This window comes from Schistocerca gregaria, chromosome X (genome assembly GCF_023897955.1).
Source record: "Schistocerca gregaria isolate iqSchGreg1 chromosome X, iqSchGreg1.2, whole genome shotgun sequence".
Lineage (NCBI taxonomy): Eukaryota > Metazoa > Arthropoda > Insecta > Orthoptera > Acrididae > Schistocerca > Schistocerca gregaria.
This window is the reverse complement of record NC_064931.1, coordinates 291,833,558-292,114,882: the sequence shown is the minus strand read 5'-3', so window position 1 is coordinate 292,114,882 and position 281,325 is coordinate 291,833,558. Positions and strand designations below refer to the sequence as shown.

The 281,325-nt window shown below is 40.2% G+C and overlaps 2 protein-coding genes and 1 long non-coding RNA gene across 3 annotated transcripts in view; 1 reads left to right on the top strand and 2 right to left on the bottom strand.

Moving 5' to 3' along the window:
* LOC126298078 (uncharacterized) overlaps window positions 1–19,801 on the bottom strand; it is a 25,375-nt gene extending 5,574 nt beyond the window's left edge. Inside the window, exon 1 of the long non-coding RNA XR_007552589.1 lies at window positions 17,405–19,801. This is a non-coding gene — a long non-coding RNA (uncharacterized LOC126298078). The remainder of the gene's footprint in view (window positions 1–17,404) is intronic.
* Window positions 1–66,534, bottom strand: part of LOC126298077 (8-oxo-dGDP phosphatase NUDT18) — a 142,074-nt gene extending 75,540 nt beyond the window's left edge. The window contains exons 1-2 of the mRNA XM_049989396.1: window positions 66,173–66,534; window positions 36,852–37,042 (exon numbers count right to left, since the gene is read on the bottom strand). Coding sequence (XP_049845353.1) covers window positions 36,852–37,042; window positions 66,173–66,278 — 297 coding nt within the window. The 5' untranslated portion in view covers window positions 66,279–66,534. The remainder of the gene's footprint in view (window positions 1–36,851; window positions 37,043–66,172) is intronic.
* Window positions 66,535–118,262: 51,728 nt separating this feature from the next.
* LOC126298032 (target of rapamycin complex 2 subunit MAPKAP1) lies at window positions 118,263–226,696 on the top strand. The gene is made up of 9 exons (XM_049989353.1): window positions 118,263–118,986; window positions 145,964–146,107; window positions 168,171–168,299; window positions 181,654–181,808; window positions 185,977–186,146; window positions 195,315–195,485; window positions 204,517–204,566; window positions 212,467–212,592; window positions 223,105–226,696. Exons 1-9 carry the CDS (start codon window positions 118,914–118,916, stop codon window positions 223,476–223,478), a joined length of 1,392 nt encoding a protein of 463 aa, XP_049845310.1. The 5' UTR covers window positions 118,263–118,913; the 3' UTR covers window positions 223,479–226,696.
* The last annotated feature ends 54,629 nt before the right edge of the window (window positions 226,697–281,325 follow it).

Below are 281,325 nucleotides of genomic sequence, written 5' to 3'. Positions count from 1 at the left end.
CACACACGCGAGACAGATATGAGCACAGTGTTGTTGTGATAATATGCCCACTAACGTCCATCTAGGTCAAGTGCCTCCATTGGGCATTGAACTTCCAAGGAACTGGATGCCAGATGGTCATGGTATAACAGTAACACGATTAACTGAGAATAACCACACTACAAGAGCTGGCTCTGGCAATGACATTTGCTGAGTTTACAATTGCCTGAAGTGTTTCAGTTTCCCCAATAGACTCACAAATTTAAGACTCAGAGCAGTTACTAAGTAATCCAGCCATCTGATAATGGGCATCCCACAAACAAAGAGGCAGAGATGGGTCCACTTACTGTGAAGGTAGAAATATTTAGACTGAATCAATGTAAAGAAATGAGATACTGAAAACCATGTGGGACTGGGGAACCTGATAGAGAATTCACCTTCATGGACAATAATGGTCATTCATACTGAGCTGCTATGGTGGATGAACTTCTCCGAGGTGAAAAATATCCCCTGCACTGAGTGTTCAGTGAAGTCTCCAGCTCTGGACCATACAGGTCAAACATGCGACCCCTATGGGAGATGAACTGCAATGTATCATTATCAGGTGTCACTTAGGGCTTTCACACACAATTCTTTTTCAGTAATGGAAGCGATTCCCAAGAGAGAGCTTTAAAACATTGTCACCAATCATTTTCGGCAGCTAGGGGTAACCATTTTGCCCCACCACTATTTTGTTTTTATGGCAGAAACTTCCCAAGTTTTCTCTGAAGTTCCAAAACTTGTCTACTTACATGTTTTAGATGCTGTTGTATGTCAATGCCATGTGTTTAACCTTCCCTTCTGCATCAACCAGACATCAAATTCAACAAATGTTATCTCAATTAAACTTTCGAACACTAGAGCAGCACTGACGCAATTTTAAAAGAAACACGAGACTGACCATACGTAACTGTCAACAAGCCAATCTTTACTGTGACTTCATATGTGATATTTGTTTTATTCCAAACAGTTACACAATTGTTAATGGAAGGCCACTCCAGCTGCTGTTATATACTTTATTTAAGTCCACAACCAAATTTGGTCTTCACATCAAGGACATTTTAAAGAGGGTCTGCAAATTCTGCTGTTGGGAAGCAAAGTCAAATAAAAATGTTTTCCATCTGATGTTGCTTCACAGTAGTAAAGTTTTCAAATACACTAGAAAATGATCGGAATGTGAAGGCTGAAACAGTTGTGGACTTAGTCTACATCAGCAACTGGAGCAGCTGTTCATTATTTGAATAAACAGAAGTCTCTGAACATGGAGAAACTAGTAATTACAGATCTGTCATACTACAATTATTAGCAGATTATGCAACAATTTAAATGCAAAGCTTGTCCATACATCATTGAATATGGGCATAGTGCGACACAAAGTTACTACTGAAACCAAATAGTTATTATGTACAAAAAAAAAATTTTAAGCAATGAACACAAAGAAAGGAAGTTTTCTCCTGAGAAAATATGTTCTGACTGCTTTCACACAAGAAACAAATCCATCACCTACAGTAAATACATATACTAGTCCTCTACACATTTCTTAACTATATCTTTCAATAAAACAAATAGTATGGTCACACCCTTTCTTTCTTTAAGACCAGAAGTGTTAAAGAATTTGCTAATTATGTATCATCATCCACATGCTGATTGTCATTCAGTATTAAGAGTAAAAATTCACAAATTTCCAGTTCATAATTACCTGTAAAATATTTACTTTTTATCTGTCTTCCACAGGTAATGATCATTCCTGCTGGCAGCATTAATTTTGGCCATTCTAATGTTTCAATATACTAATGCACTCATTACAGACAGAAATACTGATATGTTTGGAAGCACTTGTGTTTCGTAAGAAGGTAACCTACATTAGTTTCATAACATTTAAGCTGATTAAAAGAAATGAAGGAAGGAGAATCTTAATAGAAAGTATCTAATAATAAACATCAAAATATTATTTCTGAAATGAAAGCTGACAAATGTATTAAAAAAATCCAGATTAAAGGTAATATTTCTGTTTACAAAAATGTTGTGAACATACAAAAAAATCTTTCTTTTCCTCTTAAGACTTTTTTATCTGAAAGTAGACATCACTTTCTCTTATAAACACTTCGTTATTCCCAAGATAATATTAATGGTTTGTTGTGAAGGAAAATTAAATAAAAGTACTACAAAACAAACAAAATGTAACACATTTAATGAAGGTAAGATTAGTGCAGAGAATGAATTCACTAAAGAAAATGGCACTGAGCAGTGGAAGGCCCATGCTAGGCTTTATATGAAAAGACAGACACAAGACAAGTAACACACATCATCTTCCAAAGGTCAGTACATGTAGGAGAATACAGCTATCCTGAAATTGCAGTGGACTTGCTGTAACCCGCCCCCACGCAAGAAACAAATGTAAGTGGTGAGGAAATAATGGAAAAGTATGTCCAGAAAACAGTCTATGATGACATCAGTTAGGGAGGATTTCTAAATGCTTATCTCAACTCATAACTTTAGACTGCACATCATTTCATAAATAACTATTCACCTGCGCTGGCTTTGCATAAGTAGCATTAAGTACAGGGATTGGACAAAAATATGGAAACACAGCAAGAAATGTATGTTTGAACATACATTTGGATGCTAGCCAAGCCTGCAGGTTGTGCTTTTGTACTTCACACAGCACCTGCAATATCCTCAATACATTGCAGGTGTCAGGCAGGGTCAGAACAGTTTTTAATTTAGTTGTGAGTGCATTATGCCATAGCCAAGTGAATTTTAATGTGGGCAAATTGTTGGTGCTCATATGGTGGGTGCTTCCATAACCTAGCTAGCCCACGTGTATGGTGCTTCAGGAGGCACCATACTGAAAATATACAGGGAAAGTAGAAAAACATTAACCGCAAAGTCACAACCCGGACGAAAGCGTGTGTTGAGTGATCTTGATGGAGTGTCATTGAAGACAATTGTGATGAAAAATAAGGAAGACAACAGCTACAAAAGTCACCGCAGAACTAAATATCACACTAGTGAACCATATTGGCACCAAAACAACATTAAGGGAGCTCCGTAAAGTGGAAAGTGCATGGTGAGCTGGAATTTCAAAACCACACATCAGTGATGCATATGCCCATAACAGGAAAACATGGTGCCGAAGCCATAAAACCTGGTCTATGGAGCAATGGAAGAAAGTAATTTGGTCACATGACTTGTTTCAAACTGTTTCCAACTTCTGGCTGAGTGAACATACCATGACTGAAACATGGTGAGCATTTGATGGTGATATAGCTGACAATATCAAGGTATTCCACTGGCCCTGCAGTTGCTCTGCAGGGTTGCATTACTGCCAAGTACTGTGTGACGATTTTGACTGATCAAGTCCACCCCATAGTATAAAGTTTGTTGCCAAATGGTGATGCTATGTTCCATGACAGCAGAACCATTGGTCATCCAGTTTTCATTGTCCAGTACTGCTTTTGTAAGCATCAAGACGCGTTGTCACATTTCCCCCCGCCACCACAGTCATCAGATCCCAACATCATTAAGCCTTTGTGGTCTTCTTTGGAGGGAAGGGTGTGTGATTACAATCCATTTCCATCATCCTTACCTGAAATTGCCACCATTTTGCAGGCAGAATGGTACAAGATTCCTTGACGACCATACAGGACCTGTATTTATCCATTCCGAGACACCTGAAAGCTGTTTTGAATTCCACCAGTTTTCCTACATTGTATAAGGCATGGTAATGTGTTGTTTTCCCATACTTTTGTCCATCCCTGTATCTACTGTCAGGTGACTTGTTTGCAATATGTAGTGATATACATAAGCTTTCCCTGTGAATCAGTTTATTAGTGAAAACCATATCAAAATCCCTACAGTAGATCCAAAGATTAGACTTCACATACAGACAGAAAAACTTGGTGAGGGACTTCCATTTATAACATTATATACCATATTTTACGGACTGTAACATGCAACTTTTTCTTCAAAAAATTGGCTACAAAATACAGATGCTTCTTATACTCAAAACTAACATAAAGAAACCAGTGTTTTGATCTAAAATTCTCACCAGTCATAAAAATGGCCACATATTCAAGCTAGTGGGAAACTGTCGTATCTGGTAACACTGGATTCAACTGGCAGCACCCATGCAGTGATGCAACAAACACGAGTTGCAGGGACCCACAAGCTTGATAATAATGTCTTCCAGTCGTCCTGCCATTATGAACCCAGAACACTGTCTAGCCTATGATGTGTCATTGCAGTCTATGGTGCCAGTGAACTTAAATTGAAAATTATTTCCGTTATGGGTAAAAGTGTAATATTTTTGTAAGTAGCTAGTTTTGTAATGGAAAATAAAATAAAATAAAAGGTATTCACACGATGCGGGCTATAAATTGAAAGTAGTAGCATTTCCGGAAGAATATGGAAACAGAGCAGCTGAGCACCATTTTGGCTCTACACCAACAGAAAAAACCATTTGTGATTGGCAGGCTAGTAAAGAAGAAATGAAAAATGAGGGAAACTAAATGTGCAAATAGAGAACTGAATGCAAAATGGCCAAAATTACAAGATGATTTATTGAAATGGATTAAAGAACACTGTCAAAATGGCAATGAAATTAATATAAAATGACTGAAATACACACTTTTAACATAACACTATAGTGGAACTTAACAGACTTTAAGGGTGGAGCTGGTTGGTGCTACAGATTTATGAATCATCATGGACTTAGCATTCGAACCAAAACCAAAATATCTCAGAAAATGCCACAAAAGTATGAAGAGAATATATTATCTTTCCATCACATTATCATTCAACATCGAAAGAAAACCAATGTGGTACTAAGCCAAATAGCAAATACGGACAAAACTTCTCTGACATTTGATGTTCCAAGTAACAGAACTGTTGCCATGAAAGGTGCTAAAACTGTAACTGTAAAAACAAGAGGACATGAGAAAATGGACTACACTGCTGTCCTTTCATGTTGTGCTTTCAATACTAAATTTTATCCATTGATCATTTCCAAGTGCAAAACAAGGCCAAAACCTTGTGAAGTACCATCAGGTGGTGGCGTTCATGTACATGACAAGGGTTGGCTGGACGAGGCGGGTATGAAATTATAGATTAACGAGTGTGGAAGAGATGGAAAGGAGCTTAACTGCAGAGTTCTCTTCTTGTGCCGGATCGGATTAGTAGTCATTTGAAAAATTATGTGAAAAAGGAACTGAGACAGTGAAATACACAGCTTGCTGTTATTCAGGGAGGACCTAATTTACGATCGCAACCATTTAAAGTGTGTACGAGAGAGGAAGGGAACAAATGGATGATGGATGAAACTCAACATGAATTCACGCCAAAGGGAGCTTTAAACCGACCTATGATCTAGCAAGTGTGCCAGAGGGTAAATAGACAATGTCTAGAGTGAGAGAAGACATTATTATTATATCTTTCAAGATGTGTGGCATAAGTAACACTCTTGATGGTAGTGAAGACTATCTTATACACGAAGAGGACAATGATGAAGAAGAAGAAGAAGAAGAAGAAGAAGAAGAAGAAGAAGAAGAGGAGGAGGAGGAGAGAGAGAGGAGAAGAAAAAGACAACGAAAGTTCAGATGATTATTTTCAGAGATTTTACAGGTCAGTTCAGTTTTAGAAACTAAGAACTTTTTATTTAGTCTGGCTTTGCAATCTAATAATAAACAATTATAAAATCATTGTTTTAAAAAAATGCTTAAAAATTAAGGTGGGCCTTTTAAAAAGCAAAACTAATAAGTAAAACTTTTTCAAATAATATTTATTTTACCTTTTATAGTTTGATGTAAAAGAAAGTATAATCTTTGACACCTTTAGCTCTGATACACTATATTTGTGATTCTAGTTGTAAAAAATGAATACTGCACAATATCCAAGTTGAATTTTTAATGAAATTGTGCATACAAGTAGTAAGAGAGTCTTCCTCTCATGTTTCTTGAGTCTTTGTCCTGCATCAGCAAAGGGTCGGCATGGTTAGCAACAGATTTGGTTAGCTGGACTGTTAGCTCGAGGTATGGCCGGTTGTCCTACTTGTCATAATCACTTTACCCCCAGTACAGAATGTGCAGACCCCAATTGTCTGCACATAGTGTTATTAATGTGGGTGTGAACAAAAGTTTTCTTAATGTTTGCAAATCATGTAACTAAGGTGGGAATTGGATATCAGCCCTGTTTTCACCCAGTGGGGTGTCAGAATCTGCCTACAAAACACATTCAAGATGACTGACACAACAACCCTCATTGCTAATCTTCTGGGAAGATTCGACCAGGAGCCGGAACTCCTCCCATCCCAGAAGTGGTGCTTTAATGTGCATGGCTATCTGAGCATGTAAGTAGTACAATGGACTTTCAACACTGCTTCATTAACAAGTAGCATAAAATTTTGATTTTTCTTAACTAACATATTTTTGTAGATACACAAAATAAAATGAGGAAAATTAAAAATATATTAGTTTAGAAAAATAAAAATTTTATACTAACTGTTAATGAAGCATTGTTGAAAGTAAGAAGGTTTTTACTATCATTTTTTAGCTCTGAAGAAGAACACTCAGCTTTTGCAACAAACCCAAGTACTGTTATGTACATGAGGATTATTGTTCATAAGTTAGGATGACTTGGAAGCAATGACTATACTTCATTGTAAAATTAAATGTTTGATTTTTGAGACCTTCATCACAAGCGGTAGATGTATGGTTCTTTAAAAAATGTTAAGCCATCTACAATCCAGAATTTGGTTTTGACATTACACTGCTTTACTTGGTATAGTCCTGCTGCAAATACTATGCCCTTGCCTCCCTGTAATGCTCAAACTGTCTTACCTAACCAATTTAATGTGAGCTCCAAACCATTGCGCTAATCAATGTTTTTCGCACACACAAATGTGACCAACTGGGGATTCATCCCTCAACCTTTGGAAGTTTAGTTTGCCATTTAACCACAGAGATTTGTAAGCATCTGTAACTTTCTTCATTCTTTGAAACCACATATTTAGTGCCAAATAAATGGTGCCAATAAGATCATAAGAAAAGTGTCACTCCAAATCTAGTTACTAGTTCTGACTGTCTCTCACCCTCATAAACTCCATTTAAATGCTTCTTTATTGTCTTTATTGGCCTGTTACTGAATTTTCACTTAATAATTCATTGTTCACTGATGTTGATACCTTCATGAAACAGTTTGTGAGAGTGTTATTCCTACGAGATCACGTACAGGTCCATATTCTCAGACTGCAAAGTCTTACATAAAATACTGATTTTTTTCCATAGTTTTGCACTTAATCACTAAGTAAGTAACAAAGCTGTAGATTCGATTTTGTTTTTAAGGCCCATGTCTGCAATGTTTCCTTTATATTTCTTATTCCAAAGAAGAGAAAGCTGAAAGGTGGAAGGAGTATATAGAGGATCTATATAAGGGAGATGAACTTGAAGGCAATATTATGGAAATGAAAGAGGATGTAGGTGAAGATGAAAAAGGAGGATATGATATGCGAGAAGAACTTGATAGAGCACTGAAAGACCGAAGTTGAAACAAGGCTCCATGAGTAGATGACATTCTGTTAGAACTAGTGATAGCCTCGGAAGAGTCAGCCATGACAAAATTCTTCCACCTCATGTACACGATGTATAAAACACGTGAAATACACTCAAACTTCAAAGAAAGCAGGTGCTGACAGGTATGAATATTACTGCACTATCAGTTTAATAACTCATTGTTGCCAAATACTAAATTAGTTCTTTATAGAAAAAGAGTGAGAAAACTGATAGGAGCCAACCTTGGGGAAGATCAGTTTGGATTCTGAAAAAATGTAATAACATGCAGGCCAATATTGACCCTACAACTTATCTTATAAAATAGGTTCAGGAAAGGTGAACTTATAAATATAGCATTTGTAGACTTAGAGAAGGATTTTGATAATGTTGATTGGAAAACTCTCTTTTAAATTCTCATGATAGCAGAGGTAGAATACAGGGAGTGAAAGGCTATTTACAACTTGTAAAGAAAACAGACAGCAGCTATAAGAGTTGAGGGGCATGAAAGGGAAGCAGTGGTTGAGAATGGAGTGAGATAAGGTTGTAGCCTATCTTCAATACTATTCAATCTGTACATAGAATAAGCAGCAAAGGAAACCACAGAACAATTTGGGGTATGAATTATAGTCCAGGGAGAAGAAATAAAAACTTTGTGGTTCGCCAACGATATCTCAATTCTGTCAGAGACAGCAAAAGACTACGAAGAGCAGTTGAATGTGTTTCTGAAGAAGAGACATTTGCTTACATTGAATACAGATTTAAGTGTAAAGAAGTCTTTTCTGAAAGTATTTGTAAGGAGTTTAGCAATGTAAGGAATTGAAATGTGGATGATGAACAGTTTAGAAAGGAAGAGAATAGAAGCTTTTAAAATGTGGTGCTACAGAGGAATGCTGAAAATTGCATGGGTAGATCACATTCCCAGTGAGGAGGTACTGAATACAATGAAACAGAGAAAAAATTTGTGGCAAAATCTGAGGAGGAGGAGGAGGAGGAGGAGTAGTTCAGAGAACAAATTCTGAGGCATCAAGTGATTATCAATTTAGTACTGGAAAGGAGTTGTAGGTGTGTATGTGTGTGTGGGGGGGGGAGGGGGGGGGGGGGTGTTGCAGTAGTTATTCGGAAATGAAGAGGAACAAGTAGCATGGTGAGTTGCATCGAACCAGTCTTTGGACTGAAGACCACAACAACAACATTTCCTAGACTTAAAGTTCTGCACAGCCTTTTTTCCTTAAGTGCAAGATGGTATCATGCTTCACAGCCTAAACACTAGGTTTAATGACTTGAGCTAAGCCTTGGAGGTACCCACAGAGCTTTTTTTTTAAATCCTGCCACTGTACCATGATGTTTCAAAAAAAGCCTGGTCCTTGATCTTCAACAAATTTAGACTGTTACATGTGCTATGGATTAAATGGCTTTCTTAATTCTTTAGGACTCAATCATCAAGTGATGGAGTCTAATGATGATTAATTTTTAACCTGGGTAAATGATTTACATGATTTGCCAATTTTTCACTGAAGAATTTTCAGAAATACCTCTGATTACTTTGCCACAGTCAAACACTCCCATTAATATATTAATTTTACAAATGTCTTGAACAGTATTATATATGACAGAAAGGAACTCTGTACACAATAAATGTTTGATTTTTTGCATGTTTTACTTTTCTTGCCACAAAAGAAATAATGTTGTTCTAATTTAAATGATTATGCTACTAAACAGAGCTATGTGGTTTCTTATGTAATCTTTACAGTACTGAATCATAATTTCAAATAATTTAACAGTGAAAGGAAAATTATTCTTCTTCCAGTATGTGATATTGCCAATTTTTCCGTGAATGAGATTATTTTATGTTGTGTCTTTTTAGATTTATTTGTAAAATTCCACAAACTGCTCCACATCCTTTCCATCGCTCATAGTGAATGCAGGAATTCACAAGACAATGTGAATGTTCATGCATTTCAATCCTTTAGGAAAAATGTTTGCCACACATTTATTCTCTTTTGCTAAACAAAGATCCAGCTGAGTGCTTTTCAGGTATTGTATGCATTTACAGTTAATGAACTACTGAGCGTCTGTTGATTTGTTAGTGGATAAAATAGTCTTGTTTGCAGAGAGATGTATTGGAATGGGTCTGAACTGCTATTAACAATCAATTTTTTGACAGTTTCTTTGAACAAAGATGTTTCAGAACTGAATCCATCTTTTTGAGGCAATATTCCCACATAAAATCTTCTCGGGATTCTAACCATGTTAAGTGGTTATATACCCACAAGTTTTTGGCCTAGTGCTCCCTCTGATATTGTGAAGTGTTAACTGACTGCTTTTGGTTGCTTCCCTCATCCTTATATAGTTGTAGTACTGGTTGTGAAGTCACTAATGTTCTGTCCATTGTTGTATATAGCAGCACTCCCACACTACATTTGCTGCGCCCACTTTAACCTCCTGATAGCCAGTTTCCATGCTGTGTTCAGCTGCAAATTGGCATTTTTATTAATAGGTTTCTAAGATATTCTGGACTCTATAGTTTCTTTAATTATGCTATTCCAGCAACTGTCAGCCTTCATAATGACAGAGGCGGTGTTGAATGCATTTGTGTGTGTATTTCTAATGAATGTCCATTTACAGCTGATCGTGTGCACAGTCTGCCTGATGTCATACTGTTGGTACAAACTGCAATGCCGAGTTGTTTTTACAGCAAAAAATTATTTTGACAAAACATCTGTTATTGGATCACATAAGCACGAACAACTGGGAGAGTTCTTGTAATATGTCAATAACATCCATGACTGTATCAAGCTCACACTGGAGGATAAGGGTGGTGGCCTTGCCCTTGATTGCCATCCTTGCCCACACAAAAACAAAATGTGTATGTCAGCCACAGTTTATTCAGGAAGTGAACTCGCAGACTGATACCCGCATACTTTCAGCTATCACCATCCAGTCCAAAAGTGCAATGTTCTAAAGACCTTGGTCCTTCAAGTGAAAACTGTATCTGATACCAAAAGCATGTGACAAGAATTGAAACACCTATGAATTCTTGAGAGAATAGCTACAATGACAAACAAATAACACAAGCAGTTTCAGGAGGTATCTGTGAAGTACAACACAATCAAGGCGGTCAGTAAAAAGCTTGCATTTTTAAACTTCTGCAGTTGAGCAGAAGGGAAGATTAGATGGCTCCTGAAGAGGCATACCATCAATACAGTTTCCACACCACCAGCTACATCGTGGCAACTCGTGGCAACTCGTGACAACTGTGAAGGTAAAGTAAGTCTCACAACTCCCAGTGTTTACAAAATACTATGCAGTTCCAGACAGTACTACGCCGAACAGACCATGTGCAAAAACAAAACATTGCTGAACTAAACAGGATGTATCTGTGACTATGCTATGTGGAGAAGCTGGTCATAGGTCAACAGGCATTAGAAAATGGACAAAAACAAGAATATTCTATGACAACTCTTTCATTAAAAATGTTAAGGGTATCTGATTATTGTAACTGGCACCGGGACGGTTTTGGGGTGGAAATGACGGAAAGCGCGGCAGGACCTGCAAAGAGGACCGCGAACAACACAATGGGCGTGGACAGACACGACCAACGAAGGACAGATCGAACAACAACAACAAGATCCAACAACGGAGTGACAAGGAAACCTAACAAACATGTCCACTCGTACACAGAACAAGTAAGTAAGCTGTCTAACACGATGTGATGTGTCAACAGACGTACGTGAGATTAGACTGGTTGGCTGAGCAAGAGGCAGGCAATTAAGTACACTATCGGGGGCGCCGCTATTGGCTGCTGGAACCACGTGTTCCACTGTGGGGCCCTCACATTAAAAGTGGGCCAGTAGGCGCGCACCACCACAGCTTACGGCGCGATGATGCAGAGACCTCTATGGATCTTCGACATCCACAACTTCTGGCACGGATTCAAATTCCACGGCGCGCGGTACGAGAGTGATAGTGCAATTGAAAAAGCTATCGAGATCAAAATATCTCATAATACCATCAAAATAGATGGGGGCATATAGCTAGACACAGTATGGAAACCTTAAAGACGGCCTGGTCAATGCAGGACATTAACACTGATTTATATTGTGATGAATTGAGCACTTGTTATGTCACAGCCAATGCAAATGTACATATGACAGCAGTATCACATACACAAAGTATAAAAGGGCAGTGCAGAGGCAGAGCTGTCATTTGTACTCCTGTGATTCATATAAAAGGTTTCCAACGTGACTGCGGATGCACAACAGGAATTAACTGACTGCGGAATGGTAGTTGGAGCTAGATGAGTGAGACATTCCACTTCAAAATTTGTTACGGAATTCAATATTCCGACATCCACAGAGTCAAGAGTGTGCCGAGAATAGGATATTTCAGGCATCACCTCTCTCCATGGACAACACAGTGGCCAACAGCCTTCACTTAATGACAGAGAGCAACAGTGTTTGTACAGAGTTGTCAGTGCTAGCAGACAACCAAGACTGCATGAAATTACTGCAGAAATCAATGGGGGACATACAATGAACATATTTGTTAGGCCAGAGTGGTGAAATTTGGCATTAATGGGCTATAGCAGCAGACACATATGAGTGCCTTTGCTAACTGTGTGACATCATCTGCAGTTCCTCTCCTCGGCTCAAAACCATATCGGATGGACCCTAGATGACTGGAAAAGTTGAGTCCCCACTTCAGTTCATAAGAGCTGACAGTAATGTTCAAGTGTGGCACTGACCCCACAAAGCCTTGGACCCAAGTTGTCAATAAAGCACTGTGGAAGCTGGTGCTGTTTCCATAATGGTGTGCCTGTGTTTACATGGAATGGATTGGGTCCTTGGCTCCAACTGAACTGATCATTGACAGGAAATGGTTATTTTTGACTATTTGGAGACCATATACATCCATTCATGGACTTCATGTTCCCAAGCAATGACAGAATGTTAATGGCTGACAATGTGGCATGTCACCAGGCCACAATTGTTTGCAACTTGTTTGAAGGACATTCCGGACTGTTTGCATGAATGATTTGGTCACCCACTGAACATTTATGGGACTTAATCAAGAGATCAGTAAGTGCACAAAATCCTGCACCAGCAATACTTCTGCAATTATGGACAACTACAGAGGCAGCATGGCTTTATGTTTCTGCATTTGACTTCCACTGAATTGAGTTGATGCCATGTGGAGTTTCTGCACTACGCTAAGAAAAAGGAAGTATCCCATGGCTTGTCACCAGTGTATAAGGATGATGGCAACAAGCATATGGCATTGTTACCACAACTGAGGAGCACTCTCTCAACAGCTCGTGGATGCATTGTTACACTGAAACAACACTCAAGTCCAAATCCTATGACATAGTTGTCAATGAAGTTCAACACCTAGCACTGAAAGCACATGACAACAACACACAGCCAACTGAACTGACCTCTTGGACAGAGGGTGCACCTATTTATACAAACATCAAATTATCTACAATGCTGTTATTTGTACGAACATCGAATATTCTACACAACACATAATTAGCAACAGTCAAGTCTGAATGGGTGACCCGCAGCATGCCAGCCAGCAACGATAACCACTATGCCACACTGCTACCACCACAACGCCCTCTCCCGGAGAACAGCGACCTGCAGTTTCAGAAGTTCTCACCGGAGCCAACTAAAACACCATGGATCTAAATCTTATCAATGATCCTCTGTATGGTGGCACTGGTGGAGCCTCACATTCTGGTTGTGTTGCTACATCCCCTTCATAATGAGTAGCATCTTCCCTTTGAAGTTTCAAGATTGCTGAATGGGATGGGTCTCCAGTTTCCTTGAACTTCCCATCATTGATATGCAACTCCCAACTGTAAGAGTGTTTCACATTGAGGACACAGATGACATCTCTGCACTTTTGTCTTCTTGATGAAGACTACATACATGCTGAAGGACGATCAAGTAATGCTTTAATAGCTTTTCCAGTAGTCCCACATTCCACACAGTTATAACAATCCATACCAAGTCTCCCAGACTGTTCTCACAGGCCTATTCTTGGTGTTATAGCAATCTCAGTCTTTCTCCTGGGTGTCCATTTGCAAGCCAGCTGCCTTGCTTCTTTGGTCCTGGGGATTAGGTGTTTCACACAGTCATCCTGAGCACAAGTTAGTTGAACAGGCGCAGTATATCCATTGCAGCTTCAGCCTTGTGACCAAGGAACAAAAATAACAATGTGAAGCCTGTAGTGTTCTGCTTCGCTGCACTGTATGCAAATATTGTGATGGGCAGTACTGCCTCCCCCCCCCCCCCCCCCCTCTCTCTCTCTCTCTCTCTCTCTCTCTCTCTCTCTCTCTCTCTCTCTCTCTCTCAGCACCCCCAGCACCAGGTGCAAGTCTTGTTATGCAGTGCCAATTGGATTACTTGTGTTTCAGATGACAAACTGATGACAACACAACACACAGTCCCTGAGTGGAAAAAATCTTGGATCTGGCCAAGAACCAATTGTAACATACATCGATTCACATCAAATTTTCGATTTTTTTTGTATCATTTTATTTTCCCCTAATTTTTCCTCTTTTTTTCCTAGTGCCTGGATACCCACTGTCCTTAGTGACCCCATAGGATTGTCTTGGTTGTCTAAGCCTTATTACACCAGTAATGTGCATGCACAGCAATCTTGTCCTGGCTGACTACATTGTCCAACTGCTGCAGCAGTTTTGGCATTAGGAATTGTGTTAGATGGAGTGAGAAAAACAAGGGGGAGAAGAGAAAAAGGAATGGGTCGAGGAAAGGAGGCTTACAACTGGGAACGTGGCAGCAGAGAGCCTACAGTGGTGCAGACCAGGCCTTATGAAAAAGTGAGAGAAGGCTAGTAGGAGGGTGGGAGATGGCAGAGCAGAGGAAGGGAAGCCTGTGGTGAGAAAAGTATAAGTGTAAATTACTGGAGTAACATGGAGGCATGGGAAATGGAGTGGAGATAGGTGTGGAAAAGGGGTTTAGTGGAGACTGAAACCAGGAGGACTACAGTGTTGATTTTCATGTACATAATTCAGAGGGGATGGAGGGGGGAGCATGGGGGGGGGCAGAGGGAGAGGGGAGGTGCAGAGAAGGACACAGATGATGTGATGGATCGTGGAGCAGCCATTGCAGTTTTGCACAGTGTTTGAGAAATTGTTAGGAAATTAAATATTCCAACATCCACAGTGTCAAGAGTGTGATAAGAACACCAAATTTCTGGCATTACCTCTCACTGTGGACAACACATTGGGCAACAGCCTTCACTTACCAAATGAGAGCAGCATCGGGTGCACAGAGTTGTCAGTGCTAACAGACAATCAAAACAGTGTGAAATAGCTGCAGAAATTAATGTGAGGCATATGACGAATTTATCCATTAGGACAATGCAATGAAATCCGACATTAATACGCTACAGCAGCAGAAGACTGATGTGAGTGCCTCTGCTAACATCACAACGTCGCCTGCAGCATCGCTCCTGGGTTCGTGGCCGTATCAGTTGGATCCTAGACGACTGAAAAACCATAGCCTGGTCAGAGGAGTCCCAATTTCAGTTGGTAAGTGCTGATGGTATTGTTCAAGTGTGGCGCAGACCTCACAAAACCATGGACCCAAGTTGTCAACAAGGCACTGTTTAGGCTGGTAGTGGCCCCTAATAGTGTGGGCTGTGTTTACATGGAATGGACTGGGTACTCTGGTGCAACAGAACCAATCATTGACAGGAATGGTTATGTTCGGCTACTTGGAAACCATTTGCAACCATTCATGGCCTTCATGTTCCCCAAACATGTCACCATGCCACAACTGTTTGTGACTGGTTTGAAAAACATTCCGCACAATTCGAGCAAATAATCTGACCACCCACATTGCCCAACATGAATCCCATCCAACATTTATGGGACATAATCAAGAGGTCATTTCATGCACAAAATCCTGCACCAGCAACACTTTCACAATTATGGATGGCTAGAGAGACAGCTTGGCTCAATATTTCTGTAGGGGACTTCTAACCACTTGTTGAGTCCGTGCAATGTCGAATTGCTGCACTATGCCCGGCAAAAGGTGGTCTAACAGGATATTAAGAGGTATCCCACAACTTTTGTCACCTCAGTCTATGATGGGATAGGATACATCTATGGCAGTAATGGAATGAGATGGGCAGGGCGGGTTTATAGAACCAACCTTGCGCCCAGGTATTCCACAGGGATGCAAACCATGTGACAAGAGGTTGGGCCAGGTGTGGCAAAGAGTAAATGAGGATGTTCTGTACTTTGTGAAGGCAGTGGTGTACTGTTTTGCAAGGTGTGGCAGGATGAACATGATTTTTAAAGGCAGGAGAAAATGTAAATGAAGCCCTGGCAGAGGATATAGTTAAATGGTTCCAGTTCTGGGAGATATATGATAATAACTGAGTTGCTCCTTGGCGGCTGGTTCAGGAGGGTGACAGGAGAGAGAGGTGTATGTTTGATTATAGCATTGGAGATCTGATGCCATTCCGCCCACTTCACTCCATTGATCTACACTCTCACATTCACCTGTGAAACATTCATAGCCCACTCCCTTGCTGTCTGTCCCTCACAGCAGTCAAGCGCACTCCATTCACTCCAGCCCTCACTTTAACTCCCTGTCTCCTTGCTCCTCTCACCCCCCTCCACACAACACAACCCCTTATCCCAGTCACCCATGAATGTGTGTACGTGTGAACTTGTAATATAGCACAATACACTGTTGCATATGCTCTGCAGTCCATCTATACCACTCACGGGATGACTGCTTTTGTGCATGTGGAATATGCCACTCACTAACACATACAAAGTGAAGTAACAGGATTTACTGTCCAGTAATACTAGCCAAAACTATGGAAGAATATTTTTACAATTATGTAATACACATATGAAGTAAGGGTCTAAATGCAATATGTTTTTCACAAAAATCCCAGTCATGGTCAGTACAATTCAGTTGTAGGAAGTATATTTGCAGCATGTCATTGAGCTCCAGGGAGACAGGAATTATCATCAGTAAAAAAGAAATGCCAACAGCACCATGCATTCTGAAGAATAAAAATGTCAAAGGATACAGTCATCACATGTCTGAGCCACCAAGTAACCCAATACCCATGCAGTCAGCCATCACAATATTGGAATGTTTCATACACAAATATAGAGCAGTTGTGTCATCGTCCCCCCCCCCCCCCCCCCAAGCCTCACCTTCATATCATTTAACAATGTTGATACTCAAAAGTACACCAGTACCCAGGAAAAATTGCCTCTGAAATTCTACTGTCTGAGCAATATCTCACTTATGAAATCATGTAGAGTTGACTTGTTTAGGTGAACAAATAGCATTTATTATTTTTCCCTAGTAATAATAAGCAGTTGTACTACGGGCTATCTCAGATAAATCCCCTTCCCATGATGGTGTTTATCTTAACTGATTTTCTGACTGTTTCAACCACTGCATCTAAATAACAGCTGTTTCAGAAAGGTGTAAAAGTCATTTTAAGAGAGTACAACATACAAACTACTGAATGTGACTAAAATGCAATCTGTGAAGATGAAATCACAATCAGTCTGGCATTGAGGATCTCATTATTAGTCTTTCTAGTTGGAAAGTGCAGGGAAGAAAGAAAATTTGAATGTATGGTCTTTCCGTTTTAGGTTGTTAAGATCACATGCTCTTTTTCATTAATTGAACGTGAGCAGAGATTTCAATCATTACAGTAGTCCCTCTATGACTGACACATTTGAAAAACTATTTTTCATGAACCCAGGTTTATGTTTATTCATGCAGCCAGCACCAAACTTCACATTGCTGTCATGCAAAATTCAATTGTCTTACCTGAAGGAAGAAGGTGCCACTGCAGTATGTCTTGTCCCTTATTATGAAGGCACTCTTTTCACAACCCATGACTGCCTTCATCTCAATGTGCCGAAACATCATGTCTTATTGCAAAATGACACTTCAATAATTTGTGCCTTTCAGTAACTTGTGACAATGTAGTCTATTTATCTGATGAGCTGAAACTGCTCTGCTGCTCAAGTTACATGACAATTCCTCTGCCAAACAACAGTCCCCATAGATTCAAAAATGATCCCAACATTCAATTTAATTATCAGCAAGGTACTGCTTTCAATTTACTGGTATTAACATTAGATATTTACACATACATTTAACAACACAAAAGTGTTTGTCAATTAAACCACAATATAACCAGAAAATCAAAGACAAAATCTGAAGATAACAAAAATAGGTTCCAATTGCTTACACATAACAACATTAAAAGAAGCTATAACTGCCAAAAATTAAGGTGCCATCTCAGAAACCTTAAAAATGTATGAGCAACATTTATTTTTATTGTAAAGGAAGTACATCTCGTTACCATACATCCAGGACAAGTCGCATCACCTCATAGATAACAAACATGGCACAACTTCTGCTATGAAAAACAGCTGTTCCCAAGCTCACATCGTCAGGTAGTGTCAAAATTTGAAGCTAAATCTGTTGATGGGTTAATTGTAAAGGTCTACAAGAATGTTGATAAGTCTTTCAACTTTGCTCAAAACTGTCTTTATCAGGCAAGACGTCATCTCTTAAATTACTGTACAACATACAAGGAATTTATTCCCCAAATCAGGCAGTAAATTTAACATTTACTAGTTCAAAAAATAATACCACAATTTTTAATTGCACACCTATTACCCACAGTGTGCTCACTTAGAGTTAGTGGTTAAGTGTTGTAAGTTTCAAAATGTGTCCACAGTAAGTTGCCTCCACACACTTATTCAGTCAAAAATTGCAAACTTACTGGAAACCTTTTATGGTGTTTGCATAAGCAAAGGATTTAGCATTCTGTTGAGCAATGATACATCACCTAATTTTCTGTGTGGCTCAACTTATCTGGCACTGACACATTCCCATTGTTGAAGCAAGACTTTGGGGAAATATTCTCCTTGAAAATGCAAGTTTTCAAATACTAAATTAAATTAATATTAAAGGAGGTTTAGAAGAAGGTGGAGAACTGAAGCTATTTCGAATGCTTGTCAATGAGAAAACCCCAAGTCAACATGACTCACATTGTGAACTTCTGAATACCAAACATCCAGTAAGTGTTCTGATGGATAAAACTTCTATGCATAAAATTGTTACCCGAGATCTGCAGATGAGGAAAGCTTGTTACAAGCCAGTATAGGGAAAATCATGGGTTTCTGTCTCATGAAATTCTGAAGTACATGCAAAGTTACATGGATTTTTTGGGCAGTGTGATTCGGGTTCCAGAGACAAATCATTCAAGTTAAAGCTCGTGTACTTTTTCTTCTCCATGTAGCAAAAAGGCGTGCATGAGAAAGTTGAAAAAAAAAAAGTCATACTCAATGTGTTCTTTGTCAGCAAAAGAGTGGTCCACCTGAAGTTTTTACTTGATGGCGCCTCTTAATGGTGCTTTCCAGGTGTAAATATTCAAAAAATTGAGGCAATTAGTCACTCATCAGTAAAGATGACAGCATATCCAGCCACATGCCTGTTACTCCATGAGCATTTTACCAAATACAATACTGCAATGAAGCCACAACCCCCTGTAACCCGCTAACCTGTCTTCTGTCAGATTCTCTTTGTTCCCATAAATCAATGAATACTGAAAGGATATCAGTTTGGAACATGACAGTAATATTAAGAATGTTTAAACAAGGGTTCTGGACACTGTTCCAGAACAGATCCTCCCCCTTTGCCCCACTCCAGGAAACATACCAAGTTTACAACTAACACCGGCTAAAGTGAGATGATTATCAACGGTACACACCCATTCATCCTCTCAAAATTCAGCAAAATTATATTTTAGGCAGATCTTGTATAGCAATGGTTACGCACTTACCTTTGTTAAGCATATGAGAAAATAGTTTCAAAATTACTCATTAAAATGCACTAAAGTACAGCAAAAGCAGCAAGCAAAGGATAAGCTCTAACTTCTTACAAACAGCATCTGTCCCAATGACACATAACTGAGCAATTACGCCTTACAAGTCATTTACACACGGTACACAATTTAGTCTTCTAGCTATGGCAATAATGTCAAATACTTCAATGAATACCCAGTGTACTAAGACATGCCTTAAACTAGTCTAAATTGTTAGATTTAGAAAGTACCACACAATTCTCAAGATTATCACACAGATGTAACACGTACATTTCTGAAACATTAATTTTATAAAAAAATATGGTATACAATATTTATGACAGTGTATATACCTCTGCTAAACACTTGTATGAAAATGTTCAGGGTGTCTCCACTGTGATTTAAAATCTCTTAATTGTTTGGCATAACACTATTCCCAATAATGCAAGCAACCCAAATTCCAAAACATTAAGCATCTGTTCTTTGCATGCCCTGTATTTCATCTTTGATTCTATAGTGAAATACAGAATCTGGTATTTACTCATCCTCATATTTATCAAGAATAACTAATGCAACTGTCAACAATTCCATAGTGTCTAAGTACTTGCACAGCACCTTACTAAGTAACTAGACTGTTACAATACATGGCACTCTTCAAAACAGTGCACACACTCAAAAAGTTTATTGTGGGATATAGTTGTTCTCTCCTTCAACCATTTCAATATGGACTCAACTGAATGACTAACTCAAGAGTGAGGTGTCTTGTACAATCAAAACAGTCATACTTTTTTACTTCAACAATATTCACAGGTGAACAGAAAACTGAAAATAGAACTATTCATAAATCATACAACACAGCATTTCAAAAATACTGTCTATGATTTGAAGTTACATATATACATTTACTAACATGAAATTTTGTGAAGTAACTCATTTTCAATCTTCTAGTGAGATTCTGCTTCATAATATACAAATTTCATCAGAGGCAGTGGAATTTCTAGTTGGTGGCAACAATGAAAACCAACTGACTAACCATGTCACCACTTGTATCAACTGTAGTTTGTTTCCACTACCATAACCAATTTAAATGATCAATCAGAAGTGGCATTACCTCATGCAACTGGTTTAATCAAAGTGGCTTTCACTAGATGCCGAATAAAGTGAAGCAGAATACAATACCCAATGAAGGTAGCAGACAATGGCAGCATTTAGCATGAGTGGTGGTTGTGTTGATCAGTTTGATGTTTTGATAGCTGCTGCTTAAAAGAGCACGAGTTTAAACTGTCAATCAGGAATGGCAGCAGCATTACAGATGCAACGAAACTTGTCATAATAGAACATTTCTGATATATGGAAGGTCAATTACTTTCCAAAATTTCACAATTGTGAAGTATATGGCGGGCTACCCAAGAAATTTTCCACTTGATTATACAGTGAGAAAATTCAATTACATTTACAATTCTCACTAATTTGATCAGAAAATATAACATTATGAGGTAATTCCCTGTTTAACATGTTCTTCCTTTGTTCTGTACAAGGAAAGTATATCTTAGATGTTCATTGCTCTGTTCACTAGGGGATAATTTGATTGACACTTCCTTAACAAATCTATTTCACATTCACAGAGATTTGAGTCAATTTTAAGAAATTTCGTGAAACAGTGACAGGAAACACAAGAACAGCTTACAGTGTCTCCTTGGTTGACCTTAATAGTATAAAGTCTTTAAGCAAAAAAATGCATAAAATTATTTACAAAAACATGATCCAGGTTACTTAATTTTTTGTGCTCAACTGAAATTCAAACTGAGTCATTAGTGACCAGGGCCAATACTTATTCCAACCCTATTTTCATATATTAAAATCTACTGGACTCCACTGCTCAAATCCCATTTTGTTTAACTGATCTTCTCTGATTTAACAATGAACAGTAATTTGACTGTCATGCAAAAATGTTAAAGATCAAAATTAGGGAACTGACTTGAATGTGAAAACTTATCACACAATGTGAAATTTTGCCACTTTGTTGCATGTATTAGGTATGCGGCTTTTTCTGAAGACAACTCTATACAGCCAAACAATCATAACAATCATCATCATCATCATCATCATCATCATCACTGACTAACATCCTTAAATATGGTGATAACCTTAATTCATATATTGTACAGCTTTACCACAACTAGGACTGAACATGGACTTCATACAACAGAATGAAGGAAGACCTGTTTGTATTCCAAGCAATCTCATTTATGTACTTTAAAATGTTTCGATCCTTGAGAGACGAGTCTCTGATTTAATGAGAAACATACACGAATGACTCAAGTATGATTGGGGTTCCTAATTAACTACCCCCTAATAACAACAAGCTTAAGAAGATGCACTTCCAGAAACTAAACACAAACATTTCTCTGGAGAAAACTTGAAACCAGTTGTTTCTAATCAGCCTTCTAATCAACATCCTTCAATGCAATTTGCAGCTGAAGAGCAACACAAAGAAGCTGCAGCAACAACAGAAAACTTAAGTTATCCATGAATAAACAATAAACAAAACTGGATAAGAGTGCTCACTATGGAATTTAGGTGCAATTTCTACGACAAACAATAGCAACACTTCATATATCATGAGGGAAAACATTAGCTTTGGAGTACTGATCAAAAAATACATTACCATCTCAATTCAGAAATGTCTCAGACAGGAAATATTACAATGAAATAGAAAAATAGCCAGAAGGGCCCCTTCTTCAATGGTGTAGGTCGATTTAGATGTGCTTGCCATTTCACCTACATGGTTATTAAGTCCAGTGACAAAAATCGTCCTTTTCTAGTAATGCTATTATTCTCCAGCTTGTTGTTTTCATACTTGCTTTTCTTGGCTTGGCTTGGCTTATTTTCACTGAGCTCTTTAGCTCCTGCTGCAGATATGTTAATTGCTTGGGGAAGGCTGTGATACCCAGTATGTCTGGTTTTGTGATGTAAACAATAAGATGATAAGCACCACCATTCTGGCCACAAATGGTCCAATCAGGCCTGACCAACTGCCTTCTCGTCCTCAGCCAATGGAGTCACTGAGAAGTAGTACAGAGGGCAGGGGACAGCATGCTGCACTCCTAACCACTGATGGGTTATCAGGCCTGGTGCCACTACTAATTGGTCAATTATCTCCTCAACTGCCACTGTGAGGCTGAATGTACACTGTGTGACCAAAAGTATCCGGACACACCCAAAAACATATGTTCTTCATATTAAGTGCATTGTGCTGCCACCTACTGCCAGGTACTTCATATCAACGACCTCAGTAGTCATTACACATTGTGAGAGAGCAGAATGGGGCACTCCACAGAACTCACGGACTTCAAATATGATCAGGTGATTGGGTGTCACTTGTTTCATATGTCTGTACACGAGATTTCCACACTCCTAAACCATCCCTAGATCTACTGTTTCCGATGTGATAGTGAAGTGGAAATGTGAAGGGACATGTACAGCACAAAAGTGTACAGGACGACTTAGTCTGTTGACTGACAGAGACCACCGACAGTTGAAGGGGTCGTAGTGGGTAATAGACAGACATCTATCCAGACCATAACATAGGAATTCCAAACTGCATCAGGATCCACTGCAAGTACTATGACAGTTAGGCAGGTGGTGAGAAAACATGGATTTCATGGTTGAGAAGCTGCTCATAAGCCACACATCATGCTGGTAAATGCCAAACAACACCCCGCTTGGTGTAAGGAGAGTAAACATTTGACAATTGAACGCTGGAAAAATGTTGTGTGGAGTGACTATTCACGGTACACAATTTGGCAATCCGATGGCAGGGTGTGGGTATGGCGAATGCCCAGTGAATGTCATCTGCCAGCATGTGTAGTGCCAACAGTAAAATTCAGAGGTGCTGGTGTTATGGTGTGGTTGTATTTTTCATGGAAGCTTGCACCCCTTGTTGTTTTGCGTGGCAGTATCAGAGCACAGGCCTACACTTATGTTTTAAGCACCTTCTTGCTTCCCACTGCTGAAGAGCAATTTGGGGATGGTGATTGCAATTTTTAACACGATCGAGCTTCTGCTCATAATGCACGGCCTGTGGCGGAGTGGTCACATGACAATAACATCCCTAAATCCTATAGAACAGCTTTGGGATGTTTTGGAACGCCAGACCTCACCGACTGACATTGGTACCTCTCCTCATCGCAGCACTCCGTGAAGAATGGGCTGCCATTCCCCCAGAAACCTTCCAGCACCTGACTAAATGTATGCCTGCAAGACTGGAAACTGTCATCAAGGCTAACGGTGGGCCAACACAATATTGAATTCCACCATTACCGATGGAGGGTGCCATGAACTTTCAAGTTCCTTCTTATGACAAATGGTAACATCAGCATGCAGAGGTATGTGTTGACTTTACATCTATACACCCACATATTCTGAGGCTTAGATTGCTGGTTCTGAGGTTTGAGTGGAGAGCAGTGTGGAGAAGGTATCCTCTTTTTGCCTAGTATTAAAATATGAGGTTAGTTCATAGCCCATTAGGACTACGCATAGTACTTAGTAGTGTGCATTTGCCTTTCTTTGTGCCCAAACTTCTTTCATTCTTTTGATGTGGGCTTCTTTTCTTTCTTGAGACCATGTTGTTCCAGTCTTTTTTGGTTTCTCCTCTTGGTTAACTTGCCACTTGCGAATTTTGGATCTGAAGATTTCCCTGTTTTGGATATCCTCTGGTGTAATTCCTGCTAGTTTCAGATCTGTTTTGATTTCGCCAATTCATTTCTTTGGGTCTGTTTTAGATTTACTCCTGTTTTCATAGAAGTCAACTATTTGGTTTGTAAGTCTGTCGGGATTCATCCTTTTGATGTGCCCATACAATCTTAATCTGCATTTTCTAATATCACTGTGAATATTAGAGTGTTGTTTGATTTCCTGTTTGCCTCCGAGCTGATACTGTTCATCTAAAAGTTTTGAGCCTAAAATTTTTCTTATGCTCTTCCGTTCCTTTTTCTGAATGTTTTCTATGTCTGTTTTCCTGTTTAAAACGAGTGTCTCTGATCCATATAGGCATTCTGGTTTTATGACAGTATTGTAATGTCGTGGTTTTATGTGCTTGGAGACACTTTTTTTTTTTTTTTTTACTTTAAATATTTTGAGTGAGTCAATAAGCAGTGTCCATCTTTTGGCATCTGACTTCGTTGGCTTTCATTTCTATTCCATTTTCCTGAATTGTTTCACTGAGATAATTAAATTGTGGTACTTGTTTAATTTTGCCATATTATGTCTCCACAAATTTTGGTGCTTGTTTGTTGCAAATCATATATTCTATCTTTTCAAAAGATACTTGCAGGTCGACTTTTTCTGTAGTTTCTTTCAGGAGTTCAATATTTTTTGGGCTGTTGAAACATCACGAGTTAAGATGGCGAGATCGTCTGCAAATGCTAAGCAATCTACTGTTAATTTTCCTCTGCTGAGAGTAATTGGTTGGTCAATTTTGAAGACCAATTTCAGTTTGCGCCATTCTTGTATCACCTTTTCAAACACGTGGTTGAACAGTAGTGGAGAGTGTTCATCTCCTTGTCTTACTCCTGTTTTGATCAGAGAAGGTTCAGAGATTTCCCTTATAATTTTGACTTTAGATTTTGTGTCTATCAATGTCTGTTGTATGATTGCAAGTGTTTTCAGATGTAAACAATGTTCTTTTAATATTTGGAATAATGATTAATGATCAACTGAATCGTAGGCCTTTTTAAAGCCAAAAAATGTGCAAACTACATCTTTGCCACTTATTCTCTGATGTCTTAAGATTAGTTTTAAGTTCAGAATTTGCTCTGGACATGAACGGCCTGGTCTGAATCCTGCCCGATATTCTCCAATTTTTGGTTCTAGTTGTTGTCGTGCTCTATCAAGAAGGCACTGGGATAGAATTTTGTAAGCTACTGATATAAATGAGATTCTCCTATAATTGTTTACATATAATCTATCTCCTTTCTTGTGTAGAGGATGAATTAATGCATTTTTCCAGTCGTCTGGAATTTGTACTGTTTGTAAAATGTCTTATTATTTCGGTGATTTCTTTTATAGTATTTGGGCCTGCTGATTTGAAGATTTCTGCTATGATTCCATCTTCACCTGCAGCTTTATTGTTTTTAAGACGTTTGAACTGCTTGGTGATTTCCTCTACATCCAGTGATAATGAGTTTGGGTTGTGGATTCAGGTTCCTGAGGTAGAATTCTTTGTGTTGGTTCTGGGCAGTTCAGCAATTACGGCTGATATCCTGTGAGTTTTGTTTTGAAATTCTTGTAGAAATTTCGCGTGTTGTTTCTTTCAAAGTCTTTCTCGATTTCACATAGCTGGCCCTTTTCGGATTTCCTTTTAGCCTTTTGATTAATTGGTCTGTCTCTTTCCTTATTGCCAAGAATGTTTTGTAATTCTTCTCAGTATTTCTGCTGTTCTAATTACTGTATGCTTTCTGTCGAGATTGGATTGCTTGTTCACATTCTTCGTTCCACCAAGGGTGCTTTTTCTTTTCCTTTTTTGCAGAGGTATCAGTTTTTGTGTGGTTTTGATTAGTTTGCTTGTGAGTTGCTTCCAATTGTTGGAGGGATTTTTTTTTTTTTTTTTAAATTCTTCTGTGAAAGATGGTTGGATCTGGATAGTGTCAAATTTTGGGATTAGTGGCTTCCTTTTTGTGAACCTCTGAAGTTTTAACTGTAGTTTGATTTTCACTAGGTAATGCTCTGAGTCTACATTTGCACCCTTTCTTACTTGGATACTCATGATTTCTCTGTGGCTTGGATAGGAAATTGCTACATAGTCAATTTGGAATTCACCAATGAGTGAGATGGGATCATTATTATTATTATATTATTATTATTATTATTATTACTGCCTTGGAGCCAGCCAAATATCAAGTTTTCTTTATGGAATCCAACATATTTGGCTGCTATGCCCTGTAAACGGTATGTCATTTAACATTCTCTCTATATTAAGAGTATCTTGGTCTTCCTAGAGACACTGGGTGCCAGTATTATGTTTATATGCTTTTTCATACACCTGCCTATGCTCATTCTTATTGTGGTGCTGTGCCTACATCTCTTCTGAGAACATTTAGCAGAGTACTACTCCTGTAATTAGAGCAGCACGTTTTCCACCTCTTCTTGAGCATGGACTGAATAACTCCAAGGTCCATGTATTTGTGATTTTATCCCCTTCACTACAAATTAAATCCATAAGACAGTGTATACTTTCACAGAGTGCAATTCCTCCCTTCTTCAGGAGCTCAGCTGTAATCCCATCACTCCAATATACTTTGTAATTTTTCATAAATCTGCTGATTCTTTGTGATTCATGAAGTGTAGATTTATCGAACTGTATTTTCACTGTGTCATGTAGCAGCTTAGTGTCTGATTTACTTGCAGCTGCCAACCATGGTACATTCACACCGTTATTCCTTCTCTCTTCATGCAATGTGCATTTACCAAATATGCTACATAAAGCATATTCTTTTCCAAGTTTTGGGTTATAATCAGCCAGAAATAACATGGAGTCATAGCTGGGTGCTCATTCACAGTTTTCAGCTGATCATCTGATACTTTAGTACAGGCACATACACAACATTATGAAACTTTCCTTTGGCTCAAAGTGTACAGTCTCTAACTGGTTTATATTCCTGGACAGACTTTTACATACTTTGTAACACTACAAATCCAACTCCGTAGGTCTTTTCTCTGTAAAGATCATCTTTCCCAGAGTAGAGTAGTGAAATTTATCACTGAATTTCTCCACTTACCTTCCATCCAATCTTCAGATGAGCAAAAATACCCATTCCACATTTCAAAACCATGTCAGCAATGTATATTCCTTCAGTTTGCAGAGAAGTGCACACAGTCCATGTACCAATTTTTAGTTTTGATTAGGCTTGCTGTCACTTATGGATGTGAGGCATGGGCACAAAGAAATGCTGATGAACAACAGCTTAGACTAAAATAGAGTTTAATCCTGCAAGAAATCCACAGGACCACGCAGAAAGGCAGCATGTGGAGAATTGTAACAAATCTGAATTCAACAATCTAACACAAGAAATTGACACTATGAAGTTAATAAAAAAGCAGGACAGGGCATAGGCTAAGCATGGATGGCAAAAGAACAAAAAGGATGCTGGAAAGCAGGACCTGGAATAAAGCACAACTATCAAGATAGAGGGTGGAGAATATTGTCAGTGGCAGGGTAGAATGGAGCACAAGGTTATAACACCACACAAAGATAATTTTTAATACTAGTTGTAATTTAACATGATAGGGCAAATATGTGTTAATAAAACATCAGTATATGCTTAAGTCATTAATATTCTACTTGTTACATAAATTGTACACCTATAGCTTTGGAATTTCATACTGTTTTTGAAAAGTTATACACAATTTGTAGCAGCAAGTATCATGAACAAGCATATCATTAATTAGTTTTCAATTCTGATGATGCAGGAAACCCAATGCTTGGTATAAAGCAGAGGCATAGTCACTGCTCTGCAGGAGGAAGGCAGAGTTAGTTCCTTTGGTACTGCACCTCTGCCAATCTACAGTCTATGCACTGGAGCTTTTGCTTGGCTACTGACTGAGCTTTTTAAATTTGTTTATGATAACTTTGGTTTAAATTAGTGATTGTTAGTGTGATGGCAAGTAGTATAGTACTATTGCTCACCCTTCACAAATGCACTGGAAATGGACTTGTGACTAACAGTAGCGAAACTAGCCTCGGCAGTCACTCACATAACGAACCTGTTTGTAGTAAATCATGCAGTATTTTAAATTGGTGACAAAGACTCAAAGCCATGTGTGTAAGTCAGGACATCACAGATAGTGAATTCTTGAAGCTGTGACAAAATCATGTATGCACAACAGCAGCAGCAGCAGTGCAAAAGCCAAAGCCCCTAGTAGCTTAAAATTTTCTGATATTTGCAGTTAGCTGTTATGAACATGATGGTGCCAAACTTAGGAAGTGGCTGCTCACCTTTAATTCAATCAGTGTCATAACAAATGTAGATAAGCTGCTATCCCCCAAAATTGTTCAAGAATAGTAATAACTTCTGGAAAAAGTCATATTTTGGAAAACCCATACTTAACGTGGTTCAACGCTTATCCACTTAATCAGCTATGCAAAAAGATGTGTGCGTTACAGTGGTCTGTTTATTGTCAAGAAGATTTCATGTAGTTAAATGTTTAGGGTCCACAGAGCCACTGAACCCAGTGCATTATCCACTGATGCATTGCAATATGGTATAGGGCAATATTCTCGCACAAAAATGCAGATGAAACTGAGGGGCCATTTGTGCCTGTCTCCAAAAAAATATTAGTGTAAGTCAAACTACTCACAAATGGAAATAGAGGAACTGGCTATTTGACATGGTGTCAAATTCCATCATATCACCAACCACAAGAATTACATTACACTGTTCAGCCCTCGATCAAAGCACCCAGGGAAAATGGTATCGTGATTACAACAGTGGCTCTTTTCTTTAGCAATTACCATGGGCTACTTTCCTATGTTAAAATATGGTACACATTGTTGTTATTCTGAATTATTGTAACATTCAAATAGTATTTTCAATCAATATTTTCGCGAAATAACTTATTTTTATGTAATTAAAGCTTAAAAATCATTATTTTCAAGATTTGGCCAAGTGACTGAATACGCTCTGTTACTGTCTGAAGCTTTGGTGACATCACAGGCTAGGATTAAGATGAAGCTGTGTGTTATAGGAGTGTTAGTCAAAGTTACAAGTGTTTTTCTGTGCTTTTTCCAAAACAATTATTTAGAGATGGCAAAGACCTTTACAGATTTTAGGTAACAATGGAAACGAATTTGGTGAAGGCTGATAGTGGAAACTTTGCAAAAACTGATGCCTTTATGGTCTCTTTGTTTTTCAAAGCAACCAAGATTTTTGTTGCATAAATAAGAAAAATGAATTGCATAGAGCCAGGCACAGAATTAATGTGACACAGTAATAAGTTGCAGAATTGTCTAAGGGAATCTTGATCTGGGTTATTTGCTTGGACCATGATGAAACGGTTTTCCAGGGTTACTAGCGAAAGCCTATACAATAAAACACAGTGGAAACTTTTTCATTCAGGAGATAATTCTGATTGTTGCTGTCGTCGTAGCCAGAATTACAACTGTTTTCCAGGAACCTCTTTTCTAATTTTCAAATTAGAAGACAGTGTAACAACACTTGTGTGAAACTGCAGATCATCGTCGTGTGTCTTCAGCAGCTTTACACAGTGTATTTTTTCTGTTCCTCCATGTCATTAATTTCATCGACTTGAAAATTATGTCCATAAAATATGCAGTTGATGCAGCAGAACCTTAAGATATCTGTTGTTTTAGTGCATACTTAACTGCTGCTGAAATACTATGATTTAAAAGCAGGACCAACTCTCGTTATATCATAATGCCCTGGTCTTATTACACTTCCTCATAGCAATCTATAATTTTTTCTTTGTCAAAGTCCTACTAGGCTTGCCGAAGGCTGTTTGAAATGGCAAATTATTTCTTTCAACAATTTGTCTGGAAAGAATAATGTGGTCAAAAATTGGCAAATGGTTTCTAAGATTCTTCAGAATAACCGGTAAATCAGGCACAAAATACCTTTCCTTGACATCATTGATGTACCTTCACACATGACGCACGCAATTTCAGGGATTGAGCATCCAGGACCATTCACAGGCCCACCTATAGAGCCCACCTGGGTCGGGCCAGTAGTGCGCTCTGGTGAGCTGCCAATGAAATAGTATTATTTAAGCTATCTCAAACAAGTGCTCTGCCTATTTTTACCCCGTGTATCTGTTGTCCAGTCAATGTATTCAGTGTTATGCACAAACTGTATCTTGCATGTTGCTTTATAAAGTACTATGTTCCATAAATCATGTTTGTTCTTGCTATAGCAAACTTAGAGATGTGAGAGTTACATTTTCTCTGCATGTTAGTGCCCGTACTAAGTCACCTGACAAACTTCCCAATGGAAGAAATACTCCAACGGATCACTGTCCAGCAGCAAACTTTCACAGAACACCACCCGACTCTCACCACCACTCTCAGTCAGGTGCCCTCTGTGTGATTGCGGCAGGTTACTCTCCCGTCAGTGCAACCATCGGCCTTTCTGGCATATTATGAATTTGCAGAATATTGAGACACTTACAAGACATCGTTATGCTGACATTTTCAGGTTTTTCACATGGGTGATGCAAAACTTTGTAGGGCTTACTTTATTTCCTAGCTTTCGCCATGCATTTATCAGTTGTTGTACCAACTTGAACCTTTGCAAGAACTGGTCAGCTTATCATCTGATGAAATGTGCAAGTTTCTCTCAGACTGTTATTGTGACAAAACACGTCACTGCAATGCATGTCAAATTCTATCATTGTCGGAAATGCCCAAACCAATTCTACAAAGCCAGGGTTGCAGAATTACACAGGTTGAGATGTCGTTACAAATTTGTCACTAGCACCCATCACAAATCCTACGCCACTCACATGGTGTGTGATATTATTATTCGTCTGGCTCTGGATAGGGAAGTCCATGAAAAAGCACTTCAGTGTGAGAATCCAATGATGCTTATGGATGTGCTCAATATAGCACAGTTCTTTGAAGTGTCAAGGCCATAGGCAATCAGATTGCTGCATTGGGGGGAAGTATTTGAAGTTCCTAAACAAACCCCTGTTGAGCACGCTGCAAGTGTTCAGAATGACAGGTAAGCCATGTGATAAGTAGAACATTCGACTCTGTGTTGCATGTGGCAGCATTGGTTACAGCCACAGCAGTAACAGACCACATCACAACAGTAGCTGCATGTCCCCCTTCCGCCTTTACATACTGTAACTCTACAATGACTGTCTCTCCAAAGAAATTGTTTATTGACTTGTGTGTGGCTAATAAATTGCTAAAAACACAAGTGGACACAGGAACTACAGTGACTTGGGCTCCCCCCTACTCACATAGGTTTCACAGAAGTTGGTTAGCTTAAATAAAAAGCAGATTCTGATCCTAAATCAGTTCTCTGCACCTGTCTCTTACAAATCTGTTGCTCTCCCTCTCACCTTCCTGTTGTGGATCATTCCCATATTGCAGACCTGTTCGGGTTAGATGTGTGTAACTATTTCAGTTTCTCCATCACGTATGAGGTAAATTTAGTGTCTGATCAAGTTCTTTATCAGCAACTAGAGTCCCCCTGCTCTGAGTTTTCATCTCTGTTTTCCCCTGGGCTTAGTTGTGCTACCGGTTTTCAGGCCCACATCACCACGAAAGAGTCCAACCACCCTTTGTTTTTTCTGGGCGCAGCAGGTGCCTGTCACATTGCACGATGCTGTCTAGGCCGAATTAGACTGTCTGACGTCACTTCCTTACAGCATAACGTACTGTGGCTTCTACATGTCGGTCACTGGCAGGCCTCTCGCACCAAAACTTTGACGCACCAGCATGTGTATTGGCCAGACATAGATAACGCCATTACATGGCTTATTGCCACTTGCACTAACTGCCTTCAGCAACAGGTGGCCCCATGGGCATCGTTTTCCCTATGGCTGATGTCACAGCACTCATGGGACCATCTAAATGTTGATATTGCTGGGCCCTTCCTAAATCAGTATTGGCTCATTGGATGCCCATGCCAAGTTTCTCTACATGGCACGTTGTCTGTCCACATCCACAACGACCACTATTTTGTCCATGTCAAAGATTTTTGCAATTGAGGTAGCTCCATATACTGTGGTTTCCAATAACAGCCCCAGTATCTTTCTTGAGAATTTGCATCTTTTTTCAGGCTAGTGGTGTTCGCCACCTTACAGATGATCCATCCTCAATATAATGGTGATGCCAAACGCATGATTCAGACATTTAATATCACCAGCTCTGTGTTAGTTCCAGCTGGGTGCACATGTCTGAGCTCAAGGTTTCGGCCACCCACCGAACTTAGTTCCTGCCATCACTGAGCGTCGCTGGGGCAAACTCCTGTGCGTCATCCACACACCTGACAGGCATACATCCTGTCACCTCGACCAGCTGCAGGCGTGTGTGGCAGGGTCTGTTCTGGAGAGCCACTGCCTCCCCCTCCCTCACCACCACCGATGCCTGATCCTGTGTCGCAGACAGTCCAGTTCATGCCACAGCAGGTGTCACTGCCTGGGGTTCCTGCCTCTGCACCCAACTCCTCTACCGTCTTCACTGGTGCAGTCCCCACTGCAACTGATGCCACCACAGCCACCGCTCACCTTCATTGCTGGTTCCGTGTGGCCGTCATCTCCGACACTTCCTGCTCCCACCGATACCTGTGGCGCCGACCACTGGCCTCAATGAGGAGTGTCATGGAGATGTTGTCCTTGGTCCTGCCCTGCAGCCTCCCACAAGAGTGGTCATAGTGTGCCAAACTGCCCATCATCACTTCCACCCCTACTCACCAGTGCCGACACGCCACATGCTGTGCAGCCGTCATCGTAAGGTGATGAAATGGACACCAGCATTGTCACTGGAGTTTTTCGTGACTCGTAATCTCAGTGCCTTGTGAGAGCAGTTCTTTTTTTCTGTACCAGAGTTTGTTTGTTTATTTTTTTTTTTTTTACGTACCCTGCAGTTTTTGAGCCTAGTCATATGTACATGGCTTTCCCACCCTCTAGACTGGAAGAGTGATGTACCTTCACTAGTGACATGCGCAATTTCAGAGGGCGTGCATACATACAGTTCACAGGTCCACTTATAGGGGCCCAATAAATCGGCCTTGTGGCACATTCTAGTGAGCCGTCAAGGAAATGGTATTATTTAAGCAATCGCAAACAAGTGCTCAGCCTATTCTTTACCTGTATTACAGTCATCCAGTCAATGCGTTCAGTGCTATGCACAACCTGTATCTTACATGTTGCTCTGTAAGGACTATGTTCCATAAATCGTGTTTGTTATTGCTATAAAAATCATCCTTGAAATTCATCTAAAATTGATATGGTGCAAAACGAAGCTAACAAAGAAAAATAGATATTGAAATGTAATGTGACACAGAATTTAAAGTCAAGTTACCTCCTATTAAGAATGTGGACACACTCAACGACTGTGATACGACTTTCAAAATGATAGAGCACAGCAATCAGTTATCATTTCCTTTCAGGTTTTATTAATCAAATCTAGATTTCGGTTAGTGCATAGCCATTACCAATACACTATTTAATAGTATCAATGTATGTCCTAGTATGTTGGTCCCCTGTTGTTCAGGCTTCTGTAACAGTTCGTTCAAGACTACTGTATAATGAAGGTAGGATTTGCAGTGAACACATCGACTGGCTGTATGGCACCCTCTATATGAACTACGCACTGTGAAAAATGCGCAGTTTTGGGAATTATTTGAGAACCGCTTGATAAGAAGCAGTGAGGGGTTTGACCCAGGAGGAACAAACTAGCTCCTGCCGTCTTGCCAGTAAGTAGCAGCCATTAACCCAACACTGTACGAGTACAGTGGTTATAACACTGAACCTACATAACTTTTTCTTTGGTACATTTGTTTAGATGCATGTACATTGTTCATAACAGCAATTCAGTATATTGGTTTTATTGTACTTATAATTAAAGTCTGTTTGAAATGGCACAGAGATTAGTACTCTCTACATCTGTAATGGAATGGCAAGCCACACCAGCTATCCATCTTGCTGACATTTGGCGCCATCTATGAACTATTCAGTAAATAAGAGGAACTACATACCTCGTCATGAAGATTAAATAAAGAGGAAAATAGTACAAAAGATCAAAACATTTAAATGTAATCAATTCTAATACTCGCACCATACAGCATGTGCCTCGTGTTTTCCAATACTTTTTTTAAAAAAGTTTTACCAATTTGCCGTTACCTATGTGTTTTCAAGAGCAAAACAATTGGCTCCCAAGGAGTCAATCTGGAATTTTTTACATCTTGCATGTTTAGTGTTAAATGTGGTAGTAAATCAGACAGCAATGTAAATAATTTTATTGGTATTTTATTATGTGTTCTTCCTATGCAAATTTGAATTTTTTTTAGTAGAGACAATAACTGATTTTCTTTGAGTGTTATATATTGCTTATTTCATATAGAGGATGCCATACAGCCAGCTGATGTGTTCACTGCAAAGCCCCAGTAGCCTTGAACGAACTGTGACAGAAGCCCAAACAACAGGGGACTGACATGCATTGATACTATGAAATAGTGCATCAATAATGGCTATGCACAAAGCAAAATCTAGATTTGATTAATAAAACCTGAAATGAAAGGACAGCTGATTGCTGTGGTCCATACTTTATTTGTAATAAAGTTCTGCAAGAACTTTGAAGTGCGCTTAAGAAGGGAAAAGAAACGAAAGGAAAAAAACTCTCTCTGAATGAGGACCGATCCAATGTAAATTCCAAAACAAGAAATCACTGTGAATGAGCTTTATGAAAGCAAGAACAGCATCCTAACCAGTGATATCACAGGCATCATATGACTCACATGGAGCATTTTAATGGGCGTTCAAATTATAAGAATTTCATTTCCATTTTTTAAAATACTGTAATCAATGAGAAAAGAAAGCATGTTATGAGAATAAAATGATATAATTAACCATTTAGGACAATTACCTGCATGCTATCATGTACGCACTGTCGCCCCCAGCCACAGGGTCAGACAAAAATTCGACACCCAAAACGCACTGTGAGTTCAACACTAAGATAACATGTCACTACTGCTGGAGTAATTCATCATGCAAAATAGCTTGAACCCACATGTTGCTTCACAGGGTGGTAGTTTCAGTTCGACATGCACGGTTAGAGAATTTACTGAAAGGGGCAGATGTGACCAACCACAACTACTACTATCTCCATGACTATCTTCAGGAATGATGTTTTCATGCTGGCAATAGAAGTAGCTTATCAGATACCACCCACACTCTGGACATAAATTCTCCAGTTTTTACACCAGCTGAAGTGGGGGATGGCCTGCATGAAGGAAGTGCAAAAGAACAGCCTGCACCTTTGTTGCACGCACCCAAAATTAGGCAGTCCCACGTCACACCACAAGTTTTTCATTGTGGCCAAAACCAGAGCACTACTGCGCTCTCGTTCTCAGAGATGATGCTGGACCATTCAGAGGTACAATGTGGCTGTTGGTGGTGGATGCTCTCCCTATATGGCCTTAACTTGGACAATCCAGACCCTAGACATTTGCCATAGAGAGGGCAATCTACTCCACAGTAGCACACAACGCCCCATAGTTTGTGTCACCTAAGTTAGAAAATTTTAGCTCAAGTATCTGATCATTAAACCACTCTCTTATTAAAGCATTTATGATATTTTGTCAGTATAATAGCATGCAACACCTGACATACCCTCCATTCCATCCTAAGCCTACATCCAATGCAAATGCTGAGCAGCACTTTAGGACATTCAAAACTCATATGACAGAAACACTCCCTACATCATCAGATGACAGTACAACAAGCACACTGCAAGTTACCTATCTGCGCCATCAATGATCATGGCAAGGCAAGGCTGTTGGACAGGCACAGGCACTGTTTGCTTTTGGACCTACTGGGCTCTGCCAAGTGAGCACAGGGCCCCATGGCCCTCAATACATCATCACACAGACTCCTATTTCTGGATTCCAACTGCCCAGGCTACATGCTAGTTAAAAGGGGAGGTAAAGTCAGTCCCTGCCCACCAGCAATGAAAATGTAGACATTTTGCTCCAATGGCTCAATACATCAAAAAGCACTACATTGAAATTATAACTGTGTTGAAGGGCAAAATGGATACAGTGAACGGCCACTGCTCTGTTATAAGGAGCCATTTGTTATGCGCCACAGGCAGTTTGCCTACAACCATTTTGTTCTGGACTTCCAATTTCACTTGCCAACTGACTGGAGTGTTTACATTTGTGTATGACTGCTCTAGCTTCAGTTATTGGCTCCGAGTTGGATTTCATATGTTATGGTACTCCTAATCACCCTTGAGAACACTGCATGAACTGGGCTTGTGACTGATCACAATGAAATTGTCCTAAGCAGTCACTCTTGTAATAAACCTGTTACTGGTATATCTGTGGTATACAAACATGAGTGTTGTCCAAAAATGTTTGAGTAATTTCGATAAGTAGTAATAAAAAAAACTCTCTCTCTCTCTCTCTCTCTCTCTCTCTCTCTCTCTCTCTCTCTCTCTCTCTCTCTCTCTCTCTCTCCCCCCCCCCCCCCCCCCCCCCCCCGCACCCCCCATCTACCCTTTCCTCCAGACATGCGGTTTGAAGGGGTTCTACATTTCCTGTAACTACAGAAGTTAACTGCTAGAACAGTTTCCCATAATCAGTGTACTTTAAGTGGAAATTCTACTCTGAGTAACACTTACACAAAATTACATACAAATTCAACTTAACATACCTCTATTTCTTCCCCAGGTTCAACCCGTCCTGCAGGTAGGTACCACTGCCCATAACATGAACTCTTGGCTTCCTGCATCATCAGGATCTCTCCCTCTTCATTCATGAGCACTCCAATAACAATGTACGTTACTGTAGATTTCACTAGAGGTACATAGTCTGATGATACACATGGTGTTATTCCCTTGGCAGCTGTAAGAAATAACAAAATTCCTTCAGGAGGGAAAGGAGCAGGAAGAAAAAGTTTATGATTATTTATTACACACTAGAAGATAATCACAATACTAAAAAATAATACAATGACTCCCAAATAAAAAAAATGGCAGCTATTGCATTAGATGTGGTTTTTCTAGTCACATGAACAAATTTGTAGACAGCATCAGTGAACAATGTGATGTAGCCAAAGGACAGGAAATATGGTACTTGTCTCATACTAAAAATATTTTGCACAGAATGTGCAACCATTTGCCACAGCCATGGTATAAATTAAGCAGAACAAAAACTTTTTGTGCTTTTGTAAAGCCAAAATTTTCAAAAAATACCTGCTTGTCTTTGAGTAGATAGAGACATTGTTCCAATTTAACATAAGCAACTGCATAAAGATGAACAAAATAACTCAGTGATCAGAAAAATCCAATGACATGGCATGGCCCACAGAAATACTCATGAACAAAGATTACAGCTCAAGTCCCTGCAATTATCTTGAGATAATATTAAACCACTCTCTTATTAATTCAATCATGATATAGTCAACTGTATATGAAAGACTGTCATCTAGCACTGCTTAGGCCTTGGGAATCCCAGTTTGTGATGGCTTCATCTGAATTCAGCAGTGATTGGACTGTGACGTACAGGACACAGAGGTCTTTACAGCCACTACCAAATTATGATGAGCACGTAAAACAAAAATATCACAGACATTTAAAAACCTTATTCCAAAAAATGAAATACTTTCTGCAAAAATTGTAATGTGCACATACAACTGTTGACACTATGGAAACTGAACACTTAGGAGACTACTGGGCCTCTGAAACAGGCCATATGTGCTGTTATTTAAAGTGTTACTAGCACATAAGTAATGGATGAACCTTCTACAGCAATACATATCAAAAAAGGACCAAGCTTCAAAATATTTATAATTATGTTTAATTTAGTTCTTTGACAGATTACAAATTTTAAAATCATGTTGACAGAAAGTGTAACTATTCGCCCAAGGAAAAGGTGTAAGGTGAATTATTAAGGAATTTTTTCCTCCTAAGCTTCCAAAATTTCTTGTTCACTCAACAAATGTGACAAATTTGTAGCAGAGTTCCAGCAAACTGTGAAACACATCAAGTACATGCATGAAATGACATCAATGTGATCATACAAGCTCAGTCATTAATGACAGTAGTAGCTGTTACGTTTGCTAATGTTTCTTTCAAAATAATTCTAGAAATTGACAACAGAATGCAGCAGCAGTCATGAGGCAAGTCCGAAGACATCTTATCATTGTTATCATATGAAACGAGTCCAGTTTTCAAGAGATTGGTAGCTTTCACTGAATAACAGGCACTCAGTAAAATCAGTTGGCAAACTATACAATAAAATAAAGGCAAATGTTAGTAACAGAAGCACTGCAGGAAAAAAAAGACTGATAACAAATCTACACAAGCATTTCCTACTGAGGCACATCACAAAAAATTGCTAGTTATTTACAAATACTGAGATAAAATATCTTTTTTCACAAACAGAAAACTTATGATGCCACTTGCCTCACGTAGTAAACATAAAAACCTCACAGTGGAATATATAAATTAGAGTTTAACAGTTGTCCTGCCTTCTTCATAGGTAAAACAGGAAGAAGTTCCCATCATGCAATGAAGCCACAGCCACTTTGATAAATCCTCAGTAGCTAATCATATGTACCAACACACACAATTAACCGGAAGACTGTACGATGGATGCTTCAGTGGTGCAGCTGACACTGTTTCTAGACCCACTCAACATTCAAGCACAACAGAGTGGCTGTTAAGTATCCACTTCACCCTGTTTAGCGCCCATTTGCTGCTCTCCATGACAGGAGTTTCCAGATGATCACGTGGTCACTAGAGCGTAGACTGACTGCAATCTCCCACTGGGCAACATGTAAGAGGATAGTAAGTATTATTGAAAAATAAATTGACTGAGGAGAATGATCCCACAGGAGTGCTGAAATGGTGTTTTGCCTCATGTCCTGTCAACAAAGGGGTCTCACCAGCTCTACCACAGGGCCAGATGGTGGTGATGTCCCGCACTCTATGTCCCATATTATCTGCAGAAAAAGAGGAACGAGGAAGGTAACTGTGTCACGTGGTTATTGAGTATCTTCTGATATAATGGTTTCTGAGGGGGTAGATAGAGTAAATTCTAGTGACATTATGATGCCCATTTACAGTTAGTTATTTGCATGCTCTGTGTATCACAATTGCAACCTCTTGCTATGATACAGAATGATTCAGATTTAAAACTATGGTACATCACCTCATTGGAAAATATGGCAACATGCTGTTCATTTAAATGATTTGTTAAGTTGGTTTCTTGTTTGTAAGTAGGTGGAAAGACAAGATGTGATATGCATCGACTCACTATTAGTTCTCTCTACACTGAGGTCACCCTTACTGTGGATGCTATATCCACTTTGCATAGAAAAGTCAAAATCCATAAAAAAATTGTGCTGTAAAAATTAGCACAATTGCCTTTGCTGTGCTGCAAGTTTTAGTCCCTCCACATGCATTCTGTACCCACCAATGTTCCGCTAGTGTATGGATGCCACTTTATCACGTCTCTGTACTGAAATTAATAGCTCCATCAGACACAAAGAGATTCGCATGGCCCAACAGTTTGCAAACTGTATTTCTCTGCACATGAATATTCCCTTCATGCTTTTTTTTCAGCAGAGACTGTGGTACTTTCCTGAAAGTGGCACTGCTTGTCTTTTTTCTTGAGTTTCTCTTGGGCACTAGAAGCTTTACTGTGCTGCTATATACATACTTTTCTTCCTGCGTGGAAGGAGCAGCAGGTTTTGAGCTAACACACTCTTGTGTTTCTATTTACAAAGGCAGATGTTTGAGATGGCACTTATGTTAAAGTGTTGACTTTCAGATTGGCATTTAAAGAGCTGAGGTCAATGTGGTAATGAATATAGGCTTACATAGCTCTGTAGACTTTTTCTTTCATCTAAAGTAATTTTAGGAAGTAATCTGAGGAACAAATTTCTGAGGACATACACTGGAGCACAGCACTGTAGGATAGAGAATCATATACTGTGGAAACACTGGAAAAGAAGAGAAAGCATTTGTGATGTGGTGCTACAGAAGGACGTTGAAAATCAGATGGGCTGATAAGGTAAGAAATGAGGTGGTTCTCTGCAGTATCGGTGAACAAAGAAACATATAGAAAACAATGACAAAAAAACGGATCAGGATAATAGCACATATCTTGAGATATTGGGTAATAACAGCATGGTACTACAGGGAGCTGTCGAAGGTAAAACTTGCAGGGGAAGACAGACTGGAATACATCCCCAACATAGGATGCAAATTCTACTCTGAGATGAAGACGATGCCAAAGAGAGGAAGCTTTGGTGGGCCTCATCAAACCAGCCAGCAGACTGATGACCAAAAGAAAAATAGTAGCAATCAGCTTCACTATCTCAGCTCCTGTATTTTTTCTTTCTTCAGGGTACCCAGTGTAATCTCTACATCGGGTGAGAGCAATTATCACACACTAGAGAAGAGAACAAATGATTCCATACTGTGCAGCCTAACCACATATGCTCCACGTTGCTTCTCCTTTACAAGCCAAAGTGGTGCAGTCAAAACATAAGCCATGTGTTCCCTAGGATTCCTTTTCCATTAAATCTCAAAATAAATGAAGCCAGTTTTACTAATTCACCATCTATCCCTTTCCGTTACGATTTGAAGAAAGTTTTCCATGCCAGTGCCTCTTCCTCATGTGAAGTAGAACAGTGGTAAGACACTGGATTTTTATTTGCTGCACAGCTAGTAAAATAACAGACCCCTAACTCCGCTTATCAACTCTGTAAATTTGGTCACTTACGAGAAAAACGCTACAAGTCACCACTGCAAAAAAGCAAGGACAATCATATTTTCTGTGATACACCAATACGTCGGCTTTGTGTCAAGTGTGACTTCTCCCAAGTCTCATGTGTAAACATTTCTCTCATTCATGCCTTTGTGGTTACATTTGCCACAGATGATCAAGTCTGTATGGGAACTTTAAATCTTGCAGACCCAGTTCGGAAGACTTATCTGTATTACTAAATGGCTAATCAAGGGCAAAGTCCCAGTTTTTGGTTGCCTATCTAATGGCTTCCAGGGGCAAGAACAATTTGATTTTCAATATTTTATATAGTTATTGACCGCCGTTAACTCAATAAGTTGAAAGTATTACAATTAGCAAAATTTTTATCACTGGCACCTTTCACAAAATGATTATTATATTTTAACTGTTTATGCAATACAACTGCAGCACCATGCAAGACGCTTTAATTTATTACTTCTTTACAACTAACCCTATTCACAATATTTTTCAGACAATATCCACAGATACCATTGAATGTACCCACAGGGGCATATCATTGTATGACACACAATTCAGGCGATGCGGCATCTTACAGACGTGAGTTAGATTTCTTAAACACTTGGAGGTGGGGCTTTAATGGTTAGCTACAGTCCACTAATTTGAAAATACTCAACCAGCAAACTAACAAATTCAGTCCATTCAGCCATTACGGAGGAAATTTTTTTATCTAAGTTACAATCATGCCTGTTTAAGCACTACCTTGAGCAACTATAAAGGTATTCTGGCACGTGCCAAGTTTTTAGATAACAAACTCGTATACAAAATGTCACCACTTAAATAATGTCTCTTTTCTGCCAGATTTTACAATACTGTGGCTTGCACTCCAATTTGCACAAATGTAAATCATTCAGAGAAGGAATCAAAAACTTGGGCTATATTCTCAGCAGCAATATAAACACAGCATCACAGTAATCGGTAATTGTACAATCTTCTATATTTATCACACTTTCCACATCTAAGTAAATAGAACACTAAATCGTAATGTTCGTTCCTTTTTCCTGTTCTATTAAACACTTACATAATTAACAATTTCAGTGAATGCTAAACTATTATGGAAAGTTCATTCCAAGGTCAGCCACGATCGTGCAACCAACTTTTGCAGTTTAGCATAAAAGGAGTTCCTTTTAAATAGTTGCCTGCCTACAAACAAAATTATGCTGCACTAAAGAACAGCAATGTTGGGTCCACTTCTGAGCTAAACTCTGACTGGGAAACCATTGGTCCTAAAAGCCAACACTTCACAGTATGACATCTTTGGCACTTTAGAACACAAACTCCTATAACAATGAAGACTCTTTAACTTTCACATAAAATATTCATTCCATAGGTCAAAGAAACTAATGCTAAATTGGAAAACAGACATGGCTATTTTATATCCTATTCAAATTTCTACACCTATTTCTAAGAAAGTCATTCTGCATGGAGATATATAAAGACCTGATACTGATCTTCAATAAGCTGCACAAAATAGCACACCAGTACAGCGATTGACAGCTCTTGATTTCAAAATTACAATACTTCATTTTCATACTGCTAGATAGCACGCCAATTCAGATGCCCTGTCTCTAACACCACTAAGTTTAAGCACCAAATTTGGTCAAGCAAATGAGCTTTGCTTCCAAATCAATGCAGCAATCTTAAATTAGATGGAAAATTTTGCAATGAATGCATTCCAAAGAGGCACAAGACACGAGGCAGGATGCTGCACTATGGGCAATGCTACTATACCTACTAAATTGTTGGCCTACTAACATTAAACTGCTAGTCAATAACAGAGCTTTTTATGTCACTGCATCTTCTTAAATAAAGGCATAATATCACTGAGTACAGAACGAGTAAGATGCCAGGTTGTCATTCCCCATGCCCTACATTCCAGCACCTTCCAGTTGCTACACCAAGTCTGTGAAGGGATGATGGCTGCACACTAACTATGACACAGAGTACATAGTACAGGAATGCAAACAGTTGAGGTACATCAGAGCACACCTCAATAGTTCTTTACCCAAGGCCCATTACAACATAGCCTTGGGACCCCAACTACATTGACTTCAAAAGACCCTATTAGTGAACAATATTGTTTGTAAGTGTTCAACCAATTCTCTATTTGGGTAAGCTTCATTATACAGATTCTTGTGTGCACCACTGTTAAACTAGCAGATAACTGTTCTGTTAAGACCATGTGCTCACACTATTTGACGTGTTGTATTTGTACCAGTTGTCTATAGAATACCCATTTTTGTAGCTGAAGTTTCTAGAACATTTATGTAGTGGCTTCCACTCTGAAACAGCAGGTTGTTAAAGAAATTGTCATTACTAGTATCTGGTCAACAAGGGAGAAGTGGCAGCAAAATTGCCAAATCACAAAACTCTTCATTAACCCCCTTGGGAAAAGGATAATATTACTGAGCACAGAATGAGACAGACACCAGGTTGTCATTCCCCACGCCCTACGTTCCAGCACCTTCCAGGTGCTACACCAGGTCTGTGAAGAGATGATGGCTGCACACTATGACACAAAATGCAGTAAATGAAGCAGGCAAAACAGAATACAAACGTCTCAAAAATGAGATCAACAAGAAGTGCAAATTGGCTAAGCAGGGATGGCTAGAGGACAAATATAAGGATGTAGAGAGACTTATCTCACTATGGGTAAGATAGATACAGTCTACAGGAAAATTAAAGAGGCCTTTGAAGAAAAGAGAACCACTTGTATGAATATCAAGAGCTCAGATGGAAACCCAGTTCTAAGCAAAGAAGGGAAAGCAGAAACGTGGAAGGTGTATATAGATGGTCTATACAAGGGCAATGTACTTGAGAACAATATTATGGAAATAGAAGAGGATGTAGATGAAGATGAAATGGGAGATATGATACTGCGTGAAGAGTTTGACTCAGCTCTGAAAGAGCAGAGTCGAAACAAGGCCCCAGGAGTAGACAACATTCCATTAGAACTACTGACAGCCTTGGGAGAGCCAGTCCTGACACTACCATATGGTGAGCAAGATGTATGAGACAGGGGAAATACCCTCCAACTTCAAGAAGAATATAACAACTCCAATCCTAAAGAAAGCAGGCATTGGCAGATGTGAAAATTACCGAACTATCAGTTTAATAAGTTACGGATGCAAAATACGAATGCAAATTCTTTACAGACGAATGGAAAAACTGGTAGAAGCCAACCTCGGGGAAGATCAGTTTGGATTCCGTAGAAATATGTGAACACGTGAGGCAATACTGACCCTATGACTTATCTTAGAAGCTAGATTAAGAAAAGGCAAACCCACATTTCTAGCATTTGTAGACTTAGAGAAAGCTTTTGACAATGGTGACTGGAATACTCTCTTTCGAATTCTGAAGGTGGCATGGGTAAAATACAGGGAGCGAAAGGCTATTTACAATTTGTACGGAAACCAGATGGCAGTTATAAGAGTCGAGGGACATGAAAGGGAAGCAGTGGTTGGGAAGGGAGTGAGGCAGGGTTGCAGTCTCTCCCCGATGTTATTCAATCTGTATATTGAGCATGCAGTAAAGGAAACAAAAGAAAAGTTCGGAGTAAGTATTAAAATCCATGGAGAAGAAATAAAAGCTTTAAGGTTTGCCGATGACATTGTAATTCTGTCAGAGACAGCAAAGGACTTCGAAGAGCAGTTGAACGGAATGGACGGTGTCTTCAAAGGAGGATATAAAATGATCAACAACAAAAGCAAAACGAGGATAATGGAATGTAGTCGAATTAAGTCGGATGATGCTGAGAGAATTAGATTAGGAAATGAGACACTGAAAGTAGTTAAGGAGTTTTGATATTTGGGGAGTAAAATAACTGATGATGGTTGAAGTAGAGAAGATGTAAAATGTAGACTGGCAATGGCAATGAAACCGTTTCTGAAGAAGCAAAATTTGTTAACATTGAGTCTAGATTTAAGTGTCAGGAAGTCATTTCTAAAAGTATTTGTATGGAGTGTAGCCATGTATGGGAGTGAAACATGGACGATATATAGTTTGGGCAAGAAGAGAATAGAAACTTTTGAAATGTGGTGCTACAGAAGAACGCTGAAGATTAGATGGGTACATCAATAACTAATGAGGAGGTATTGAATAGGTTGGGGAGAAGAAGGGTTTGTGGCACAACTTGACTAGAAAATGGGATCGGTTGGTAGGACATGTTCTGAGGCATCAAGGGATCACCAATTTAGTATTTGAGGGCAGTGTGGAGGGTAAAAATTATAGAGGTAGATCAAGAGATGAATACATGAAGCAGATTCAGAAAGATGTAGGTTGCGGTAGGTACTGGGAGATGAAGCAGCTTGCACAGGATAGAGCAGCATGGAGAGCTGCATCAAACCAGTCTCAGGACTGAAGACCACAACAAGAACAACAACAATTAACTAAATATTAACTGTATGGATGTTCTGTGACTGGTTGACAAATGTGAAAATTACCAAACTATCAGTTTAATAAGTCACAGCTGCAAAACACTAACACGAATTCTTTACAGACAAATGGAAAAATGGGTAGAAGCTGACCTCAGGGAAGATCAGTTTGGATTCCGTAGAAATATTGGAACACATGAGGCAATACTTACCATACGACTTATCATAGAAAATAAATTAAGGAAAGGCAAACCTACGTTTCTAGCATTTGTAGACTTAGAGAAAGCTTTTGACAATGGTGACTGGAATACTCTCTTTCAAATTCTGAAGGTGGCAGGGGTAAAATACAGGGAGCGAAAGGCTATTTACAATTTGTACAGAAAGCAGATGGCAATTATAAGAGTCAAGGGACATGAAAGGGAAGCAGTGGGTGGGAAAGGAGTGAGACAGGGTTGTATCCTCTCCCCGGTGTTATTCAATCTGAATATTGAGCAAGCAGTAAAGGAAACAAAAGAAAAGTTCAGAGTAGGTATTAAAATCCATCGAGAAGAAATAAAAACTTTGACATTCACCCGATGACATTGTAATTCTGTCAGAGACAGCAAAGGACTTGGAAGAGCAGTTGAATGGAATGGATGGTGTCTCCAAAGGAGAATATAAAATGATCAACAACAAAAGCAAAACGAGGACAATGGAATGTAGTCGAATTAAGTCGGATGATGCTGAGCGAATTAGATTAGGAAATGAGACACTGAAAGTAGTAGTGGAGTTTTGCTATTTGGGGAGCAAAATAACTGATGATGGTCGAAGTAGGGGGGATATAAAATGTAGACTTGCAATGGCAAGGAAAATGTTTCTGAAAGAGAGAAATTTGTTAACGTAGAGTATAGATTTAAGTTTCAGGAAGTCACTTCTGAATGTATTTGTATGGAGAGGAGCCATGTATGGAAGCGAAACATGGACGCTAAATAGTTTGCAGAAGAAGAGAATAGAAGCTTTCAAAATGTGGTGCTACAGAAGAATGCTGAAGATTAGATGGGTAGATCGCATAACTAATGTGGAGGTATTGAACAGAATTGGGGAGAAGAGGAGTTTGTGGCACAACTTGACCAGAAGAAGGGATCGGTTGGTAGGACATGTTCTGAGGCATCAAGGGATCACCAATTTAGTATTGGAGGGCAGTGTGGAGGGTAAATATCGTAGAGGGAGATCAAGAGATGAATACACTAAACAGGTTCAGAAGGATGTAGGTTGCAGAAGGTACTGGGAGATGAAGAAACTTGCACAGGATAGAGTAGCATGGAGATCTACATCAAACCAGTCTCAGGACTGAAGACCACAACAACAGGAAAATTTTGAACATCCACATGGTGTCTCATCGAGTGAAAGAAAGTAGGAATATTAGGATTAATGCACCACTGACACGTCATGAAATAAATGAGACCATGTAATACTCTTGATGGTGATCTGACCATGGGACTGAGATATGAAGTTCAGTCCACCTAAATACTCTTTGATAAGACTAAGCTATGTGCTCGTAATGGGTTTCAACCTCTCTCCTCCGTGTTGTCCTTTTTTTTAAAAAAAAAAAAACCGCACACACACACGCACACACACATGCACACACACACACCTCATAAGGCCAGGAAATGCAGTGGCTTCATTCCCAAAATATGTACCTGATTTTATGAAATAAACCACTAACAAATATAAAGACTAAACTTACCACACTTGAATCCTCCTGAATATCTCTTGTATTTGCATAAAAAATGATTGTTTTTATAACGTGCCAAAAATTCGCTCAGGTACTAATTATCAGCCGTATGAAGCCTACCCCATTCACAGTGGGAAAACAGTAATTATAGACGTTGTCTTCTTTATTTTATGGCCCTATTTTTCCCAGCTGTAGTTGTATGAGTTACATACTTTAATACCCTCTTCTACAACTTCTAAATGCCTTATTTAAGTACATGAAATGGCAAGGTGGCAGTGGACCTTCACAACATAACAACACGAATACATTTAGCATTACTTATGGTGCTGTGTCCTAAAATCTACCACATATATGTAGAAGACTATGAAGAATGATGTAAGTAACAAAAACATTTGACCACTGGAGATGCTTTAAAACAAATCTAAATGCATTTAGTCTTAATAAGGCTTTTGCTAAGTCACAAAAGTCAGTATTAACCTACTTATGGCTTGTAATTATACTTGTTTGGACTACTACTGAGCTTTTCAATTGGTAAAAAAATTGCCCTTTCCTATTTTGTTGCCATTACACAAAGAATGCAGTGTACTTTTAACACATTCACATATATGGCATCAAAGTGAATTCATGAGCTAATTTTTTCAACATTCCATTTCCTAATTGTTTGTTTCGACTAATGTACTAACACCCAATATTTTACAAAGGCTTTACATAAATAATTGTTGTTTAATGTAATGTGAGAGATAGATTAGAGACATGTTCACAACAGCTACATATGACAGGGAACCGTATTCTTTACAATGTAACTGTAAACTTTACAATGGCAGAAAATCACAGTGCCATAAGGCTTGCAATAGTTTAACAGGCTGAAATTGCAACAAATCTGAAACTGTTTTATAACCATTATCAGTCACAGACAATATACCCATTTATAGGTAAGTTGAGTGTTGATGAAGTAACACTTTAAAAATTAAATTCATTCACTGTGAATGGATGTACTGGCTGTTTAAGTGACCACACACCTCTGATACTAACACTTCTGAAGAACCAAGAATTCAAATAATAGTAAATTATAGGAAATTTAGTTTTATAAACAAGGATATTGGATTCCTAATGTTGTTTCAAGTATTACACACACAGTTTTGTAAAAGATCTCAGGCAATACTGACGTAATTGCAAGAGTACAGTAATATTCTGCTATTTACTGTAATGAAGGTGGTCGTAACTGTCCTTAAGTGAAAATTTGTTTATCATTTTAATATAATTTGGTGTTTCTGTCATTATAAAGAAAAAATAACCTTCAGGTGGCACTGTTGGGTGACATACCCTTACCATTCACGCATAAGAAAACATTATGTTGTGCAGGATGGTGATAGTTCAACACTAAGACCCATAAATACAGTAAGCAAACATCCAAAGCAAGATTTAAATATCAGTCTTATTGTGGCTTCACAGCTTTCAGCTCAGGCCTTACTACTCACAATTTGGAGGTTTCTTGTAAAAGCATTGATAGCATTTTGGGTGCAGAAGACTTAGGGAGAAATTCTAAGTTTGGCTAGGTCAAGAAACATAGTTCTATTCTTCTGCATATTTTTCCTACTTTTGCTCACTACACATTACTTCTGCTTCCTGTGAATGCTCCTGTTTCACAATGCAACAGTCATACCATAGCTATAGGAAATCGTGTGCTCGTATCTTTTACTTCAAAGCTTTAGAAAAGAAACGGTCAAATTACATTGCATGGACACATTTAGTTTGGTTGTTAAGATAAGTATGTAAAGTTGTCCTCAATGCCTAGCTTGGCTTTACCACAACAGTGCTGGTTCACCAGACATTATCCTCTGACCAATCGGCTAACAAACCCCAAATTATAGAGCAGCCTACAGTTTAATGTAAACTAAAACCATAACGTGACATGGAATTTTTGCATTTACAAATCATTGCTAGAGGTAAAAGAGGCTCTAAATGACAGAAAGAGTATCTGAACTGACTAGACATTGAAACCCTAGCCTTCAGATTTGTAGTCTGACCACTAAGCCAATGAACTATACATTGTTTACATATCTGTCCTCATTGTTTAAGAGAATGTCACAAATTTGGTATTATTTTAAAGGCAGAAATAGTTATTTTAATGATCATCAAGAAAACACTGTATTACATTATTGTGCATATCAACATTCTCCGGCCAATCACAAATAAATGTCTTGGTTGGTTGGTTGGAAGCTTAAAGGGACCAAACTACTACCTTCTCAGACACTCTTTCGTCCAACAGTAGTCTACATTACCGTACATCAGAGGTGGCCTACCATGAAAAACCTAGGATAAGAAAACCCTGCGATCAAAAGGTCAACACGGGCTCCCCATTTGGGGAACAACCGAAAGCCCCCTGAAAGCAGAGTGCTATGACAGGACATACGGCCCCCCTCCACCCCCCACCCCAGCACCTGCCACTTACCAGAGGTACCCCACTCAGAAACTGCCTGTCAAGTGTTTCACAGAGAGGCAAAAGATGAACAAGTGTAACAGACCACGCGAAAGGGAGGAAGAGGAGTAAAAGAGGAGGTAGAGTGATGGCCGGGGTGGACCACAACGCCCAGACAGCCACAGCCAGGTCTGAGCAGAGGAGGCAACAAAGTGTTCCGCCAATCCCTCAATGGGCCAATAAGGTTAAGTGGCCCTCCGTTAAGTAAAGTGGTAAAAGCTCACTTTACAAATAAAATGTAAAACTAAGTCAGTGACTGAGGCATCATCTCCTAACACCAGGGGTAGCAAGTCAGGGATATTAACAGTCCACCGCATGGTGGCTAGATTGTGACAGTTCACCAAAATGTGGAACCACATGATAGTTGGGTGGGTCCTCACAATGGAGGAGATGACCATGAGTCAGCCAGGTAAGGCCCATGAGGAAATGGCAAAGTACGGTAGAGTCCCTATAAGAGGCCTGCATGGAAGACATCCACAAATTTCTAGTCTTCTTTATCACCTGTAGTTAGTTTGGTGAAGTCAGGGTGAGCCACTCCATATTCCAGATAGCTAAAACTTGATGATGTAATACTTATTGGAGGTCTCTTTCCTCAATACCAATCTCAAGAGACGGCTTATTGGTAACCAGTTTGGCCAGGATATCAGCGAGTTCATTCCCTGGGATCCCAACATGGCCCTGGGTCCAGATGAAGGTCACTGAGTGTCCACTTTGTTCAAGGGCATACAAGGAATCCGGGAAAACTATGATCAAAGGATGGCAAGGGTAAATCTGGGCGAGAGCTTGCAAACTGCTTAAGGAGTCACTGAAGATGAGAAAGGGCTCACCCACGGAGAAATTTATATGCTCAAGAGCACGAGAAATCCATGAACTCAACAAAGATAACACTACAGCCATTTGGCAAGAAGCACAGTTCGGTATGTCCCACAGCAGTATAAGCAAAGCCTACATGACCAGCAACCACTGAGCCATCAGTATATACAGGTTGGTAGCCCTGCGCCTGCTACACGGACGTCTGAGTCACAGCTCTTGTACAAGATAAGTAATTTAAGTAGTAATAAACTGTTTTTTAACACTTTAAACTAATTTATTACGTTAATTATAGTGCTCTGCAAGCGTACCATTAAAGGTTTTTGTCTTACTCGCGTATTTTCACAGTAATCACGTAAAGTTCGTTTTGTTTACATATCGCGGCCAGGCCGAACTTTTGAGTTTTCAGATTAAACTTCATACCGCAATCTTAAGTGCATTTACTGATAGTTTAGTGTGCTAAATACGTTTGCTGCCCCTTTATAACTGTAGAGTATCGTCATCTTTTAAGTAATTTCCAGTAAAAAACTTCTGAACCACTGTTTACATAGTCGCGAGTAGGCCTAATTTTTCGTACACGTATTTTCATTGTTTTCCGGTAACTTAATTGTCTTTCTGTCACTAAAATCGATTTGTACCATGAGTGTAAAGTGCCTGGTAGGATCGTTAGCTCCGGGGTCTGGTGTGATGGATGTAGTAACTTTTTTCATTGAGGCGACTGTAGTGGCGTGGGAATTGGGAAAATGAGCGAGACTCATCAGTGGTTCTGTAGGCTATGCAGTAGAGATAGGAAGATTATGGAACAGGAGGGGAAAATTGCTGCCCTTCAGGCTGAGTTAGATGAGGCTAGGCGAGAACTGGGCAGGTTAAGGTGGGAGAAGGGTAAACAGGGGTGGGAAGTGGCAACAGGCATGAGGAACAGGCCAAGAAATTCTTCTGACAGCTTTGTTATTAATGTACAAAATAGGTTTGACCTGTTGCCTCAGTCAGAAACTGATGAGCCTCTCACAGAAGTAGATGTAGACAGGGCTCAACAAGCTTTCAGCAGCGAATTGATTAAGAATGTAGGGAAGTCTGCAAAGAGAAAGAAAGTCTTGTTGCTAGGTAGTTCGCATGCTAGGGGTGTGGGCCAACTTCTGCAGGATGAATTAGGGTTGGATTACCAGGTCACAAGTTTTTTCAAACCTAGTGCTGAACTTGGGCAGGTTACAGAGGATTTAGGTTCACTATGTAAAGGTTTTACTAAGGAAGACACCGTGGTTATTGTGGGTGGGCCGGGCAACAGTATTGACAGAGATCCGGGGTACAGCATAAAGTGTGACCTGGCAAAGATTGCATCGGCATCGAATCATACCAGTGTTGGGTTTGTGTCGGTTCTGGAGCGCCACGACCGACCTCATTTGACCTCTTCTGTCAGGCGAGTTAATTTGGAGTTGGAACGGCTACTTGGATCTGGTGCAGGGTCACACATTGGTGTGGTTCCTGTTGATTCACTCTGTAGGTGGGACTATACTAGACATGGCCTACACCTCAACAGGAAAGGGAAGGGTAAACTGGCTGGGCTGATAGCAGGAAATTTAAAGGGGGGAGGAACTACATCTCATGGTGGAAACTCTTTTTTAGTGTAAGATCAGTGTCCAGTGGGAAACTCAGCCAGGCAAGTACTAAAGATGTTAAAAAAGTTCAAGACACTCACAAAAGTAAAGTGAAAAATAATGTTAGTATATTTCATCAAAATATTGGGGGATTGAAGAATAAAAGTACTAAAGATGTTAAAAAAGTTCAAGATACTCACAAAAGTAAAGTGAAAAATATTGTTAGTATATTTCATCAAAATATTGGGGGATTGAAGAATAAAACTGATGAGCTTCTGCTTTGTTTAGAAGATATAGAAACCAAGAATGTAATAGATATACTATGCCTGTCTGAGCATCACATTGTCACTGATATGCAAAAGGTTAGCATCAATGGGTACAAATTAGCTGCACATGTAAGTAGAGATAATATGATGAGAGGAGGAGTTGCCATATATGTCAAAAGCTTCCACAGTGCAAAAAATTTAGAAACTAAAAAATTTTGTGTAGAGCAACATATGGAAGCATGTGCCACTGAACTTAAACTAAATGATGGCACTTTCATAATTGTAACAGTGTATAGGTCCCCCTCAGGGAGTTTCCAGCTATTTCTAGAAAACTTGGATGCTTTGTTGTGCTATCTGTCAGACAGGGGGAAGCAAATTATCATTTGTGGGGATTTCAATGTTGATTCCCTGAAAGAGTGTAATAGGAAGAATGACCTTTTAGTATTACTCAGTTCTTTCAATTTGAGCTCCGTCATTGATTTTCCTACTCGGATAACAAAGAACAGCAGTACATTGATAGATAACTTTTTTATAGACCAAGATAAGTTTAAGGACATAAATGCTTATCCTGTTGAGAATGGTCTTTCAGATCATAGTGCACAGCTTGTTACAGTACATGACATAGCTCCATGCAGTATAATAAATCAGACTTTCAAAGCAGTGCGTTCAATTAACAATATAAATATTGCAAACTTTAGGGAAAGCCTACAGCAGCTAGACTGGGATGAAGTGTATAAGGAACCCGATGCAAACTTGAAATATAACTTATTTCACAATACATTTTTAAGGGTATTTGAAAATTGTTTTCCCAAGAAAATAGTTAAACATAATTCCAAGAAAACATATAAAAAACCTTGGCTAACTAAAGGAATAAGAATATCTTGCAACCGTAAAAGAGAACTGTATCTAACAGCAAGAGGGAGTAATGACCCCGAAATTGTTCAATATTATAAAAACTATTGTGCGGTACTAAGAAAAGTTATTAAAAAGTCCAGAAGCATGTGTATCATGTCTGAGATCAGTAACTCTGATAATAAAATTAAAGCAATTTGGAATATTATTGAAAGGGAAACAGGGCAACCAAGAGCACATGAAGACTTTAGTGCAATAAAACTGAATGACAAGTGCACTAACAAACAATCAGAAATTGAAAATATTTTGAATAATCATTTTTTAAATGTTGTGGAGAAAATAGGATCTAGATCTTCACTAGAAGAGGCAAGGCTATTAATAGAAGAGGCCATACCTGCGCAGTTTGAAACAACTGTAATTCCACCAACCTCTCCCTCTGAAATTAGTAAAATAATAAACTCACTGAAAAGTAAAAGCTCTTACGGAATTGATGGCATTTCCAGCAAAGTACTTAAAGCTTGTTCCCCACAGATAAGTAGGATTCTCAGCCATGTATGTAATAGCTCTTTGGAGCAGGGTGTTTTCCCTGATAGACTGAAATATGCCATTGTAAAACCATTGCATAAAAAGGGGGATACGTCGGATGTCAACAACTACCGCCCAATCTCTCTTCTGACAGCTCTATCAAAAAATTTTGAGAAAGTAATGTATTCAAGAGTAGCCTCCCATATTTGTAAAAATAAAGTACTAACAAAATGTCAGTTTGGTTTTCAGAAAGGCTTTTCAACAGAAAATGCTATATATGCTTTCACTGATCAAATATTAAATGCTCTGAATAACCGGACATCACTCATTGGTATTTTTTGTGATCTCTCAAAGGCCTTTGATTGTGTAAATCATGGAATTCTTTTAGATAAGCTAAATCATTATGGTTTGAGTGGGGCAGTGCACAAATGGTTTAATTCATACTTAACTGGAAGAATGCAGAAAGTTGAAATAAATGGTTCGTGTAATGTTAAAACAACAGCTGATTCCTCAAACTGGGGTGCTATCAAGCACGGGGTCCCACAGGGTTCGGTCTTAGGTCCTTTACTGTTCTTGATATACATTAATGACTTACCATTCCACATTGATGAAGATGCAAAGTTAGTTCTTTTTGCTGATGATACAAGTATAGTAATAACATCCAAAAACCAAGAACTAAGTGATGTAATTGTAAATGATGTTTTTCACAAAATTATTAAGTGGTTCTCAGCAAACGGACTCTCTTTAAATTTTGATAAAACACAGTATATACAGTTCCGTACAGGAAATGGCACAACTCCAGTAATAAATATAGACTTTGAACAGAACTCTGTAGCTAAGGTAGAATTTTCAAAATTTTTAGGTGTGTCCATTGATGAGAGGTTAAACTGGAAGCAACACATTGATGGCCTGCTGAAACGTCAGAGTTCAGCTACGTATGCTATTAGGGTTATTGCAAATTTTGGTGATAAGAATCTCAGTAAATTAGCTTACTATGCCTACTTTCATTCACTGCTTTCGTATGGCATCATATTCTGGGGTAATTCATCGTTGAGTAGAAAAGTATTCATTGCACAAAACGTGTAATCAGAATAATTGCTGGAGCCCACCCACGGTCATCCTGCAGACACCTATTTAAGGATCTAGGGATCCTCACAGTAACCTCACAGTATATATATTCCCTTATGAAATTTGTTGATAATAATCCAACCCAATTCAAAAGTAATAGCAGTGTGCATACCTATAACACCAGGAGAAAGGATGATCTTCACTATGCAGGGTTAAATCTGACTTTGGCACAGAAAGGGGTAAATTATGCTGCCACAAAAGTCTTTGGGCACCTACCAAACAGCATCAAAAGCCTGACAGATAGCCAACTAACATTTAAAAATAAATTAAAAGAATTTCTAGATGACAACTCCTTCTACTCATTGGCTGAATTTTTAGATATAAACTAAGTTAAAAAAAACTTAATCATTAGTGTCATGCAATATTTTGTGTAATGTAATTTCTTGTACAGACATCTTTTATTAACCTGACACGTTCCACATCATTACGAAGTGTCGTATTCATGATCTATGGAACAAGTATTAATCTAATCTAAACTAATCTAATCTACTTCTGAACTCCAAGATGTGCCAAGGATGGAGAAAAATTGGTGAACCGAGTCTTTTGGATGTTGTGATGGGTTAAGACAAAATAGAGGCCAACAGATGCACCATGGATGTGTGTATGCGAGTGGGCCAGGAGAGGTGGTAGAAGCAAAAACTGGAGTTCCAAGAGAGGAGGGAATGGACAAAGATTACAATCTTAATCCCTGATCTGTGTTGCCATTGTGGACGATGGATTTCCATGTTTAGAAACAGGATATGGTGGTTCAGATTCTTAGGGGAGCTGCCAACATGTGTAGCATAACTGAAAAGCTATTGTTGGCGCCTGACCTGTAATGGAGGGACCCCAGCCTCCACGAATAAGCTGTTCACAGGGCCAATTTGAAAGGCTCTCTTCATAAGGTGGAAACACCCCCCCCCCCCCCCCCAGAGGTGTACTGGATCCTTCTGGGCGCTATGCCGAACCGTATGCCACACCCCCATATCAAGGCAGGATTCTATCAAGGCTTTGTAAAGCAGCAGTACAGTAGTGCAATCTGCACCCCAGTTGGTGTTACTCGAACAGCAAAGCGTACTATCGTGCAGCCAACACTTTTGCTTAAGCTGACGAAGATGGGGCATCCACGTCAAATGAGCACTGAAGACCAGTCATAAAAAGCAATAAGTCTTGACCACACTGAGTAATTGGTCGTCGAGGTGATTTTCTGGTTGCAGGTGAACAGAATGACATTGACAGAAGTGCATGATGCAAGTCTTGGTGGCTGAAAACTGAAAGCCATGCCTGTGTCTTTTGTATGGCACCTTGCAGTAGACATTCAGCAACACCCACACTAAAGGAACAATTGTAGAGGCAAGTCAACAGCATACAAAGAGAGTGATACCGAGGACTCCACAACTGCTGCTATATCATTGGTGGCTACCAGAAAAAGAGGGCACTCACTACAGAGCCCTGTGGGATACCATTCTCTTGGATATGAAGAGAACTGTGGGAGGCACCAAGTTGAACTCAGAAAATATGATGACACAAGAAGTTCTTGATAAAAATCGGGAGCAGACCTCGGAGACCCCACTTGTGTAATGTAGTGAGGATGTGCGTCACCACATGATGTCAGATGCCTTTTTCAGGTTGAAGAAGACAGCTATAAGATGTGAATCGCAGACTTTAGGTAAACCAGATTACCAGTAGGGGAACAGCCTTGTGTCAAAAAACCCCAAGACTCAAGAGCCACGACAGCTGCTGGCTCACCATGCGTTCAAGCAACTTAGAGAGAACACTGCGAGACTAATTGCGCAATAACTGTCCATCTCTATACAGGGTGCTTACCCTGTTTCAGTACTGAGACAGTGATGTTCTCTCACCACTGTGATGGGAATTCGCCCACGCTCCAGGTGCAGTTAAAGATAGTAAGGATACTACACTGACAATCCGCTGATTTGGTTGTGGATGCGGTACAGTCTTGAGGCTGTATCAGGGCAGTGGGCTAGGACACAGACTAATTCCCACTCGCTGAATGGAGCATTATGTGGCCCCAGTGGCATGCAGTAAAATATAATTGCTTTTGCTCCACGCACTGTTTTAGGACACGAAAGGCATGTTAATAATTCTCAGATGGAGAGACTTGAGCATAATGCAGAGCAAAATATTCAGCAGTGGTGTCTGTATCAGTGTAGACAGTGCCATCCAATGTAATACCAGGTACACCTGCAGGTGTCTGATATCTGTAGCGATGTGTGACCTTTGGCCAAACCTGTGAAGGAGAGGTACATGGTCCAATGTCTGAAATGTACCATTCCCAGCATTATCACTTCCGTCATTCTATTAAGTGGCAGAGCTGGGCACAGAGCTGCTAAAAGGCAATAAGGTGCCCCATCGATGGGTTCTGCTTATTACATTGGACAGCCTGCCTACGATATCTACTGGCCTCTGCAATTTCTGATGACCACCAAGGCACTGTCTTCCATTGCAGTAGTCCTGAGGAACAGAGGATCGCTAAATCAGCTTCCAAAAGAATAGTATTCTGGACTGCCTCACCAATATCTCCACGCAGCAGGAAGCCAAGGGTGACAGTAGAGGTGAAAGCACTCCAGTCCACACTGCTGAGAGCCCATCTGGGTAGGTATCCAGGGCAGTGATGCTGAAGGAGTGACAGGAAGATTGGGAAGTGGACACTACCACACTGGTCATTTTGGACTCTCCAGCAGATGGTTGGGAGAACACATGGGCTGCAGATAGAAATGTCAATGGCCGAGAAAGTTCTGTGCGCCACACTGAAGTGTGCGGGGGCACCTGTATGCAAGAGACAAAGGTCAAGTTTGTGCCAGTAAGTTTTCGAGGTCTTTACCGTGGCCAGTGATCATTGTTCCACCCCACAAAGGGTTATGGGCATTAAAACCACCCAAAATTAGGGAAGATTGGGAGGGGGAGGGGGGGGGTTGGCAGGGAGCTGAGAAACCAGTGCAAATAATGTCTTGAGACACTTAATCATCAGGAGGGAGGTAAACACTGCAGATGGTAATATCCTGAAAGGTACTCACACGATTAGCCACAGTCCCCAAAGGGGTATTAAGAAGCACAAGTTCACTATATTGTGTGGCCAGAACAAACTCCACCCGGTACCCTGTCATAGTTAGTGAGATTCTTATAAAATCCCTGGTATCAACAAAGTACTGGGGTACAAGTTGCTAGAAACCATGTCTCCTGAACGGCAATGCAGATGGCAGGGGAAGTGTTTAAAGATGTCATAGCTCAGCCAAGTGGTGGAGAAAACTGCTACAATTCGAGTGGAGAGTAATGTCAATTTATTGTGAGGCCATGAAGGAACCAAGGAGGCATTTTATTTGAGGGGTTATAGCATAAACACACACAGCTTCCGAGTTCCATTGTGTGGTGTGACCTGGGGCCTCAGGGGCCACTGGAATCTCCACCTAAACCACAGGAATGGAACAGAGAGGATTTGGTGGCATGGGGACAACTGGACTCTCCTCCTCCTCCTTGAAGAACTACTTCTTATATTGCCTCTCTTTAGAGTATTTGGATGATTGCAAGTCCTTCTCTGAATCAGTTTAAGGTAATGATGATGATCGCAAAGCCCTGCAACCAGCAGCCAGTATCACATTCAGTCACTGGTTGGTGTCCAGCTGTCGACCAGCAGAAACTTTGGAAGGAAGTGTCTTGAAAAACCCCTTTCTGGTGAGAGAAGCAAGACAAAGGTGATTTGTCTCCAGTGGGAAGGTAGACACACATGTGTCCAGTGGGTGGGAAGCCGACGATCCCAAAGCAGGTGTGCGGGGAACAGTAAGAGTAGAGTCTCCAATCATCAGGGGGCCAGGCATGGTCAAGGGGCCCTGAGGGCTAACTGTAGGAAGTGTAATGGGCAGGAGTACTGTCACCAAAGAGTACAGTGTCATTGTAGCTGTAGCATATGACACTGTTATATGTGCTGGGTGCAACTGCTCATACTTTTTCTTGGCCTTTTGTCGTTAGTTTGCCCAGAGTCTTATATTCTTCTATTCCCTCCTCTCCCTGAAAAATGGTGCAATCTGGCAAGCAGGGAGAATGGCGTTTTCCACATCTGACACAGGTGGGGAGAGAGGCACAAGGAGCGTTCGCATGCATTGACCTCTGGCCCCCTATGGACACAACAGACAAAGTCTACGCTCCCCTAGCTTGTTAAAAGCTAGCAGTGCCAGTGACTTGGCAGAAAATGCTGTTTCGATCAGGACTTGACCCACTTTTCTTTAGAGATGGTTGCCACTCCCCCAAACTTGTCTTCTACGCTCTCCACAAAGAATAAGGGCTTTTTGGCCAAGAAGGAATTCCCATCAGTCCTTGTGCAAACTGAGTATTGGGGTAGTATTTCTCTGCTTGCTGCTTAGCTCTATATTCCACGCACAGCATACACAGGGAAGGGAACATTTTAGGATCATCTCTCTCTGCACTAAATGAGTACTTTCCATCCACAGATACTTCGGGGACCATATGTCCATCAGCACAAGATAACTTCATCCACTTCATTTGCAGCTCATCCGCCATGTCACCCATGGGGGCTCTCCTAATGGATGCCACCCAGCTTAAACAATGGCTACCTGGCCAGTAATCTGTTGTTTGGAGTCCCCGTGTCCCAGTCACGATGCACACACACTGCTTGGAAGACATGGAAGTTTTCACCTCAGGCACCAACAGTGCAATCCCTGCATGGTCATGGGGCTACCACCATGCAGGTACTTCACCCCCCCCCCCCTCCCCACACACACCCACAATGGAATGGCTACCATGCTAGGTTTTGGGTGTACTGCCTTATTAAAGGGAAGGGTGCAAAGATGGAAATGCATATACTGCATTGTGCGACCTTCCCTTAATGCTCTACACTTGTGGAGAGTTCTGAAAATTGGTGGCAGGTCAAACCCAACAATAAGGACCATGTATTTATTTAATGAAAAGTTGTAGACAATGTCAGAAGCGTAAACTCAATTCCCAAATCAAGCAGGTTCTGCATACAAAAAAAACATCTAATGGAGAGGCAGAGGGGGAAAGGGATAATGGAAGTATATGGCTACAACACTGAAAGGAAGTAATGCTGCATAGGCTGGGGCCTCGTGATAGCCAAGTGGGTACTTGCAAAAGAAACGCGAGTCCCCTGGGGGGAATAAATGTCTTCCTTACTTCAGTTTACACTTCAAGAAACATTTTTCCTGTACTTTTAATATGAATTACATTTAAGACAGCCACAAGCTTATGAAATCCTTCACAAGTATAAGAACGGGAATTGTAATTAATTCCTCCCATAACTTAGGTGAACATCAAATTCTACTTCAAATGGAGTAATGGTCCTCCTACAACTTCCGATGATTGACAGCTCGCATATGACAATATATTAGAAACTACTTGGGTCCGTTCTGTACTGAAATAGACAAAAGCCTATTCTGCTTGCTGGTCAACTGCAGGTCAAAATATCAGACATCTGCTTTGAACCATGATGCAACTGTATTGTGGTGTACGATTTCATTTGAAATGGATTGCATTTGCAGGTGGCACACTCTAGTTTGAGATGTCTATGTTTCTAAATTGTTTGTGAGTGCTGTTAGTGATTCACTGGACTTCCTGGGTTCTGTTTGTGAGAACAACATTGCAAGAGTTTGTGGTGGTTCATTAGTGGGTTATTGTGAAGTTGGCAGTTATGGGCAATATATTCATTTTAGGGTTTGGAATGATTAGTGCAATGTGTTGTTTATGGTTGAAGATTTAATTTTGTTTCATTTTTTGTTAGTTACATATGTGACAATGTTGTCCATGAGTAGGTCTCCGCATAACACAATAGGGGACAACATGTTGTCCACGAGAAAATTTCGACAGTTGTTTAGTTTCACTGTGAAGTGTGTGAAGTGTTATGTTTGTCGAAAAGGTATCAGACTGAACAAAGTTGCTACATCCCAGACTAGACACAAGAAGGTGTTGTCATTGAGTGACTGTAGGAAGAAACAAGGTGACTTAAACAAAATTTCTACTTGGTCTGATGAATGAGAGGTTTCTATAAATGTGGAAAAATGTAAGTTAATACAGACGAGTAGGAGAAAGGGTCCTGTAACACTCAAATACAGCATTAGTAGAGTGCAGCTTGCCAGTCACTATGATTAAATATCTAGGTGTAACGTTGCAAAGCAGTATGAAATGGAATGAGTATGTCAAGTTGGTAGTAGGGAATGCAAATGTTTAACTTCAGTTTATTGGGAGAATTTTGGGAAGTGTAGCTCATCTAAAAAGGAGACAGCATACAGAATGTTAGTGCACCCCATTCTTGAGCACTGTTCAAGTGTTTGGGATCCCCACCAGTTCAGATGAAAGAAAGTAGGTTCAATCAGCACATAAGTACTATGGAGATGTTTTGTGAATATAGGAATCACTGGAGGGAAGAATATGCTCTTGCTGCAAAACACTACCATGCAAATTTTGAGAACAAGCATTTGATGCCGACAGCAGAATGTTTCTACTGCTGCCAACATCCATTTTATGTAAGGACCATGAAGATAAGATGCAAGAAATTAGAGCTCATACAGTCATTTTTTTCTATTTGCATGTGGAACAGGAGAGAAAATGTTTAGTAGTGATACAAAGTACCCTGTGCGATGCATCGTGTGGAGGTTTGTAAAGTATGCATGTAGATGTAGAGTATGCGGCACTGTCAGTGGGAGAATGTAGCTCTTTCTATATGGATGGGTTCCTGGGTTGAGAAATCGAGGTTTGGCCAGTCGAGAGAAGGTGCTGATGACATTATTTTTGCTGTCAATCAATTGCCAGATTTGTGTGTTAGCTGACTTTTGTTGGTAAGTGAGTTTTTTTGTTGCAGTATGTACGGCAAGTGAGTTTATGTGCACAAGTGGGTGTTAATGCAATTTTTATGATTTTTTTTCTTTCTTGTGGTGTGTTGACAGCTGTTGGTAGTTATACTGGATTGTGACCAATACGTATTAAGGAGGTTGTTTTACCAACAATAGTGAGGTTATGTTTTTGATATTAGTTATACGGGTCAGTTTTGTTTTATGGTACTGCAAATTTCATTTTAGCTATATAGATGAGTGAAATTTCCAGTACCGGTTTAAATGGTTCAAATGGCTCTGAGCACTATGGGACTTAACATCTATGGTCATCAGTCCCCTAGAACTTAGAACTACTTAAACCTAACTAACCTAAGGGACATCACACAACACCCAGCCATCACGAGGCAGAGAAAATCCCTGACCCCGCCGGGAATCAAACCCGGGAGCCCGGGCGTGGGAAGCGAGAATGCTACCGCACGACTACGAGATGCGGGCCAGTACCGGGTTATGGAGTTATGTGTGAGTGTTTGTGGTATCGTGGACTTCATTTGAGCTATTCAGGTTGACTGAAATTTCTGATATCAGTTTTTTTGGGCTTTTTCATTGTGATTTTGCTGCTTACAGAGGACTTGCTTTGCTTTTATTTACCTATTTGTCTTTGTTTTGGTATGTCTTCATTATAGACTGCCGTAGATTTAGTTTATCCCCGGCTAAAGCCCTGAATTCCTATGTTGCCCCATTAGTATCACATTATTTCTACAATTAAATGTTTTTCACATTATTTGTGTCTGTTCATATATGTAGTTAATGGGTGATGTCATGGTCGCTTTACTGCATAAGCTTGCAATAGGGGCATGGCTATAAAACCTTTCACAATGGAGTCCTTGGATAAAAAGCTCAGCTCACTTGCAGCATCATAGTCAGATAAAATTTCAAGCTCTCAATGATTGCCTCCAAAACTTTCGGAGGCTATATCTGACTCGTGAAACTGGCAAGGCTCTCACTTTTATACCTAGAGGGTGGCATCTGTTTGGTCAGACTATGCCCTGGTGACCCCATGGAAGCAGCACTCTACGACCACACATTATGTTAGTGCTCCCAATAGAGGCTCACTTGCAGTGCCATTACTCGCATCGGATGGCAAATTGCAAGAAGTCTTCCTCTGTGCTCCTTCTTTATCAAGTGCACACTTCCATGCACTGCTAAGTGCATAGCTCATGTCTCCATTAAAGCTCTTTTCACATAGCCTAATTTCAACTGCTAGTCTCAATAGTATGATGCACAAATAAGTATTCTCATTTGATCAATCTAAATCTTGTGCTTTTCTAATGGGCTGTGCTCAGCCATGGCTGTTTTTTAATATTTTTTTTTTTTTTTTAGTTCCTGTATTTCAAGTGACTTTGGTGCTCAGCACAGTGATCAGCAACAGTCTGTATACACTGCTCCACATAACTATTGCCAGATTCAAAAGAAATATCATAGATTCCTTGTACTCTCAGGGCAAGATTATCTCAAATTTATATTAACTTCAAGGAAGTGATGAGGACCAACACATAGCAGGGATTGCATTCTGTGGTGCAACAACTAACAAGGTAAGAGCCCTAAACAAGTATGGAATCATCAGTCTTCTGGTCATTTACAAAAATTAAAGAAATGTTGTGACCCATTACAGATGTTCTTGGGCCGAGCGTGCCTAGAATTTATAATATTCTTTGTGAGTGTGGCAAAAGTTGTGTAGACCAGCCTATACAGACTATTGCAAATCACTGTGCTGAAAATCAGCATCATCTTAAACACATAAACTTCCAAAATTCAGCAGTGGTTGAGCCCAGCCTGTTAAATGAGGATACTTGCTCACCCATCACACTTTGCATTCTGTGAGCAGGGAAGCAGTCGAAATTAGACTATGTGAAAACGATTTTAATACACACACCAGCCATCTGCTTAGCAATGTATGGAAGCTTGCACTTGATAAAGAAAGCGTCAAAAGAAGATGTCTCACACTTTAATGCCCAATACGAGTAATGGTGCAGCAAGAGCAGCTGGATACGAGTACAACACAAATTTATGGACATAGAGGGTGCCACTCCAGTACATGCTTTGTTGTCACTGCGTTAGACATCATTTGCCGCCTGGAGAGTAATGGTACAATTCAAGGCTGAGAATTAAAACGCCCACAATTGTGTCTTACACATCATCAGTTACTATCATTTGCCAATCTATGTTACGTTTCTCCTCTCTTTTGTCGCTACTAAGCTATAATGTTTTATATTTTTGTTTGATACACATTACTCTTAATTTGAATATGAAAAATGTAGTAGTGTAGGTAACGCTCTAATTTGTTTAAGTTTAAAGAGAATTTTGGATGTTGAAACTGGAACACTATAGAAGTAAATGAACTTACTGCAATGAAAATCTCAACTTTCACATTGTAACTGTCTAAATATAATTCCATGTATCGTAACATTAAATAAAATTTTTATACTAAATATACAGATCAGTTTACAATATTTTCATAAGAAGTGGTGTTTAATTTCTAGTGTGCATGCAAAATTATAAACAGAGGATAATTGTATAATAATTCCAATAACTGTTTGACCTCTGAAATGGAAAAAAAGCTGGAAGACTAAAAATTCATAATAGGCCTACTGATGGAGCTACAATAAGCAACAAACAACATAAGTTACTGCCAGCTTCTGATCGAGATACTAAATGTCAAATCCCTCCCCCTCCCACAACTAACAATGATGACAACAGCAACAACAATATGTAATAAATGTGCCTTTCTGTACCTTGTATCCCTTTTCCAATTCTTAACTCAAAATGCAAATTTTCTCTTTTGTTTCGATTGGGTGACAGTTCTGGGTTGCAAACTATGTATGAACTTTATTTTTTTTTTCAAATTTTTGCAATGCCTGGGGGCAGCAGAGGAACAGTTACTGCTCTGTGTAGACTGTTGTAGGGCGATATTGTGCAACTTTCTGAAACAACGCAGTCATCATACCTATGTTTTTTGCTTCATATTGGGCAATGAAACTCTATGTGAGCAATGAGCTTTATTTTCTAATTGTTGTAGGTAGAATCCACAATGAACCAGGAACTATTTCGTATACTTTAGCAGAAGCAATCCAAATACAGCATAGCATAACAAAACAGAATTGGTCAACAGCTAGTCTACTAAAGCACTACTGCTTAACTATATGAATGACAAGGTTGGCAGTGATCTGAGACAAAATATTAAGAGGTCCAGATCATCTACAAACACATGTGCCCCCCCCCCCCCCAATCAATCTCTCTCTCTCTCTCTCTCTCTCTCTCTCTCTCTCTCACACACACACACGCACACACACACACACACACACACACACGCACACACACACACACAAAACCATTATTATGCATTCAGCAATTCTTCTATGGGCTAGGAACTGTCAGACAATTTCAGTTTGTGTTTCCATTATTTTTTATCAACACTAAGTGGAGATATGCACCTTACTCCTTTGTGTCACATACTAATGCTGAGTGAAGGGCAAGGTATTTCTCTTGTTTATGAATGTTGCTGTCATTTTGCAACTGTGACTGATTGACAATAAACTTTTCAATACCATAAATACACTGCAAGACTTATTTTCAGTGTTTCCAATTACTTACAGAGTCATTTACCAGGTGATTCTAAAAATGACACCATTTATTCTCATTATTACAGGCTTCTGTACAACAAACACTGTCTTCTTCACTGATGGGTTATCCCAGAATATGATTCCATATAGACATGTGGGGGGGAAAAAGGTAAGACAACACACTACATTTTCACCTCCCTCTCAGAGTAGTCGTAATTTACAGAGCTTAAACATCTAAGAGGCTAGGTTTTAAATTAAATAAAAAGAAATAATATTAAATGCTTTAGCATGTAGTTCTAACACCAGATTCGCTTTCATATTGTCCTCTAACGAGCAGATAATATTGTAACAGCGACAGATACAATGATGAACCTAAAATTTGTGATATATCACTCCTACACTATTCATTGCGGTATTGCGGAGAAAAGTTCTAAACGGCAGATAACAATGAAAACATTAAAAACGGTTGACAGAGTGTTGCTTGAAACAATGTAATGGAGACCATGGTCTCCATCCACAAACAAGATTAAGCTAAACAAGGGCTCTACTTTAGAGAGAGAGAGAGAGAGAGAGAGAGAGAGAGAGAGAGAGAGAGAGAGAGAGAGAGAGAGAGAGAGAGAGAGAGTGTGTGTGTGAGTGTGTGTGTGTGTGTAAGGGGGGGGGGGGGGGGGGGGGGGTTTGTCTAGAATTGGCTTTCCTGGTTCAGGCTGAGTGATGCTACATATTTCGTACTGCAAAGTCATACGAACTAACTTCTCCGAAGCTTAGAGGCATTACACTATTGCTCGAAAATCAGACCACAACTGCACAGTGAATGTGACTTTTTTTCAGAAAATGTTAATATAGTCACCATTCACCTCACTTGAACCACAAAAACATTTGGTAAATACACATAGCCATCTAAACATAATAATCCTACACCTGTTTCACATCAAGGAAGTAATGGCTATTCGGTTATCTCCCATTCTTAACATTTCCTGGCATTTTTTTACGCTAACTCATGAAATTTGTAAAATCACAAAACATGACAGGCACACCTACCACTTGCTTCGTTTTGTTCCTCCAATGTAAAATCGCAATAATCTTGCGTTTCATCCGCCGCGACGCCGTTTAATATAGCCGAAATTGTGTCTTCTATTCGATCCATACTTAATTTCACACTAAGTACTGTTATAAAAAGGACAGCCGTGGAACATCAAATACAGTAAACACTGTGCACCCGTTACTTAACCTTTACTGGTGCCTACATCATCACCAACCATTACCATAGGAAACATGCATCAAGCTTCTTCGGAACGCCGTGTTTTCACAGGCAACGAAAACTTGCGCATGCAGTCCCAAACCAACACACCGCCAGTCAACTGGCCTGCTGGCATAAAATCGGCGGGCCCACACACATTGCTTTATCTGCGCAGAGAGATCGTAGGGGTCGACAGGGGATTTTTTACAGGTATGATATGTGCGCAAGCCTGAACGTTGGAGGTTTGGGCAGAACTGCTCATATTTGTGAGCCCAAATCACATCAGTCCAGACAAATCGTAGCGTGTGTATAGGGGTGCAAAACATGTTTCAGACATCTGTTTGTTCAGTCTAGTGTTTCTCTTCTTTGCATACACAGTAAAAACTAAATTCGTTGCTATGGATCAGTTCTTTAGGGAGTTCATTGGTGCATTTATTGGAATACATTAGAGTCACACAAGTCTGTAGATAGTTAAGATCACGGATTACATCGATCAAGAAAGCAGCTGCTTATTGTTCTTTAACAGAGAAAAGAAGAGCAATTAACCCTTTCGCAAACCGAACATTGTTTTTTTTTTAAGTCGTTGGAAACACAACCAAAACTATTATTCATTCAATACTGCCTGGTCCATAATCTATCGTGCAGCGTAGTAACATAATTTAAAAAAAGATATTTGCAGAGGTGTGAGATCAGAACACTGTGTTAAGTTTATAAAGGAACATCTCGCAGCTGTCTCTTCAGAGACATCGGGGTTCTTGTACTTATGTGTCATTACATTTAGTCCCTAATGGACTTTGTGGTTGATAACAACTATGAATTAAAGATATATTGTACAATTCGCTACCACAAAATCGTAAGCCAAACATTTCAGTACAGTAGACTACGAACTCCGAATGGCATTTTATATTTTGGTGCAAAACCCATAACAGGTTGCTTGTAGACTTTTTGTAGGGAACTGAAAATCATATGTACTCCAAAGCAAAGTAAAGATACTTCATTGGTCAATCCTATGATTTATTAGAATATACAGGGTGTTCGGAAATTCCCGTTACAAACTTTTAGGACTTGTGCAGACACAATATTTTTGAATAACATGGCCGGAGGCGTACCGCTTCCTTTCTACGACGGTTTCGATTCAGATGTTTAACTCATCCACTTCTGCGTGAGGAAGTGAATTGGGCGCGACGCCGTACAGTTATTAGCTAACAGTTAGAAAGGGAATACAACGTGACATCCATTTATCACTTAAGCATATTTGTTTGTAGTAACACTTAAACATTATACGTTATGTTCGTACTGTATGATGGGTTCTTTTTGTTTTGGAATAATGCAAGCACATAATGTTTAAGTGTTAATACAACAAAGTGTGCTTAAGTGATAAATGGATATTTAGTTATGTTTGTTTTCGAACTGTTACCAAATAATTGTACTGCACCACGTCTAATTCAATTCTTCAAGCAGAATTGGATGAGTTAAATATCTGAATTGAAGCCGTCGTAGAACAAAATGGTACTTTTCTGGGCATGGGTTGTTATTCAAAATATTATGTACTCACTGCCGTCTACAAGGCCTAGAAGTTTTTAACGGGAATTTCCTAACATCCTGTATGGACGTATAAAAATTTAGATAATAGCTGTAACTTGTCGCAATTGATAGTTTAAATAACTGAGACACTCCACTTATTGTCATTAAATTCTTCTTCAGAACAGCATGTATAACTTCGCATGCGTCGGGTGTTACTTCGCTCAATGCTTGTTTGGACATTCCTGTAGAAAACCATGTCTTTTTAATTTCTGCCTGTTACCAGGAATCGCAATGTCGCTGTTAGTCGTTCTTGTGATGAACTTACCCTCCTCGTGCCATTGTCTTGCAGTGTTACATGAGGAGCTGCGAGCGTATATGGATATTTCTATGTCTCCATGTGAATCCCGAAATAATTTCGTCAGTCGTCAGGTTTGCCGTGCAACGTGTGAAGTTAATATGAGGAAACTGCCGTCGCTTAAGGAGCTGCTGTTTAAGCCATTTAGAGCAGCGTTCCTATCATCCTTAGCTCTGTGTCCGCCCCTAGTAGCTGAGTGGTCAGCGCGACAGAATGACATTCCTAAGGACCTGGGGTCGGAGACTTTCTCCGCTCAGGGACTGCGTGTTGTGTTGTCCTAATCATCATCATCTTATCCTCATCGACGCTCAAGTCGCTAAAGTGGCGTCAAATCGAAAGACTTGCACCCGGCGAACGGTCTACCCGATGTGGGGCCCTAATCACACGACATTTATTTTATTAGCGCTGTGTTAATATTTTTTTAACACTATATAGTTCCGAACACATACCACAGTAGAATTTCCTGCCCTATAAGTAAGTTTCTATCATTAAAAAAATACACGATGCACCTGAGTTGTACACCTCTGCAGCAGTGCCCAAATGTACACGTTGGAACTGCGACGTTCACGTCGACCGATTACGCGATACACACGGGATATTAGGTTCGTTCGAACAAAGGTATCACAACCGATGGAACCGTTTTGAAACTGGTTTCATGGCCTGGATCTGCGCTTGCGCAATAGACGGCAATAATGCGAGCAAGTGGAAGCAGAAAATTTGATATCTTGTAAACTCCTTCGTTAGAATTAAAACTTTTGAGGCCTCTAGGTTCCTATTTATCAAGTAATTATTGTCTTACGTAGTTATCATAGAATTATATTATTACTGATCTGAATTACAGGCTCAACTGTTCGTTTTGTATTATGACATTTGTTTCAGCATGGAAATTTTATCTAAATTTAGGTTTATTCATCGTTTTGCATATGGAGAAAGCAGTTGTCTTTGGAGCTATTGGTCTGGCAGTATCTGTAATCCTTGAGATTTTGACAGACCGATGACGACGAAAAGCCAGACATTGTTGGTTCCGATCCTGGCCAGGAAGAAGCGACGGTGGCAGGGAGACGTACACTGAGGTGACAAAAGTTATCGGCGGCCGCTGTGGTCGAGCGGCTCTAAGCGCTTCAGTCCGGAATCGCGCTGCTGCTACGGTCGCGGGTTTGAATCCAGGCCTTGGGCATGAATGTGTGTGATGTCCTCAGGTTAGTTAGGTTTAAGTAGGTCTAAGTTCTAAGGGACTGACGACCTCAGATGTTAAGCCTCATAGTGCTTAGAGCCATTTGAACCATTTGAACAAACGTCACCGGATACCTCTATTGTGTCTGGCCTATTTTTGCCCAGCGTAGTGCAGCAACTCGACATGGCATGGACCCATCAAGTCGATGGAAGTCCCCTGCAGAGATATTGAGCCGTGCTGCATGTCTAGCTGTTCACAACTGCGAAAGTGTTGCCGGTGCAGGATTTTGTGTACGAGCTGACCTCTGGATAATGTCCTATAAATGTTCGATGAGATTCATGTTGGGCGATCTGGGTGTACAAACCATTCGCTCGAATTGTCCGCATTGTTCTTTAAACCAACTGCAATCATCTGTGGCCCAGTGACATGACGCAGGGTCATCCATAAATATTCCATCGTTGTTTGTACAAAGTGGCGCAGACGAATAGCGAAATTCTGCTTGACCCGCTGAAGTGTCGGAACATCGACGCTGTCGATGACCTCTGGATAATGTCCTATAAATGTTCGATGGGATTCATGTTGGGCGATCTGGGTGGCCAAACCATTCGCTCGAATTGTCCGCATTGTTCTTTAAACCAACTGCAATCATCTGTGGCCCAGTGACATGACGCAGGGTCATCCATAAATATTCCATCTTTGTTTGGACAAAGTGGCGCAGACGAATAGCGAAATTCTGCTTGACCCGCTGAAGTGTCGGAACATCGACGCTGTCGATAACCTCCTGAATGGCTGTTTTGAGCTAAGCAATGGTTTGGGGTTATTGCAGTACGCCTTGTCTTTAATACTGCACCACAAAAAGGAGTCGTATGTGTTCAGATCCTGAGAATTTGGCGGCCAATCGAGGCCCCTTGCCAGTGGTTCCTGGGTACCCAAGAGTCAAAATGCGATCCTCAAGTGCTCCTCCAGGACATCAGACACTCTTCTGCTTCGGTAGGGTCGACCTTCGTCTTGCATGAACCACATCTGATCGAAATCAGTGTCACTTTGGACAATGGGGATGAAGTTATCTTTCAAAACCTTCAAGATTGTTAGGTAGTTAACGTGCCATCAAGGAATATCGCACCGATTATTTCCTGACTGGACATTGCACTCCACACATTCAGTCATCTGTCGAGGGTGGATAGACTTCTCGATCGCGAAATGCGAATTCTCACTCCCCCAAATGCTCCAATTTTGCTTATTGACGAATCCATCCAAATGAAAGTGGGCTTCGTCGCTAAACCAAACCATAATGCGCATACTAATTCCTATCATGCCCCGCGGTCTGAACGTCCTAACGCAAACCGTTCAGAAGTTTTTACGACTTTATTGCATATAGTTCAATAATTGTCATCCTGCATAAGCGTAATCTCGTCGACTATCAACAGTTTCTCCTTCCTAGCGCGTGCTGAAATATAGCAAAGAATGCAATACAATTAAATGGGATCTTTCGCCAATTAAGGAGTTACGTATACAAATCTAAAATCACACACGTGAAACTATATGTATATTTAGTGAGAAATAAACGATTGCTAAGGTACCTTAATATGATACAGCGGTTCGAGAGGATCATACAGGACACCTTTACTCACTACACACCTGCATTAGGACTCTTAATGATTGTTTGGTCCATTCCAGTCAGGACAATGAACGCTTTGCGCAATTAACTTGTATTAATAAGAAAGTCTGCTGACAAAAAATATTGTTTTTGTTTAATTACTGTATTTATTAAAATTCGCTCACTGAAAAAGCTGAAGTTCGCAGCTAGCCACAGATGTCAGCTATAAAGGCACCACTGAACGATCAATTTGTCAAAGTGTACTATGCCGACCAAGCACTTGACTGCGTACGGTGCTATTTGACGTGTTTTTCAAGCATAGATCGTGTTTGCGAAAAATTTTGATTCACCGAAAATTTGACAAGATGGCGGACTTTTTTCTGTCGACTTTTCGCCACAAATGTTTCGCGAAAATCATTTTTATACAATTTATCTCACTGTATCGTAAGTTTCCTTAACTATGGAAATTACTATCAAGGAGAGAAACAGAAATAAAACAGCACTGATCAATACCAAAATGGTGGTATGACATTTCTCAGTCTTATATTACGGAGGAAGAGGTCAAGAAATATAAACATTTTGCGCATAACATACAAGCGGGAGCGCAATAAAGTAAAATAAATCGAAGTTCCCGGGTTCTTCCATGGACAATGTGCGCTATATTTTAATGAACTCTCGTTAAATGGCCAAAGTAGAAGGTAATAAATTTTCGTATACTTGTCTTCTTTCTCAATGTGAGGGAGAAATAACTCTAGACAAATTATTAAACACTTCACTGTCCCTCCGCAAAAAACTGATTAATCATCGGATTGTGAGAGTAGGTTAATATTTCCTTTAGAAGATTTTCACGGGTAAACCTCTCATTTTAAGCATTGCTTGCACCAGCCTCTTGTTTTCTTCTTCTTAAGCTACAAAATCAATGTCTGGACTGCTTTGTCTGAATTTGTGGTCATTCCCACTACAGTCAAAACACTCACGAACACGAACAGCGGCTGCTTAGAAGAAGTGAGGTTAAACTGACAAACTTTGTACGTGTACAGGCTTGACTGACAAATCTGTGGCTAGACAAGGGTACATTTGATAAACAAGTTTGTTCGTTTATGGGAGCTTTAACAGTACCCCATAAACAATAACGAACAGGAAGCATACGCAGAATATCCCTTCTGCACCTACGCGCGTTATTGACATCTAGTGCGCATGCACGGGTGCACAGGAGTTTAGAATTGGTGTATTTTCGCGCAAGGAAATGCGAACCATACGCGACAGGAACAGGAAAGGGAGGTAATGACAGTGGAATGTAAAGTGCCCTCCGCCACACACCGTTGGGTGGCTTGCGGAGTATAAATGTAGATGTAGATGTAGAAGGATAGTGCTTTAATTCTCTAGTGCCACCTTCCCTGGCGCCAGATGACCGTCGCGCTAGACCAGTACAATCCGTGGTAGATCGTCGTCCCTTACCTGTCTCGAACTGAAATTGTTGTGTACGGCTTCGTACACAGTGATAAAGGAAACGTTAGCTACAAAGTGGTGCAGCAACTGTCATCGTAGGAAAACTGGACAGGAGCAGAAATGATCAGCGAACAGGTAGACACAGCGAAGATTTACGTAAGTTGTATTTCTCCAAGCAAAAGAAAACACATTACAAAATGCAGCAAGAATTACAGAGCAGCTCATCAGCGTCAACAGGGAAGGGTCTTGTCGTACTAAGCACGAACTATGGTGTTGTACCCACAACTATATGGCATCTATGTAGCGTCATGTGGTGAAGTGGCTCTGAGCACAGGTTGATTGAGAGGCTGCCACTGGCCATCCTATATTGCAGCGGCAGAGGGCGCTCGTAACACAGAGCCACTGGGGGGAGGGGGGGGGGGGGGGCGTAGCTCAGCAGCACGCACCATTGGGTACGCCATATCGTTCCTGACTGATATCGGTGTCAAAATGGGAACTTGCCATTTTATTACGAAATGTGACATGCCAGTGGGGTGGTATCGGTATGTTATACCACATTCCTCCCCGTCAAACCTCCTCAGCAGATTCGTGGAGAGTAGACGAGCAAACGATGAAAGGGAGGAAGACTAGTTGCAGATGGTAAAGAGGAGACAGAAGCTGAAACTGTGATCAGTGCCAAGTTTCTGCCCACGCCTCAGCAATACACCGTGAGGCCGCATGGTTCCACTAGCCGAAAAATTGGGGCAGTGCGCGGACACCCACATCCAGAGATGGAGCAGCATACGACAATGTGCCTGTGGCGGCATGTGGGACAGCTGCCAGGAGGTGGGGTCCAACCCCAGATGACATTGCCTGTCGAGACAGCGACGACCATGATAGTGCATGAAGTACCATCGGCTCCGGTACTTGAAGCAATAGCGCAGGGCCTGTGAGGGCCAGATGGAGTGAGGGCTCCTGCTGTCAGGGACGCACAGAATCTGAAAGCACAGAGTCTGTAGCAGGATCACGCAATTCATATGGACAAATGTGAAACTGGTGGCGTCTCAGCAATCCTTTTGGTCCCTGTAGGAGAAACGTAGAAAATCCAACACATCATACAATGGCACCTTGCTCCCACTGCCTCTGTCTGCCAAATTATCTGCAAAAGACAGAAACGTTAGTGCGATATTTTGACTGTGTGGCTGGACTGGGCGCCGCCCACTGTGGTAGGTGCAGCAACTGAAGCAACGTCCAATAGTGCCATCCATGTAACAACTCCGCCGGCGATGGTCCATTGTGTGGCTGGGAGTGGTAGGAAGACAAGAAGAGCAACAGAGCTCGATCCCGTGTGCAGGAACTTTGTCCATCTGTAGCTTAAATGTTCATACAAAGTGTTCAGCTTCGCCATTGGATTGCGGGTGGAGTGGTGCACTCACGGTGCGCTTGATGCTGGAGACAGTACAAAACTTCAAATTCGACGGCCACAAACTGAGATCTGTTGTCAGTCACAATCAATTCAGGCAGACACTCGAGAAAGAAGATCTACGACAGTGCCTGGATTGTGGAACAGGCCGTAGTAGAGTGCACAGTAACCATGACAGAGAATTTGCTGAAAGCGTCAATGACGTTGAGCCAACATGTACCCCAGCAAGGATTCGCAAAATCCAAGTGTAAATGTAGCCAAGTTGCTTGAGGTTTGGGCCACTCAAAGAACTGCTGAGGTTTGGCTGACTGATGTTCAGTATGGGCTGGGCACTAAGAACTCAACTGTGCAATTTGCACATCCACACCGTGCCAAGTGCAATGACTTCACGGCAACTGCTTGGTGCAAATGATGTCCCAGTCACCTTTGTGTAGAGCACAAAGTACGCCAGGCTAGAGGGCCTGGGTAACCACTTCATGTGACTAGTCATTATCAGTGCCTTCACCTTAGTGAACTACAAGGACGCACCAATGGGCAAAATATCGGCAAACCATAGAGCTATGAATCCGTTTGGCTGAACATAGCCAACAGGTGCGGATGTAGTGCAACAGAATCTGCAAATCAGGATCCACTGCTGTGGCCTTGGCAACTTTCCGGTGATTAATGGGAAGGCTGCAAAAATCATATAATGTCTGGTGCATCAATGTAGGTACAAGAAGCAGAGGACTCGTCGAATGCAGGATCTGGACGAACAGGGAGGTGAGAGAGAGCATCTGCCTTCGCACACTTCGAAGTGGGCCGATCAGAATCTCATAGTGATAAGCTGACAAAAGAAGGGACCACCGTTGCAGCTTCTGTGCTGTGAGAGTTGGGACTGAGGGGCTAAACAAAAATTGCAGAGGTTTATGGTCAGTCACCAAGTAAAATTTTCTGCTGGAAAGGTACTGGTGAAATTTAGTGACTCCATAGACAATGGCGAGAGCTTCCTTTTAAATTTGCGAATAATTACATTGAGCTTCATTCAACAACTTCGAAACAAAGACAATCGACCTGTCAGCAACACCAAGTTTATGTGATGATACTGCACCAATGCTGTAAGAGGAAACATTCACAGCCAACACCACAGAGTTGGGTGAATCAAAATGAACAAGTCACCGACCGAACAAGTCAATTCTGGAAAAAAATGACACTCTTGCGACCAAACAAAAGGCACACTATTCTTGTGTAAGCGGTGCAAGGGAGCCGCTATCTGCGTGGTGTTCGAAATAAACCCTGATGTAGTACGTGAGCTTCCCTAACACAGAAAGCAATTCCCGCACATTACGTGGGGGTGGAAGATCACAGATAGCAACAAAATGGGAGTGCAATGAGTGAACAGCCTGGCTATAAATGACATGTTCTAAGTACTCTAGTTCGGTTTGAAAAAAACACACATTTGTCTCCATTACACTTGAGAACAAATGCTAATAACAGTTGAAACAGAGTAGTAGTAGTAGTAGTAGTAGTAGTAGCTAGCTTTATTCATCCGTAGATCTCTTTTTAGAAGGATATAGGACATGTCAAAGCATTTACAAATTTAGATCAAATTAAAATAAGTTAATTCATATACACATATTTACAGGCTTCTAGTAAGAGACAATCATTAGATTTACTCCTGGTATACAAAACTTTTTTTCAAATAACTTATTAAATAATGTAATGCCACATTGTTCACTCATATCTCACTATCAGTCACTGCACACACTATACACACATTGTTTCATAACCACACAGTACACACACACACACACACACACACACACACACACACACACACACACACACACACACACACTGGTGATCTCTGGGCCATTTTCTGTACCGCAACTTCCCATTTGCTATCCTGAAAAACTGAGTCAGTATCCCTCCACAATGAGTGAGATGTTGAGCTCAGAAAGAGGAAGAAGTGTCAGTATTGTGCTATGCATAGCTTGGGGGTAAGTATTTCTAGAAAGGAAAGAAAGAAAGAAAAAACATAAAGTGAAAGTGTTATGTGGAATGTTGGATATTTTATAATCACTATTATTATTATTTATTTGTATAACATTTTTTATCAAACTCCTTACTTTGTTTTAGCTAAGTAATCCTTCAATGTATAAAATGTATTGCATAACAGATACTTTTTAGCTGCATTTTTAAATAAGTGTATTTTGGAAATTTTTGGCAAATTTTGCTACGATGACCTGAGACGACAACGTCATCTAAATAATTCGAGCAAAAAGGAACTTTTGCAGTCACCTGCTCCAGAAAGCGCTGCAATATGGCAGGTGCAGGGGCACTGCCAAACGGCAGTCTCAAAAATCTAAAGAGTCCCAGATGAGCATTAATGGCAAAGCCCTATTGAGACTGCTTATCCAGAGGTATTGGCAAGTAAGCGCCGCTCAAGTTAATTTTAGAAAACTAACGCCTGGCATCCGATTAGTCCATCAATTCTTCCGGGCGCGGCATTTGCCCATTTGAGGATGCACAGTTTTCTTAAAATCAGCGTACAACCAGAGTGTGCCGGACGGTTTTTTAGAATAGTAAGAGGGGACGCCCAATGACTGGCTGTAACGCGGGCTATGGCTCAGTGTCCCACATAGCAGTAATTTCCTGAGCAACAGGACGAATTCTAACAAAAAGTGGTTGTGCATTGTCCTTCATTGTGACATAGACAACAAAATTATTGCCTTTGCCTATACCCTCAGCTAACAAATCCTGAAATTCTGCTCATAATATAGTAACACTGTCCATAGAATCAAAGGAAGAAACAGAAAGTGCATTCTCCTGAAAGCTTCACCCAAACAAATCAAAAGAGTCTAGACCAAAAGTGTTATCATTGTCATGGAAGGTAAGCACGGTAAATATCACTGTCTTTGTCAAATTGCCGCTATACACCGTCAGGATATGGCGCGCTATGCACAACTTATGTTTGCCAAGCAATTTGTATGGGCTATGGTTGAGTAGTCATTGAAGGGCCAGTGTCAAGTTGCAAGTGGACTGATCGTCCAGGAATAGTGAGATACATAAAAAGTTTGTTGTCCTGACTTCCGCGAGCCCGCAGATTGTACATGTCCCCGTTTGTCGCAAAAAAGCTGCGATGTCCGCGCTGAAATATACGAGGTATTCATTCCAGTCTTCCTTTGCCTCGTCATACCCGCATGTGGGCGTTGGCACTGCCATTGGTTCCGGCGTCGTTTCCGAAATCGTCTGCACCGTCATGAAGCGATTCATCACTTACAAGCAGTTACGCCATTTGTTGACTCTGAAACTGAATGTCCTGAGCTAGATCAACGACAGGTGACGCAGCAGGCAATTGGAGCATGTAGTCAGTTTGAACTAAGCAATGCACGAACACACCAACAGCAACACAAAACAGCACATAAAGAAAGGGATGCGAAAGTAGCAACCTCAGAACCTAGAAAATAAACAGCACAAGCAAAACAAACATGCCGTACATATGTGCCAACAACCTATAAAAGCAACAAAAAAGACGACAATAAAGTAAGAAGTCAACAAAACTTTAGAGCGGCGCTTGTGCTGCTGCCAGCCAGCCCCATATGGGGCATTGAAATACAATAAAGGAAAAAAAAATCAACAAAACTTGAGGACTGCCACGCGTCGAAACGAAAACATCTCGTCGCCAGGTTTGTCGTGTAATACTTCGTACTCAACGGTAAAGAGAGGTGGTCTACAGACTAGTGTAGCAGCTGTCGTTGTAAGGAAGATGGACAGGAGCAGAAATGATTGGCAAACACATAACTACAGTAAACAGACGTTTTACTTAATTTATAGCTTTCTCCAAGCGCTGCGAAGAAACTATAAAAAAGAAAAAGAAACAGCAATATAGTCCAGCTGTTACAAGAAGCAAACTGCCGCCCATCTTATATCGCAGCGGCACGAAGGCGCTGAAGGTGTAGCTCAGGGGGGACGCATCATTGGATCTGCTGGGTCCCTGTGCGACCGCCGTCGGCGCCTGTCGGAGAGGTGCGTTAGTTGTTGCCAGCCGTGAGACGACGGCGACAAAACGTTATTTAATGAACTTGCGTTCTCATTTATACACAGTGTAAGTGTCAGTTCTGTTCTGTTAGTGCAAAAACTAAATAATTTTTCGCTTTCAGATACCTGACCTCGCTTGTGAAAGAACACTCAATGGAAAAAATATCTAAATCATCATGGAACATTTGCAATTTTCCGAGAAAACAAAGCGTACTAATAAAATAAAGATTAAGGAACCACCAAAGACGAAATCCACCACAATGAACCAAACGTGGCGAAAATAGGTTAACTCTCAGCGTTCCCAGAGGACGATAGTGTCAAAATGTAATCTACTTCTGCATCATACTCCTCAAGCCATATAATGATGTGTTGTGGAGAGTGCTTCCGGTACCACTAACTGATCCCCCCTTCCCTGTTCCACTCGCGAGTAGTGCGTAGGAAGAATGATTGCCAGCAAGCCCCTGTATCAGCTCTAATTTATCGAATTTCCTCTTCGTGGTCATTTTGCGAAATGTATGTGGGGCGAAGTAATATGTTTTCCGACTCTTCTCGGAAAGCGTTCTCTTGAATTTTCAATAGTAAACCTCTTTGTGACACATACTGCCGCGCTTGTAACGTCTGCCATTAAAATTTATTGAGCATCTCTCGCGCCAACTGAACAAATCGATGGCGAAATGCGCCGCTCTTCATTGTGTTTTCTCTCTCTCTTCTATCAGATGTACCTGGTAAGAATCCAGGATTGATGAACAGTATTCAAGAATTGGTCGAACAAGTGCCATATAAGCCACTTCCTTCGTGAATGAGCTGCATCTCCTTAAGCTTCATCCTATGAATCTTAGTCTGTCATCTGCTTTTCATACTATTGTTTATGTGGTCATTCCGCATAAGGTAGCTCTGGATAGTTACACCTAAATATTTTACGGTAGACACTGTTTGCAGTAGTCTTTCATGAATAGCGTAGTTATACAGTAGTGGATTTCTTTTCCTATGTACGCGCAATATGTTACACTTCCTCACATTCAGCGTCAACTAACGGGGCTTGCATCACTCATCAATCTTTTGCAGGTCACTCTGCAAATCGATACTGTCTTCTGGCGTTGCCACTTTTCTATAGAAAACCGCATCGTCTGTTAACAGTCTTAAAGGGCTTCTGACGCTTTCTACTAGATCATTTGTATACATCATAAACAGTAATGGTCCCATCAAATTTTCTTGGGGTACTCCGGAAAGACCTTTACATCTGTTGATTTTGTTCCATTAAGGGCGACTGCTCGAAGTAATTTTCAGACAATACATTCAGAAGAAGGTCACACGAATCCCTGTCTATGAAACCAGTTTTGATAGCATAACTCTCCCAATATATATAGCTAATAAGTTGGAGTCATCCCCCATTACAACAGCATGGTAAGGAGGAAATTTAGTAACGATATTCTGAGAGTTATCTCTGAAGCGCTCTGCCAAAACAGCTTCTAACCCTGGAGGTCTATAAAAACATCCGATTATCATTTTTCACCGAGCTTTTGTGCTTAACTTTACCCAGATTAATCAGTGATAACCTGGCTAGGTATTGTCCACTTTCTTACTGCAATAAATATACCACCACTATTCTGGGCTAACATACCTTTACGATATATTCCAATCTGAGCAAAGATTTCGTTGTTAATCACTTCCGGTTTCAACCAACTTCCTGTTCGCAGTACTATCTGGGAATTATAACCTTCGATAAGCGATACTAATTTTAGTATCTTTCTTCCCCAGAAACCTAGAACTGACGTGAAATGATGCGTCATTGACGGCCTGTGTGGATGCCATCATTTGAAATGCTTTGTGGAATGTTTTGACGTGACATGACGACCAATGTGAATTTTCCTTAAAAGATAATGACAAACTGCTACCATGTATTAAAGCCAATACGCACTGGTCGTCATGTTACATCACATCAAAGCATTGTACGAAGCATTTTAAATGACGACATTCATTCAGGCCGTCAACGGACTGTCACGTCACTTCACGTCAAGTCAAGATTTTTCGGGAAGAAAGTTCTGACGATGTCGTCCTCTGCTAAGATCGGAAGTTAATATTTTTTTTCCTTATGTGTTCTTCCACAAGCGTTGTCAGCTATCTGAAAACGAAAAATTAATTAGATGTTACAATGCCCCTCGGGATTAGCCGAGCGGTCCCGGGCGCTGCAGTCATGGACAGTGCGGCTGGTCCCGGCGAAGGTTCAAGTCCTCCCTCGGGCATGGGTGTGTATGTTTGTCCCATAAGATTTCACACACACTTGAACATTTTTTTATGTTACAGCAACAGAACAGAGCTGCCACCTACAGGATGTTTCGGTAAGAGCGTGCAAAAATGTAATAGCTCATAAAGAATGCTCCACTGAACAATTTGAGGTAGGGAGAATGCTCCACTGAACAATTGGAGGTAGGGAACCTGGGGTCGGAGAAGCCAGTTTAAGGAGATATGGAAGTAAATGTGTCTATCGCTTTGTCTAGTGTTAATGTTTTCCAGCTTATTTACAACTAATATGCGTACAAGTTTACCCGTACTGTGCTGTTAATTTACATGTAATTTCTTCATTTCCTGCAAGGAAACAAGGAGGACGAGCCTGATTACCAGGAAGTCACGATGCAGCTTTTGTTTACTTTACTTGTCCACACGGTGGCTCTGTTGTATTGTACCATTCATTTGCATTGTCCCATGACAGAATGTGCTATTAATCGACGACAGAGCTATTCATTACTCAGTGCTGTTCAGAGACGTACAGTGCAGTACGATGGAACTGTACTAGTACAGTATTTCTTGGTCGCTGGACTGGAAGGTCAGTTCCTATACCAGGGCCTGCGAGGTAACCTTACCTGAATCCCTTTGGTTCTTTCCTTTGGGGGTAACTGAAGTCACTTGTTTGTGAGACCCCACTGGATACGGAGATGGAATTAGTTGCCAGAACTGTAGTTGCCTGTTATGTGATACGAAGTACACTATGGATATTTATCAGGGTGCGTCAGAATCTTGTTCGCCAATGTCATGCTTGCATTGAGGTTGATGGCCGTCAGTTCCAGTACATTTCGTAAGATAAACTACAAATGGTACGTTTATTATGTCAATGACGGTATTTGCAATCAACTAATGTAAGCAAAAAGTACACAGTAATGTGATTTTACTCCTATTATCTCCTTAAGCTGGCTTCTCCGACCCCAGGTTCCCTACCTGAAATTGTTCAGTGGAATATCCTCTATGTCCTATTAAATTTTTGCACACTATTACGGAAACACCCTGTATACTGTGTATAAATAAGCACATAATCTGATGAAGAAATGTTCATTAAATACATTAAATAGCATTTTAAGTGAAAAAGTCAGCCCTAATGAAGGAGAAAAAATACAGGTTTTTATGACGTTCTTAGTTGCGTAAGAAAAAAATGTAAAGGACAAGGTAAACAGGCTCTATTTATTCCTTTATAAATAGTATTTGCTTTGTATATATTTTCACTAGCAAATAAATGAGGGGGTATTGAAATGTTGTTTCCCTTTCCAGCACTTTACCACACAAAACCGACCGAGAACATACGTTATGAAGTCTGATTTGACCATTAATGAAGTCTATTGCTGTTAGTTTCTTAATTCCGGTACCACACTCCGACTTTTTTAATCGCACATACACAGTTTGGTACTGGGCTTAAGCAAATAGATGTGACGTTACATGACGCCCCACCGCTGAGGGGATGTTCACGTGACATGATGTTCCATTGACATCTACTGTGAACCGGCCTTTAAAAGTACGAGGCACAAAATCGTTTGTAATGTTATCACACAATCGCTTAATTCAACGGAATTTCAGTATCTGCTTCCTCGGAGAAAACAATAAAGGTGCGTTTAGATGGGCCTTATCTTATGCCGATATTTAGCCACAATAGCATTTCCATCAACATTGCTGCACTGTGACTACAACAGATGGTAATTTTGCGGTATGGATGGACAGTATTGCTTATGTTGCAGATTATGCAGGTAGTTGCCGACGTACTGCAGACGGGTCGCCAGTGTTGTTCACTGAAGGTGGAGAATATTTCGTACTGCAGGGCAATATCTATCTGTCCTTGTTTGTATATGCCTCCCTCTTGCAATCACGTTTGTTTCCACTTGTCTCATCGAAAGCGCTGCAGTCATGTGTCTGATAGAGTGCCGGCCGCGCTGGTCGAGCGGTTCTAGGCGCTTCAGTCCGGAACCGCGCGACTACTACGGTCGCAGGTTCGAATCCTGCCTCAGGCATGGATGTTGTGAGTCCTTAGGTTAGTCAGGTTTAAGTAGTTCTAAGTTCTAGGGGACTGATGACCTCAGATGTTAAGTCCCATAGTGCTCAGAGCCATTTTGAACCATGTGTCTGATACACAGACATACATTAATAGACTGGGGTAGGGTAGTGTCTCGTGCCAGTAAAATGCACAGCTGCACAGATATTTCGGACCATGACGTGACCATACACATCTGACTTCACAGAACACATGATTCTGTATGTTCTGCCACTCTGAAGGTGACTGGCTAACCGTTAAGATGTGTGCTTCAGTTGCTTATTCTCATTTCACTTGCTTTCTTTGTTATTTTTGTTTTTGTTCCTGTTGTTTCGTATTTGTTGCTGGAATTTTCTTATTTCTTACATAGTTTATGCTGTTGAAAAGATGAATACAATAAGCACATTCAAAAGGATTTAGCTTGCAGTAGGTATTCGGAGATGACGAGGCTTTCACAGGATAGAGTAGCGTGGAGAGCTGCATCAGACCAGTCTTTGGACTGAAGATCACAACAACAACGTTGTTATGGTGATGATTGTCACTGTTTGAATAGCCTGCTACTCATTGTCCATTACATTACTTTTAAGAAATGAGAGTCTCCGTAATGAAATATATGGTAAAGGTAGAATACCTAACTAAACTCTTAAAGTGGGTCTTACAGGAGTTTCTAGGTTTTATGATTCTAATTTATGATGATATTATGATTCTAATTGCCTTTTTTGTAATCTAAAGACTCGCTTAGCTGTTGCCAAATTACCGCAGAATATGACCCCATATTTAAGGTGAGTGAGAACGTAGCCATAACAGGCACTCTTAATTGTTTTTTCAGATGAAATCCATATTTTAAATAACATTGAAGTTGATGCTATTTGCGCTTGAAAACGCAGTCACGGGGTTAGTAAATATGCTCACTCAGATGGCTAGTCATTACCTAGATCTCAATTTGACATGGTAAGCACACAGACACTAGGTATGTTGGAAGCTGTTAAAAGTGGTTTCATTCTTCACAAATTAGAAACCACTGTATGTAGGTAGGCACCAATATGAGATTTTCACACAATGAGGAGGAAGGTGGTGTCTGAAATTTCATGAGAAGATCCTGCCACTCCGAAAAACGCCTTCGTTTTAGTGACTGCCACCTCAATTCGCGTATCATATACGTAGCACTCTCTCCCCTATTTCGCGATAACATAAAACGAGCTGCCCTTCTTTGAACTTTTTCGATGTCCTCCACCAGTTCCATCTGATGTGAATCCCATTTCGCATAGTAATACTTGAGAAGAGAGCGGACAAGCGTAGTGTAAGCGGTCTCTGTACTATTAAGGGAAACGCCTGTGTAAAAGGGTGTTTATGATTTAATTAACATCTAATAGTTCCAATGTGCCACTTAAATATTTATTTTTATTATTTATTGTTTTTTTAACAGTGACCTCGTAGCTGCTGTTTGTACTTCGCACCTAGACTGGTGAAATAAAATGTATCTCTTCATTCCTCAATCGATTTCCCAGCATATTACGCGAATAGCAGCACTTTCTTTTCGTCAATTTACATTCACCTCCCCATATTTATCAGTAATTTCTGTTCTCTTCACTTATCTACCTCTTAGTCACTATCTTTGATCGCACACCAGACATTATTAATTCCAATAAAGATAATCACAGCACGTTCGAGTAAAAATACACTTACAACTGAAGAACGCCAAGGCGCACCAAAACACAGTGCGCGACTGACATGACAAAGCACAGGTGACGGACCCCCACAGTGATGCCCATTGGCAACAGCCTCAAGCTGTGTGACCGAAGCCAACACTGCCTGAAGCTGGGAGCGAAGGGATGCCAACTCAGCCTGCATCCGAACACAGCAGTTGCAGTCCCTATCCATGCTAAAAACTGTTGTGCAAAGAACGTCTGAATTAATCTACAGAGAGCACAAATAATTCAACACAAAATTTAAACGGTTATTAAAATACAAGAGTGCCTAGTAAATGAAGTAATGCTGCTACTTGCGCACTGCTGACGCACTGCTTGGAGGCGGAAGGAGACTACGCGATTTTACACTATTCAGGTACTAAAAACGCGATGCTACAACTCTCAAGTACTATAATACGCCCGAAATTTATGAATTAAATAATGCAAGTACCAAAAACACGCAAAGAAATTAAGAATTAAACTATGTAACAAATGAGTGAGCTAGGAGTATACGACTTGCTGCTGCAGCTGCTTATCCAACGGCGGCACGGAGCACACTGCACTGCTCTGAATTATATCATATGAGGTACATTCGTTGGTCTAAAAATTTTATTATAAATACTTCGGTGACCATACATACACCGCAAAATAAACATTCTTCGTAACGAATCGTCGTTTCATGCTGAAGCCGCATGGAGTGGCCGCGCGATTAGAGGCGCTATGCACCCGCCGGAGCTTCGAGTCCTGCCTCGGACATGGGTGTGTGTGTTAGTTTAAGCAGTGTGTAAGTCTAGGGATCGATGGCCTCAGCAGTTTGGTCCCCAAGGAATTCACTCACGTTTGAACATTTCATGCTCAACGTAATTGCGTAATGGCAATGTTACAAACTACGTGCAATACACGCTGTCGACTTATTTGACACCGAAATGCAATTTCGTGCACACGCAAATGAAATAAACAATTTATTAACAATGATTTGGTAACCACGAAAATCACATAACATAAATTTCCTCTTCCAAAAAAAACTAACCTCATCCTTTATTTAAGTGTTCAAATTGTTGTCGCAATCGCCGTTCGAATGAAAGATGAACATATGTAAGTACAGGGGATGATGTGGTAGAGCGATTCGACGACACATATCGTATGGCGTAGTTGGGGCTTCGTTATAGACTGCATCGTTGAGTGCTCCCCTACGAAAAAAAAAAAAAAATCAAGAGGAGTCAGACTGGGGGACCTTGCAGGCCATTTGACAACAGAATTTCGTCCTGTTCAACGTCCAGGAAAGTTATTATTCAGCAATTTCGTTGCAACACGGAACGAGTGAGCTGGACAATCGTCGTGTTGCAGCCAGATTAACTGTCGAATATCAAAAAGGTATTATTCGCGCAAACACAGTTGACACTGGGCGCGGTGGCTTATGGGAGCGACTGTAAATGGGAAATGCCACTACGATCGCTCCCACCAGCCACCGCGCCGAGTGTCAACTTTGTTTGCATGTGGAATACCTCTTCTAGAAGAACCGGTGGAATCTTCACCAGAAAGTGTAAGTACGAATGTCCATTTAGAGCGCATAAGATGAAGTAAGGTCCCACAATGTAATTTCCTATGATGCCGCACCATACGTTTACGCTCCACGGTCGTTGATGTCGCACCTGACGAAGCCAGTGTGGATTTTCGGCTGCGCAACAGTGTAAGTTATGCAAATTTGCATTAGCGTGTTTAGTAAACGTTGTCTCATCGGTGAACGTCATACTTTGGAAAAACGTAGGGTAGTCTCTCAGTTGCTGAAGGGCAAAACTACCAAATTCTGTACGACGTTAGAAATCACGGTCATCGAGTGCCTGCAGTTGTGACAGATGGTAGGGATGGAAATTCTGTCGCTGCATGATGCGAATAACACTCGTTTAGCTGATTTCACATTCTTAACAATATATCTCGTTCCACTGCGTGGATTCATTAGCGTCGTGACCAGAACAGCTTCCTCGTGTTCTCTGTTATTTGTGGTCTTGTTTCTTGTCCTCTTTTTGACATTCAAGCTGCCTGTCCGAACTAGCGTCTTAATAATTCGTGCAATTGCCTGGCGCATCGGGCTCTGGCGACCCGCTGCACTGTTCCTACTGCGTTTCTTTTATATTCATCATATAAAAGTAGTGTATCCAACTTATCCTCATTGGTTTACATGTGTGCATGCAACGAGTGTTGAAGTAGAAATGAGCGGCCTGCGTTCCGGACAAGTAAACAGGCAAATATGTTGACATTCTGATACAGCATAACAGGAGAGCTTTGCTTGGCGGTGTTTGCACCTCTAATGCCGATACTGGCCACCGTGCTCTCGTTTTCGGTGAAAGTAGGAAGTGATCTTGAGAGGACTGTGCACTGTAGGACATTTCTCGAATTGTTTACTATTTAAGGGTCTCAACACACGTTATTTACCTGTAATTGTCTTTTCAAGAGCTGCCGAATGCAGTTATAAAAAGTATGTGCTTGCTTCAATAACTCCGTTGATACCAGCGCTAAAAATATTAACCAAACAAGAAAATACCTGCCCCTCGACGCTTTAACATTTTTCGAAAACCGCGTTTCGATATGTGTAGCTGCTCACGAAATAAACTGGTGTTACGTCTTACGTGACACGCCCTATATAATGTTTTGCCACATATGGTTAATTTTGTGGGTATAGTAGTAAGGAAAATTTAGCTAAAATCAATTACATGCAAAGGAGAGCAGCTATAGTAACATCACTTGTTTATAATATTTAATTTTGTTCAAAAATAAATTTTTTCGAGAAAATAAATAGGGGGTGGTGAGACGAAACAAATGCTAGAACATAGACCACTGACGAAACAAATGCTGTTATCACTGTACGAGGTACAGTGGCGATCGGGTGTGGCGGGGCTTACCGCGATACATCATCATTTTACCCCTTTGCGTAACACACAAAGGATTGCTCCGTAATTTAAGACTAAAATTAAAAATTAAAATAACATTTCCAAACTTCGTTACTGTATGCTTTGGTATATTAATGTTAACACTGTTAAATCCCAGTATAATCGAATGAATATGTTAGACAAAATATACGATTGTAACAAAAAAATAACTGGTGCTGAATAATAAAACTAGAAAGTTGAATAGTAGTCAGAATATCCAAAGAAGAGTCACAATTAGAAGTTACAAGTGTCAGTTTCATAAGAGCAATATTCTGGTTAAAATCGTCGTTTTTACGAAAAGTTGAAGCCGCAAAATATCAGACCAAGAAGGCTGAAAATTCATGTAAAAACATTAAATATGTGACACCGGTATACTACCTCTATTAGTTTTCATGTTATTTACTAAAAACCACATTTGGAATGAAAACGTCCTTCTTCATAGTAAAGCAAGTAGCATTTGTATTTGTAATAGAAAGTTTTAATTGCAGCACTCGATTACAGTCACAAAATAATACGACTACACCAAATTTCAAGACTATATTTTAAATTACAATGGTTACAAGGTATCTTAAAGAGGCAGTTCAGAGGTCATGTTCTCCTGTTAGTTCCGTTCTAAAAATTCTAGTTGACAAAATGTAAATGCAATTGAGCAAAAGCTTTTTCAGTAACTAAAGCAAACTTAACTCTATTTAAATAAAAATTAAGAAGATTTTAAACTGTTAAACGACAAAGGTATTAATTAATATGTGCCCGAGAAAGGGGCCATTTAGATACTGCTACCTGTGCCTAGGGCGGCTGATAGCAGACGTTCTGTTTGGCGGTCCGTTGCGCCTGTATATAAATACAACCAGAGAGGCAGGGAGCACCCCAGCCAGTTGCCGTGCCTTTACCATTGTGTCCCACCCTCTCTCCATCTCCACACCCTCCACCACCTTTCCCAACGCAACTTCCAGCATCTACCCCTCCCAGATGATGAGCTTCGCCATGACGTCTACCCTTCCTACCAACTCTAACCTCACCTTCCTCCTGCCTCCTCCTCAGGGCTCCCTCTCCTCCCCCTCCCTTGTCCTGAGCGGCTTTCCCCCTCCTACACCCCTCCCTCAGTGTCTGTGCACTCCCTCCTGCCTTGTCTCCCCTCTTCATCTCCCGCCCTGCCATCTCCTACCTCTTGGTGCGCCCCCTGTCCCCCTCTTTTCCTCTTCCTCCCGCCCCCCATTCCTCCTCCCTCTTTTTTCCTCCTCTTCGACCTCCAGTCTTTCAGCAGGTCCCTACCAACGGCTTTTATTCTTTGTGAGTGTTCTGTCATTTCCAGTGGTTTTGTTTTGTAAGTGTATCGCTCTGTGTGATCTTTATACTGTGGCCGACTTTTAACTTGTGTTTGACTCCAGTGATTTTAAGTACGCAGTGAATTGACAGCTGTGCTCTTTTAACTTTATGTTGACTTTTTAATTGTCCCCCCATATCCCGGTTTTAGTGTATATTTTAACTCCCATCATCTCCATTTACTGTATTTTTATGCCCCCCCTTTTTATCCCCGCTTTTAGGTAGGAGTTCCTCTTGTAGTTTTGTTAAAGCCTTTTGGCTGAAGAGCGGTGGACTGTGCTGCTGGCAGCCCTCCTCTGTCCCATAGGGTCAGTGGAATGAAATTACAATAAAGACAAAAAACAGGGAGCACACACTCCTCACTGAAATATCAAACGGTCCACATCAGTAAAACTCACCCATGTGTTGTGCCTCAGTTCATGTCAGAGCTGGGCAGTCTTGAATGCGTTTTTGGTAAAGGTAGGAAGTAAACTCAAGATGACTGTACACCATGCTGGATCGCTTATATAAGGGGTGTTCAAAAAGAAACAAGCCAGAGTCTGGAATGTACAAACCGGTGACAGGGGGGTAATATTGTGGTGTGTGTAACGAGGTGTGGTTCCGACCAGAGCATGGAAGTTCACAGCATGCATCAATCAGCCACACAAGTGCAGGAAAGGTTATGCTGACGTTCTTCTTTGGCCAAGATGGCCCCCTTCTGATTCACTTCCTGCAGCATGGGACAACAGTGAATGGCCAGCATTAATCGCAAACCTTGTCCACCCTTCGCCAAGCGACCAGGCAATCTCACCCGTGGGGTCATTCTGCTCCATGGCAATGTAAAGCCTCATACAGCCAACACAGTCGCAGCACTTCTGCAGAAATTCAAATGGGAGGTTCTCGGCCACCCTCCATACAGTAAAGGCCTCTCTCCATGTTATTACTCCATTTTCGGTCCCCTTAATAAGGATATGAGGGGCAAAAGATTCACCTCGGATGATGACTTCCATCCGTACATGCGGTGCGTGTTAACATCACAGCCCTGGGAATTTTATGAGACAGTCATTCACCGTCTTGTGTCACAGTGGGACAAATGTCTCAACAGCCAGAGTCAATACCTCTAACATACAGGTACTTGTTTCTGTAATTATGCCTCCTGCTCGTTTCTTTTTGAACGCTCCTTATATTTCATGGCAGTAACTGTTTATGTGCTACCTGTAATGTCGACAAAACTGCGTGGCAAGTGGCGAGATTATTTTCCACTTTTAAGGCGAGTAATCAACTTTTGGTGATTAGAAGTCAGGGCGATAGACCATTTTACTTGGAACTCACCACAGAGGCAGCCTCTGAACTGGTAATAGTGCTGTTTCCGATAGGGATATTAGTTACAATACTAAGACATATATTTTGTGTGTGTGAACTTTTACAGAATATATCACTTACTTCAAACTCGAAACTTTTGTTTACAGTCATAGTTCCTATCCCACTGAGTAAACAACAAGTAGGAACATTTTCTGTCAGTGAGCACAAATAGTTATGTGGAGCTGCAGACTGGAAATTATGGTCAGTATGTTCTCCATCGCTTTCTGGCTACCCACAAAAATAGTTTTCATGTTCTTGTAGATGGTGAAGACAGGTGAAAAGCACACATAGACCATTTAAGAGTCTTTTCATAACTACATAACAAAGTAACAACCATTTGATTGTTTCCGGCTATCCCCCACATCCACACATGTAAGGAATAGAAATGGACCCAAAATTGAACACTGTTGGACTCCCTTGGTGATTGTACCATAGTCACTAAAATTTTCTACCTTTCCGCCATTGTCTGAATTATTCAGCACAACCTTTTGTACTCTGTTTGTCAAGTATGATTCATATCAGCTACATGTAAAGCTATCAATTCCATAAAACATGAGTTTTTCTAAGACAGTAGGCCTTAGAAAGATCACAAAACATACGAACTGGTGATATATTATTGTGTAAGGTTTTTACTATTTGAGAAGTGAATGTGTAAATAACATTCACAGTTGAGCAACCTTTCTGCAACCCAAATTGTAAATTGTTTTCACCTACATGTAGGCTACTCATGAATACATTACTTTTTCAAATATATTTGCAGCATCCATATACAGGGAAATTAATGTAAAAGCAACAGTTTCTCTCCCACACAGTTACACTCTCTGTCTCTAATGCTTCTAATACGTCCTACATTGTGGACAATGATTTACAAATGGTTATTTAATCATACCTCATTTCAGACAAGTTGAATCAGTGTTTATCTATATGTTAAAGACTTCAACAACATGTAAAGCGAAATCCTTAATGGCAGTAGCTAACAACCTCTTATCCATATTTATTTACACTTGGTGTTCCTCATTTCAACAAATAAAATGACACTAAACTAATTGCAGAATATCTGTTAAGTCTCCCTCATAGTTAACTTTACAAATGGGGGTCCATTTAATTACATACAGTGATCATAATGAGTATCCTAAAAGCATCAAATTGGCACAAACATATACATCATCCAAAAATCAAAACAATTACAAAAGGAGGTCCATTCCTCAATCGCTCATAATCTGTTTAAGCCTGAGAGTGACACTTGCAGCAAGTATGCACTGCCTGTATTGTTTGAAATAAACTTATTTACAAACGTATCATGATTATGACACATATTCCAGCATGATTATGTACAGTAGAGAAAAAGGAGTGAATCACTACAGGTCACCATTTCTTTTTTCTTTCGATATAAAAACTGTGAATACTCAGTCACTATCAAAGGGATTACCCAACACCAACTCGCTAGTAATGGCGTATGTTGGAGTTACTGTTTTCCTTCTACCAAACCTCCTCTTCCAATCAACCTACTTATCCCTTAGTTAGTATGGCTCAAACATTAGCAATTATGAAACTTCCTGGCAGATTAAAACTGTGTGCCCGACCGAGACTCGAACTCGGAACTTTGCCTTTCACGGGCAAGTGCTCTACCATCCGAGCTACCGAAGCACGATTCACGCCCGGTCCTCACAGCTTTACTTCTGCCAGTATCTCGTCTCCTACCTTCCAAACTTTACAGAAGCTCTCCTGCGAACCATGCAGAACTAGCACTCCTGAAAGAAAGGATATTGTGGAGACATGGCTTAGCTACAGCCAGCGAGGACTGGGCGTGAGTCGCGCTTCCGTAGCTCAGATGGTAGAGCACTTGCCTGCGAAAGGCAAAGGTCCCGAGTTCGAATCTCGGTTGGGCACACAGTTTTAATCTGCCAGGAAGTTTCATATCAGTGCACACTCCGCTGCAGAGTGAAAATCTCATTCTGGATTAGCAATTATCTTTTACTTTTATTTTGGATTGGAATAGCATGCAAAAATCAGGCAGACAACTTGCAAACAGTTCTCACAACGACAAGTTACCAAATCATCACCACAAGTGCCATGAAGCCTAATAAACAAATGAAAAAATAATCCACAAGTGTGAATGAACTAGGCTGACTGACCTATGTGGGTATATCCACTTTGGATTCCACATGAGGGCCTTTGACAGATCAGCAAGACAAAATACTCTGCATCAGTATACTTATACAAGCTTCATTGGAAACATTCCAACCAATGTTTACCATAGAAACACTCACCATACACCGCTTAAACCCTTTAGCTTCTTCACTACTACTTCACTACACTCTAGATGATCAGGGGGCATAGGGGCACGAATTTCGTTGACATTAGCATCAGCATTCCTTAAATTGCTGAAATCAGTATCAGCTTTTTCCTAGATTTGCTGATTCCAGCATCCAGGCCTCAGGCACTGACATTATTTCCAGAATTCCCCCTTCCTCTCTCTCCCTGCAGCCAATAATGCTATGCATTTTTACGAAAAAATAGGATGGCCAATGGCATGCAAGTTCGGACCATCACCCTTTGAGCGAATGTCACTGATTCCTTTGTGCCTCTCTACATACATTGGAATACCATTTGTGAACTTAAGCCCTATGGACTTGATGGGTTCCGCACTTTGTATGCACTTTGGTACTGGGGGGAGGGGAATACAGGTACTGATGCATTGCTCCAGTTGGTCCATATTTACGTTGTTGTTGTGCAAATACTCTAGAGATTCATAGTGCTCCCAACTTAGGTATGACTGCAAATGGCACAATCTAACCATTGCAGTTGACAATGAAGAACACAGGTCTTTAAGTTTAACAAAAGTTGAATTTTTTAGTTATATGTCATGTCCAATTAATTTAATTACAGCAATGGCACTCCATACACTTCTTTTGTAGACACCTTACAATCAAGCATGTGAATGTCAGTCAGAGTACGAGATGCATCGTACTTGTCGCCATATTCCGTTCTGTGTATTCCATTGTACCACAAATATAGTTCCACTTGTACCATGAATACTGAACTTCAGCATGCAACTGCACAATTTAATGGTTCAAGTGATTCATTAATGTGGGGTGACACCTGTATGTGGTGACAGAATGATATAATGAAACTTTATTTTGTTATTGTTCAGTTAAACAGTGATGTAACTTGTTTCATTTAAATTTATTATATCATTGTAGAATTAAACTAAGATTAAATTGTGATATTGCTCATAGATGTGTACCTTGGTAACATAAAGACTTCTTGACTCATGTACCAAGTTCGCTGTGTGCCTGTACGTGTTATAAAAATCGGTGCATCTGCTCAAGAGATAGTGGAATCTGTGCCCCTAATAACGTTGTCCTAACATCAGGGGACTGGCTACTTTGACATATGGCTCTTTGCAGTTACTATGGCTGGCAAAAAGTACTACCAATTCAGTAGTTTTCTTTGCTCAAATTACAAAGTATATCTTTTTTCCTTGCAAGCTACATCTTTTATGGCTTTAATAATTAGTTCCGTTTCTTCTTGCAAATCTGGTCGAGAGCATTCGGAGAGTTTAATTTTACCTCTTATTTCCATGCATAATACTTGTTGTAACACTCCACATTTGTCTGGGAGTATGCTACCTTCTGCTGCATATTCTTCTTGAATTTCCATAAAAAATACCGATGATTAATCGTCATGTTGGATCCAGTCTATAATGATAGAGGACATGCATTTGCATGTAAACTGCTTGTTTTGTGTGCTTAACAGTGGGTGGTGTGTGTGTGTGTGTGCACTTACAGAAACCATGACTTCTTTATTTGATAGTGATTCAATTTCGTATTCCAGTTGCAAAGGGAGCTGAGGAAAATACATCTATCTGTGCACTCAGTGATACGAACATGTCCGTGCTAGATGCTGAGTAGTATGGAATATCACTGCAAATCGACTTCTGAAAATTGGCTGCAGTAATATTTTTTCGCAATTCTACTTTATAACTTTTGTTTTTTGTTTTGTTTTTCTTTTTTAATTAACGATTTAACTATACAAACAACAGGAAAAGTACTGTAATTCTGAAAATTGCCTAATCTATGCTAGCTTAGCCCCACTATAGTAACCATGGTCGTGGAACAGTTTTTAATGTTAATAAATAAATAACGTCAACTATTTTTAAGCAGTCGCACACAATTCGCTTAGAGGAGTGGGCGAACTAGCTGTGGTAAATTATACTTGCAGGGGTGTGAGGCTAGGCGCGTAATGGCGCCAGTATACATACTGCAGTAGACGGAATGCTCGACCTGACAAGCTGGGACTTGAATTGAAATACAAGCTGCCTAATCAAACACTCTAACATACGCTATCGCTAACACATATACACAGCATCCGAATACTTAATGTAAATGCATTACATGATCTCGATATTTGTGAAGTGCTTACAGAAAGTCTCCAGAGCTTTGCTGCTTGACACAAAAGGATTTATTTGTGCTAATATTAGCTACATTTTTAGGCTCCGTCACACACACAATTCGCGTAGGCCCTAGAGGATTGACGTGTCTTGTAGAATTCACGCACACTATAATGTCAATGTATCTTACGCTAATATTTGCCATCATTTTGCGGAATATGCTATGACGTCACAAACACAACAGAGTCAAAGCATCTCACCTCAAAAGTTTTTTAATCTCTTTAAGCATCGACTCTTTGGTGGGTTGTAAACATTCGTCCTTCTTTCTAGTGGAGCCAGTGCCCCTAATCGCTTTACCTTTATATCAGGCAGCTAATTCTAACAATTTACTTCTGTTCCGCCCTTTTTTTTTTACTGCTGGTTACATTGAACAAGGATGGCTTGTGGTCATGCTAACGTCATTTTATTACTAACTATATTCTTTCTGCATACAGCCTTAGAAACTACACAGACTCTAACAAATACGGCACAGAAGTGCTATATTAACACTTAACTCACGATGTGTGGTCTCTCAGACCACGCCAGAATTTTCCAAGTCGTACGCGTAGGTCAATTATGGCCGCACGTTTTTATACACCACCTACCCTCTTCTAATCACCAACCCTACAAATTATTATTGTCAGTTGCGTTATCGCCTTATCTGATTGTTGTTGTCATATGTTGTTGACATGTGATGGGGTCTCCTAGACAGCACCTCGTGAACTATACACCTGCTTTCGTCAGTTCAGTACAAAATGTGTTAGCAAGAATATGACCATTTTACACACTATAAGTTCGATGAAATTTAATCAGTGGATGGAGAATGATGTCAATGATATAGAACAAGGAGTAGACGAAGAAGACAATGATTTTTCACTAGCCAGTGGTCACAATTCTGCTAGCGAACAAGATGACCATTCATAGGAAGAACTTTAGGACAATGGTGATAAGGACCTTTCTGTTTCTCCAACAAAATACTTAGTGTTAGTTAAAGTTAAATGTGTTCTGAGTGGTGGAAAGAAAGATTTAGATCTCGTATGGAATATTAATTTTGCAGCCTTTCTTTTTCTGGCTATCGAGTTCAGTTTTTATATGCAAGTTTAAACCCCGGAAATTAGTTTTATGAGAAAATTTGCTTTCTACAGAGATACCATAATTTTTCAGAACGTAAAATTCAGTTGTGTAACAGTTCGTTTTGTGTACTATTGAAAAAGCTTCACCACAGTATGTAATCTTTGCTTGATACTGTTGGTTTTATTTAGTGCAATAAAATCAACAAAGAATATTTCAACAACACTTATATAGTTGTAACCATACATTTTATATAACATACATTAAATTTTCAAATGATTTACAGCTTAAATCTTAGTTTAAAGATAGAGGTCCCGGAGACCACACCCCTTAATATACGTTACAGAAAAGTCACCTCGTGAGTTAAGGGTTAAAGCCGGAGTAACACATTCTTTTTATCACAATATCTATAAGTAGTGTTATTACGACGGTACTGCCTTTCCTACATACGTAATTTCGTCATCTCGACACAACACTTTTTTTAGCAATCACCGACTCAGTAGAAAATTTTATGTACTGAAGGACAGGCTGAGACCTGTAGAAAGGCGAGTTAAATCGAATATTTAATGTGCACAGAGGGCAATGCAAGACGTGTTCCCTCGATGCCTACACTCTAATCCTCTTACCACCGAGCACAGAGCTAGAATGGAGCGCAAATTGCCGTAGAGCAATGGAGCAACAGCACCTGACTGATAATTCAGATATTTTTGAGTATTTGCTATTTTATGACACTGTGATTACCTCTTGATCGAGTGTTGTTTTGGGTGAAGACCTAACACTTAACGCCAAGCATCTAATTATTTACATTGTACACTTCTTTTTCTATATTTACACAGTAGGTAGATCGGTACAGCTGCATTTAGGCGAATCACGCCAATTTCGGGATTTGCACCACTTGACTATCATTTTGGAGACAATGCTAGGATGTCATTATTATTTTATATTGTAAAGTAGGTATCGCTTTATTGAGGTGTATGTGCCAGCATTGTATGTGGACTGTTAATGGTTGATAGGGTTGAAAAAATAAAAATAAATTATATTTTTATTTAAGAGGAGTCAAACAAAAACCTTTAAACTATAATAATAATTTAAACTATAAACTATAATAAATATAAAAATCGATATTTCGCGTCATTCTTCTGTAAGTTGGCAATTCTTTTACCAGTGAAGTAGTGAATACCCTACAGGCAGCAGCATATTACACACAAGGGAAACGCGGCCACAGTATCAGCTCAAATTGGCTGCCTCACTAGCGGCATACACTAATGAAGAACAGCGTTCTGTTGTACATTTTATGAGCATTGAAGGTTCGAAACCTGCTGAAAGCCATCGGCGAATGAAGTTCCAGAATGATGATGCATCTCTATCACTGCAGGAAGTGTATGAATTGCGTAGAAAGTAAGGAAATTGCGTGTCCTCTGTGACAGACGCTCAGCATCCGGTTCACAATGCGTTGTGCCTGACCGCATTGTGACACCAGTCTACTTCCGGAGCCCAACCATTATGATGGAAAAACGCCATGTGATGCTGGATTAAATAGCAGCAAATATGAACATTAATCATGTCTCAGCACCTCACATCGTATATGAAATGCCTAAGTTTCACAAAGTGTCTGCAAGGTGGGTGCCACAGCAGTTCACTCCAGAACTGAAAGAACGACGCATTGCCGTTTGTGAAGAACTTTTCCTACTCTTTGAAGCAGAAGGTGACGGCTTTTTCACGAGAATCGTTACAGCAGACGAAACCTGGTTACCAACCGCAAACAAAGAGAGCAAGCATTCCTCATCACCAAAACCCAAGAAGTTGCGGACACAGCTGACTGCAGGAGAGGTATGCTTCGACCTGCAATAAGATCGGAGCGACATTGTCTTCTGACTACATGTGTCATTTTGCAACATGAAAATGCCCGATGTCATATTGCCTGTGCTACACTTGCAACCAACGATGGCATGCCATACTCACCAGATGTCGCACCGAGCGATTACTACATGTTTGGACGACTCAAAGAGGCAATGGGAGAAAAGAAATTTAATTCCAGTGAAGAGGTGAAGCAGGGGGTGCACACGACCAGAACAATTGTTTTTGTGCATTCCTATGCACTGCAGGTAGTGTGTCGATCTATAGGGGAACTATGTCAAAAAATGATAGTACTTGTGTTTCACTTTTGTTTAATTTTAAAAAGTTTAAATAATATTTGGGGATTTCATTTGACTCCCTCTCATACATTATCAATTTACAACTGACAGTCACAGTCACTCATTGTTATGATATATTCCTCCTGATAACTTGTCATTCCAAACAAACTTGATGTAGGAGGCTGCTACTGTGGCTCGCGGAACACCTCTAAGTCCCAGTCCAGCACTAGATTAGTGGCTGTTTAGGTTGCAGGCGGTAGCTGCTGTGGCTGTGCTATGACACAGTCGAACGACAGCAGGTCAAGACAGAGACATCCATGCCCTTATCTGTAAGAAGCACAGCAGTGGAGAAGTTCGTCACTTAGCAGGAGGTAGCGAATGGCTGTCACATGTATGTCTCAAAGACAAAGTAGGGAGCAATGACCCGACATCGTGAAGTATACCTGTATGTATTGTAAATGCGGTGTATACAGTGGCGTAACATCGACATATACGTAGATGATTCATACACAACATCCATTTCGACAAGCAGACGGATACCTATCTCAAACTTTTGGTTGGTCTCATCTTCCTCTCTAATAGCTGAGGGATGTTTCGCACTTTGGACGAATCCATGTTGACACTTACCACCGTCACAGAAGACTGATTGGTTGTGGGAACAATATTCCTCTTGCCTACAGCCATATGCTCCTCCATTATCATGTCTTTCCCATTCTTGATGCAGAAAGCTGTAAGCACATTTCTCAGCACCTAACCCCCTCAATACAGGTCTCGAATGGCTAGCAACAGAGCGTGACTGATAAATAATCCAGTTCCTTCTGAGAACTAAATTAATTATGGGCATTGATGCGATGTTACATCAGTGTAACGCCAAGTTGATGCGACTCCAACGTCCACATAACACCAGACTCCGATGCAGTGTCAGTGTGACACTGGCGTGATGCTTTGCGACGCCAGCACGACGGCAACGAGACTCCAGACGCCGATGCAACGCCAGTGTGACACCATCGTGAAGTCAACATGACGTCACCGTGGTTGGATCAGATAGTTCAAATACTTTTGGATTAGACAGGATCTTCTGTGTGTCCTCATTTCTAATAATAACAACAAATGGTTCAAATGGCTCTGAGCACTATGGGACTTACCTTCTAAGGTCATCAGTTCCCTAGAACTTAGAACTACGTAAACCTAACTAACCTAAGGACATCACACACATCCATGCCCGAAGCAGGACTCGAACCTGCGACCGTAGCGGTCGCGCGGTTCCAGATTGTAGCGCCTAGAACTGCTCGGCCACGTAGGCCACCAATATCAACAAAAACCATAACGTTATTAATGTATTACAATAGGTCAAGACGTCTGTGCATGGAAGCAGTATAATGTTGAAGTGCTGTCATGAGCGCACACAAAGTAACCACATTATTATAGTAAAAAAGAAAATTCACAAATACTTACTGATTGTATTCTTCTCCCCAGCTTACCGCTGCTGCTGCTGGCGGTGCTTTATGCTGGGTGAATGTACCGATGATAAATGACAGTAAATTTTCTCAAAGGATGGAGGACTGAGCTTGTGTGCCATTGGCCACCCCAGGTTTTTGCAAGAACGCATAACGCCGTTGGCTACAGGGGGAGAGGTTGAGGGGCGTTTCCAGGAATAATTTCTTTGCCCCAAAACCGGATGCTGGTGTCAGTGATGCCGGGAAAAGCTGAAGCTGACGTCAGCAATTCCAGGAATACCGATGCTGTCAGCGATTATGGCCAGAAGATACACTGCTACTCTATTATTGTGTGCTTAAGGGTAAGTTAACATCTGAGGTCATCAGTCCCCTAGAACTCAGAACTACTTAAACCTAACTAACCTAGGGACATCACACACATCCATGCCTGCGACCGTAGCAGTCACGCGGTTCCGGACTGAAGTGCCTAGAACCGCTCGGCCACCACGGCCGGCAAGGGTGAGCATTGGAGCTCTCAATTCATGCAGCCTCCTTTTAAAAATTTACTAGTGGGTCACACCTCACATGTGCAGCTGTGTAACATTTATTCCAACTTAATATCTCATACATAGCACCTGAATTGGACTGCCGACTGTGAACAACACGTCTTTTCAGCACAACAAGGTAAAATAATCACTATCTCCCAGATCTAAAATTAAATGCAACCTTAGGACTTCCTTAGTAACTATCATACTTCAGGTGACGTTACATATTTATGTTTCCTTCCATTCACTGTTTGGTCTTCACACTACTTTCTAGCTTCACTAAAACGCTGTTTAGTCGTCATCTCTTCTTCCTTTCATAATCATTCATTCCTTTTGTCAACAATGGCTGTGATACACACTACCTTTTCCGAAACACAACACGCTAAAGCATCCTTTGCTCTCATGGTTCTCTTGAACCGACTCATCCTCCATCCAGCGCTCCCACTGCACAACAAAACGATGTCTATGGACGTCATTCTTCCATGGGTATAACTATAAGTGAAGGAAACCATGTAAAACATCACTGTGCTCCAGTGGCGCAGTTAAATCATAAATCCCTTCAACAGCTCAACAGACTACTCTTTAAACTTCTCATCAAGTATTCTCAATTGCACAACTTCTCAGTGTCGGTATTTCATAAAGATCAATCCTTCTGTATCTCTTGCCACCGAACACCAGCTAATTCTACTGGACCTGCGCACATAATTCCTACTAAAACATTAAAAAAAACTCTCCCTTGTTCTGTTATTCTCACTCTCTGAATAACTTTCCTCTAGTCATTTCGACGTTACTGTGTTCGAGTGTATCTCTCTGCATACACGATGAAAAATTTTCTAGTCAAACATCAATACTCCTTCGATAACCAATGCCTCTTGAAAATAATTTCGTCACTCTCCTTCAAGACCAGTTGACATACTCGACCGCTCTGTCTCTGTTGTCTACTTTATGCTTCCTTCTTCATTTGATTGAATGCCATGCTGACTTTCTCTGAATGTCGTTGTTTCCACTCAGTAGAAAGTCTACTAACTCCCTTATCTTATAAGGAGGTTCCTGGTAGTTTAACACTGCTGTCAGGCATACACCGGTAGCTCCATGTGGCATTTCGTGGACCTCACCTTGAAAATCTTGAACAAATTCCAACTTTAATGATAGCAGCTACAGTAAATGAGACATAGCTTACCTACTCAGTTCTTTAATTACTCGTTTGGCCCCAGGTTTGAGGCCAGTTGAAATTTCGAGTGCAGTTTTAATCCTATTTCATCCCGAATGTCTTGCCACAGCTTCGGTTTGCACTGCGGTCCATTATCAGTCATAATTCTTACAACATGACCTACTTCTTTAAGGAAATGCTTTGCAAAAGCGGCGGACACATTTATCTTGGTTGCTTTTTGCAGGAGTACAAAAGTCACTTACTTTGACATTAATTCTACAACGATAAACACGTACTTATAAGCACTCATCATTCTGTACAGGGGCCAAGCAAGTCAGTTACCTCTTTCCCCGAACAGTTCAACTGACTTCTGTATTTTGTAAAGACAATATTGGCCAATTCTTTAATGAAGTGCAACAAATAAAAACATTTTCCATTATCACAGATGCCTGACTCTCCAGAGTCCAAAACATAAGGAACAGTTACCTTGTTAATTGATACCTTAGGGATTCCACCTCTTCAGTTTTTTCGAATAATATCTCTCTCCTTGCTCCATAACCCGTGAACCACATCTCTCTTTTTGTCTCCACTATACTTAGATCCAGTGTTCACTTCACTTAGTCATCTCCTCCCCACTATTTCCTCTTGACTTCTAATATTGTGGTGGGGGTCAGCTGACTTTAGAAAGCTACGTGCGGCAGAGAGCGATTGTCTGTCCATAGTCTGTTTCCATAAAAACCTCGCCTATAATTGTCAGGAGGATGGTGTCCCCACGGTCTGTGATCTTTACTCCTACGTCAATGATTAAAATTGTGATTCAGTGCAAAGCTCGGCTTCCTATCTCTCTGATCTTGCTCTTCATTACAAGAACGCACAAATTCTTCCTTCTTTGATTGGGATCATTTGGTCCTGATCACAACTCAATTCTTGCAGTAAGTTTGGAAAAGAAGCGGTATCCTGCATTGGCATATGATAACCATTAGAGCCGTGCAAACGCTTGGCCTACCCGCATTGCACGCACGCGCCTGCGGTATGGGAGAGGGAGCACGAATACAAATCGTAAACGTTTGCGCAAGTTGCCGAAGATTACCGATGTTAATGACAGCTGCATGAGCGCTTGCAAATGGGTCACGCGGCTGGCTGCATCAGTGTTTCTTCATAGCCATGCTGATTGCAAGTGCCTGGATTCACCTGCACACAGGCTGCGAATTTACAGTGTGCACATGTGCGATGTGCTTCGCTAATCACCAGAGTTGGGCAAAATTTATGAGAATGACGATTAAGAATGCAGATATAAATTATTATTCGAGAATAACAAATATTATTCGAAACCTTATTCACATACACGAATAAAAACACTTATTCATCACCTGTGAATTAAAAGTGTTATGAATAATAGATAAATATGAAATCCAATACTATTTATTGTTCCAATTTTTTGTCATTTATTAAATGAATGTACTCTTTGTTTCTTTTAAATTAGTTTTCAGAACAATTCATTTTTCAAACATTAAAGACATCTGATAGTGTTAGCAATCTTTGTACAATGTAGGATGGTGTTGCAGGTATTCTGTTGGTTACATTATAAACTTTGGCTACTTATGTAGAGTACTTCCGCATGTTAACAGAGGAAGGGGAGAAGTACAGACAAGGGTAGAGTCAGTTGAATTGAGCCCCGTCGGTAGTGTAACTGCTAAGTCTATCCGCCTATGAAGTATTTTTGTGTACATTTGTTTCACTGCAATGCAAATAAAGCTGTGCTCAATCCGAAAGTTGGTTTGAACTCTGCAGTGCTTTATTAGTCGTAGGTGATGTGCCCTTGACTTCCTCCCACCTCTGAACCGACTTATACAACCAGTTAGAAAGGGGCCTACAGTTCAACATTTACTCCGAATTGTGGTGCAACTTAATTTGACGGTTTTCACATTGGCAGAGATGAAAGCAGTGATAAGTAACAGAAAACATCGTAGGACCAATGTGTGGTCTAGCGCAAAATATTTAGCTTTGTAGTATGGAACTTACCACACTTTCTTTTCGTCATTTTGTCTGTCTGTTTCTTCGTCATTTTTGTCATAATTCCTGTGCGGATTAACCGACTGAGGCACATTTACGTATAATCCATTAATAAGTTATTTATCAGATAAAAACTGCACTGACGAGGGGACCAGACGGCTATCGAATTTTTCTAATTTTTTGTATTAATGGCATGTGAAGTTCAAAACTTAAATATACTTCTCCCCAAGCATTTCGATGCAACTCTAAGAAGTTCACAAAAAATCTACTTCGAAGTTTTCAATATATTCTAAAATAAGGGAGGTTTTTTTTATACACATGCAACGTGATTCTGTGGTAGAGTGCTTGGTAGGTGTGTGGATCCACAGTTAAAAAAAAAAAAAAAAAGAAAGTGGATGTCTGTTAACATTTACATGAAGTTTAAATACAAAAGGACAGAAAAAATAATTTGTAGTTTTCTTAAATTATAAAATGTTGGGTTGGGTTGGGTTGTTTAGGGGAAGAGACCAAACTGCTAGGTTATCGGTCTAATCGGATTAAGGAAGGACGGTGAAGGAAGTCGGCCTTGCCCTTTCAAAGGAACCATTCCGGCATTTGCCTTGAGTGATTTAGGGAAATCACGGAAAACTCAAATCAGGAGGGCCTCACGCGGAATTGAACCGTCGTCCTCACGAAGGCGAGTCTAGTGTGCTAGCCACTGCGCCACCTCGGTAAGAATTTTTGTTTGCAATGTTAATTATCATATATTTTATGAATTTTGTAATTAATTAATGATGTAGGTATTCTAACTGAACGAAAGAAACGAAAAAAAATAATGACCGAAACGAGACTTGATCTATCAATCACCAGTCACGTGCACTTTATGTATTCTACTCTTCATGGAAATGCTCTTTAGAACACGCACCTTTGTTTAAACACTTGAATCCATTTCAAACCGAACCCACTCCTCTCACACACTCTATCACAGTGACACACTCCTTGTCAGACTTGTCGAAATAAATCTACCTTATTTTAGCATATTAAGCATGGTCGTAAAACTTCAAATTCAGTTTTCTCGAAACTTTTTGAGAGTAGCATCGAAATGCTTTGGGAGAAGTACATTTGAGTTCTGAGTTTCACGTATCATAAATACAAAAAAAAAAAAAAAAAAATCTGACTGCCGTGTGATCCTGTTGCGAGACAAGGGAACAAAAAACTCAGTACAAGAAGTAAAAAAAAAAATGCAGCGGTATTCCACGTTGTTAGTTATTTGAGTTACAAATTATTAATTCGTGAATAAATTTGTTTGAATTATTTATTTATTCGAATAATGCCCTCTATTGCTCACCTCTACAACTTACACTTCCTTTCACTTCCCGTTCATTACAGTTCACATTATCAACTGTAATGAGTGCTATTGGTTCATTTGCTCGATTTACTCACGAAATCATATAGTGTAATTGGATTGAAGTTTTTTTGTTAATTACAAACAAATTTGACAATTATAGTCTGTCACGCTCCTCCACATGAATCTTTTTAATCTGTTCTGTCTAAAATAATCCTGTCTCACCGTCAGTGCGGTTTTAGCAGCATACTGAATGCGTGCATTATTTCATCAGCTGTTCTTTCACGCAAATTTACCGTTCCATAGCTAAAACAATGATCTTCAATAACATTCGGTATCCGATTATTACTTTAATTTTCGTTACACATGATCACATTCAGCCGCTGTGGTGACACTTGATGACTTTTAGGTAAACCGCACACACTTTCTTCATAGAAAACGGGGAAAATCGACAGCTAAAAGGAAATTCTAATTATAAATGTATTCGAACGCTTGCCACTCCCATTAGTGCCGCAACGTTGTGACGAAGTTGTGTAGAGTCCATGTTTCTTTAGTTGCCCAGCACTCAGTGAGTCAGCATCTTTTATAGGAAATAACTACAGTAGTTTCTGGCTTTAAACTCACCGCTGACACTTCGGTAGATCACCTCTGCAAGATCAACAGAATTGAAATTCCATTTTTCTCTCCTTTTAAGCAAATTTAATAACAACTTCCTCAAAGGTTTGTTCCTTATTTCTGAGTTCTCTCAATAGGCGAACTTTAATTGAAATAATTCCAAGATGAGACATACGCTCTTCTCCAGTAGAATTTCGAGAGTAGCTTTTGATTCTCTCGACCGCTGAAAACAACCTTTCTGTTGAAGACTTACTCACAGGAATTGTATACAGTAATGATACTAACATATTAAATTGCTGAAAACTTCTGTTTAGTAGCATTGATCAGTTCTCAGTACTTTTGCAGGTTAATTCGTATTTTTATTTTTAGTGTTTTCAGTACTGTACACTACACTCAGCTCATTTTTCAGTCGAATGGAGTCGAAAAACTTTCCATACACATCTAAGGGACTTCGGAAGCTGCTTACGGGGGCCTGGTTAGTGTATTGTCCATAGATCTCATGTGACAAATTTAAAAAATTTCAATTTAGGAAAATTTTCATATCTTAAATTCAAGTGGCTATAAGTGTTATCGAACACTTAGCAATATATGCGTTTATGCGTTTATAGTTGATATTTTTCCTCTTCGAACGTTTACTACTTGAGACACCATTCTTGAGAAACTTGTTCACTGTCGTTACGTAGCAGAACTATGGAGCGGCGAGTTTCTTGGATCTTCTGTTCATAGTACAAAATATCACATTTGGTTTCTGCAGGACGTTTTACAACACATCGTAGAAGTAAACATTTTGTTGAAAAATGCACAAGAAAAAATCAAATTTTGAACCGTCTAAAACTGCCAAAAAGTCATTAATTGGTGTTAAAATATCTGAATCAATTTATTGAGGATGTTCTAGCAAGGCGCTAAACACATCACAAAGTTTATTTCTGTCCTTGCACACAGTATTCACCAATCTTGACGATTAATTCCATCGCGTTAGACAGACGTGCGGAAGAGGACGTTGCAAAAAGTATCAACAAATTAAAAAAAATATTTTACACTTCGTTTTTTGGCTGGGGCTTTGAGACAAAGCGAAGTTTGGTACATGCACGTAACACCTAAAAAATATGGCTTCAGGATGTGTGACTTTTATTAATGCTTTGAATCCTATTCATATTTTCCTCCGTAGTCACCGCACCATCAAACGTTTGTGCAATCAATGTTTCATTTCATTCGAATTTCGATAAGACACGCCAGATAAGTTCTATAATGGCACAGAACTCCTCCGTATACGTAACTGAGGACAACAGAGAGCTGAGCTTTATTTGCCACATCTGAAGTTTCGTCAACCATGACGGCTACAAAAGGGGCATACACAATTTTCCGCTTTAAACCTCGTAAAGCGGCTGAAACAGCGGCTTGTACTAGGTCATTTTGGATTTGATTAGAAATTCTTTTAAACACAGTAAAGGTTTCTGTGTGTTTTGATCAAAAGGGGATCATACCCTGCAGTGTACTTCAACAATTCCACAAACTTCCCCGATTAATGGAATTGTTTTTCCATCATGTCATAAAAAGACCAACTCTTGTTTATCTAGAAAACACACTGCATTAATATGCCTCTTAAGGATGTCCCTGTTCAGTCTTACCTTTTTATTGTGTAGAGTTATTTCATTTTTAAGTTAGTCGTTAAAAGCAGTTTCTGTTCTGTTTTCCCCAAAAGCACCTGTAGCTACAGATGATCAGAGATAGTTAACAGGCAGTAGGTGCTCGGTTATCGATTTCATTAAATTTCCCAAATTCGTGTACCCAGTTTTGGTCCATCCATTATTTCTATCCTTTAGAAACAACAGACAGTGCCAGCAAAACACCGCATTTAAGTCACCTTTACGGGATAACCAGTCGCACTTGGTATAAATATTATAATGAAAATGTCTAGTGAATCTACTGATCTTTTGAACCAAGTTGGTAGTTCCGGCGTTTGCTCATCCAACTCTTTCGTTGGCTCAGTGTTTATGGATACTGTAGGGTGTGCAAAAGACTAAAATTTGAGCAAGAAGGGGGACATTTTATCTTTCTACACCTCAGTAAGGTGTGCTAAGGCTCAGCACTGAAGTTCGCGTGAGAGGCACTTCATCTCTCTCTGATTTCCTGGGCTGTGATACTACTGCCAGCAACACCTGACCCTATTCTTGAAAGTTTTCAAATCTTGGATGAGTTGAAAGAGATCTTCATGATAAGCCATAAGGTAGGTGGTGGTGAGTGATGCCTGTTTGTAAACTCTTTGAATTAGCCGAGTTAGTTTGTCAATGGTTTCATCAATATGAGGTACAGACGAAACGTCTGCAGTAGATCAGGCATTGTTTTGTAGCTACCACTAAAACTGGTCCCAATATGTCGATGTTTTCCATGTATGCCGCATTGTGTGCTAAGCAAATGTGTGTGAATTCCTAAGGGACCAAACTGCTGAGGTCATCGGTTCCTAGACTTACATACTACTTAAACTAACTTATGCAAAGAGCAACACACACACACACTAATGCTCGAGGGAGGATTCGCACCTCCGGCGGGAGGGACCGCGCAATCCGTGACATGGCGCCTCAAAACGCCCAGCCACACCGCGCGGCTGTGTGCAAAGGCTATGAGATTACGCCCAAGAGGGGTTGGTGGTTCGAGATCAAGTCGTTGATCGTCTACAATTGCAAATCTAGTCTCTGATTCTTAAGCATCGCGATGTCCAGAACATCTGGTCTATGGTGTGGATTCGACAGAATGTTCGTTGTACCCTCAGGCGCAGGCGTTATAGCATCAAGTCTTTCTTACAAAACACAGAGTCTCTCACTCCGTAGGTTATTGCTCTGACAGTGCCATGCAAAGTGCTTTGGGTTGAGGTCACCACACATCAAGATTTTCTCAAATCGGTCAAATCCTCTGTAATGACTTGCGTGTTAGAGCTGAAGTATGAAGAGATGAACGTGAAGAGGCCATAGAAGGTAGAAATGATGTTGGTCGTGGCTTCGAGGTTTTCCAGTTGTGGGAGAATCGTCAATACACGTGTGATGGAATTCTTGATAAAAATGACCGTAGCTCCCCTGCAGCTACTAACAGTCTGTCCTATAGCAGGCCATGTTGCGAAACTTAAAGTTTGTGAAGAATGAAGGTGCGTTTCAGTAACAAATAGGAAGTCCACGCGATGACGAAATATTGATTCTTCCAACCGTCTTGTCATTTAAAACTCCAGTGGCATTAAATATACTAAGCGGTACATTACTTAGCATAGCTGGCCTACGGGCCCTAGCTAGGTTCAAAAAGTCTCATGGTAGCTTCGAAGATGGCCATCCGTTTGGAGATAATGGTTGGTGCTTTGATAAATTTCTTCAGTGTAGTCGTAATTATGGCAAAGATGTTCTGTTATAACTTAGAGAGGAAGTCAGAAATGATTGACAAACTCTACAGAGTTCTGTGTACTCGAAGGACAGTTCTTGTAGAGTTGCCATTCGTGGTCGTCATCCTTGTAGCCATGCGACTATCTCGTTGAGGAGCCTGATGGAGCCTGTCAGACTGGAAGTCATGGGAAGTCCTACGTTCTGTTTGGAGCTGGTGGTGTTGTTTTCGCCGCTTGCTGTTCTTGTACCTGTGAAGGCTCAGTCACATAAAATAGAACCAATAGGAAGCAAGAACGCTCCCTATGTCAAAACAGAAAGCAAGATGCTGTAGTACATTTGTCATGTTTAGTACTAGTAGAAGCTCATATTCAGTAGGTTTTATGTTATATGTTACACCCTATGAATATATGCTGTTTCTAAATGCCAACACATTGTATGTCTCGAGAACGAATCGTTATTGTTACGGTTTGTTGTTGTAAAATGGCGGGAAACGTCATATTGATGGTTAAACTATTATTGTATTTAGTTGTTTTTTTACATTATAACTCGTGTGTTAGGAGAATAAGCTGCTTTAAGGTAGCAACCCATTGAAAATTCATGAAAATTGTCGTTGTTGTCAGAATTTGTTACAATTAAGTATCAGCAACATTTCAGCTATTAAAGCCTTTAAAAGACGGTAACATAAAATGCGAGGTCGCCGATGTAGTGTTTCGGCATTGTCTAGTTGGTTGACTCCTCATGTTATGGAATTGAGGGTGGATCAATAGAGTCTTCATGTCATGCTGTGTATGATTTTGGTTTCACCTTTGCGTTTTCTAAAAGTTTGTGAGAGTTTCCTATGTAATTAATAGAAATGATTCCTGTAATGTATGTTATGTAAATATAAGTCAGGTGTGAGTTTGTTCGATTTGGTGAACTTTTATAAGCTGATGTCCTTACTGAGGGGACATATACAGTACCCCTTCAATCTTTGTCTTATTATACATTCACAGATACTGAAGTGTTTTAGTAATGTATACCACAACAGAACAACATGACTACTATTTTTTTCTTTTTCTTTGAGTCATGAGTCGTCTGACTGGTTTGATGTGGCCTGCCATGAATTCCTCTCCTGTACCAACTTCTTCATCTCAGTGTAGCACTTGCAACCTATGTGCTCAATTATTTGCTGGATGTATTCCAAACTCTATCTTCCTCCACAGTTTTTGTCCCCTACAGCTCCCTCTAGTACCATGGATGTCATCCCCTTACGTCTTAACAGATATCCTATCATCTTGTACCTTTTCATTATCAATGCTTTCCACATATTCCTTACTTCTCCAATTCTGTGCAGAATCTCCTCATTCCTTACCTTATAAGTCCACCTAATTTTTAACACTCGTCTGTACCAGCATATCTCAAATGCTTCGATTATCTTCAGTTCCGATTTTCCCACAGTCCATGTTTCACTACCATACACTGCTGTATTCCAGACGGACATTCTCTGAAATTTCTTCTTCAAATTACGGCCTATGTTGGATACTAGTAAGCTTCTCTTGGCTAGGAATGCCCTTTTTTTCCATTGCTAGTCTGCCTTTGATGTTCTCGTTACTCCATCCATCATTAGTTATTTTACTGCCTAGGTAGCAGAATTCCTTAACTTCATCTACTTCGTAACCATCAATCCTGATGTTAAGTTTCTTACTGTTCTCATTTCTGATACTTCTCATTACTTTTGTCTTTCTTCGACTTACTCTCTCTCCATACTCTGTACTCATTAGATTGTTTATTCCATTCAGCAGATCATGTGATTCTTCTTTCACTCAGGATAGCAATGTCACCAGCGAATTGTATCATTGATATCCTTTCACCTTTAGTTTTAATTCAACTCCTAAACCTTTATTTTATTTCCATCATTGCTTCTTCGACTAGAAATTGAACAGTAGATGCCAAACACTACGTACCTGTCTTACATCCTTTTTAATCTGAGCACATCATTCTTGGTCATTTACTATTATTATTCCCGGTTGACTCTTGTATGTACTGTACGAGTATATTACTCGTCTTTCCCTATATGGCCAAGAAAGGAAATGTACGTTTTAATATAACTGACATTGGAATTATATGTATATCCATTTTCGTGAACAAACTGTATGGTTTGCGAGCCAAATAAAACCGACAACTGCTACTGGAGAGCTCAAAATCACGATAACTAGCTTTTGCCATATGCTGTTGGCACTGTGTCTTATGGCAATCAATATGCTTGGTCCCATGTACCGACAGTAAGTCTCCACCTTCACTTTTGTGAATATGATATGATGGATGTCATAAATCGAGTCACTCATTATGGGGGCAGAGAGTGACACACAGTAGCCTGGTTCAGGCGTTAAACCATTCATCGTGGCATCTCTCACTTTGCATTGGCGCATCACAGGTTGCGTAGGCCTAATAACATTAAACTCAGTCTCAGCTTTGTCCGTCATAATTTCGACCTTGAGCATTTTCTCACTTGGAGGTTGGTGTGTATACAACGGAATTTTTGCGTTCTGGAAGAACTGCAGTGCTGTCCGTTGATCCACCATCGATTCCCCTTTATAGATAGTCTTGATTGGTCCAGCTGAATGTCTCTTCAGTACAGAGTTCAGTGAAAGATATTTGCCACTTGTACTGTATGATTATTAGAGGAATTTTTGTCAGTGGAAGTTTAGGTGGCTGTCTTGCGACACAGGTGGAACCTTGGTGTACATCTTCCATCATTGCGCCTCCCAATTACAATGGGGCAACCAGGTTGGCGGCTGGCAATTGTACTCGCCACTTGGTAGCTTTAGTGATGTATTGTGAGTTTTTCCTCCTTCGTCTGGCTCGTTTGTTTCAGACAAGTTGAAATACCTCATCTTTGCCCAATGGATGAGATGTTCCAAATCAAATTCGATCGCTGGTATTGGTGCATGGTCAGAATCAGGAGAGTCATTGTTGTGGTGTCTTGGCTTGATTTCGCCGCATCTGGCAGCTATATCACGCGCCAGTTGGTCTCGTTTTCTTCGATGGTCGTTTGTTATTCGCCGTTCATAGTGGTCTTTAGTCGTTGGAATGTTGATAGCTGGTGGGGTGTGTGTTCCTAGTGCGACTTTCCTCCTTGTGGAGTTGTGGCGGGTTCAAATGGCTCTGAGCACTATGGGACGTAACATCTGAGGTCACCAGTACCCTAGACTTAGAACTACTTAAGCCTAACTAACCTAAGGACAGCCGGCCGATGTGGCCGAGCGGTTCTAGGAGCTTCCGTCTGGAGTTGCGCAACTGCTACGGTCGCAGGTTCTAATCCTGCCGCGCCCATGGATGTGTGTGATGTCGTTAGGTTAGTTAGGTTTAAGTAGTTCTAAGTTCTAGTAGAATCACCACCCTACTGGCATAAAAATGACAGCAAGCAGTAATAATAATTTTTACACAGTTGATACCAAGCTATCACAACCCAAAAAAGATCCACTACAGTAACAATAACCATAAGTACGCCACCCTTCTCAATGTACTTATTATTTTTGAGTTTATAATTTACTCCTACAATTTTTGATAGAAATTTTTTTCTATTTATGGTTTCCCATAAACCTGCACTTTCAGTCCAAATTTTCCAAACTAAATTCCAATTATGATATTTTTCAACCTCAGAATGTTCAAAATCACTCTTTCTTTAACCCTCCTACTACCAAAATTTCTTTTTTATACTGAGTACCACTGGGGTCAATATGACCACAAGTAATTAACACAGGATATACTGGCAATTTTTATTTATTTTAATGAACTGACATAAAAGCATTCACTACTGATTGAAACCAGGTAAACTATAAGCACTTATAAATCTTGTCTTAATCCTTGATCTTATAGATCCTTATATCTAAAAGAAAGCAACTCTTTACATTTAAAACAAAGAATCTCTGACTGTTGTTTACATACAAAAGAAAAGCAGCTTCTGCACGGTTCTGAATGTTTTCTATCCGCTGAACGTTCGCATAGGGAGCACCGTTCACGATTTGCCCCCGTATGCACTTCTGCTGAAGGGGGAGGACGAGGAAGAGACGTTTTGCTGCGCCGACTTATGTTTTTCTGTGCTAGACTTGTTCCCAGTTCCAGAAGAAATTACCTTCTTTTGTAGTTTTTTTTTTAAATTCCAGTCAGGATTTAAATCCATCCAAATTATGAAAGCATTTAGTATATTAATATCCAAAATATTATAAAAAATAACCATGGGCCATCTTCTTGTCATATGTTTTAAGGTGTAGGTCCTGACTAACTTGTCCATTGTGTCTACACCTGACTTAGTTGCATTATAGTCTAGGACCAAAATAGGTTTCTACTTCACTGACACCTATTTCCTCTCCGAAATGCATAGTACTCGTCACTGTCTTACCCTTTTTTGGGCAATAGCAGACTATTATAGCTGATTTCTGGAATCTGAAGAGACATGAAGCTGCAGTTCTTCCCCTTGCTTCGAGAAATTCAGCAGGTAGTTCACAACAACTTTTTCTTAGTGTTCCTAGCAGAGTCATTTGTTTTCTTTCTAGTTCCTTTGCTAACTCCAAACTTGCAAAGAAATTATGTGTTGTGATATTTCTTCCATTCCGAGATAAAAGTTCTGTCAATTCTAACACTACTCTTTTTCCCTGATGTATTTATCTAGCCTGGCCTTCAACCTTTCCTGTGTACATCTGCAGGTGTGTGACATAGTAATTAGTGCTATCACATGCAGCCCATATCTTTATACCATACTTTCCAGGTTTTGACGGGATGTATAGGCGAAATGGATACGTACCCCTAGAAGTTACCAGTTGTTCATCAACTGCAATATTCTCGTGTGGCTCATATGCATCACGTAATGTGCTTACCCACTGTTCAAATAAATCCCTTATAGGAGCCAATTTATCAGCGCTACGATTCTATCGTTAGTGCTGAGCGTTATCAAACCGAGTACAGCGTCATATTTCTGTAAAGCGGTTCCTAGGCATAGAACTATTCAAAATAGGCCGGTCATGCTCTTTTTTCCATAAATTCACTATACCCTCATTGTGACCTTTGTACTCCCTCAAGAATAAACAGGCCCAGAAAGCATTCAAATTCTTCTCTATCAAGATCTGTCCATTTGTTACCGAAAGTAATGTAACCTTCTTTGTTACTCCATTCAGAATAATCTGGAAAATGCTAGACTTCATAAATAATTCAAATGCTGAGTGCACAGTATTTACGTTCCTTACAGTATGCCTCGTGGGACCTGGAACTGTCTTCAATACATTTCGTGCTGGTTGTCCCTCACGTAATCTTCCACGATTTTCTCCCCATGTTTCATTTCCATTTCTCGGCCTGAAAAGGTATGGGATTACTATTTTAGATATGTACTTACATATTATTATTATCAGTACTATCATTAAAGTTCTTGCAAACATGTGGTAGGTTATACACTCCTGGAAATGGAAAAAAGAACACATTGACACCGGTGTGTCAGACCCACCATACTTGCTCCGGACACTGCGAGAGGGCTGTCCAAGCAATGATCACACGCACGGCACAGCGGACACACCAGGAACCGCGGTGTTGGCCGTCGAATGGCGCTAGCTGCGCAGCATTTGTGCACCGCCGCCGTCAGTGTCAGCCAGTTTGCCGTAGCATACGGAGCTCCATCGCAGTCTTTAACACTGGTAGCATGCCGCGACAGCGTGGACGTGAACCGTATGTGCAGCTGACGGACTTTGAGCGAGGGCGTATAGTGGGCATGCGGCAGGCCGGGTGGATGTACCGCCGAATTGCTCAACACGTGGGGCGTGAGGTCTCCACAGTACATCGATGTTGTCGCCAGTGGTCGGCGGAAGGTGCACGTGCCCGTCGACCTGGGACCGGACCGCAGCGACGCACGGATGCACGCCAAGACCGTAGGATCCTACGCAGTGCCGTAGGGGACCGCACCGCCACTTCTCAGCAAATTAGGGACACTGTTGCTCCTGGGGTATCGGCGAGGACCATTCGCAACCGTCTCCACGAAGCTGGGCTACGGTCCCGCACACCGTTAGGCCGTCTTCCGCTCACGCCCCAACATCGTGCAGCCCGCCTCCAGTGGTGTCGCGACAGGCGTGAATGGAGGGACGATTGGAGACGTGTCGTCTTCAGCGATGAGAGTCGCTTCTGCCTTGGTGCCAATGATGGTCGTATGCGTGTTTGGCGCCGTGCAGGTGAGCGCCACAATCAGGACTGCATACGACCGAGGCACACAGGGCCAACACCCGGCATCATGGTGTGGGGAGCGATCTCCTACACTGGCCGTACACCTCTGATGATCGTCGAGGGGACACTGAATAGTGCACGGTACATCCAAACCGTCATCGAACCCATCGTTCTACCATTCCTAGACCGGCAAGGGAACTTGCTGTTCCAACAGGACAATGCACGTCCGCATGTATCCCGTGCCACCCAACGTGCTCTAGAAGGTGTAAGTCAACTTCCCTGGCCAGCAAGATCTCCGGATCTGTCCCCCATTGAGCATGTTTGGGACTGGATGAAGCGTCGTCTCACGCGGTCTGCACGTCCAGCACGAACGCTGGTCCAACTGAGGCGCCAGGTGGAAATGGCATGGAAAGCCGTTCCACAGGACTACATCCAGCATCTCTACGATCGTCTCGATGGGAGAATAGCAGCCTGCATTGCTGCGAAAAGGTGGATATACACTGTACTAGTGCCGACATTGTGCATGCTCTGTTGCCTGTGTCTATGTGTCTGTGGTTCTGTCAGTGTGATCATGTGATGTATCTGACCCTAGGAATGTGTCAATAAAGTTTCCCCTTCGTGGGACAATGAATTCACGGTGTTCTTATTTCAATTTCCAGGAGTGTATATACTTACTTGAAAACATTCTATTTTGGGATGTCAGTGACTTCAGGAAGTACAGTTTCCAAATTTCCAACATCTGCACCAGAATCTTTAGTTGATTCACTAGCTCCAGAAATAATAGCATCAATCTCTTCATCGTCATCAGATGGTATATCTCCTAATTCCTCTCTTCATTCAAAAGTGCTTGTATTTCAGCACTACTCAAACGTTTTCTAATCAAAATGTAGTTCTCGCACATGCTGAGGCAAAACATTAGCAACAACTGAGGCAATACATAACAACAGCTGATGCAAGAAACGGCAACAATGGGTATAAATAATAATTGGAAATGTTAGTTTCATTGTTGCAGGTGTTTCGTAAGACATCTGTTCAATGTAACATTCGCAATGTAACAACGAAGGTCGCAGGTTCGAATTCTGCCTTGGGCATGGATGTGTCTGATGTCCTTAGGTTAGTTAGGTTTAAGTAGTTATAAGTTCTAGGGTACTGATGACCTCAGATGTTAAGTCCCATAGTCCTCAGAGCCATTTTAACCCTGCATTTCTCTTGGGAATTATACCAACCACATGTCGAAAATGAGTGATTTATATACCACAACGTTTCCGGACTATATTATCCGATTATCAGGTGCTGTAAGCAAGGAAACATAAATAATTATATCGCAATACCACGCATACTGACACCCATATCTACATTACCCTGTAATATTACATACCTTAAAGGTATGTAATTAAAGTTTTTGAATACTTAGTCCGCAGCTCGTGGTCTAGTGGCTAGCGTTGCTGTTTCTGGATTCACTGGGTCCTGAGTTCAATCCCCAGCTGGGTTGGGGATTTTCTCTGCATGGGTACTGGGTGTTTCTGCTGTCCTCGTCATTTCATCGTCATCATTTGTGGCAGTGGCTCTAGTGGACTGTGAAAAATTTGACTGTGTAAGAACTGGGACTTTCTACGGGCTTTGATGAGCGTATAGTTGAGCGCCCAACAAACCAAACATCATCATCATCATCATTTGAAAACTTAATACAAATAGATTTACGTTGCCGGACGCGGTGGTCTAGCGGTTCTAGGCGCTTCCGCCTGGAACCGCACGACCACTACGGTCGCAGGTTCGAATCCCGCCTCGGGCATGAATGTGTGTGATGTCCTTAGGTTAGTTAGGTTTAAGTAGTTCTAAATTCTAGGGTACTGATGACCTCAGATTTCAGCCTTAAATAGAAATATTAAAAAAGGTAGGAAGATTTTTCTGTTTAGCAAAAGTGACAAAAAGCAGATTACAGAGTACCTGACGGCTCAACACAAAAGCTGTGTCTCAAGTACAGATAGTGTTGAGGATCAGTGGACAAAGTTCAAAACCATCATACAATATGTGTTAGATGAGTATGTGCCAAGCAAGATAGTAAGAGATGGAAAAGAGCCGCCGTGGTACAACAACCGATTTAGAAAACTGCTGCGGAAGCAAAGGGAACTTCACAGCAAACATAAACATAGCCAAAGCCTTGCAGACAAACAAAAATTACGCGAAGCGAAATGTAGTGTGAGGAGGGCTTTGCATAAGCGTTCAATGAATTCGAAAGTAAAGTTCTATGTACTGACTTGGCAGAAAATCCTAAGAAATTTTGGTCTTATGTCAAAGCGGTAGGTGGATCAAAACAAAATGTCCAGACACTCTGTGATCAAAATTGTACTGAAACAGAGGATGACAGACTAAAGGCCGAAATACTAAATGTCTTTTTTCCAAAGCTGTTTCACAGAGGAAGACTGCACTGTAGTTCCTTCTCTAGATTGCAGCACAGATGAAAAAATTGTAGATATCGAAATAGACGACAGAGGGATAGAGAAACAATTAAAAACGCTCAAAAGAGGAAAGGCCGCTGGACCTGATGGGATACCAGTTCGATTTTACACAGAGTACGCGAAGGAACTTGCCCCCCTTCTTGCAGCGGTGTACCGTAGGTCTCTAGAAGAGCGTAGCGTTCCAAAGGATTGGAAAAGGGGACAGGTCATCCCCGTTTTCAAGAAGTGACGTCGAACAGACGTGCAGAACTATAGACCTATATCTCTAAGGTCGATCAGTTGTTGAATTTTTGAACACGTTTTATGTTCGAGCATCATGACTTTTCTGGAGACTAGAAATCTACTCTGTAGGAATCAGCAAGGGTTTCGAAAAAGACGGTCGTGTGAAACCCAGCTCGCGCTATTCGTCCACGAGACTCAGAGGGCCATAGACACGAGTTCACAGGTAGATGCCGTGTTTCTTGACTTCCGCAAGGCGTTCGATACAGTTCCCCACAGTCGTTTATCGAACAAAGTAAGAGCATATGGACCATCAGACCGATTGTGTGATTGGATTGAGGAGTTCCTAGATAACAGAACGCAGTATGTCATTCTCAATGGAGAGAAGTCTTCCGAAGTAAGAGTGATTTCAGGTGTGCCGCAGGGGAGTGTCGTAGGACTGTTGCTATTCACAATATACATAAATGACCTGGTGGATGACATCGGAAGTTCACTGAGGCTTTTTGCAGATGATGCTGCGGTGTATCGAGAGGTTGTAACAATGGAAAATTGTACTGAAATGCAGGAGCATCTGAAGCGCATTGACGCATGATGCAGGGGATGGCAATTGAATCTCAATGTAGACAAGTGTAATGTGCTGCGAATACATAGAAAGATAGATCCCTTATCATTTAGCTAAAAAATAGCAGGTCAGCAACTGGAAGCAGTTAATTCCATAAATTATCTGGGAGTACGCATTAGGAGTGATTTAAAATGGAATGATCATATAAAGTTGATCGTCGGTAAAGCAGATACCAGACTGAGATTCATTGGAAGGATCCTAAGGAAATGCAAACCGAAAACAAATGAAGTAGGTTACAGTACGCTTGTTCGCCCACTGCTTGAATACTGCTCAGCAGTGTGGGATCCGTACCAGATAGGGCTGATAGAAGAGATAGAGAAGATCCAACGGAGAGCAGCGCGCTTCGTTACAGGATCATTTAGTAATCACGAAACCGTTACGGAGATGATAGATAAACTCCAGTGGAAGACTCTGCAGGAGAGACGCCCAGTAGCTCGGTACGGGCTTTTGTTAAAGTTTCGAGAACATACCTTCACCGAAGAGTCAAGCAGTATATTGCTCCCTCCTACGCATATCTCGCGAAGAGACCATGAGGATAAAATCAGAGAGATTAGAGCCCAGACAGAAGCATACCGACAATCCTTCTTTCCACTAACAATACGAAACTGGAATAGAAGGGAGAACCGATTGAGGTACTCAGGGTACCCTACGCCACACACCGTCAGGTGGCTTGCGGAGTATGAATGTAGATGTAAAGTCCCATAGTGCTCAGAGCCATTTGAACCATTTTGATTTACATGGTTGTCAGTATGTGTGATATTGCGTTGTAATGGCTTGTGTTTCTTTGTTTTATAGCACTTGATAATGGGATAATGTAGTCCCGAAGCATGTTGTGGTAAATAAATAAAACATTTTCAACAACTGGTGTGTAACATTCACAGTACTGATTCATTCGATTGGTACCCATTGTACAATGTTCTTTTGACGACACACAATTTGCATTACACGGGTTAACTATATACTAGTAGATTTGCGAAAGTAAATGACCTTAACTGATTCTCATGGTCATGCTGCCTCCAAAAACTGCTCCGGCGGTATATGTGATACGATTATCAAAAGAATTGCCATTAGGGAGATACCAAATTTCTGTGGTTGTCATCTAGGCACATTTATGTAATAATTATCACTGGTGCGTCTCAGTGGGCTTCACTTAATATTGACAATTTCTGGGTTTCACTCACACAAACAGACAATTAAATCCGCATTGGTTGAAACTTGATACTTCTCTAACGCCCCTGTAGAGATCTAGTATCACATTCGAAGTTCTGGTGTAGTTTTAGGAGATCTTTCCCATGCAATCTTTGAATTACGAACCCAATATTCCGGCAAAACAGTTCACAGCATTGCATCACACAATGTTACACAACTGACCTTTTCTTAGGAGCGTTCTCATTTTTATAAAGAATGCACGATATGGATTGTCGTAGTTCGTATTTCGGTATCCTGTCGTGTGTTGCCTACTGCCGCGTGGTTCACCTGTTCTAGCGCTAGTGCGCTACAGTTTCGTTATACGCAGTGACCAGCTACAAACAAGCATCGTGCCACTTTTGTGACGAAAATAAAAGGGGGAGGGCTAATTACATCTTACACAGCTATCTAACATCCACGCTGTGTTGACTAGAAATGTGATAGTTGCCGGATGTGTGCACTCGTGTGTGGGAAAGTGAAAGCAACGCAAAGAAAATGCGACATGACACGGAAAAGAAATATAGTATTGTGCTTGGGTGGTGCTCTATCGTTTTCAGCAGGGCTACATACATTCGAGTGATTTGTTTCAAATGAGTGAAACATCTGAAAAAATGACAGTTGGATGTGCTAAAGCTACGAAGCGGGTTATGCAGTACAGTGAAATAACTTAATATATAGTGTACGCGTTGCTCCAAGCATGGCTATTTACGATAATAAACACTGGCTACTGTCTCATATACGAAACTCCTTCATAATATCCGATGATACAGGTATGTAATCAGCAACCTGTTTATTTAGTATGAGTTAGCAATTATTGCGACAGAAAACCCAACGATTTTTTCCTCTAGCCTTTCCCTCCTGACTTTCGGCTACCGGCTTGGTTGTGAAGTTTATGTTGAAACTGAGTTCCTCTAAGTATGTTAAAAGTGGAAATGTCAGAGTATGCTATGTCTGAACATTGACAGATAAAAGTTACTGCAAACAAATATCTGAAGTATAAGAAATTGCTGATTGTGTGACAAGCAATATGCGCCGCTGTAGAGTTGAAAAATTCAACTTGTAATGACGGTTGTACTTAACAACTGAAGGGAATGCTTCCAATTCAGTATCGTAATTATTTGTCATTCATATTCCAGAAAATGCTGCAGGGGGGGGGGGGGGGGGGAATACACCATTGTATGTAGTTAACGTTTGGTTTGCTGTGATGAGTTTACACAATTGTATATGTCATACTACTTCCAAGTGTTTTTGTGTAATTAAAGTGCTGTGCAAATTAGTAAAAGAACACACAGTAGATATGACTTCATATGTAGAGCGACTGTAATTTCAGTAAGAAGAAACTATGGGAAAGGACAGTAATTTTGACTGATACTTGAAGACACTTATATGTTAATGTTGAAATAGGAACCTTTATATTTGATTGTTGTTATCCATCCTCGGGCAATATAAATCGGGTGTGTGAGTAAAATATGTACACCTAGTTTAAATACATAAAAATACATTGATACAAATTTTATTTTGTTGTGCAGATAATTTACCAAAGCAAATATTCGTCTAGGTAGGTAACATATGATTTTGGCTAATCCTCAACTGTAATTTAGGATCTTTTTCAATAAATAGTCTTTTCCACAAATACATAGCACAAAAGTATACATATACAATGTGTACATATGATATAGATATGCATCAGTGGGCCTGTATACATACAATATTTCTTGAGTAGTATTAAATATTTGTATAGTTCCTATTACTATTGTTCTCTGTGGCAGCTCTTGGCCATAACTTATTTTCTAACATTTACATTTGTCTAAATAATTTGCATGTCATTTTATGTAATTGTCAACAGTGTAATAGCCCTCATTTGATAAATAATTTTGCATATTTCCTAAAGGCATGCAGTTTATTTTCGCCCTTGGCCTGTTGTAGAAGGGCGTCATAAATTTATTCCATTGTATAAACTATTTTAGGTTTTAACTTTTTTTTTCATTTGAACATGGTGACTGTAAGTGTTCCCACACTTATGTACTTGCTTGTTTGATGGGTACTGGTTACTGTTTTTACTTACATAAGTTTCTGATTTTTGTAAATAAGGAACTGTGAGAATTCTAAAAAAAAAAATAATGAACAAGTCAGTGCTGCAGTGAACTCTCCTAGTTTTTATTATGAATCCCCATAACTGTTTTTACAATTTGGTTGAGCCTGATTATCTAATGGAAAAGTGTGTGCATGGATTCAAATACTGGTTGAGCACAGATTTATTTTCAGTGTGCCTTGAACCCAGCCTTCACCTTTCAGTGATGAGAAGATTCACTAGGAACAACATGTGGTTTGGATTCCACATTAAACTGTAGGTCCTTTATCCCTTAGGATTACTGAGGTTGGTTAAGGACAGGTAACACTCAGAAGTGGCATTCAGTTGAATGAATTGCATCAGGCCACTGAGTCACACACAGTTATTATTATTGTAACTTGATGATTGATTGGATGTTCTGAGCATTTATTCCCCCACAAAATTATGCCATAAGTCTCTGCAGCATACTGAAAAATACAATTACCAAATGGACATCTGGGCTACTGCCTGACAGTGTCTTGTTGTCCCACCCCCCTCCGACCCCTGCAACTTGGTCGTGGGGATGTGTTGATGGATTGACAGACTGATATGTATCATAGACCAAGGTGTGCCTTAGAATGGAAGATGATAAATTGTTTTGTGTGTGAATTTGAAATAAAGATTGCGGTTACAGACCTATAGCATAGCCTGATGTTTACATTTGCACCAGTTTAACATACTTTTGGCTATAAAACTCCAAAATACATTTAGAAGCCATATACTACAATTCTGACAAGTCTCGGAACTAGTATTTTGATGCACATTGTGTACATATCTCATACAGAAACCCTGAAATCTTCAATATTCGGAGGGAGGGAGGGGGGGGGGGGGGCAGGGGGCAGGAGGTCTACTAAATAAGTCACTCTCATATGCAAAAAGTGGGTATACATCATTCTTGCACACGAGATGCATCACACGGAATTTATTAGTTGGAGTGTGTATCATACTGCTGCAATTTGCTTTTCCATTATTGTAATATATTCCTAGAAATTTTGATTTACATGCTATAACATCATCGTTCAAGAAGAATATAATAATTCCAATCCCAAAGAAAGCAGGTGTTGACAGACATGAAAATTACCGAACTATCAGTTTAATAAGTCACAGCTGCAAAATTCTAATGCGAATTCTTTACAGACGAGTGGAAAAACTAGTAGAAGCCGACCTCGGGGAAGATCAGTTTGGATTCCGTAGAAATGTTGGAACACGTGAGGCAATACTGACCCTACGACTTATCTTGGAAGCTAGATTAAGGAAGGGCAAAACTACGTTTCTAGCATTTGTAGACTTAGAGAAAGCTTTTGACAGTGTTGACTGGAATACTCTCTTTCAAATTCTGAAGGTGGCAGGGGTAAAATACAGGGAGTGAAAGGCTATTTACAATTTGTACAGAAACCAGATGGCAATTATAAGAGTCAAGGGACATGAAAGGGAAGCAGTGGGTGGGAAAGGAGTGAGACAGGGCTGTATCCTCTCCCCGGTGTTATTCAATCTGAATATTGAGCAAGCAGTAAAGGAAACAAAAGAAAAATTCAGAGTAGGTATTAAAATCCATCGAGAAGAAATAAAAACTTTGACATTCACCCGCTGACATTGTAATTCTGTCAGAGACAGCAAAGGACTTGGAAGAGCAGTTGAACGGAATGGATAGTGTCTTGAAAGGAGGATATAAGATGAACATCAACAGAAGCAAAACGAAGATAATGGAATGTAGTCAAATTAAGTCATGTGATGCTGAGGGAATTAGATTAGAAAATGAGACACTTAAAGTAGTAAAGGATTTTTGCTATTTGGGGAGCAAAATAACTGATGATGGTCGAAGTAGAGAGGATATAAAATGTAGACTGGCAATGGCAAGGAAAGAGTTTCTGAAGAAGAGAAATTTGTTAACGTCGACTATAGATTTAAGTGTCAGGAAGGCGTTTCTTTCTGAAAGTACTTGTATGGAGTGTGCCATGTATGTAAGGTAAACATGGATGACAAATAGTTTCGACAAGAAGAGAATAGACGCTTTGGAAATGTGGTGCTACAGAAGAATGCTGAAGATTAGATGGGTAGATCACATTACTAATGAGGAAGTATTGAATAGGATTGGGGAAGAGAGAAGTTTGTGGCACAACTTGACTAGAAGAAGGAATCGGTTGGTAGGACATGTTCTGAGGCATCAAGCGATCACCAATTTAGTATTGGAGGGCAGCGTGGAGGGTAAAAATCGTAGAGGGAGACCAAAAGATGACTACACTAAGCAGATTCAGAAGCATATAAGTTGCAGTGGGTACTGGGAGATGAAGCAGCTTGCACAGGATAGATTAGCATGGAGAGCTGCATCAAACCAGTCTCGGGACTGAAGACAACAACAACAACAACAACAACAAGAACAAGAACAACAACAACAACAACAACATCAACATCATTCTCTCTTTAATTGATATTCTTGGACATTCTGTTTATATAGAAATTAATTCTGTATTTTAGAGTCAGCTTATTGTTTTGTGTCCACCTGCACATTTGCATGAGTGAGTTTCCTAGGCCCTAGGTGTTAATATGTCCATTAACTTGTTGTTGATCAGAATATTACTGTGATCAGAAATAGTATTGTTTCTTTGTGCTTTACACTTGAAGTAAAATAGTTCAGGGTTACAACAGTGTTCTATAATGTGGTGCATTTTGCTTGAGAAATCTCGATCCATTGTACTCTTACTTTTTGGGTGTATATGAAATCATTTACTTCTTACTCCCCTTATTCCAAATATTTTCATTCTGTTTAATACCTCTTTGTGGTGTACTGTGTCAAAGGCTTAGACAGAGCAAGTAAGATGCCAGTTTCATGGTCTCCTTTGCCCAGTGTCTCAAAAACATTCTTGAATTGAGATATTGATGATCCGACATTTTTCTTAGGCTTAAAACCAAACTTTTCTTGCCTACAAGATTGTACTTCTTTAAATAGCTAATGAGTATATTTTTCATCATAGTTTCCAATACTATGAAATATGATATGAGTAATGAGATGGTAAATGATATAATGAGATGGATCTACGTTTTTATACATTTTCTGGGTCACCTTTCTTATAAAGAAACACAACTTTAGCATGTTTTAGGAACTCTAGGAAGCAAACTGTGGTGAAAGATTCATTCCTAATGTGCACCAACGATTTTTTATAATATCTATACACCTTAACAAGTACACAAACACATTAGCTAAATCTGCTGATGTGTTATGTTTAGCTTACATACAAGATTGCCAAGCCAAGTTCTTCCATGGTGAAGATGTGCAAAAACATTAAGTTAGCTGTGTAGTTTAGTGTCACTACAGGCTGTAGTTTGTCACACTTCCATTGTAGCTTAGTAATTATTGTGATGAAGGATTTGTTTACAAAGCTTTCCAGTTTATTTTGATAACACAATGTGCTTCCATTATGCTTAATTTGCATGTCTACGTGTTTTGCTTTTAATGTGGGTTATTAAATTCTGCCTTCTGCAAAAAATAATCTATTTCGTTCCTGTTTACCCAAACATGTTTTGATACCCATGTGTCATCTGTGGATCTTTGGTAACAACAATTTTGTGTTTTGATTTATTGCATTTTGTGGTCCAGCTATTAATGTCCCGAGCTGCTCCCATTTTGTTTTCAGCATTTTGTATAATTCTGTTGTTTAGTCATTTTTCCAGTTATTAATAATTTCCTTTTTTTATATGTGAGAGAAGTTCAAGAAATTTGGATCTCAGTGGTCGTTTTTTATGCTGTTGAAGTGCTTTGGCATTTAGGATTTTCTTATCTGTTTGGTCACCCAGATTTTGTGGGCCTGTGGAAATTAATACCGTACCTGCTTTTGGGAAAACTTCAAGTCGGAATGAGAAGTTCTCATTTGTGTTGGTTTCTAAAATCACACCTTCCCACATTTCATTGAATAAATGTTTAGCATATTCAAACCTTTTTTGTCTCTGAGAAAATACTTCCTTATGTCAGCCATTTAGGTAAATTTCCTCGTGGTAGTTACGGCTGATAAGCTGCTTCGAGTGGTCTGACAGCCCCAGGTTATGTATAACTGCATTGCAACTTTCTTTCTCTAGCCTACATCAGTTAATATATGGTCAGTGATTAATGCAGTGCATTTGGTTTTCGGGGGGGGGGGGGGGGGGTGTTGTAAATCATTCGATAACAGTCTAGGATATTGAAGAAAGTGTTCCAAAATCAGCTGGATTTGTTGTGTTAATGTATCCAAGAACAACAATTTTGCCCTTTCAATTAGAAATTATGTCCAGGAAGGAGAGGCAGCGTTGGTCGTATTTCGTTGTTTTATTAACCACAAAATCGATTTTCGGTCACTTAGTTAGCATCCTCAGTGTTGTAATATACAATTTACATTGGTCGGCACTGCTGTCAACAAGTTTAGAGCGATCACATCACAGCTATGTTATAGGTGCCCAAGTTTCTTTGCCAACGTAATTTCACTTCTGTTTACACATAAAATGTGTAATTTTCTTTTCCAAAGTAGGAGACATATTTAGGTAACTAGGAAAAATGTTATAAGCACATTTCGTTATTTCACATCTGATAGCTTAAAATCTCATATCAATTGAATCTTCTGTTGTTATTTGGTACAACCATTTCATATTTATAAATAAAAAGCACAAAACATGGATGTTCTATAGTATTTGACTTTTCCTTTACAGACAACAACAATAATGGAGGAGGATACAGTACTCCTGGATATGGTAGCATTTATTTTGTTTTTGCAACTCACTTTCCATGTATACTATTTTTTTAAGTAACCATGTGTTGCAAGCTGAAAACTAGCTAAATAAATAAATAAATACTGTAGAACATCCAAATTTATGCTTATCATTTGTAAAAATTAATGTTTTATTACAAACTATTAGTATTTCTTAGTTAGAAAACCAAAATTTAGTATTTTCTTAGTTTTATGTGATTTAGAAATGTAGTAGACCTGAAGTAATATTTATATTAAAAACAAAGATTCCAAGACTTACCAAGCGGGAAAGCACCGGCAGACAGGCACATGAACAAAACACACAAACACACACACAGAATTACGAGCTTTCGCAACTGGCAGTTGCTTCGTCAGGAAAGAGGGAAGGAGAGGGAAAAATGAAAGGAGAGGGAAAAATGAAAGGATGTGGGTTTTAAGGGAGAGGGTAAGGAGTCATTCCAATCCCGGGAGCGGAAAGACTTCCCTTAGGGGAAAAAAAAGGACAGGTGTACACTCGCGCGCGCGCGCGCACACACACACACACACACACACACACACACACACACACACACACACACACACACACACACACACACACACACACACACACACATATCCATTCGCACATACACAGACACAAGCAGACATTGGAATGACTCCTTACCCTCTCCCTTAAAACCCACATCCTTTCATTTTTCCCTCTCCTTCCCTCTTTCCTGACGAAGCAACTGCCAGTTGCGAAAGCTCGTAATTCTGTGTGTGTGTTTGTGTGTTTTGTTCATGTGCCTGTCTGCCGGCGCTTTCCCGCTTGGTAAGTCTTGGAATCTTTGTTTTTAATATATTTTTCCCATGTGGAAGTTTCTTTCTATTTTATTTACATCATCATTAATTTGAAGTAATATTTAATGACACTACAATCCACTATATAACAAAACATTCCCGACAGATTAAAATTGTGTATTGGATTGTGGCTTGAATCAAGACCCTGGCAAGTTATGGGCTAAGGGCTGTTTTCTTAGTGACTAACCTATCCAGACATGATGCACAATCTGCTATTTCAACCTCTGCTTTTCTCTTGTTACCTAATTTTAAAGAATCTCGCATCCACATGTTGTTGCACTATCCCTCCCATGGTTAACCACAGAGCACTATGGGAGACCAATATTGTACTTAGTGCGCCTGACCTGCATATTGTTAACTTGGAGCATGAAATGAAATTCAAGGTGTGAGGTAATAAAGTCACACATATTGTTAAACATTAACAGCAACAACAAGAAATGGTGACTTGGAAAATTACCATCTTTAAATAATACATGGTGAGACAGCTAAGAGATCCCATCCAAAATGTACCAAGAGTGAGCAAATATAGTGAGGTGCACCTTTTGCTCTGTTATAATGTACAATGTGACAAAATTGTTGATGTGCACAAGTGAATTGTAAGGTTCATAGCTGCTAAAATATGACAAGGATATTTCCTTAATTTTTTGGTATAACTGTCTACTTGCATTTGAAAGAGTCTTCCAAGTTACTTCAGTGACACAACATGCGAGGAACTTGATTGAATACTAACAAGATAACAGCACCACAAACCAGTAGATCCCATAAGTGTCTGCCCTACCATTCTAAATGTTAGCAAACATTTGTTTTGGGTATTACACAGACACTTAAATATTGCAGTTTCAGATGGGGAGGGGGCAATTGTGAGAGGGGGGCGGCTGGGTATGCGCTTTGGTTGTATAAGGTACTGGTAAAAGTTGTATCTGAACCGTCATATTTAAGACACTTCTAATCTTAGCTAAAATTGCGCTGTAACCATTACTGAATGATATGTGTACTCAATTTTGCTTTTTGCTTTGTGTTGCTCATTGTTTTCTTATTTTGAAATGAGTGAAGAGACTAATTCTGGTCCATGATGAGGTTTTAGTATGACCCTAACACCACCAGCAGGGATTGATGATCCCTATGACCATTATGTCTGTCTTGCTTTTGCAGGAGTACAGAACACAGACGTACGCTGTCCACCCTATGAGAGAGAGATGGGGCTTGTTGCCCTGCTCCACACCTCTCCCTTCCAGTGGTCTAGCTTATCATTCAGTTATATTGGCAGACGATTACCACATTATAGTGTTTGCATTCTATGGTTTGTGTATTCATTGTTATGATTGTCATATCAAGTGGTCAGTATATTGACTTGTGCATTGAACACACTATAAATCGTTCCCGGATAGACAATCGTGTAATTTAATTTCTGCTGGACAGGTGCATTTTATGCAACATTTCATGTAAGTAGGACTCATCATTGTTTCCTTGTATTACCCAGCAAAATTAACTGGTTATCAGGCCAGGGTGACAGCACCATCATGTTTCTTGTAGTTGGTCTCTTTATGCCACAAACAAACCAACCATCACATTTAAGCCCGAGAAGGAAGGAGGGGAAGTAGTAATAGCATATACTCCAGTATTCTTGGAGGTGGAATGCTTTCACATGCTACATGTCTGTAGTGAAGGAAGTGCCCATTTAGGTAAAGAACTGAAACAGCAAGTACAGTATCTCTCACCTTGGCTGCTCGCAATGCTTTGCTGGCAGTATCTGTAAAACTACTGTCCCTTGTGGTGTCACTATTCACCACAGCTATATCTGTTGATTTGTCACCTGCTGTTTCAGTCACAGGTAATAAATAATGCTGACTCTTTGTTCAAATCCATGCCAACTGATTTTATTATATTTTCCTTGTCTGTCAAAGTATCTGCCCTTTAGCCATAATTCCGGCCGGTGTGGCCGTGCGGTTAAAGGCGCTTCAGTCTGGAACCGCGTGACCGCTACGGTCGCAGGTTCGAATCCTGCCTCGGGCATGGATGTGTGTGATGTCCTTAGGTTAGACAGGTTTAATTAGTTCTAAGTTCTAGGCGACTGATGACCTCAGAAGTTAAGTCGCATAGTGCTCAGAGCCATTTGAACCATTTTTTTAGCCATAATTCACACATTTTCAGCATGATGCACAGTCTTTCTAGTCTTATAATGTCACAACTGTGAAACGTAATGTCACAGCAGCAGAATCAAACTGTGCATGTGTTCTAGAGATTAGAGTTTTCATCTAGTAATGCCGAGATACTGTGTCTGGTTTGCAGTAACCATCTAAAATTTGTCTGTGCTGGAAACGACAAGAAGTAAGTTTCCACAGCCCTATGAGACAAATGAAAAAGCTGCTTCAATATATAAGCAACAAAATTGACACATAAGTTGCTGAAGTAGCATTTTACATTGAAAATCTTGCACTAGGGCTAAATGGCCCACCACAGTTAATTATTAGCAACAAAAGTGTCAGCCATCATATTTTTGGGCTACAGAGCTAGACGCCTGACATATTATGACTATAGATCTTATTCTGTGCAAGACTGACTATGATCTAATTCTCCACAAGCCTCCAGACCTGTTCTATAAGATTCAGGTCTGTGTGGTATGGCTCAAGCAGCATGGGAACCGTTTTTGTGGAAAATTTTGTCAGTGGAATAAAGAGGGGAAGGTCGATACTCCTTAATTAATGTCAGAAGTTTGGCTGTCCTTGCCTGTACATGTTTTTAGTTTTTCTCTGTCCATTTCTACACGACAGTCTGAAGTTTTCCTGTTATGGGCAGAACACGGAATGAAATTCTGTATCCGCAACAGTGAAGTGTTACTTGTTGTTTGATAGTACACTTCACATGGGTCACCTTGCAACATTTATTCACTCTATAGTGTGTATGAGTCCACAGTTCACCCAAATAAACTGCTGGTCACTTTCATTAACTTTTCAAAAAAAAAAAAAAAAAACACTTAATGTAGTATATGCTTTCTTTATGTGCATTCTCTTGTCCACACATAATGACTTGTTCATTCTGTGCGACAAAAGGTTTCAAGCTTTTGCAAATTTGGTATTTTGTTGTATTGTTCACACTACTGCAGAAATGTCTGTATAATAACACCTTTATCTATATCATCAATGAAATGTTTATTGTGTACGTTTCACTTATTCTGCTTCAGAGCAGATAGGTCCTACTTGTATTTTGCTTCACTCAGCATTTCTTCTCTCCTTCCATAATTTGCACACCATTGACTTACATTTGCCTGCACCTCCTGTTGTCGTCTTTTGTGACACCCTCACGCCTTTCTCCTTCTCATTCCGTCAGTGAAATTAACAACATTGACAAGAGATTCTGACAGAGTCCTGAAAAAGTATGTTACCTTATCCGTTTCCTTTATCACTTTTTGTTCTCACACTATGTGGAGAAATGGGTGGTAGTGTCAATTGGAACATGACTGTACCTGTTCGTATGAACCAAGTTAGTTCTCACAAGTTCACTTTGCCGACTAATGGATTGTGTGTATTTCTGTGTTGGTGTATTTTTGTGTGTAAACGGGGCTCTTCATAGATTGTGGTGTGGCACAGAGATCATACGGTTACATTTTGATTTTGTGTGCCACTAATTTGGTCAATATGAAAATAGAGAATAGTGGTTTTGGAGGTATGACATACCATGAGTGGTTTTTGTATGATGTATGCAGCAGGGTGGTGATAGGCCGAGGCAGAGTAATGAGAGTTTGGTACAATTTTTTCAGTTCAGGAGGAAAGTACATTTGGCTACCTGAAATAAATACTTATTAATTGCATTCACTGTGATTCCACCACAAGTCAACAATCATATAGCCAACTGCCTACAGAGAACATTGTTTTCAGTCAATGAGCCGTACATTTGAAAGTGACAAGGAGTGACATATTAGTATGTATGTGACAAAGACCATGCTGATGTTAACTTGGGGGTTTAGTAAAATTAAGCACGTTATCCAAACAGCAGCTCCCTGTGTGGTGTATCTGCCAGAACAATGCTACTTTGGTGTCAGTACAGCCTATGGGTAAAGCAGAGGGTAGATTTTTGGCCAATCATGGAGGTAACTCGCACTTGGCATCCCTTTATTTAAATTTGCAGGGCTACATAACAAGATTGTTGAATAATTACTGTGAACTTTTTGACTGGGTGAATTATTATGTATGTCTGTGAGTGTGGTGCAGCATGAACAATACACTGGACGGTAGAAGGAGAACATATGTGGCATATGGGTAAAGGAAATGAAGCAAGAACCATCACAACATTTAATTTAAATAATGTGGAAGAAAGTAGACAACATAGTGGAGTATGCATAGTGTGTGTGTGTGTGTGTGTGTGTGTGTGTGTGTGTGTGTGTGTGTGTGTGTGTGTGTAAGAGGTCTGGGGCTAGATGCATGGATAAGGTGCCTACCAGATGCAGAATCATTGCATCAAAATAGCAGCAATGGGAGGGATCAAAGTAGGAACTGGTGCAGAGAAGTAACATTTGACTAAGTAAACCAGTCATTGTTAGATTAATATCTAATACAACAAATTTGTACTTCTTTAAAATTGAAAGGTTTTGCCAACAGTATGTTTAACTCGAAAAGAATTAAAGAAATTGAAGAAAATAATTGAGAAAAATCTGGAATTTCTAATGAGCCATGGAGAAGTGAGAGAGTAGGTATGTGCTGTAAATGTTGTGATCTTGGAGTAAAATGAGGAAGACAGTGCAGAGGGTAGTGTAGCTTCTGATGATACTGGAACAAATGTGCAGTGAAAATATATTGGCAATAGAGACCATGGAAAATAACAGTAAGAAATTATTGTTGATTGCAGTGTGTGGAGAATTTAGAGAAAATTTTATTAAAATTCACAGAGGTGGGAAGTTGTAAAGGGAAAGGAGATAGTTTTACTAAAATTTATAGAGAGGAAGAGTACCAGATATTGACAAAGGGTAGCAGGAAATGAGCAGAAAGACCAAAGACATTCTCAGTCTGCATGAGAAGTAGTAACATGATCACAGCAAGGAAGTGACTAATGTAATGTCTCTTGTACCAGAAGAGACGGAATGTTTGGATTTAAAAAGAAACAGAAAACCTAATGGGGTAGTTAACGATAAGTTCTGAAAACTAGATAAGCAAACTATAAATATTGAAAAGTCACAAGATGATTTAACTGTAAAACCTAATGGGGTGAAAATTCTGTCATCAAACAGTGAATGAGGTGCCTAAAATGAAAGGTGCTATAAACCTGAGTTTAACAAATAAATATATCAGAACAATAAATGATTATGTTTAAGAAATTAATTGGTTAGTTATTTACATGTTCCATCATTCATAATTTCTAATTCATGCCATGATATGGAATAAGTCAGTTTTGCCATTCTAGTACTCATTCTCAGCAGAAAATGTGGTAACCATTTACATAACACATTATTTTTTTATCCTCCAAATTTCAGGGTTTTTTTAAAGGAAGGAAAGAAGTAAATTGGAGAAAGCTGGTGGTGATGGTGAAGGCCTTTGTTTAAAGTTGAGCAAATTACATAATTTGTTGACAAAAGGAATGTGTTTGCTAATTTGTTGCTTTGTGTATAGGGCTACTGAAGTATCGCTGTATAGTGACAGCAGTTTACAAACTGATCACAATGTAGTAGATTGTTGTGAGGTAAAATACGATCCATGACAGAACAAGGCGATGGTAGTAAAATAGATATATGGGAAAATGCTGAGAAAGCTCTCCAGGTAAAGGTGAAATTTTAGGTGCACGTATGTAGAGTAAGATGCCCCGAGACTTCATTTTTTAGAGTGCATGTGCGCACACGCAACAAAGGTCTTAACGGCTGAAAGCTATAATTGTGAGACTCGATTTTGTTGTGGCTATCTGTGATTCAGCATCTCTGCTATATGATGAGTAGCAACTTTCCTTCTCATAAGAGGATGGGTATTGTTGTTGATGGCATAGTAAGGGATTTGTGGAGCAAAGTAATTTGACAAGAGGTATTTTGATGCAGCGAGTAGAACATGTAGAGGAAAATAAAGGTATTTTGAGTATTGTTTATTTCAAAGTATGCATTGGTGGTAAAATTTGTAGATGTCTCTTTGTTGTTTGTGATGGTTTGTTTAGCATTGTAAACCCACAGTTTCAGGTAAAATATATGTTTTGTAATGTTATTTGGAACTTTATATTTCACAAAGACTTATTGATTGGCATGTGACCAGATCTGTGATTAGTAGCTGTAAAAGGTTAAGAAAAATCTACAGTATTTAAAATGAGATAAAATTAAATTGTTCAAATGAAATTGCATAGAAAATTTGAAAAAAAAGATGCATTATAAAAAAACTACCAAATCTGGTAAATGTTGTTTGATCACAGAGTGCTGCAAATATGTTTAATTTGCAAAGTAACTTAGAAGATTTTACATGGCGTTGAGTGGTGAAGTGAGTGCTGTTTAAGTAGTCTGTGTAAGATTCTAATTTATTTTATTTGTTTATCAAGTTCCTCCTCCAGGGGACTTCAGCTAGAAGTACGTGGGTGGCATCTGCAAGGACCTGAGCTGAGCCTGACTTTGCTTCCACTTACTTGTGTCAGGCTCCTTCTTTATCCCTCTCTGTCGGCCTCCCTTGGCCAACTCTTGCTTTTTCGACTCCAACGGTATTAGGTTTGAGGCCTGAGGGTGTCTTTCCAATTCCCTTATTTCTACTTCTAACCCAACTCCTGAGGGGAGCCCACTCCTTAATAAAAGCCAGCAATACTGGAAGCTGTGAGGGTAACACCGGAGATTGGATGAGAGGCCAGCACCCTCTCTTCGTAAAAAATTAAACATGCTTCCAAGACCACAAGTAAGTCTCGGAACATTACTGACAACAATAGACGATGTCAGTGGCAAAGAAACAGTATTCGATTTGGAACATGGAATGTAAGGAGTCTCTACAAGACAGGAGCTGCAATCAGTGTTGTCAAAGAAATTCAGAGGTACGACCTAGACCTAGTTGCACTGCAAGAAATCTGGTGGGAGGATGCTGGCAACATTGATGTTAAAAACTGTACTATTCTGTATGTGAATGAGGTCATCTGTTAGGCACTGGTTTTTGCATCAGTAAGACTTTGGCCACTAATGTTTCACAGTTCGTTTCAGTCAGCCCAAGAATACCTGTTCTAACACTAGACGTAAAGCATATTAAGGCGACTTTTGTGAACTTTCACGCTCCCACAGAGGAGGGCGAAAGTGAAGTGAAAGAAGAGTTCTATGCACATCTAGAAGCAGTGATAGACGCTATTACCAAATGGTCACCTGAGGATCCTCCTTGGTGATATGAATGCCAAGGTCGGGAAAGAACAAATATCAAGACACAACGGGAAGGCACAGCCTACACAACCTAAGCAATGACAATGGGGTTAGGGTCATCAGCTTCACTACATCATTAGGGTTGTTCATATCCAGCACAAACTTCCAGCAGAAAAATGTACATAGAGGCCCTGGGTGTCACCAGATGGGAGAACTGTAAATCAAATAGACCATGTTGCCATTGATCTCAGAGCCAAGAGAGGGGTGTTAGACCTTAAGACAGTGCGGGGTGCCGAGGGTGGGAATGATCATTTCCTGTTCAGAGGCCTTTTAAAGATACAGTGTAAAGAAAGAACGGGGCCTAAGTTAAAAAGAGTGGAAAGGTACCATGTGGAGAAACTATGAAGCAACAAAGATCGGATACCACGTGCAACTTAGCAACCACTTTGAAGCACTTAGTGAAATGGATGCGAATCAGGACCTTGAACTAATATGGAGAAACATCCAGAGCTCAGTTAGGGATACAGCAAAGGAAACACTCATGGGAAACATAGTGGGAAAGAAGATCTGGTTTGGAAAGGAATGTGCAGATGCCCTGGAAAGGAGGAAGGAATCACAATTTGAGGAGGTCCGAAAGACTACACAAGCAACTTTGAGAAGAGCAAAGAGGAAATACATAAGGGATATCATCATTGAAGCAGAAACAGACTTCAGAGGACCAAAGACTAAGGAAATGTTTCTGAAGGTGAAGCACCTCTGCAAATGTCACCAGGCCAAGCAGAAATTTGTCAAAGATTCCCATGATAAGATCCTGACGAACGATAGTGACATAGCTGAGACATGGAAAGAGCACTTTCGGCAGCTGCTAATTGTGATGAAACCGAACTGCAGTTTGATTTCCAGTACCCAATTACAACCGATGCAGATTATCCCCCATCTACTCTGGATGAGGTAAAAACCAGAATCGGACACCTTAAGCAGAATAAGAGCCCAGGTGAACATGGAATACAGGCTGAAATGATCCTGTCAAGAGGATAAAAACTTGCAGAAAGAATACACCAACTTATACAGGCAATATGGACCAAAGAACAACTAACAGCAGAATGGTAAACAGCTCCGATTTGTCCAATACATAAGAAGGGCGACAAACTGAAATGTGACAGCTATTGAGGAATCGCCCTCCTTAATGTCTGCTATAAGATCCTGTCCAATTGCCTCATACATAGAATTCAGCCAGTGGCAGAATCGGTGATTGAGGAGTACCAGGGAGGTTTCCGGCCAGGATGGTCAACAGTAGATTACATATTCAGCCTCTGGCAGCTCACTGAGAAACTGGGTGAATATGGTAAAGATTTGCATATTTTATTCGTTGATTTTAAGAAGGCCTATAATTGCATACATCGCAAGAGCCTGCTCAGCTGTTTAAGGCAGTTTGGCATGGTAGAGAAGCTCATCAGTCTGATAAAGATCTGTCTGAGCGAAACACGTGCAAAGGTGAAGATGGGAAATCGCGTAACTGAGGAATTTGAAATTGTGACAGGACTCAGGCAAGGAGATGGTTTGTCTCCTATCCTGTTCAACTTTTCCCTTGAGAAGATTGTACATGAGACCTTTCAAGAGAATGAAGGGATTGAAATTGAAGGAAAGAGGCTGGCATACTTAGCCTATACAGACATTTGTTTTATCTCTAGGTCAGAAGAGGAGTTGGAGCAAATGAACAAAGCACTAAGAAGGCTACCAGCAGATTTGGGCTAAACATAAATGAAGCCAAGATAGATTACCTCATTATGATGGTGGTCATTGTCAGACTGCTGTTCATCTACAATCACTGGAGGTTGGGGACCAGTCCTACAAGAGAATGCATGAATTCAAATACCTAGGGGCACTTTTCACTGAGAACTCGTCATGTGAAGCAGAGATCAGTGCCAGAATTGAAGCAGGAAACCAATCTTACCACAGCCTAGCACAACTGCTTCGGTCCAGATCTCTCTCCAGACAGTTTAAGATTCGGCTGTACAGAATCCTGATCCATCCTGTTGTTCTATATGGTTGTGAGACATGGAGTATCCGTAAACAAGGAAGGTGCTCGTTTTTGAGAGAAAAGTGCTTCAGAAGCTCTTCGGTTCAGTTCTGGATGCAGATACAGGGAATGGAGGATCAGATACAACCAAGAGCTTGAACTATACCAGCAGCCCAACATAGCAGGAACTGTCAAAGCGAAACAAATACAGTGGCCAAACGAATGCAGTGGCCAGCCGTGTGGCCTGGATGGAGGATTACAAATGACCTCGGAAGCTCCTGGATTTCACACCTACAGGAAAGAGACCCCCAGGGAGACGCAAGAAGCATTGGAGGGATGGCCTCCATGAAGATTTAAACCGAGTATCAATAGATATGGATAGATGGCAGATAGCTGCAATGGACAGAATACAGTACAGGAGGAAACTTGTAGAAGCTTGCGGTCCACTGGGTCTGATCATGTAGTAGTAGTAGTAGTAGTAGTAGTAGTAGTAGTAGTAGTAGTAGTATTTATCAAGTTCCATGGAACTATACAACTCAAACCTACTTAATTATGGAATGATTCAGTGTATGGTTTACTGAAGGCTGATTAGAAAATTTATAACAAAAAGTATTAAATAATGAGTTAAACTCAAAAATAGAACATATATGAATAAATAATACATTACAGAGAAAAGCTGTAAACTACTGCAGGGAAATCCTGCACATAATTGAAGGAATGTGCCACAAGGAAACCTGTCAACTTGGATTGGAGTACTTTAGGTTGATCACTCAGTGATCCTCCCCCCCCCCCCCCCCACCCCCTCTCCCCCACCAGTTCTGTTAGAAGCAGCTTAAGGAAATGTTATCCAAGTGCGTATTGTATTTTCCATCCAGTGTTAATTGAATGTGTATTGCTCTTTATTCTGAACAACTCAATATTGTCTACAACAAATCCCATCATGGAATATATAATTACAGGGATGGCGGATTTAGAATTCCGAGACACTTGAACAATGGCCTACATGAAGTTCATGAACTGACACCGCAAATCAGTCTGTTGATTAATGTGCATTTAGCAGTGTGCTAAAATAATGTGTACATTATAAAGTACATTAAATACTATAGATACCAAAATATAAAGCTATTGTATGGTGCTTATTGTTGAGTAGCTCATTGTGGCAATGTGGCAGGGTCAGTTGGCCAGGGTATTTGAAAATTGTTTTCCCAAGAAAATAGTTAAACATAATTCCAAGAAAACATACAAAAACCCTTGGCTAACTAAAGGAATAAGAATATCTTGCAACTGTAAAAGAGAACTGTATCTAACAGCAAGAGGGCGTACTGACCCCAAAATTGTTCAATATTATAAAAACTATGGTGCGGTACTAAGAAAAGTTATTAAAAAGTCCAGAAGCATGTGTATCATGTCTGAGATCAGTAACTCTGATAATAAAATTAAAGCAATTTGGAATATTATTGAAAGGGAAACAAGGCAAGCAAGAGCACAGCAAGACTTTAGTGCCATAAAACTGAATGACAAGTGTACTAACAAACAATCAGAAATTGAAAATATTTTCAATAATGTTGTGGAGAAAATGGGATCTAGTTCTTCACTAGAAGTGGCAAGGCTACTAATAGAAGAGGCATACCTGTGCAGTTTGAAACAACTGTAATTCCACCAACCTCTCCCTCTGAAATCAGTAAAATAATAAAGTCACTGAAAAGTAAAAGCTCTTACGGTATTGATGGCATTTCCAGCAAGGTACTTAAAGCTTGTTCCCCACAGATAAGTAGGATTCTCAGCCACGTTTGTAATAGCTCTTTGGAGCAGGGTGTTTTCCCCGATAGACTGAAATATGCCATTGTAAAACCATTGCATAAAAAGGAGGATACATCAGATGTTAACAACTACCGCCCAATCTCTCTTCTGACAGCTCTGTCAAAAAATTTTGAGAAAGTAATGTATTCAAGAGTAGCCTCCCATATTTGTAAAAATAAAGTACTAACAAAATGTCCGTTTGGTTTTCAGAAAGGCCTTTCAACAGAAAATGCTATTTACGCTTTCAGTGATCAAATATTAAATGCTCTGAATAACCGGACATCACTCATTGGTATTTTTTGTGATCTCTCAAAGGCCTTTGGTTGTGTAAATCATGGAATTCTTTTAGATAAGCTAAATCATTATGGTTTGAGTGGGGCAGTGCACAAATGGTTTAATTCATACTTAACTGGAAGAATGCAGAAAGTTGAAATAAGTGGTTCGTGTAATGTTAAAACAACAGCTGATTCCTCAAACTGGGGTGCTATCAAGCACGGGGTCCCACAGGGTTCGGTCTTAGGTCCTTTACTGTTCTTGATATACATTAATGACTTACCATTCCACATTGATGAAGATGCAAAGTTAGTTCTTTTTGCTGATGATACAAGTATAGTAATAACATCCAAAAACCAAGAACTAAGTGATGTAATTGTAAATGATGTTTTTCACAAAATTATTAAGTGGTTCTCAGCAAATGGACTCTCTTTAAATTTTGATAAAACACAGTATATACAGTTCCGTACAGGAAATGGCACAACTCCAGTAATAAATATAGACTTTGAACAGAACTCTGTAGCTAAGGTAGAATTTTCAAAATTTTTAGGTGTGTCCATTGATGAGAGGTTAAACTGGAAGCAACACATTGATGGCCTGCTGAAACGTCTGAGTTCAGCTACGTATGCTATTAGGGTTATTGCAAATTTTGGTGATAAGAATCTCAGTAAATTAGCTTACTATGCCTACTTTCATTCACTGCTTTCGTATGGCATCATATTCTGGGGTAATTCATCGTTGAGTAGAAAAGTATTCATTGTACAAAACGTGTAATCAGAATAATTGCTGGAGCCCACCCACGGTCATCCTGCAGACACCTATTTAAGGATCTAGGGATCCTCACAGTAACCTCACAGTATATATATTCCCTTATGAAATTTGTTGATAATAATCCAACCCAATTCAAAAGTAATAGCAGTGTGCATACCTATAACACCAGGAGAAAGGATGATCTTCACTATGCAGGGTTAAATCTGACTTTGGCACAGAAAGGGGTAAATTATGCTGCCACAAAAGTCTTTGGGCACCTACCAAACAGCATCAAAAGCCTGACAGATAGCCAACTAACATTTAAAAATAAATTAAAAGAATTTCTAGATGACAACTCCTTCTACTCATTGGCTGAATTTTTAGATATAAATTAAAGGAAAACAACAACAACTTACACATTAGTGTCATGCAATATTTTGTGTAATGTAATATCTTGTACAGACATCTTTTATTAACCTGACACGTTCCACATCATTATGAAGTGTCGTATTCATGACCTATGGAACAAGTATTAATCTAATCTAATCCAGATGTAGCTAGAAATGAGTGATGCCAGTGGTTAATGACCTGTGGCTATGATGTGTAAACAAAACTGCGTGAGCTTAGTAAGAGACTACTAGGAATATGAGAATTGTTTATATAGAGAAAAAACTGTTAACTTATATGATTTTACAAATGTACTTCAAATTCAGGTTGTAGAACAAATGTTTCAGTCTAATATATAATGCAATTTGTTTTGTGTCAAACCTACATATGATGATGAACATTGACTTCATACAGAGAGGAATTTCCCTGTCTTAAACAGCCACCAAACCAAACGTAATCAACTGAGAGGTGGCTCCCTACCCTGAAAAAGGGTGTTTTCTGAACCCTATAACCACTGGTATTTTATCACTCATGACAGTGCCTCCCCCCTTAACTTTCCTGCTATTTTCCTGGCCAGTTTATCCTTCCCTTTCCTGTTGAGGTGAAGGCCATGCCTGGTATAATCCCACCTGTTGAGAGAATCAACAGGAACCACACCAGTGTGTGACCCTGCTCCGTACATAAGCAGCTGTTCCAACTCCAAAATAACACTCTTGACAGAAGAATTCAAATGAGGTCAGTCATGGTGCCCAAGAACAGATACAAACTCAACACATTATGCTTTGATGCTGATGCAATCTTTGCCTAGTCACACTCTATACTGAACCCAGGATCTCTGTCAGTACTATTACCTAGTCCACCCACTGTAACCAATGTGTTTTCCTTAGTGAAATCTTTGCAGAGTGATCCTAAATCCTCTGTCACCTCCTCCAGACCAGCACTAAGTTTTAAAAAAAATTGGTGACGTGGTATTCTGATCCTAGTTCATCCTGCAAAAGTTAGCAAACACCTCTTCCATGGGAACTACCTAACAACAACACTTTTTCTTTTTACTGATTTCCCTACACTCTTACTTCTCAATTTGCTGCTGAAAGTTTGTCGTGGGAGACCTTGATCTATATATTCAGCTGTTTACTTAAAAGGATTTCCTTCTTTACACCTCAGTTTGTTTTTTTGTAGTATGCATGTTCTCTGAAGTGTAATTTTTTAGTGTAGATGACTGTGATACGTGATTGGAGTGTAGTCTCATGTTGGTGTTGTCAAGGACAGTGATAGCAAGAGGGTGAAATCTCTCATTAGCTAATAGCCTATTCATTTTATTGGTCCCATATATCATGGTCATATAATATTTGTATATATGATGGGGGGATAAGTCAATATAATTAAGTGGTGGATGATTTATGAAACAATTAGTGAACACTGCAGTTTTCACAGTAATGAGATACTGTTTTATAAAGAATATTTATGCACTATATTAATCTGTGCTAAGATTTGATTTACCAGAATTTAAGCAGTTAATGCAGTAATTGTTGTCTAAATGGTTAAATTAACAGAATTTGTTAACAGTTAACTCATAGGTGTAAGCAGAGTTCATTATTAATAAACTGTTATTGTATATAGTATAAAAGGTTTTTGCATATAATATCTCTGCATTATACGCTAGTATTTATTCCTATGTAAAAGCTACACTGTCTTGAAATAATCCACTTACACTTCGCTACCTGAAGCATTGATGACGAAGCTGTGCTTCAAAATGCATGTTGGGAAGGAAAATGCTATTAATAAAACAGTAAATGAATTTCATTATAAACATATCTGTGTGCTCTGTTAAGACATAACTTCCATGTGATTCATCATTTGGTGCCACATGAATTGCCTTATGTCCAGTGGGATGTCTTCCAATACCTGTGGTAGCCTATCTTGAAGGGATTTCAGATACTTGTTACTGTTTGGAGTCCCATCAATAAAATAGGGGCCAGTGATCCAATTCCTGTAAAACCCACATCACACACCAAGCTAATTGTTTGTCTAGGTCATACTGTCAGCATGGATTTTCAACTGACCAGTAGTGCATAGTGCCAAAATTGTTTTGCTTATGGCTTGTAAGTCATGCTTCATTCATAAACAAAATCTTGTGTAGAAATGCTGCATTGCTTTTCAGTTTTAAAGAACTGTAATAATTTTCAAAGTGCCATGGAACTGCTGATGGAGTAAAGAATGGGGAGGAAGAAATACACTGGAATATAGTGTTTGCTGAAAACTCCTTTGGCTGATCTCACTGTCACATTCAAGCTACCTCGGGAGATGGATTGTGTGTTACCACTGCCAAAATGTTAGTTGCATTTCTTTCATCAGTTGCTGTTCTTTTTCGTTGGTGTATTTTATTCTTCATACTTCTGATTTCATGGGGAAAAATTTACAATATTTGCAAAGACAAATGGAATTTGGTCTTGGCACAGTCATGATATCCTTAAGCATACAACTGCACTGTTGCTCTAACACTTCACATTTTCCATAAACAAAAGCCATATCCACTTTTTGGAATGTCTATACCATTGTGAAGGTCTGAATAGCTTCACGAGCTAGTTTCTTGATTGCTACAACAGCGGAGCACAGGCGGATACTCTTAATGCTCACAGGTACACACAAAAGTTGTATCAGAGTTACATATATGATTACATTTGGTATAGTATGGTGGATATTTGTTGGTCCTCTTTTTTTCCTGATAAGGATCATGCTATTATAATGTTACTATTTGATGGAGTTCTAGACTGATGATGCCCTGTTCAAGTCCTATTTAAAGTGCCACAGAAAAAGTATATAGTTTCTTCAAACAAAAAACAAAAGTAGGTATCATCATTCAGCAACAACAAATTTTAAAAATAATTGAGAGAAAACAGCACCTTGATGCATTTACTCTGTACAAATATATTTGGGATGGCTGCTTACCCTGTACATATAGCAAACTGTTTATATGGGTTGTGTAGCACAAGGATGCTTCTTTGTGTGTTGGAAAATCACAGGACACTTGTTACCATGCCTTCTGTAAGCTGATCAAATTATTGATTGTCTAGCCTGACCTACTTTACTAGAGTGACTGTCCTTAGATTGGATGGAATGTGTGGATGAGCTTTCGTTGTGTATTGCCACACATTTCTGTGTATGGGAATTTTAACTACAACCTCGCAGTGCAATTATTTAATGGGAAAGTTGTTGACAATAAGCCAGTCCAGTTTGAGTGTAATAGAAATATCTGCAAATACAATAATGGAAGCTTAAATGGTCTGCATTTCCTAGTAGTGAATGTAACATTGCCACATCCTGTTATACAAAGAAAAGGCAAGCTGTTGGACCTTGGAGAAGGGGAAATAATGCTGTTACAAATTAAATTCAGTACTCTGACGTCATGCTTATATTAACTAAAAAGGCACCAGAAACTATAATTGTTTCTAATATGCTTTTACAGTGTGAACAAGATGCCCCTCATAAAGCTCAAAATGTAGTCTTAGTTCTCTGTCAAAATAAACATTCTATGTAATTTTTTTACACACACACACACACACACACACACACACACACACACACACACACACACACACACACACAGAACAACCACCACCACCACCACCACCACCACCACTACTGTTCTCTCTCTCTCTCTCTCTCTCTCTCTCTCTCTCTCTCTTGCCTACTCCCTCCAACGGCCCATGGTAAACTGCACTTGTCCAGCATAACTATATGTTTAGCAGCCTCAAGCATTATTCTGTTTTCTGATCATAGCTGGGCATAATACAGTCACAGACAATTTCAAACATTTTGCATAACTTTTTCCACTGGTGATCTATGGTTCTCCTCTGTGCTTAGTTAGGAGCATAGCTTCCCACTTAGTTACTCAGAGTTTGCTTTACTGATGGACATCTGTCATTATTAATTATCTGTGTCTCTTGTATGTTGCGAGCACCATATAATTGTTGCTTCTGTCACCAGATTGATCTGGTGGTGATTGTAGACCATTAACAAAATCTCTCAAATTCCGTTAAGTGGTGTGTGCAGTGTAACTGGTCTTGTCACAACAGTAGAAGTGTTTCCAAATGCAGGTTAAAATTTTCACCTTAACAGCTCCTTATTTACAATACAGGGATTCTTACGTATAAATCAGTAAGTAGTTACAAACTGGTAAATCACCGGCATGTGCCCATATAAGTACTTTTTAAACATCATGACTTTAGTCTTTTGTTCAACTGACATATTGCACTTAATGTTGATCAGAGATATCGATCTGTAGAATATGGAATTAACTACCCTAAACTGTCCCAAGCATTTTCGATGGGGCCCATGTATGAAGACACCCCAGACTATTATACTCCATAACTTTCAGGTTTGTAGAGGGAGATATGTGTTCGAACATATGCACATACCCACTTAAAAATTAGTTTCATAGCTAATACTTTGCCCGTAACAGAGAAACATTAAGTTCAGTGTGTTTGTTTCCAGTTCATAGTGCCTCCAACTCAATGCGGTTCATTGTGTTTGATGGAAACAAACACAGTAGTATGAAATGAGGGAGGGAGGGAGCTCAGAGAGATGTATGCAAGTTAACCAACCATAGATCTGCGACCATTATTCATAATTCGGTAAAATATGTTCCTCAAATAAAAATCATATACCAGGATTATTTTTTTTTTTTTTAGTTGTTGTCCATTATCGATAAATATTTTCCTTTAAAACTATATTCGCTTCAGTGTAGCTCGTTTACTAGTTTCTGCACCACCTACATTTAGCCTTATGCTGAATGTGTATGCATGTGAATGAACAAGCAAGCACCTATAATAGCCTTTTATATAGCTGTCAAAACAGATCAGCTAACATATTTACGTATGTCTTGGGAAGATGTTTGTTTGGCCTGTTTAGAATAAAAATGTTCACACTGTTGCTTTCGGAGAGCAAAAATCCCCCCTTTAGGAATCTAAATTGTTTCTGCAAGCAGTGGTTTTCTGGTGTTGTGTTAGCTCTGTTCTGTGAGATGCAGAAGGCAGTATATAAGAGAACACAGATGTATGCTGTGTTGTTGACTTGTGTTCTGTTGCCTATTGAATAAAATAACAACTTATGGAATATCATACCAGCCTTGTGATTTGACTGTAGATTTTGTAACAAGCAGAATTCATTTTGTAAAACATTGTTTTTATCTTAGTGGAAATTACAAGTATAATTGATATATAATTTTAAAAATACTTATTTGTGGGCACAACTGCAAAAATTTTTCACATAATATGAGCAGTTTCAGCTGACATCAGTCATCTTCAGATCGTGATTTGCAGCAGTGGTATACTTGCATGCACAGTTATAACACTTGCTTCTCATCATGACCTGCAGATCAAAGTCATCTCAAACCAATTATTTTTGTGAAATATTCATTGACAGTGACAATAAACAAAAATTTCTAAAGTGGAATTCTATAAGTCATTAATAATAAGTATAAAATGGGTATATCACATGAGAGTTACTATACTACACATGGAGGCCATTTGTGGATGATGCTGTTGTATAAGGCAAAGTAGAAACCCTAAAAAATTGTAGCAAAATTCAGGAAGATCTGCAGATGTTTGACATACAGTTTGAGGATTGACAGAAGACTTTCAACATGGACAAATTCAGCATAATATACAAAAACAGTGGAAAGTGCTATTATTCTTTGGTTACCTAATTGATAATTAACCACTGAAAACTGTCATAACCATCAAATATCTGGAGTGAAAGGTCACAAGGAACTAATTATAAGAAAAGCAGTCATCAGACTGAGGTTCATTGGAATAGTCTTATAAAAATTTAATTCATCCACGAAAAGAATATTTCTCAACAGTTTAAGAAGTGTCCAAAGTATGGTTAACAGAGGCAGTCCAAACAAGTTGTGCGTTTCACAAGTTTGTTTAGTAAGTGTGTGTGTGTGTGTGTCGTGAAGAGTGATGAGAGTATCTCTAGTGGCAGACACTAAAAGAAAAGCATTGTGCTCCACTGAGAGGTTTATTTTTAATAGTTCTTATTATGCGTTCCCAAAAGAGTAGTCAGGATACTACTATTCCCCACTTGTGACTCTTGAAATGACCATGGTAGTAAGAGTAAATCAGTTTTCAAGTATTTGGGAGGAATTGTTATGTAAGATAATTCCAACAGAGATAAAGGCAAGACCAGCTACAGGTAACAGGTGCTATTACAGCTTCCATAACATGTTGCAGTCCTCCAACATTTCAAGACAGTTGAAGTCAACAGATTACAAAAGTGGGGGCAATGTATGAAAAAGGTTCTTGGAAAATTAGGATCAATGCAGGACTGTATGTACTCAATAAAAGTCCACCAATCACTGTGGATGTAAAGGCATGAAGGTTGCAGTAGCTGGGGCATGTGCAGAGAGTGGAAGGACAGAAAGTGCTGAAGAAGGTGGTAACTGCAAACCCAGAGGGTAGCTTCCCAGTGGGGTGACGAAGATGCAATGGCTTATTATGTAGAGACAGATCTGAGAAAGTTAGGAGTATGGAAGTGGGGAAGGCAGGCCAAGTCGAGAGGATTGGAGGAGGTAGGTGGTCGACAAGGCCCAGACCCTTCATGGTCTGTAGTGACAGAAAATAAGAAAAAGAAGATGAAGAAGACCAAGGAGAAGTAGTAAAATCAGTGAAGTTTGAATTTATTTAGAGGCTTATTGGTAATTGTGCTTTGTGTAAACAATACACATTGGAAACAAGGAAAAATAAAACAGTACAATGAAGGAGTTGATACATTATAGGGGGGCTTGCAGAGTATAGGTGTAGACATATTAATGTTCCACACATCAGTTTATACTGTGGTGAAATTACAAAGAGAGATACAGGATGACCCAAAACTACAGAACCATTTATTATTGACATAGACAACTTAAATTAACGTACACCTACAGTAACTTCATCATCAGTCAAAAAAGTTTTGATACTGGATTAATTAAAAGAACAAAAAAAGAGGAGAGTTAATATGATTGTTTAATGCTTCAAGTGTTGTACATAGTCTCCTCCCACTTGAGTACAATGCACAGAATGTTAATGCAACAATGTGAAATTGACAGAAAAACCCTTCTTTTATATATATATATATATATAACTTGTTTTATGTATGTTAAGGAGGAATATTGTAATTTGTAATGCATTCAGTGTAAGCCAGAATAACCATCTATGAACATCACTGTGAGTTTCGAAATCCGACTCTAGCACAAAGATAAAAAATACCTAGATTATTTCTTATGTATTTGCATGTTCGTAAAATAGAGAACATCTGAAGACATGACTCAGAATTTCTCTGCACTTCGGCAAATCGTGACAAGTCTTTCACTTACTGCCAAAAACTTCCCTCTGCTCAAGAAGTTCTGTACTGTATTTATGAACTATATAGTAAAGCAGATGTCTTTCTTTCTTCTGCAGTTACACTTGTATTGGACTGTATTTACCTTTATCCCAGTATTAGATAGAAGTGTAGGTTTTGAAAGGAATTATGCGAGGGTTGCAGTTGTTACAGCTAATTCTTTCTGCTTGTTTTCAAGGGATAAGTGAAATGGCAATGCTTGGTGAAGATATTCCAAAAACCATGGCTGAACTGTCAAGGCTTGAGTGTTATCCAGGACTGGACATGAGTGACGAGGAAGATGATATGGATTCATTTGGACAGTCTTTCGACATCAAATCAGGTATGATGAGAACTTATTGATGTGGTTGAAACAGCCGTATCAGCTGTCATGGTAAAAATTTGCATGAACTACTGTAATAAATCGAACTGTATTGTGTGAGTAACTACATCTAAACTAAGTTAGGACTGTCCACATACAGTACAAAAATTCTCTCGCACATTGTTTTTAGACATTTAAGAAAATTTTGTGTCCAACAACATGTTTGCTTCTGAAATTGAGTTCACAGTCTATTAAGTGGAATACACCACATAGTTACTAGGTTTTATCCCCAAAGCTTACACTAACTGTTCTATCAGTTCCAGTTTACCATTATTTGAACTGAAAGTCTCATATGGCTTTGCAAAAATTAAGTGGAGTATTCTTTTAAGCTTCCTAAGAACTTTGTGCTGCCTTGCAACTTTTCACATGTCAGGATCATAATTATAATAAACACAAGTTTCACAGATGAAACAAAAGATCTTAGTTCATGGTGGTAATCTTAACAATTTACCCTTATGATCTACAAAGAAATAGTATGGACTGCTTTTGTTTCCTCCATAATTTTATCATTTTACTTACAGTCCATGATATAACATCTGCTGTACACAGACATGGTGTTTTTTTTTAGGTCAGGTATATGACAACTTGCTCTGTCAGTTTCCGCTTCCGGTCACTTTTCCCAAGAGTAAATGTATTTGGTTCTATGATGTTTCAACTTTGACATTGAGGGATATTTGTGTTTTGTTTAATTTTAGAGCTGTTAATATGCTTCTTCCATTCCTTGAATACAACATATCTCTGTGTGAGTTTGTTTGCCAATCACTTTTGTCATATGATGTTGCTTGCTAAAAATTCATGACCTAAGTATAATTTTCTTAGTGCTCTGTATCTTCTGTTTGAGAGAATTTACTTCCCAGCTATGACAATGATGTACTATAATGTGTAAATGTATCCAAACGATGTTAATTGCATTTTGCACAATTTGTATGCAACTCGCATAACATAGCTGTCTCGCAGGTCCTCTGCTCTCTTGTCGATACAGTTGTTTGACTATACAAAATGGTTACTTCAAGAGGCCACACGAGATAAATTCTCTGTATGGCTATCGTTCCAGATTCAAATATAACGAAAATTCAAATAGCAGAAGACACATTATCAGATGTGACACAACCATTACACATGTAAGCTCAAATTTATTACATTAATGGCATTTCAAAATGTAAGTTTCAACTTGAAATCATATTGTGAACATTTTTGTACTGCGCTGGGACATGGCACTCCAATCCATTAACTATTTTTCCTGTCAACTAAATGCAAAAGATCTTAAATATGATTTCAGTCACAAGTAACAAAGTGTGTGAAGGTTTAAACTTGAAATGACAAAGTATGAAATTTTGTGTTGGATGGACATTTGAAACCACCATCTATCATCACTGACTTCTACTCATGAATAGACATTAAAAATTGGTTTAGTTCACCAGTATCAATATGTACACGTATCTGAACTGGAAATAACATGACACAAAGTTCTGTGGTGACTGGGAGTCGAACATTGGACTTATCATTCTCATTAACTAAACTCAAAGAGACGTTGACGATTGAATTCTTTTTCACTAGTAAAGAAGAGTGATGTGTGTGAACCTGAATTGATATGATGAGTGGAAGTCAAAACTGGTACCAACTGTTAATCAGAATGAGATTTTCACTCTGCAGCGGAGTGTGCGCTGATATGAAACTTCCTGGCAGATTAAAACTGTGTGCCCGACCGAGACTCGAACTTGGGACCTTTGCCTTTCGCGGGCAAGTGCTCTACCATCTGAGCTACCGAAGGACGACTCACGCCCGGTACTCACAGCTTTACTTCTGCCAGTATCTCGTCTCCTACCTTCCAAACTTAACAGAAGCTCTCCTGTGAACCTAGCAGAACTAGCACTCCTGAAAGAAAGGATATAGTGGAGACATGGCTTAGCCACAGCCTGGGGGATGTTTCCAGAATGAGATTTTCACTCTTCAGCAGAGTGTGCGCTGATATGAAACTTCCTGGCAGATTAAAACTGTGTGCCCGACCAAGACTCGGCTGTGGCTAAGCCATGTCTCCACTATATCCTTTCTTTCAGGACTGCTAGTTTTGCAAGGTTCGCAGGAGAGCTTGTGTTAAGTTTGGAAGGTAGGAGACGAGATACTGGCAAAAGTAAAGCTGTGAGTACCGGGCGTGAGTCGTGCTTCGGTAGCTCAGATGGTAGAACACTTGCCCGCGTAAGGCAAAGGTTCCGAGTTCGAGTCTCGGTCGGGCACACAGTTTTAATCTGCCAGGAAGTTTCACCAACTGTTATTGTTGCAAATGCACAGAAAGGTGTTAAAAATCATAACCATTTGTCACATGTAGTTTGGTGTGCGCATGCTACAATGATCTTTGTTCTAGATCAGGATTAAACCAAGACATGCACTTTTCATGAAGACCTTGAGGAATTTGGAATATTGGGGAAACAGTGAAATTGCAACATTTCAAAGGCATCATACCTAGCAAAAGGAGAGATCTGAGTTTGAATCCCAGTCTAGCATCAATATTTTCAATATCTCAAGTTCAGATACAACAAGAAATAAGTGCCTGTTGACCTTACATGCCAAGTCACTCATTAATAAAAAGACTCGTGTAAGAAAGCAAACTTGTGACATAGTTTCCACCTGGTGTAACTACCACTTCTGTCATGCTCGAACCTTGACTGGTTCTCCTAAGTAGAAAGCACAGGGACATATTTAATGTGGCTTTGGGACCATGGTGCAACTCTACATTCTTCAACTTCCATTATCAGAGGTGAAGGAGGTCTGTTTGTTCTTTGTAAAAATGTGTGAATTGAACCTGGGCCATAGGCATGTGTAGCTAGAATCATTCCAACAGATCACCAGCCTACACAGATAATTGGTTCCTGATTGTGTTGTGAAGAAGGATGCGCCACTTGGAAAGAGAATTCTTATACTCTGGACATTGACTGCTGCCTGCTTGGTGAAGTCATTTCCTTTTTTGTCCACATCAATATTCACTAGCTGTGTACCTAGTGTGCTTTTTTGACTTGATTCTTTAATCACTGATATGGTATCACGTAACAGCAAGCTACATGAACTGACAACATGGTAGGACTCAGAAATTTCTATTGGAAGTGTGGCTTTCCACTTGTGGTTGTGTGGTGATAGATGTATTTAGGGTCCGCTCATAGCTGTGGTTCACTGTAAACGCAAAGACTAGCTATTGAGCACACTGTCATCTTTATGTTTTTAAACCGCATTTCATCTGATATAATTACATTGGTAAGGGCATAGTGACCTTTTCTCATGCAACATATTATTTGAAGAGTATTAATGTATGTAATCCACCAATGCAAATTTTACCTACAAAATTGGACAAGTGTGACTAGGACTCACTTTTTGTGGAATCTGTTCAAACATAATTATGTTTATACATATTAATAATAATAATAATAATAATAATAATAATAATAATAATAATAATAATAATAATAATAATAATAAATGTGCCTCATTGCCCTGGTGAAAGTCTTTCTATTGGGTGCTGCTTTTTTTTTCATTAGTGTTTTTCCCCCTCTCCTCTTGAGGCCTTCCTTACGCTCACCATAAGTGCCTTTTTCATCGTGGCTTTGTCACTCCTATTATACATATTTCCATAACAGAAAGTCTTGAAAGAAGTAAATAAATGCTCTTTTCTTCGAATAAATGATAATTTCTCCCTTGCAGAGAACAAAAAAATAAATGCGTACTACATGAGCAAAATGTTGTAGGTAGTGAGAAAGCAAATACAAATCTATTGTTTGAGAATAAAAGGCAGTGTTCTTCATAAAATAAAAAATATTTCTTGAAAACAGAATCGATGATACTTTTTCAGCGTCACTTGCATGTCCCTCACCTACCCCAGTTATCAAGTCGGGCAGAGGGGACCTTCAGCTTAATGTGCAATCTTTACATCATTGAGAGGTGAAGGCTAAGTGAAACCAAGAATTGATCCCGTCATCTTTCTCTTACCACACACGCTCTTTACTGCTAGACTATCAGGACTAACATCACTGTGCTTTCTTCATCTATAGTGTTTGATGATTGTGTTTGCAAGTGTCAAAATATGTGACGTATATGGTTGCATCTTCTGACTGTGTTGACTTAGAAGCTTAAATTATTTTCATCTGCAAGGGACTGTAGACATCTTTGCAGAAGGCTGTGTTGTTTAATTGCACTGAATTAGAACCTGTGAGTCCTCAAAATATAACTGTATGCATCTAGTGGCACAAAAAAGATGTTTTGTGTTAATAACTGCATCCCAGAGGTGTGTCCATCAGCACATGGCATTTGTTTCAACTGAGGCACCTTGCAGTTAAAACATACAAAAAGTGACCTAGGAAACTGCAGCTAGTGTTGCTATTGTATGAGGTCACAATTTCTTTAATTTTCTATCTTTAGATCGATGGGGTACTAAATTGAAATTGTGGTACGAATTATGATGGTGAAGCTAAGATTTTCTTAATGATTTTTGGTCTGGAAGCTTATAGCTCTGTAAGAGAAGATGTAAATAGCAGATGAAATGTGCAGCCCTCTTAAGAGGCTAGAATGTAGGGCTAACACTGTTCCTCTTCTCAAAGTGGCCAAGGTACAACTTTGCTAGTGACAGTGCTGCTAAGTGTCTGCTCTCACTGTGGAATTGTTGATTTTCAGAGATAATGGGTAACGTTAAATGTTATATTAGTTACAGATTCTGTGTGGAATGACGTTCCTGGAATCAAATAATAAATGACACCCTAATGTTACACCTTGAGTGAGAATTATTCAGACTACTTGTCAGAAATGACAATGAAATATCAATTGAATTTAGCAGGCAGTTCTGGATCACACTAGGAAGTAAACTGATGATCATGTAGTTGCCAAATGTATTTTACAATGTTGCTAGTTACCCTTTAGACTAGTGATAGCCAATGTGCTGGGCTGGCTAGCAGTTGGAAATCTCTCCTTTTGAAGATGCTGTGAAGACTGCTGCTACTGTATTGACTGGTAGCCAAAATATCTGAACCATAGCCCAATGAGTTCTATTTGCATTTCTGTAACTATGATTTTGATCTAAAGCATAGTTGCAAATAATGTGCATACTCACTGTCTGTAACTCAAACATCATAAATAAAGAGCAGAGGGAATTATTTGGATGGCCCTACTCTTCAGTAGCTGCCATAGCTATTTTTGTTTTTTGTGTGTTATGAGTATTGTACACTTGAATCTCATTCACCACAGAAGATTAGTGTTATCATCACATGATTCAGTTAACATTATGAGTAAAAATTATTCTTTTTAATATTATTCACATAAAGCAGTTTTCCTTAAGCACATTTTCATTGGCACAATCTCTAACATGTAATAGCACAAATGAAAAGACAACATAACACTGATTACAAAACACTAACATTCGAAAAAGTATTTGATAAGATGCAAATAACACACAGTTTCAAATCAGAAAAACAAACAGTGCAAAGAAATCTTTCGTAATGGCCAAAATGCAGTAGTCAAAAATCAATGAAGAAAATGAAACAAGTTAATGAGACAATGCAAGTTTGATAATGTTAGATAATGTGGGAGACTACGTTGCTGATGGTTAACTTATTCTATATGTTTATCTATTGTGTTCAATAAACTAATACCAAAACACTACAAAGTGAATACTGTACTAATACAAATGAATTAAAATGAGGTAGCGGACAACTGTCCCATTGTGCTTTCCTTCACCCTAGTGATGGAAAAGATGGATAGCTTGCAATTTAAAAGACGAAAGTGGCTGTAGTCTCAACTTGGAACGAGGTTTTTGGACTCCAAAAACATAAATTTTCTAACTTTATGTCTCCTGTAAGTGAACATATTAAAAATATATAATCAAAATGACAAGGAAATATAAGTTGAGTATAGAAGGATATTCTATTCCCCTCAGGAAGTAAGTTGGAGGTCACAGTGTTGCAAAATATGTTGTGGGAGATCATGTCCCTAGCTTGTGACAGCTAAACTTTATCTTGTGCATCTCCCAATAGCTTTTTAAAGACATGGAGCAGGCAGCTGCACAGATAACCAAATGAATAGGCCAAGGAATATTATTTACATTTCTGGAACCAGGGATCGAAGCTAAATCATAGTTATGAATAGTTTTCATATTCACCAACTACAGATGACACATTACAAATTAAGATTAGGGGAATTATTTGGGTGGCCCAATTCTTCAGTAGCTGCTTTAATTTTTTTTTAAATCTTATGTGTACTGCAAACTGGAAAGTTCATTTGCTGGACATAACTCAACAGCAGCTATTTGTGCATCATTACAGCTCATACTTAATCTTGGACAGGGCAAAAGCTGTTAAACTGTGTGTTAATTGCATGACACCTGACTACTCTTACACACTACACATGCACATCATCATGGTTGGTAAATAAATTATGTAAACTGCCTATTGTTTGCTTACGTGAATGTAAATTCCTGTTTGGCTAAGAATTATGGCTCCAAGGCTTAATACTGACAGTAGCTTTAGTGATACGTAAACAAAGTTGTTGAATAACAGTTGAGATATTGAACTGAATTGACAGAGCACTGAATCACGTAAGTCAAAACAAGGCATCTGGAGTAGGCAACATTCCCTCATTTTTTTGGACAAAATACCATGACAGAACTATTCCATTGGATATACAAGGTATACACAATAGGAAAATACCATCTGATGTCAAGAACAACATAATAATTCCAATGCCAAAGGTCGCAGTTACTGACTGACGAGCAAGACATTATTCCATAAAACTGACACAATTTATTGACAGATTTATCAAAGACAATAGCTAGAGAAAGCCAGGCTCAGGAAAGATCAATTGGAATCCGAAGAAATGTAGGTAATACTGATCCTATTGCAAAAAGCAGGTTGAAAAAAGGTAAACTTGTGTTTCTAACGTTCTTCAATTTTAAGAAAACATTTGACGATCAACTGGAGTACACAATGATATTCTGTTGTCAGTAATGATAAAATACAGGGAGCCTAAGGTTATTTACAACTTGTATAAAAGAAAACCAACTGTAGTTGAAGGGTATCAGTTATTGAGAAGGCAGTGAGAAAGTGTTGTAGTCTAATCCCGATGTTATTCTACCCCCAGGAGGCCTACAGTCCTTTTGTGGGTACGTGTGTGGCGCACACGGGTCCCCGAGCTATCGCAGTCTCCTTTCTTTTCCAGGCTGCATTACCATCCCTGTTCCCCTCCCTCCCTATCCTTGATCCTTTGTACCTGCCCCTCTTTTCACTCTTAGTGGACTTCATGTCGACCTGGCTATCCTCCTGGCTTTGTTTTGGTCTGTGCTTTGTTTAGTGTACTGTTTCCATCTCCTTTTCGTAATTTTGGTCCACTTGGGGTTTGACCTGCATTTCCAAAATTTTCCGTTCGGTATGAGCCATTTGGGAATGAACTCCCTACCAAGCTTCCATGTTGCAGGTTCCTCTCCCCCTCCCCTCCCCTTTCCCTTTGCACCCTGGCCCTCCCCTCCTGCTAGGTCACCAGCACTGTAGCCAGTCCGTGTGGTGGAGCTGTTAAGTACCCACTTGGTGAGCATCCTGAAACCACAGGGACCACACTACTAGTACCTGAGCTGTTAACGCCTCATGTATACCCAGAAGTTGATGCTCATCACTTTGGGGCATCAGAACTCCCGGCAATGGCCGCCAATGCCAGATGGCCCTTGCTGTGGCTGGGTGGCACCCATAGAGCGAGCCCCTGATCATAGTGAGTGGTACTAGGGTGGACACGTTGCGCATGAACCGACAAAAGCTTCACCATCCTGGCCATTCTGTGGCCGTCTCTAAGTTTGGTAGCAGTTGTGACACTCCTCCTTCTGATCCTTCGACCTTCCCCTCCCTGCCCACCCCCTGGGAGGAGGGTCAAGGTTGCTGGCTTGGGTTGAAACGTTCCGTCAGTACCTGGTTTGTATCTGGATGGATGACGGAAGTTTTGTCACTACCAAGCCTTTGTTTTTCATGGAGACAATTGAAGATAAGTATGGCAAAGTGGAATCGATGAGTAAAATGTGGTCCAGTGCTTTGCTCATAAAGACATCTTCTGCTGCCCAATCTGATGCCCTGCGTGCTTGTGACTATCTTGGTGACGTCCGAGTCTCCATCACGCCCCACCAATCATTGAACTCGGTACAGGACATTATTTTCCACCGAGATCTTCTTCTCCAAACTGACGAGGAACTCCATGCTAACCTTGAGTGGCGAGAAGTTCATTTTATCCGCCATGTCCAGCAAGACCCTCCAAACAATCACACTGCAATGGGTGCCTTTATCCTGGCCTTCGAGGGGGATGACCTCCCATAGAAGGTAAAGGTCAAGATCAAGGTCATGGTGTATCGGTGTGATGTAAAACCTTATATTCCACCACCAATGAGATGCTTTAAATGCTTACGGTTTGGACATATGTCTTTCCCCTGCACCTCTGATCCCCTCTGTGGTGACTGTGGGTGTCCCCTTCATGAGGGGAGTGTCTGTGCTCCTCTGCCAGTGTGTGTAAATTGTCATGGAAAGTGTTCTGCTTGTTCGCCTGCATGCCCGATGTTTGTGAAAGAAAGAAGGATTGAAAAGTACAAAACCTTAGATCGGCTCACCTACACTGAGACTCGACAAAAGTATGACTGGCTCCATCCTGTGTCTATGACTTTTACTTTTTCTTCAGTTACATCCATTCCCCCTCCTACCCCCTCCTCTTCCCAGCCCCACCCCATTTGTCCTGTGCATTCAGCCTCCTCCGCCTCCCTCTCCCACTCCCCCTCCCCGTCAGTACCCCTACCCACCCCTTCAGCTGCTGCTCTCCCTCTCCCATCAGAGAAGTACTCCCCTCCTTCGGCAACCGCCGGTACTGGAGCTCCCTCCTGGGACTCCTCCTCCCAGCACTCCCCTGAAAGGCAATCCGCTGCTCCCCATCGGCAGCGCGATCCGTGGCCGGTGGGCGCCAAGATTGCCCGGTGTAATTCCGTGTCCGCCGTCGCTGAAGTCTGCCCTTCTCTTCCTTCACAAGAGAAGAAGCAGAAATGAAAGAACAAGGGCAAGTTCCCTCTGGTACTCCCTGAGGTGGAGCTTTCCCCTCCTCCAGTCAATGAACCAGCAGAGTCTGACCCCGCCCATATGGATATTACCACATCCTTATTGGTGACGGATGGCGACTCGGGGGCGTGACCGACTCTGATCCGTTCGCTTCCCATTTGGACTCCTGCTTGAGAATCCTCCAGTGGAATTGTAATGGATATTTGCGTCACCTTCCAGAGTTGCAGCCCCTTCTTTCCTTCTACTCTGCCACTTGTATTGTGCTACAGGAGACCCATTTTGTCAGTTCTTACTCACCTGCCCTTCATGGGTTCCATGATTTGTCAGAACCAAATTGGCTCCTTGTGGGCTTCTGGTGGTGTTTGCACCTTGATCCACAAGGACATTGTTAGTAAATGGGTTCCCCTCCTTACCAGTCTGGAAGCCATTGCTGTCGGGGTCCATGTGGCCACTCCAGTCACAATCTGTAATCTCTACCTCCCACCTGACAAGCCACCCACATCCCTTTCCATAACGACCCTTCTTCAACAATTTCCTTCTCTCTTCCTGCTACTAGAGGACTTTAATGCCCACTACCCTCTTTGAGGTAGTCATACGACTACTGCCCTGTGCAGGACAGTTGAAGCTGTTCTGGCAGGGCTTGACCTCTGTTTACTAAACACGGACACTCCCACATGCTTTAGTGTGGTACACAACACTTTCTCTACCACTGACTTCTCCATTTGCAGTCCCAGCCTTCTTCCTTCCATTCAGTGGGGTGTCGACAATGACCTATGTGACGGCGACCATTATCCGATTGTTTTGACCTTCCTTCAGTGTCTCTCGTTCCGTCACCCTCTCAGGTGGGCCATCTCTAAGGCTGATTGGGGTGCTTTCTCCTCTGCTCCCATCCCCCCTGTATTGCCACACAACAGTGTTGGTGAATCTACACAGACTTTGACTGCCGCCATCCTTCCAGCAATCCCTTCTTCCTCAGGTTCTGCCCCCACCCCCCACTGGAAGATGGTCCCTTGGTGGACTCCAGAAATTGCTGCAGCCATAAAAGACTGCCGCCGTGCTGTTCAACACTTCAAGGGGCAGCCCTCTACTGCTCTTCTTCTGGTCTTTAAATGACTCCATGCCCAGGCCCGCTACCTAATCAAATTTCAGAATCAGATTTGCTGGGAACGATATGTAGCTGCCATAGGAACACACACCCCCTCTTCACAAGTCTGGGTGAAACTCGGGCGAATTTTTGGGTTTGTAGGAATTTCTGAGCATGGTGTTGTCCTTACCAATCTGGACTTTGTAGCAGAAAATTTCGTTCAACGCTTTGCTTAAGCTTCGGCATCGGCTCAGTATCTGCCCACGTTCCTTGTACTGAAAGAGTGCTCAGAACGATTGCCTTTGTCTCTTGTTTCTCACTGTTCAGAGCCATGTAATGCCCCATTTACCAAGTGGGAATTTGCCAGTGCCCTGGACTTTGTCCCGACACAGTTTCTGGACCAGATTGGATACATTACCAAATGCTGTAACACTTATCGGTGGGGTCACCGTCATGTACCGACTCTCTTCAACTGTCTGTGGAGTGAGGGAGTCTTTCCCACCCAGTGTCAGGAAAGTATTCTTGTTCTGGTGTTGAAGCCAGGGAAACCACCTCTTCAGTTGGATAGCTGCCATCCAATTAGCCTTACTAACATCCTCTGCAAGCTCCTTGAATGCATGGTGAGTTGGCGGCTGTTTTGGAGCCTTGAATCCCACGACCTTTTGTCATCGACTCAAAGGGGTTTTCACTGTGGCCACTCTACTGTGGATAACTTGGTCCACCTGGAGTCTGCTATCCGGTCAGCTTTTGCCCATCGGTAACACCTCCTTGCAGTCTTCTTAGATCTGCATAAAGCCTGTGACACTACCTGGTGCCACCACATCCTCACCACCCTTCACGAATGGGGCCTTCGTGGCGCTTTGCCCGTTTTTATCCATAACTTCCTCTCTTGTTGCTCTTTTCGGATCCAAGTTCGCTCCTCCTACAGCACTCCCCATTGGCAAGAAAATGGGGTTGCGCAGGGTACCGTGCTGAGCGTGCCTCTTTTCTCGTAGCCATTAATGGTCTGGTGACAGCTGTTGGGTGGAAAGTGTCCCCGTCTTTGTATGCTGACGATTTTTGTGTCTACGTCACTTCCTCCATAATGGGCGCTGCAGGACACCATCTCCAGGGGGCAATCTGCTGGGCGCACTCATGGGCTCTCTCCCGTGGCTTTCAGTTTTCACCAGCTGAGTTGTGTGTCATGCATTTCTGCCATCACCGTACAGTCCATCCCCATCCGGAACTGTTCTTCGATGGCCAGCCCGTCGAGGTGGTGGACACTCATCGCTTCTTGGGTCTGGTCTTCGATGCCCGGTTGACATGGCTCCCTCATCTTCGCCAACTAAAGAGGACGTGCTGGTTCCATCTCAATGTTGTTAGGTGTCTGTGCAATACCACCTGGGGTACCGACCGCTCTGTTCTCCTGCGATTGTATCAAGCGTTAGTCTAGTTTCATTTAGACTATAGAAGTCCTGTCCATGGTTTTGAATCGCCTTCAACGTTGCAGATACTAGACCCCATCCACCATCGTGGGGTCAGACTTGCGACTGGTGCCTTCCAGACTAGCCTCATATTTAGCCTTCTTGCAGAGGTGGGGATTCGACCACTGTGAGTTTTTCACCAACAAAAGCTGATATCTTATGCACTCCGCATTTGCTGCACCCCAAAACACCCTAATTATGGTCTCCTTTATCCAGACACGGAGATCACCCTGCCGCAGCAGCTTCCACACTGTGGACTTACCATGGCTGTCTGCATTCAGTCGCTCTTTTCTGAGCCCCAGCAATTCCCTTTACCACCTCTTTTCTCCGCTCACGCACGTACCCCTCCATGGTGCATCTCTCAGCCGCAGCTCTGTCTTGATCTGTCAATCGATTCAAAGGATTTTGTCCCTCCAGTGGCTCTTCACCACTTATTCTACTGTCTCCTCAGTTCTTTTCAGGGTTCAGGAGTGATCTATACGAATGACTCCATGGTTGCTGGTCGCACTGGTTTTGCTTACACCTATGTGCAATGCACGGTACTTCATTCCTTGCCAGATGGCTGTAGTGTCTTTACTGCAGAGTTAGTAACCATCTTGCTTGCACTGGACCATATCTGCTCCTGCTCAGGACTATGCTTCACTATCTGTAGTGACTCATTGAGCAGTTTGTAAGCTATCAGCCAGTGCTTCCCCCGCCACCCATTGGTCATTGCTATCCAGGATTCCCATTCTTTCCTTGTTCAACGTGGATGCTCGATGGTTTTCACTTGCACCCCAGGCCATGTTGGGATTCCTGGCAATGAACTTGCTGATCGTCTGGCTAAATTAGCTACTACCAGGCCATCTCTTGCTTTTCGCATTCTGGAAATAAACCTTTGCTCAGCATTACATCGTCAGGTTTTGAGCCTTTGGGATGCAGAATGGCACACTCTTTCTTTGCCAAACAAGCTCAGGGCAATTAAGTATTCTACAACTCCGTGGCAGTCCTCCTCCTGAGCCTCTCATAAGCCCTCTTTTGTCCTGCGCCAGCCAACTTAGCCACCCTGTGACATACTTTTAGCCTTTCAGGCTCGCTACCCCTGGTATTGGCTGACAATGCCTCAGCGATGGTTCTCGTTTTATGTTTTATTCCTGATGGGGTTTTATCACTTTATTTAAGGGAGGGACCTTCGACCTTATCAGTAAGTGGAGGGGCTGGTGGGCCATCTTGCTCCCCCCTTTGCTGTGACTGGATTGGCTTCAACTGGGTTTGGTGGTTCACCCTGGTCCTCTGCCTTCCCACTCCTTTCCTTATGGGGTCTGTTATGTCTTGACCATCTCTCTTGTCTCCTGTGCTTCTTCCTTCATTCCCCGGTCATTAGTCACATTCTTTCCCTCACATTTTCTTCCTCCGTTTTCCTTCCTTCCCTGTCAATAGTTTATCATTTTATGGACATTGTAGTTCCCTCTTCTAATGTGGGATTTTATCAGTTTTAGTTAATCTAAGGTTGGAGGGACTGATGACCGCATAGTTTGGTCCCTTCTGAACCCACACAACCAGCCAAGAATGCCAGGGGGGAATTTGTAAAGGAAATTGAAATTCAGAGTAGAAAATAAAAACATTAGGTTTTGCCAATGGCATTGTAATTATGTTGCTAATGGAAAAAGACTTGCATGAACAGCTGAATGGTACGATAGCATAATGAAAAAAGGTGATATGATAAATATCAACAGAATTAGAACAAGTACAATGAATTTTAGTCTAATTAAACCAGGTGATACTGAGGGAATTAGATTAGAAAATAGGATACTTAAAGTAGTAGATAAGTTTTGTTACTTAGGCAGCATAAGCAGTGCAGATGCTGAAACAGAGATGATAGAAAAATCAGGGTAACATATCTGAAAATTAGAAACTAGTTTACATCCAATATAAATTTAAATGTGGGAATGTCTTTTTGGAGGGTATTTGCCAGGAGTGTAACTTGGAGTGGAAATGAAACGTGATTCAGGCAAAAAGAAAATAGAAGCTTTTGAAGTGTGGGATTTCAGAAGAATGCTGAAGATTAGAAGGGTAGATCAGACAATGAGAAGCTATTGGATTGATTTAGGGAGGGAAGATAATTATTTCACAGCTTGATTTAAAGTTGATAGTAAATGTACTGAGGTAACAAGGAATTGTACTTTGGTAATGAATGGAGTTGTTTGTGGGAAAGGGGGGGGGGGGGGGGGGGAGAGCCAGAGAACAGTTCAGGAAGACTACAGTTTGAATATGGTAAGAAGGTCCAAGTGGCAGCAGGTTGGAGCTGTTATGTAGAGACAATGGATGTGTTAAATTAGCATAGAGAACTGTATCAAACCAGTCTTCAAACTGGAGACCAGAACTGAAACAACATATATATAATTCTGTAATGAAGTGTTTTGTTTCCTTTGGTCTTGACTGATCTGATGCAGCTCATCATTCCTTCCTCTCCATTTGCAGCAAACATTTTCAGTTATGTGTTGCATGTATTTCAATATCTTTCTTCCTCTACAGGGCCCTCTACAGACCTCTCTAGTACCGTGGACAGTTTTCTCCTACTGTCTTAACACTTGTTCTGTCACCCTGTTTTGGTTATGGCACCTTCCATGGCCACCAGCGGCATACGTTGGCCACACAGAATGCCACCTCAAAATAGCAGGGAACCTCGACCTTGCTACACTCACTGTACAGTGTGTCTGAGGCATTCAGCATGACCAGGTTGCCTCCAAATGCCTTTCCAATGATTGTCTGGTTGAAAGCATATGCAGCACTCATCAGTGAAGAGAACGAGTTGCCTATCCTGAGTGGTCCATTTGGCATGTTGTTGGGCACATCTGTACCATGCTGCATGGTGTCGTGGTTGCAAAGATGGACCTCGCCATGGATGTCGGAAGTGAAGTTGCGCATCATGCAGCCTATTTCACACAGTTTGAGTCATAATGCGATGTCCTGTGGCTGCACAAAAAGTATTATTCAACATGGTGGCGTAGCTGTCAGGGTTCCTCCAAGCCATAATCCATAGGTAGCAGTCATCCACTGCAGTAGTTGCCATTGGGCAGCCGGAGAGAGGCATGTCATCGACAGTTCCTGTCTCTCTGTATCTCCTCCATGTCCGAACGACATCGCTTTGGTTCACTCGGAGGCGCCTGGACACTTCCCTTGTTGAGAGCTCTTCCTGGCACAAAGTAACAATGTGGATGCAATCAAACTGCAGTATTGACCGTCTGGATATGGTTGAACTACAGACAACATGAGCCATGTACCTCCTTCCTGGTGGAATGACTGAAACTGATCAGCTTGCAGACCCCCTCTGTCTAATAGGCACTGCTCATGCATGGTTGTTTACATCTTTTGATGGGTTTAGTGACATCTCTGAACAGTCAGAGGGACTTTCTCTGTGATACAATATCCATAGTCAAGGTCTATCTTTAGGAATTCTGGGATGATGCAAAACATTTTTTGATGCGTGTAGTATACTCTTGGCAAGATTCATGAAACTTTCAGTAAAATTCTGAACATTAAATGATAGGGGGCAGAGAACTGATTATTTATGAAATTGTAGCACACAGAACATTTGCAGTGACCATCATTATGCTTGTGTGCCAGGCGATACAATTTGTAATGCAAATCATGTACAGAATTAACAGGAGTGGTTTGAGGCCCTAGCAATAGAAGCTGCCATTTGGGGTGCCAAGGTGAGTGGGGTGCCAGAAGTGCCACAGCATTGAGGTTCATGCACAGGACTATTACAGTCAGTAGTGGCCACTTGCAGTGCCCCGGGCTCCTAAATGCAGGATTTGTATATTGTGCATATTGCAGTTGGTAGCAAAAACTGACAAAAAGGGGGGAGGAGGGCCGCTTTGTGATAAGTCACTAGTGTGAAAAAATTTTCTTGAATCGGGCCTGTGAGTTAACACAATAACTATAGCAAGGAACGAATTAAAGCAGACAGCAACACATTGCTAAGAAGAGAGAATTCCATGCAACAATGAAGAGTTTGATGCATGTGTGTAACCAGCTCTGATTGACAGCTGATACAACACTCTCTTTGCGCTTTCAGAAGGCAGGCAATACTACTTTCAGAGCAGTTCAGACTCGGTCTGCATGTCATCAAGTAGAGAGTAGTATTTAATGGAGTAGTCTGTTTTAACAATTACACCATGTTAATTCTCATATGAAGTTTCTGATACCCTATAGGTTTCCCTAGTATGAAAAATTGGGAACTAATTGTAAAGCAAACATTGCCAATTGCAAAGCACTGCATAGAAACTTCACCCCAAACCCAGACTGATGGACCTCTTACTGGTACTTTGGTTTCTCTCCATATGAATTGCACTACTTGTTGACATAGCCATTCATCAAATGCATTTCACTTTCACTGGCAAAGTGGTATCAGCTATTATATTTCAGTTAATAAAAGTACATGATACTATTCATTATTTTGATTATTTCAGGGAGAATTGCTGTATCGTGTAATAAAGAAATATTTTCCACAATAGAGACAATACTGTCAGCATTTTGTGTTCCTTTTTAAGTTCGCTGATAACAGCTGCTTCTCCTTTCATGTTAGCAGAAGTACAAATCAGATTTGCTCCACACAAAGTCACATTTCTTTGCGAGTTTTTGAGCCCACTTCGCTTCTTTGATTTTAAATCTTATGTCAGTGAAAGTATTCTCAAGAAAAATTGTTTGTAATTTCATAATAAGAAGTCACATTTCCTCATAATCTTTACAGGATAATGATGGTGTTGCTGGAAAATAAAAAGAAGTGAATCGCGTCTGGTGAACAAGTTTCACAGTTCAGCGGAAAAAATAATTAAGACAGCTACTGAAGAGGAGGGCCATCTAAGTATTTGCCCTTGCTCTTTGTTTATGATTTTTGAGCTATAGGTATTGAGGCTGGATATTATTTGTAGCTATACATTAGGTCGTCATTGGGCTATGCTTCATAATTTCGGCTGCCAGTAAACATTGTAGCAGTCAGTGTCGCCACGTCTGCAATAGGCTAGCTTCACACATGCTAGCTGGCTTAACACTCAGCTGAGCAAACATGTTCCTCCTGTCACTAGTCTAATGGAGAGTTGGCAACATTGTAGAATACAATTTGCAACCATGTGACATTAATTTACTCCCTGGTGTGGTTCAAAATTGGCCTGCTACATTCAATTGATATGTTGTTGTCGTTTCCAATAAATAATCTGAAAGATTTCTGACTTGTGGTGTAACACTGGCATTTTAAATTTATTATTTGATTCCAGGAGGTCTATTCCGTGTAGAATCAGTAACTAATCCCATATTTAACATTACTAATTATCTCTGTTAATAAACAATACCACAGTGAAATAGGTTTTAACAGTACTGGCTCACTATCTCAGTGATTAAGTGGCCACCTTGTGAAGGGGACTGCTGCGTTAACCCTTGGTTCTAATCGCGCAAGAGGTCTAAACATTTTGCATTTTGTCTGCTTTTTTAATCTTCTCTTTCTGAGCTATAAGCTTCCAGATCAAAAACCATTAGAGAAGTCTTAATTTCACCATTTTAAGACTCATTGCAGAAGTAGTAGTACAATAGGGATTGCTTTCCAGCCAAGCTCCTGAACAGGTTCCTTTGTGAAATCAGCAGAGTGTAGAAGGATGTTCTTGTACAGTAGCAACACTTGTTGCAGTTTCCTAGGTTGCTTTTCATATGTTGTGACTGCAGGGCACCTCTGTTGTTGAAACACATGCCAACTGCAATGGACACACCTCTGTGGTGCTGTTATTAACATAAAGCATCTTGTTTGTGCCACTAGGTGTATAAAGCTATATTTTGTGGACCCACACTGACGTATGTTCCTGTTTTTTTTTTTTTAAGGACGAACCATTATTTTCTTTTTATATAGTTAATCTGCAGTGGTCTGAATTCCCGTTTGTATGGAATCCTTAGAATGTGAGTCCTTTTCGTACTTGTCAGGTTTCTTAGGTAAACTTTGTGCTGGTGGATTACATACATCAATACTCTTCAAATTGTATGCTGCAGGAGTAAAGGTTAATACATTTTTACCTAAACAATTATATCAGACAAAATGTGGTTTAAAATCGTGAAGACTGGAGTTTGCTATACTGCTGGCCTAGACTGCATTATATTTAAAAGTACACTACAAAATAGCTACATTAGCACAGAATCAAAAGTGGAAAGCAAAACTTCCGCATCCTGCCATGTTGCCAGTTCATGCAGCTCTCTGTTACGTGATTTCATTTCAGTGATTAAAAACTCTAGTTAAAAATATGCATTGGAAAAGCAGCTAGTGAATATTGATGTGGACGAATAAGGAAATGAATGTATCAAGCAGGTTGTAGTCAACCTCCAAAGTGTGCAGAGCATTCTTCTTTATGAAATAATCATGAAACAGTTCTTCATGTAGGGTGGTGGTATGTTGGAATGATTCTAGCAACATATGCCTAGGGTCCAGATTCAATTCACACATCAGACAACCATTTTTACAAAGCACACACACTCTGGTAATGGAAGTTGAAGAATGTAGGGTTGCACTGTGGTTGTAAAGCCCCATTAAACATGTCCCTGTGCTACCTACTTTAGGAGAGTCAGTCAAGGTTGGGACATAACAGAGGCAGTAATTACACCAGGTGGAAAGTATGTCATGAGTTTGCTTTCTTACTTGACTTTTTTTTATTAATGAGTGAATTGTCATGTAAGGTCAACAGGCACTTATTTTTTGTTGTATCTGAACTTGAGATATTGAAAATATTGATGCTGGAGTGGAATTCAAACTCGGATCTCTCCTTTTGCTGGGTCTGATGCCTTTGAAATGATGAAATTCTGTCATTTCAGTGGTTCCCCAAGATTCCAAACTCCTTGAGGTTTCCATGAAAAGTGCTTGTCTCTGTTCGAATCCTGATCTGGCATAAAGGTTTCCATCGTGTCATTTCAAGTTGTAGCATGCACACATCAAACTACAGGTGACAAATGGCTATGACTTTTAACACCTTTATCTGTGTTACAACAATAACAGTTGTTACCGGTTTTGCCTCCCAGTCAGACATGGAATTTTTCATTGTATCATTTCAGGTTCAAACATGCCACTCTTAGTTACTGGTGAAAAAGAATTACATAGGAAACGTCTCTTTGTGTGTAGTCAGTGACAATGGTAGGTCCAGAGTTCTATTCCCAGTCATTACAGAACTTTATACAATGTTATTTCTTGTTCAGATATATGTACATCTCACTACTGGTGAAATAAACCAATTTTTAATGTCTATTCATGACTAGAAGTCAATTACAATCAGTACTGGGTTCAAATCTCGGTAGGTGAAAAACTTTTCATCTCGTAGTTTCAGTTTCATTTAGCTCACTATAGATGCAAAATTACGATTTTTGACATTTGATTGTGCTTAGTTAATAATCTTATTAGATGCTGGATTTGTCTGTTCAACACAAAATTTCATGTCTCAGTCATTTCAAGTTTAAACCTGTGCATATTTCATTACTCACGACAGAAACCATATTTAAGATCCTTTGTAGATAGTTAACAGGAAAAATAGTTACTGGATCGGAGTGCCAGATCCCAGTCCAGCGCAAAAAGTTTTGTAATGTAATTTCACATTAAGACTTGCTTTTTGAAATGTCATTTACTGTAATAAATTTGAGTTTACAAGCATAATGGTTGTGTCACATATAATAATGTGTTATCCAATATTTGGATAATTGTGATATTAATTTGCATCTGGAGCGATGGCCATTCAAAGCTATTATATCTTGTGGCCTCTCGAAGTAATAATTTTGTATAGTCAAATGACTGTAGCGGAAAGAAAGCAGAGAACCTCCAAGACAGTTAAGTTACATAAGTTGCATATAAATTGGGTGAAATGCAGTTCAGGTCATTTGGATACATTGAGCATGATAGTTCACTTTAGATGAACAGCATTATGCTGATAGAGCAACTACAGCCAGAGTTGCCTTCACAGTTCTAAATGGAGTAAAGTTGCTAATATGTGACGTGTGAAGTGCATCACTTATTTATCTGTAAAGAGAGAGAAAATGATGGCTACTCAGATTTTTGAAGCTATTGTACACTGAAGTGCAAAATAAACTGGTATGGGCATGCATATTCAAATGCAGAGATATGTAAACAGGCAGAATTTGGCACTGCAGTTGGCAATGCTTGTATGAGACAACAAGTGTCTGGTGCAGTTGTAAGATCGGTTGCTGCTGCTACAATGCCAGGTTGTCAAAGATTTGAGTGAGTATGGACATGGTGCTATATTCGGTGCATGAGCAATGGGACACAGCACCTCCGAGGTAGCAATGAAGTGGAGATTTTCCTGTATGACCATTTCACGAGTATACCGTGAATATGAGGAATCTGGTAAAACATCAAACCTCTGACATCGCTGCAGTCTGAAAAAGATCCTGCAAGAACGAGACCAACGACAACTCGAGAATCATTCACCATGACAGAAGTGGAACCCTTCTGCAAATTGCTCTAGATGGAGACAATCTCATAAATACATGGACTCTGATGTCAGCAGGGGACTGTTCAAGCTGGTGGAGGCTGTGTAATGGTGTGGGATGTGTGCAATTGGAGTGATGTGGGACCCCTGATACATCTAGTTATGACTCTGACAGGTGACATGTACGTAACCATCTTGTCTGATCACCTGCCTCCATTCATGTTCATTGTGCATTCTGATGGAGTTGGCCAATTCCAGCAGGACAATGTGACACCCCACACATCCAGAATTGCTACATAGTGGCTCCAGGAACTATCTTCTGGGTTTAAACAATTGTGCTGGCCACCAAACTCTCCAGACATTAACATTATTGAGCATATCTGGGATGCCTTGCAACATGCTGTTCAAAAGAGATCTCCACTCCCTTACACGTATTCATAGACAGCCCTGCAGCATTCATGGTGTCAGTTCCCTCCAGCAGTACTTCAGATGTTAGTCGAGTCCATGCCATGTGATGTTCCGACCCTTTTGGGTTCTCGTGGAGGCCCTATACGATATTAGTCAGGTGTACCAGTTCCTTTTGCTCTGCATTGTATATGGGGCATTTAAATGAAACTGAACACCTGTCACAACAGGACCACAGGATGTTTCCATTCAAAAGTAATCATCACAAGCATTTATACATTTGTCGCACTGATAGACAAGATAATCAATTTGTATTTAATAGAATATGGGCAGCAGCTGACGGATCCACAACCGCACTCACTCTTTCACTTCTTCATGCTACTGAAATCGACATCTTAAGCTTGTCTTTCTTGAGGTCATGAAAGATGTGAAAATCGCATGGTGAAAGATCCGAGCTGTATGGAGTATGTTGCAGTATTTCCCAGCCAAATCACTTTTGTGTAGCCTTCATTCTGTTGACAGTGTGGGCATTAACATCCAACAGGATGATTCTGTCCAACAGCACTCCTGGGCATTTTGATTTTATGGCGCATCGTAGTTTCTGCAAAGTGTTCTCGTAGCACTGTGCATTGATTGTGGTTCTACACTCGACAAACTCGACAAGCAGAGGGCCCCTGCAGTCAGAGGAGGAGGTCATCAGGGTCTTACTGTAACTTGTGTGAACAACTTTGGCTTTCTTTGGTGGGAGAGAATTGGGAAGTTTACACTGTTGGATTTGCCATTTGCTCTTGGGCTGTGAGAATGATTTTGGATGAAACCATTGTGTTGCATGATGATACCCACCCCCACACTGCCAATTGGTCAAAGGCTATGCATGAGGAATTTGGTTGGAAAACACTGCAGTATTGTCTGTACAGCCCAGATATTTCCCAGATCTTTCACTGTGTGATTTTCAGATCTGTGACAAAAACACACAAACATCGGTTCCAGTTGGACGAGGAAGTGCAAGAGTGGGTATGATTGTGGATTTGTCAGTGGCCAACCACATTCTACTTAACAGGAATTGATCATCTCGTCTCCCAGTGTGATAAATGTCTTACCATGTGTGGTGACTATTCTTGAATGGAACCTTTACATGGCCCTGTTGTGGTATGTGCTTGGTTTTCATTTGACTGACACTATAACATTGCCAAAACTGACTTCTACAGGCAATCTTCTCTGATGGCCTGTTGTCATATACTTAACTGGTTTTACTGGAAATGCATCTACATTCACTGAAAATGCTTGAAGACTCCCTGCTTGCTTCCCTTTTTAATTAATATATATTTATATTTTACTTAATGGTGTAATTTTTTTAAGATTACTTTTGTTTGTGACAGTCTTGTTGTGATTTTCACATTCACTAGCTTAACAAATTCTGAAGGTCTTTGAAATAAAAAATGTTACATTGTAACAACATTTTTGAGCCATTATGTCTCTACAGATGAGATATAAACCCTGAATTTTGTAAGTATTTCCTATGTTGCTTGTAACAAGTTTTACAGTTCACAAAAACTTAATACCCCTAATTTTCAGATATTGGGTTTGGAATTCATCGGCAGCGCTCGAACACGGCGCAGCACTTAGAGAGAATGAATCAGGAGAGGAAAAGGGCTGCAGGAATAAAGCACATTAAGTGGGAATCAAACCCAAATGTGTTATCAAGTATGTTTTGTTTTTAAGTGCTTCTCATTAACTCATAATTAATAAGTTAGTGGAGAAGAATATATACACTTCTGGAAATTGAAATAAGAACACCGTGAATTCATTCTCCCAGGAAGGGGAAACTTTATTGACATATTCCTGGGGTCAGATACATCACATGATCACACTGACAGAACCACAGGTACATAGACACAGGCAACAGGGCATGCACAATGTCGGCACTAGTACAGTGTATATCTACCTTTCGCAGCAATGCAGGCTGCTATTCTCCCATGGAGACGATCGTAGAGATGCTGGATGTAGTCCTGTGGAACGGCTTGCCATGCCATTTCCACCTGGCGCCTCAGTTGGACCAGCGTTCGTGCTGGACGTGCAGACCGCATGAGACGACGCTTCATCCAGTCCCAAACATGCTCTATGGGGGACAGATCCGGAGATCTTGCTGGCCAGGGTAATTGACTTACACCTTCTAGAGCACGTTGGGTGGCACGGGATACATGCGAACGTGCACGGTCCTGTTGGAACAGCAAGTTCCCATGCCGGTCTAAGAATGGTAGAACGATGGGTTCGATGACGGTTTGGATGTACCGTGCACTATTCAGTGTCCGCTCGACGATCACCAGAGGTATTCGGGCCAGTGTAGGTGATCGCTCCCCACACCATGATGCCGGGTGTTGGCCCTGTGTGCCTCGGTCGTATGCGTTCCTGATTGTGGCGCTCACCTGCATGGCGCCAAACACGCATACGACCATCATTGGCACCAAGGCAGAAGCGACTTTCATCGCTGAAGATGACACGTCTCCATTCGTCCCTCCATTCACGCCTGTCGAGACACCACTGGAGGCGGGCTGCACGATGTTGGGGCGTGAGCGGAAGACAGCCTAACGGTGTGCGGGACCGTAGCTCAGCTTCATGGAGACGGTTGCGAATGGTCCTCGCCGATACCCCAGGAGCAACAGTGTCCCTAATTTGCTGGGAAGTGGCGGTGCGGTCCCCTACGGCACTGCGTAGGATCCTACGGTCTTGGCGTGCATCCGTGCGTCGCTGCGGTCCGGTCCCAGGTCGACGGGCACGGGCACGTGCACCTTCCACCGACCACTGGCGACAACATCGATGTACTGTGGAGACCTCACGCCCCACGTGTTGAGCAATTCGGCGGTACGTCCACCCGGCCTCCTGCATGCCCACTATACGCCCTCGCTCAAAGTCCGTCAACTGTACATACGGTTCACGTCCACGCTGTCGCGGCATGCTACCAGTATTAAAGACTGCGATGGAGCTCCGTATGCCACGGCAAACTGGCTGACACTGACGGCGGCGGTGCACAAATGCTGCGCAGCTAGCGCCATTCGACGGCCAACATCGCAGTTCCTGGTGTGTCCGCTGTGCCGTGCGTGTGATCATTGCTTGTACAGCCCTCTCGCAGTGTCCGGAGCAAGTATGGTGGGTCTGACACACCGGTGTCAATGTGTTCTTTTTTCCATTTCCAAGAGTGTAGTATGAAATGTAACTTATTTTAAATTTTATAAGTAAAGAGATTGTCATCAGTAGCTTCACAAATTGAAGCAGCCAGGCCTTAGTCAATATGACAATAAGCCGCTTAAGAGTGATGTGCAGCTTTTGGAATAAACGAGGCTAATAGAAAAGTAGGAGAAGAGAAACATGAAAGCAGCAGTGGGATTAAATCAGCTGTAACTCTGTCAAAAAAGTTGGCAGATATGTCTGCTCTGTGACTGGTGAATGGGTATGTTTAAGTGAGCAAGATAAACTTGGTAACTTTCTGTTGTCACTCCGTTAAAAATCGCAGTGTAGTATCTACTAAAATAATATATTGTTAGTATTTATTTTCTTAGTAAAATCATGTGAATAGTCACTGTTAAAACATTTATTGGGAGTAGTAATTGTGTTTCAGTTCTTCCGCCATTGTGATGGTTACTTCGCACTAGTGCTAATGCCCTGCTTAGTACAAGTACATTTACATTGTATTGTTAATTAGAGGTACAGTACTGAGTATTGTTGTGTTTACTCAACTATAAGACAAGGTATTTTCCCTTAATTCATAATATAAAAAATATAGGAATAGCACAACTTGTGAAACAGCTATTGAAGTGACATATATTATGCTCACCAGTGTTTCCTGCCACTGGATTGTCATCTCTGCTTTTAGCCATAAATTGGTGATGACCATTTATGTGGTTGATGTGCTGCTAAGCAGCAGTCCCCTCATTGCCCAATATCAACCCCAACTTGATCAACTTAACCACATCCTTTGCCAAAGCTTCAACTACCTATCATGATGCCCTAAAACAAGGAACATCCTACTCACAGTTCTTCCCGCCTTTTGCCAAATGGAATTTTGTCATCTACCTAAATTTCAAAATATTGTGTAATCCTCCCTTATGCCACAACTATTCCCAACCCTTTGCCAGATGGGTCATAGCTTTGTGGAAGACCCAGTTGATGGATGTGTTCTGTGCACCCACACAGCAAATCTTATTTCACTTCTAGTCCCGTGACAGGCACATTCTATCCAATCAGAGGTGGGACTGTCTGTGAAAGTGGTCATGTTGTTTATCACCTCTGCTGCAATGTCTGCACTGCCTTTCATATAGTGGTGGCCACTAACCAGCTATCTATCCAAATTAGTGATCACCAAACTATGATTAGAAACAGAAAAAAAGAAGTGCTGGCTTTACTGTATTACATAGATTGGAATTGTCCTTACAACAAATCGTTACATTGTACAATTCTCAAAGTGTCTCTCTACAAGGCAGTGTCTCACATATACCCCCACCACTGCCCACATGCCAGCCCCTCCCCTCCCATTCATTTTACACTCACACTCTCTTCTCCCATTCTCTGTCTTCCTCTGTTCTATCTCCCCTTCCTTTATGTGTTTACTTCCATTGCTGTTATGACATATTTTCAACTTGATGTTTTGAGTGGTTAGTGTTCGGGGTGTACAAATAAACATTATAGTCAGAGCAGAAACTCCTTGTAGTATTGGATTAAACAACATTATTAGTTATAAATGTTGAAGGTTTGGCAGCAGTATGTCTTACACACTTTAAACTATTCACAATTAGATACTGTCAACTGAGTCTCCCACTATCAGCCATTTTTACAAGTTACTTTGTTTACAGCAGCAGTAGTAAATGGAATTTTCTAAAGGAAGGAAAGAACATTGGGGTATAACATCCTGCTGGCAACAAGATCATTAGAGATGGAGCACAAGCTTGGATTGTGGGAATATAGGGAAAGAAATTGACTATGCTCTTAAAAGGAACATCCTGGCATTTGCCCTAAGAGATTTGGGGCACTGGTGTCCTCGACGTTGAGCGCCCATAAGCCCCAGCACACACACCTAAGAGATTTGTAGAAATTGTGGAAAACCTAAGTGTCCATGACCGAACAGGGATTTGAACAATTCCCCCACCCCCCACCCCAAATAAGAGTTAAGAATCCTACCACTGGGCCATCTCACTCAGTTAAGACAAAAAAAGTCTCATTGAGCTGTTATAAATCATCTCAGATATATACTAAGGAAATTATTCTTATAATGAATAATATCAGTGACCTGATATTTTTAGCAGATAGTGCTGTAGTGTTATGGTTACATGCTGTAACTGTGTGGAAGGAACATCATGTGAAACAGTAAAACCCCATTTTTAAGTTCCCGCATTTTATGTTTCCCTACTTTTTACATTCATTTTTGTCAGTCCCGGCAGAAGTCCTATTCTCCCAATACAATTACATGTTATAACAAATCCTGCATTTTAAGTTTTCTTTGGTGTTATCATGACCCTTAACTCTTAATACCTGAATAAATTTCTAGCTGAAAGATAAAAATCACAAATTGTGGTGCTTTAGAGGTACCCAATGCACTCGTGAGACTGCAGCACTTATCAGAAGTTTTGGTAGCTTCATGTTGAATCAGCACCTACCAGCAGTGGTGCTCAAAAACAGTTGAATTATATTCCTGTTCAAAGTCAGCCTTGGAACAAAGCAGAAAACACAGACTATACATGAAGTTATTGATGATGTAACGTAGTGTTAGTGCAGTAATCAAGGTTTTAATTGTAGGTGTGTTGGGTTGTGGCCACCTTTATTATAGGCTTGGAGTGTTGGGAAGGGTGGAAAAATGTGTTGAGTCACTGCCTTAATGATAATCATGAACTGATGACACTGCCTTTAGTAGCAACCACCCTTCTGCTCATTGTTTTGTATTACAATGACTTTAATTTAATTTCACGGTCATTTATACAAATAAATACCACTTTTGAAGACAGCAGTCTCTATGATGGACTTTCATGAATCAGTGTTACTTCCACATGAAATACACTAATCCATAGTAGGCGTGCACATGCAGTCTATGCAGGGTTAAATCTGACTTTGGCACAGAAAGGGGTAAATTATGCTGCCACAGAAGTCTTTGGTCACCTACCAAACAGCATCAAAAGCCTGACAGATAGCCAACTAACATTTAAAAATAAATTACAAGAATTTCTAGATGACAACTCCTTCTACTCATTGGCTGAATTTTTAGATATAAATTAAGGGAAAACAACAACAACTTAAACATTAGTGTCATGCAATATTTTGTGTAATGTAATATCTTGTACAGACATCTTTTATTAACCTGACATGTTCCACATCATTACGAAGTGTCGTATTCATGATCTATGGAACAAGTATTAATCTAATCTAATCTAATCTAGTCTTAGTTTGGAATGACCTGATGTCACATGTAAAAATTCGTGCACAAGATACTCCATAACATAATGGCAATTCCCACCCTATTTCTCACCTAGGACATACCTGAGTAGAGTGACCTTGTCAGCAACAAGCTATAGATTTTGTGCCTATTGTTCTGTTAATTAAGACTGCCAGCTTTAGTGTTTTTACCAATATTGTGTTAAAAGTTTTATTTACCATAATTTATAGTGATTATCAATAATAAGTCTCAGAGTAGAAAGTAAATATCTTTTTAACATGCATTCATGAAGGACTTTTCCTTCTGTGTCTTATTTACACCATTGGACATGATCAGAATGAAGAGGAAAACCCACTTGCACATTTTCTTGTGTCATAAATTCAAGAACATCGTGTAGAAACCCGTCCAAGGAACTTGTTATTCTAACCATTGCTTCTCAGTATATTTATTCCTTAATGAAATTTAAAAAAAAAAAACTTGGTGTCAGATAAAGCACAGTTTAAACAAAGTTTGAAAGACTATTTGATTGGCAATTCCTCCTACTCTGTAGGTGAATATCTTAACAGGGACTGTTAGATCAGTTTAAAAAAAATGTCAGTTAGATCTCAGTTGTGGCAGCACTGGGTCAGAATAGTCAAGATTAGGTATTTTGTGTATGGTATATTTATTAAAAGTGCATAACTGTTTTATTCTGACAGTGTATTAATTCCGTAAATATTTGCAGGTTCAGTTTACTGTAATATATTGACATATTTTGACAAACTCCTGATAAATTAAGAGACTAGTGAGTATTATATTCAAATATTTTATGTTTTTTTATGTTATACTTTCAGTATAACTTGGTCCACACACACAAGAATCATCTCATTTTTTGGTATTTGGAATGAAAACTGAATCTAATCTTCATTCCGATGTCCAGTGGTGTAAATAAAACACGGAAACAAAAGACTTTTGTGAAGCCACATTAAAAAGATATTCATGTTCTAACTTGAGACTTATTATTGATAATCATTATACAGTCATGGTAAATAAAACTTGTAAGACAGTGTTGGTTAAAATGCTATTGTTGGCAGTCTTTGTAAACAGAGAACAATAAGCATGAAATCTTACAGCTTGTTGCCGACAAGGAAGTCACTCAGCTCAGGGATGTCGTGGGCAAAAATTGTCATTGTGTTACGGAGCATCTTGTGGAGGAATATTTACGGGTGACATGCAGTCATACCAACCTAAGACTGCGCGCCTAGTATGGATTAGTGTACTTCATGCAAAAGTAACAGTGTTTCGTGAAAGCCCACTATACAGACAACTGTCTTCAAAAGCGGTGTTTATTTGTATAAATGACTGTGAAATTAAATTAAAGCTGAGCAGAAGGAAGGTTGTTACTAGAGTCATTACTGTCAGATCGTTTTAAGTTGCTGCAATTAAAAACTGAAGACAATCAACAGGAGATGTTCTGATTATGCCAACATGTCACGAAAAGAAATAGGCAAGGAGTCATCTTATTGCTAAAAATAAACATGATTACTGCTAATTTACTTAAGAATTCTGAAACAAAATTTGCCATAAGATTAAACTTTACTAACAGTAGTCAGTAAAGTCTAACTTTTCCATATAGTGACTGCTTCTTTGACTGAATAAGGGATATATAATACTAACAATGATCCAGAAAAAAATTAGTACTGTACTAGTAATAATACGCAAACAAACACCAGTGTAATAGTCATGTTCTGTAGCAACTTGAATCAGTGCCTACAAGTAAATGATTATAAAAGATAGGAAATGTATTTATGTGGAAGAAAAAAAATGATGATTCTACAATGCATAGATTTTAATGTTTGGATCATGAGTTTAATTAGCAAAGGACCTAGGACTTTCCGTTTCCACCCTGAACGTGATTGTGAGAAATCGGCTTAACATTGATGCCAATGCGAGACAGTCTGGTTCCATAGCAAAAAAAGCATAAATACGTTCAGCCATCAGCATACGATTATTTGGATAAACTCGTTGCTGAGTGGTTTGTTATCACTAGAGCATCAAGAATTCCACTTGGTGGAGGGACCGATGGCCTTTGTAGTCTGGTCCCTTTGACCCCCACAAACCAACCATCCACTTGGTGGCAACTTAGTGAGAGAAAAGGCACATCAGTTTGCTGTAAAAATGGGTATCACCAATTTCACCACATTGAATGTTTGGATCAGTCAATTGAAAACTCATCATAACATTGTTTACAACCAACTGTACGATAAAAGGGTAAGTATTGGAAGTGGAACTGTAGACCGATGGAAAAAGAACTCAAAATATTATGATTTAAAAGATATTTTTAATGTTGACAAAACTGATCTTTTATATAAAATATTACCAGGTAAGACCTTATATTTTAAAGGTGAAAAAAATCCATGGTGGGAAACTGAGTAATCAGATGATAACTGTTTTACTTAGGGTTAGTGATGATGGGTCTGAAAAATTATCTTCTTTAGTAATTGGTAAATTTAAAAAGCCAAGGTGATTTAAAAAATGTGATAACTTTGCCAACTAGCAGATGTACAGCACATCCTGACAGTCTGCAGCTCAGAAATATTAAGTTAGTGTTCCTGCCTCCTAATTGCACAAGGGAGCTTCAACTGTTAAATGTGGGAATCATCCATTCATTTACATGGAAATATATAAGGAAGCTTCTCCAGAAGGCTGTATTTATGCACTATAATGGCAAGGCTCTAAAATCTATGACCATATCACTTTTGAATTGGATGCTATGTATTATAAAGCCAAACCGTGAATGGATGTGGACTCCTTTGTTTGTGACTGTTTCATGAAATCAGGATTTAAGGTCGCAGAAAACGCACAGGAAACACTGGAAGAAGATTTGTCTAAGATGATTTGTCTGAGCATACAAATTTTTCTGTGATATGTGTATCGTCTTCATTTCAAGATTATGTCAGTGTTGATGCTTCAGTCACCACTTCAGGGATGCTAACAGTAGATAACATCATTACCAAACATTTTGAAGAATCGGAGAGAGGTGATTGGTGAAGAGGATGATTGAGGTGATGGCAGAGAATCAGTTGTGTCAAGCAGCAGAGAAGGTATCGAAGCTATTAACATTTGAGGCAGTACACTGGTATTGTACCTGTTGTAGCTGCGAGTGACAGCCAGCGGTGCATGGAAGAGAAAGGACACATGAAGCCACCAAGTGGGGGAGCTGCTGGAGGTATCGCTAACAAGAACAGACAGGATAGATGAACAAGGAGGGGATGACAGACACTACGGTCAATCAGGACACAACATGAGGCAAGCAAGCCAGAACTGAGGCGATAAACACGATGATAAAGCAACAACGCAGGAACACTCCAAACAACAACAGTATGTATCTCAACACATGGAACTGGAATGCAGTACAGCCGAGATGCACATGTAAACTACAGCGCGTAACAGACTGCTGGGATAGCACCATGTGGCTGCCTAGATACATGAATGCGGAAATGCAATTGGCCATGGACTTCACATGGTATGGAGTGTGGTGCACTGGCACGGCGAGGCTTGCGACGCAAGCATGCTCTGGAGCACAGAGACCCCCTAGTAGGTATCCAGGCCCATACCGTATGGTGCGCATTCAACTTCCCCTTGGCCAACACCAAATCCTACCCCCACCCTCACCCCTCCCCCTCCTCCTCCCACCCCAAACCTGTACATAGGGGGTGGTAATGCCCCGGATGGTGCTGTGGTGGGCAGAAGGAGGGAATGGAGGGAGACCCTGTGTCATCAACTACCGTTGGTGAGTTGGGAGGGCAGTCCATGGAATCCATCAAAACGGCACCAGAGGGCAGGACATCGCACGGCACCTTGGATCCTTGTGGATACAGAAAGGAGTGCCAGTGTACGTGCAGGGAGCCGGCGGCCGTCGACAGTGTGGCCAACTCGAGGGCCTCGTGCACACCAGGCGGCGGCGGGGGATTGGGGGAAGTGAGGTGCCACGAAGGGGTACAAGGCTGCAGTTGGCTATGGTGGGGGCACTCGAGCCCCTTCTGTGCTGTACTGACGTCACAAGCTGCCTGTGGGTCACAACTACTGTGACGGCAGTCCAAGCAACCTTGCCCCCATATGAGCAGGCCCACATGGCCATGCCCAGGGTGTAGCGGTGAGAGGGTTGGAAGCGAGGCTCGGAAGGTGATGGCATCAGCAGGTGGATCAGGGTCTTTGGTTGCCGCCTATGGAAGAGTTCGGCTGGACTATGACCATCAATCGGCATGGTGTGATAAGTGCTCAGGAGTAAGGTGAGGGCCGACATGGCGGCAGAGGATTGGGCTGCTATTTTCAGCTGTTGTTTAAACGACCTGACCAGTTGTTTTGCTGTGCCATTGGAGGACAGATGGAATGGAGGGGAGTGGATGTGTTTGATACCATTGGTCTCACAGAATGCTTGGAAGGAGGCTGCTGTGAGTTGGGGGCCAAGGTATGAGACAGTTCTTCAGTGGTGAGAACCTGAGCCAAGGCCGTGAGTGTAGCATTAGCCATGGTGAACGCCATGCGCACCACATACGGGTATCTGGAGTATGCATCCACAATGAGCAACCACATCAATCCCAAGAATGTGCCCACAAAATCAAGATGGATGTTGTCTCGAGGCTGGCAAAGTGTGGGCTAGGGTGCAAATGATTGCGAATGGCTGGCCTGGTGACGTGCACATACGGTGCACCCGCAGATGAAGCATTCAAAGTTGCCATCGATGCCTGGCTAATAAACGTGCTGGCATGCCAGTGCCTTCAAATGGGAAATCCCCCAGTGTCCATGGTGTAGCAAGCATAGAACACGGTGGTGCAAATCTGGTGGGATGATCACCTGGTGGGTGCACCCTCTGTGGCCAACAGAAGGACACCTGCCACAACCAAGAGCTTGTGTGAGAGGTGCCGCCAGGGACTGAATTCAGTTTTCAAACGGCGAGTCAGATAGGTGGGACAATCATGGGTCACATAGTGGAGAACCTGCCCCAGGATGGGAGTCCTGGCGTGACCTGTGCAACTGTGATGGGAAATCCATTCAGTGTATCTTGGCAGGCCATATCATTGTGAAAGCAGAGGACTTCCTGCTGGTCAAACTTGGGATCAAGGCCCAAGGGAAAACTCGACAAGGCATCGGTGTTGGAGTGTTGAAAGGTGGGCTTACATAGGATAACGTAAATGTAATTGCTTAAGGACAACACCTAGTGCTGAAGACATTGGGCAGTTTGCTCTGGGAGGTGTGTGTGGGAAGGGGGGGGGGGGGGCAAAACATGGTAATCAAAGGCTTGTGATCAGTGAGGAGAGTGAACTTTGTCCCAGCCAGGTAGATGTGAAACTTGTGAACGGCAAACACAACTGCAAGAGACTCTCTCAATCTGAGAATAGTTCCTCTCTGCTGGGGATAGCATTTTGGATGCATTCACAAAGGTCTGTTCTGAGCCATCTAGGACTGTCCAATACCATAGGTCAAAGCATCAGCCGCCACAACAAGGGACAATCTGGAGAGAAGGGAGTCGGGCAAGGGGGGCGGACTTGAGCATGGTTTTCAAGTGGAGGAAAGCTTGATCACAGGCAGGGGTCCAGTTGAAAGGTATCCCTTTGTGACACAAGCGATTGAGGAGCAGTGCGACATCAGTAGCCTGGTGTAAAAAACTTTAAGTAGTAGTTGACCTTGCCCAGAACAACCTGGAGGTCAGATAAATCCTTGAGGCAGGGAAGAGACTTGATGGCTGCAACATTGTGATCTGATGGACAAACGCCATCTTTACTGAGCCAGTGCCCTAGGTATTCCTGTTGAAATAAACTACAATTTTCCAGCCGACAGCTTAAGCCTGCGGCCTGCAGGGTGTGAAATAAGGTACGGAGGTTTTGAAAATGCTTGTGGGGTGTACGGCCGGTGACCGAGATGTCCTAGAGATAATTGACACAAGACGGGATGGAATGTGTGAGCTGCTCCAGGTACCTCTGGCAAATGGCCTGCACCGAGGAAATACCAAGTGGAAAGCGCTTGTACTTATATAACTGAAAGGCATGTTGATGACAACGATGTTCTGGGATTCCTCACCTAAGGGTAATTGGTGGTAAGACTCCATCAGGTCAGTCTTAGAGAAGTACTCGCCACACACAAGTTTGGCCAGAAGGCCTTCCTACTGGTGAATGGGATAAATTTCAACCAGGGACTGCATTGATCACAAAACCGAAATCCCCACATAGGTGAAGGAACCCATTGGGTTTCCTGAACACTACTACTGAGGTCGTCCAAGCACTCACTTTCATGACCTCGATGACACCAGCAGCCTGCAGGCGCTCTAGCTCTTGCTTCACTGCTGCACATAAGGCCACCGGAATGGGTCGAGCCTGGAAGAACTGCAGCTGAGCACGTGGCAGGAGGGCAATGTGTGCCTGGAAGTCCGAAGCACACCGTAACTCAGGCTGAAACAGAGAGAGTTATGCCGGGCGCAGATCTTTGAGGTCCTGAAATGGGACGGTAGTGGGAATGACCTTAACTTCCTCAGAAATCAACAAGCCAAACAGTGTGAAAGCATAGGAGTTCCAAAATGTTTGGAGCCAAGGGATGGTCAACCACCATTAGGGTCAGGAGTCGGGGAACATGTTTATAGGTGGCAGAGACTGAGAACTGTCCACAGAGGGTGACAGAACTGTCACCGTATGCAGCCAATTGCCGAGATGTGGAAGAAAGCTCGGGGGAACCCAGGCATGTATCCGTTGCCAGATTGATCAAGGAGACGGTGACCCCCGTATTGACCTGGAAACATACATCCATGTTAAAAATACGGAGTGTGAGGAATAACTTCTGCATTAGTAAGGTGTCCAGGGGGATGACTGATTGCAGCATGTGCACAGTATCCTGACGCCCCATGGGTGTGGGGCAAGAGCGAGTTGAGCGGCTGCGACAGACAGATCAGGGATGGCAGTCTTTCTGACAGTGTGTGCACGTCTCCTAGCAATGCGGACAGTCTGCATGACAGTGGGCGGAAAATCACTGCGGGCAAGACAAAAGTGACCCATGCGACTACCAACAAGGGGCGACCGGTGGCTCTGAAGCCATAGAGACGTCGGATGAGTAGTAGTTTCGCCGATGCTTCCCTCTGTGGGCTGTACTACACCGAAGGCATGAAAGGGGAGGGGGGGGGGGGGGCACCCGCAGAGAGGACTCTACTGCTGCCCCCTGTGGCTTTGCCATGAGGCGTTTGTTTGCTGCTTGTGCGATTTCAAAGGAGTGGGCTATGCACAGACTGTCTTCCAGCAAGGGGTTATTGAGTTCCAGCGCAGCCGTGCAGCCTCTGGACCAGGTGCCAGTTGAACGACAATATTGCAAATCAAGGTCATCTCGTGCTGTGACTTTGTCCGGCAGCAACTGCAAGGATTGCTGTAAGACTTCTAACTGGCACTGCTGCTGCTGCTGCATGAACTGCTCCAGGAGACAGACCAATTTAGCCTCCATGCTACCCACCCTTTTACCTCATCGGCAATGTTATAGCTGTGAGCAACCAGCGAGCAGTGTGCAGGAGAGAATGGAAACGCAAAGCCACTAGGCAGGGGAGCTGCTGGAGGTATCACTAACAATGAACAGACAAGACAGATGAAGTAGTAGGGGACGACAGACACTAAGACTGACCAGGACACAACACAAGGCAAGCAAGAAAGCAAGCAAGAACTGAGGTGATTAACATGGCAAGACAACAACAACACTGCAGGAACACTCCAAATGACGACAGTATGTATCTCAATGCACAGAACTGGAACACAATACAGCCGAGATGCACATGCGAACTACGGCGAATACCAGACTGCCGGGGTAGTGCCACATGGCCGCTCAAATACATGACAGTGGGAAACGCAATTGGCTGTGGACTTCACACGATACGGAGAGTGGCACACTCGCACAACGAGGTTCGCGGCACAGGCGCACGCCAGAGCACATAGACCCCTAGTGGGTATCCAGGTCCATACCCTCCGGCATGCATTTAACTTCCTCACCTTCAGACACCAGAGTATCAGGAAGTGATAAATTTATTTGATGCTTTGTATACTGTGGCGAGACAAGTAAATCTAATTGTTTTTAGAATCAAACGAAAACAATTCATTGTTTCAGATTTTTTTAAAAATAGGAAAAATTTTAATTGTTTGAATTTCATATTTTGAGCAATGTAAAGAGAGTTATAGAAAAGTAATTTATTCATTTTCACTTGCTGTGCTTCCTTTGCTTTCCTGTATTTTACACTTTCCTATGTTTTACAGTACTGGTAGTCTGTCACTGAAAAGTGTAAGAAGGGGGTTTTACTGTAGTTAAATGCCAGAATTATTTCTTGCCCTTTTGTGTACTATGTATTCTGTTACTGAAGGATAAATTGGTGAGACTGTGAAAGTTTACTGTTGCAGCAAAGATTTTTAACTGCTGACAAAGAGGATAAGGTATAAGTGTAAAATTGGGATAGGATTTTTGATTTGACAAAGCTTTTGTAATGTCACATAAGACACAACTATGGAACATTAGTACAAAACCAAGTAGAATGTTAAATTTGAAACTGCTTGTTCTGCCAGCATTTAAGTTCCTTAGTTGTAATACACTTTATGTTTGAACAAATCGTCTTAATTTTGGTTGAATTTATTCCTTCTGCAGGTGAAGAGAGAGCAGCCCTTTTTGAAAGAAAGGATTTTCGAAGGAGGAATACCATTCCTAGTGGCAAAGTCCAGTCTCTGTTAGCTGATCAATTGGAGAAGTATCCCAATCTGCCGCCAAATCCTTTCCAAGACTATGCCAAATATGATGGAACAGTAAGTTCTTCCAATCTATGCCTAGTTAAAAATACTTTATTCAGAATTGTTGTATTGTTTTGGGAATTTGTTAATTCATAAATGTGAAGTATGTAAATGAACTGTGTTAAGACATAAATTCAATATCTTACTTCAACAGAATCACCAGAAAATAACATTAAAAGAGTTAAAATTAAACAGTGACACAGTCTCACAGTGCATGCATTACTCATTAATTAGCTAGCCAGTTAATGCAGTATTCCCTTAATGTAAATAATCACTACCTCTATCAAAATTATGTGCAATTCAGATTATTCTCTGAGAGATAATCAGGACTGATTGATGTGTTTCCTGTTTATGAAAAGGAGACGATGTTGGATGAAATTATTGTCCCTCACAAAAGAAAATGTTTGTTTGAAAAGCAGAAAGTTGCAGAAAACCTGACAGACTACAAACCTCCCAAAGCAACAGGTTCGAGATTCTGTTGCTAATGAGACAGGCATAGTTTTAAAAACTGAAAACTAAATTGCATTTAATGGAAAAATCAGTGTGAGCAACAAAATTAGTAATAAAAAGTCGACAATAACTTGTGAAGGAGAATCAGACAGTCCAATGTGTCAGTATAGGAAATACTCAGGTGACAAAAAGTCATTCAATAGTGATATTCACATATTCAAATGATCGTAGTATCATGTGAAAAGGTTTCCGACATGATTATGACCACATGATGGGAATTAACAGACTTTAAACACGGAATAGTAATTGGAGCCAAATTCATGGGACATCCCATTTTTGAAATCATTAGAGAATTCAACATTCAGAGATCCACAGTTTCAAGAGTGTGCTGAACATACCAAATTTAAGGCATTATTCTCACCACAGACAACGCAATGGCTGACGCCATTCCCTTATGACCAGAAGCAGCGGCGTTTGCGTAGAGTTGTCAATACCAACAAAAACATTGCATGAAATAATTGCAGGAATCAATATGGGACATATGACAAACGTGTCTGTTCAGACATTGCAGTGAAATTTAGCATTAATGGGCTTGGCAACTGAGGACCTACACAAGTGCTTTTGCTTACAGCATGACATCACCTGCACGACCTCTCGTGGGCTCATTACCATATTGGTGGGAAACTAGTCAAATAGATAACCATTGCCTGATCAGATAAGTCCCAATTTCTGTTGGTAAGAGCTGACAGTAGGATTAGTGTGTAGCACAGACCCCATGAAGCCATGGAACCAGATTGTCAACAAGTCACTGTGGCTCCATAATGATATGGGCTGTGTTGATATGGAATGGATTGGGTCCTGTGGTCCAACTGAACTAATCATTGACAGGAAATGGTTAAGTCTGGATACTTGGAGACCATTTGGAACCATTGGTGGATTTCATGTTCCCAAACAACAATGAAATTTTTATGGATGACAATGTGTCACATCACCAGGTCACAATTGTTTGCAATTGGTTTGAAGAACATTCTGGACAATTCGAGCAAATGATTTGGCCACCCAGATTGCCCAACGTGAATCCCATTGAATTGAGAGGTCAATTTGTGCACAAAATCCTGCACCAGCAACCCTTTTGTATCTGTGGATGGGTATAAAAGGAGCATGGCTCAATATTCTACAGGGTACTTCTAACGATTTTTTGAATCCATGCCACATCAAGTTGCTGCACTGTGTCAGGCAAAAGGAAGTCCAACATGATACAGGAAGTATCCCATGACTTTTTTTGTGTCACCTCAGTGTAAATTGCTGTTGGTGCAACCTGCAACACCATGGAAGGGCTCTTGAAACTGTTATTAAACTTAAATGGTATTGAATGCAAGGGTTTGAAGGTGAGCCACATTATTGGCACATTTTAACACTAGTGTGTGGGTGGTATAGTACTAGATGGGCATGTATGCAGTACTCTGTGTTAAAGTCTGGCCACCTCGCTTTATGCTGAAGCTTATTAGTCACACCCTTAAGTCTGCATCATTGCCCTGTTCTCAAAAGGTTTTCCATCTGGCTGAGGATTATATGAGATGGATTTTCTTCTTACAAGCCATGTACCAGAGAATCACTGTATTAATCTGTGTTAGTTGACTCTTATGGACATTCTATGCACCTGGTTGTGCTTTCCTTTTATGGACAATAAAAAATTTATTACAATTGTAGTGGGTGTTATCAATCATGAATGATATTTAAACACTTGTGGATGTCTCATTGAGAGAAACATCATTATCACAGTCAGTATTTCCTTCAGTATTTGTGAGCTGCTGTAAGTTTTTGAATGTTTTGGACCAAGTTAGAGATTTTTACCTGTCTGTCTTCTTGTTGAGAAGGCTTGAAAATTCAAGTCAGCTGTGGGTAAACATTGTGTTATTGAAATATGGCACTAGAAGGGTGAAAGTTGAGGGAGGAGTGTGTAGGATTCATAGAATACCATTTGGGCCTGAGACTTTGAAAAACATAGCAACTAGTTTTGTTGAAATTGGCATTTTTTGTGTAAACAATTAGACAGATAAATTTAAAGGACTGTAAACTCTCCTTGTTAGTAGTGTGTATTTTCATTATGTAGTTGTAACAGTATAATGAGGGAGGAGGCTGGGGTGAGGAGGGCGATGTATAGCGGGGTAGGGGTGGGGGCAGTAAAGTGCTGCTGGGATTGTGCAGGGATGATTTGGAGAGTGGGGCAGCTAGATGCAGTCAGGAGGTTAGACAAGGGGCAGAGGAGAGGGAGAGGGAGGGAGAGAGAGGGAGAGGGAGGGAGAGGGAGAGGGAGAGGGAGGGAGGGAGGGAGAGAGAGAGAGAGAGAGAGAGAGAGAGAGAGAGAGAGAGAGAGAGAGGAGGAGGAAGGGGGGGGGGGGGGGGTGAGGGGGTAGTAGAAAGGGAGAGAAGTAAAAAGACTGGGTGCATTGGTGGAATAGAGGGCTGTGTAGTGCTGGAATAGGAACAGTGAAGGGGCTAGATGGGTAAGGACAATGACTAACGAAGGTTGAGACCAGGAGGCATTTGGGAGTTGGTTTGTTAAATACCATTGTTTCATCACTTCTTTTAAGAAAGAAATGAAACTGACGTCTTAAAACTATAATACTGGCAAATTTGAAAGTGATTCTAGTTACAGATGTTTTAAGTGCACTCTGTAAATGAGGAATAGCTAGTGCGAGTTCTGTATGAGCAGGGTCAGTTGAACCGTTCTGCACAGAAATGACTACCATGTGTCATCCTCCCCTATTCTCCCTCATACATTTTCAGCCATGCCAGTTTTTGCTAGTAATTTTGATAAGCACTGTATAAAAGTCTTGCACTTGAGTGCTCAGGGTGCCCCTCTGAACTTTGCACTTTCAGTTATGGCTTTCCAACCTGCAGCTTATGTCACTTGTGCCTTAATTTGCAATGTGCATAAGTAGACTTGCAAAATTTTCACATTTGCTAGCATGTATTGAACAAGATACACCAGTAACAATAAAATTTTTGTACATTTACACTAAGGTAAATCTACCATAATGGTGCAGCACCTGATACATATGACACATAAGATGAGATGATACTGTAAGAAAAACACTTGATAGTGGGAACAATTTCTAGAAATCTCTCGTGCATAACATGGATTAAAAAAAATTGCAATTAGCACCAGCAAATATAAATACATTAAAAAATATTGAAATAGACTATAGAGTGGATGTGTCAACTGTACATCCAGAATACATGCTTTTTATTCATTGCAAGAGTGCATTATTTTATAGATCTTTTATGCTGAATTGCAGTGCAATGTGTGACAAGAGTTGGTTAAATGTGAGAAATTAATAGGTGCAGTAAAAATCCAGAACCTGATTTCAAAAGGTACCTGCACTTAACAAATGTTTCCTTCTGTTCAGGTGCAACTGTCACAAGAACAATGACCCCTCTCACCTAATGATGCTTTCCTTGTATTAAGCTGACAGATCTTTTATCATTATAAAATCATCCTGGTACAAACACATTACTGATACTGGTTAATGTACTTGCCTATAGACATTTATCTTTCTGGCTTCTAGATTAGTCTGTGTGAGTGTAATTGATTGAAAATGTTTTGCCATTGTGACTAATTTGTTGTTTTTTTTTCATAATGTTTTCGGTGTGAAATTAAATTATTGCCTTTTTGTTAGTCCCAAGTCCTGAGTGTCTATTAATAACTGTCCCATTTTTCTCTTTGCAGGCTCAGGTTGGGATGTCCAAAAGATCATATGGTATCTTTTTAACTATGTTACCAGAAGAGCAAAGGAATTATCCAATGCATGTTGTTGTACTGGCAAATGCAAAAGTGCAAGACCTTATTGGGCTGATATGCTGGAAAGTGACACAAGAATATGGCGTGAACAAGCTGAAGTATGTTGTACATTAACAGATGTAGAATGTTAATTTTGCATTGCAAATTGTTTTACAGAACCTTTTGTCAGCAATTTTTTTTAGTTGTGCAGGTAGCATGCTATGTTCAAATAGACTTAGGTGTCTGTATCTTAATGCCACATGGTGCTTCAGAGCAGATTATGTTTCAACATTTTCTCTTAGAGCTCAAGCAAGAGTAGCCTCCAGCTGCCATAGCAGTGTTCCTTTATACACCGTGTTAAGTCTTTTTTTATGTACTTCTATGAAAAACTGCACAGTACCTGTATATTTTTATCTGTCTTGAACAGTGTTTATTAAGGTTTTGCAAAGTATTTTTCAAGGATTAGTGTCACACGAGCTGATTTTGTTGCACAGCGATAGCCAGAAACAGTGTTGCAGCAGTATGTAGATTATACCTAGACACTATTTTGGTTAATGTTACATTCCTTGTGTAGGTGAAATGCAGGTTAAAGGTGGACAGGGACTGCACTTCCTGTGTATGGAGGTAGGGGGAATGTCCTTGAGATCTCTGATATTTGCAGCACCTTCCAGTGCACTCAAACTTGCCAGTCCACATACACCAGAGTGTGAATTGTGAGTTGTGATGGAGTTGTGAATCTGTGGGCAGACAGTGAAAGTGACACTGAGTGGATAATTTTCCACTCTAACAGGTTCCATGGCCTGCTTATTATTGAAAATACTTCTGAACCAGTGTGATACATATTGCGATCTTGTGTTTTGGGTCTGGAGCTGATCTTCCTGAATGGTCTTGACAGGCACAAAGGGTGGGTTTGCTGGTCATTGGAAGGTTTAGCATTGGGTTGTTGTTGGGGACCACTGGGAAAATAAAAGGCAGGTCAGGACAGTTGGCCAGTATCAACTTTGTGTGCTTGCCATGCAGTCTAATCAGAGATGGGGAAGCAGTTATGGAGCTCACTGGGTGCAACCAGCTCATTTCAGCTCATATCATATCTGCTGCCCATATTCAGAGCCCATTCTATAGTTTCTACAATAGCTCACTACACTGATGAAGACAGCTGACTTTGCATGCAGGGTGGAAGCTGAGGTAGTGGTTTGCAGCTTTGTTCCCAGAACTGTCTTGTTATGACTGAAAGAACAGACGCAGTCACTGACATGTTTATTACACAAACACCACGAAAATAGGAAGTCCAATTCACAAGCCAAAGTCCATTCCAATAAACAGTGTCCAGTTAGTTTGGCCAAGTGTAGGCAGTGAATGATAGACTATACCAAAATGTTAGTACAGAATTCAAAGTGCAGTCATAACTTTCGATCGTTGGCATAGGTAACAGCATAGCACAGAGAAGCGAGATGAACTGACTGCAGTGGTCTGTGTGTTCATTAAAATAAGGCCGCGCATAGTGTCTGCACCTGCACGAGTACAGTGGTAGTGCTGTGGCTAGTGTTTTGTTGTTGTTGTTAATCTCTTTGGTGGATCGACCAAAGTAGCCATAACAGGACATGGTGCTTCCACTTCTTGGATTTTTTTGCTTTTCACATCTGGCTACGATGTAAAGTGGCAGTCATTGCAGATTGTGGTCCTCTGGTTTGAAGCCAAGTTCAGGATTTAGACCAATGGTATAAATAATTCAGAGACAATCTTTTCTATAGATTTCTTGAGCTGTACTGTCAAGTGGAGAATTGTGGACCCCTCATAATAGGTTGTGTGTGCATTCCACACAGAAAGCAGCTGTTGGGTTTTACAGCCATACTGGTACGGTGGGGAGCCATTTTTCTGTGTCATGATCATGTCCATTGCTCCCTACCCAGGCATTTTGGGTTCAAATGGCAGTCGTGGGAAACAGGAATGAGTGAGAAAGATGCCAAAAGATGGGTAGTACTTTTCTTATAGTATTTCAGATATGTTTACCAGAGAAGAATAAGTGACCATGTCCTGCAGGCATGTTCAGCTCTCCCTCTCTGGCTCATGTAAAGTGAGGCTGCACTGTGACACTTGACAGTCCTGGGCTTGGCGGTAGGTGGTAGCTGATACACTACTGCCCTTAGCTGAGCTGGAGCTGAATCAGCAGCAGCAGAAATGACTGGTGGTCAAGGGCTCTCAACTCACCTTATGCTGCTGTCTGTGGCCAAAGCATTGGGGCAGGGTAAAGTTATGAACCATCAGGTAAGAGTGACAGCTGACGATGAATGGTGGCTGCCCAGTGGGTGCTGGACAGATGGAAGGGTCAACTGTCGGCACAATTGGACAGTGTGTGTTTGCCATCTGATTACTGTGGCTGCTGGGTCAGTGCCCATGTGGCTCAATGCGCATGTCTAAATGACACCTCAGAGACCATTTGTTTGGCTGCAGCTGGCAGTAGTTCCACAACAGTGACGCAATGCTGACGTGACACCCTGTGTCTCTTGTTGCTGCAGGGTCATTGTGCTCCCTGCCGCCGTTGGATAAGCAGCTGCAGCAGCAAGTCGTATGACCCTACCTTACTTATTTGTTAGATAGTTTAATTAATTTCTTTGCGTGTTTTTGGGTACTTGCATTGTTTAATTCATATATTTAGGGCGTATTATAGTATTTGACAGTTGTAGCATCGCGCTTTAGTGTTTACTTCGTAGATTCTTATTTAAATTGCGTGAGAGTTTCGTATAGGAGGTGCAATTTCGAGTTTTAGTTACTGTAATCGTAAATTCAGCAGATTGTAGCGCAGTCGTTAGGCATTTGTACAGGTTAGTTGATACATTCTTTGCGTGTTCCGCTTGCGTTATCTAGGCACGGACTCGTGTTTCGGTAACTGTTGTTAAACATCGATTAGAATGGACAGGGACTGCGATTGCTGTGTTCGGATGAGGGCTGACTTGGCATCCCTTCGCTCACAGCTGCAATCGGCGTTGACTTCGGTCGCGCAGCTTGAGGCTGTTGCCAATGGGCACCACTGTGGGGAGCCGGACTCGGGTATCACGGGGATGTCAACCTCGTCCCATCTGTCCCCAGATCGGTCTGCCGCTGTGTTGCCCCGGTTGCTGCCCGCAGTGGGGCTGAGCCCTCGCCTGTGGTTGATTGGGAGGTCGTTCCAAGGCGTGGCAGGCAGCGAAAGGCGTCCCCGGAGGCTGATCAGATAGCCTCCCCGGTGCGTCTGACAAACCGGTTTCAGGCACTGTCTCTGGCTGAGCCAGATGCAGCTGCCTGCCCTGTTTCAGAGGATCATTCTCAGCCTTCAAGGTCCGGGCAATCACAGAGGGTGGGCTTACTGGTAGTTGGGAGCTCCAATGTTAGGCGCGTAATGGGGCCCCTTAGGGATACGGCGGCTAAGGAGGGGAAGAAATCCAGTGTGCACTCCGTGTGCATTCCGGGAGGAGTCATTCCTGATGTGGAAAGGGTCCTTCCGGATGCCATGAAGAGCACAGGGTGCAGCCAGCTGCAGGTGGTGGCACATGTCGGCACTAATGACGTGTGTCGCTTTGGATCTGAGGAAATTCTCTCTGGATTCCAGCGGCTATCTGATTTGGTGAAGGCTGCCGGTCTTGATTATGAGATGAAGGCAGAGCTCACCATCTGCAGCATCGTTGACAGAACCGACTGCGGACCTTTGGTGCAGAGCCGGGTGGAGGGTCTGAATCAGAGGCTCAGACGGTTTTGCAACCGTATTGGCTGCAGATTCCTTGACTTGCGCCATAGGGTAGTGGGGTTTCGGGTTCCGCTGAATAGGTCAGGAGTTCACTACACTCAGCTGGCGGCTACACGGGTAGCGGAGGCTGTGTGGCATGGACTGGGCGTTTTTTTAGGTTAGAAGGCCTCGGGAAAGTGCGGGATGGGCTGCAATGTCAAAGGGTGCTTGGCAATTACAGGACGTGCTAGGATCAAGGAACAGTTGGAATTATAGTTGTAAATTGTTGTAGTTGCGCTGGAAAAGTCCCTGAGCTTCAAGCGCTAATAGAAAGCACAGAAGCTGATATCGTTATAGGTACAGAAAGCTGGCTAAAGCCTGAAATAAGTTCTGCAGAAATTTTTACGAAGTCTCAGACGGTGTTCAGGAAAGATAGATTAGGCAGAATTGGTGGTGGAGTGTTTGTGTCTGTCAGTAGTGGTTTATCTTGTAGTGAAGTCGAAGTAGAAACTCCGTGCGAATTGGTATGGGTGGAGGTTATACTTAACAGCCGAATTAAGTTAATAATTGGCTCCTTCTACCGACCCCCAGACTCCGATGATACAGTTGCGGAACAGTTCAGAGAAAGTTTGAGTCTCGTAACAAATAAATACCCCACTCATGCGGTTATAGTTGGTGGGGACTTCAACCTACCCTCGGTATGTTGGCAAAAATACTTGTTCAAAACCGGTGGTAGGCAGAAAACGTCTTCCGAGATTGTCCTAAATGCATTCTCCGAAAATTATTTCGAGCAGTTAGTCCACGAACCCACGCGAATTGTAAATGGTTGCGAAAACACACTTGACCTCTTGGCCACAAACAATCCAGAGCTGATAGAGAGCATCATGACTGATACAGGGATTAGTGATCACAAGGTCATTGTAGCTAGGCTCAATACCATCTCTTCCAAATCCATCAGAAACAAACGCAAAATAATTCCTTCCGAACTGACTATGTGAATGTAGACGAGATGTGGCTCAAATTCAAAGATATAGTAGCAACAGCAATTGATATATTCATACCTCATAAGTTGGTAAGAGATGGAACGGATCCCCCGTGGTACACAAAAAAGGTCTGAACGCTGTTGCAGAGGCAACGGAAAAAGCATGCGAAGTTCAGAAGAACGCGAAATCCCGAAGATGGGCTAAAATTTACAGACGCGCGAAATTTGGCACGTACTTCGATGCGAGATGCCTTTAATAGGTTCCACAACGAAACATTGTCTCGAAATTTGGTAGAAAATCCGAAGAAATTCTGGTCGTATGTAAAGTACACAAGCGGCAAGACGCAGTCAATACCTTCGCTGCGCAGTGCCGATGGTACTGTTATCGACGACTGTGCTGCTAAAGCGGAGTTATTGAACGCAGTTTTCCGAAATTCTTTCACCAGGGAAGACGAATGGAATATTCCAGAATTTGAAACACGAACATCTGCTAGCATGAGTTTCTTAGAAGTAGATACCTTAGGGGTTGCGAAGCAACTCAAATCGCTTGATACGGGCAAGTCTTCAGGTCCAGATTGTATACCGATTAGGTTCCTTTCAGATTACGCTGGTACTATAGCTCCCTACTTAGCACTCGTATACAACCGCTCGCTTACCGATAGATCTGTACCTACAGATTGGAAAGTTGCGCAGGTCGCACCAGTGTTCAAGAAGGGTAGTAGGAGTAATCCATTTAACTACAGACCTATATCATTGACGTCTGTTTGCAGTAGGGTTTTGGAGCATATACTGTATTCAAACATTATGAATCACCTCGAAGGGAACGATCTATTGACACGTAATCAGCATGGCTTTAGAAAACATCGCTCTTGTGCAACGCAGCTAGCTCTTTATTCGCACGAAGTAATGGCCGCTATCGACAGGGGATCTCAAGTTGATTCCGTATTTCTAGATTTCCGGAAAGCTTTTAACACCGTTCCTCACAAGCGACTTCTAATCAAGCTGCGGAGCTATGGGGTATCGTCTCAGTTGTGCGACTGGATTCGTGATTTCCTGTCAGGAAGGTCGCAGTTCGTAGTAATAGACAGCAAATCATCGAGTAAAACTGAAGTGATATCAGGTGTTCCCCAGGGAAGCGTCCTGGGACCTCTACTGTTCCTGATCTATATAAATGACCTGGGTGACAATCTGAGCAGTTCTCTTAGACTGTTCGCAGATGATGCTGTAATTTACCGTCTAGTAAGGTCATCCGAAGACCAGTATCAGCTGCAAAGCGATTTAGAAAAGATTGCTGTATGGTGTCAGGTGGCAGTTGACGCTAAATAACGAAAAGTGTGAGATGATCCACATGAGTTCCAAAAGAAATCCGTTGGAATTCGATTACTCGATAAATAGTACAATTCTCAAGGCTGTCAATTCAACTAAGTACCTGGGTGTTAAAATTACAAACAACTTCAGTTGGAAGGACCACATAGATAATATTGTCGGGAAGGCGAGCCAAAGGTTGCGTTTCATTGGCAGGACACTTAGAAGATGCAACAAGTCCACTAAAGAGACAGCTTACACTACACTCGTTCGTCCTCTGTTAGAATATTGCTGCGCGGTGTGGGATCCTTACCAGGTGGGATTGACGGAGGACATCGAAAGGGTGCAAAAAAGGGCAGCTCGTTTTGTATTATCGCGTTATAGGGGAGAGAGTGTGGCAGATATGATACGCGAGTTGGGATGGAAGTCATTACAGCAAAGACATTTTTCGTCGCGGCGAGACCTTTTTACGAAATTTCAGTCACCAACTTTCTCTTCCGAATGCGAAAATATTTTGTGGAGCCCAACCTACATAGGTAGGAATGATCATCAAAATAAAATAAGAGAAATCAGAGCTCGAACAGAAAGGTTTAGGTGTTCGTTTTTCCCGCTCGCTGTTCGGGAGTGGAATAGTAGGGAGATAGTATGATTGTGGTTCGATGAACCCTCTGCTAAGCACTTAAATGTGAATTGCAGAGTAGTCATGTAGATGTAGATTGTAATATGAATGACAGCTAGTGCTCAGGTGATGTCATCATCTGTGAAGTAATTCACACAGTATGTGCTAAAAAATGTGTTGCGCCTGGTTGTAAAATGGACCAAAGACATGGAAACAACTATTTGGAATTGCTGAAGAGCTGTGCAATATCTCAGGAGATATCCTTCACGGACTCCCCTGATCACTTTCAAGAGAATTCACAGTAACACTCAACATCTAATTAAATGCAGAAAGAAGGAATACTATGTCGCCTCCCTGGGACTGTACATCTCTTCATCCCAGATGCAGACAAAATTTTGTAGTCTTCTGGGCCATCAGAGGTCAGCAACTGTTCCAAGTCTTTTCCCTTAGATTGGTTTTTTACTGATGTTTTTGATCTTGGTGAACGCCTTGTGACCCACTTTGCAACAATGCTGGCATACTCTTCTTAACTGGTTACCTTTCGAATGGATAAACAATACGTTCAAAGGAATTTATAGATGTCTTTTTTTTTGCATTGGCAAGATAGTATTATCATCCCAATCTTTAAACCAAGTAAAAACCCTGCGTCCATTCCATTTAAAGCTACTGATTGATTAGCCACACCAGTGTGCCCTGAAAACTGCCTGAAAGGAAGGTCACTTATCGGTTATGGTAGGTCCTTGAATCTACCTACCTCTGGCCATCCAGAGTTAGGTTTTCTGGGATTTCCCTGAATCACACCAGGCAAATGACAGGTCAGTTCCTTGGAAAGGTTCCTTCTCCATCCTTAAGAAAACAATCTGAGCTAATACTCAGTCTCTAATGATCCCATTTACAACTGGACATTAAATCCTAATCTTCCTTATATCGAATCTTGGGACCTTTCCTCCGCCTATCATGGTGATTTCCGGGAGGGACAATCCTAACTGACCATCTGGTTAGGATTGAAACTGCAATCCGACAGCTGTTTTGACCTACATAAGGCATACACCACCACTTGGTACCATCACATTTAACTTACCTGTCATGACTGGGGTTTTGAGGCTGCCTACCAATTTTTATTCATCAGTTTTTATCACAGTGGTTGTTTTGGATTAGAGTTGGTACTACACTTAGCTCCTCATGGATCTGAGAGAATGGTATCCTGCAGTGCTCCATGCTTAGTTGTTACACTCTTCCTCATTGCCCTCGATGGGCTACTGGTTACCCCCATGCTACATGTTGGCAACTTTTGCATTTTCCAGTTGGAATCTTTTCTGTGGTTTCCATTTCTCCTCTGCCAAAACACGAGTCATGCATTTCTGTCATACCTCGGTCCATCTTGATCCAGAACTCTACTTTGGTACCCACTGCTTGGACATTATTGTGCAGTCCCAGTTTTTTTGGTCCCTTGATCCTACCTCTTTTGCCAGCTGTCTTTGTCATCTCATTTTTACTCTTGTATCACCTTCTGCCACAGCCTGTTTCCCATTTTAGGGGTAGCAGTTAGTTGAATAGTGTGTTGTGTTCCCTTCTTCAATGCCTTGACTATAATGGATTGGGGTTGGAATAGTCGTGAGAAAGATGGCGCCTGTTGCATACAGAGTTGCAGGGATCACTCACCTGTTCCCACTCACTGGCTGCCTTGACCATTTCTCTCACTTTGTTTTATTATTGATAGATCAAGTGATGTCCATTACCACTAGAAGGCATTGTTTACTCTTTAACTGTCATTGCTCTTAAACAGGTTGGTGAGGTGGTTGGATACGGTTGGGGTTTCTCTTGACACAGATGAGCCGTGGGAGACCCCTTGTCTGCTGTTCCTTACCCAGTCCATACATTTTTACTACTTAAATTATTTCTTAGCTCGGGCATCACTATTGCCTTCAGTGCCTTGATTTTGCCACTCAAACATACTTTCATTATCTGATCACATTTCTGATGGTCATCACTGGCACCAGATTAACTACCTCTTGACTGAGAGGCTGACGACTCTGCTGTTTAGTCCCTGAACCCTCCAGCCGATGAATGAATGAATGAATGAATGAACAAACAAACGAATGAACTTGTTTGACCACACTAGAAGTGTTTATGCCACCAAACCATTGTGTCATATGATTGTGTTTTGTTGTCATACAGTTCAACCAACTCAGAATAGATTATTCGAGCATTGCTCCCTTTAGGATGTAGAAAACAAAATATTGCATGATACTGCACTTCATCACTGGTCTGCACTATTTTGCTTTGGCTCTTGTTGTGGCTTGGTATGGTACTGTGATACAGGAAAAGTTTGTAGAGTTTCCATCCCTAGTAGAATCAACCAATACATTGCCTTCTCGTACACGTCTCACGAAAGGACCATGAAGGTAAAAATTAGAGAGTTGAGCTCATACAGAAGCTAACCAATAGTCGTTCTTTCTGCACACCATTTGCAACTGGAACATTAAATGGGGAAGTGCTGTTGTTACACAAAGTGCACTCCACCACATACAATAAGGTTGCTTGCGGAGTAAAAATGTATGTATAGGTGCACCTGTAATGTAACCTGTATTGCAGATTGTGACATGAAGGAGATTGGTAGTAATTTAAATAGAGATTAATGTAAACTATTTGCAGGAAATTAATACTTTTCCTGTTAACAGGGACAATGTTGCTTACTATGGCCTTTATATTGCTGAAGATGATGGAGAAGTTGATTGGTACTTCCCTTGTATTGATCCACGAGAGACTGTTGGAAAGTTTACGTTTGCATACTTGGCCCTTGTTGAACTCAAAGAAGCAGTGAAGCAAGTAGACAACTCCAAAGATGAGAGGTGAGTGACATTTACACTGGATGTAATTTCAAAGAGAAATCTGAAATAAAATATTATGATTAAATCTATGTTGGAACAACAAAACTTAACGCTTCTGTTACTCAACAGAAGAAAATCCGTGGACTGAATGAGTTATGCCAAGCAAAGATTCTGCCAGTAGTTTGGTACCATATGTTTCATGGGTAGATGTGTAATTCAGGCTGTGTGAAGTAAAAAAAATTGTGGTAGAAAAGTGGATGTCATCATAGAAAATAGCATGTCCACTTTTTGACAAGCAATTTCAATCATGATTATTGAAAGTCTATATTTAAAACTGATACACCCTTCCACTTTCTTTCAAACAAAGAATGATTTGTTGCTTGAGGCTGAGAATTAAGCTTTGTGTAGGAGACTATTATGTAGGTCCTTTTTCACATGGGTAATAACTGATATCATTTCTGTTGAAAGAGCAGTGCATGCCTCAGACAGTGTAAGTAATGCTATCAAAAGATATGATATACCTTCACTAGTTACATATTATTTGAGAAAATATGATAAGATTGTAAACTTGCATTATGGTTCTATTTTTGTTTCTTTTGCCTCTGTAAACAGAATTGTGATTTTTGTTTTGTTTGGATCAGTAAATCTGTGAAAGTATCTGTTTACATGGAATTGCATAAAGACCAAATTTTTGTAAGCATGTGCAATTATTTCTCATTAATGTAATTAACTTATTCTTCTCAAATCATTATTTCCCATGAATGGAAACAGCTGCACTTCCAGTGGAATTATAATTTCCAGAGTATGGTGTAATGGATGCTTCAGTTTTTTTCCCCAGTGGGGTGACTGTAGTGACATGGGAGCTGGGCAAGTAAATGAGGCTCTTCAACAATTTTATGATAGAGATAGGAAGAAAATGGAGCAGGAGGGAGAGCTGTTGACCTTCAGATTGAACTCGGTATGAGTAGGAAAGATCTGGGTATGTTAAAGAGACTGAAGGTTAAACAGAGGTGGGAAGTGATAACAGGCAGTAGAAGGTGTAGACATAGGACTTCTTCTTACAGCTTTGTGGTAAATGTGGAAAAAGAAGTTTTACCTTTTCATGCAGTTGGAAATGGATGAGCCTCAGATAGATGCAGGTGTAGATGACATCAAACTTTCAGCAAGAAATCGAAAAGTAAGACTGCAGGGAGGAGGATAATTTTAGCATTCAGTACAGACAACCATTATAGTGATGTTCACACAAGAAGGGTGCTCTGTGATGCATTCTGCATAGAGAGAGGTGGAGAATACTTTGCAGTGTTGTCTGTGTGCACTTTGTCTCTGTTCTACTGCACATGCTTCAGCTGTTGCCCACCATGGCAACTGGCAGCACTGGGGTAAGTGCTGTCCTGGGCCACTGATACTGTTTCTGACTCTCTCTTGTAGAATTTATGTACTCATAAAACTACATCATTTATTACCATAATACATGTCATGTTTGCTTAAGGCCACCCATAATGAACACTATAATGGCTAAGTAACATCACCATATGCAAAAGCAGAGAAAAAGCAAAGCTCTGTACTGTGGTCCTGATGGACCAGTTGGGACCAACTGACTGCCGTGTCATCCTCTTGATGTGGTATGGAGTAGTGTGGGGGTCAGCACACCACTCTCCCAGCTGTTGTCAGCTTCCTTGACCTTGGAGCTGTTACTTTTCATTCAAGTAGCTCCTCAATTGGCCTCACAAGACTGAGTGCACCCTGTACCAGCTCTCCCCCACCAAGGAAAAATCCATGGCAGTACTTGGAATTGAGCCCAGATCCTTAGCATAGCCACCAGACACATTAACCACTGAGATACAGATGCAGACTCGCCATACTCAGGCTTGTACCAAAATCAACAATAAAAGTTCTATGTGCACATGGAAGTGCACAATACAGGCTGATGTGGCAGAATGGTTCTGTCGACGGGAGTGTCATGTGGTACACTGATCCTTGCCACTGTGCATTGCCGCACCACCTGCTGTCTTGATGTGCACGCCACTGTAGTGGAAAATTTTCAGCACTCTGTTGCTTAACACCTGATTAATTACACCTTGCATTAGTGGTCTACACAGATTTTTAAAAGAGGAGGAACAAAGGTTTAATTACTACTCAGGGTGATAGCATAAACACTCTTGTACTGTAAAATTATGCAAGTACATAAAATGTATAATGGGGAAAAGCAAAGAAAGTGAGTGTGAGAGACTGAGAGACTCAAAAGTTGACTTACAGGCGATGTCAAAAGACAAGTAACAGGTAGTGGCTTTATTGCTCTGATGGTACGGTGCAAATGGCTCTGATGGTATGGTTCAAATGGCTCTGAGCACTATGGGACTCAACTGCTGAGGTCATAAGACCCGTAGAACTTAGAACTACTTAAACCTAACTAACCTAAGGACGACACACACATCCATGCCCGAGGCAGGATTCGAACCTGTGACCGTAGCGGTCGCGCGGTTCCAGACTGTAGTGCCTAGAACCACTTAGCCACTCTGGCCGGCTTCTGACGGTATGGTAAGCATCATTGTCTAATAATGCATTTTCACATCTTGGGCTCATTTTTGCTTGGTGAAGTTTTCTTGACATTGCTGTTCTTCCATTGTCTTGTTGATGACACTCAACAGCCTTCTTAGACACAAGCACAGTGAGCTCATAATTTGCAATGACTTTCTGATATGCTGGTGGTTGTGGCGTGTGTCTTGTGGATGAACTCTTTCCTGTACACCAGTGAGTGGTGCAGGAGCAATGTCAACAGTAGGTGGTTACTAGATGTGGTGTTGTGTAAGCAAGACCCTGGTGACTGCAGTGCACAGGAAAGCTTCAGTGTTGTCCAGTAGTGGTACTGCTGCTCCTGCTGAAAACTGACAGTGCTGTTGATGTGAGCTCCTCTAGGCAGTGATGCGGAAAGTGTCAGATCTGTCACATGGTGCTACTAGCTCTCAGTTTGTCAAAGTGAGATTGTTCTCCAGCTGTGTCAGTTGTCCATATATGGCAATGATATTTATTGGTTTTTGAGTAAGTCAGTCTTCCATCTGCAGGCAGACTCTAGTTCCATAGCCTTAAAATCAACTACACAGGCATAGATTTCTTGTGTCAATGAACAGCATGGAGTGACATTGTTCTTCACATAATGGAGCGATTCTCATTCTTCAGGTATCACGTACAAATTACATTACTGTCCAACTGTGACTGTAAACTGTGGCAAAGCTGGATAACCTTCTGGTTGCAGTTGTGCCCCATATGTTATCCTGTTGGCTAATTTTGAGCAGCATATTTGCAAAAATGATTGTCATGGATAACTTTGTGAGTTTACCTCCTTCATACTACTCTTCATTCAAAATCTTGCTGTCTTGAAAGTGCTCATGTGCTAACTGGTGTAAGCAATGCAGTTGGTTCTTTAGTTATCTGGTGTAGCTATATCTGAATTGCTGTTCAGTAGGTTTTGTCTGCAATTCAACTGAAGGGTTGCATTTTCATATGTAGAATGACTCTTGAGATGTGCGCTTTCAGGTAATACACAATGTAATATTGAGCACAAAAGCAGTATTTAAAATAGAATGGTTTGAACTCAGTGGGAATTTGACATGTGCTCGATGTGTTCCTTCAAGTGATCCATTCCTTACTGCACAGTGTGTTTGTGAATGTATTCTGTTCCCATGTAGCCATTAAAATGTGGTATATGTGGTTTTGTTGAATAAATAACTTCCTTTCTCATGGGACATTATGGAGGGTCTTTCATATCTCAGAATAATTCTTACCACTAGAACATAGAGTATTATGTCAGCATTCTGTTGTGGTATGGGTCCCCAGTGGTGTACATATACTGAAAGGTGATGAATTGATTTCCATATTCAGTGAGCAGTAGTAGTTCAGAATGTCAATCATTATTAGGTTGTTTGTCAAATACATGCCCAGATTTACTAACAAAAATGAGTATTATTTGCATATTTGATTGTGTACTCTTGTTCTACTAGTAATGCTCACAAAGTAGTTTTAGTATGTTATGTCTGCAGTCTGTATCTCATAAATGAACAGAACTGACTGCATGATCTGTGTTCATTTCTACAGACTAAATTTTTGTTCTGTAAGGCGGTCATACGGCAGTATTAAATTTGTTTCATAATGCCACAACTGATTGACATCAGTCACATAGATCTATAATTAAGTGGATATTTCCAGTAACCCAGTTTGAAAACAGAAATGAACTGCATGTTTTTCTAATTGCTCAGAATGCTTCATTGCTCCAGCAGCTTAAAGTGAACAGCTACTAGAAGGGAAGCCAGTTCTTTTACATAATCTGTATATAATTGTATAGGTATGACATTGGGGCTAGCTGCCTTTACTCTGTTGAGTGATTCTACTTTATTTTCTATTCTGCAATCATTTACGTAAATATCTGACATTTCAGCATTTGTGCAATGATTGAAAAGGGGAACTGTTGTACAATGTTCCACAGTGAAACAATTTTGGAAAAGTTCAGTAATTTGATTCTATCTACACTTCAGTGACAGTACAATTACTGAGAGCCTGTGTAGATGCTCTTTTATCAATTTACTGCTTCTTGTAACACACTGGCTTTTCAGGAACTTCTTGTTGAATAGTCAATGAACTGACAAAATTGTAAACACAGGTATTCAGTGATTGTACTTCCCAAGAAATTTTCGTGTCACATTCATTAAATGCTTTTTGCATTGGTCTCTTTTTGACTCATTTCAACTTTTTTTTTAGTCATTCTTTGTCAGCAATGCTATTATTACTTAATTGAAATCTATGATGAAGCTCTCTTTGCTTTTGTAGCAACTTCCTAAGATGTCTTTTTCCCTTCTTCACAAACTTGTTTGGCACATGCATGTCTATAGCATATTGTACAGTACTTTGGAGTTTTATCCATTTGTGCTCCACATTTTTATCCACATTAATGAGTGTTTGGTCTTGAGTGCTCGGGTAATCTTCATGGTCACTGATTTCCTTTCCTACTTTAATGAAATTAAAAAGTTGGGCTGTCTTAGTTACCAAGAGATCTTGGATGTTCCTACCATGGAGTTGGTTCTCTAACTGTGAAAAGTGATTTTCAGAAAGAACATTCAGGACAGTCTCACAAATTCCTGTGCCTAACATCCATTTTAATCATATTAGTCTCCCATTCTAGTGGTGGGTAATTGAAATCTGTCCCCATCACTATAACACTATCAGGAAATCTATGCACAATATTTTCCAAGTTTTTCTGAGAATATTGTCTCTGAAGACATATGGTCTATAAAATCATCCAGTTACCATTTTAGACTTGGCTGTATGCTTATCTTCACACAAAATATTTCACATTTGGAATCCTAATAACAACATTAGGTAGTATAGAGTAGTATAGAGTTCTGTACAGCATTACATACACACCATGGCAGTGCTAGTGTCAAGCCTATGTGGGTGATTGCCCTTTATTTGTTATTAATGTGGGTGAACTATTCCTCCCTCTAATTATGGCATATAATTCAACAACAAGCCTACGGAGAGGATCCTCCAACCGAAAAATTTCCCATATACATGCCACACATACTCTACCACCCAAATACCTATTTCCTGCATGCAGTACACACCTGATGTGTTGAGAGGGGCACTCCTATGCTCCATCTGAAAGCATAAAGAAACCTACATCAGAAATAATCACAGAATTAACTGTGCCTCTCTTTCAAGCCCTCCAATTGACTCCAAGAAGGGGGCCTGCAATTGCTTCTGGATACACTGCCGCAAAGCAATGCTTTTTGGAGTCATCAGTTCGTCTAGCAATGTAGAGCAATTGAGGATGGCCTGTGAACACAGGGTGCAGATGTAATTCCTACCAACATGACCTGCAGTTTGCAGCTGGCTGCACCTGATATGTTCAGTAAATGTTAACGGAGCTTTCTCCACATCACAGATACACATCCCTCTCAAATAAACACACAAATTGTGTATTAACCTTCTTTTCTAACCTGACAGCTATTTCCCTGAAAGGATTCATTACTCCCCCAATTTTGGAGCTCCCAATGACCAGCATACCCACCATCACTGCTTGTCAGGGCTTTGCAGGCAGTGCAGTCACAGGCTTAGCAGACAAAGATTTCTTTGCAGGTTCAGATCTGGTGTCAACACTGGGTAGCACCTTGTATCTGTCACTAAAGTGTAGAGGACAGCTGTGTGGCCAGTATGCACTTTTGCTTTCTGCCCAGAGCATAAGGAACTCATAACTGTTTACCATTCATCCAGATTGAGGACTGACTGATCAGGATATGCATATCAGAAGGCATAAAGACATCAGGGAGTTGTCAGCACAAAAGGTGGCCCGAAGTTGGTGCAATCCAGGCCATCAACCTAAAGTCTGTAGAGTGTGCATGATAGCCAGTGTAGCTTCTAGCTGTCTCTGAACAGCAGCCAATTCTTCTTGCATCCATATTTAAGCAGTATCCATCTCCCACTATGTAGAGCCATAGTGATATTTCTCCATTAACAAGACATGCTGTTTCTTCTGGCAAGTACAGTCCTGGGTGTATTTCACACTTCTGTTCTACTCTTTCTCCTCAGGTAGAGGTCATGATATTGACTCTAAAAGATTTTTCTGCATGAAGCCACATTGTTGTTGCTATGGATAATTCTTTGCTTGTTTTAGTGTGTGCAGCAGGTACTGGTGTGCTAGTGTATATTGTCACTGTTTCATGCTTAGCTCTGGGCCTGCATTGCATAGTTGTATATTATTTTTTGCTATCTCCATGTGCCTTCTCTTGAGAGTACTTCATGTATAACTCTTTCAGCTTGCATTAGGCACTTCAATTTGTAACTGTGATTCCAGCTTGTGTCAGCTGTGCATCCCAGCATTTGCTTTACAGCCATTGTCCATATATTGTACAACTCCAAACATCTGAGAGATCCTGCATTCTGTTTGTAATGGCAGGTTACATTCCCTCATTTAAAACATGCCATTGACAGGGTCACTTATTATGATGAATTAAGAAGCCCTCCAGTACTAGAATTCCAACATGGGGCAGGACAGTATCCTATCTTACAATGTGTAAAGGCTACTTTGCTATGGTACAACTGTTTACTTGCAAGTACAGTTTGGTAATTCCATGCAATGTTAATATTACCTGAAATTCCTTTTATTTGTACCTCTTTAACTGTAATCGACTTCACTTCTTTAAACTCTACTTTTGTTATCAGGCTAAACTGTGCACCACAAATGAAAAAAAAATTAAGTGCTCCTGTTCTGTTCTTCAGGCAGGTGATCACAATAAACTCATTCTCCCAGTCTAGTATCTAAGTGCTTCTTTCTCTTGTGCAAATGGGCTACAGGGTTGCACTGTTAAACAGTTACCAAGTGTTGAGTTTCCTTGTTTTTGTGGATCTACATTGCTTTACAAAATATTGATTTACTGTTGCTTCACTACATGCTCTTCTTTCTTCTCCTTCTCCATCTCCATCCTCCTCCCCTCCCTCCACCCCCATACCACCTACCCCTCACCCTGCCAAGTTTCTGCTGGGATTTGGTCTTACTCAGTCACACAGCACTGTGTCCACTTGTACATTACATTTTATTCATGTAACCAGAGTTAGGGACTGTTGTGTGGTCCATTTTCATGGTAATCCTGCATGTCTGTTGGTTCTAGATGTTTTGAAGTGGTGCTGGAATTCACTTCTCTTCTCAGCACATTGTGGAATATCTTCAGTTCACCTGCTTCTACTATACTACTATACACTGTTCATCAGAGACTTTACTAGCTTCAGAGTGACTGATCTTTGTAATTGAATCTTGCATCCACTCCCCCTCCCCCCCCCCCCCCCCCCCCACACACACACACACATGTGTAGCTGGCAGTAAGGGAGTGGGGTGGGGTGGGGTAGGTTATTGGAAGATATTAGAGGAAAGACAGATGGCTCTCAATATCTTCAGCAAAATGTTGACTGGAAAAGGTGGCAGTCATAAAAGAATGCTGGTGGTAAGGTAAATAAAAGGTCTGGATCCAGGATCAGTGGTGTGGAAAAAATACAACCAAAAAAGAAAACAATAAGGGATTCAGAAGGGGACCAGGGGGGTTTAAGGCCCAAAGGATTGCAAGAATTAAAGTTATGCTGAAATGATAGGTACCATGTGTATAGTTAAGTTAGGGAAGGGAGGAGGTAGGAAACTAAATGGCATGGGTACTGAAGCAGCTGTTGAAATTATTGATCCTGTGGTGTGCAGCATGTTCAGTAATTGGGTGGTAGAGTTTTTAGTCAGATATAGTGTATCAGTCATCATTACTGTAGACAGAAATACTGTAATTTCCATCTGCACACAGGATGCTGCACATCAGTTGCAGCACACTATGTATACAGTATTGCTGTACTCTCAACCTCATTGGCTTAAATATCCACACCTCCCATTCAGACTCCTCTTCACCCTCCATCTGACTTCTACCTGTCCTGCCTTTTTAACATTACACCTCCCTTATCCAGACTTCGCACTCACCACTTCACTCTGTTTCTCTCTCCCACATATGCATTTCCCTCAACAACAAACTCCCAAGAAACACCCCCACCCCCCTCCCCATCCCAGTGCTTTAAGAAAATGTTTTCTTCATTTATCAAACATCCCCTGATGATGATTCAAAAGAGAATTTTTCTCTGCTTGCCTTTGTCATGCACTCTTTTGGTTTACAGTTCATAAATACTATGAATGGCAAATGTATGACTGCTTTAACAGGAGAGAACTGTTAGGTTGTCAGCCCCTCTGTGATGATACAAACACAAGCAAAGTTCTTTTAAATATTTAAAGTGTGTTTCTTTCTCTTGTCTGTTTATTTAAACAAGTTGTTTCAATAAAATTGTGCTCAAAATGGTCTTCTTATTAACATTAAAATATTCATTATTGATGGCAGATTGATATTACACAAGGTTGGAAATTCTTGTGAAAGAATTAAAACTTAACTTATTATGCAACTGTGCACATGGAACATTTTTTAGGTGTATAGGATATTGTTTAATGAGGGTTATAGTGATTTATGAATGATTAATGTTTCAGGTATTCTGCTGAAATTTCAGGAAACACAGAGAGTGGGACAAGGCCTAAAGGTTGGTAATATTTTGATTATTTGTTTAGAATATCTAAGTCACGAGGAGGAGGATAACATTTTTGAACTCTCTCTCTCTCTCTCTCTCTCTCTCTCTCTCTCTCTCTCTCACACACACACACACCCACACACCCACCCCTTCCTCCCATGGTGAGTGTGAGTGTGAGTGTGTGTGTGTGTGTGAGAGAGAGAGAGAGAGAGAGAGAGGGGGGGGGGTAGTAAAATTATTTCATTACTAACAACTATTGTATTATATTGTTCCCCTTACCAGCATATCGGTATTGTTTCTAATCTGTGTATGTGAATAGTCAATCTTACAGTGTATGCTTAGTAAATTTTTTTTCATTATCCAGTAGCAGATTTGTAAAATTCGACAATGTTCTTTGTATTGTAGTCACCTAACAGTAAATTCTCTTGAGGTGGTTTTGTACGCGATACACTTCATGCACATAAGAGTAATGATCTTTATTTATGCAGATATTCATGGCAATTTTGCTAGTTCTATTGCCTGTTTCTGATCTGTACCCATCCATTTGACAGGTATGAGAGACATTTCTTGTAATAAAGAACTTACTGGTTATAAACATCCCAAGTGAATGACCTCGTGGTAGTATCCAGTAGGCAGAACATATTTGTGACAATATCTGGGGTCCACTTATGAAAGAAATCTTCAAGAGAGTAGTAGTCCCTTTTAGCCTCTGACTACTTCTCTGAAATCCAAAGTGGATATGCAGATATTGTTTCTCAAATTTCTGTCGTGGGCCACATTGATTTTTTTTTGTCTCTTTTAATTTTTTATTGTTATGTTTAGTTCAGTATAGAGAGATCCATTTATGGCTGTTCCTTTGTTTAGACAAAGGAAGGATAATATTCATCAGCTCTGTAGCATTTCTAACCTACACATGCCCTGTTGGTGTTGGTAAATGGAAAGTGCTGTCCATAAATCTCTCTGCAGTGATGAGGTTTAGGTCTTATGAACTTTGGGTTTCAATAAGTGAGAACTGATCAGCACTGCTAACTCACAAACTCTAATCATCCAGGAATACCTGCAGAACTGCACTGCAGAGAGGAAGGTGTGTGTAATCTTTGAGGAAGATAAATCCATTAAGCAAATTGAAGTCTGTTTGAGTAACATGTCTGATCCAGTCAGTTGCCCCTCTCTAGATTTTTATTCTCTACCCCAAATGAAGGAAAGATTAAAGAACAAACTTTTATGATAAATGGCTTTTTTAAAACAGTGGACGAACTTAGTTTTTGTAGAAGAAAGATAGCTGTATTTTTGTCGACAGTAGATACATTCTGACATATCACTGTTTCTGCCTTTTGAGGACAAAACCTTCGATGAAATGGTGATCTCTTCATGGACAGGACCAGTGGTTCCCTGGCTGTCAGTCTGAATGACAAATGGCACTCTGCTCCCATTCCTCTAACTGATCTTGTAGCAATTCCAGTATTACTCAGTGTAACATTTAATTTGCTCCTCTAGAAACCTTTGACAGAGAGACTTTGATTGCAAATATCCCCAAAATTTTCATAACTTTTTTTGGGCTATACATTTAGCAGTGTCCATTACCGTTGGATGTTGATGCACAGGGGAGACATTCCTATTCAGTCAATACTGAGAATGGTATCTCCTGGTCTGCCATCCTTTCCTTAAGATAACCTGTGATGCTCCTTTGAAGCATAATATCTTTGGTACCTGCACAAATGAAGCTTCTGGGGAAACATTCTGATTGGGTACAGTTTTTAATTCTGGATGACTTTTCATATATCGTAGCAGTGAATTTGTTAGACAAAATTAACAAAAAAGTGGTGTCTCCCGAATACCTGCTTTCATTTTCATTCTTTAATTGCAACTGACATGATATTTCAGCAGTTATTGATAAATCACCTTCAGTATGGAGTCAGTTAAATGCACATTGTTTTTGGATGTTTTTGCTGTTTTTTACTGTTCTGCCAATCGTGTAACACCTACCACCCCTTTACAACTGTAGGGCAACTGGGTATGTTGCAGAAACCAAGATAATTTATTACTTGCTTAAACTGATTACAGTATATTGGCCTAGCAAGACTGCAGTCCTCCTTATTCCAACAGGGAAGATATTTGAATATTAGAATATTATGATTCCCTTGTGTGTGTGTGTGTGTGGGGGGGGGGGGGGGTTGTTTGCATATTGCTGCTTCACCATTACCAAACACAAATGGGTCCTTTCTTGATTATCAGTTCTTTCTTCAAACGGAACCTCAGTTTGTCATCCTGACTCAGTTTTATGCTTGTTCAAAGAACTTTAAATTTATTTGTTCAGTTATGAATGGTTTTGTGTGCTGGCATCCATATGAACGCCCTTAAATTTACTTTGTATCTGGTCATAAGCCTACATTTTAAAATAAACATGTTTTATGACTGCATAATATTTTATCCATTTTGTAGTTCTGAATAGCATGTTACGTTGACAACTTGAGGTAGCTGTCGACATGTGACTACCCTTTACTTGTCTGAAAGTTGGAAAAAACATGATATGAATATCACATGTACAAACAGCTATGCCATTCACAAAAATTTCTCACTATTTCATTGACATTCATACTGAGCAAGGTGGCGGAGTGGTTAGCACACTGGACTTGCATTCGGGAGGACGACGGTTCAATCCTGCGTCTGGCCATCCTGATTTAGGTTTTCTGCGATTTCCCTAAATCGCTCCAGGCAAATGCCGGGATGGTTCCTTTGAAAGGGCACGGCCGACTTTCTTCCCTAATCCGATGAGACCAATGACCTTGCTGTTTGGTCTCTTCCCCCAAACAACCCAACCCCATTGACATTCATCAGATTTTGCAATCCATTTCCACACTTTCAAATGATGAATACAGTTCTCTGTTTTAAATATCAGTGTGGTTCCTTCTTCTCACTTCTGATGAAAAGCTTACTTATTGATAACCAAATCGCGTGCTGCAGCAAAATTTTGCATGCTGAGGCTAAAGTGACAATGCTTGCCACACGGCGGCAGCTGCTTATAGTGCGTCAAGTTTACGGCGTGCTGTGTGTTCCACACATGCTTTGTTCCATTACCTTTGCTTGTGCTTTATGGAGAAGCATTTAACATCAAAAGTATTTGAGATCCACAAGAAAACAGATCATAGTGGCACTTGGTGCAACAAGATGCAGCTCATGATTTTCATACTGTGGAAGGTTGGAAATTGTTACCAATGTGTTCAGATCCTCAAGTGGTGGAGAGTCCTGCCAGTTTTCTGGTCCCCTTCTATTATATCTCAAAATATATGGTTTGGACTGTTCTATCTGATGCACACATTGCATAAAATTTATTTTAAATAATGCGGTTTCTCAAGCAAACATTGTTAACAAGCATCAATCTTATTAACAACTGAAAGTGACAGCACGTGTTCATGCCCTAATTTCATTTAATTATTTGTGAAACTCGTGCTAGGTGGAGACTCCAGTGACTACTGTGTTGTAGCAAGAAATTTACAATCTTGGCATTCCTTTACTGCAATTGGCAGACTTTCCAGTGCCAGAAACAGAAAGTATTGGTAACAGTATCAAAATATAATATTATATGTTGATTAATAAAACATCAAAGCATAATAGAGAGTTGCAGAGACAGATTCAATCCACTGATTGTGAAAATCATTTTGAGGATGGTATGACTCCCTAGACTTCACTGTCGTAGTAACTGTACTTCATAGAACTGCATCAATAAACCAATGATACACAGACTTGGGAGAGAAACAGCTCAAATCCATGACTGGCCATCCAGATTTTGGTTTTCCATAATTTACCTAAATCAGTTAAGGCAAGTGCCAGAATGGTTTTTTCGAAAAAAAGCACAGCCAACCGATTCGTCAAGGGGTGCCAGGAAAAAAGCCTAGGTATGAGTATTAACAGTAAAGCCTGGTAACTTAGATGGCGAGACAGTGGGAGTCACTTTCACCAGTTTAGTAGGAGGTCATACACGTTAAGAAACCATTGGTTTCACACTCGCTGATTGTGAACTGAATACAAAAGTGGGGCACAATCTGTAAGCAAGCAGCTCCAAATGCAGAATATATAGGTCACCAAATGTCAAGCAAGACAGAGTTCCAACCAGCAGTGAAGTTTGACCCACCCATTGCCTCAGCAGGCAACACCAGAAACTGTGCAAGTTGAGAATTATACTCTGTTAAGTTTGTCACTAAAAAGTAATTGTAAAACTTTCCTGTATATTGCCTGATCTGCCTCAGAATGGATCCAACATCTGACATCAGTTTATATGTTGTAACCCGATGTGGGTCACAACATACTTACTTTCAAGCTCATGGCCAGTTGAGAGGTGGTGCGGGATTTGAGGTCATCCATCGCCGGCCTGCAAGCATGTGTAAGGAATGAGGTGGCGATGGGCTCAAGCTAAAAAAGTGTGTGTGGAATGGCAAAGAAATAGTCTTAAGGTGGTTCGAAGAATGCTCTGCCAGTCACTTAAAGGTGAATTGCAGAGTAATCATGTAGATGTAGATTATTAACCAGTTACAAGAACAAACAGCCACATGACCCTCACACTACTGTATTTGGAATAGTGTACACGCAGAACTATATGGTATTTCATACTGCAAATCATGGAAAAGATCGAGTTTCTATGTCTCTCATTGGTCCCTTAGGTTTAGTTGCATGTTGGAATGGAAGTGACAAACAGAAACAGGTATGTGTATGCAGATATACAAAAGAAACCACTAAACACAGTCCAGAGGTACATACAGGCGAGTTTTACAATCCTTTTTAGTCTACAGGCTGAATTGAGCATATTTCTTAACTCACTTAGTTTCTGCTGTTGGCTGTTGCTCATCTGAGGTGCTGGCTGGGTGAAACTTTGCTGTAATTTGGAACTCAGCCTTGCTTGACATTTGATGGCCTCAATGAACTGCATTTGGAGCTGTATGACTGACATATGAATGTGTTGCTTTTTTGCGTTCAATTCTCAGTGAGCATGAAATCATTGGTCTCTTAATGCGTATGACCTCCTACTGAACTGATGAAAGTGACTAGCACTGTGTCTCTTTCTAAGTTATCAGGGTTTACTGTTACTTTTCATACCTAGTTGATTTTTTAAATTTTTCGGGCAGCCCTTCTTCATGATTCGGTCATCTTGCATTTCTTGATACCTTCTTGTCATCTTGAAGCTATAATCTATATGAAAGCTAAAGAGTACTGTTGACGAGGGAAGTGGCCTTTCCTGGAAGAATGGTATAACTGCTGTACAGGGTGACTAAGAATCCGTTTCCATCTAGCAGTGCAGTGGATGTTGCTTCATAGAACAGGGACTTGCTTGCTTGCTCTTGAGTTTGTAGATTGACTATATGTTCTGAATAATTCTCACTTGAAGTTTAAGTGAATTTAATTTTGTGTGTGTGTGTGTGTTTATGTTTTTTGGGGGGGGGTGGGGTGGGGGGGGGGTGAGTGTATGCTCTGGTGTGTGTGTGTTTTATTATTATTTTAATAATAACTGATTGGATATTAGAAACTACATTTTTGTCACTTATTTCATTGATTATTTATTTTTGCTTACTGGGTTTTGGGTTATTATACTAAACAATGGGCTAATGAACTGAAACCTTGGTTGCAAAAATAGATGGTCAAACAAGTGGCAAATAATGTGTTTTTTCCATGTAATAATGTTTTTCTGAGTATTCATAATGAATTGTCAACAGTCAAATGAGTTCTTGGAGAAAATGTTTATGGTGACATTATTATAAGAATCTTTTACAATAATGCATCATCATTGCACACATGTATAAAAGAAACTTCATACTCTTTCCAAAACAAGCACCATGTCTGTTCAATATATATGGGACAAAACAGCCCCTTCTCTTTTATAACACAGTCATTCAATGCAAAAGTTAAAACAGCTTTCATTCTTCATGTTGCAAGCTATTTACCTTCCAACTACAAATATGGTTATGTGAGAGTTTTTAATTTGGCAAAGGCTCATTCACTTAAAGGTAATGTGTTCATCTTCTGAACAGGATGCTGCTTCAGAAGTTAGTTCAATTTTTTCTTGTGGCTGGTCAGTTTGGTGAACTGTTGTGTGGCATTGAACAATTTATTAATTGAGTTTCCTTGTGTATACTCTACCACCATCATCTTTCCAAATTTTCATCGTAGTTCTGAAATACTACATTCTGCTTGTCTATGTCATGAGATCACATGTGGCCACCATTCATATAAAGGTCAATAGAGCATTGTATTTTCCTTTTTGTGATGTTTTGTGCAAGCTTCATTTCCAGTTAATTTTACTTTTATTAATATAAAATTTTATAATAAGGATCTAATTAATTTGTATTTTCATGTAAATTTTAATAAATGTGATAGATTATATACTTCAATATCACTCTTCATGTATGTTAGCAATTGTTGCTCAAAACTATTTGTATTAGGTTGGTGCATAAGTTCATAGCTGTTTTGTTTGTTGGTACTCCTGCTGCTATGGGTTTATTTTTGTCATTTTTATTTGTAGAGTGACATTGCTATTTTAGAGATCATGTTGTCATTTGAAGATAGTGAGTGGTGGCACAGACACTAGAAAATGGAGTGTCACATGGAGTGTCACATGGAGAAACCACAACATTTCCAACATATTTTTCTGTTTGAGTCCAGTAGAGGTATGACAGCAGTGGAGATAGAAAAAATCATTTGCACCATGTATGGGGATAATGCCACTGGACAGAGCATGCCAAGAAACTGGTTTTCCCATTTTAAGGAGAATTGTTTTGATGTTAGTGACACTCTGTGTTCAGAAAGACCTTTGGGGTTTGAGGAGTATCACTTAAATGCATTAATCCACAATGATCAACATCAGTATACTCTAGAACTTGAAAATGTGATGAACTTTGATCATTCCACCATTGTGCAACATTTGTATGCAATGAGGAGGAATGTTCAAAAATTGGGTGTATGAGTACTGCACGCTCTAAGCCAAAATCACAAAAGTCAATGGGTGGTCGTATGTGCATCTCGGCTTGCTCATCATCAATGGGTTTGTGAACAACACTGACCATTCCTATCCTATATCATTACTTGTGACAAGAAATCGTTGTTTATGCTAGCAAAAGGGAAAGAAAGGAATGGCAGGGCCCAAACAAAGCAGCAGCTCCTCGTACAAAGACTTATGGCTAAAGACCTGTGCACAAATGATAATGTCACGCATCTTGTGGAAGAGCAATGTCGTGATGTACTACAAATTGCTTCCCTGTGGTGTAACCGTCACCGTCAACAACTGAGATATCTCAGACGCAATTCAAAACTGTGTGAAGCAATGCTACTCCACGATAATATCTGCCCGCATTCTGCTAGGCTGACAAAAAACACTGTACATAATTTGGGTTGAGAAATCGTTCCACACCCACCTTATTCACCTGACGTAGCACCCTCAGATTTTCATTTTCTCCACTCTCTGTCATACAACATTTCCAGAGGAAAATGCCTTTTAAATGTGGCTTGGTGAGTTCTTCACCTGAAAACCATGAGATTTTGAAAGTCGTGGAACTGAAAAGTAACTCCAGCATTAGCAGACTGTTGTAAATAGTGGAGATTATTATTGACGATGAAAGTCTGTGTTATGTGTATGTGTTGTGTTTATTAAACTTATGAGATAATGCTATGAACTTATGTACCATCCCAATAGCTTAAAGAATGGGCAGTTAAGGATAAAATCTAGTCGAATACCTATTGTTAGTCCAACTTTTGTTGTCATACTTCTGAAGAGTCTTACAATAATTTTGTTTTCAAAATATTAAAATGTAGCACTTAATTTTTGGACCTATTATAGGATTCTTTCAAGTGGGCTATGTGTTTAGGTAATTTTCTTATCCTTATGAGTCACTGGATAGTAATTAATTTGAAGTTCTCTGTTTTCTAGTATTGTCACAAGATGCTGAAGATTGTCAGAGAATGAGAAACCATATGACAGCTATGGAAGCACCATTGTATCAATCATATCGTTTGTACATCATCAACAAACTGACAAAGACAGAAATTCTTCTAGGTATGTTGCTCTTTGCTAACATGTTGTCCATATAACTAATAATCTCTTACAGAGTTATACAGCCTGGGAAAGTTCCTTCCATAAGCTCACAGTTGATTTGTTATGAATACTTGTTAAAACTGGTATAGCTTTTTAATTATTTACAGATTTTTATCATCTTGTTTCATTACCATCCATTCATAGGTCAGTAGGTGCACAACTTAAACTAAGTCATAGGATTTTGTTTGAACCTACGTTTATTTACAAAGGTGTGTGTAATTTTATTGGAACTAATTATGTTGTTGCTGTTCATTTACGGTTTTGTCCTCTTTGTATCATCTAATGTTATCTGTTTAAAATGGTGTTATAGTAGCAGGCTCTTTGTAACAGTTGACACACTATTTCAAAAGTTCAGTCTTCCACTTTCTGAAGCAGTTTATAGTTGTGCCAGAGCTATATAAACCTACTCAATGATCCTGACATGGCTAACTATCGAGTCATATCTTACATTGGATTCCCTTAGTAGTCAGTCTTATTCAGGAAATAATCAAACTAAACTCAGAACCATTGTAACTGAAAGACCACACAATATCATTTCTGGAAATTTTGTGCAAGATATGAAAAGTTTTCAGGCACAATGGCACGAATTTTCTTGTTATATATTTCATACAGAGATTGTCTGTTTTTGCCATTGTGCTACTAGGTTAGGAAGTTTCATAGTGTAGTTCCAACGTGCAATGTACATTTAACACTTAGTGTTACATTGTTGAATCTCTGCTTGAACTTCTTCAGTGTGCCATATGCCATGCACTATACTTGCAGATTAGGGATGTAGATGTAGATGTGGTCTGAGCTAGAGGTGCTGGATAGTGTACATATTTGTTGATGAGTATATATTCATCAATGAGTAACAAATATGCTGCGAGACTCAAAGTACCATTTCATTACTGCCTGAAAAATTTCATTACTCGCATATAATCTCCCTTCACACAGTTTTTCAGTTTGGGTTGAGTTGGTAGTTTTCATATTCCTCTCATTCGTTATCTCGGCTGATTTGGAGTGGTGGAAACATTTTGTCACTTGCTCATCTTTTTCCCCAAATGCAGTTAGTGCTGACTCAGTAGTTTTGCATACCTCCAATTTCTTCTGCTCAGTGGCCAAAATCAGTAGTGACTTGAAGTACCATATGCATTTCGTCACTCACCATGTTTTCTTTCCTGCATTCAGTATGTGTCTGGCTCAGGCCAAGTTGACACTGTCAGTAAGTCTCTATTTCCTTAATCCCATTCTTCATCAAAAATACTGTTCCACACTCTACAGTTTCTGTGGTATGGCAGATTGCTGGCTTTTTGATAACTCACAGCATTAAATCGAGGTTTTCACATGCTACAGAAAGTGGCCACAACACTGTAAGTGCTGTTTGCCAATCATATCTCTCTGTGCCTTGTGAATTGGAGGTTGGCCACCATATGGCAGACAGCCATTTCTGCCTACATTGGACAAGTGGCTATCTTCACACCAAGTGATAAAGCTGTACACCAAGCAGTTTGCTCTTACACTTGTATTATTTATTTTGTGTGTGGTGCTTTTGTGAAAGAATGGATGTTGAAACAGACACAGAGGAATTAATTACTTTAACACAGGAATGGCCGTTGCTCTGTGACAAGACTACAGTCATACTCAAAGATCCCAATACCATGGTTATTGCCTAGAGAGAAGTATGTACGGTTCTTAATGAAAAATTTGAGGCTCTAGATACTGGGAAAAGTCCATGTATTGAGTAGTTCAGTAAAAGATTTCAATGAGGATACTTACATCACTTTACAAATCAGAGTAATAAAACACGAAACATTAAAAAACAAAATCACTTGCCAAGTCAACCAGATCAGAATGCCAACATATTTACAACAGTAGTAACCTTTTCTGAAAGGACAAGTCCCACAGCGTTTTTCACAAAATGTATATTAACTTAACAATCAGGAGCTAGAGGGAACTAGTGATCCCATCAGCCTATTCATGGTACACATGCTTCTGCACGTTTTTCTTCTGCAGGTCCTTGTTTTCCCAGTGGTTTTAATATGCCATAATGATTTCTGAATTTGTAATTTTTTCATTTAAGGTGATAATCCTTTCAATACTGTAACAGCTTTGTTGATGAAGCTGCTTGCTTGATTGTAATCGCCAGAATTTCAATAGGCTGGATACGATTCATCGTGGAATTTTGCAGTTGTACATAATTCTGCAACCAACAATGCAGCTTGTTGAAACTTACAACAGTCATCAAGTAGAAATTAAAAGAGAAAACTTGTCCTTGTTACACTATAGTTATTCAAACTGGAGCTATAAAGCATTAAACAAGTCTCAGTTTCAATGAGCTAGACTAACCCAATGGATACTCTGGTGCTACTATCATTAAAGAATATACAAATCAAGTAAATTCTTAGGATTCATCTTCATTGAGCTAACAGCAGGGGCAGGAAAAACTCGTTTTACATTATGACCACATTCAGTATAATTTTTTGCCACATTTGATGTTATTTTTATGATATTAGTTTTACTTTTGATGAATTAATTGCAATTTTTACCATATTTCATGTTATCTTTTGCCATTTGGCGTCTCTTTTTTGCCAAAGTTGTTGTTTTGCCAGATTCAATGTTTTTTTGTCAAATTCATGTCTTATTTGCCAGATCTATGTCATTTTTTGCCAGATTCAGTTCATTTTTTGACACTCAGTTCATTTTTGTCAAATTTGGTATTCTTTTTGCTAAATTTGGTGCTCATTTTTGCCAATTCCCATGGTTTTTTTGCCATTTTTGGTGTGTTTTTTCCCAAATTTGGTGTTACTTTTTTTTGCAAAATTTGGTAATTTTTTTTCTAAAATTCAATGTTCTTTTCTGACATTTGGTGTTCTGTTTTGTCAAATTCGGTTATAAATTTTGCCAATTTCTGTGCTACGTATGCCGTCACATCAAATTTTTTATTGCATGGGAAATGAACTGTCATTTTAAGATTATACACAAGCCACAAGCTGGAGCAGAACAAAAGTCAAAAAGCAGTTTTAATAGTCAGTAACTATCAGTTTCAAATATTAGTAACCTGCTGGTCATGGATTTATTAACATTTTATTGGAAAAATTACAAATTTCACAATGTGTGATATGTGATAAAAATTGCTGCTTTCACGTTATTTTAGTTAGAACTGTTAATTTCATGTTTTTTCTTTTTTTTGCACTATCGTTACCAAACAATTTTCCCGCCCTTGTAATCAGCTATGATTACATCCTTCTATTCATGAATGGAGAAATGTAGATATCAGTGCGTTCACAAGATTAAAAAAAAATTCAAACATTACATACATTTTATTCAGAGTAATTGTCTAAAACAAGAGGAATTCATTATGAAGCTAAGATATTTTTAGTGACCCCAGCAGAGATGGTACCGTAACAGGCAATTCCTGCCTAATACCTGAAGAGAAGATGAAGATATTTTTAGTGAATTCTTTTTTTAAATCGAGTGAAGTGTGTTGCAGTATTAATACTGTGTGAAATGAAAAACTTAAGTTTTCTTCGTATAAAAATGAAGACATATATTAAAACACTAACTCGGTTATCAGATTTAGCACACTCTCATTTACACAATAATGTTTTTACAGCAACGAACTCAGTCAACTCCATTCCTAGCTGCTGTATCTGACCCATAGCTATAACATCTGAAACCTCTACAATAGACATGGCACATCTTACAGAATATGAAATAGGCCAAGCCCTGTGAATTCAAATGCTGTGTGCAGGTAGTAGATAGTGTGAGTAACTTGAGTGGGAACTGTATGTTGCTGAGATCAGTTAGTTAGATCTGCCTATGTTTCTTACAGTGTGTTAAGTTAGATTGTAAAATTAAATTGTGATCCAAACTGAATGGTGAGATTAGTTCTACAATGGTGTATTGTACTATTCATATGAGTCTACATTACCGATAGTGTAGTTTTCTCATTATGTTGTGCTGTCATTATGGAGAGAAAAAGCAGTGTGGCCTTTTCAGAGGAGAACCAAGAAATAAGCAAAGTGCAATTTGTTTTGACAATCGTACTCTCCCAGAGAAAGGTCCACAAGAAATTTCAGGAAACATCTATACATAGTGGCAGTCAGTAACAAAAGTAACAAGTACTTTGTAACATATACACGTCTCCATCACTATCAAATGAATACAGTACAAAATTTAGTTGTTAATTTTTATTGCCTTAGTCTAAACCATATGATATTTTCTAGTCCAAATGGTATGATCATATGTGTTGCAAAATTCTTTCTTACATGTTAAGGTTACTTTTGTGAAAGGAAAATAAAGTTTGTATGTTCACTTACATTGGGTTTTGCCTAAGCAATGGTAATGAAGTGTAAATGATTACTTAGCAGCTTTTCTCGGCTGACAGACTGTCTGAGGACAAATGCCATTTATTCATAAAGCTAACAGTTCACTAAAAAAAATACCAAGGTTTTTGGGATATTCAAAATAGTTCAGTTATTTAGGCCCCACAGTTTTTCATAACCTGTAAATTCGATTAGTTTTTTGAGAGTAAATTCACTATTTTATGCTTGTTACAACTGTCATATATTATGTTCCATTTTGTTTCTCACTTCAACTGTAGTTAACATCATTTATGTTTCCAGAATGAAATTTTCACTCTGTAGCAGAGTGTGCACTGATATGAAACTTCCTGGCAGATTAAAACTGTGTGCCACACTGAGACTTGAACTCGAGACCTTTGCCTTTCATGGACAAGTGCACTACTGAGAAAGGCAAAGGTCCCGAATTTGAGTCTCGGTCCGGCACACAGTTTCAATCTGCCACTAAGTTTCCTCATTGATGTTTATCTTACAGTAATGCTATTTTGGACTTTGTTACATGTTTATTAGTGAGCATAATCTCAGAAAAAATTTGAGACTTAACACTCGTCTTTGAAAAGTCTGTAAATGTTATCCCAGGATTTTCTTTTGTAATTTATACAAACCACTTTCTTGGCCATTGTGGCATAAGAAATTAAAGGGAACTTTCAATACTAGGATCATACCAGATTGTGAAATATAATATGAGTGAGACTAATTTAATGTCAATTATTTGGTGTTCAGATGTACATTGTATCATAAGAATGTAACCCCCTGTGAATGGCATTCTCAGACTCTGAATGCGGTTCATAAGCAGCTGCAAATATCTTAGATTGCTGTCAGTTGATTAGAAACTGCTTTGAATGGCCTGTTGTGCAAAGTGGTGAGAGACATGTGCTAGAGATACCAAAGGCACCTCAAGTAATATCCTCTACAGTGGATATAGTCTCCTGTAAGGAAGTACAGGATCTGTCTCCACACTGTGAGTAGTGTTTCAGTGGTAGACTAAGTGGTCTTGTAAAGGAGAGATACAGACCAAGCAGAACTCAAGGTATTACACCCATCCTCCTAACCAACAAGTGAGACATGTCACCTGTTGAGAAACCTGCTGCGTCTTGTGTCAACGAGAGCCAAACACAAAAGGGTAGGAGTCTGTTAATTGTCATCAGTTTAAACATATTACTAATAACCATTCCCCTTAGGGAAATGGTATCAAGATACAGAAGGGATCATCTTATGCGTCCTGTGTATGTGGTTGGAGGTCCAATTCAACATGTGAAAGAGGCTTGCCTGGCAACTATTGAGGGAACAGCATGCAAACAACTGGATATGGCTGTGCATGTTGGAATGAATGATGCTGTCATCTTGAGTCTGAAGTCATACTTTTAGCTTTCCAGTGGTTGGCAGAGAAGGTTGAGAAGATCTGCTTTGCTCACAGTGTTTCGGCTAAGCTCATAACCTGCAGAAATGTCCCCAGAACTGATGATAAAAATCTTAAAATTATGAAAAAGCTATCAGTTTTAACAAGTATGCATAACAAATCAACTGAACCCAGTAGAAGGCTTGAAACAGAAACTTCGAAGGTTCTGTGACAAGCTAGGCTGTGTCTGCCTGGACTTCCATCATAATGTTCATAACTGAAGGGTCCTGTTAAATGAGTTACGGGTGCACTAAACATCAAAGTCTGTTACCCTGGTGCCTGATTGAGTGTGGATTGCATACAAGGATTTTTTAGCATATACGACACTTCATCAATTCCAAGTAATCGTAGTTGTATGAGACCCAAAAGTATTAGGGTAGTTTTCAAAGAAATGCTCTTACCAATGAAACAATTAAAATCCAAGTAATGAAACACAAAAGCATCTGAACGATGTCCCAGTGTTGGAAGCACTCCAAAAAGACAGTGGAGCTCATACAATACTAGGTATAAAAAACTGCCAAAATGCCAATATTGACACCAGTGAGAATTTTTGGGGTAAGTTTGAGTGTATTGAAAAGCTAGTATAATGGAAAAATAAGGGATGTACACTGACAGAAGTAAGACAATCACAACACCAAAAAGGAATTGTGCAAATAAACAAAAGTTGGTAGGCATGTTTCTACGTCTGAAACATGATGTCTCTTCAAATTTTGTGCCAGATGCATAAGGGTGGTACTAGTAGTGCGACTATGAAGATGCAAACCGGGTTTGCTTTAAATAAAAGCTGTAATAGTTGTGAGCATTTAGTTAGCTTTGAGAATGGACATAGTGAGTTAATGTTAGTCAAGAGTGCTTTTAAGATGACAAATAATGCCATTATCAACACCTCACTAAGTTTGAACAAGGTGATTTAATAGGGCTGCAAGAAGCTGGATGTTCCTTCTGCAGTACTGCAGAGAGAGTTGGCACGAATGTAACCACTGTACACGAGTGCTGGTAGTGGTCATCAAGGAAATGTTCGGTCGCAAAAAGACTGGCAATTGGATGGCCGTGTGACACTATTGAGAGAGAAGACCATTGTCTTCCGTGTATGGCTCTGGCACAACGTACTTCATATGCAGCAGCAATTTGAGCAGCAGTTGGCATCACAGTGACACAATGAACTGTTACAAATGAAGTACTTCAAGGACAGCCCCGAGCCAGCTGCCCTGTAGTGTACATTCCACTGACCGCAAACTACCGTCACTTGTGATTTCAGTGATGATGGGCAAGAGCTCATTGGAGGGCAGGGTGGATGTCTGATGTGTTTACTGATGAAAGCTGGTTCTGTGTTGGTGCCAATGATAGCCTAGTGTTGGTTAGGAGGAGGCCAGTTGAGAGCCTGCAACCAACCTGTCTGCATGCTAGTGATACTGGACCTATATCTGGGACTATGTTCTAGGGCACAATTTTCCATGACAGCAGGAGCGCTCTGGTGGTTCTCAGAAACCCTGACTGCAAATTTTTACATCAATCTGGTGATTCAAACTGTTGTGATGATGTATATGAACAGCATTCCAGGGAGCATTTTCCAGCAGGATAACGCTGACCCATGTCCTGTTGTGTAACCCAACATGCTCTATAAAGTGTCAACATGTTGCCTTGGCCTGTTCAATCACCAAATCTGTCACCAGTTGAGCACATATGGGAAATCATCAGATGACAACTCCAGCGTCATCCACAACAAGCATTAACAGTTCCTGTACTGACCAATCAAGCTTATCTAGCATGGAATCCCATCCCTTAAACTCATATCCAGAATTTGTACAACACCATGCATGCAAATTTGCATTCTCACAGTCCACACTCTAGGGTTACACCAGGTTTTTTTTAAAACCAGCATTTCGCATTTTCAATGTGTTATCTCATGCTGACGTTAACCCATGATCTTACAATGTAAATCACTTAAATATGTTGCCTAGAGAAAAGTATTTGCAAAATTTCATTATCTACATTAATTATTTTTTTGATATTGTGTTTTTTTTTGCCCATCAGTGTATTTGTTACAGTAAACACAAAAGTCAAATTTACAAAGATAGAAATTGAAACTGCATGTGGTATTGTTTGGCTAAGATTCAGTATCAAGGTTGCTCAAAAACTTTTAATCGGATCTTTCTGTCACCCACTTCTCCACCTTCAGATGTAAGCAAAAGTTTTAAAGAAAATCTAATTTCGCTAGCATGAATGTTGCCTAATCGTGCTATGATTGAAGACTTCAATATACAACAATCAGTAGGGAAAATTTCGGTTTTTTAAGGTGGTGGTCCTGACAAGAGATAAAACACTACTAAATGCACTCGTTCTGGAGCCTACTTGTCATGGAAATGTATTAAACCTAATGGCAACAAATAGAGCTGAGCTCCTTGAGAGTGTCCATATTGAAACTGCCAGCAGTGAACATGAGGCAGTTACAGCATCAGTGATTAGTAAAGTCCAAAGGACAGCTGAAACAAGTAGGAAGATTTACATGGGTTGTAAGTTAGAATAAGAGGCAGTCATGTCACATTTCCAAGAGGACTCAAAATATTTACTTCTGGGTAGGAGCATACAGAACCTTGGCTCAAGCTTAAAAGAATAGTTGACAGTACACTAGACAGATATGTACATAGCAGAAAAGTTCATGATGGGAGGAATAAAATCACTGTAAAGAAATTTGTAAAGAAACAGTGTCTTTTTTGTGATAGGTTTAAAACAAAGCATAGGACCATAGGTAGAATTATGTGAATGAAATTTATTTGGCTCTCAGCAGTGCATGAATCCTCCAATGGCTACCATAACAGGATATTTTTCGAAAGATCTCTCACAAAACCCAAATAAATTCTAGTCATGTGTAAATGCTGTAAGTAGTGCCAAAGTTAGTGTCCACATGTGTGGATGATATAGGAACTGAAACTGAGGATAACAAAGTAAAAGCAGAAAAACTGAACTCAGTTTTCAGATATTCCTTTATTAAGGAAGATACAGATTTATTGTTGCATGTAACTTCTTGCACCACTGCAAAGATGATAACTATAGGCATTAGTGAGAGTGGTGTTGAGAAACAGCTAAAATAGCTAATATTAAACAAGACTCCAGGACCGATAGGATCCTGACAAGTATATTTTCAGGATCTGCAGCTCAGTTAGCTCCATTTAAACATAATATACCATAGATCCCTTTAACAAAAACTGTGCCCTGAGGTTGGAAAGAAGTACAGGCCACTTGTGTCTTCAAAAAGGGTAATAGATGTAGTCCTTAAAACTACTATCCAATCTCATTGATGTCCATATGTTGTAGAATTGCATAATTTACAATAAGCTCAAAAACAATGAGGTGCCTTGAAGTGAGCTCCTCCATACCATCTAGCATGGATTCAGAAAACATCCATTATGCAAAACCCAACATGTGCTTATCTCACATGATGTCCTGACTGCCATGAATTAAGAAAGCAGATGAGTATATCTTGACTTCCAAATATCATTTGACTTGCTATCTCACTAATGTTTATTAACAAAACTATGGAGAAGTAAGTTCAGGCTTTCCCCAGGAAAGTGTGTTGGGGCCCTAGTTCTTCATGTTGTACATTAGTGACTTAGCAGAAAATATTAACAAACACCTCAAACTTTTCACAGATGATGAAATTATCTATAATGAAATAATGTTTGATAGAAACTGCATAAATATTCAGGCAAATCATTATGAGTTCAATGTAATGAAAATATTGGGAACTTGCTTTAAATTTTCAGAACTGTATAACAATGCACTTTTCAAAATGAAGAATAGTAGTATCCCATGTCTAAAATGCCAATGATTCACAGTTGAACTCACTCAACTCAGACAAATATCGGTGTGTGGCAATTTGTGGGGATATGAAAAAAAAAATGTAAAAAATAAACAAACAGTGCCTGCTACTGGCAGAGGTAGAGTATTTAATAACAGAACAGTTAAAAGTTTTGATGTTTGTTGAAATTTTTGTCTGACATAAGAATTTGTGAAGTAGCAGCCTGCTACAGTTAAAAATGATTGCTGCTAAACCATACTTTGATCAGCATCATCTAATGTGATTTGTTTATGGTTTGAAGTTTTGTTTACTGCTGTAACATCTCAGTGCACATTGTTTTCTTGCACAAAACCATATAGTGTCTAATTGACATGAATAATTCTTCAATGAAATATTAAATAGGAAGTTGAGTAAGGGCTTTTAAACAAGAAACTTCTTTTATACAATTATTTTTCTTAAATCAAATGCTTCTTTTGTGTGACTACTTAAAGACTATAACTATAGATTTGAAGAAAAATGAGATGTCTGTCACTCACAATGTGGATGTGTAGTAATATATACCTTTGTGAACTACCACTGGCATGAGACTGTTAGTAGGCATTGACTTTTTTACAATGCACAGAATATCTGTCTGTATAATTCCATTTTGAAGTTGGTAGCAATAGTTTATTTGTGATTTTGAGATTACATGTATGTGCAACTGAAAAAATGCAGTTTGTATTTAACAAAATTCTCTTCATTGCAATTCATTTCTCTAAATAATCAGTGTTAATGGAGATAGTATTTTTGCATCATCTAGTAATTAATATACAGTAGTTTGCTTTGTTGCAATAGTTTCAACTGGTGTTATAAATAAATTTAATATATGTAAAAAATCTTCTTCTGTGATCTGCTATCAAGAGCAAAAATAAATTTATTGTATGCCTTTATCACAGGAATATCTGGAGAGAAAGTAGAGATTGACCCAGTTGTACAGCAGAAAGTGGCATCAAAATTCTGGGGACGACAGAAAGCTGTAAGCTATGATATGGACAATGTAGCTGCTTGTGACCTCACAGACACAAAATCCGGTGGCCGTGCAACATTTCGTCTTGTATATCACCATGCACCATCAGCTGAGCAAAATCAGCCTGCAGCAGCCAGTTATAAGCACCATGATTTTGAAGCTGATCATGCAACAGCTGATGAAATTGTGCAGAAAGTCAATCATATTTTGGAATTAAGATCTAGTGTACGGAGGAAAGAATACCTCACTTTGCGGGAAAGGAAGTCTCACAGGCGGAAGAGTTTCCATCTTGGACCAAGATGATTACTAGAGTTAGTACTTAGGTATTTTGGTGATACAGATAAGTTATGTCTTCAGTCTTGTTTAGCTGTTAATCATTCCTAAGTACCCATGGAACCAGACAGTTACTGTTAGGATAATCTGATGAGTATTATGTTGTAATGTTCCTTTGGAAGTTCTCTTCCTTTTAACAAGAATAGTATTTTCATGAATGTGCCTGTTGACTCGGTCAAGTACTAAATACTACTGGTTCTGGACCATACATTTTGTGCATTATGGACATATAAATCTGCTATAAAATGTGTGATGTGGTTTTTCAGCTTTTTCCAGTGTACTTCATGTTGAAATAGTTCATGTGTGAACTATTTTGATACTAATAAGTATTTGTAAAATATGTTAAGAGTGAAATATTGTTACCTGGATAAAGGGAACTTGTGTGATTATTTTGAAACATTTTGTTGTTGTTTTACTATTTCGTGTGACAGTACTTAAATCCATCAGTATACCATAGATAAGTTTTGCTTTGTCTCATTTGTTTTAGAATTAGCAACTGTGTTTGCTGACAATGCTTAAATTTGAGATTTTTCAAAATACAGTACAGTTTTCTTTGAGTAGAGCTGCTCTTCGCTGGCTGAGTTTGTTATCTAATTTCAATGTGTCCTTGCAAAACATGAATATGTGATGATATTTTTTTAATATTTTATCTTCAAGTCTTAAGTGGGAGGGGAAGCAGTAAAATGATTGTATATTTGATAGGCAAATAATATGTCTATTTATTGGTAATTATATATATAACTGTTAACATTGAAAGGAATGTTTTAAAGGACATTATGAGCATGGTGCAAATTTTACTTGTGTAGTATAATGTACTATTCAGTTTTAGGGTTTAATACTCTATGATCACAAAATTATCTAGTAACAAATACATGTAATTATTTCATCTTAGCTGCTTTGTGAATCCTGTTTCAGGAACTTTTAAGTGTGTTGTATTTAAAGGAAATATGTGTGAAATGTGGAATACCCATGACTTACAGATATTGCTACTCCCCCCCCCCCCCCCCCATTTTATTAAGTTTGTATTATATGAAATATTATAAATATAATTTTTTGCTACTGCTGTTATAGTTGTTAATACTGTGTGTTAATGTTAATGTTGTTGTGTTCAGAGAGTTTTGTATACAATTTGAACTGTTACTAAAGTCATTAATTTATTTATATATATGTATTTGTTTATTGAAAATGCAGAAAATACAAATTATTACTTAATATTCATAACAGTGCCTAAACAATCAGAAACTATAATGCACTGAGAAGATTAATGGTGTAAGAAAAGCACCAGTCGCAGGGGAAAGTTACTCTTTAGGTTGGCTAGACGTAGTATGCCAGGCTAATAGCAGACAAATCAGTGAAATCTGTTCTTGCAGTGTAAGTGTACTCCATTTGTTTATTTTACTCTAAATTGTCTTACATTTTTAAGAGATGTGTTAAATGAAAAGAGATTTTATATTGTTTCACAATGTACTTATTGCATAAACTGACATCAGTTGATTGCAATTGTTCAGTGTAGTTGTCATAAACTTAGTGCTTCTATGCCAGCTTTACATAATAATCACATGTATGCTGCAGGAAATAAAATTTTCCAATCCAGTATACATTTATTTAGAATAACTTCATCATGTTTCTGCTTTTAATTGTTTTGTTTGGTAACCCACAAGGTATGAAAATCTGATTCTAAGAGATCTGGTGAGTGTGTGGGCAGAGGGAACATGATAAACTGAAACAACTAATGCCAGTTAACTTGTTGTTCTAACACTACCAACATCTTGTTTTGGAGAAACATTTTACTGTCATCATACCAAATATTTCTTTAGAAGTTCCAGGTTTTGTAAGTGATGCTAAACACTCTGCACCTTTTTCTCTTATAGCATGGCCTTGTGTGCAGCCAGAAAAAAGTTAATATGGTTTGGTCTACTGATGATACTATCATATTATCATCACCATCATCATCATAATCATCATCTAGGTATCTCTTAATATCAGAAACAGTCTAGTGTGAAAGTGCTTAATCTTTCATCTAATACAAAGGGCAAGTATGGATAGGTTTTGGTTAAGTTAAGGAAAATATGGTTTATGCAATCTTTTTGAAACAAGCTGAATTGGATGATGTAATGGCTGAGCTAACATTGTTGTCAAATAATGATCGATCCTCCTTAACACTGAGTTAATTGTTTTCCTGTATCATTTTGTCAGAAGTTCTTTCCCAGATTATGACGTGGGAAGTTTTCAGTGTTAGGATCAGCTTTCAAACTCGGTGCTTTCTTTTTCATTTCTTTACCTGTCGTCACACAGTTCCGCATCTGCGACTGTCATTTTTCATTATTTCACATTGACATTTATTAATTTGCAGCAATTACAATTCTTCATGTCCCCAAGGTTGTTTCTTGTCCAATATGAGTCCAGCAATTGTTGCAAATGACCTGAAAACTGGAAATAAAGAAAAGAATCACTGTGGAAGTATACATGAATGCTTTAGGCGATTCTGCTTCCATGAAAAAAAAAGTTTATTTTAATAGTGAATCAAATTTATTTCTGAACACAAGGAGAGATAGCAAAATACTTGCATAGAGAAAAGGTAAAATCTGTGGCACAAGCATGCGACCTGGCTATTGATCTGACTGCAGGGAGAGTTCAGTCTTTCTTTGCCATAGCACTAGGAGGGGGAGGGTGGCAGGCCCATTGCACCAGCCACCTTCTAACCCTCAAACGGATCCCCCAGTACTCATTTGATAGCAGACTGAGTGGAGCCGGGGTCATCGTGGAGAAAGTGGAATGAGGAAAAATCCCCACCTCTATCCGGGAATGAACTCGGGACCCCCAGAGCCACTAGACAATCACAGCATCAAGTACTTGCATACTGTTTGTTCAATATTAATTGAGCAGTGGTGGTGGCGGTCTTTTATATTATGGTATAGCAAATTTTTTGTTGTTTAATCCAGAATGCATATATGTTACCAGATCATCAATATTGTTGAGCAGACTGTTTGTACAGTCTCCCACTGTGTCAGCAGAATGTATTTTTACCTCCTAAAAGTCAACCCATCTTCATCCATTTACCCATGACAATAAGAATTTGTAATACACATTAGCTAATTTTTGTGTGAAGTAAAACAATATTGTAAAATAGTCATTTCAAGCAGAGAATTCTAAACTTCATTTAACAATAAAATGAAATGTAAAATTCATTTGTTTGTTATAAATCCATCAACAACATAATTATTGTGGAATAAGGAATGGTAAAATTGAAATAATTTAGGAGTAAAGGAGACCACATATCGAATAGCAGAAGCATTGGGTCATTGAAAGACACACATAAAATGAGTGAAATCTTTGCTAGCATTTGGGAGAAAGTGTTTGATGAATGAGAGTGCCTCCCCCCCCCCCTGTCCCCCCCCCCCCCCCCCCCCCCACAAACACACACCTGTGCACCTACAGTGTGCTGCCTGGATAGTGTGTTCAGGAGATGGACTGAATTTGGGATTGTGTTGGGTTGAATGGGTAGAGGGAGAAAGAGGCTGGAAGCAGGAAGGGAGTTAGGGATGGGTAGCTGGCAGCTGAGAGGGAGGTAACAGATGTGCAGGCTAGGAATGTGAGAGGAAGGGGTGGCAGGTGTGTGGGCTAGGCATGCAGCGCAAGAGTACTGCCATAGACACACACTATCCCCCAAACCTAGTCCACAAATAGATTTCCTGTGTCATATCCTCACGCCCCTAATCCTCCCACCACCCCCCAAGAATCGGCTGCAAATGAGCTTCCCCCTCACCAGCCAGTATCACCCTAGACTGGAGCTATTGAACCATGTCTTTCACCAGGGCTTTGATTATTTATTATCATGCCTGGAAGTGATGAAAGTCCTACCAAAGATCGTCCTCACACCTAATGTGATATTGTGTCATCCACCCAATCTACACAACATCCTTGTCCATTCTTATGCCGCTCCCACTACCAACCCCTTGTTCACACGGGTCATATCCTTGTGGAAGACCCACATACAACACGTCTGATTCGTGCATGCAGCACATCCTACTCTATTCTACTCTACTCTAGTCTGCTGGTCACAGGCTTGTCCTACCCCATCAGAGGCAGGGCTACCTGCGAAAGCAGTTGTATCATATACTAGCTCTGCTGCAATAATTGCATAGCATTTTATATCGGCATGACCACCAACAGCTTTCCACCAGAGTAAATGGCTACTGACAAACCATGGTTGAGAACAAAGTTGACCACTTTGTGGTACAGCACATTGCTGAGCACAACCCATATCAGCTGACTCCTTTTCTGTAGTACCGACTTTTCTGATTAACATAGATGAGAGTTAGCCTTGGAACGCGTCTTTCAATACTATAATCCTCCTGGCCTCAATCTCTGCCAACCCATTCTCCACACACCCTCCATCTAACACTTTACCCTTTGTCTGTCTTATCACTTCCTCCCTATCACACCATCTTCTTCGTGCATCGCACCTCATCCTCTCCGGTCCCCATGTGCCACATGCTTAGCTTGGGCACCTGGCACCCTTCATTCCCACATTAGTAGCCTCCACACTTGCTGCCTTCCTCTGAGCCACTAGCTATCTGTCCCCAACCCCTCCTCCAGCTTTCTGCCTCTTTCTTCCTCTACCCACCCAACTCGACACAACCCTCAACCCAGGCCACCCACTGAATTGACTGTCGAGCTGGCTTAATTTTTGCCAGATTTGGTAAAAATATCACAGTTAACAACCAGTGAAGGATTATATTTTAACTTTTTCAATCGTAAATAAATTGCAGTTTAGAGGACTGTGACTGATTGAGTTACATTTATTGTCCATAGATACACCTGCTCAGTCACTCTGCTACAAAATGTGTTTATACTTTACTATGCATTTTTCATGTATGCATCACATTTAACACTGATAACGTGGTTTTCAGCCAAGTTCATAATCTTATTAACTGAACATCTGCAGCCTACCACATGGTACAATGACACCATGAATCATCATATTCCATGTTAGTCATTTAGTGACTGCAGTATAAACACTGTGGCCAACATGTAACAACTATATGTGTTAGCTGCCAGAAAATATTTATTGGTTGTAACTGGTAGTTACATAATTGCACAAAGTTACTGTCACTGACACTATATTTATTAAACACTTACAGTAAACAATATGATTTTGCAGTAGCCAAAAGATGTACTTCAAATTTCTGAACAATGCACACAGGGTGGCATAAATTAATAGATTGCACAGTTTTGACTTAGCGGATGTATACATTTATTGACTATAAAATAAACAGAGTTTTGTTAAATCAGTGTCTGTTAGTTCAACATAGGTTTTGTGTGCAGTTTTGAATTAGAGTTGTGTGGCTGTCAGAACTTGGGATCTCATTACGTATGTCATTTTCAGTAAACAAATCATGTTCAGGGATGGAGGCAATTTCATTGCATTGAAAAACTTGGATACTGTTAAGATTTTTGTAGAGACTAAAATTTAGACTGCAATTATTGTTGATAGTAAATGAAAGACCTGGTACTTATGGAGTATTCCAATAATTTTGTTACAAATGATGGAAAGCTCATTTTCCAATTTGAGATGTCATGTTTTTTAATGTTTTTATACATTTCCCTCAATGTTTTGAATATGAACACTGCAGTTTTGTAAGTACCCCTGTTGGGGTTGTGTTTAGTTTTAGAATTGTGGACTGCATTGTGGGTAATTGTTGCCCAAGACAATGCTGTTCAGCATTGATCTAGAAAAAAAAAACATAGTTTTATGCTGTGCTGTCTGAAATGGACATAAACAGATTTTATGTGAGTGTTTTGGTGCTGGTATGTTATCAAGGCTAAAACCATTGTTACATATGAATTTTGTACAGACTTCTATCTAGGTATTTGGTGATGTAGAATGTAGTTCTATTTTTAGATAGCCATAACAAAAACGAAACATTTGTTTAAGCAATAGTTAAAAATTATATAAAAGGTTGATATTTGGTGTTCAGAAAATATTCAGTGTGTTTTGCCACATGGGTTTTATGTAATTACGTGATTGAGTACTTGAGTTGCACGTCTATTGTTTTGGCTTTCATGACTCTTTTTAATTGTTAAGAACTAAGTAGCACCTCATGTTCATTGATCTTGACTGCTGCAGAACAGTGCAATGTGGCTATCGTAATTCAGGTATTTTGTGAAGACTAAAATATTTTATAATACTGTACACTGTGAACACACAGACCTTATTTTATTGAATGACACTTTTAATAATACATGTTTTATGTCCTCTAAAGAGGTTTTTATTATTTAACTATGAATTAAATGAATACATTAACTGCAACCTATCACATTACGGGAGTACTTTGAGCTTCCAAATTGTCCAACAATGGAATAGTGTTTCTCTTTTTTTTACAGTTAATTTCTAATGCAAAAACATTTTTGTGGAAGCAGATGCAGAATTTCAGGACATACATCTGCACACTGCACCCCGCCTTTGCATGATAACAGAAATAAATATCTTGAATCCCTCTTTCCTTCGGTATCCAGAGTCTCCCATTAGTATCATGGGTTCATAACCATTTTCATGTTTCATGATGTTATATCAAGTTACAGTTTGAGTAGCCGTGTTCAATTTTCTTGCCTGACACCTCTACGGGTGTATTTGGAACACTTGTTGACACTCACGTTCGGGAGGACGGTGGTTCAATCCCACGTCTGGCCATCCTGATTTAGGTTTTTTGTGATTTCCCTAAATCGCTCCAGGCAAATGTCGGGATGGTTCCCTGGAAAGTTCACGGCCAACTTCCTCCCCCGTCCTTCCCTAATCCGATCAGACCGATGACCTTGCTGTCTGGTCTCCTTCCCCAAACAACCCAACTCCAACCCCAACTTGTTGACACCTTAATGTTCTAATGCATGTCTTTGTCTGTTGACTATGTTAATGGAAGTTCCTTGGTGGAATATTATTAATAGAAAGAGCAAAAGTATAATTCAAGTGTTAATAGGAACATATGTAAGACTAAAACCATTGCTAAGCTTTCAAACATTGTTTTCATTTAGAATTAACTAAACACCACACACACAGATATGTACTTCTACACAGCTATATTGAACCAGGCTGATTGGCGCGCGCGCGCGCGCGCGCGTGTGTGTGTGTGTGTGTGTGTGTGTGTGTGTGTTTGTGTTTGGGGGGGGGGGGTGAGTGTATGCTCAGGTGTGTGTTTGTTTTATTATTATTTTAATAATAACTGATTGGATATAAGAAACTACATTTTTGCCACTTATTTAATTGATTATTTATCTTTGCTTACTGGATTTTGGGTTATTATACTAAACAATGGGCTAATTAACTGAAACCTTGATTGCAAAAATAGATGGTCAAACAAGTGGCAAATAATGTTTTTTCCATGTAATAATGTTTTTCTGAGTATCCATAATGAATTGTCAACAGTCAAATGTTTTTTGGAGAAACTGTTTATATTGACAATATTATGCGAATTTTTTACAATAATGCATCATAATTACACCCATTTATTCAAGAAACTTCATACTCTTTCCAAAACAAGCACCATGTCTGTTCAATATATATGGGACAGAACAGCCCCCTTCTCTTTTATAACACAATCAGAAATAAATATAGGGCTAACTCCAAAAACCAAACCCTTTGCCAATAGGACATCTACATGGATACTCTGCAAATCACATTTAAATATATCCAGCAGGTTTTTACCACTGAAAGGAATAGCTAAAGACGTAAGATTTTGTATAGTTAATGTTTTTCATTGTTTTTCAGTACGTGTCTATATGTAATTGTGAGACACTGCTTAAATGATTTATTCTGTGTGTGTTCGTTTGTGATGTTCACAAGTGTCCTTATGAACAGTATGTACATAAACTTACTTTATAACAGTAATTTTGTATAAGTTTTGTATGCTTATGTTGCTCAGCTTTTGCACAATGTAAATGCAATTCATGATTATTTTATGTGTATAAAAGTATTCATATACAAAATATAAATAATTATGAAATAATCTACCAGCAAATTATTCTTTGGAATATGCTCTACATTGAAGGTGTGAAGAAAGTAATGTATCTCCTATTTAAGTAAAAGTTTTAACAATGGAATGACCAGTGTGTGTGTGTTTTCAAAATATGTGGTGGTCATGGTGGTGGTGAGCAATGCGTTTGTTGTTTTCATGTTTGAAGTAGCTCATCTACATTTTGTGTTTATTTCTATTTGTTTTTGGTCTTATCATTTAGCAGTGGGCAAAAGAAAGTGTGTTTGAAGTCAGTCTCCAACAAAAATAAAAATTTTTGTAGTTGTGTAATGACAGTAACTGTTTCACCAAACAAGAGTCTTTTTTAAAACAAATAAAAAGAAAAAAAAAATAGGAATAACTGTGATCTGGAGTGTGCTGCATTTTCATACCACAGTGCTAGATATGAACTCAGTTTTAAAAAATCAGACTAAACATCTGAGCTGCTTAAAAAGTTATGACACAAAATTTTGATTTGCTAGGGCCAAAACTGAGGCAATTATTGTTATATCTAGTGAAAAATACAACTGAATAAAGTAAGTTTTAATGTTTCAGTAAACTGTTAAGACTTTAAAATATTTCCTGGTTTAGCCCCAAAAAAGTGTGACAAGCCTACCTACTAGTAATGTTACGTCTTCTGTAGCATTAGTTATAAAAGTATAAATAAGTGCAATTTACTGCATACTGTGGTCCACTGCTGACTGAAGTGAAATATTGTAAGAGGGTAGATCAATTAGATCAGTGCCTGGGCATAACATTTCTAATGCTGACACGTTGTATTTTGTAATTTCTTTTGTTTAGGCTTGATTTGAAAAATGTGAACTAACTTCAGCTTTTCCCCTGGACAACTTAGTCTTCAGACTTTAACATTATTAAGCATATATAGTTCCTTTTTGCAGCATATAATTTGTTGGTGTTTTCTTTCCCCACGATTACTCATGGAACGTGTGTACTGTATCTTATAATGAGTTGTATGAAATTCCTCTAGAAATTATAAAACATGTGACAAATTACAGCTGTATTACAGTCTTAATTATGACTGAGCATCATATTACTTTTGTTCATTCTGGTGCCACGTAAGATTTGTTATATGATCTTAATTTTCCATCACTTCTTAGAAAACATAGTAGATACAGATTTTGCAGTAAACGTGTCTAATCTTGCAACTTGACTACATTTATGAAGGCATCAAAGAATCCTGACACTATTAAGATGATGATAAGTTGGTGTACACCATATGTATGTATAATATAGACACTCGGAGAAGTTGAATGAGAATAATTGGAAGAAAGGTCATTTTGTTTTACAAAACCCTGTAAGATAAACTTATTGAACTGGTTTTCATTGTAGATTGTTCAGCTATTCCCATTGTATCTCTTGCAGGAATAATGAAACTTATGTGTATAGGTGTGTGCAAGTAGTAATTTATCCCTTTCTTCATATATCAGTAAAATAGGACAGGATGTGGCTGATATTGGTACAAAGTACCCAATGCATCATACAAGAGACTTGGAGTGGATGTAGATAGATTTAGGAAGATTTGATAGTACAGTGTGCAGTTGAACTGCTGCTTACTTAAGTAACCGTAATGTATTTTCACACATAAGGTCTGATGTCAAACTGACCATAGACTATATTGCTTACATGAAACAATAGACTTTGATTAAAACACTGGTTATTAGATATCTTTTGTGACATAACAAAAGCTTTTGAACAGTACTGACTGACATTCAAAAAATTACAAGATTATGTTATCATGCAAAAGTCATGCATTTAATCAAAATATCCATGGGTGTACTGCTGGTCTATAGTGTCCAACGGGCACAATATTTCGGCGATCAAACATGTCGCCATCATCAGCTGAACTGACGGACTGAGCTCCTGTGAACGCGCCGGCACGGAGATCCGTACGCTATGGCTGCTCAGGGGGAACTGGGTTCGGTAGCGGCGGCGGCCGATTTAAATACCCGCGGCACGCTCCCTCCGCCATCCGCGCCACGGTAGTGCGGTGGAACAGATTGCGACGCCGTCTGAGATGACGTCGGTGTGATGGCTCTGTCCGCCGTGGTCATCACAACTATGCATTTGTTCGATTTACTCTTGATTAACCCAATCGCTGTTTCCCAAGCCTTGCTAAGATTATAGCCACAGTCACAGTTTATGAGGTCGTCATTGGTGCGAATTTTGATGGCCTCTCTAACAACGCTGTCCCAGTATCTCGATGTCTGTACGAGAATCCTCGTGCGGTCATACTCCATAGCGTGGTTTTCCGACAAAGAATGTTCAGTGACCGCCGACTTGCTCGGATACATCAGTCGAGTGTGCCTCTGGTGTTCACGGCATCGATCCTCGACGGTACGCATCGTCTGACCAATATACGACTTGCCACATTGACAGGGAATCTGGTACACGCCGGCCTTCCTCAAACCGAGGTCATCTTTGGGGCTCCGAACCAGTGCAAGAGTTTTATTCGGAGGACAAAACACAGTTCCGACCCGATGTTTCTTCAGAATGCGGGCGATTTTTCCCGAGAGTGCGCCTGTGTATGGAATAAATGCAGTGCCTACCTCCTCCCTCGTGACTTCATCCATCTCAACAGGTTGTGATGCAGTGGTTGGGCGGAGGGCACGTTGGATCTGCCACTCTGAGTACCCATTTTTTCGAAATACAGTTCTCAGATGTTCCAATTCCTTGGGTAGACTCTCTGTGTCAGAGATAGTGCGCGCCCTATGTACTAGAGTTTTAAGTACCCCATTCCTCTGTGAAGGGTGGTGGCAGCTGTCTGCGTGCAAATACAGATCAGTGTGTGTTGTCTTTCGATACACCCCATGACCTAGGGTGCCGTCAGCCCTTCTCCTGACCAAGACGTCAAGGAAAGGTAATTTACCCTCCGTTTCAGTCTCCATAGTGAATTTGATGTTGGGGTGTATGGAGTTTAGATGTGTAAGGAAGTCAAGGAGTTTATCCATACCATGTGGCCAGATGACGAACGTGTCGTCCACATAACGGAAAAAGCAAGTAGGTTTCCATTCGGATGACGACAGGGCTTCCTCCTCGAAGTTCTCCATGTACAAATTCGCTACCACCGGTGAGAGTGGGCTACCCATGGCAACTCCTTCCGTTTGTTCGTAGTATTCTCCATTAAAAAGAAAATACGTGGAAGTCAAGACATGCCTAAAAAGTTCAGTGGTATTCTCGTCAAACCTCTGACCAATCAACTCTAGCGACTCTCGCAGGGGTACCCTCGTAAACAAGGAAACGACGTCAAAACTCACCATGATATCTGACTCACCCATCCTGAAGCTATCAAGGCGTTTAACAAAATCCACGGAATTACGGATGTGATGAGGGCATTTACCCACATAAGGACTTAATATTCCCGTCAGGTATTTGGCCAACAAGTATGTAGGTGCCCTGATGTTGCTGACAATGGGGCGTAATGGTACCCCCTCTTTGTGAACCTTCGGGAGTCCATATAGTCTTGCTAAGGTTATGCATCACATCGATTCTGCAGCAGCTAAGAGAATCAAGAAACGAGCCAACCTCGCATTGGTACGTGAGAGAGTGCAATTCACCCGTTGGAGCCTTGAGTTTATCTCACAGGAATTACTCAAATTACATTTGCAACTAAGTACTAAGTTCACTTCTTTTTCCTGGGATTGGATTGATGGTGTCACCTGGGTGTCAGCTGATTCCGCCCATAAGAAGGCTACGGGACGTCAAACAGCTAAGTTCTCACGCGTCCTTGACAAACCATCTCTGCAGGTTCCATGCAAGAGATACTGGGACAGTGTTGTTAGAGAGGCCATCGAAATTCACACCAATGACGACCTCATAAACCGTGACTGTGGCTATAATCTTAGCAAGGCTTGGGAACCAGCGATTGGGTTAATCAAGAGTAAATCGAGCAAATGCATAGTTGTGACGACCACGGCAGACAGAGCCATCACACCGACGTCATCTCAGATGCCGTCGCAATCTGTTCCACCGTGGCGCGGTGCGAGGACGGCAGAGGGAGCGCGCCGCAGGCGGAGGGTATTTAAATCGGCCGCCGCCGTGACCAAACCCAGTTCCCCCTGAGCAGCCATAGCGTTCGGATCTTCGTGCCGGCGCGTTCACAGGAGCTCAGTCCGTCAGTTCACCTGATGATGGCGACATGTTTGGTCGCCGAAATATTGTGCCCGTTGGACACTATAGACCGGCAGTACACCCGTGGATATTTTGATTATCAAATATGCCGGGAGAAACTCAAGAATCACGTCATGCATTTAGTTTCTCTATTATTTACGCAGTAGGAAATGAGGTCACTTTACACTGCTTCAAAATAAGTTTCTTTCATGTAATAAAGTTTCTCAAAATTTCCACAGTGAAGTTATCAGTAACCAAATGATTCATTGAAGAAAATGTTTTGGATTTAGAGTATTATGAGAAAGTATCAATATTACACAAAATTATTCGAATAACTTCATTCTCGTTCCAAACTTGCACCATCTCATTACATTATGTGTATGGAACAAAGCAGTCCCTTATCATGTTATATAACGCAATCAGAAATAAACATAGAGCTAACTGTAGAAATCAAAACCTTTGCCAAGAGATATGTACCGATGTTTGTTAGTGATTCCTACCCACCACCTTTTACACATTACAGTAATAGAAATTGTTCTGTAACAAAGGAGTTGTCAAGGAGAAAAATTTCTTCAGTGTGTTTTCAAATTTTACTTTGCTACCTGTAAGCAGATGCCAGACAGATTCATTGGAAGAATCCTAAGGAAATGCAATCCGACAACAAAGGAAGTAGGTTACAGTACGCTTGTTCGCCCAATGCTTGAATACTGCTCAGCAGTGTGGGATCCGCACCAGATGGGGTTGATAGAAGAGATAGAGAAGATCCAACGGAGAGCAGCGCGCTTCGTTACAGGATCATTTAGTAATTGCGAAAGCGTTACGGAGATGATAGATAAACTCCAGTGGAAGACTCTGCAGGAGAGACGCTCAGTAGCTCGGTACGGGCTTTTGTTAAAGTTTCAAGATCATACCTGCACCGAAGAGTCAAGCAGTATATTGCTCCCTCCTACGTATATCTCGCAAAGAGACCATGAGGATAAAATCAGAGAGATTAGAGCCCATACAGAAGCATACCGACAATCCTTCTTTCCACGAACAATACGAGACTGGAATAGAAGGGAGAACTGATAGAGGTACTCAAGGTACCCTCCGCCACACACCGTCAGGTGGCTTGCGGAGTATGGATGTAGATGTAGAAGTTGTCAAAAAGTTTGGTTGTAGCATAGTGGACCGCTTTTCGTGCTAAAGACCAATCTAAATGTGGAGTAACGAGTGTCATTTTTCCTTCTGATTTTGTAGTTATTTATATCATTATTCCTTTTGAACACCATTGGATTGTTTACAACAGACTTCATGAGGGAACAAATATACTGTGAAGCTGTAGTCAGAATTCCCAACTTTAGCACACTGGCCTCGCATTCAGGAGGACGACGGTTCAATCTCGTGTCCGGCCATACTGATTTAGGTTTTCCGTGATTTCCCTAAATAGCTCCAGGGAAATGCCGGGATGGTTCCTCTGAAAGGGCACGGCTGACTTCCTTCCCTAATCCGATAAGACCGATGATCTCGCTGTTTGGTCTCTTCCCCCAAAACCAACCAACCAATTCCCAACATCTAAACAGATGTCTACAAGGGAATTGTGAGTGTGCACAACATATTACTCTTACCTCATATTTTTGAGCAATGAAAACTTTCTTTAATAATGATGAGTTACCTTGAACATTATTCCATATGACATTAGAGTATGAAAATATTTCAACTTACTGATTTGTCTCTCCCCAAGATTTGCAATGAGTCTAGCTACAAATGTGGCTGAACTAAGTTAGAGTTCCAAAATGTGTGGTTGTTTTTCTTCCCCTTTTTCAGCTTAAACCCCCATCTACAGTAAGTTTCCGCATTACTTTTTATTTCTTTAGCATGTATTACACTCGGTAGTAGTACCCCTAGATGTGCAGGCCTGAATATTGTGTGTGTTTTTAAAATTGAGGGTGAGACCATTCACAGAGAATCAGTCAGCGATACTTTTAAGAACCTTGTTTACTATTTCTTCGGTTTCTGTATGCATGCTTTGATTGATTACAATACTAGTTTCATAAAAAAAGCTATTTATGCTTATTGTGTATGAAGTGAAAGACCATTTCGGTACATGAGGAACAATAGTGGACCTAAGACAGATTTGTGGAACCCCATTCATGATTTTTCTCCCCAGTCAGAATAATGTCCCTGGACTACATTGGTTGAATTAATAAGTACAACTTTTTGCATTTTTTTGGTCAGGTGTGACATCTGCTAGGTGGCTATACCACCAATCCCATAAAACTTCAATTTGTCTAGGAGAGTATTGTGATCCACACAGATACGTAGGTCACAGAAAACACCAACCAGCAGTGTTATATTATTTAATGCTTTTAAAATAAGTAAATAAAATTTAAAAAATCTTTATACTTGTTCAGCATGTAGCCATATTTAAAAATCAAGTTGTGATGTGTATGTAAAATGACTCTTTTTTCCACATCTTTAAGATTTGTTGTGCAAATGATCTGTGGAACATGAAACTAGCTAACTTAGAGCATGCCAGCTGAGTTCAGCAGGTTTTAGCGACTCTAAATAATAGTAATAAACACTATGATTTTGTATAGTTCACATTTTTCATTTGAGGTGCTCACAAAGATTCTGTACATGTACTGGAATGAGTAAAATTTGTAAAATATCTGTTCAGAGAGCATTAAATTGGAACAACTACATAAACCTAGTTGTAGGAAAAGCAGATTCCATACTGAGATTCATTAGACGTATCCCAAAGAAGTGCCGTTCATAATATTTTTTAGGTAATTATTGAGTGTTTCTCATCAGTCTGGGACCCAGACCAAAGTGAATGAATAGAGGAGTTCCAAGAAAGGGTACACATTTTGTTATGGATTTGTATAGTAAGCACGAGTGCATTACAGAGATGATCAACAAACTGCAGTGCCAGATACTGTAAGTAAGGTACTCTTGACGATGGGTAAGTTTACTGTTAAAATTCCAAATGCATATAGTGCAAGACTGATAGAAAGTGCAAAATGACAAACAAAGCCCTGTTAAAGGACAAATACAAGGCTGTAGAAGCACTTCCTGACTGGGAAAAATGGGTGCTACATATAGAATATCAAGAGCTTATATGGCATGCTAGTGCTAAGAAAAAAGATGGAAAGGTGAAAGGAATTTATGGAAGGGCTATACAAGGAAGATTAACTTTTAGACAACAGTTTGAAATGAAGATGAAATGGAAAATATGATACTACGACAGGAATCTGGTGAAGCACTGAAAGGCCTACATTGAAAAAAGGTCCATTAGAGTAGACTACATTCCTTCCATCCAGCTGTGACAAAACTATCCTACACGGTGAACAAGATATACGAAGCCAGAAAGAAATACCCTCGAACTTCAAGAAGAATGTAATAATTCCAATTCAAATAAGATAGTTGTTGACAGTTGTAAATATTATTGAAGTATTAGTTTAATAAGTCATGCTTGCAAATTTCTGCCACAAATTATTTACAGAAGAGTGGGAATACTGGTAGAAGCTGACCTCTGGTAAGATCAGTTTGGGTTCCAGAGAAATGTACACCTGAGGCAATACTGATCCTACATCTTGTCTTAGAAGAAAGATTAAAGCAGAATATCCTATGCTTATAGCATTTGTAGACTTAAAGAAAGCTTTTGACAAATTTCGCTGGACTACACTGACATTCTGAATGTAACTGGGGTAAAATACAGAGAGTGAAAAGTAATTCACAACTGCAGTCTGGTTTCTGTACAATAATTGAAGGATATGGAAGGGAGGCAGTAATGAGAAGGAAATGAGATAGGGTTATAAACTATCTGCAATGTTGTTCAGTCTGTACACAGAGGAAGCTGTGAAGGAAACAAAAGAGAAACTTGGAGAAGAAATTCAAGTTGAAGGACAAGAAATTAAAATTTTGAGGTGTGCTGACAGTCATTCTGTTGGAGACTGCAATGGACTTGAAGAGCAGTTGAATGGAAAGAGTAGTGCCTTGTAAAAGAGGATACAAAATGACCACCAGGAAAAGCTAAGCAAGGGTAATGAACTATAGTCTGTTTAAATCAGGTTATGCTGATAGAACTAGATTAGGACATGAGACCAGAAATAGTGAGTTTTGCTATTTGGGTAGCAGAAAACTGATGATGAGCAAACTGGAGATAATATAAAATTCAGATTGGCAACAGCAAGAAAATAATTTCTGAAAAATAGAAACTTGTTAGCACTAAATATAAATTTTAAATGTTACAAAATCTTTTCTGAAGGTATTTGCAGTGTTACTTTGAAGGGATGAGAAACATGAATGATGAACTGTTCAGACCAGGAGAGTGTGGAAGCTTTTGAAATATTGGTAATAAGATATGTAGATTGGATGACTAATGAGATAAACAAGTTACAAAAAAAATGTATTTTTTAATAACTTGACTAGAAGAAGGGATGGACTGTTAGGACACGTTCTTATGCGTCAATTAATCATTAGTTCGGTAATTGAGGGAATTGTGGGGCTAAAAATTGTTGAGGGAGAACACAGTTCAGATACTGTAGGCAGGTTCAAATGGATGTAGGCTGCATTCGTTACGCAAAAATGCAGAGACTTGCACTGGATAGACTAGTGTGGAGAGCGGTTTCAAACCAGTCTTTGAACTCAAGAGCACAACAACAACATGTTGAAAGAAGAATCAAACAACATATTACTTCTTTCTACATGTTTTGGGTCATCAGTATTTTGACTGGTTTGATGCAGCCTGCAATGACTTCCTCTCATGTTCCTACTTCTTCACTTCAGAGTAGTGCTTACACCCAGCATTCTCAATTATTTGTTGGACATATTAAAATCTCTCTCTTCCCCTGCAGTATTTGCCCTCTACAACTCCCTCTACTACCAGGGAAGTTATCCACTGATGCCTGAACACACGTCTTATCATTGTGTAGTGTCTTATAGTCAGCATATTCCATATACTCCTTTCCTGTCTGCCTCTCAGGAGAACCTGTTCATCTCTTACTTTATAAAACCAATAATTTTTACCATCCTTCTGTAAAACCACATCTCAAGTGCTTCAATTCTCTTCTTTGCAAGTTTTCTTACAGTCCACGATTCACTTCCATAGAATGTTACACTTGAGATGTACATTTTTCGAAATTTCTTATATAAATTAGGGCCTCTGTTTCGCATTAGTAGACTTCTCTTGAGGAGTACACTTTTTGTGTGTGCTAATCTGCTTCTTAAGTTGTCCTTGTTTCATCCATCATGAGTTATTTAGCTTCCTAGGTAGCAGAATTCCTTCTCTTGGTGTACTATGTGGTCTCTGTATAGTGTTAAATTTATCAACAGTCAAACTTGTTCTACTCCTTATTACTTTCATTTTTCTTTCATTTATTCTCAGTCCATGTTCTGTGCTTAGTAGACCACTTATTCCATTTAACATGCCCTTTAATTCTTCCTCACTTTCACTAAGGAAAACCATGCCATCAGTAACCTTTGTCATTGTTGCCCTTTCCCTCAAAATTTTAGTACCACTTTTAAACATTTATTTCTTTTCCATCATTCCTTCTTAAGTGTACACAGTGAGCTACAGGAGAGAAAGATGGAACTCCACTTCTCCCCACACCTTTTTTAATCCAAACTAATATCTAATTTTGTTCCATCCTTACTGTACCTTCTTGGTTCTTGTGCATACTGTCTTTCCCTATATATTACACCTATTTTCCTGATAATTTCAAACATCTTGCATGATTTTATACTGCTGGATGCTTGCTTTGGGTGAGAAATCCTATAAAACTGTCTTGATGTTTTTGACTTTCCAGTTTGTTGCGTTTTCCTTTCACGAAGCCAAACTGCTCCTCTTCAAACAGATTCTTGATTTTCTTTTCAATTCATCAGCAACTTGGATGCCTGAGCTGTTAAGCTGATTGCACAATAGTTATTGCATTTATCTATCTTTGCCACTTTCAATATTATGTGGATGATATTCTCCCAAGAAGTTTTATGATATGCCTCAAGTCTCATAGATTCTGCACACTAACCTGATTAATCAGTTAATTTTCACTTCCCCTGATGATTTTAGAAATTCCGAAGAAATTTTTTCAAAACTGTGTCAAATTCTAACACTTAATACTGGATCCCGTGTGCCTTTCAAATCAACACCAATTTCTTCTTCAATCACATCTACAGACAATCCCGTCCCCTCATGGATGCCCTCAATGTACTCTTTCCACCTATCCACTCCCTCCTCTGATTTCTCTTTTGTGGCATTCTTAATGTTGGGGCTTTTGCTTTTAATTTTGCCATAATTTATTCCAACTTTTGTATATACTGAATCTGTCCTGCTGCGGAAAAATTCTTTTTCATTATCTTCACATTTTCCCTTCAGCTATTTTGCTCAGTCTTCCCAAGTGAATTGTACTGCTGTATTCCTTTCTTTTTCTGAACATTTTTGTATTTGCATATTTTGACAAATATATATATTCCCCTTTTCATTGATTTTCCTTAATATTGCATATACCATAGTTACATAAAAACACTGAATTCTTATTCATGCAATATTTCACTAAACTTCATTAATCATAGTATAATTTTTCAATCACTGATGACTGTGGTATATTTAGTTAATATGGAAACATTTTATTTAAATAAATATTTGTAATTTATGATACTTAAAAACCACTTGCATGGCACGATTCAGTACTACTAGAACCTGTTTGTTTTTAGATTGACCTAGTTTGTTTGAAGGCCTTCATTCTCCTCTTTTAACCAAACATTTTACTTTTTCTGAAAACTTAATATTTCAAAGTTATTTGAATCTAAAATTATCAAGTTCCAGAGTATTCCAAACTTAAGACGCAGCTGTCTCCAAAACACTATGGTACAACTTTTAGCTGTGTTTTTCATTCCTCTTTTTTTCCCCTTCAATTTTCTTAAAATAAATTGTTGGTTTATTAATTATTTCAATTAGAAAATTTCAATTTGTATGAAATTCTTGGCAAATCCCTGTGCATATTAAAACTTTCCTCGCATAAACTACTAACTATTATTTTGAAATTTTGTAATTATACAGCTATTAGTTAAACAAACTTGCTTCATTGCCTATTGTATCTTTCATTTATTCTATCTTTCCTGTTAATATCCAAAATGCAATGGACATGTATTGTACCATTTTGTAATTTCTGTAACATGTATATCTACAAATAGGTGTTCCACATGAAGCCTGAGGCTGTTGCTATGCAGTCTTCAATGACTGCACAGTCTGTTTTCATTATGTAATTTTCAGCAGTCAGTTGCTGCTAGCTAAAAAAATGAAGATATATGTCAGTTAGTTAAACTTTTATGTTTCTACTTACCAATCTTCTATCTTTCTACTTACTGATCTGTTTTATGAAATCTACATCATATTACCAGCAAGCTAACACTCTAAAGAGTGGAGTAATGATACATATGAATGGACTGAAAAGGTAAAAATGTGTTGTGTTGCATCATTATTAACTTTTTGATTAGCCTAACAGTCATCATAAGAACATTAGACTGATGGATTTTAATGAGACTAAAGATGCTCTAAACAATCCAGTAAGGTTCCTCATTACTTCAGGATCCCATTTCTTTACACACTGATTCTTCTTGGTTAGTCTTTTAAACTTCAACCTACTCTTCATCATTACCAAATTGTGGCCTGAGTATTTACTTACTCCTGGGTATATCTTACAAAACTATGTATCATTTCAAAATCTCTGTCTCACTGTGACATAATCCAGGTGTTATCTTCTGTGTCTGGAGGCCTTTTCTAATTATACCTTCTCTTCATCTTCTGATTCTTGAATGGTGTATTTGCCATTACTAACTGAAATTTATTACAGAGCTCAAGAAGCCTTTCTCCTGTCTCATTCCTAATACAGAGCCCCTATTCTCCTGTAATTCTGTCTTAGATTACTTCCCCTAGTATGGAATTCCATTCCCTCATTATTATTAGGTTCTCACCTCTCTCTATTGAGGTAACTGTTCAGTATCCTCATATATTCTCTTAATCTGTTCATCTCATGCTTTTTATGCCATCATGTATACCTGAAATATTATTGCTGGCATTGATTTTCTGTCAACTCTGATCATAATCCTGTCTATGAATTGTTGACAGCAACACACAATTGCCCCACATTCATATTCATAATGAATCCTGCTCTCATTATATCATTCTCTGCTTCTCTTGATGTTATCCTATATTAATCTATCCAGAAAACTTTTCAGTTTACTTACTCTTACTGTAGCCATGTGGAGCCATCCTGATTTAAGTTTTCCATGATTTCCCTAAATCACTTCAGACAAATGCCATGATGGTCCATTTTTAAGAGTATGGCCAATTTCCTTCTGCAGCCTTCCCTAATCTGATGGGACCAATGACCTCCCTGTGTGGTCTCTTCCCCCAAAATCAACCAACCATATGAAGCTTTGGAAGTTTCCTTTTCAGATTTCTATTTTCATTATCACATTCAGGCTGTGGCACTCCATACTCTGACTAGTAGTGTTTTATCTTATTGTCAGTTTTTCAGTCTATTTATTATGCTGGCCTGCCCATCAGCAGCCCCATTCTAAATATTCAACCTAGGGACTGATCTGAAATCTTTTGGAAATGGAGAGATTGTCATGATACTTTTTCAGTTATAGACCACACTTCCTGAAGGTACACATTGTGTGTCTTTAATACAGTGGTTTTCCTTTGCCTTCTGGATCTTTGTGTAATTGATCATTGCCAATTCTCCTGCCTTTTGAAGCAGTTTCCTTACCTGAGGGCAAGAAGGTGCTCTGAATTTGTATCCCCTCCTCCATTCTCTTTGAGATGGCTAATGGCATTATGAGGGTACTCTTGATATCGGAGATCTTTGGCTGGCATTGCTGATAATTTTCATTCCAAATCTGAGAAATGGCTGATGTCAAATCCAAGACACGAGGCTTATTTTTCCTTCCACATAAACGATGCTGAATAACCATGATGGGGGAAGTAGAGAAATTTGAGCTTGTGCTGATGCTGACTGCTAGTTATTCCTCAAATGCACTGGTGATGAATTGACAAGAAAGGGAGGCAAATATAGTGGTACCAGCCCCCCCCCCCCCCCACACACACACACACACACACCATGAGATAGCTTGTGGAATAAAGTTGCATATTTTGGTGAAGTACATTTTCATATTATTCTTCAATGAATTACCGGTTATATCATACCAAGTAGTTCCAATACTGCTTTTGGTGATATAAGTGTACTTATTGCATATTCAGACAAGGAACTTAACAATAAAGTAAATGATATACTGAGAAGAATCAATTCTTGGCTTGCAGCTAATGAATATGTTTGTTGCCTTTGCAATAAATTTCTGAACATTAAGTTATTCATACAGGATTCATTTAGTGGTGACATTCTATTTCTCACAATGATGACAACATTTATTAAGCATAAGACATAAAGTTTGTGATACTGAAGGAAGAAGGGACAAATGTTACATGTTTGTGGGGAAATATTGTTCTTGTAACAAAAAGTTAAGGTCTTTAAAATGGCCCAGGGAGGGCCCACCAGACAAAAAATCAGTTATCACTAGTAGATATCGTACCAACACTATGTAACAGTATCTTTAGCTTTGATAATGACCTCAATTTGACAAGAAAGACCACAAGTTTCTTTGGGTATGCCACATCCAACCGATGCCACCCACTGATAATTAGCTCCTGTAAAGTTAGCACATTGTGTTGAAGTTGTTTGCTGTGTTCCACCTATTGTTACAGATAGTCCAAGATATTTTCTATGGGATTAAGCTCATATGGATTGGTGGGCCACTCAAGGTATGATGGGGTATCTGAGTGTTTGCTGTACCAGGAATGTGTAGACCAGTGAACATTACTGTTGTTATCTCGGAAGACAATGGTGCCCACAGCATATTCATACAGTTGGTCACTGAGACTGTTGAAATAAACATCATGGTCTGTGTTCATGGTAAGTTGTATGAGTGGGCCCAAGTCACAGTACATAATATGAGTTTCTATCCAAAATTTTTGGGACTGCTGCTGCCATCTGTTGAAAACCTTAACTTTGGACTAATGGTCACCATCATCCTTGAAGCAGTTTCCATCCACACATACACACCAGTCCCAGCGCTTCTGCCACTGGTCAAACGTTTTCTGGAAGTCCTGTTTTTTGACGGTGTTTATCACCATCAGCAATGCTTCTTGAATTCTCTCTAGAGTGGTGAATCGACGGCCTTTCAACTTCAGTTTCAGTTTTGGGAATAGTGCAAAGTTGCAAGGTGCCAAATCTGGTGAGCACGGTGGGTGGGTTACAACTATGATGTTGTTTTTTTACCAAAAAGGTCCTGGTGAGCAAGAACATGTGACAGTGCGCGTTGTTATGATGCAGCAGCCAGTTCCCTTGGCGCCAAAGTTTGGGCCGTCGTCGCCACATGTTTTCATGGAGCTGTCGCAAAATGTCACAGTAGTATGCGGAATTCACTGTTTGGTTGTGTGGGATGAATTCTTTCTGCACAATTTGCTTGGTACCAAATAAAATGATTATCATGCTCTTCACTTTGCTCTTCACCTGTCTTACTTTTTTGGGTCTGGGAGAGCCCGGATTCTTCCACTGGGATGGTTTTTGCCTTGCCTCTGTCATCGCTAATAACCCGTGACAAGAAGGTTGGATCATCAGATGCAGTCTGACGAAGGTCTGTGGACACTTCAACACACTGTGCCTTCTGATTGACAGTCAAGATCCTTGGCAAAAATTTTGTGGTGACACAATGCATGCCCAATTCATCAGTCAACATTTGTTGACATGTTCCATAACCTTATACCCACTTCACCTGAAAGGTCTTGAATTTGACGTCAATCCGCACGACCCAATTGTTGAAGTTCGGCAACAATGTCTGATGTTGTGTGGCTAATGGGCTTTCCAGTGTGAGCATCATTTTCAAAGTCTGTACGGCCGGCCCTGAACTGAGCATGCCACTCAAACACATGCGTATGGCTCATGCTCTGTCTCCCAAACACTTGTTGAATCATTGCAAGGGTCCCCGTAGCACTTTTCCCGAGATTCGCACAGAATTTGATACACACATGCAGTTCTGTTTGTGGATCCATCATAAAATTGCCACACACCAAAACAGAGTATTATGGAAATCACTGTGTACACGCAACACATCCTCTCAGGTGAATGCCGCTCCGCTCACTGACTCATCAGATATGCAGCTCTCGCCACCAAACGGTGCGAAGATCTACTACTCTTACTTTCCAGATGGCAGCACCAGTCCCAAAAATTTTGGATTCCACCTCATATTGCAGAACCACCTCTGGCCTGAACTATACCCTCAACACGTGGTGGTGGGTTAAACGCCATACTGGGCAGTCTTTGCACTTGTTGCCTTACGTCATTTGAAATGAGTGAAATTGCAACTCATTAGACCACACACATGCCTACAGTCATCTAATGTCCAGTTTCTGTGTTGTTTGTCTCAGTGGTGTCATGCAGCTTTATGTGCCACTGTGAGTAGTGGCCTTTTGTGAGGTACCCAACTCCGAGTGTCCATTCCATGCAGTTCCCTGTGCAGTGTTCCTCCTGAAATTGGTTGAGATGTACCTGCATCCACTGATAGGAGCAATTTCTGTTGTATATGAAACCAGCTGCAACTGACAAGGTGTGACACTCATCTGATGTCCCTGTCAGTTATGAATGTTTTACATCACTATTCTTGTGCCACATTACATTGTTTCAAGTGGTACACTATTTATTGTACACCCATTTGACAGTCCGTATTAATACACCAACACATTGGTTAATTTCATTCCCATTATGGTCATAGGCACATCTAAACATCATAAAAACTTTCTACCATTCTGTCACGTCTTCATGTCAGCCTCCCTTATGGTGCTGATTCCATGTACCCAACTGGCGTATACAAACCACTTCACTGCAATGACTTACACCGACAGTGGAGAGTTATATGACTGCTTGTCATTGGTTCTACACGATCTAAAATGCTCCAAATCAACAAGTGTTCTCTTTGAAAGGGTTATTAGTATTTTGTCCAGTAAGCTTATTCTAATCGAGTTTTCCCATATCATTCCAGGCAAATGCTGAGATAATTTCCAACAGTAAGTTTTGGCTGTCAGCTTCAAGATTCCATAGCCATTGCCAATTACTGGTATGATATTAATGTATTATGCTGGTACATTCTTCTTCTTCTTCTTCTTCCCATTTGTGTCAGGTCATCTAAAGACCACTCGCCAATTTCAATGCTTCCACTTTTTTTGTTCTTTCTTCTTCCTCAAGTATTCTTTCCTCTTCTCATTATGTATCTTGTTTCTCTCCTCAGACCATTTTGACCATTTCTTCTTCTCCTCCTTCCTGGAAATACTACAATTTTTAACACTTTTTCCTTAAAAATCTCTCTTTCTGTTGCATCTTTTTCACTTATGTTGTTTCTTTCCTAACTTCTTGAATCCAGGCTTCTTGTCCCGAAGATATTAAAAATCAGTTTTGTTAACCTGTTACCATTCGTTCTGTGTTGCAGCATACGTCTTAATTTCCATGCCTCTGTATTTATTAGGGGACCAAATATTTTTTGAATGATTCTTCTTTTTAGGACTTCAAGTTTGTGTAATTTGTAATTCAACACTAAACATTCACTTGCATAAAGACATTCTGGTTTTATTACTGTGTTGTAGTGTTGTATTTTCAAATTTTTGGCCAGAGAACTTTTGATGTGTTCCTGGTTATACCATACACTCCCTCCATTTTACATACTCTTTGTTCTACAGCAAATGTTTCTAAGCCATTTTCTCGAATCATTTCTCCCAAATATTTAAATTTATTAACCCTCTTTATCTGTCAAGTATCTGTTACTAGGACTGCTGGACCATTTTTTATATTTGTCATAACTTTTTTTCTACAGAAATTCTTAAACTTGCTTTGCTAGTGATTTTTGCTAAAAGATTGATTTGTATTTCTGCATTTGGTAGGTTTTCAGAAAGAATGACAAAATTATCTGCAAATGCTACACTGGATCAGTTTACTTGGTGTTTCCCTGTCAAGTGAATCAAATGCTTTTTTAAAATCTATAAATGTTACAACTGTTCTTTAGAATTTGTAAATCTGTCACAGATTATGGACTTCAACTTGAAACTTTGTTCTGAGCAAAATCTGTCCTTTCTAAATCCACTCTGATATTCTCCCAAATGGCTCTCAGGTGTTGCTTCTACCTTGTTTAGTAAAATTGTTGAAAATATTTTACTAGGTGCTGGCAGTAGAGATATACCTCTATAGTTATTCACATCATGTTTATCACCTTTCTTGTACAAAGGATGGATAAGAGCCACTTTCCAGTCTTCTGGAATCTTTTCATTTTCCCATATTTCTTCAAACATGATCTGAAGTTTAGTTATAATTCCTCATTGAGACTATTTTATAAGTTCAGTTGTAATACAGTCTTTTCCTCTAACTTTGTTGTTTTTCAGGATATTTAGAGGTTTTTTAATTTCTTCAGCTCTAGGTGGTGGATCTGTTTCTTTTTTCATGAATATTTGGAAATCCTAGCTTATAGTTTGGCTCTTCACAGTTCAAGAGTTGTTCAAAGTACTTTCTTAGTATTTCACAGTTCTAAGTACTGCTTAGACCTATTTTACCACTTTAATCTCTGAAGCAAAGACTTCTAGCTTGGTAGCCCTTAGATGATTTTTAAACATCTGATACAAATTCTTGTAGTTATTTTTAACAAAGCTTTTTGTATGTCAAGACGTTGTTTCTTTCGTTTGCATTTTAAATTCATCAAGATACTCAGTTTTCCCAGAACACTTCAATTTTTTCCACTGTTTTGTTCTTGCTGCAACTGCTTTTTTACATGTTTCATTCCACAGGACTTCCTTCTTCATTTTTGTTGATTCAGATACATTCTTCACTGCCCTGTTGATTTCTTTGGATAATTCATCCCATTTCCCTGATTTACCTATTTTAATTTCTTCTTGAAGATGTTTTATTGCCCCTTTTGTGATGTTGAGCCTGCCTGTGTTACATTAATTCAGTGTTTGCTGTATCTTTTGGTTTTTATTAGTGATAAGTTTCAGTTTAATTTCACTCGGACAATGATTAGAGTCAAACTACCAGTTTCTTGTTGCCTTTACATTCATAATTTCCGTAATACTGCATTGAGAAATAGCCACACAATCTAACTGGAACTAAGAACCAATGACTTCAGCACTTTGGTCCCATAGGCACTTACCACCACCACCACCACCACCACCACCACCACCACGCCCCCTCAGAGGGCTCAGCATTTAGTTGCTGGGTACGGGCTTGTCGACCTTGGGGTCCCTGAGCTGGGGACTGGGAAGCACCACCAGTCCTCAACACCATAGGCTCTGAGCGTGCTTCAACGACAACCATAAGGCGCGATGGTGGAACGTTGTATGGTACAGAGCCCGGGGATCTTGGCTTAACTGCCTGGGTCACGAGGATGGTATAAAACTCTATTAAAAAAACCTCAGTCTCAAGGTGTGCTGTGTGCCAAGGAGATGCATGGCTGTTGAGGTAGAACAGTTGCTACCGGGTGACCTCTGGGGAATGTGCCGCCCCCCGGTTGTATTAGGCTTACCCAGACAAGCAGAGCTCTAATCTAATCTAATCTAATCTGGATGGACATTCTTTTCCCTAGCTGCTCGTGGGACCACCATGAAAAGAAATATGAATAGTGCGCAAGCACAAGTCTCTAAGAGAGGAAAGTTCAATGCTTTAAAATATGACCCCCAATTGTTCCCTTCCCAGGGGAGGAACGGTGGTCTAAATTACCTGGTGAGACGTATTCTCCTCAATTTCTGGTTTGCAGCCGAACAGATGGGGACTCATTTCTGACCACAAAGCCTCAATTTTTGTGGAAAATTTAGAGGACAAGTTTGGAGAAGTTGAGGGCAAGTCTAAAATGAGGTCTGGAGCAGTCCTCATACAGACAGCATCCCGAACAGAGTCACGGGCATTGCTTGCTTGTGACATGCCCGGTGATGTTTCAGTCTCCATTACGCCTCATCAGAGCCTCAATATGGTTCAGGGACTTGGTTCTCATTATGACCTGTTATTTCAGTCTGACGATGAGCTTTGTGCAAATCTGGAACACTGTGGTGTCCACTTTGTACGACGTGTCTTCAGGGGACCTAAAGATAGTAGGGTCGCCACCAGCGCCTTCATCTTGGCTTTCGAGGGAGACACCCTCCCCGAGAAGGTCAAGGTGGTGATATATCAATGTGATGTTAAGCCTTACGTCCCTCCTTCCATGTGCTGCTTTAAGTGCTGGAGGTTTGGGCATATGTCATCGAGATGTGACGCCAACCCTACCTGTCAGGATTGTGGATGTGCCTCCCACCCCAACGTCCCATGTTCGCCGCCCCCTGTTTGTGTCAACTGCGGACAGAACCATTCACTTTGCTCGTCAGACTGTGCGATTTATCAAAGAGAACGGAAGATTATGGAGTATAAGACCTTGTACAGGTTCACTTTCACCTAAGCTAAACGCAAGTACGACCGACTTCACCCTGTGCGCATTTCATTGACATATGCTGTAGCAGCTTCGATGTCGCCATCCCTGGTGATGAGTCCCCAAGCTCAGCCGCTTTTTGTGGGCCCTCCAGCCCGGCTGTCTATTCCGGTCCCTGTGGTAGTTGGGGGGAACACCCTCTTCCAGACCTTGGAGCCGGAGAAGTGCCCGTCTACTCCGGCTCCCCTTGCGCAGAAGGGATCACTTGGTGCTCTCCCTTCCATGGTTAGTGCCCCTCCAGATGTCAGCCAGTGGCTGAAAAAGCCACCATCTGAGGGCTGTAGGGCTTCCAGGTCTTCCTCGGTCCATGAGACTGGGTCAAAAAAGCCCACCCAGCCTGATAAACTGAAGGACAAATGGGACCCTACCAAAAACAAGAAAAAGCAAAAGGAGAAGGACATAGAGACAGAAAAGGAGTTCGCTACTGCACCTGAAGATGATATGGAGCATCTAGCATCCACTCAGGAGCTAGATGTTGCTCAACCCACATCTCCTATGGAAGAGTACTTTGCAATCAGTGGTGGCGGGTGCTTCTAAGGCGTGACCTATCCCCGCCCCCCTCCCCCCCCCTCCCCCGATTCTTTCATGTCTTCACAGTCCGATCGATACCATTATCCTTCAATAGAATTGCCGTGGTTTTTTCCACCACCTTGCTGAGTTGAAACAGCTTCTGTGCTGCTTCCCTGCCACTTGTCTGGCCCTACAGGAAACCTGGTTTCCTGTTCGGCGGACCCCGTCCGTCTGTGGCTACCGGGCCGGGGTTACTGTAAGAACCACGTAGAATACGACAGAGTGTCTGGCAGTGTCTGTGTTTATGTTCTTGCCACTGTTCCTAATGCCCTAGTGCCACTTCACACGGCTCTCAAGGCTGTGGTTGTTAGAATCCGGGCAGGAATGGAACTTACCATCTGTTCCCTCAACCTTTCCCTGGATGAGGTTGTCCCTCTTGCTGACCTAGCTGCCTTGTTCACCCAGCTCCCCCTGCCATTCCTCTTTTTGGGGGACTTTAATGCACACCACCCATTATGGGGTGGGGCCCAGATCTTGGCCCAGGGTAGGAATGTTGAGGCTCTCTTGGCACAGCAGGACATTTGCCTCCTTAACACTGGTGCTCCCACATATTTTACCTTGACTCATGGCACATACTCGGCCATTGACCTCTCTCTTAGTAGCCCAAGTCTTCTTCCATACCTCAGTTGGAGTTTCCACGATAACCTCTGTGTAAGCGACCACTTTCCTATCCTGGTTTCTCTTCTTCAATTCCAACCCCCTGACCAGCTGCCACAATGGTCTCTTTGTGGAGCTGATTGGGCAGCCTACATCTCAGCTACTATGGCCATTGCTCCACTTCCTGGTGGCATTGATTTGGCAGTGGACGAGATCACTATGGCCATTGTTTCTGCTGCCGAGGCAACTGTCCCCTGCTCTTCAAGTACCCTAGATGTAAGTCAGTCCACTGGTGGAGACAAGAGATTGCAGAAGCTATCCAGGACCGCCAGCGAGCCCTGCAATGACACCGGCGTCATCCTTCCCTAGAGAATCTGGTTGCCTTTAAACAGCTGTGGGCCTGGGCTTGGCGGTTAATCCGGTGGAACAACAGGATTGCTGGGAACGATATGATACCACCATAGGTTCTTGAAACTCCCCATCTCAGGTGTGGTCGCGGGTTCGGTGCATTTTTGGCTTTCGCCCCCATGCATCTGTCCCTTGCCTTTCTCTTCGGGGTACACTTTGTACTGACCCAATCGCCATCACCGAACATCTGGCAGAGTACTTCACTCGTAGTTCCATGACAGCAGGCTACAGCACAGAATTCTTGCTCCATTAAAGAGCAGGCTGAGTGTACGCAGTTGTCGTTTCACACACACTGTTGGGAATGATACAATGCCCCGTTTAGTGAATGGGAGTTCCAAAGTGCTCTTACAGCTTGCCCCGATACCTCTCCAGGTCCAGACTGAATTCACCAACTACTTTCTTAGCCATCTCTCGGCGCACTGTCAGAGTGAATTACTCACCCTGTTTAACTGCATCTAGACGGAGGGCATTTTCCCAATTCGTTGGCAGGATAGTGTTACCATCCCGGTGCTGAAACCTGGTGCAGATCCGCTGGTGGTTGATAGCTATCGCCCTGTCAGCCTTACAAATGTTTTGTGCAAACTCCTGGAACAGATGGTGAGTCATTGGCTTATGTGGATCCTCGAAGCCTCCTGGCCCAGCAACAGGGGGGCTTCCATCAGGGCTGCTCAGCGATCAAAAATTTAGTCTTGCTAGAGTCGGCTATTCATACAGCTTTTACCCAGCGAGAACATCTAGTTGCTGTTTTCTTTGATCTTCAAAAGATGTACAATACCACCTGACACCATCATATCTTTGCTACACTGCACAAATGATGCTTACGGGGTCCTCTTCCGATTTTTCTACGGAATTTTCTCTCCAATCGCTCCTTTCAGTTTAGAGTTGGCACTTATTTTAGCTCTGCTCATATTCATGAGAATGGTGTCCCACCGGGCTCGGTTCTCAGTGCTCCCCTCTTTTTGGTGGTGATTAATGGTCTTGCAGTTGCGGTGGGCTCATCGGTCTGTTCCTCTCTATATGCTGATAACTTTTGTCTTTATTACAGTTCCCCAAGCATCAGCGTAACTGAACCATGGCTGCAGGGAGCAATCTCTAAGGCACATTTTTGGGCAATCCAACCATGGTTTTCAGTTCTCAGCCTCTAAGACCCGAGTGATGCATTTCTGTCATCGTTGAACGGTCCACCTCCATCCAGAGCTCTGCCTTGCCAATGAACTCCTTCATATTGAGGAGACACATCACTTTCTTGGCATGCTGTTTGATACTCAGCTCACTTGGACACCACATCTTCATGAGCTTAAACTACGGTGGTGGTGGCACCTCAACATCCTTCGCTGCCTCAGCCACACCATTTGGGGGGGCTACACAAATAACCATCCTACAGCTCTATAAGGCCTTAATCCAGTCCTGTCTCGATTACAGGAGTGTGGTGTACGACTCAGCAGCACCTTCAATTTTGCAGATCCTCGATCTGATTCTCCATTGTGGTGTCAGACTGGTGACAGGTGACTTCCGCACTAATCCGGTGAGTAGTCTTCTTGTAGAAGCTGGAATCCCTTCCCTACAATTCCGCCAACAACAGTCGCTTGCGTAATACATCACCCGCATCTATGCCTTGCCCAACCACCCAAACAGCAGGCTCCTTTTTCCATCTTATGCACTCCCCTCCCCATGACGGTAGCCTAGGTCGAGTCTCCCGATCGCGGTCCGCGTTCATTCCCATCTCTCGTTACTTGACTCCTTAACCCTTCCTCCATCCTTCAGGACCTCTTCTTCTAACCCTCCTTGGTCCCTTCCTTGCTTGTGGCTTTGCTTGTATTTGTCCTGTGACTCCAAGTCCTCTGTTCCACTTGCCAGTCTTCGTCAACAATTCATGGCTCTTCTTGCCTTGTTTCGTTATGTCGATGTAGTCTACACTGATGGTTCTGTGGTCGATGGATGCACTGTGTTTGCTTTCATCCATGGCGACTACATTAAGCAGCATCCCCTGCCTTGTAGGAGCAGTGTTTTCACTGTGGAACTGGTCGCTCATTATCGTGCACTCACTCACCCTTCCTCCTGCCCTGGGGAGTCATTTGTCATATGCAGTGACTCCCTGAGTTTATCGCAAGCACTTGACCAGTGTTTTTCTCGGGACCCTTTGATGCACAGTATTCAAGATGCTGTTTTTGCTCTTGCCAAGTGTGGTCGTTCAATGACGTTTGTCTGGACCTCGGGACACATTGGCAATCCAGGAAACGAAAGTGTTGATCGGTTGGCCAAGCACCCCTGGAGCTTGGTCTCGTGGGAAGAGACCTCTGGTCAGCCCTACATCGCAAGGTCTGCAATGTCTGGAGCTCTGAATGGTCTTTCTTGAACACGCCAAATAAGCTCCGCGTGGTAAAGTCGTCCACGGCCGTATGGAACTCATCTTGAGGAGCACGCATAGGGACTCAGTTGTTCTCTGCCGTCTGCGAATTGGACATATGCAGTTGACCCACAGCTATCTCCTTCGCCGTGAGAACCCGCCCAAGTGTCACTGTGATGCAGGGCTGAGAGTGGTCCATCTTCAGATGGACTGCCCCCTTTTAGCCCACTTGCAGCAGTCCTTTATTTTACCAGCTCCACTTCCTTTAATTCTAGGTGATGATGCCTTTATAACTGACTCAGTTTTACGTTTTATCCGTGCACCAGCAGGGTTTTATCACTCACTCTCGTGTGGGCACTCTCACATGATTTCTCAGGCTACACCCACTCCAGCGACTTATAATTGTGATGTTGATACCAGAATAGTGTCTTTTATGGCAACAAGTTGTGTTGGTACCTCTATCAATGCTTTCCAGCTGGAGGTTCTTTGTTTGTAGTTGAGTGGTTGACCTTTTCCCTGATCCATCAACCACTTTAGTCTGTTTTACTCTAGTCCACTATTTGCTGTGCTCCTTTTAAGTATCCTCAATTTGGTGTTATTGCGGTGTTCGTTTTAGCTCTGTACCCCTTGGTGTTCCCTCCCTCTGGGTGCAGAGGTTATGCTTTTACTGTATAGGCCTTTTACAAGTATGTCTGTTTGGAACAGGGGACTGATGACCTCAATGTTTAGCCCCTATCAAACCCCAGAACCAACCAACCAACCAACCACCACCACCACCACTAACTGGAGCTCCCATACTATTATATTTCGAGATATCCATATTTTTGATTTTCTTGGCAATTTTTTTGAAGGATGTTGACAGTAGCTTCTACTAAAATATTTTACAAAGATTAATTAATTCTGTACCATGTTTGTTCATTTTTTTATGGGCAGGTTATTCTTCTACTATTTTTCAGAAAGCTTTCTCCCTCCCTATTATTGCACTGAAATCCACCACAGTATCATTTGATTTTGGAATTTTTAATGTTTCATTTTCTAAAAGTTCCCAGAATGCTTCTACTTTACTTGGATTTTTCTCATTGTCATCATTGGTTGGAGCATAGCAATTAACAAAGGTATATTGTTTGTTTTTGCATTTCACTGTGAGAAGTGAGAGTCTTTCCGAACTGGATTTGAATTCTGTAATGTTATCTGCTAAATTATTATGAATGTAGAAGGCAGTACCCAGTGTCTGATACATATGGGGGCACACACTATTTGTTCATTTCAGTCGACTTGACTGAATTGAGTTATTGAGTAGTTGTACATTTCTACATAGCATCATGTCTGCATCATTGTATTTTATATGTTTCTGTTTGGCACATAGATAGCTAACACATGCCTATGAGAAAAGGCACAGCCATTTTAGTGATCTTGATACATTATTCTGTCTGTGATCTGTTTGAGAAAAGTCGCAAATATTCTACGTTTTCTTGTACAGAGAACCTTCGATACATAGCATTATAAATATGGACTATTTACCAAATAGGAAGATAGTTATGTTCAGAAGCAGAAATATTAAGACTGAAGAATGAATAAGTAAAAAGTCCTAGTTGTAGCAAATGCAAGTGTGAATATTAGTCAAGACTGAGAGTGACCAGTTGATTGTGAAGTATTAATAATAGTAATTTCTCAGTAAAAACATTATTACAAGACACACAGCAATATTTTTACTGATACTGTAACAATAGTTTTCCATGCCTAACTCGTAGTAAGAGTTAGGTATGGGAAACTATTGATGTGTATATCTCCGGTATTAGTGACTTTTGAGAAGATTCCTAAAAATGCATTGTTACTATATAGGCCCTTATTGAATGCACTAGAACAGAACAGAATTGATAATAAAAGTTCCACACACATAAATTGCCAGATGACGTCGTCACTGGAAACTCGTCCTTACATTATATGTTGTAAGATACATATTGGCTTGTTGCTTTCACAGTAGGTATTTGTTCAAACTCCATAAAAGACTGGAAGTGAACATTCTGGCAGTGAATGTTCTTGAAACAACCAGGCCACAAATATAAGGGAAGTAGAGTCACTGCCAGGTAGTCAGTTTGAAAGCTACAATCCTGCCATAACTTGGAAGTGATAAAAAGTGAACAACTGTGGTTATTGGCTATTAAAATGGTCTTCAGTCACTGTTGGGCATAGTGATATTAGAAATACATGGAGTATGACCATGACCGCATGTGTTTTAGTGATAAATGTATTGTGTTTCATTTTTCAGTGTGAATAAAGTGTTTATTCGAGAATAATTTGCATCTAATTTACCTACATTGTAACAATATAATAAAATGGATCATTATGTAATAAAAAAAGAAAAGTAGAAACATCTGAAGATCCCAGTCACCATTCAGCCCCAAAAACACCACCAGATGTACACGCAGAGCCCAGCACTTCACCAAGTGAGGTGGCGCAGTGGTTAGCACACTGGACTCGCATTCGGGAGGACGACGGTTCAATCCTGTCTCCGGCCATCCTGATTTAGGTTTTCCGTGATTTCCCTAAATCGCTTCAGGCAAATGCCAGAATGGTTCCTTTGAAAGGGCACGGCCGATTTCCTTCCCCATCCTTCCCTCACCCGAGCTTGTGCTCCGTCTCTAATGACCTCGTTGTCGACGGGACGTTAAACACTAATGTCCTCCTCCTCCGAGCACTTCATCGAAACTTCCACAACGAAGTTCATCGACTGATTCCTTTAATCCCACCAATATTGACAATTATTTGGATATATTAGCATCAGGAAATATTATTTACGATATAAAACACAAGCTTCTCAGAGCTCCAAGGAACCTGAAAAAGGTTATATCTTTCCTACTTCTGAGCACAACAAGAGGGACGAGTTGAATGCAGACAAGTGCATGATAGTCACTTTTAACAGTACCCATGGCTGGTGTTCTCACAAGTTAAAAAGGGACTTCTTTGCATTAACTGCTCAATTTTTGTGAATAAAAAATGGTTGGAGGAAAGAAATCCATTATCGCTAAGAAACTTGTGACTGAACTACTAACAAAGTTTGCCAAACTTACTGGTGAAGATGGTGACCTTGAGACCCATTCTCAGCTCAGGTCCCACATTGAAGCATCAACAGATGCAAAATTATTTTTGGCGACATGAGACAATTGTGAACTTGAGGTCATAAATCAGTTGTCAAGACAGAGAATACAGCATAATCTTCAATGAGACTATGGACATAGCGCACATCGCCCAACTAAGTTTAGCTGCAAGATATGTTGATGGTGATGGCAAATTGCACAAAAGATTTTTGGGTTTTGTTGACATCCATAAAGACAGTGATTGTAGTGGAGACATTGACAATGAAACTTGAGAGGCAAGATGAAGATGGTTACGTTACTGATGAAGTATTAGGTACTGTGATTGGAGAATGGAAAGCCTTTTTCTGTTACTGGAGAACTGTGTGGGTATAGGCTGTGATGGCTGCTCAGTTAATACGTTCAACCTGAAAGGAGCTGTGGCTACAATAAAAAGAAAGCTATCCACATGCAAATAGCACCAAGTCAAAGTCATCAGCTCAACCTCACTGTCTCTTGCAGTTGCAAAGTTACAAGTGTGGGAAACTCACTTGGCACTATTGAAGTAGTAGTATTGTTCTTTACAGCATCTAGCAAGCGGTTTGCAATATTGAAGAGTCACCTAAAACACTTGTTGCAGTCACAGTGTCAAACAAGATGGGTTGAGCGACATGGTATTGTTATTAAATTTGCAGCTGACCTCAGAACAGTTTGCACAGTTCTCACAGAGGGAGACTGCATTGTAGTTCCTTCTCTAGATTGTCGCACAGATGACAAAATGGTACATATTGAAATAGATGACAGAGGGATAGAGAAACAATTAAAATCACTCAAAAGAGTAAAGGCCGCTGGAACTGATGGGATGCAAGTTCAATTTTACAGAGTACGTGATGGAACTTGCCCCCTTCTTGCAGCGGTGTACCGTAGGTCTCTAGAAGAGCGTAGCATTCCAAAGGATTGGAAAAGAGCACAGGTCATCCCCGTTTTCAAGAAGGGACGTCGAACAAATGTCCAGAACTATAAACCTATATCTCTAACGTCGATCAGTTGTAGAATTTTGGAAAACATATTATGTTGGAGTATAATGACTTTTCTGGAGACTAGAAATCTACTCTGTAGGAATCAGCATGATTTTCGAAAAAGACGATCGTGTGAAACACAGCTCGCGCTATTCATCCACGAGACTCAGAGGGCCATAGACACGGGTTCCCAGGTAGATCCCATGTTTCTTGACTTCCGCAAGGCGTTCGATACAGTTCCCCACAGTCGTTTAATGAACAAAGTAAGAGCATATGGACTATCAGACCAATTGTGTGATTGGATTTAGGAGTTCCTAGATAACAGAACGCAGTATGTCATTCTCAATGGAGAGAAGTCTTCTGAAGTAAGAGTGATTTCAGGAGTGCCACAGGGGAGTGTTGTAGGACCGTTGCTATTCACAATATACATAAATGACCTTGTGGATGACATCGGAAGTTCACTGAGGCTTTTTGCAGATGGTGCTGTGGTGTATCAAGAGGTTGTAACAATGGAAAATGGTACTGAAATGCAGGAGGATCTGCAGCGATTTGACGCATGGTGCAGGGAATGGCAATTGAATCTCAATGTAGACAAGTGTAATGTGCTGCGAATACATAGAAAGATAGATCCCTTATCATTTAGCTAAAAAATAGCAGGTCAGCAACTGGAAGCAGTTAATTCCATAAATTATCTGGGAGTATGCATTAGGAGTGATTTAAAATGGAATGATCATATAAAGTTGATCATCGGTAAAGCAGATGCCAGACTGAGATGCATTGGAAGAATCCTAAGGAAATGCAATCCAAAAACAATGGAAGTTGGTTACAGTACGCTTGCTTGCCCACTGCTTGAATACTGCTCAGCAGTGTGGGATCTGTACCAGATAGGGTTGATCGAAGAGATAGAGAAGATCCAATGGAGAGCAGCGCGCTTTGTTACAGGATCATTTAGTAATTGCAAAAGCGTTACAGAGATGATAGATAAACTCCAGTGGAAGACTCTGCAGGCGAGATCCTCAGTAGCTCGGTATGGCGTTTTGTTGAAGTTTTGAGAACATACCTTCACTGAGGAGTCAAGCAGTATATTGCTCCCTTCGACGCATATCTCGTTAAGAGACCATGAGGATAAAATCAAAGAGATTAGAGTCCACACAGAGGCATATCGACAATCCTCCTTTCCATGAACAATACGAGACTGGAATAGAAGGGAGAACCGATAGAGGTACACAAAGTATCCTCTGCCACACACCATCAGATGGCTTGCGGAGTATGAATGTAGATGTAGATGTAGATGTAGATGTAGATGTAGATTCTCCTTTGGGCTCTCTCTAATTGTGGGTTTATCATCACTCTGTTTACACTGAGTGACGTTATAAGCATAACATATCCAGTCAACAAAATCTTACAAGGCCCTAGCTTGGGCGCCATGAAGGCAAAAGCAAAATTAGATTTGATGCTCAAGGTGTATGATGGCATGAGAGCTAATACTAATACCCACTTTGCTCATATTGTTGAAGAGGCGAAGGCAGTTATGGAAGAGTTAGACCTGGAGATGAGTGTTCCTGATGTAACGGGCAAGCAAAGACTCAGGGAAAACTACGACCTTAATGTTGATGTTATGACATATTGGAAAAGAACTGTTTTTATTCCAACACTGGACCATGTTACAAGTGACATGAGAGAACGTTTTGCTGAAGAAAATATTTATCATTTAAAATACAACATACTTTTGCCCTCACAACTCCTAAAACACGATGGCAATGATCTGGCACATAAATTGAATCAGTGGTTAACTGAAATATCATTTTTTGCAGAAGAATCACTCTTCGTGATTAAAAAGAGACTAATAGGAGAGGTTCTCCAGTACAAGCAAATGATCATAAACACCCTTAATGGTCATGATTCTGTTATGCAAGCATTGCCTGTTTGTCCTAGATCTGACTGTCCTACTTCGCACACACTGTACAAAATATTTGCTTGTGTACCTGCATCTATTGCTACAGTAGAAAGAAGTTTTTCAACATTGTGGCATACAAAGACATGGCAGACGTAAACAATGAAGCAGGGTCGACTTAATGGCTTAGCTCTGTTGAACATACACACTCACATTGATTGTCCTATTGCTGATGTAATTAACCAATTTTCCAAGAAGAAAAGGCACATAGAATTCATCATCTTAAGAAGAGAAACACAATTGTAACTTTTTATATCATAAGATGGCATTGTGTTGTATATGTGTGTAATCAATTTAAATAAAACTTTCTTAAACTTTGCATGTAACTTGATCATATTTTATTACAGTAAAAGTAAAGGTAACTCAAGATACCTTTAGCACCCCCTCCTTGAGGTTTTTCTGTATCTGCCACTGGCAGTACCAAGTATTGGCATGCTTTTCATAATTTTTGTTGCTGATTTATCCTTACAAATTCTGTGGTTTTTGGTTTCTATAACATTTTTGTTCAAAAACCTGGTTTCTTCTACTACTAAAATTTGTATTTCATTCTTATCTAAGAGAATTAAAAGTTCTTTCTGTTTACCAATTTTTAGTAATGAGTTTACATTCAAGATCCTTGTGAAGAATTTCCTTTTGAACTTGAGTTTGGAAGGATATCAAGGATTCATTGATTCTCCCTTACTGCAAATGTTGGGACTCCCCAGAACACTGGGCCCTGATGTATTGCATAAAGCAATGGTGGATTCCTCTTTTGAGTTACCATGTTGGGTAGTGCTTACTTTTAGTGGACTTTCCTTTCTGCAATAGAAATTTTGTTGAAAGACTGAGTTTTCAAGGTGTGTGTCAGTTCTGCCTTGTTGGACACCTTTATCCAGGAAAACGGTGTGCCTCAGGGTTCCATCTTCTTTGCTATCACCACTAACACTATAATGGCCTGTCTTCTGCTGGGCATCTCTGACTCCCTTTTTGCTGATGATTTTGCCGTCTATTGCAGTTCTCCATGGACTTGTCTCACTGAGCAGCGTCTTCAGTGATGTCTTGATCATATTTACTCCTGAAGTATTGATAATGGTTTTTGCTTTTCCACTGCCAAAACTGTCTGTATGAATTTCTGGCGACACAATTGGTTTCTCCCACCATCTTTACATCTTGGGCTTGTTGCCCTTCCATTCATTGAAAGTACAAAATTCGTGGAGCTCAAGCTCAATAAGAAACTCTCTTGGTCCTACCACCTGTCTTACCTGCCAGTTCCTCAATGCCCTATGTGTCCTCAATGGTACTTCCTGGGATGCCGATCGAACCACCCGCCTCCATTTGTATCGGTCCCTTGTCCATTGAAAACTCGACTATGGGTGCTTTGTTTATGCATCTGCATGTCCATCCCTCTTACACCATCTCAACACTATCCACCATTGTGGCATCTGTTTGGCAATGGGCACCTTTTACATTAGCCTGGTTGAGAGTCTGTATGTTGAAGCTGCTGAACTACCACTGTCCTACCGCCGCGACCTTCTCCTCAGCAGGTATGCATGCTCTTTGTCTGCCATGCCTGTCCACCCATCCCTTAATTGACAGTATGGGGTGTGTCCCTCTTCTCTGTTATCTCCTGGAGTCCGCTTTTGGCACTTGCTACAGCGGCTTAACTGCACACTACTTGCAACTTTCCCAGTTGGAGTGAATCCTTCACCACCTTGTCCTTGTCAAGTGGCCCACGTTAATCTTGGCCTTCGTTTGCTTCCTAAGGACACCACTCCAACCTCAGTCTATTGCCTTCAGTTTAACGACTTTTGCATGGAACTTCGCGATAGTACCTTTGTACACACTCTCGAACTGACCGTGGGGTTGGGTGTTCCTTCGTCATTGGTACCCATGTCTTTCAGTATTGGCTTCCGGCACACTGCTTAGAATTTACAGCTGAGATCTTTGCCCTGTATCAGGCCATGAACTACATCCGGTGACACAGCCTTTTCAATTGTGTTGTCTGCTCAGACTCACTCAGTGCCCTTCAAAGTCATATGTGCGCTGTACACTGCCAATCCCTTAGTGCAGCAGTTCCAGGAAAACTGTCACTTGCTCACTCTTGGTGGAGCCAGTGTGATGTTTCTGTGGGTTCCTGGTCATTTCAGTCTGCCAGGAAATGAGGCTTCTGACAGTGCTGCCAAGGCTGCAGTCCTCATACCTCAGCCCGCGAGTTCCTATATTCCCTCTTATGATCTGTGTGTTGCCATCTGTCAGGAGGTGGTGTCTCGTCGGCATCACCAAATGTCCTCCCTTCATGAGAATAGGTTCTGGCTTCTCCCAGTGGCTTGGATGACCTCCTCTTGGCTCTCCCGCTGGGAGAATGTCATTTTAAATAGGCTGCGTACTGGGCATTGCCTTTTTAGCCATTGTCATTTGATAAATGGTGCTACCCTACCACATTGTACACATTGCACCCAAGTTTAAACTGTCTGTCACTTCTTGATGGAACGCCCATTTTTTAACAGTTCACCTTCGCACTTGGGTTTGCTGTCTGAGTTATCAGCCATTTTAACGAATGACGTGTGGGCTGTCAGCCCTGATTTACTTTTTACCTGCCAAAGCGATATGGTAAAGGCCATTTAATTTTTAGTTTTGGACCTCTGTTTCTGTATGGTGTCTTTTTTTATCTTTTTTTCCACTTACCTGTTTTTAGCTGTCTTCTATTATGTCAATTGGGACTGACATATAGTCACTTTTTAACTCATCTTTGTCTTTGTGTTGTATAGTTTTGGCTTGGGTGCATATTACCCCAGTTGTTTTTGTGCCCTAAAGCAAAACAAAACCAAATAGAAATTGTACATGGTAGGAAATAAATTCCAAGCTAAGATCAATTGTTAGTCCAAAATGATTATTTTTCATGGTTTCCTCCATTAGATTTTTCCACTCTCCCTACTGTTGGGAGCTAGGATTCCTCCTCCACATCTGAGACCATTATATGTTCCAAAACCATTTGCCTGTCTCACAGTGACCCAGTGGAATGATAAGTAAATTCATATGGAGGGCATAAGCATCTTGTACAGGGAGAGAAACTTCTGCTACAGAAAAAAAGAGCCATTTTAGATATTCTAATGCACCTTTGATAAGGGGCTTAGAGACTGGATCTAAAGAATGAATGTGGTGAAAGCGATGAGAAAAGCAGAATGAGTCACTGATCAGTAACATATTATTCCTTGCCAACATCTTCCACCACTGATTTATAAGCAGAAAATCTTATAATCTGTGCCTTATTTTGCTGACAGTACCTGTCTGGCCACGATCCTCCATACACTAAAGCTCTCAAGATCATTGTTGCACAACTCCAGTTTTCATGGCCAATTTAATGAAAAAAGTAGTATGTGCACATACAGCCCAGGATGTCCATTTATTGAGATAATCATTGAGCATCATTTGTCATTTTATACAGTAACAGACAATGATCACCAGTGCTGAAACGTAGTTGTTCTTCCCATTCATCTACCATTTTGTTCTCATGCTCTTGGTGATAGCACTGATTGATGAGTGGTAAATCACATGCCTAGAAACCATAAGTTCAAGGTACTGAATCCTGATCACAACTTGAAATTTTTCCATCTTCCTTTATGCTAGCCTTCACTTCTGAATGATATGGAGATATTTCAGGAATGATACGGATTCTACATTATGCTTTAGCCCCCTTTCCTTGGCAGGATTACTAGGGTATCTTAGGGGGATGCAAATCGCTGACATGGTGTGCTATTGGAAGACTTGCTCACAGCTGAATGTCCCTCTTGAGGGTCTCTGAGCCAGTCCTGCCATATTACTGTTACTGAATATTCAGTCCAAAGGCAATTAACATATGCGTGCCAGAAACCACTTGCAAGTCTGGGTTCATTTAGCAGATAGAATGACTTTTGAGAAATGGAAATCAAAGTCAAAACTTATTGGATTCTGGTCATACATTTAACTGGCCACTACACATCCAAATGGATGTTAGATGGAGGATGGCCTTATTTAAAACCGTGAACAAAATCAAGCATATGTGAAATTATACCACAAGCAAGGTTGATAGTGCTGCTGAGGCATTCATTCTACATTTCCTAGGTGACCTAAGAAGCATGTTGTTCCACAATCAGGGCAAGTATGTGGCAGATATTTTCAGCTGAATTGGTGAATTGTGAGTATACAATAAATCTTAAAGTGATCAAATGAATGACTAATGAATTTCAGGTATTCCTGCCATGACAAATAACCAGTTTCATCCAAATGGATTTTAGTCAGAGGATGGCCTTATTTAAAACCATGAATAAAATCAAGTATATGTGAAATTATACCACAAGCAAGGTTGATAGTGCTGCTGAGGCATTCAGTCTACATTTCTTAGGTGAACTAAGAAGCGTGTTGTTCCACAATCAGGGCAAGTATGTGGCAGATATTTTCAGAAAATTGGTGAAATGTGGGTATACAATAAATCTTAAGTGATCAAATCAATGTCTAATGAATTTCAGGTATTCCTGCCATGACAAATAACCAGTTTCATAGGATTTTTGGCAAAGAAAGAAGGAAGATAAGAAATGTCAACTGTGCTGAGTGATGGCTATGTTGTAACTAGAAATGGGAACATCATCTAGACAACAGAGAAGGTTTTTGTAGCATTTTTGCTACTGGGAAGCTGGCATTGTACAGAACTGATGACAGCATATTGTGTCCTATAACTACAAAATTTATTAACCATATTTAGTATGTCAATAGAATCCATTCTCTGTACTATTACAAAGTTACTGTCTGTTTTCAATTTGTATTTAAAAGTGTTCTGTGTGAATCACATAGGCCTTCTTGCCTCAAAATTGTGTACATAGTCCACCATAAAGCAATTAAACAGCTGAACATTCAAATATAGTGTTATACATCCAAGGCCTGGACAAAGTAAAACAAAGACTTGCATAATATGCCGTCAAGTCATCTTCGGCACCCTAAGCAACATTAATCCTCATGGGTTCAATGAATGTCAACTGTGAATATTGCCAATGGAAATTAATACCCTTCCTAGCAAGAAAACTCTTCAAATTTACTGAGAGATGCAAGAAGACGTTAATGTTCTGTTAATTGGTCTTTCAACATGGGGAACATACGATCAATAATATTAAAATATGATTATTATAAGATATCAGAGAGGATGTGTGGTTTCATCATCATGCTCATCACCCTAATCTCGGACATTTTGACCTGTGTGAGTAGGGGCATCTTGGAAGATGCAGCCCATGTCTGGGAACAATATCACTGAATAAATATGATCACCCACAATAGTCTGAGACCTTGCCACTTGCTTTTCCGTTTTGTGTCACCACAAGATACAATTAATACCACAATGTGATGACCCAAAACATCATAGAACCTCCACCCATGCAGAACAATTAAAATAAGACTGACTGAGTTGTACTGTTCCCTTGGCATTCTCCATCTGAACATGACTTGAAATTGGCAAAAGTAGATTTGTTGGTCCACTTGATGTGTGTTTAGCTTTTGTGATTCTTGTATTGCTGAAACCATTTCTTTTCATTCACTTGTTTTAGCAAATAGATAGGCAATAGCAGGTCTTTTGTGAATGCCATGTGAGATGGTGCAGCAGTTAAAACATTAATGCAGTATCCCTGGACTCTCACAATCTTAGGCCTGCAATTGCAACATTTATCTTTTGCATGTGGTCCCATGGCCTTCAGAATTACTTGGCTTTACTGATGTAGGGGAGATCACATACTACCATAGTGTGTCCCAATTAGGTTGTTCAGTCCTGATTCAACTTTTTAATTGGGACACAGTAATAAATGAAAGATTTATGGAATAGGATTGTGAATGATTACACATGTAATCTTCATGTGCATATGTATATTGACTTTTAACTAATAGCACTTTTTGTAAGTCTTTCAATATGAAATCAAATTATAGGCTCATGCATGACCAGGTATTCACAGATTTGGCATTTAAAAAATCAGACTTCTCTTTCAACATGCATCATAAATAAGCTCAAAATGTGACCAAACTCATCTAAAAAATTTCGCTCTATGTATCTGTGTTCACACTGCAGTAAATTTCAACCTATTGCATTGTGGGTCCTAATATTGCAGAAGTCAAAAGTCTTAACCTGATGAATTATTCTATTATCTAAGGTCACCGAAATTAAACAGTCTCAATAGCAACTCAGCGAAAATTCATTAGTGCATAACAGCTGATGAACTCTTTCTAAATACTGACTTTGTGGTAAGCTAATTTTTCCTAAGTAAGGTAATAAGACTGCTGTGAAATACACTGTTTGCCATTAAAATTACAGCCCCATGGAGGATAAGAAATAGCACAATTTTATGTATATTGTGTATACAACAAAATAGGAAGACTAAATTATTAAATTTTTAAGTGGTTTGGGGGTATACAGGGAGCAAAATTTAGTACAGAGAGCTGCCATTGTGACTCTAATCCAGCTGCACAATGAGTCAAACTAACCTTGTTTTGAAGTAGAGTTTTTCACTATACCATAGGGACACTGCTTGCAGAATATGCAAGGTCCATAGACAAGACTATGTAAATTCTTGTCAGAGAGAATTGAAAAGCTCCATTTGTTTTGCCAGTACTTGGGGAAGCTGAATTAGGGATTGAAGCAAATGGCAAAGCACTTCCCTGGTGAGGAATCCACCATCTTGGATAAAGAATTACATGAGGGGAAAAAATAGTTTCTCTCATTTGTGCATATCTTTATTCCTCCTAGAGTTTGTCACATTTTGTACAGACCGTAACAAATGTTAGTGACAAAACGTAAAGCGTGCAGGATGTGCTGATGTGTCACCCAACATGTTGCAAGTTTGTTATTACACACTTCATCCATTCCTCAAGGAATTTAACACACATGTCTACTGCAATGCATGCATAATCATCAACAATCTGCTCTCTAAAGTGTGCAGAGTTTCTGATATGCACTGCATACATAACTGGCTTCACATGTCCCTACGGATGGAAATCTAATGAACTTAAATCCAAATACTGTGGTGTTCACTCTAGCAGGCCTTATGACCTATCAACCTCGGGGAAACTGGATATCCAGGTATGCCCGGACAGCTAACCTGTAATGCTGTGGGGGATCATTATCACCATCATACTGAAAGAAATTGTAAATGTCCCACCCCTTCAGACAATACTTGACAGCAGCAGATCTTTACTGAACAACTGCAGATAACGGGTTGCTGTTAGTGTACTCTGAATAACTGATGCCCCAACAATATGAGAACCCTATTTTCCAAACAAAACTATCATTTTCAGTGTTCCAGCTACCTTCAGTGGTCCCATCCAATGAAGATTGACACCTGAGTGGCATCTGTGATTATGTTTATTTATCTCTCTGTTCACATAAAAATTAGCTTCATATGTAAAAAGTATGTCATATGTAACCTTTCCATTGCTTTAAAGGTTGCTACTTACATCTGGGCAAAATTCTCATTATTGTTGTATGGTTGTCCCTCAGTCTTCAGTGAGATGCACCGAGTACTGTGTTCTGGACTCTAACTTAACAGTGTCAGAACAGACATTGATGTTGATGTTGATTCACCTGTAGTCATTTGTGATCATCCAGCATTGAGTTTGTGTGCAATGAAGCCAGTTTCATGAAAATTTGTAACACATTTTGCCACCTTGCTGTGGATAATGAGTGGTTCGTCTGGGTGGCATTGGTTGAAATCCTCTGTCACAGGTGCTTCTCTCTTCTGATGTCAGGATGATCTCAGTTTATTTGTCTTAAGTTAAAGCAGTCAGAATTCTCAACACACGTAAGAAAGAAATGTCAGTTGAATCTTGAAAATGAATAACGCTATGCTCAAATGAAAAATAACATTGTTTTCTTGTGTAATTGTCCATATAGTATGTTACATGCCTGTTTTTCCACTTGACAACTGAGCTGCAGCCAATATGGTGGCTTCCCCAGGTTTCACACTCCACCATATCATACTTCTTCCTGGCTCTACAGCCCTTGATGGGTCTTGGTGTGCTCTAGGACATCATTCCATTCACCCCTGTCCAGTGTCTTACATCTCCATCCTCTGACACCAATAATTTGTAAAACTTCTTGGATGTCATCCAAGTATCAAAGTCTTGGTGTTACCCTGCTTTTTTATCACACAGGATTTTGGCAGCAGTGCTATTACTGTTGAGTTCTCATGTTCCATATGAAAAACATGGCCAGCCCATTTCAGGCAGTTTATTTTAATGAACTTTATTATTTTGAGATCTTTATATAATCTGTAAACTTCAAAATTATATTGTCTATGCTGTGCTCCATTTCCATTAGTCACCCCATAGATTTTGTGTAATGCCTTTCCTTCAAAACATCCTATTAGCTCTTTACATTTTTGTGTCAGTGTCAGGTTTCTGAGCCACATGTTAATAGTTGATATATGAAAGTTTTATACAATCAGGATTTTGTTCTGGATTGATTTCTGGACTTAAGTTGTGGGGCCAGCCCATTATAGAATTTATTAACTAGGTGGATGTGCTGCTTTATTTCCATACTAATATCATTTTGTTATGTTACTTATGTTCTCAGATAGATAAATTCAGTAACAGATTCTATTTGTACCTGGCCAATTTCTAACATTGTATTTAGTTCTGGTTGTATGTATTTTGTTCTAGTGATGTTCACTTCCAGTCCCATTTCTATTGCTACTACCACCAGTGCCCTATGTGTTTCTTTAGCTGCTAGTTCTATTCTTGCAAGAATATCCATGTCATCTGCATAGGACAGAAGCTGCACCATTCTGTTGTATATTGTGCCTGTTGTGTTGATTTCAGCTATCCTTATTACTTTATCAAGTGCTATGTTAAAAAAGTATACAGTCCACAGTTAGTTTCAAAATTTGGTGTTAAATTTCCTTGTACCCATACTTCGCACATTACTTTCTCCATAGTCAAACTTATGAGGCATATTAAATGTTGTAGTAAGCCCCATTCATTCATAGTTACAATATGGTTATTTCTTTTTATGGTGTCATATCCTACTTGAAAATAAAGAAATATATGACATGTTCCTATATTGGCCTCACCTGTGTTTTCCAATAACTGCCTCAGGGTGGATATACGGTCAATAATTGATTTGCAAGATCTTAAACCTGCTTTTTCTGCAAAGGGTTTTACATGGGTACAAAGCAGGGAGGATAATAATTTTATATGCAGTGTTCAAAAATGTAATTTCTGTATAGTTTGTACATTCCGGGGTATCCCCTTTCTTATGCATAATACATATCTTGCCAATATTTCAATCATCTGGGATGACTTTTTGCCTCCAAATACCTGAGATCAGAGCATGCATGCATCTAACTAAATGTTCCCCACCACACTTAATAAGGATGTCATTTTCAGGTGACTTGTTGGCTAGTTTCTTTATTGCTAGTAGAATCTCTTATATTGAGGACATTCCATTCCCCTCTTCTTCCACTTGTTGGTTTTCAGTTTGTTCCCATGTTTCAGCATGCTCTGTGTTTAATAATTCCTTAAAATTTTCTGCCCAGCAATGTAATACTCCTTACTGTGATGCTATTAGTTCACCATTTTTCCTTCACACTGTGTTGTCTTTGGTTGAAATTCCTTTCTAAAGCTACTGTCATTTCTGTAGAATTTCCTGCATTATTTCCTGTATTATTCAGTGACTCAATGTCCTTCGCCTGCCTTTTGAAAAAGCATTTCTTTCCTGCTTTCAGAATCTGCTTTTCTGCATACCTTTTTTCTTTATAGTCATCCACAAGAATTCTTGTTCTTGATGTCTGTATCCTTTTATATGCTTCATTCCCTGTTCTTGTTGCCCCCTCACACTCTTCATCATACCGTTTATTCCTTCTGGTCTGTTTTTCCATGCCAATCACTTCCTCTGCAGCAGCCTGTATTCTATTTCTGATTTTATTCCACTGCTCATTTATGTTATAGTTCTGCAGGATTCCTGTCAATGTATTTTTCAGACTTATAGTTAGGTGGTCAGCCTTCCTTGGTCCTAAAGCTCTGAAATATTATACTTATTTTGTCTTTCTCCTTTAACTTTATTTGCATTTGAAATTTTCTGTTTAATTTTTGGTGTGAGGTGATAATGATCAGAATCCATATTACCACCTATGAAACTATAGCAGTCTAGTAAATCAGAAACATGTCTGGTATGTATTAATATATGATCAGTTTGGTTCCTAGTATTATTGTCTGATGACAACTAGGTCATTTTATGTATATTATTACAACAGAACCATGTGCTACAAACTGTCATTTTAAGTGACGCTGCAAAATTTATCAGGCAGAGTCTATTGTTATTACTCTGTTTATGGAGGCTGTATTTACCAGTGGTAGGGAAGAATACCTGCTCCTACTCTACCTAAGCAGTCATGTATCCTGTCACCATTTTACGCTGTTGATAAGCTTTCTCCACTTCCTCATAGAAGAGCTGCTCTTCTGCTGTCTTCTCCTCAGGATGGGTATGTGCATTTGGGAAACTGTAATTAAGGAATTTCCTGTTTATTTGCATATAACATACCCTTGAAATTATTGCTTTAAATCTTATTACTAGTTGTTCAGTGCTTCAATTGACTATCAACCCCACATCAAATATGTGTTCCCTGTGATGGCCTCTGTAGAACACAGTACTCTGCTGTTTCTGGAAGGTACCCTGTCCAATCCATCTTATCTCCTGCAAAGCCATGATATCCACCTTCTATGTTGTTACTATTTCAATCAGGCTTCCAAGGGCTCCAATTCTATTGACATCTATACATTCCATGATCCAATTCTCATATTCCTTTTTTACTTTGCCAGGTCTTTGCCTTAGAGTCCATCTAGCTGTATTTCCTTGAGCTTTCATAGTAAGGATTTCTTCTGGGTATGTGTTATCAGCCAATAGACCAACCTCTATTCTTTGAAGGACTATTTCTCTCACTCTCATTTGGCCTGACCCTGTTTCCCACTAAGGTTGGGTATCCAATCTTGCACAGGGTTGCTCAGGTTCCCGGTGTTCACCAACATGGAGGTGAGAAATGGAATTGAGTAGGAGAGGCTAAGTGATCTTCACTTGCTGAAAATCATGTCTTACACATAATTACCCCTATTTGAACCCTGCCCTACATATGATACTACTTGACTTTAAATTTATATTTATCCACTTGTTTTTGTTTTAGAAGGCTGTGTCCATACTATCAACCACGCTCTATAGTGTGTTGTGTGTGTGGTGGTTGGTGTTGAGAAATGAATGGACATTGTAACTCTAGCTTTCTACATCATGAAGTAACTTGCTGGAAGAATGATTGAACAAACCAATATTCTACTCAGGAGGATGGACGCTTTAATCCCCATCCAGCCATTCTGATTCGGTTTTTTGTGGCTTCCCAAAATCACTCCAGTCAGATACCAGAACGGTTCCTAATGTAAGGTTACGGCTAAGTTGTCAAACTATACCTGAGAGTATGTAAATGCTTGTATGCAGGGTAAATCACCTAAAACTTGCAACACAGATATTGTGGAAATGGAAAGTGCTATTGATGTACACTTTTCATAGAATCAACTGACAATAAGGTGCTCACATTGTTAGCCAATCAACATATTGTAATAATACTTAGAACGTGTATTTTTCTGAAAATGTACACTTCTTTAAATTGAACAATGCCTGTTGACATTAACAGACTGAAAGTAGAGTATATTAGAATCTCAGTGATGTTTGTTACAGGATTCTAGTGTGAGGGATTTATGAGATACCGTACTTTGAAACGTTCTCACACCAACACTTGTGCAATACCTGTGGTAGCACACACTACAGAACGAAACAAGTGGAATCACTAGTTATGTGGATTCTGGCCAGTAATGAGACAGCTGACCATCACAGGTTCTGTTCAAAATGACTATCGGCAGCGGCTGCTGCACACATCCTAACATTTCAGCAGAGAAGTCTGAACAGGCTACAGTAATACATCATTGCATATCATTGACTGTAGTTGATATGTCCTTGTGGACAGCATCTATCAGCTTTCCTCACAGAATAAAGTCTACCGTCATCAAATCCATGGAATGGGCTGGCCGAGGCCCTCTGCATCCAATCCAATGATTTGGAAACAATTTGTGAAGACATGCTGTAGTATTTTGTGCACTATGAGCTGGACAGCCATCATATTGACACCACAGGTTCCTCTTAATCTGCAGAAGAACATTGTCTAGCATCATTGTGAGATGTTGTGTTAGGAGGCTGCAATACTTCTACATGTTCAGTGTTCTGTCTACAAAAAATGGGCCTATGAGCACATGGTTCACTGTGCTGCACCACATGTTTATACTCAATGGGCGCTAACATTCCACCTGATGAAGCCAAAAGGGATTGTTAACAGACCAATAGCACTGGTCATTTACCTGGCAATGATTGGTAAATGTGACTTCATCACTGAACTAGATACATGATACATCTGAAGTATCCTGTATTAATGCTCATGTACAGAAGTTAACACAGCTCTCATAATCACTTCCATGCATCTGTTGATGGAGAAAGATTTGATAGGGATGTAACCTACGTCAATGAAGAATGTGTAGGACACTTGCCTGACTCATGTCACTTCCTCATGCGATTGAGCAGGAAATAACATGCAGAGCAACTGCAACAGCAGCAGAACCATTAATTTGCCTGTCATCATTTGTTTCTTTCTGTTATGTTGTGTAGATGTTATACTACCACTTCCACATAAAGAGTTGAAGAGGTTGATAAATAATTGCCAAGATGGTTGATGTCTGTTGGGATATCTTGCCGTGTGTACCATAGAAGAATGAACTGCATTCTTCCTACATTCTTCACACATCAAGAGCATGTTGGCTTTTCCTACCCTGATAAATCCCATGATCAACTCATGATCTATTGCTAGGACTGTCACACACTAACTGATCAGCAAGTCATAGTGCACTCAAGGAACACACAAGCACACTGTGTAAGCAAGTACAATGACATCAGACCTAGCGACTATGCAGACTGAATGACATATAACTGACTCTCACTAGAATCCTGCAACAAACACCACTCATAGTCTAATTTACCATAATTTTACTTTGTTAATATCAGTAGGCACTACCCATTTAAAAAAGTGTATGTTTGAACAAAAAATTCACTTCTAAGTATTATTACACTCTGTTGATTGGCTAACAATATGAGCCCCCTGACTATCAATCCATTCTGTGAAAACCACACATCACATCAATAGCACTTTCCATTTCTGCAAATATTTGTGGTGCAAGTTTTAATTGATTCACCTTGTAAATGATTCATGCTTTTTTAGTCTTTCATTGTAATACAGCAACATGTCCAACATCCATATAAAACTGATGCACAGATAAATGAAACCATTACTACTACTACTACTACTACTACTTCTACTACTACTACTGGATATAGATTGTGTTTTTGATGCAAAGCACTGTTTTTTCTTGTTACTCAAACATATTTGGGCACCTATGTGCCGGCATCAGTGGCACTGATGATAGCACAGAGGTGCTGAAACATGTTTGAGAAACAAGAAAAAAACAGTGCTTTATATAAAAGGTGGAACCTATACCCAATAATTTTAACTGCTGACATGGAAAGAAAAAACAATAGCTGCAAATCCAAAAGATGAATATTACTACTGCTACAACAACAACAACAACAACTACTACTACTACTACTACTACTACTACTACTACTACCTCCACCACCACCACCACCACCACCACCTGATATATCGGCATGTTGTTGGTCAGCAGTTCAAACCCAACCACCAGCAATTACTTATCATTTCTGTAATGTTCTTGAAACATCTTAAGTTTGTATATTCTAGAATATTTAATGTTTGTATAAATACCAGCATTCTGGAATATTTGATGTTTGTACAAATAACTGCAATCTCTGTCCAGAAGTTGAGTTATCTTTTGTCATTAATAAATGTGCTTTCAATTCTGAGAGTTTGCTTCATTGATGACTCTGCCTTCAGATTTGGACTTGATTGTGATTTTGACATGACAATATTACTTCAGGTATCATTCCAACAGGGCTTGAATTTAATTTAACAACTGCATAATTTCGTTTTCTTAAAACCATAATTGGCTCATAAAAATTTATAAGTATTAACCATACTGTGAAATACTCATCCTTTTGTGTACTGCTACTTGTTGAAAATTTTGATCAGTTTATTGAAAATGTGAGATGTCTTGTTATGTCATTCACATCGTATAGTAGAGCTCTGTTTTGTAAACCCTTGATGCCAATTTTGTAAAGGCTTTGTCGCTACTGCTGTGGAGGCCGAGTTGGTGGGTTCGTGAAATGACTTCTGGTGCAGTACACCGCTAAGACAGTTTCTCCATGCTACTTTTACACAGCTATGCCTCAGGGTCAGGTAACAGGATAGAAGAATGAAGATTCTACAATACTCCAACAAATTAGTAACAAAGTCACAAAAATGAGTTAAAAGGTTTACTTACCTTTGTGACTTGTTGAATGATTAAGTCTGCAACACTGCTTGTAATATAACACAAAAAAAGCCCATTAATGGCTAAGTGCAAATAATCATAGGTAGATTTCAAAGTACATAGCAAATGCAGTTTACAACAACTGTCTGTTCACTTTAAGAGTTTACTATATGACGTTCTCTATCTAAGTCAGCCTGGGATGATGATCTATAACCAAGTGGGCAAGAGCTGTTCTTCTACCTTCTGAGTAGGCTTCTGTCCATTGTTGCCCAGCCATTGGTGGACTGTACTCAGTTGGCAATTGCTGAGGCAAAGTTGATATCTTCATCCGCAGTGCCACACATGGCGCTGGTGGAACTCGAGCAAGTGACGAGTCTCTATGGCACTGGCACCAGCTCCCATCCACCTTTGTGCCTATGCTGCTTTTGCCCTGCCTGTGTCTTGTTTAGACGACTCAGCACAGTGCATCCACAAGGCAAACCAGGAGAGAGACACTGATTCCCATCACTAACTTTCATCACTCGACTTCACTCAGCAGGCAGTTTCCTTAGTCACCTTCATGGAGGTAAGCACATGGCAAGTATGACAACAAATAAATGACCCTTCCAGGTGGCTAAGGAAACATGGTTGTAAACTCTGTCATGCTGCCCTGTGAGGTATAGTGCTGAGCTAAGGTGGTGTATTGCACCTGCACACAGTGCAACTTCACAGCCTACGCGCACGTGAGGGCTGTCAAATGAGATCTGTGGGGCTATAAATGCCATTCAGGTGTTTTTTCATTAGATGATGTGGTATTTGCCATCTTTGGCAACTTAATACAAAGTAAGTGCAGTTTATTCATCCTACCTCTTGCATGTGGCAGCCAAGTAAAGACCACTCAGATTGGCTACATTCTTGCAGTGCTCTACTGCTCAGCCTATTAAATCCCAGAATTTCGTATTCTCTCTTCATATTAAATGCCACATTCAGGCAAAATAATTATGCTAACAATGATGCTGTTTTTCTGTCATTCTCATTTATTTTACTTGCAGCTGGTAACTTAAAATAATGCAATAGTTTCATTGTGTGCTATTCCTCTGTTTATTAGAGTGGTGGCAGATAATAGTTTCCTTATTATGGTTAGATTGTTTGCCATTAGCATTTAGTATATATTGGAAAAATCTGTAATGTCTCATAAATAAAAGGTTTTTATGTAATTGAAATAAATTTCCTATTGCTGTGATTGTGTTTCTGGGTTATATAAGAATGTTATGTACACACATTGTTTTGCAAATATTACCTCAGTAAACAGCATCAGTTATTAAGGAAACACCATAATCTTTTGGCAAATTTCAGAAAATGAGTACTGAGTTGTTGGTAGGAGAATAGAATGTCATACCTGAAACTTTAGAGATAAAGCTTCCTGGAGAGGTTTACATATACAGGGTGTTCATTTTAAATGAAGACACTGAAATATCTCAAAAACTACACATCAGATAAAAAAGTTATAAGTTCAATGTCTTTTGTCAGATGGGGACATTCAACAATACCACACTCGACCCACCACACTACCCTGTTTGTGGGTGGTAGGGGGATGGAGGGGCAACTTTGAAATCTTCAGTGAGAACCACCATTTTTTATTACAGAAAACTCTACATATGTCTTGTCTGAAGCATTTTCTTCATGACACCATAGATGGTGCTGTAATCAGAGCAATAGAAATGGGTACACAATAGTAATTTATGATGTGCTACTCAATGGCCTTTGAATATTCAATGGCATGTGAGACTCCACTTCCATGGTTGCCCAGCACATTACGCAGTTGGAGAACAGGAGGTATTAGACCATGTTTACACTGGTCAGTGGATCAGCAGAGATGGCCGCCTTATTTGGCCCACTACATCACCAGATTTCTTTCTGTGGCGATATTTAAAAGATAAGATGTACCATTAAGTGCCAACAGGTCATGAAGACATGGTCGACTGCATCAGAAACACCAGAGCTGACATTCCCACAGATATGCTTCTGTACTGTGCACAGTCATTTGAAAAATGGATCACTAAGTGTACTGAAGTTGGTGGTACTACAATTTAACACTTACTCTAATTGGAAAGGTAGAGTAGCACTCGCCTCAAGCCATGGCCACAGCAGTCCCTTGTTTGATATGTTGGAGGAATACAACCTTGTGAATGGGGTTTCCAATTAGACGCTATGAAATACTGGCCTGTCCTATCCTCGCACCATGGGGGTGGGGTCCCACATGCCATTGGATATTCAAGCACCATTGATTAGCATATGGTAAATTATGATTATGTACCCATTTCTATTCCTCTGGTGACAGCACCATCTGTGGTGAAATGAAGTAAATGCTTCAGACAAAATGTATGTAGATTTTGCCATAGAATCTTGATCTGCAATAAAAATGGGGGTTCCCATTGAAGAATTCAAAGTTGTCCCCCGCCACCCACACACAGGGTTGGGTGGTGGGGTTGAGTGTATTATCATTAGGTGTCCCCCTCTGAGACAAACAAATTGGAATTATACCTTTTTTTATCCTATGCATAGTTTTCAAGGTATTTCAATGTATTCATTTATAATGAACACCCTATTCAGTTAATTACCAGTTAGTTTGTTTTGCTTTGTATTTTATCTTTTTAAGGCTGAGATCTCTCTATTTTCAGCATTCACATATTTGTGTAAAAGTGTACAACTAATTTGGGTATTATGTTTGCTCATTGTATAACAATACATGACATTCTCTACTTGGTTGGTTCAGTCATCATTGTTGCCTTCCACTACTTATGTGGAAGCCTATGATACAAGTAAACTAGAGCAGTCTCAGGATTGTATGGACTGAGAAATCTGGAGTAGGTCCTAATCTTTATAAGTTATTTCATGGACAAATGGTCTTAGAAGATACAGTTAGAAATCCAGTCTGAGGGACTGCTACAAATGAAGATACTGACCAGAAAGCCTAGAGTGGCATTTTCCCTTATTAACTTTGTTGCAGTTTTGCTGTAGCATCTTATTGAACCCTGAACTCCACAATATTTAGATCCTAGTAATACAAAGCAGTACATCTGTGAGAAATTTTGTATCCTTATTTGCAAAGGTTGCAAACAAATAGCTGATTGATGTGGTGATACCCAGGTTGCACTTAGGAACACTTTTATTATAGCATCATGACAAAGCAAAGTTCAATATTAAAAAGAATAACAAATTAAAGTATTGTCTTTGACCAGATGTGAGTAACAGAATCAAAGTCTGTAGAGATGTTGGTCAAGTGATCACACTACCACAACTATACAGTCAAAGTTTCACAGTAGCACTACCAGTATAGTGGCATGTAGTCCTGGGAAAGCCAGGATCAGAGGAAGCAGGAGGCTCAGACAAAGATTGCTGGCCACTTTCCGTGGAGTGTCTTCTCTGGTAGCTGCAGGAGCAGCATCATGGAGCAGTACATTGTAGACTTGGTGGAAAGCTCAAACAGATTTGCCATGGGATGTGGTCAGCACTTGGCCAAGAGCTGAGTGAAGAGTTACCTACTGGAGGTTGAACTGCCACTTAAATACACAGCAGGCAGAGAAATATTCACATGGGCACTTCATGGGCACATGACCTGCGGATGGAAGCTATTTTCCACAATTGCAGTGCCAGTGTTGCTACAGCACACAATGCCTATAAGTGATGATGGTGCCACTGGTGGCACCTGTTAGTGATTTGTGTGTAAACAGATTGTTTATTGACAATACAGGATCCAGATGTGATGTACTAGTGAGGCACATAAACAGTCTCTGAAGGAGTGTGCCTAAGGCCCTGGAGCAGACAACCTGCTTGTCATGGGCGTTGTGCCAAATGTACGAATGGCCCACAAATGGTCAGATACTAGACCTCTCTTCTCATTGAAGAAAAGATGGCAGATCCATCTTAACACTAGCCAAAAGATGCTGCAAGCTACCCCTCAGATTGGGAGCCAACCAAAGAAGATCACAGTGCAGCCAGGTGTCCACTGGAAAGGGCTGCCTCCTCTTGAGTCGATGTAGAGGCTATCCAAGAGTGATAGGAGCTCTTGGTGACTGGAACTCTGTCTCAAGAACCTGGGTCTTTAAGTGGAGAAGTGGTGCCCACGGAGGTGGTGGGCAGCCAGGGCATGATGTAAAGGAGCTGTAGAGCTGAAATGAAAAAAAGTGCAGGAGAACTGTGGCACTAGAGGTGCATAATGACATAGCTGTGGTGTCCACAGAAGTGGTGGGCAGCATGGTCATGGCTGTAAAGGAGATGTAGAGCTGAAATGAAAAAAAGTACAAGAGAACTGTGGCACTAGAGGTGCAGAATGATGTAGCATGCTGGTGGAGTGGGTCTGGAAGAAATGACCATGGGGTCAGACATGCCCAGCCGGTGGCCCATGCAAGCAAACATGGTGACTGACTGGAGCCAACTGGTAAGGTGCACATACACTGCTGGAAATAGTCAACAAAAACCACAGGCACAGCCAGCAGTGTGAAGATGTCAGTGGGTACTGGCAGCACTGAGAGACAGGGCTCAAACTATGTGGCAGCTGGAAGATGGAAGGTATTGGGGCAGATGAATCAACAGGATTCCAGCAACACTAGGCGACAGAGATCAGCCAATGCAGCCACCAGTGCAACAGCTGACAAGGTCTTACACATACAGCTGCTGGTGCAGTTGTATGGTGGCTGATGAGGTGCCAGGAGCAGTGGAAGACAGGACTCAATCAATGTAGCCATTGGGAACACAATGGTGCTAGTGGACAATGCGGCAACAGCAGAATGCCAGTGGTACTGGGAAACAGAACTCAATCAAGTGGCCACCATAAACGAAGTGCCATGTGGCTAGGGTTTCCCATCGAGTAGACCATTTGCCTGGTGCAAGTCTTTTGAGTTGACACCACTTCAGCGACTTGCATGCCAATGGGGATGGAATGATGATGATAGGGGCAACACAACACCCAGTCCCCGAGCAGACCCAGTCGGGAATCGAACCTGGGCCATTAGGTATGACATTCCGTCATGCTAACCACTCAGTTACCAGGGGTGGATATCACCAAAAATATGTCAATGTGACAGCCAGGAAGCTTGTGGGGCATGGATCCCCAAAAAAATAAATGTGTGAAAACTATGGACAGAGGGAAACACTTGGGAGTTGGAAATGGGACTGTGTTGTGGGAGCACTGTGGATTCTGGGAAAAGGAAGAGCTGGAAGGCCTGAAAACTTGAAGAACAGAACAGAACAATAGTTACAATTCAGCATTCATGATGCCAGGAGCATGGATAATATGGAATGTGTAGGAGCCTCTGAAAGGAAAAGACCAGGAGAGGAAAAAAAGCTAAGCACCATGAAAAATATCGTCAAAGAAAAACTGACACAGGGGCATGAGAAGAGAGAAAAGCACTACCACTGCCCTGAAGAAACAGGGAGGATCCAAGAAGGACCTACACCAAAGCAACAAAATGCAACAAAACGGGTGTGTGCAAGAACGCCAGTCAGATCACACTGCAGAAATGAAAAGAAGTAGAAATTACAAAGGATTAAGGGAGTCAAGAAAAACAATGTGTTATTGTAATTTACCCAGAAGAAGATGCACAAAGTGTTGCACCACACTCTCCTGGACAGCCAACCACGTCTGCATCGTCTTGAAGTTATTGGAACAGTATCAGGCTTAGACAGAGGGCAAAAACTAGGCCCGACATAATGGGAGCAAAGACCAATAATTGTGACACCAG

Coding starts and splice junctions, on each gene's coding strand:
- LOC126298032 (XM_049989353.1), top strand. CDS start 118,914: ATGGCTATTTACGATAATAAACACTGGCTACTGTCTCATATACGAAAC. Junction 186,147..195,314: donor TATGGCGTGAACAAGCTGAA/GTATGTTGTACA, acceptor TCCTGTTAACAG/GGACAATGTTGCTTACTATG. Junction 204,567..212,466: donor GAGTGGGACAAGGCCTAAAG/GTTGGTAATATT, acceptor TCTGTTTTCTAG/TATTGTCACAAGATGCTGAA.